At 34.8% G+C, this 216202-nt stretch overlaps 15 protein-coding genes across 15 annotated transcripts; 6 read left to right on the top strand and 9 right to left on the bottom strand.

The window, feature by feature from the left end:
- The first annotated feature begins 1846 nt into the window (after positions 1 to 1846).
- On the top strand, positions 1847 to 5017 carry LOC128995341 (uncharacterized). Its single transcript, XM_054420326.1, has 3 exons — positions 1847 to 2230; positions 3586 to 3753; positions 4698 to 5017. Exons 1-3 carry the CDS (start codon positions 2194 to 2196, stop codon positions 4973 to 4975), a joined length of 483 nt encoding a protein of 160 aa, XP_054276301.1. The 5' UTR covers positions 1847 to 2193; the 3' UTR covers positions 4976 to 5017.
- A 2519-nt stretch (positions 5018 to 7536) lies between these two features.
- LOC128995701 (zinc transporter ZIP3-like) lies at positions 7537 to 8657 on the bottom strand. The gene has a single exon (XM_054420718.1). It carries the CDS (start codon positions 8560 to 8562, stop codon positions 7537 to 7539), a length of 1026 nt encoding a protein of 341 aa, XP_054276693.1. The 5' UTR covers positions 8563 to 8657.
- Positions 8658 to 9739: 1082 nt separating this feature from the next.
- On the bottom strand, positions 9740 to 30525 carry LOC128995405 (probable ATP-dependent RNA helicase DDX43). Its single transcript, XM_054420414.1, has 13 exons — positions 30287 to 30525; positions 27745 to 27997; positions 24051 to 24193; positions 22758 to 23024; positions 21995 to 22104; positions 21408 to 21628; positions 20817 to 20982; positions 18902 to 19011; positions 13969 to 14101; positions 13399 to 13546; positions 12444 to 12685; positions 11004 to 11166; positions 9740 to 10086 (listed from the first exon to the last, which is right to left on the bottom strand). The coding sequence occupies exons 2-13, from the start codon at positions 27968 to 27970 to the stop codon at positions 9880 to 9882; spliced, it is 2136 nt and encodes a 711-aa protein (XP_054276389.1). The 5' UTR covers positions 27971 to 27997; positions 30287 to 30525; the 3' UTR covers positions 9740 to 9879.
- A 321-nt stretch (positions 30526 to 30846) lies between these two features.
- LOC128994619 (actin-related protein 2/3 complex subunit 3-like) lies at positions 30847 to 39380 on the top strand. The gene is made up of 4 exons (XM_054419288.1): positions 30847 to 30991; positions 31223 to 31399; positions 31951 to 32146; positions 39122 to 39380. The coding sequence occupies exons 1-4, from the start codon at positions 30986 to 30988 to the stop codon at positions 39277 to 39279; spliced, it is 537 nt and encodes a 178-aa protein (XP_054275263.1). The 5' UTR covers positions 30847 to 30985; the 3' UTR covers positions 39280 to 39380.
- A 2038-nt stretch (positions 39381 to 41418) lies between these two features.
- On the bottom strand, positions 41419 to 59620 carry LOC128995857 (N-acetyltransferase ESCO2-like). The gene is made up of 9 exons (XM_054420881.1): positions 59429 to 59620; positions 54663 to 55699; positions 51244 to 51430; positions 50374 to 50545; positions 46771 to 46861; positions 45512 to 45710; positions 44042 to 44209; positions 42482 to 42687; positions 41419 to 41886 (listed from the first exon to the last, which is right to left on the bottom strand). Exons 2-9 carry the CDS (start codon positions 55682 to 55684, stop codon positions 41751 to 41753), a joined length of 2181 nt encoding a protein of 726 aa, XP_054276856.1. The 5' UTR covers positions 55685 to 55699; positions 59429 to 59620; the 3' UTR covers positions 41419 to 41750.
- Positions 59621 to 63226: 3606 nt separating this feature from the next.
- Positions 63227 to 78276, top strand: LOC128995245 (UDP-glucose 4-epimerase-like). Its single transcript, XM_054420196.1, has 9 exons — positions 63227 to 63433; positions 64998 to 65125; positions 68459 to 68577; positions 70194 to 70307; positions 71709 to 71888; positions 73654 to 73834; positions 74868 to 75001; positions 75432 to 75582; positions 76462 to 78276. Exons 2-9 carry the CDS (start codon positions 65005 to 65007, stop codon positions 76518 to 76520), a joined length of 1059 nt encoding a protein of 352 aa, XP_054276171.1. The 5' UTR covers positions 63227 to 63433; positions 64998 to 65004; the 3' UTR covers positions 76521 to 78276.
- Positions 78277 to 79927: 1651 nt separating this feature from the next.
- LOC128994665 (heat shock protein 68-like) lies at positions 79928 to 81918 on the bottom strand. Its single transcript, XM_054419361.1, has one exon. The coding sequence runs from the start codon at positions 81916 to 81918 to the stop codon at positions 80008 to 80010; it is 1911 nt and encodes a 636-aa protein (XP_054275336.1). The 3' UTR covers positions 79928 to 80007.
- A 3989-nt stretch (positions 81919 to 85907) lies between these two features.
- LOC128995176 (GMP reductase 2-like) lies at positions 85908 to 98962 on the bottom strand. The gene is made up of 6 exons (XM_054420099.1): positions 98773 to 98962; positions 98546 to 98665; positions 96831 to 97088; positions 95793 to 95981; positions 89279 to 89484; positions 85908 to 88739 (listed from the first exon to the last, which is right to left on the bottom strand). The coding sequence occupies exons 1-6, from the start codon at positions 98857 to 98859 to the stop codon at positions 88544 to 88546; spliced, it is 1056 nt and encodes a 351-aa protein (XP_054276074.1). The 5' UTR covers positions 98860 to 98962; the 3' UTR covers positions 85908 to 88543.
- Positions 98963 to 100256: 1294 nt separating this feature from the next.
- Positions 100257 to 109633, top strand: LOC128994653 (flap endonuclease 1-like). The gene is made up of 9 exons (XM_054419345.1): positions 100257 to 100274; positions 100378 to 100483; positions 102312 to 102414; positions 103010 to 103176; positions 103668 to 103777; positions 104431 to 104634; positions 107073 to 107291; positions 108074 to 108262; positions 109060 to 109633. Exons 2-9 carry the CDS (start codon positions 100402 to 100404, stop codon positions 109132 to 109134), a joined length of 1149 nt encoding a protein of 382 aa, XP_054275320.1. The 5' UTR covers positions 100257 to 100274; positions 100378 to 100401; the 3' UTR covers positions 109135 to 109633.
- A 127-nt stretch (positions 109634 to 109760) lies between these two features.
- Positions 109761 to 113167, bottom strand: LOC128994652 (uncharacterized). Its single transcript, XM_054419344.1, has 2 exons — positions 113065 to 113167; positions 109761 to 111211 (listed from the first exon to the last, which is right to left on the bottom strand). The coding sequence occupies exon 2, from the start codon at positions 111193 to 111195 to the stop codon at positions 110041 to 110043; it is 1155 nt and encodes a 384-aa protein (XP_054275319.1). The 5' UTR covers positions 111196 to 111211; positions 113065 to 113167; the 3' UTR covers positions 109761 to 110040.
- A 3516-nt stretch (positions 113168 to 116683) lies between these two features.
- On the top strand, positions 116684 to 136877 carry LOC128996011 (uncharacterized). Its single transcript, XM_054421124.1, has 6 exons — positions 116684 to 117173; positions 123839 to 124000; positions 124782 to 124992; positions 127551 to 127746; positions 128740 to 128993; positions 132116 to 136877. The coding sequence occupies exons 1-5, from the start codon at positions 116985 to 116987 to the stop codon at positions 128897 to 128899; spliced, it is 918 nt and encodes a 305-aa protein (XP_054277099.1). The 5' UTR covers positions 116684 to 116984; the 3' UTR covers positions 128900 to 128993; positions 132116 to 136877.
- Positions 136878 to 137297: 420 nt separating this feature from the next.
- On the bottom strand, positions 137298 to 141121 carry LOC128996017 (rhythmically expressed gene 2 protein-like). The gene is made up of 2 exons (XM_054421131.1): positions 140739 to 141121; positions 137298 to 139474 (listed from the first exon to the last, which is right to left on the bottom strand). Exon 2 carries the CDS (start codon positions 139442 to 139444, stop codon positions 138701 to 138703), a length of 744 nt encoding a protein of 247 aa, XP_054277106.1. The 5' UTR covers positions 139445 to 139474; positions 140739 to 141121; the 3' UTR covers positions 137298 to 138700.
- A 10390-nt stretch (positions 141122 to 151511) lies between these two features.
- LOC128996008 (NF-X1-type zinc finger protein NFXL1-like) lies at positions 151512 to 168008 on the top strand. The gene is made up of 15 exons (XM_054421118.1): positions 151512 to 151726; positions 152867 to 153086; positions 154414 to 154553; positions 155320 to 155459; positions 155689 to 155867; positions 156240 to 156502; positions 156845 to 157075; positions 158198 to 158329; positions 159086 to 159297; positions 159584 to 159770; positions 160635 to 160718; positions 164513 to 164641; positions 165235 to 165474; positions 166658 to 166855; positions 167728 to 168008. Exons 2-15 carry the CDS (start codon positions 152870 to 152872, stop codon positions 167947 to 167949), a joined length of 2574 nt encoding a protein of 857 aa, XP_054277093.1. The 5' UTR covers positions 151512 to 151726; positions 152867 to 152869; the 3' UTR covers positions 167950 to 168008.
- Positions 168009 to 168094: 86 nt separating this feature from the next.
- Positions 168095 to 181400, bottom strand: LOC128996009 (beta-alanyl-dopamine/carcinine hydrolase-like). The gene is made up of 9 exons (XM_054421119.1): positions 181239 to 181400; positions 177212 to 177359; positions 176268 to 176465; positions 174967 to 175071; positions 173530 to 173764; positions 172931 to 173085; positions 172300 to 172382; positions 169805 to 170001; positions 168095 to 169095 (listed from the first exon to the last, which is right to left on the bottom strand). The coding sequence occupies exons 2-9, from the start codon at positions 177296 to 177298 to the stop codon at positions 168980 to 168982; spliced, it is 1176 nt and encodes a 391-aa protein (XP_054277094.1). The 5' UTR covers positions 177299 to 177359; positions 181239 to 181400; the 3' UTR covers positions 168095 to 168979.
- A 21440-nt stretch (positions 181401 to 202840) lies between these two features.
- LOC128996018 (ubiquitin-conjugating enzyme E2-22 kDa-like) lies at positions 202841 to 214025 on the bottom strand. Its single transcript, XM_054421132.1, has 5 exons — positions 213751 to 214025; positions 211873 to 212025; positions 211461 to 211543; positions 207958 to 208121; positions 202841 to 205822 (listed from the first exon to the last, which is right to left on the bottom strand). The coding sequence occupies exons 1-5, from the start codon at positions 213811 to 213813 to the stop codon at positions 205686 to 205688; spliced, it is 600 nt and encodes a 199-aa protein (XP_054277107.1). The 5' UTR covers positions 213814 to 214025; the 3' UTR covers positions 202841 to 205685.
- Between the last annotated feature and the right edge of the window lie 2177 nt (positions 214026 to 216202).

A 216202-nucleotide genomic window follows, 5' to 3' on the forward strand; every position in this document is an offset into this window, starting at 1 on the left:
TTAATCAGTCTTAATAATACAATATTTAATAATCTATGGTAAGAAGTAAACAAATCAAGTGCAAAATTAAAGTAATAATTGAGCTCATGGAGCAAGCTTAAAGTCTGCCATTAACCGTCCAATGAAAAAATCGAATGTCAAATTAAAGGGGTCATCGTAGCCTCTTCCGTACCTCCCCTGAGTAAATACCAAATTAAAGTAGAATCCCATCCCAATCCCAAGCATCTAGTTTAATTTCAGTTCAGTTCAGTTCAGTTCACTCAGTTCAGTCTCAGTCAGAGTCAGACGACAATAACAACAACCGTCAACTACTAAATACAGTAACACAGAGGATACGCGTCCGGTAACCAGACGTGGATTAGGCGTCCGGTAGTGACGTCACCGGGTTGTGGGGTCCCGGAACGCCATTACCACAACGATACGATGTTCGGTCAGCGTTGTTCGTGGTGTAGTGGATAGAGTGCTCGGCTGATATCCTAGAGGTCCCTGGTTCGAAACCCATCGGTTTCTTTAAATTTTTGTCACAGATTTTGCTTTGAATGTAATTTATTCTTAACTGTACATCTTTTGTTAGAATTTTTGGCATTTATAATTTTATGTTATGAAGAGAATTGAACCTTCATTTGATTTTTTAATTATCAGCAAGTTTGGTTGGTTAGGTTAGGTTATGACAGTAACTGCCGGACGCCTAATCCACGTCCGGTTACCGGACGCGTATCCTCTGCGATACAGTAAACCCAAAACCGTTGTTTTGGTTTGGATCTTTTGCAATAGTGTTTGATTACTGTTAGTTATTACTTACTTATAGTGATGTGGGCCGGGTAAATACCCAGTGGGTAGGTAAATATAAATTGGGTATTTACCCGGGAATTTACCCCAGGCCCGGGTAAATACCCAAAAACTGGGTATTTATAATTTTTATTAAAGTTAGAGAAGATTGAGATGTTTTTTTTTCAATTATCACCCTGTAAGGATAGTAAAATGATGATAAAATGTGTTAAACAAAATTTCATATGGTCACTACTAACATTTTACTTCTGGGTACAATCGCCATAAATACCCAGGTCTGAGCATAAAGCATAATCGGCATAAATACCCTGGTCGCATGGTTGCACTGGTCCTGACTACTTATGATTTTTTAATTTCTATGATAGATGGATGAATTTATTTTATTGAAAGTGAAGAAACATAATTTGCAAAGTAATAATTATTATTTATAAATACATGAAAATTTAACCTAGTAGTGGTCTAGGCATGTAAACAACTTAAGAAAATAATTCAAATTCAGTCTGTAGGATGGCAGGATTTAATAATATTTTTGTTCTAGGCCTTTTGTTGGTATCAATGGTATCAAAATTAAAAAAAAAACTAATTTCATAAACTTGTGATACAAAACATTTAAATTTATAGCACAATAAATCTTTTAAAATTATAATAAGTTAGACCAAAAAACAGGAGATACATTTTTTTGTAGGTTTATCCAAATATATTATCGTTTCCAAATAAGCGGTAACACAGAAAAGTTTAATTACTTTTAGTATTCTGCCATTCTGCCTTAGGTCTGTCTAGCCTTCCAAGCTGTTTATACGATAAAAATTCTAATTTTTAACTATCATAATTTAATAACAGTAGAAGTAGGTTTAGGTTCACTATTTTAGCGTTTCTGATGAGGTGTTGTCTTCTTAAAAAACTAAACCCCATTCTTATTTAAAAACTTTATGTTTTATTAAAAAAAGTGCTAAATCATTAAATAAAAAATAATAGCAAAGCTTCAAGTTACTGTAAAAGCAAAAGGTGTTATAGACTATCCTTATTTTTCATGTAATGATAACAATAACATATTTAGGGGTGAATATAAATGAATTTCAATCGATTTCATAAATACCCAAAATACCCGGGTAAATACCCAGGGTATTTACCCTGAGTTTTAAATACCCGGGTATTTTACATCACTACTTACTTACTTATTATTCAGGAAAAACTTACTCAACATGTATCGCAACAGTTTCGATACCGCTTGACAGGCATAAGTTCATCAAAGGCCAGGCCTAAGTAGTTAACAAAACAATTTGCTTTCAGACTATTTACTATACGTGTACAATACACTAACACAACAATAACACACTTCTCTAACAGATCTAGGCCTATCGTAATTTTAACTTTTTTACTACTGAAGCAGATTAACCAGTTAGGATGGAGCAACAAAATCAACAATATATAATAGTTGAAGGTAAGATTCTGATTCTAATGACGGCAATTAATTAGGCCTAGGCCTACTTTGGTTTAGTTTCATGTAGGCGTATAGGAAATTGAAACTAGGCTAACGTAACTTAGGCCTATTCATATTATGCTAGTTAACCCTAGGATGAACACTAGGGTACAGTTTCATAACTGGTCTACGCTAATATCGATTGAAACAATCGATCCGATTTACTCGGTAAACCTTTATTCAACTTTTTTACCATCAGAAAGTTTGGTTTGTTAGGTTAGGTTAAAATGAAACTGTCATAACCTAACCTAACTAACCAAACTCAATTCAATCAGGGTATATCAATTTTAAATTGATACCTAGGCCTAGGCCTATAGTTAAAATATTGATTAGGCTATTAAGTATTAGCGTACCGGTAGCCCAGTTAAGAAACTGTCCCCAACGTTATTTTCTTCCAAAAACATAAACTAGCATTTGGCTATAGGTTGCACTTCTTTTCTAAATCCTGCCTTTAGGTCCTTTATTAGCCTAGACCATTGTGTCTGGGGGTTTACTTTGACATTTATAATTTTGAATCCAAGAAGAATCAGTGTATCAGGCTAACTTAGCAGAACATTTATGTGTTACAAGACACAATTGATTTTTAATTAAAAGATCATAGGCCAAGTTCTACTTCTTCTTGGGACATGTGTCAATTTCATTTGTTATTTTCAATGTTGGCCATGAAGGAAGAAGGAAATAAGGGAAGCTACAGTTCAGAGAAGAACCAATCAAGAAGCTTATTTCAGCTACTGATGGTATATTACAGCTAATAATTATGAAGCACATCTACAACCATTGCCTGAAGCCTCTAGGCGACAGAACTTGGTGAAGTACACCCTTAGAGAAGAAGGTTCACAACAGCAGGAAACTATGTCGACCTTGTTATGAAGCTCTTGTAGATGAGATTGGATGAATGGAAGCCAGGAAAAGAGCTAAAAGAGTCAATACCTTTTATGAAACCTGCCCAGATCATCCTGCAATTTGCTTGCATCGCTTCAACAACAAGCATCAGTAGTGAGTGCTGGACTTTTCAAAGTTACTAATACATTTATTTTTTATCAAATTTTTAAATGGTTTTCAAAATTCAACGGTAATTTGAACCTGCTAACTCCACTTGCTACATATGACAACGGTGTAAGTCAAGTTGCCCTCGAGATGGCTCCTGCATTGAGGCCAAATGCCGGTTTTTTTGTATTTTGACAAGGTCGACCGACACCACAAATCTGTATTGTTAATCTGCTTTACAGGTCCATGTAATATTGAATAAACACTGTACAAGTACAACCGGTACAAGTTTCCTACTAGAGCTTTATTTATTTAGGTTTATTTTACAGGCACACCTGACAATGCAGAGGAATATGTCCTCATAGAAATAGATGAAAATATGCCTCAGGAGGAACTTATAAAATTTGCACAAGAGCTAAACAAAGAACCAGCGGTCATTGAATCCCCTCCGGTTGCTGAACCAGTTAAAGAAGAACCAATAATCCAAAAGACGCAATGTAAGTATACCTGTTTTTCTGGGTAAAACAAAAAAAAATTGCTACTCAGGTACGGTAATATAAGTTAGGCCTATACATTATTTTAAAGTGGGCTGTGATGGTAAACTAGTTAAGGTTTTAAGATGAACTTAACCGCTGCAGTGTGCTCTAAGATAGTGGCCTCGGTATGATTAGTACCAAAAACAATATTATAAAAAAAAAAATATATAGAATGTGTTAGGCCTAGTTGTTTAATTTTTCACTTGTGGATTTAACACTACTTTGGGACGAATTGCTTTGTTATTAAGATTATATGATTGCTGGTGGAATTAAAATAATTGTAATATTAAGTATTGACAGGTTGGTACTGGCACTGAAATATGTCATAGAGATCTTTAAACGGAATATGGGAACAGGGGTTTATGGGGCGTTATTGGGTCAAAAATTGGGTTTTCCCCATTTTTCACCCCAAAAACATACCGTATAATTTTGCAATTTATTTCTAAACCATTTAGTAGAGCTTAAAAAAGAAATAATTTTGTATATTCAAGCATTGTTGTTTGCCTAACGGTTACGGAGATAATTCAACAAATTGTAAATTTAAAATTCCCGTTATTCTTATGCAGAATAAACTGTTGCAGTTTGGTTGTCTATAGCCTCTGAGATATAATCAAATTTGGCAATTTTGTTTATTTCATAATAAGCTATCAACATTTCAATAAAAAACACATCTACCTTCCCTGTAGCAGCAAACCTAAGTACTTATTAAAATTAATGTTAATTTTTTCAAATAGGAAATAAATCTGACAGTTTTTAGGGAATATTTTAGTAGAAATCCAGCCCCTGAAATTGGAAATTTGCTTAGTCTGCAGGTTTGCTGCGGCGGGGTATTATTATTTTATAATGAAAATAGGATGCCTAGTTTTCAATAATCAACAAAGGTTTAAAGGTTTTAATTTTTCCAGTCAAGGCGGTAGAAGGTCGTGCAAAACAGAAGACAAAAGATGGAATGTATTCTAACGTGTTGAAGAATTTCACCAAGGACTGGGAGGCAATGGTGCTTCGGGTATCTGATAAGGAACGAGAGCAGGATCACGCTGAGGAACAGCGAGAGTTGGCTCAGCAGCAAGCCTGGGAAAAAAGGCTAATCCAGCGACAGAGCGCTGCACTGACACAAATTAACAACGACTTCTTAAATGGACTTAGAGAGTTGTTGCAGGAGTATAAGGCTAGGAAACAATAACAATTGAATATAATTTGTTGTAAATATATGTTTTGACAGTAAGATTTTAGTTTTTTCTTAACCCAATCTAGTGTTAAAGGAATGGTGTTTTAGAGATTTTTCAAACCCTTAAAAATTGTATTAGCCTATAATTTTCTGAGCATCAATTAGATCCTGAAGGGGATTATTAAGAATGAATCATGTGAATGGGGCATGTTAAGAATGAATAACTTGAATATTATTGGAACCCCTGGGAAAATTTATTCTCATTACTACCTTATGAAATTTTTACAATGTTGTTACGTAATTAAACATGACAACAATTCAATAGTTGTAATATTTGGTAGATATTTTGGAAAAATCTATATTTAATACGCTTGGCATATTTTTGTCATAATTGTTTTGGAGTGGTGGTGCTACCGATCACCAGTTTCAAGGTCGTTAGAAAGGTCTTAGCATGTAGTTTTGCCATCAAACAAAAAAACGTTGGAATTCCATGAGGGCTCTGTCCCAGTGGCCTTCAAAGTTCCCATGTTATTCTTAGGGAGAAAATGTTTGTTAAGATTTGAACAGATGAATACTTTCAAATTGACAGTAATATTTGAAACAGATGGTTATACTAAAATTTTGCACAAAATCAAAACATACTTAACCAAAAAAACGTTCGACATATTGGAGACTATAAAACGTTGACCAGGACGGCCAATAGGAGGAGGCCAACGAACTTTAAGTGATAGACGCGAACGAAATACAAATAATACTATTGTCGTTGATAGCCGAATACAGCAAGCACCCTTCTGTGCTGGGTTTAAGTGTGCTCTCCAACAGTCACCAGAAGATTTCACATTCAATTTAGGACTGTTTGATAATCACTGGCATAAGCTGTTAATTTTGGAAGACAAGGAGGAGGGCAGGACTAATTTGAAAACAGAACAGAGGAGATATTAGATGAGTGGCAAATGCGTTGGGAGCAGAGTGTTCTATGTTAACGTCTTAAAGGTAAACGTTCGTATTTATACCTAACATCAGAAAGAGACTGGAACAAGATTGGGAGATGGGCCATTATGAAACGCAGTTTGTCACTGGACATTGAAAATTTCAAGGCGATTTCGTGAAGATTTCACCAGGTGGAAGAGGAAGTATGTAGATGTGGAGAAATAAAAACCACGAGTCACGTACGTATTTATAAATTGCTCACTTCAGGAGACAAATAGGTGAGAACAGGAATATGTCTTGGATAAGATAGGCCTAGAGATGAGAAAATAAAACATGATGAGTGACAAGGAAGCAATTGAGACGTTTAGAAAAGTAGCTAGGGAAATAGGAAAAGACAAAGGATACATACAGGCATTACAATTTAAAAAAAGAAACAAACAAATACTAAGAAAGAAAAGGTATGAAAACTTGCCCATGAAGGGGAGAGGAAAGGTTATAGAGCGAATCTCAATGATCCCTATCGCTCAGGGCGGTATGGGGAAGGGAGTCGTGCTGGCTTTTGGACACACAATGTGTCTGGAAACCCAATGCAGCTAAGAGTAAGGCTATTTTTGTAGAAAACACTTTTTACAATAAATGTTGATTATATCGATCTATTATGTACATCTTTAGTATTTTCATAATCTTTGAGTCGAATATTTTAAAGTCATCAGAATTTTTGACTGTTATTCGTTTTAAAATAACGCCCATAATACTTAGCAATTGCTCGAATTCGAGCAACAGTACACTAGTTAAATGTTAAAACAATTTAAATTGCTAGCATCCTTAAACGAGTGAATTTTGTGAACTGATCCAAATGTGTATAAGATCAAATTTGTATGTTTTTTGAAAAGCTGATTAAGTTTAAGAAGAATGATCATGATAGTCACAAACAAATGAATGGAAAGAGATAGGCTACATATTGCAGATACATTTTCTCTTGTCTTAGGGGAAAAACACATGCTATCGACAAGGACAAGAAAAGCTTAATCTCATACATCAAAGTAGGTAGTTAAATTGACAGATCATAAGGGCCAATGACGTATAGCATGTAGGCCTAACTTTAAATTCACAGGAATATTCTTTTATTGAGGTATTGCAGACTTTTAAAGAAAATATACCTACAGCTGTTGTACCTGTGCTCAACGGGAAGAGGACGTGAAAGAAACCTTTTTGATCTTTACATCTGTTGTATACAATATTTATGCATCCGCCAAAGCTTTTATAAAACAAAATTCAACCAAACCACTTTGTTTGATAAACGTAAAATTATCTTGGATTTGTAAACATTGTACATTCATCTAGTTTTAACAGATAAATATTTTAAAGCCTAATCAAAACATAATAATTGTTAGTTGCAAATTTGTTACCGTACCTAACAAAATGTCAAAATATTTAAAAACATCTAAACCTTAAATAGTTTTCCTACTGTTAAAATATATCATAAGATAACACTTTAAAAACTCAAGGAGAAAGCCAAGGTTCATATACAGCAATGGTATTGAATCTTACTTAATTCTTATAATCAATGACGCAACCTAGAAATAAAAATAAAACCAAACCTGTCACATAGTTATGAAAAATTATATTTAATTCCTTAAATTGTGCTAGACATGACCCTCGTATTCGTGGAAAGAGTGGTCATGTGGCAAATAAATCTTCATTATCAAGATGAAAATGAAACCAAGAATAAGAAACAAGGTGTTGCGTAACCCACTAATGTGATCTTCGGAGGTTTTGTGACGTTGGAGCACTTCAACACATGTCACATAGATCAAAGATCCACTGGCTAGTCCTTGCATAAACACCGTCACTGGAGATTGAATCCCTCCCTCGCTGCTGACTGCACCAGAGGCAATACCGATACAAATCCCCACTGGATTCACTATCGAGAACAGTATAGTGTACAGGAATATCATATTGTCTCTCACACCAGACAGGAGCAAGTCTAGGCTTACAGAGAAGGCTATCGCATACTTGTGTGTGGCGATTGAGAGGAACATGAATAATACATCATCCACATGCTTCTGAATCCCAAGGGCGAGCCCCTCAAACACATCATGGAAAGAGAGAGCCATGATTGTGAGAATGCTGGGGATGTGGATATTTATACCTGAGTGTGAATGGCTATGTTGTAAAGTTGGTTCCACGTTCTCCTCATCTGCTGATGTTGCCTTATCCTTTGTTTCGCTCACTTCCTTTGTCTTAGGACCTTCTTTAATAAAATGAAAAGCTTCCAGATCGGTTTCTCTTTTCCCATGAGGCTGATGGTGGTGGTCTGACCCAGCATATTGTAATAGCAGATGGATCAACTCATCAAGCACACAAGTGACAAAGAAACCGACACAAATGATTGTATCAGCAAGAGAGATATGGACTGGGAAACTTGTAAAGTGTCCCTCGGAACGTAGTCTTGCCACTGAACTTCTTGTTTCTGGCATTAAATGAAGAAAGGATATTCCCAATAATGTGCCACCACTAAAACATATAATGCTATTGTTTATCCACTGCACTTTTTTTGATCTAACACATACTTTACAAAATAACGGAGCTATTCCAAATAAAACTGAAAATCCAAAAATACAGATAGCAGATACGACTTTTGATATAGGAGTAGGAACTAAAATGTCCATGGTGAAATGTTATAAACAAACAAAAAACTAAGATTATGATTTGTTCACTCAAATTATACTTTCAAAACAAAGGAAGTACAGACACCTTGCACTAATGAAACAATCAACTGAAGTAAAGAATGTTGTAGTTGTTAATTAGGTTAAAAAGAAGACCTAAACAAAACATAACACTTAACAATTAATTGAAAAACAAAATTATTTAATTTGTTTGGGCCAGCTGTCTAAAACTGTGAAATAACATTGCTTGTTTACATTGAGATGTTATAACAAAAATGCAGTATGTTTTCTCATTGCAGCCATGGAGACCAATCAATATTTACTTTTAATATCCTCACCTCAGAACTTTGAAAGCCAAAGGGCACATTTGAAGAAAGGCTGGACCGTCAACATCTCAGTGTAGAAAAGTAGCCCCCCTCCAAATAACCCACAAAGAGGTAGTTTCTACTTAAGACCTCAGCGATGTAGTTTTTAAAATTTCTTGCTATATAACCTTTGCACTAAATAAAATTTTTAATGTTTTTGTGTGAATGATATACTGTGACTAAACAAAATAATTAACCTACCAGAAATATCACGATTTTTAGTTGTGAAATGGGGTAGGATAAGGCCAAGTTAGTCAGGTTTGCCTCATTTTACAACTAAAAAAATACTTCAGCTACTTTTTATTAGCTCTTTTTAAACTTGGTATTGTTTTATAGAGCAATGAAAATGCTAAATAAGTTTTCTTGAAATGTTTTCATAAAATCAACCATATTAACCAAGATAGTGTTTTTTTCCTTCAGGGGTCTTTTCTACCTTAACTTAACATACATACAAAGTTTCATAAAGATCGGTTGTAAAACTTCAAAGATAAAAATGTTTTTGTAAAAAAAAACAAAAGGGCGGAAATCTGGTTAAAGCGATTTTGGAAAAAAAAATTTTGTTCTAGATTTTCTCTTTATTTTGACCCAAGGAATCACTACGTAAATGATGTATCCACCTTTTCTGAACACCCTGTTTATTGAGCCATTCCTTTTATTTGACCCCCTCCCAATGCTTGACCACAATCTATATTAGGGCACTTTTAATGTAGAGCATTTCATAAATATTAGAATATACATTTTACGTGCTAAAAGTTGTCTACACAACACTTTGGGAAATAAAAATCAAATTTACAAAAAAAACTTTAATACTTCTTAATAATGTACAAAAGAATAACTTCTTAAAAACAAGGAAAACTGAAATATCTTGTAAAACAATATCACAGTTTGATAAACTGATTTTATTGATTAATAACATCTTAGCTTAAGTTACACATCACAAAGTTCAGATCTTAGTCTACCATCTTCGTCCTCCTCCTCCCCCTCTGCCGCCTCCATATCCACCCCCGCCTCCACCATATCCACCCCCGCCTCCACCATAACCTCCTCCGCCTCCTCCAAACCTTCCCCCACCCCTCCCTCCACCACGACTTCTCTCCTGGTCTTTCTTCTCTTTCATTGCCTCAAACCTTTCAGCCATCTGATATAGCTCCTCTGGCACGATCTGGAAATAGAAATTTTAAAATAGTTATGGTTTACAACTTTCTTAGTGTTTGGGCAAAACCCAAAGCTTGTATACAAAGCTTAAAACTAGTGATTGAAGCAAAATACCCAAGAATAAAATTCCTAAACAAAGTTCATTGTTTATAAAAATATACAGTGAAAATAAATTCTGACCTTGTTTTTAATCAATTCTAAAACTTATTAACAGTGTTTCAACCATTTAAGCTAGAATAACATCAACCATGTTCAACTGGATCATCTCCTGTGATTGCAGAAACCCTAATGTAAGCATATCCTACAACCAGGACTACATGAAGAGAACCAACAGCCCATAAATGAATGGAACACATTAATTTAACTATAGGCTGTCAGTGATTACTGAAACATAAAATTTCCCCAGTCCTCGACAAGATTCAAGTACCTTTTCCTGGATCTCAGCAGCATCTGTGAGCATATCCCAGATCAGGGCGACGTGGAAATAGAACCGACAGGAACCCATTAATGAATACTACAGTACCACTCAATCATTACTCATACACAACTTTTTTTTAGTCCTAGACAAAACACAATTTTTCTGGTCATGAAAACGTGCAGGTACAATTCCCTAGCTTTTAAGGGAGTAGCCAAGGTCCCACTAGAAAAAAACAGGCCATGCTGCAGCTCAACACTACGTCACAGTGGTGGATAGTTGTACTAAAGTTGCCAGACTTAAACCGCCAGCTTATTTACCTAAAACATATGAGATATAGCAGTGAATCAATCCACACAGGTGCGGCGTTGTGGGTCCTGCAGCATGCCCTGTTTTCCTAGTGGGGCCTTGTGCAAGTCACTCTGTGTAAGATTTATTTCTCGGGTTTTTCATAGCATCTTCATGGCCATTAAGATGTAAACGATACATTCACAACAGGTACTGCATACCTGGTTCGCCTCCTCCATCATCTTTATCAAGTCCCGAGCCTGAGCCCAATCTTGTCGGGTGACAAACGAGATGGCCTCGCCAGTCCGACCCGCACGTCCTGTACGTCCAACTCTGTGAACATACTCCTCGATGTTGCGCGGGAAGTCATAATTGATGATGTGCCTGGGAAAATAATAAAAAGATTACAATTTTATATAACAACTAGCAGTGTGGCCGATCTACGGACGTGAATATTGTAGTCAGTTGAAACCTTAAGTTCAGTACCATTTGAAACATGAAGAATCTCCGGTAGCCCAGCCTGGATGGTACCTAGCCATTTAATTTAAATTGCAGTTACAAACTATTCTACTTGCGATCAATAAAATCTGTTAAGTCAATAGGTTATTAACTTAACATAAGTTGGTTTTGTATTTGCTACCAAAACGTGATCGGAAATAATTGCACTATTTGTAAACATTTTCAATTTTTAGCATAAGGGTAAAAGTTTGAAGAAAGAATCTTTACGTCGTTATAGATGACATATTCTCTAAACAGATCATTGGTATTTGATAAATTATGTGGAGGAAATGTGACAAAACTCGTTCAAAAACCCAGTCATGAGCGAGTTTTGGTCCCATTTTCTTCTAATGCATTATATTATTTCCAAAGTAGTTAAGCCATGTAATAATAAGTTCTTAAGCCATGTTAAGAATGTCTAATAGGTAAAGACATTCTCGCAAATCCATTGGATACAGTATAACAGTTTGAAGCTTGATCTCGCTACTCTAGTTTTCACGGAGTAAGCCACGTAAATTGGCAGACACAATGACAGAAATTGATATAAGAAGTGTTTTAGCTTTCTTAGGCTATAAAACATAAAAATAACCAAAATCCACTATTCTAAACAATGTATAGTTAAAACTGTAATTTTATTAATAAAGAAGTAGATTTAACGACTACCGTACCAAAGTACTTAGTGATTGTTTATATCAATTTTACCAATGAAAAATACAGTAGAACCTCTTTATCCGAGTCCACTAATCCGAACGCCTCATAGCTGTACTCTATACACAGTAGGTACAGTAGTTAGTACTTAGATTATTGTATACTGTATTGTATTTATTGGTATACGCACCGTAATTGTTTCTATTGTAATGTACAGTACTGTTTATTACCTATGTTTACTTCTGTTTTAAATAAACAGTGTATTTTATTTTATAAAGTAAACAAAACTTAAATAAAAAAAGTAAATAAAGTAAACTTTATAAGTATATAACTTAATAAGTAAATAAAGTCCGAACCTTCCCCCGGTCCCAATTAGTTTGGATTCAAGAGGTTCTACTGTACCAGTTTAAGAGCAATATTAGAATTGTGTAAAGCATAAACAAATTTTACCATAACTTAAATTAATAATAATGTAAGCTACTCAAACATAAACCGATTCAAGACTTAAAACTTACGTGATATCCTGAATGTCGATTCCACGAGAAGCTACATCTGTAGCAATCAATATCCTGATTTCTCCTGACTTAAGATCAATCAAGGCTTGTTCCCGGTCGCTTTGCTCTCGATCACCGTGAATCACATCGCAGTTGACCCCCGCGAGTGCTAACTCACTGGAGATGTCGTCTGCTCTTGACTTTTTGCCGACAAATACCATAACTTTTTCTTCTGGACCCATGTTGCACAAAAAGTCCAGCAGCTGGAAAAGTAAAAGGTTAGAAACTACATGCCTGGAAATTATTTGTTAATTTCACTAATTACTTTTTTCACTATGGAATACAAACGGATAAAAGGTTACTCCAGGAATCAATAGGGCTATTTGACTGTTGGTGATAGCGCAGATCAAAGACCTAGCGCAGAACAAAGACCTAACCCAGAAGTCTCATCGAGCCAGTAAAAACGTTGCGTTCGAATCTGCTAGTGTCTACACCAGAATCTAGGTGCGCTGCTTTCACTGAGATTTTTCAAAGAGTATATTTTACTTGCATGTATGATCAGCTGATAGCAACGGTGTAGTGACCGCAGACAGTTCTGTCCTACCGTGTCCATGTCTGGTAAAGCCCCCCATCAAGTGTCAGCAGCATTCCTTGATTCTCTTATAGACACTAGCAGATATTCAAACAAAACGTTTTTTTAATAGTTTAGTAAAGTTTTGGGTTAGGTCTTTTATAATAGCCACAGACAATTAGGAACAAAAACCACATGCTCACCAGCGGTTATTTCCCAGTCCATCTGTGTTGAAAACTACACTGATGAGCTATTTAACAGCCAACCATAACAAACTTTACTTTCCAACTCGTAAAAAACTTGCTATAAGGTACAGCGGATAAGTTGACACCATCACTATGATCCCCCCTTAAGAACCAACTGTTCAGCAAATAACTTATTTTAAAATATTTCGATGTAACTGACCCTAGGCTCCTTCTCGGACTCGTCCATAAACTCGATTGTCTGGGTGACGGAGTGTGTGGCGGCCAGGTCTAGAGAGCCAACATACACCTGGATGGGGTTTTTCATGTAGGACTCTGCCAGTCGCCTGACGCCTGCCGGCCATGTAGCACTGGACAAACATAGCAACGTCAATTTTAATAAGCTATAGCTATGACAGGAAAAAAGTAAAACAATTTCTTAACCTTGGACCTTCTGGAAGACCTGCCAGTAAAATTTTCAGCTAGAAAAGATAACACAGAACAAATAAAATTATATTGGAAATTGGAATGATCAAATCAAATCATACCAGACTAGCATCAGAAGTGTGATCTTTGACAATCACCCAAAACATTTTTAGTCAGAACAGTTTTAAAACTAACAATTTTCTTTAAGCGCTAATAATCTCTGAGGAAAATTAGCTTTAAATATTATAAAAATAAACGTGCTATCTTTGAACTCTAGATATTATCACTAGTCAGGCCTAAAGAAAACAAAAACTAAATAAGACTATAGGAAGTTAACTTTATCAGTGTGTTACTAAGCAAAGGTCACCTGGTCATAACAGTTTGTCTGTCAGGACGAATGTCCAAGAGAGTTTTGCGGATCTCTGGCTCAAATCCCATGTCTAACATTCGGTCTGCCTCATCCAAAACTAGATATGTGATGGCTTGAAGGTTCAGATCACCTGCAGGCAGTAATACAAGAGAAAATCAAATTTTTAAGTTAAAATTTTGCATAAACACATTCAACTTGCCTTTTAGAACTTATTCTTGGGGAAGTAGTTAAGACAATCTTTAGTATTTTTTACTAATACTAGCTGTGTGCCCATTCTACGCACGGGGATCTTATCATAGTCAGTTAAAACCTTCTTATATAAAGCACAGCAGTTGGTTTGCATACTTTCAGATATGCTGACAAAACTATTCCTTCGCAAATACAGTATCTGACAGTTTCAAGCCAAAACTAATGCTTCGCAATTAAATGTCACCCGGATCTTGTTGGTCCATATGTTATATCCAATGACTAAATAAACGGTATCAGCATTCTGACACATACTTTCTCCCATAAGTTTGTCAACAACCTTTATCATGTGTAAGCGGTGAGAGTAAATATACGGAAATGGGATTTGTGCAATTTTGTTCAGAATTTAAAGGACTATAACATAATGGTTAAAAGTATTTAAGGTATTACCTCAACCTCTTAATTTAACACTTTATTCGGGTTGACATTTTCATTATCAAGGCGCTCTTGTCCTTTCCGTGAAACATTGAGAAACAAGGACATTAATGCGTTACCATCATACATACACACAAAAATACCGAACTTAATTAGGGAATCTGCTACGCTTTAAGCATAAAAAGGTACATATAAAATTAGTACTTGAAATCTTTGTTAATGCCATAAAATTTGATCATAACAATTTATATTTGCTTGGACCGGAGATGACTCGAAATTCTGTCGAAATGCTATCTGAATCGGTTTGCTATATGAAATGAAGTACAGTAGGCCTACTATAGACGATTTAGATTGGTAATTTGTAATAAAAATTACCAAAATAGGCCACGAACTATTGATACATAAACAAACTTCAAAGTGTTTGAACAATTCATGATGGTTTGCTGAATAAATGTTTTACTAAAATGCGTTATAGTTTTCTTAGCATAACATTTTGGAATCCAGACAGAAAAAGCAAAAATTATACAGTTAAGACATCAATTAAATTGAATAGGCCTATGCCTGTAATAAATAAGGTGCAACACCAACGATAACTAATTTGTAAATTACTGTGATGTGTTGGTACGTAAAAATGATTCTTGCTGCTACTAAAGGTTAAAAGGTAAAGAACCAGTACCGTACCAAAAACCAACGTTTACAGTTAAAAACTGTAGTACAGCCGACCAATTATATGCGTTAATCAAGGTTATTGATCTCTTGGTTTTGGATTTTCTCGTAAAAAGTGATCAGCAATCAAAGTTATTTCCCATTAATTGCTTTATTTGTACACAACTCTTAATGTAAACTTATCGGTGTCAGTTTGAAAAAAAAACCTTATACAACATAACTTTCTGTTATTTAATAGATTACGTATTCTCTGAACAATGGTTGCTGGTATATATATTAACATTATAAGGAAATGTGACAAAAATCACACAACGTTGGGTTTTTGGACGTTTATAATTTTATTTCTTAAGTACCTAGGTAGGCCGTGTATTCTATGGAAAAGTACCGGTATCAAGGATCGTTGTCGAAAGGGTTGTTATAAATAATTGGGTAAGCATACGTACCACACGTACCCAAGAGAAGGGCTATGGGCCTATTGGCTGTATGGTCCAGCGATTGCATCACACGGTGAGTAGGAACTATTGACTTTATATAGTCAATGGTAGGAACAGAAAGTGACACATTGGAAAATCGAGTTCAGCATCATCCGTAAACCTCTGTTACAATCACCCACTGCAGTTGTAATTTTTTGCTTTACACTTTACACAACCGCCATTGAAGAGCCGTCAATGAGTGGAACATTGTTTATAAGCTATTGGCGACGGTCATTAGTAAATTTAAGTTTCCCAGCCGTATACAACACTGATTCAATCTTGATTCAATGTCTTCTTTCTGGTTATCAAAACTCCAAAACAATTTTATACACATATTTCTGGTTCCTGACCTGGATAATGCCTAGTTATTTAATTTACGGTTACACTATATTATTCCACTTGCGATTAATTAAATCCTTTATGTAATAAAAACGTTTTTAATCTCACTTGGATGGGATTTGCCTTCAAAACGTGATCGGAAATGGTTGTGGTGTTTGTAAACAACATTTGTAAACATTTCAGTGACAGCTAGAAAAAATAATCTTGATCCGAACAGCTGTTCGTTGTTTCATAGATGATTATGTGATACAAATTGGAAGAAAACTTGACAAAAATCGCACAAAACTGCATTTTTGAACGGCCGTAATTTTAATTACAAAGTAGTGAGACCATATTTTAATGGCTCAAGACACTCTCGCCAATCCAGTGAATATATTAAAATGACTTGGGTCTTGATAGGTACTCTCGTTTTCCTGGAGAAGATTGCGTAAAATGCCATCTTGAGTGTGTCAGACAGACAGACAGACAGACAGACAGAAATTTAGATGAGACTTGTTTCGGCTTCTTTAATGTATAAAACGTAAAAATAACCTAAAAATGTATGATTCTGAGCAATGTACAGACAAAACTCTAATTTTAGCGAATTTCCCATATAGGGAATAAGCTATTACCGTAGTACTCATGGTAAGACCTGGACGCGGGACCGATTTTGTTTTTCGTTTTGAGGTCCCTAGAGGCCAAAAACACCATCCGTTCAAATTCATATATATATATATACAGGGTGTTTTTTTAAAAACTTGCATCTTTATTTATGTAAAAACCGCAATAGATAGAAATATGCAGTTTGCGGGAATCATCTATTGACGTAGGGGGACCAATTGTTTTGAATTCAACGTTACATTCACATTCCCCCCCTTTCCCCCCTGCCCCCAACTTAATTTTTTTAAATAGCAAGGTACCCCTTGTGACATATTAAATAAAAGAGCATGAAAAAAGAAAATGTTTGATGAAAAAAAATTGAAAATCGGTTCATAAATTTGTGAGATATTCCCCCCCTCACCCCCCCGGAACTTATTTTTTTTTAATAGCAAAGTACCCCTTGTGACATATCAAATGAAAGAGCATGAAAAAAGAAAAATTTTGGTGAAATTTATTTTTCATTTGATATGTCACAAGGGCGGGTACCTTGCTATTAAAAAACAAGTTATGGGTAGGGGAAAAGGGGGGTGATTATCTCACAAATTCATGAGCCGATTTTAAATTTTTTTCACCAAAAATTTTCTTTTTTCATGCTCTTTCATTTGATATGTCACAAGGGGTACTTTGCTATTAAAAAAAAATTAACTTCCGGGGGGGTGAGGGGGGGAATATCTCACAAATTTATGAACCAATTTTCAATTTTTTTTCATCAAACATTTTCTTTTTTTATGCTCTTTTATTTGATATGTCACAAGGGGTACCTTGCTATTTAAAAAAAATAAGTTGGGGGCAGGGGGGGAAAGGGGGGGAATGTGAATGTAATGTTGAATTCAAAACAATTGGTCCCCCTACGTCAATAGATGATTCCCGCAAACTGCATATTTCTATCTATTGCGGTTTTTACATAAATAAAGATGCAAGTTTTTAAAAAAACACCCTGTATATATATATTTATATATATATATATTTATATATATATGTGTCCGTTAGCACGATAACTCGAGCAAAAATGATCCGATTTTGATGAAATTTGGTAAAAACGTGTAAACCTACGTTTATTCGAACGAGTTCGCGATTCAGCATGATCGGACCATGGGAACGGGGGTTTACGGGGGGTTTTATGGGGTAAAAATAGGTTTTTCCCATTTTTGACCCAAAAAACACAAAATTTAGCAATTTCTTTCCAAACCATTTTGTAGAGCTTAAAAAAACAAATAATTTAGTATATTGAAGCGTTATTATGCGCCTAATGGTTACGGAGAAAATTCCAAAAAATTGTAAATTTAAAATTCCCATGTTATTCTTATGGAGAATAAGTAAACTGTTGTAGTTTGCTTGTTTATGAACATATTTTGATCAATTTTGGAAAATGTTTTTATTTCTTACTAACTATTAACATTTTACAAAAAAAACAAAGTTTTACCCTCCCTGATGCAGCAAACCTAAGTACTTGTTCAACTAATTCTATTTAAATCGGGAATAAATGTTATATTTTTAAGTAGACATTTCAGTGTAAAAATCAAATCAGTCAAATGGAAATTCGCTTAGTCTGCAGGTTTGCTGCGGCGGGGGTATTATTTATATAGATAAGATCAACTGTAGGCTATAGAAAAGGATATTACAAAATGCACACAATGAAAATACTCATTTTTTCTAATTTTTACTACTTTTATAGTTCTCCATATAATTTTTCTTTCATGACTTCCCAAACTTTGGCTACGTTAGTATATTAATCTTGATATGTTTTAGGTGCTTTCTAGGGATGGACGGGATTGTACTTTTAGTTCAGCACGGAACGGGATTTTTCCCCTTCCAATTTCGAGATGGGACTTTTTTTCCCCTGTGATTTTGCACTCAGGACTTGATAAAATCGCTGATGATCGGAACAAATTAATACCATCCTGATAAAATTAGAATCAAATATAATCCTGTTTGATAAATGGGAATACATTTTCCCCGAAATTTCGGGACCCCTCTATCCCTGGTGCTTTCTCACTTTAGGGCCAGACTCCAGTTCTCAAATACTATAAAATGTACATTTTTTACTTGTCTGCAATAATTCTTTAAACAACACAAATATACCATATCCAAAACAAACTTTAAAAGCAGAAATGTTCACTATTTAAATGTATTTCAAACTTGTTACTGAACAGTGTTAATTGTTTGAATGTTTCATTATTTGTATACATTACCGGCAGCAATCAGGTCATTCATACGTCCAGGAGTCGCCACTACAATCTCCACCCCTCTCCTCAGTTGATCTATCTGGTCACGGCGACTGCCACCTCCGTAGATGCACATCCTACACAAGTATTTACCAACGTTTAAACGATCATTGAAATATAAAAATCTATACATAGTTGCAATCATTTTTCAAACCAACATTGCATCAATTAGGTGCACATTTTGCAAAAGTTATGTTATATACTTCTTATGTGTATAGAAGCCATCCACAACCTATAAAATATACGTTTGGTAAAAAGGTTTCTTAAGCCTTTCAAAGATATAAATAAGACCATACAGACAGTTCCTACTACATACACACAGTAGATTTTTTCCGACAAAAGAGCCTTAAAAAGCAACCCCCCCCCCCCAAAGCAAATATTGTTTTTAGAGTAGGCTGTCGTTGGTGAGAAATTGGTTTTGCAACCCAATAATCGATCAGGCACTTCAGCTTCATTCTTCCTCATTCACACGTCAGTAAAATACACTACAAAAAAAAAGCATGTTTGAAACTGTGCTTAAACACAACCCACATAAAATAACAACCCTAGTACCGAATTTAAAAACCCAAAATGTGTAGCCCTTACATTCAAGTCTTAGGACGTTAGATTCTAGCCTTAAACTGTTACACATTACTTCAGGCACAGGTTTTGTTGGTACTAACCGACACAGACTTCTCATACCATCGTAAATTTTGAAGCTTGTTTCTTGTGTCTAGTTAATTTTTGGTGACACTGATCGCTAGTGTGGACGAAATTTTGTTTATATCATTTTAAGGGTAATTTCATGATTTGTGCTTTACTGTTCGGTTATTTAACAAGGGAACGAGTTATTTTATGATAAGTTTATGATTAGATCGTTTTATTTGGTCAAACGAGGTTATAAATAGGGATGGTCAAGTCTCGAAATTTCGGGAAATTTTCAATCTCGTTACACGAGACGAGATTACTTTTTGGCCGAGATTTTTATCGAGACGAGAATAAAAAAAAAAAAAAAAATTTAAAAACGCCTGCAGAAAGTCAATGCAATACCCGCAATACAGGAGCGTGTTGTAGTTGCGTTTCCTTTTCGAAGGCGTTCTTATTTAATTAATTCTTTTAATGTAAATATTACTTTAATTCTTTTAATGTAAATATTACTTTCATTATTTTAATAATATTACTTTAATAACATTTGAGAAGTTTTGTTAAGTGTAAGCAGTGTGAGGAATGTTTTATTACTATAAAAAAGTCAAAACAAGTAACTATTTTATAAAAATTAATATTGCTTTTATTTTATGATTTATTTTATTTTAGGATAAGTTGAAATCTATCCTAACTGATATCACCATGTTTCCTAATCGTAGGCATTTTTAATAAGTTAGGCGTGATTAATAAAAAAATGTTATGCTGATGTTATTTAATAAAAGATTGTAAATATTCTTGCCTATTATCATTATTTTAGTATTTAAACAGTCATCTAACAATGTTACAAAATCAGGTAAAAATTTCGAACGTGCATTTCCCGTTGTGTATGAGAAGAGAAATCTCGTCTCGAAATTTTATGAGAAATAAAAAATCTCGTCTCGTCTCGAACTAAAAATCCAATCTCGTCCATCCCTAGTTATAAATGACTGAAATAACAAGAAAAAAATTGTAAACAAAACACGACTTGTGCAGTGAACCGGATGAAACTACAACAAAATTGTCATCAGCTGATCCATAAGGATGACTTCTCTAAGGGAGTATATTTTATCCATGCTTCATGATAGGCTTCGAGAATCACTGTGTTACCACTTAGATAAAATTAATTGATGATTGGTTGGATTTAAACCCGGTACCTCTGGGACAGAACCCACGCTCTACAACTAGACTAGCTTGCTCCAGACTTGGATGAGCTACTTACGACTTTATGTTCCTGTACGAGTATTTGCTGGCCTCAGCTTGTATCTGCTGAGCCAGTTCCCTCGTTGGAGCCAATATGAGGACGTTGGGCCCTCCTCGCTCTCCCCTCGGAGTGGGCTGACCCTCGATGTGGATCAACGCAGGCAACAGGAATGCCAGGGTTTTACCTATAAAGTAGGTCATTTGGTAAAAACTAAACTTACTAACACCAATGGTGTTGCAGATTGATTTTGCATTGCTGTGCATCAAATTGTTGACTGTTTTACATCCAGGACTCATTTGTTTGAAATTGCATACAGGGCAGAGAATAATAAATAATGAATAATACACACTAGACTTGTTTTGGTCTTGCAAAGTGTTTAACTTAATTTTGGATATGAAACAGTCCAAGAGGTTAGTGAAGCTTGAGAGACAGAAGGGCGTAATGATATTCCTAAAATATAAAATCAAGGACAATGAAAATGACACTTGTAATAAAGCCATCAAGGGTCTTTTTATTGAGGTCCAACTGTGTATTGTCATATCTTTTAATAAGTGCTTATTGTACAATAAAACTGGCCAATTCAAGCTCTTGGACATATTTCCGACGTACCTGTTCCAGTCTGTGCGATGCCGATTAAATCTTTCCCACTCAACAGGATGGGCCACGCCTGACACTGAATGGGCGAAGGTTCCGTGAAGTTTTGGTTGTAAATCTGTTCCAGGATATCGGGGTACGGGGCGAAAGCCTGCTCAAAGGTCAAAACCGGGTTCGGAATGCCCTCTCCACACTCACCAAATGTGTACTGCACAACGATATTGTTCTTTTTCTTCCTGTGTACAATCGTAAAAAGTTAGACACGGAAAACTGCAGGGAATCAGCTTGCATTATATAGATACTTAATCAGATTGTCAAAATTACAAAAACAAATAGTTTAGTTCTTAAGTTAAAGAAAGAACTTATATGCTGCTGGCTGATAAGACATTTTTGGACTTTGGAATGGACTCAATGGTTCATGTTGTATCGTGGGTTAGGTGTAAGAAAGAGAGGCACGTGGCCTTCCCTTGAATAAATTGTTTGTTTTTTTGTTGGTTGTCGATACATAGATAGGTATGAATAGTACTGTAGTTAGATAATGAGAAAAATGTATGCAATATAATGATGAACATCATAAATCGACTTGCCTATTCGTTACCTACCTGTATTGCGCTACAAATTCTGGGTCCATATGCTTGACTTCGGGGTCTTCTTTATAAAACTCTTTGATAAGAGGTGCAAGGTTTGCCCACTTCTGTTTTTGTCCCTCCTCCTGTGATTAAAAGGACAAAACTTGATTAAAGATATGATAAATATTTTAAATAAAATCTTTGTAACGTGTATATTTTGTGGGGAGGGGGATAAAAAACCAGACCTTTAGCCCGGAATTCCTAACCAAGTTGTACCAGCTTTTAGGTTAGAAAGATAAAATAATTTGTAGCCATCACTGCTTACTATGAGCATGGAATATTATTTTGTTTAGTAATAAACAAGTGTAGAATGAGAATTTTTACTGTGTGAAATAATCCTTTAGTTTTAATAGGTTGTTGACTCACTAGCAAGACTATCTTTTAGGAGCTTTCTAACTACAGAATAAGAAAAAAAATTATATCTTCATATTTTAAAAAATTATTAAGGAGAGGTGTGCATAAATGAGTTCAAAACCAAAATAATTTTATCAATTGAAGATCTAATTGGGTTCATAACCACATATTCGTGTGATAGGGCATCCCCTATTAGGTATATTTGAAAATTAAATAAAGAAATGTACTGTGTTAAAAAGATCCAGCTACTACAGTGGATGTAAAAATTAAATCCACATATTGTCTCTTAAGGTTTTTTGGAACCTAATACAATTTAAAAATCCAAGTCACCGATGAAGAGTTCAGTGACTTTCACAATCGTTAAGACACTATGTATACTTACATAAGCTCTGTTGACTTGGTCCCAGTCTATGTTTGGAGGTTCCATGTCATCCAGTTCTCTCCGTTTGATAGGGATGTTGCTGTGACTTCTGTCGTTCCCTCGTCTGCCGCCCCTCCCTCCTCTTCCCCTCATGCCTGGCTTTCCCCCCGGACCCCACCCCTCCACATCACACACCAGGTCATCTATCAATTCTTTTGCCTTCTCCTGACTCTCAGCAGAACCTCGCAGTGTTATCTGAGTTTCATCTGCACCGTTGTTTTTCTCAATCTGGAAATAGTATCAAACTATGACGCATCAAAGTAATAGAATATCGTCAGATTTTTACAAACCGGTACCTATATCAGGATTTAAAAAAAAACCTGTTTTTTTCAAATATGGTTGGAGTCTGATTTGAATTTATTATAAAACGGCTACTTTTTGACACTCACACATATTGCTTTGTTTCTATATGAAAACACACGTTAACATTCAACCAAAACACAACTTTATAATGACAACAAAATATTATAACAAAATTTCAACACTTCTTAAAGTTTCAAAAATGTTAATAATTGCTTGGGCTACATTTTAAAAAACTAAATAAAATGGAATGAGTCATAGACATTTTAATAGCTTTTTTACTGACTACAATGGCTCAACTGAGCTGACTACCAATAGAAATGTTATAATACTTATTTGATACTCAGAGCTACTAAGAAATGCAATCTAACCTCGATATGACGAACCTCAACATAAGGAATTTCTAACTATAAAATTTTAATCCCTAGAAATCTCCATTAGACACAATAATGTAGCCTATTTCACCTTCACATATAAAAAAAAAACATATCAACATCCGTGATTTAACACATTTTTGACGACCACGGCTAATGTAAGTCACCTCAATATAAAAAAATAATCATTATCAGAACCTTATAACGGATTTTACCTCTAGTACTTAAAAATTGTCTCTTTTTTTCTCTCGATATAACAAACTCCCCACGTTCCTTTGATGAAAATTATAAATGGGTCGGTTGTCGGTAATACCAGAATTTAGAAGAAAAAAAAACAAAACCGAGAATTGACGTAAAAAGTCAGTTTCTGGTTATGAGTTATTGTGCAATAACTTTGCCGCTATCGTGGTAATTAGTTAGGAGCACATAAAAGTTTTGTTAGATGTTTGTTTACGACTTAAGATTTCTTATATTGAGGTTAAACTGTACCTTGATTCATCAATAGGGTACGGTACTTAACTTAAAGATTGTTTAGGAATTGTAAACAATTAAATTATAAAACTGTTCAAACGAAACATACCTTAATTTCTGCTCCAGACTCAGCTTCCAAATCTCTTATTTTGGATCCTCCTTTTCCAATAATTCTACCAACATCGGACGAACTGATGGTCATAGTTATACAATTATCATTTCGACCTCTGTTAAATCCCTCACCATCCCTACCTGAAACAGGTTTTATCATGAACAGATTTTGTTTTTTGGACCTACCTATCTTGTAATATGAATACTAGGCCTACTATATACAATTGTAAAGACAATAAAGGGTGTCCCATAAAGATGTTGCTTTGTTCATTATAATACTAGAACCAAACACACCGAGCACAAACATGAAATTTCACAGCTGGAACAAAAACATAAGTTTGCCTAACTCACCTAAAAACTCCTTGAGTCCCACTTGATTCCAACCAATCAGAACAAAATGGTGAAGAACTAAAATAATTGTGCGTTTTTGTTATAGTAATTTTATTTGGTAAAACATTTTAAACTAGTTCTTGATCATTTTACAATGTTACCTACAGTAAACAAAATTAAAGTAATTAAATAGATAGGATAGTGGTACAGTCCACTCTTGGTAATTCAAACACTTGATAATTCAAAACTTTCGATAATTCAAAATGAAGGCTCAGTCCCTAGAGAATCTCTCAATATTTCAAATTTTTACCATGCATTTTGATACACTCGGTATTTCAAAGTCAAATAGAGGACAGGTCAATTTGTAACACGCAGTAATTCGAAGTTTCGTCGGAAAAACACTCTATAATTCGAAGTAACTCAGTAATTCGAAGTTTCGTCGGTTAACACTATAATTCACGAAAGCGCGCCGTTGTGGCAGCCTTCCCGCACCACCATGGGGGACCCAGCGGATTTTAGCCAATTCATCGAATAGTGCGCGAAGTTGTTAACTCGCTCCTAGCCTTCAATAACAAAGATTAAGCACAATAATGTTTATATATTCGTAATCTGCATTAAATGCAGAATGTAATGGTGTAAATAAATTTTACTTTTGATTTAAAATAGAATTTCCATAGTTAAAAAGAGTTAAAAATTGTTTCATTGTGACATGAAAAAGTTAGTATGCGAGGAAGTATTTTATTTTTGGGCCAGAAGAAAACTGTAAGCGACAAAGTTGTAGTTTAAGAGATGATTTTTAACATGTGATCGAGCAATTTACAATTAAGTTTGTAGTATAGTGATATAATAGCGCGACGAGGTTCATTTTATGTCGCACCAACCTCCTCAGTCCAGCAACTCTTTATGTTTTTGCTACTCGATCATTGTAAAGCTAAATACATTTTAACCCTTTTTTAATAGTTGATATAAGTTAAAGAATACAACTAACTATTCTATGGATGTGATCATATATTTAATTTATTTGCATAAGATAAATATCAATACCAGTACCGGGCTGCCGCCCAAACCGTTTGTTTCTCCAAAGCTAGGGACATTATGAATGAATGTAACAAAAATAAGTTAGGTGTAAGGCAGAGATTGAAGAAATTGGTTTTGTTTCACAACATGTAATGCAACTTTTGTACTATATTTAAGCACGATTGTGGGCAGTAAATCTTATTCTTAAAAGTACTGTTTAGTATTATTAACCAAACCCTTTTCTCTTATGTGTGATGATATGAATTTTAAAACATATAGGCTACAGAATAACAATTACACTCAAAACACTTTTTTACTAATCGTGTCTTTGCAAGATTATACTCATATTGTCAAAGGAACACGACTAAAAATTTGATTTGTAAATTTAATATTCAGTTTGTGTTACTTATCAATTATTTGTTCTGAGCCTTAATATTTGAAATTTCTCATTAATCACTAAACAAAGCAGATAATACACGATTACTTGTTACATTTAAACAAAGGGGGATTACCAGTCCCTGTCCCTGTATATAGTCTACATTTTTTATTTTAATTTACAGTCACATTGTATGTAAATAGTTTACCTAGAAGGTGATAATTCAGTATATAGTTATGTGTTACCTGTAATAAAAATGTATTTAATACAACTATTGGTTGTACTCAAAACGTTTCTGGGAGCACAGTACCGTAAACGTAAAGATTAGCGGAACCAGGGAGGACAGCCCTCGGCGCGATTTATAAATAACCTCTTTGCGTTACTAATTACTCCATTACACACGACTAGAAAATTTTATTTGAAATTGCTTGGTTATATGCTGAAGGTCATCTCATTAGCTACGATTTTGTCGCTTGAAGTTTGCTTCTGACCAAAAAATAAAAAAAATCCTTGCTTAGTAACTTTTTCATGTCAAGGTGTGATATTTGTTTAACATTTTTAGTTGTTAAAATTCAAATTACGATTTAAATAAAATTATATTTATACTGTCAGATTCTGCAGTTAATGCAGATTCCGAATATATAACTGTAATTGCAGTCAACCTTTTGTATGCACGGTCAGGAGCGTATTAACAACCGCGTGCACGGCTTGAGGAACTGACATATCTGCGTTGGGTCCCCCATAGTGGTGGAGGAAGGTTGCCGAAACGGTGCGCTTTTTATCCCAAATCTCCTATCTACCCGGTGTTCCAGTTGTGTTATATACTTCGATGTTCGCTATGCACGTTTTAATCACGCTAGACATTCCATCTATATGGACCAGGTCGCTAATTTTAACTGAAAAAGAACTAAAATTCATTGTGTAGCCCCTGAACTGTTGATTAGACTAATATTTAAGATACCTTCACGTCCACAGTTCATAAATGAATTTGGTCAAACCCACTACATGTTTCGCCTATACATAGGCATTGTCAAGTGATCCTTCAAGAACGTTTCGACCATTATAGACTCGTCAAAAAACATTTAAATAAATACACATAAAACACTATACATTGTACAAAACATCACTTAGTAGGCCTACTATTTACCGCAACTGTTTAATATTTAGTCGAACTGCAAAGGTAAAACTGTTCCTGTCTATTGTTTTGCGCTATTATGGCGTTTAAAATTGAATTAGATTTGAAGTTTAGCTGGTCATTTAAAATATGGTTTTTATTGTGGATGTCTTGGAAACTTTTGTAGATTTCGAATTGTTCTAGAGAGTCTAATTTGTTACCTTTGTTACAAATGTGAAGGATTTCCAGGCTATTGGCGATTACATCTACGGTGTGATTGTTTGGCTCGACTGATAACGGAGAAGGGGTCGGGGTTACATAATTCCAGCCACTCTGCCTCCGTACCGCGACCGGTAAATAGTAGGCCTACTAAGTGTTAAATGTTTCGTACAATGTATCGTGTTTTATGTGTATTTATTTTAATGTTTTTTGACGAGTCTACAATGGACGAAACGTTCTTGAAGGATCACTTGACAATGCCTATGTATAGGCGAAACATGTAGCGGGTTTGACCATTCATTTGTGAACTGTGGACGTGAAGGTATGTACCTACCTTAAATATTAGTAAAAATGAACATAATTCTGTGAGCCAGCCACAGAATTTGCTAGTGTGTAGAATTCTATTTTCTACCTGTTATCTGACTTAAGTGAGACATAGAGCTGCTTTTAGCAATCTGCAAGAGTTTTGGGTTTCAGAATTTAAATTCCCAGAGTCTGTAATTTATTTCAACGCAAACACCATTAGGCTGTACAAAAAAATATGTGTAAGAACTGACATGATAAGATTACAATGATGTTGTTGACCTAAAAACCTAGTGTCGCAGTTCTAGAAAAAAATTTAAGTCTTTAGTTTACCTCTTCCCCCTCCTCCTCGAGAGCCCCTTCCTCCACGTCCACCTCTGAAGTCATTCCCCCATCCACCCCTTTCTTCCCTGTTGTCATCCCTCCAGTTGTTACGGTTGCCATCATCAGAGTTGAATCTTCCTCGCCCTCCTCTACCACCCCCTCTTGAGAAGGTTGTTGAATAGACAGGTGCAGATTGTGAGCTTTCACCACCAGAATCCCAGCCATCGTCTGCCATTATAACTATTTAAACTTAAGGGCGTACCTGTAGAAATAATTGAGTGATTAGATACAAGTTGAACGTGATCACTGCTGATATTTGGAAGATAAACTCTTGTTAAAATTGCTATTGAAATCAAATAAGTTAGCTTTATTAATTATAGAACTCATATTCAGAAGTTGCATTGATTCACGTTAACCCATAAGTTATGTGATGTAACCTATGTTTAACAAACCATGCGCGTCATCACCTAAGACTCATAGACTAGGCCTACTAATTTAGTGAGATTTACTCAGTCAATGGTTACTCGGTAACTTGTTAAATTGAATTTACCAGTCTTACTTTCTTGCGTTTTTAGCAATTCCTCATGACTGTGCACTTACAGCCTAGGCCTAGCCTATAATTTATTTTTAAACAATGTCAATGCCCTATTATAGTTACCTAGACTTCTTAAGTCAAGTGATTAAATTTTTAGAATTCTACGTCATGGTGTCTACTAAACCTGGTTTGAAAAATTCAAGGAGTTTTCCAGGAGAATTCAAGACAAATTCCTGAATTTTAAGAGCTATTATCGGAACCCGCTCAACTAATCGCAACCCGCTAATAATTATTAATTATTTTTATTTGAAACAAAACTTTTCCAAAGAATAATATTTTAAACAATATAATAAAACAGTATAACTGGTAGGAAAGGCGACACCAGTTATCATCTCCCGCGATCGTGGGAATACTGGTGAGCATATCTTACAGTCTCGTCAAAAAATGCAACTGATCGCGGCAAAACAGGTTCGCATATTTTATGATTTCAGCGACACCAAGAATCGTCTCCCGCGATCGCGGTAACACCCGTAGGCATATCTCGCGGTTTCGGCGATACCGATAATCGTCTCCCGCGATCGCAACAATACCCGTGAGCATATCCTGCGGTTTCGGCGACACTGATAATCGTCTCCCGCGATCGCAGCAATACCCATGAGCATATGTTGCCTTTTTGGCGACACCGATAATCGTCTCCCGCGATCGCGGCAACACCCGTAGACATATCTCGAGGTTTCGGCGACACCGATAATCGTCTCCCACGATCGCGATAACACCCGTAGGCATATCTTGAGGTTTCGGCGACACCGATAATCGTCTCCCGCGATGGCGGCAATACCCGTGAGCATATCCTGCGGTTTCAGATTAAGTAGTATTAAGTAGCTTAATCAAAGACCAAACATTTCCATTGACTTGGTAGCCTAATGCACCAAGTTACCCTAGTACCATCGATTGTAACAATCAAATTAAAGTAACTTAAGCTTTCAAAGTTTGGCTTATCCTAACCCATCCGTATCAAGTAAATTAATAGGCCTTAGGTTATAACATAGACAAATAGAATAAATATTGACCGTCAGCTGTGCTGCGGTTACTTAGCATTAATTCTGGCGTGCACCACTAGGTTTACAGTGTAGTTACGGCGTACACCGCTGCAGCGTCTGCTGGTCGCATACGGCTCATGCGCTCCTCACCTGCAACGGTGTGCGCCGTAACTAAGTTAAACGGCACTCCTAGCGGTGGGCACCAGAACTTTCCTTTGAAAGTCTATATTTATGTCTATGGTTCTAGACCTACTAAGTTTAGTGACAAGGTCTACTTAAATTGATAGAACCATTGTTATGGTAGGCTACATTTAAATAACTTAACCCTTAGAGTGCCAGGCGAGAAATAAAAGTAACGCTCAAAAAATGCCGATGATTTTTCCCGAAGGTCGCGCTAAAAATGCCAAGCGCGATCTGGCGATTTTTAGGTTAAAATTTTGTAAAAATCGAATTTTCGATATTTCGACCAACGAAAATCGATGTATCGCATCTAGTAACTTTCGACTCAATGTTAACTTAATATATGGGTTAAAAGAATCCGAGTATCCATTCGGTTGTTATGACAACTGTTCGATCATTACGAAACGTCCGGTCAGCCAGACGTTGGCACTTTTGGCTCGTTCTAAAAACGTCCGGTCACTCAAAGGGTTAATTGGCAGAATTAAATTAAGTTACCTGACTTTATTGTAAGGCCCAAGTTAATTATAAACTGTTAAAATGGATAGGCTAGGTTGTAGAAGTTGTGTTTTTTGGTAAGGCTAAGTTTGGTTAACTTATCCATTGAATTGATAGGTATGGTAACTTACTTTTATGTTTGATCGTTTATAGGCTATGATGTAGTCAGCAGCTAACTTAGGCCTATCAAAGTTTTGTCAACTAATTTGTTACCAAGACTAAGGTGTAGAATGAAAAGGAGTGGAGAATGGAGGTAAATCATAAAAGTTAACAGGTTCATGAACTTAGTTAGGCTACTTACTTGATTCAAAGGTTAAATGAGTTAGCCTAGGCCTATTCCTCTTGTTTTAACTAGGCTACAAATAAAAATAATAATTAAATGAGGTTAACTAACTAATGTCAAAAAGAGACGAATAACTGGATAGTTTACAGAATTCACAGCAATAAGTTTGCAAGTTGTGCAAATAAAATATAATACTATTTCTAAAATAGAATAATAAAATTGACTGCAAAAATCACAATTCGCCGGAAGGCCGGCACGAAAGTAGAAATTGGAATTTGGATTTTGGAATGGGATTATGGGAATGGCTGGATTTGGATGGATATTGGATAAAGGCTCGCATGAAGTTGAAGGGGATGAACAGAACTGGACTGACTGGAGGGTCTGGAGGGAAGATTCCAATCCAACATCCAACACCAACCAACCATTATTTTAGATACAAATACCCCCGCCGAATTGAAACAAAACTGAGTCCGAGCACCGAAGAGATTCCGATTCCGTTCCGATCCGAGGTGATTCAGATAATCAGATTTCAGATACATCGTTATTTGTTTTTTTGGGTCTTTGGGAGCGGGGAGGGGAGCGGAGAGGAAAGGAGATAGGTTATGTTCGTCTTTGTGGGTGTGAACCTACTATTAAAAATTTCATTTAAAATCAATTTAACTCTGTTGTAGTTGTTATAAACTTCGGATTGGTAAAACACCAAAATAATTTTTGACCATGCCGGTAAGTATTAAAATTTTAATTTCTTTGCCCGTCTAGGATATAGCCCACGATAAGGATTTATAAAATGTTAGCCTACCTTGTTTGTTATCATAAACTATACACTAATAGAACAAATGTTTTACGAGTTAAATTAATGTTGAAACAGAGGCTCTTGTTTAATTGGATTTCATATGTATCTGTAGCCATTTGTTATAGGTCTACATTACTTGAAATCTCTGTCTTTTTTTTCAGGCTTATCATTCAAGCTTTACTACGTATGAGAATTTGGTAGGAAACATGGCTATTCTACCCATTAAAACCCAGTTCCGGGGTCCTGCTCCCATCATGGCGAGTAAGGACACAGACATCATTGATGAAGCACTCTATTACTTCAAAGCTAATGTCTTCTTTAGGACCTACGAGATCAAGGTACGATTAATTTCATAGAGTACTTTCTTTCACCTCTTATTATCTCACAAAATTCTGTCTCATCAACTATTCAACTTTGTGGATACTTAGTGGAAGATTACCAATTGGTACTTCAATTTTTGGGATACTGGTAACAATTGCTTGACAGTGAGGAGAAAGGACTTCCACACTTATCTTAGATAATCGCCAATAATGCTCTTTGCTTTTAAAAGTAAAGACAACAATAAGTAGGTAGGCTATAGGCCTACAAATTTTCATGGGAAACTCAAACCTGAATCCACCTAATGTATCCTGATTGAATTGTCAAATCCTGATTGGAACGAGCTTGCCAATTTCCGTTTTGTTGCCATGCTATATGTTTAAATTACTATACAAAATTCCTCAAAGCACAAAAACTGTGATGATTGTTATAGGTTAAGTTAACTAGTTTGAACTGTAATTCATAAGCCATCAAACTAATCTTTTGATAACAAAATTGACATGTCATGTACTATTTGATACCTGAGCATTTAAGATACCAGTATCTCCATTAACGTTTTTGCTAAACCTAGAACGAGTCGGACCGAGTGCTCATTTACCTGACTCTCTACTTCACCGAGTGTCTCAAACGGCTGCAGAAATGCAGCAACAAGAACCAAGGCACACAGGAGATGTATGCCTTGGCAATATCAAAGTTTGACATCCCTGGAGAGTCCAATTTCCCACTCAACTCGGTGTATGCCAAGCCGAGCAGTCCTACTGAAGCAGGTGATAATTATTTGCTTTCCTTCACTAAGTTGTATTTTGCCAGTCATAGGTTAAGGCTTTGGGGAAAATTAGACATTCCATTCACATAAAGTTTAGCCAGTTTAAAAATGAAAATGAACGTTTGATTTGAACCGTGACTGATCAACAACCAATTTATTTTTATACAATTAAAGGTTAAATTACCTGTGTCCGCCTGTCGATCCTTATGTGCTGTGTCCTATTACAGGAGATGCATTTTGGCAGAATAAATTGCCATCATCAGTCCTAATATAAGTCCTTGATCTTCCCCATTGGGTGCGTCTTGATGTTTTGAAACACGTACACGAACGATATTACACTTAGATATATCACGATTAAAACATAAAAATACACGGTAGGCCTACTTTTATTTGAGCTATTACGGACATGTAGACGCGCGTCAGTCGTGTGTCGAGTCTCGACTGGGGTCAGACGTTACTTGCAGAGTTGACCTTTGTCCTGTCTCTGTCCTTTGTAGCTACAGGTGGCGTTTCATTCAACTTTAACAATGCTTCGAATAATATGTTGGATTGTAGTGTACTTTTATCATTCAGGAGGTTGTGGGGGGTTGTTTTAGATGCTCTATAAATTTCGGGGTAGCGGATTTCTACCCCCGGATATTTACCCCCATGAAAAAACGCCTACGTCATTTTGACGTCACGAGGGGCGGGGCTTATACACGTTCAAGAAACAGCCCGCGACTGGAAATCTACCCCCGGACATCTACCCCCGGAAATCTACCCCCCGTGGTCAGCTCTGCCGCGTATCGGCCAATATTCATTGTGTTGTATAATTGATTTTATAAATTGCTTTACCTTCTTATATCTATTAGTAAACATGCGATACTATCTATCTATCTATTAGTAACGTTGCAAAAAAAGACAGATTAAAGAATTAGAAATTTTATTTAGATTAAGTAAGAATGAAAGTCTTAAGGTAACCATTAAAAAGTTGAAAGGTGAACTAAAGCAATGCATTGACAAGGAAAAAAAAATGTTTTTTGATAGAAATGTAAATAATGCAAAGAATAAAGCAAAACAAACTTGGAAATTAATTAACTCAGAGGTAAACAACAAAAAGATTTCAATATGTAACATTGATATTTTGAGAGATGGTATATTTATTACTGACCCTCTCCAGGTCAGTAATAGTTTCAATGATTTCTTTGTGTCTGTGGTTGATAATTCTGTTCTTCCTAAAATTCTTCAAGGAAAAGATAGTGTGGTGCATTCTCAGCATTTAATTTCCATTAATAAATTCAAATTCAAGCAAATTGATGAGAAAGATCTTGAAAAATTAATATTATCTTTTGAAAACAAATATTCTACTGGCTATGATGATGTTTCAATTATTACTGTTAAAAAAGTTCTTCCTGCTATTTTAAAACCTCTTTTACATATAGTAAATTCTTCTCTCATTTCAGGCATTTTTCCTAATAAACTCAAAATAGCAAAAATTATTCCAGTTTTCAAAAAAGGGGAACCAAACGATGTTTCCTGTTACCGACCAATTTCACTTCTTCCAGTTTTTTCAAAAATCTTAGAAAAAGTTGTTTTTATACAATTGATGGATTTTTTAAATGAACATAACTTAATGGATTCAGAACAACATGGATTTCAAGCAGGCAAATCGACAGTCACTGCAGTTATTGAATTTATTGAAAGTATAATAAATGCAGTGGATAAGAGAGAAAAAGTAATTGGCATTTTTCTTGATTTAACAAGGGCATTTGATAGTGTATCGCATGAAAATCTTATCGACACTTTATCAAAATTAGGTATTCATGACAAAGAATTAAATTGGTTTAGATCCTACCTATTTCTTAGGCAACAATATGTTGAGATAGAACATTATAAATCAGATTTCTCAAGTAAATATAATTACATCCAAAAGTTAATTCACAGATGCAGATGGTCCGCCATGGAGTTCCGCAGGGGTCGGTGTTGGGGCCCCTCTTGTTCCTAATATACTTGAGGGGTCTGCCGGACTTGATGCCTGTGGGCGGGGCGGCCTGTTTGTATGCTGATGATACTAATATTACCATTTGTGGAAATTCAAAAGAAAGTATTGAGGCATCATCATTGGTCAGTTCTCCATCATAAAAAAATTCTTAGATAGCAAAAACCTTCTTTTAAACCCTGAAAAATCTAATTTTGTATCATTTTCTACAAAACAAAACAAAAACAAATTAAATCCAGACATAATCTTAGAAGATTATAAATTACAACAGGTAGAACATACAAAATTTCTTGGTTTAATAATTGATAAAAATCTAGCCTGGGACAAACATGTTGATCATGTTATCAAAAAAATGTCTTCAGGAGTATCTGCTTTAAGACAAATGTATAAAGTTTGCAGCTTAAAAACATTAATATCAATATATTATGCCTTAGTTCATTCTAATTTAGCTTATGGAATCAGTATATATGGAGCAACTACATCAAAAAACTTAAAACGGATTTTATCGTACCAGAAAAGGGCAATTAGGGCAATGTTTAATTTGAAAAGGAAAGATTCGGTAAAACATATTTTTACCGATCTTGGAATACTAACTGTTCATGGACTATATATCTTGGAAACTATTATTTATGCAAAAAATATTACAAAAACTCAGGTATCAAACAAAATTAGTCATAATTATAACACTCGTTCTCAATCTCAAATTGATAGACACAATCTAGAATTTTATAAAAAGAAAACAAAATTCGCAGGAAATAAATTTATGTCCCATCTTCCAAAAATACTTCTAAATGAAAATGATACAAAAAAGTTTAAAAATTGTCTGAAACAGTATTTGATTAAAATTTCCCCTTATTCTCTTGAAGAGTTTTGGGAGAACAAATAAAATAAATATTCTGTCTTATTTTTAGTTCTTAAATGTAAAACATTTTATTTTGTAAGATCTGACTCTATTCCTGTACAATTGTACTTAAATGAATAAAGGATATTTTGATTTGATTTGATTTGATATGTCGATGTCTGTTTTAACATTATCCATATTTATAATTCAATAAGTTGTAACAGTCCTTTTCAACACCCGACCTACTTCACTGATTTTTACGATTGAGGTGTCTTTTAAAAGCTTAAGATCTAGCGCAGCACAAAATGGTAATTAAAAGGATATTTCGATTATGGCTTCAAAAGGTTGACCCCTAAGCCTTTGATTTATTGCTAGAAGGTGCTTCCAATGGTTGACCAACTTTTACACTATACAGTTACAGTTTAAAAGTGAAATGTGAGGAGTACTCATGAGATCAATTTTTAAGTCAGGTTGTGAAAACATGAATGATCGTCTGCAACTGTAAACAGGAGATGAAAAAGTTATGAAAATAATATAATATTGCGCACTTTTCACATGGTCAAGTGTTACATCGTACTGAACCATTGTTTTTACACACATTTCTTAAAGGATAAAGTGAATAAACTGTTGTGAACTTCCGGTTTATTCAATGTAGGCCTAGTAGGATAATTGTTTAGTAAACCAAAACTCAGTTAAATTGAGAAAGAGGATCAATAAAAGTCAGGTGTATAATATTAAATTTTTCATATCACCTAGTAAAAAAAATTTGTAAGATTTAAATGCGTAGGTACTAGGAAAGGATTTAAAGTATTTTCTCTTAAATACCTAAAATAAGACAATTATTCAAATTCTAAATAATGGCCACATTCAATTTTTTAAGCATAGCCTAATATCTTTTAATATATATATATACGCCTAAATACCCCCATTGCAGCACATTCGTATATTCAGAGCATGTATAAAGTCTTATTGGAAAATCCTGCCTTAAAACAAAACTGGTCAACTTATGTCCATAAATAAGTGTTCAAAAGATGCATTCATAAGAATGCCATATAGGAAGTGAATAAGCAGGTTTCCTGCCAGTAAAATGTTAAAAAGAGGCATTTTAAGTATAATACCTAAGGTAGCATACAGAACAGAATTAGGTTAAACCCGTCGACACTGATGGTTACTTTCAAGGCTTATGCTAATTCATATAACTGCGATAAATAGATTGAAGTAATACAAATTTTGAGCATTTAGCTCTTTAGCTTTTTTGATGAGTAATAAGTGTAAAAGCAATAATGACTATTGCGTTAGTTACAAAATATGGTTGATCATTCAATGAATAAAATATTTCCCATACCGTACGTCATAAGAGTTATTATTACAATGTTAACCGGTTTCTCTTCTTTTGGAAGAACCTTTAAATAGTATTAAAATCGTATTGGTCAATCTTTTGTGATAAACACTTCCGATCCGCGCTCATGCATGCGCCGTTAGCTGTTACTGTATGTGAAAGTTTGTCAACCATTTAAATCACTGTCTGGAAACGAATCAAATGCTTAAGGGTCACACTTTTTAAGCCCTTTATCAACATATGGTTTTAAATACCATTTTGTGTTGAGCTGGATCTTAAGATTTAAAATCAGACCTCAATCATAAATATCAGTGAAGTAGTTCGGGTGAAAAAGGGCTGTTACAACTTATTTTTATTAGGAAGATAGATAATGTTAAACAAGGCAATGACATATCACATGCTTAATACTAGATATTAGAAGGTAATGATTAACCGAAGAGACGTTGATTTACATCAAACAATTAATAAAATCAATTACAACAATGAATATTGGCCGATACGTGGCAGAGCTGACCACTGGGGGTAGATTTCCGGGGGTAGATGTCCGGGGGTAGATGTCCAGTCGCGGGCTGTTTCTCGTGACGTCAAAATGACGTAGGCGTTTTTTCATGGGGGGTAAATATCCGGGGGTAGAAATCCGGCGACCCTAAATTTCATATTGCTCTAGTGATGTCATGTAATGTACCATTTATTGTATGTCATACCGATCCGGAACAACAACAAACAATATAAAATGAAATTTATTTTTGTACAATCAGATTTATTAGGGAATTTTTTTGTTTGGAGATATAGCCTCTGGATTGTTATTGAACATAAATAAATCTAAGGCTTACCTTGTGATCCAATTTATTTTTATAGTGGAGACTTAGGTTTCTACGTCGAAATGTTATCTTCAGTCCTTTTGTCTCATAGGCTAGCTAAACTTCTTGTTTACCATCTCTTACTTGAGATATTGATGATTTGGTACAATTTGTACAAAGATTGAACACATATAAATATTTACAAAGACATAAATGAAAACAATTTAAGATACATGGCCATGATCTTCGTCTTTACCAATCCTAACCTTCGAAGTTGGGATGTGATGACTTTTACTTCAACTATCGAAGTATTAAAAATTGATTGAAACATATAATTTGACAGTAGTAAAGCCTCGTTCACACAGGGCAAGTTTACACGCTACTCGCCAGCGAGTTGGCGAGTGCGCTTGTATTCGTTCACACGGAGCTTGTCCACCCGCCGACGTGGAGAAAGACACCGGCGAGTGTGCTTGTAGTCGTTCACACGATGCTTCTTCCACTCGCTCAGTAGCTGGCTTCAAATCAAATCAAATCAAAATATCCTTTATTCATTTAAGTACAATTGTACAGGAATAGAGTCAGATCTTACAAAATAAAATGTTTTACATTTAAGAACTAAAAATAAGACAGAATATTTATTTTATTTGTTCTCCCAAAACTCTTCAAGAGAATAAGGGGCAATTTTAATCAAATTCTGTTTCAGACAATTTTTAAACTTTTTTGTATCATTTTCAGCCAACCAAAAAACATCATCATCATTCATCATTCATTCATCATTTCATCATCATCATCATCGTCGTCATTTTCATTTGTGGTTTTTTTGTGCTTGAACTAAATCCTCTGACATCTTCGAATAACATGCGCACAAGCACAAGCAACTGTGTTCACACTGGGCTACTTTACACGCCTACTCGCTCAAAAGCTGGCGAGTTGGCGTGTAAAGTAGCGGCAGCGTCAACTTTTTCCAGAGCTTTTTTACAAGCAGCTTTTGAGCGAATACTTCGTTCACACTGAGCTATTTTACTAGCTGCGTGTAAAAAATCCGGCTTGTAGATTGTAAACTCGCCCCGTGTGAACGGGGCTTAACACTCTTTGACCCTAGACAAAATCAAATGTGTTGAATATAAGACAATATGTTGATATGATGTTGTATTCAACTACGTTCGATTTTAATGAAATATTGGATACAGCTGGTCGATATACTGTTAAACATAGCCTCCTCCAACACAAGGCCGCAACGAGACCAAAGTGGCAACACAGCTGTCCCGTCAAAACGAAACAGCTGTTGCACTAATTTATAATCACCACACAAGTTTTACCGACATCTTTGTAATTATTCATAGACTATCCAATCCATAGGAAGTGAAATCATTAAATGACTTCAGGCAATCAAAAGTCCTAATTTAATCAATCCTTTAACTGCTACAGCTGTGTGCTGAGTGTGAGCATCACTGAGAGCGACTATTCTTATAGCTATACCCTGAGTTGAGTTTTATTATCCAACGGGATCAGTCTAAGGTATGTTCCCCATGTATTTACAGTAGTGGGACGTCCCAGCTAGGAATGAGCATCGATCAATTTTTTCCATGAAAGTTTCTTAGTAGGTAACCGATGTTTTTGGCCATCTGTCGAAATATCAATATTTTTGCTGTTCCTGAATTGTATTAATTTTAATGAAAATTTAAACGTTTGTCATAACATGAAATTGATTTTTTTATTTATTTTATTGAAATGCTGATGAAATATTGAATCTGAAGTTAAAGATAACCTGCCTATCTGGAACGTCTTAACTAGTAGCTAGGTTAGCTTTGGCATAAAGAAGACGAAAAACTCAAAACTAAAAATACAATTATCCAGGTTTTGCCCTGAAATCAAATGTTTTCACGACAATGTTATCAGTACATCAATGGTTCACCTATCGATGCTCATCCGTAGTCCCAGCCACACATCCCATCTGGGATTTATTTGATTGCAAGCACATCTACATTACGACAGTATTAACCAGTTTGTTTCCTCAGATGTGATGCGACAGTATCTTCAGCAACTAAGGCAAGAAGCTGGAGTGCGTGTGTGTGAGAAGGTATTCAGCACTGAAGACGGCAGACCTTCCAAATGGTGGCTGTGCTTCTCAAAGAAGAAGTTTATGGACAAGTCTCTGTCGGGGCCTGGCCAGTGAAATGTATTTCCAACTATTTATTTAACCACATTTTTATATTTCGTCGTGAATTTAACCTTAAAGTACCTATATGAGTTTCTTATGTATATTAAAGTATTTTATTAAACAAGTATAAGTTATATTATAAACTTGTTATTTTTCATCCTTTTGCAACAAGTGACCTTTAAAATTAATTTGGAAAGTCACATTCTGGATTGAAATTGAACTTTTTTGCATTAGTTGTAACTATTAATCGAAAATCTATAAAGAAAGTAGTGTAAAATCGATTAACTCAGTATTTATTCACAGGTTTTCTTAAACCTTAAAAAAAAAATAGTCTGCTGTTACACAGAGTTGATTTTAAATAGTCATTTTACGCATTTGTGAATCATAGCAATCTTTTTTTGTGTGTTTAAACTTTTATAAATTGAAAAGTACATCTCAGTAATAAAACATTCTAACAAGTTTCAAAATAATTTATTAATAATTTTCTGTGTTGCCTATTTTATGTGATTTCAGTTGGTTATAAAGTTTCCACAGCCTCATTGGAAACCAAAATTAAAAACAATGAGTAAAAAAATGCCGGGTTGCAACTTTAATAAGTTGGAGAGGTCCTGGGTTTTTACAGGGGCCCACTAGTTTTTTCTCTTTAATGTCATCAGACGAAGATGAATCTCCCGACCGTGCTATTATAAAGGACATTTGCATAGGAAAGGAATGAAAGGATTTAATTTTTTGAAAGTTGTGTTTGATGTGAAAAAGATTGTTTTGAAGTACAAGGGTTACTTTTTTTAAGCATTGAAATTAAGACTACTGAGGCTTTCAGGATGAAAAATTGCCTACTTAAATATATAATTTCTGAACTAAAAAAACCAATATATTCTGGTAGATTAGTTGTATTTTGCGAAGTGAATTTTCTACTACCTTATAAAGGTGCTCAATATCATAATTTTTTTTATTACCAGACAAAATGAAGATTGTTCTGTCCTTTAAGTGTCAAATTATGATACAGTTCTAGTCAAACTTGACCAGATGTTCATGTAACTACTTACAAAAGTTTGTTTCCTTACTTAAAAAAAACTCCTTAAGGATAAAGAAAATCAGACGCGAATGGTGTTTTTTTAAGTTTATTAGTCAAAGAAAAATTAACATACAACCACCAATAAAGCACAATATAATGAATCAAGTGTTACTAGAACACATAGAACTAAATACATTGAATATATCATGTAATACAGAAAACCTGAATAAACCTTCACACAATTTACATGTTCGTTCTACTGTTGTTTCCTTACTTTAAATAGTAGATGTCCAATGTATTTATTCAAAAGTTTTAAAATACAAGTAAGGTATTTATTGTTAAATTATTACCATAACCACTTGTTAAGCTCTACTGCTTCAATATACTGTAATAACTACAACTAATAATAAGCCTTTTGCATTTTGTACTTAAACACATCATTCTTTGTACCTTAGAAATTTACATCATGGAAAAAAAGTGTCGTCGCTATTTTAAAATTGTGAAAAGTCAATATGTCACATTATTTATTTTAATTACATTCATCATACAACATTTTCATAAATCCTTATGAAAAAACTTAAAGCAGTTGAACTATGTATAACATTACTATGCTAACGGTTAGTATAATCGGAGGGAGGGCCTATACAAAATACAAGTTAGAACATTTATATCTAAATATTTTTTTGACCTCAGGAATGGAAATGTTATTAACTTAACAAGAACTTCAAATATACCATACCATATAGAAGGCAGTGAAGGCACATATGAAGACTCCTAAGCCAATCTCAAAAAAGCTTCCCCTACTACTAGAGGACACCTGCACTTCCAGTAATTATTGCAAGTTTTACTGTTTTTGTCTACTAGCTAATTTTATAATTTAATCAATGGCTATATCTTTAAAATCAACACAAATAATTACACAATTATGATAAACAACTTTACCCAATTCACCCAAACAATTTAAATCGTCAACACATCTACACACAAGAACTCTCTCAAATAATTAATTAGGTTCTTTTCCGTAAATTCACTACCACTACGTTTTTTATTGCAATACTGATATTTTTAACAGTTAGCCTTGTCTATGAATATATCAATTATAAAATGAAACTATTCTTTCTAAACTAACCTAACCAACCAAACTTGCTGATTATGAAAAATTTTGGTAGTGAAAATAAAAAGAATTGCAATAAAAAAAGTAGTGGTATTGAATTAACGGAAAAGGTCCATTAATTAATTTAAATCATACTACATTATGACAAACAAGATAACTATAACTATTACTTACCAGCAGTTAGACGGAATTTTGAAATCATTAACCAATTGCTAAATATTACTATATTTAAATACAAAATATTTATTTTCACTGTTGTAGGAATTTACTTAGAAAATTAGGTCAGCTCAAAAATTAATAGGCTACTGTCTACTGCTAAAATTAACTGAAATGAGCATTTATAAATCTACACTAAGCTTAGAAATTAAAACCTGTGTATACAAAGTAATTCGGTGAATCCATATAGTTGGCTGCGAACTTTTTGCCATCAGGAGTAGGGATGGAAAATGCCAAATCTTCTCTGCGCAGGATGTAGCCGTACATGAAGTTTCGTCTGGAAAAACATTAATGTCATACTCAAAACAATAACCACTCAACGAAACTGTTCTGGTAATTTGTCACTTGCTTCTGTTGGCGGTACGAGGGCTATTCAGAAAGTAATGAACGTATTCAACATTCGTGATTGTTGTAGCTAGGAGGGCAGCACCGATTGCACACTTTCACAGAAACACTGATATTTCATTCCTAAAATATGACTTACTCAGATAGTAGGTGTAATCCGTAGATCTACATCATAAATGGAATAACTGTTATGATTTGAGAAAGAGTGCTCCTAATGGAGTTGACGGAAATGTTCCTTACTTTCTGAATAGTCCGGGAAATTTCTCAATAACATCCTCTTAGTTACTGGAAGAAGTCCTATATTAAAAACTATATCAGCATTATGTTTGTCTTTGTGATAATTTATTTCTGTATCAATCGGCCACTAGACTCTGATTTTACCAGGTAAGCTAGATGAACTCTATCCCTCTCAAAAACCTTATTCAAGTACTTGTGATTGCTATAAATCATCATTTTGAAACCACAGCACTAATCAATTCCTATGTTATTGTTCATATTCCATGACAAATTTATTTTGGCTCACTTACCGCACAGTGTCGATCATCTTTGAAGCAATGCCTCGTCGCCTTTGACTGTACATTGTCCACATTCTGCTGATGCCACACTTGACAGGGAATGTCTGCTCGGAACACAAGTCTACGTCATTCTCTGAGCCTTCCATGCGATACGCCAGTGACAATGGAGCAGTGGCGACAAAGCCGACGATGCGCTTGTCAGCAATGTACATGTACACCTAGACAAACACAATAGTTTACAACCTACTACACAAGTCTACGTCATTCTCTGAGCCTTCCATGCGATACGCTAGAGACAATGGAGCAGTGGCCACAAAACCGACGATGCGCTTGTCAGCAATGTACATGTACACCTAGACAAACACAATAGTTTAGACAACCTACTACACAAGTCTACGTCATTTTCTGAGCCTTCCATGCGATACGCCAGTGACAATGGAGCAGTGGCGACAAAGCCGACGATGCGCTTGTCAGCAACATACATGTACACCTAGACAAACACAATAGTTTAGACAACCTACTACACAAGTCTACGTCATTCTCTGAGCCTTCCATGCGATACGCCAGTGACAATGGAGCAGTGGCGACAAAGCCGACGATGCGCTTGTCAGCAACATACATGTACACCTAGACAAACACAATAGTTTAGACAACCTACTACACAAGTCTACGTCATTCTCTGAGCCTTCCATGCGATACGCCAGTGACAATGGAGCAGTGGCGACAAAGCCGACGATACGCTTGTCAGCAACATACATGTACACCTAGACAAACACAACAGTTTAGACAACCTACTACACAAGTGAAATCATTTACTGGAAGGAAGATACAGCACTAAGTAATTTAAGTTAGAGGGAATAAGGACACAACTTATCCGAGACGGTAGTTCTGGATAGTGCTGGACATGCAGTTGATAGCATACAAAATTTCATTTTTTGACAGCACACAAATTGGTATGTGACTATACAGCGATCCCCATAGAGGACAGGATGGTGCAAGAAAGGATTCTCATGTTTTAATATATCAGTGGTTTGTAATATATTGAGATAGCAGCAAGCTTATTCCATTATTCTGAAAATCAAAAACCTGACAACAAAAATAATTTTGCCAATGGAACATTTTTTTAAATTTCATTTCATCAGATTGTTTAAGCTGTGACGGTCTGTGAAAATGCAACTTGTTATTTTGTAAAAGCAACGGTAACCAAAGGTATTTGTATATAGGCCTTATCATATTTTTTTGTCTAGACACCAGTGGCATTTTTATAATTTAGTCAATTCAAACGCTTTTAAAAGAAAGCGGCCAAACCCATTTTAGTTTGTCGGGATTTGAATCTGAAAGTAATTAATATTAAGTTTATTGTATACTTAGGCCTATACAAAATTATCCAATAGTAGTCCTGAAGTACATACGGCTTAGCTCCAAAAGCTGACTTCTCTAAATACTTCCTATGCTACCATACCAACTCATTTATGTGTTTTGTAAACTTTACTTCAAACCTTCTATATGAATATCAACGATCATGTGCCATTAAGCTGAAATCTAACAAAAAAATTCGACAACTGTTGTTACCTTCTGGTTGGTGATCTCAGTCGGAGTTTCGACTGTCATGCCAAGATGCTTATCCACCACAGCCATCACTTCCAGCGCCTTCTGCTGCCACGGACGAGGATGATCACCAGACACCTCGATTATGTAGTCCATATTAAAGTAGGCGACAACTTTCTCATTCTTCCAACCCTGTTATGACAATGGTATTTACTGACTTAAAAAGGTGTTCTAGGACACATTGAATTTGGGTTATCGAGCCATGGGAGTAGACAGTCAAGTTTTTAGACAGGGTTAAATTACCAGTGGGTAAAAAATGTAAAAAACCAGTGGGTCAAATTACTGATGGTCAAAACCAGGAATCTTCAAGAATGGTTCTTGGATCTTCATAATATTTTTTCATGGTTGTGCAGTTTTGTTTAGAGTTAATAGGACTATAACATACTCAAATTCAATCAAAATTCGTTAGAGCCATTTTTGTGTAAATTTGTTTATTTTATGGGGAAATCACCATTAAAATTAAAATAAAACAAAATAAAAAAAAACTGTATCAGCAAATTGTAACCCATTAGCATGCCGAAAACATAAGTTCATAAGTTCATTTTGTTTGAAATCATAAGGACCACAACATACTAAATTATTGTAATTTATGGGGAAAAAACATCAATTACAATAACTTTTGAACTGTAATTTTTAGAGCAATGGGGGTTGTACCGTTTTGTTTAGAGTTAAAAGAACCTTAGCATCAAAATGTTAACCAAAATTGTTAATGTCAATTTTGGGAAATTTTTTGTTATTTAATGGTTTATGGGGAAATCACCATTAAAAATAAAATGGAAAAAACACCTGGAGATACAATGGATTATTACCCTCATCCCAAATTTCATAAAAATCGGCTGAGATGTGCGGTCTGTAGCTCTGTACACATCCACACATACAGACAGACAGACAAACACACTCAGACATCACTTTGAAAATAAATTTGGGCAGGGGAACTAAAAACGGATACATTCACCCAAAAATCAGACTCAAAAATGTTTATGAAAATAATACTGTCTCCATTATACAGTACCAGAGTACAGTATACAGTACCAGAGTACAGTATACAGTACAGTAAGGGGGAGAAAGTAAAAAACCTGGATACCTTGGATGAGTACCCACATTCCTAATTTCACCAAAATCAGACCACATGTGTAGTCTGTAGCTACATAGACATCACTTTATTAACCCCTTTTTGGGTTTAGGGGGACCTAAAATTAATATTTTTACTAAAACTCAGAAATTTTGACAAAAACTATACTTTCTCCATATGTATAGGAGGAGAAAGTAAAACTGGCTAGACTAGTTCCTTAAGTCCCATTCACATGAGAGCAGTTGGCGGAAAGGTTACTTGCCTCAGGTAACTGGAAATACATTAAAGGCAAGAAACCTGACTGCTATTCTATATAGATGGTATATCTACTACAGTATCCCCAGCTGTTCTGTATAACTGACCGTGTGTTTGAGCAAGTTGAGGCTGTTGTGGAAGTGTTGATGTTGCAGCTCGTCCTCAGCTTCGCCAGCCTGGTACAACATGCCGCACTCGTGACACTTGTGTGGTCCGTACCACTTCTGACCTGCGTCAATCTGCATCTGACTCTCGCCGACACCTCGCCACTTGCGCTTGCCACTGCCTCCGCTGCCGCTGTTTGATCTGTAAATCACACTTGTTAACTTAAATTAGAATTACAGTGAACTTCCGATAATCTAGCATGGTCGAGACTGGCCATATACAGAGTTTCTAATATTCTGGAACATTACGTGTTACATCTCAATGATGCTAGAGGATGTGTCAATGAAAACAGTCTTAACTGTGATGTAATTAATTAAATTTGTAAAACTGTGTTGGAATTAAAAGGGTAAGTAAGACAACTCTAAGCCAAAAGCACCAATATAAATGATTTTTAAGTTATTCATTGTGACCCTTGGTTGGAATATGTAATTGATAAAATGGAAGAATTACCTTATCCAACCACAGTTGCTGGTATGACAATATATGGTGTCATACCAGCAACTGTGGTTGGATAAAGTAATTCTTCCATTTTGTTGATCTTTAAGTACTTTTTATACAATAACAAAGATTAACAATGCAATGGTTATGAACAAAATGAAAAATCCCCCTTTTCATTACTTGTATATTAAAAAGTAGGCCTAAATAACTCCCATTAATTTTTGCTTGAAAAAATTCATAATGTATTCAGAAACACGCCGTGAATTGTTTGGTGGCATTAACCTCGACAACAAGACTCTCATCTTCTCATGGAGATTATTAAATAAGACTTGTTATGAAGGTTGACTTTTTATTTAGGTTTGCAATAATATGCAATTAGGGGTCAAATAAATTCTAGGGGATTTGAAAGTGAGACTTGTTATCAAGGTTCCACAGTATATAATCTTTATTGTAGGAAATTCCAGACATTCAAATGCTAGACATGTGATTACTGTACAACAAACTTCACTTTAAGTAATGTTTCCAAAATAAAAGAGAATGGGGATCTAAAATCGCTGAAATGCAATGTTATTACTACCAAGAAACACCATTTAAGATGGGAGTGAGACAATCTGTGTGGCTTTGTTAATGAATATTTTGACTGATGGAATCCGGTCCCACTTGATCCAAAAAATTGATTGCTCTACAAAACTTTGAGATGAAAGGTGTTTGCAGTTTAGACAATGTACTAATCTAGAAAAAATATAATTACTTAACCACTTACCCACTTGACTTGGAGTTAAAAACAGAGAAGTATCGCTTGGGCTCCTCCTTATTACTGCTATCTTCTTCCAAACTGAACCTTGTGCATCCATCTGACAACATAGTGATTATAGCTCCTGAGATTTCAAATAGATGGAGTAAAAGAATAACTTATTTAGAGTATCTATAATATGAGATCAATGTACCATTTTACTAAGTCTCCTAGGAACATTATGAAGACACCTTACAATATTACTCATTTTAATGGTAATGCTTTCTCTTAAGATATAGGACCAAAATGCCCTGGCCAAAACAGATATGAAGATTAAGCAAATTTCCATCTGTTTTTTTACTAAAATATTTCCTAAAACATATAAGATTTAATTCCTATATAAATAACATTAGGTTTAACAAGTATTTAGGTTTCCTTCTTCAAATTTGTTAACTGTTCAGTACTTTGACTGCAGCAAAGCCGGAATAAAGTTTTTTTGGTAAGGACTAAAAAATGTTAATAGCATAAAATAAAAATATAGGTAGGCCTAATGCACAATTTTATAAATCAAAATACATGTCTATAAACAAAATAATACAACAGTTTTCCTTTTCTTCATAACAATAACATATGAATTTTAAGTGTGGGGTTGTTATGAATTTTCCGTGTCGTAGCTTTAATTTTACAACCACAATTCAATACAGTAAAAAGTATTGAAAAAATCAAATTAAAAGTAAAAAGGGCTAGTGTTGACGAAATTTAGTTTCAATTATTTTAGGCTTAATTTCTTGATTTGTGCTTTAGTTATGGTTAAATAACTTGGACAAGTTATTGTTTATGATTGGATCTTTGGTTAAATGGGGTCTTAAATGACTGAAATAACAAGTAACAAATTGAAAACAAAACACGACCTCTGCAATGCACAGCACAGAACTAACAATAAAATTGGATTCAGCTGTTCCATTAGGATGAGGATTCTACTAAGGAAGTATCTAAATACTATACAACCGCGTATGTAACTCACTCACGGAAGATACTAATTCTAGACCACTTCTAGAGGAGCTAGGGAGTTGAAATTTGGCACGCTTGTAGGTCTTGGGCCCAAACCACCGGGAAAATTCCAAAAAGTAGCATTTTCAAATTTTAACCCCCCCTTATTTTAGAATTTCCCCCCCAATGTTATTCTTATGGGAAATAACATTGAAAAATGCCGACCTTTTTACGCTTATCTGAACCGTTTAGAAACGTGCTAGAGACTTAAAATTTGCGTAGTATTGTACTATGAGATCTTACATTACCGGTGGAATATGCGAAAGTCCCATTTTCAAATTTTAACCAACCCAAAAATCCAAAATGGCGGACCTCTGAAAACGAAAAAACACTTTTTTTTCAACCGGATGTAGCTCGAAAACGGTAAGAGCTAGAAAAGATTTGAAAGGATCTTAGCGAAAGGAAATTAAATTCTCTACAAAACCCTATTTAGCGTTTTCCGAAAATCACACTCCTTAACCTTCAAAAAACGCCCTACTTTCAAAATTTGGTAAATTTGTATTACATTTTTACCGGTTTTCGCCATTTTTTCATACTTAAATAATTTGTTTTCTCAAAAATTATTATTGCTTTGTATTCTCCTTACTTTACTTTAAATTTTACTCATTTAATGTTTTTTTGTATCTTTACTCCTTAACCCCCAAAACTTAGGTTTAACGTCAAAATTTAAAGGTTTTTTACCACTTTTACAAGCCCCGTGTTATTCTTATGGAGAATAACATTGAAAGTGGTCGACTTTGGTGTGCTCATCTGAACCGTTTAGAAACGTGCTAGAGACTTGAAACTTGGTATTATTGTAGTAGGGGATCTTATATTAACGGTGAAATGTGCAAAAGTTCCATTTTCAAATTTTAACCCCGCCAAAAATCCAAAATGGCGGACCTCTGAAAACGATAAAACACGTTTTTTTTCAAACGGATATAGCTGGAAAACAGTTAGAGCTGGAAAAGATTTGAAAGGATATTCATGAACAGGAATTAAATTTTCTACAAAACCCTCTTAGGTGTTTTCCGAAAATCACACTCCTTCGGCTTCAAAAAACGCCCAACTTTCAAAATTTGATAAATTTCTTTAAATTTTTTACCGGTTTTCGCTATTTTTTCAAACTTAAATCATTCTTTTTTGGCAAATATTATTATTGCTTTGTATTCTCCTTACTTTACTTTAAATTTTACTTACTACACGTGTTTTCGTAACTTTACTCCTTGGCCCCAAAAACTTAATTTTAATGTCGAAAATTGAAAGTTTTTACGAGCCCCATGTTATGCTTAAGGAGGATAACTTTGAAATTTAATGACTTTGTTATGGTCATCCGAATTGTTTAGAAACGTGCTATAGACTTGTAATTTTGTAGTATTGTAGTATGGGATCCTAAGTTAAGGGTGAAATTTGCAAAAGTCATATTTTAAAGTTTTAACCACCTCAAAAATCCAAAATGGCAGGACATCTAAAAACTATAAAACACGTTTTTTTCAAATAGCTATAGCTCGAAAACCGTAAGAGATTTAAAAGAATTTACATGAACATGAATTAAATTTTCTACAAAACCCTCTTAGGCGTTTTCCGAAAATCGCACTCCTTCAACTTCAAAAAACTACTTTCAACATTTGGTAATTTTTTTCAAATTTTGATCGGTTTTCTAAAAGCTAGAAAAGATTTGAAAGAGTTTTCATGATCAGGAATTACATTTTCTACAAAACACTCTTAAGTGTTTTTCGGAAATCACCAACTTCAACTTCAAAAAACGCCCTACTTTTTATTTGGTAAATTTCTATAAAAATCTTTACAATTTTCGCTTTTTTTACTTTTTTTTTACACGTAAATTCGTTTTGCAAACATTATTAATATTTTGTATATACTCTGGTTTACTTAAAGTTTTATCCCCCTATCGTATTTCTAACTCCCCCCCCCCCCTCCCTTATATTATATCCTCCCCCGCCCCAATGTTATTCTTACAGGTGCATAAGTCTAAATCACGTTTACCCATTTCTAGATTAACTGGATGTCTGAAATTTGGCCCGATTGTAGGTCTTGCGGCCTGACTCCCGTGGCTCATTTACCCCCAACCAAAAAAGGGGGCCTGGGGGCGGAGCCCCCAGCGAGCCAAAGGCGAGTGTTTTATCTATGACTAAACCAAAGATAATGGATGCTATTATAAGATATACAGCTGTTTTGTTTTTGTAATGAAAACTAGGTGTAAAATATTACCATAGATAAAACATACTCCTTTAGTAGATTTCTCATCCTTATGGAACAGCTGAAGACAATTTTATTGTTAAGTTCTGTATGGTTTATGCAGGTCGTGCAGAAGGTGCAGAGAGGTCGTGTTTTGTTTACAATTTGTTTCTCGTTATTACAGTCATTTGAAACCTCGTTTAACCAAATAATACGATCTAATCATAAACAATAACTTGTCCCCTAGTTATATAACCAAAAAGTAAAGCACACATCAAGAAATTAACACTAAAATAATAGAAACAAAATTTCGTCGACACTAGCGCCCAGTGTCACCGTACATGAACTAGACACAAAATTTACAATGGGATGAGAAGTCTACTTCTGTTGGTTAGTCTATGATATTACTTGGTGAACTGTTGATGTCCAGTGAAGCAGTACAGTCCGACAGAGTGTCAATAGCTGCAATCTTGATTGGTGAATCTTCCAAGATGTTCATCAGCTTCTGTCTTTCCGCCTCCTTTTCATTCTCATCATCTTCCTCCAAACGAAGCAAGATATCATCTACTTCAGGCTTTTCCTATTTTAACAAAAAAATGGTGGTAAATTAATAAATCACTGATCACAAAAAAACATGGTTTTATACAAAAAATTCCAACAAAATAAAAATTACTTTTCAACTAGCCTTAAGTGCCTTGTTTTGCATTGGGTGAAACAAAATTCAATGTATTAAGTAATGGATTTAAATGTAGTTAAGTTGATTTTAATGCTAATGGCTGCTTAATAAATAGTACTACAGTAATATATTTTTTTATTAATAGGCCTATGTAGTGGACTCACGATTTTATTTGAGTGGATTAAACACACTGAAAACTAACCACGGTCACAAAAAAAATCCAAATCAAAAATATATCACATGTATATGTAAGTTAAATTTACATTATACGACAGCATAATGTTTAGTGTGAGGAGGCCCATCATCAGGAAATAGTTATCCAATTTTGTTTTGTAAATAAATATATCATGTGTGTGAAAAAAACTTGAAAGATGTGTACCGGTACACGTCATTTTATGCTTCATTATTATCTAGACATTAAGGTTAGATTTATATTATCCGCTATTTAAATTATCCACAATCACTTAGTCACTCATTATTGTGGATCATAAAGACTCTAGAGTCTACTGTAGGCCCACTAGGGAAAAATGTTTATGATTATCCGTGACAATCTTAAGTTATTTTCTATTATTAATATTAATACAACAATAATTTGCAATTACCTGTAACTTGTCACTGTAATCTTCAATAAGCTCACAGATGTCTGATGCACTCAAATTGGGTTTCAACGGAGATGTTCGGTCAAGATAACTCTTTCGTGTGTCGAGTAGTTTGCGTTTCCTGTGGACCACAGGAGGGGCTTCGTCCCCACTACTGCCAGGCGAGACGCACAGCTTAAACTGATCCGGCCTGGTAAATAAGTATTCAAAGTTAGTCCCATAACAGATAATTACAATTCTAAAGATAGCTCTAAAACTGAAAAGGTTTTATATAGGTAGTTATTCGTCAATATTGTACTGAATTTGTTGTAATATACATCAAATATGAGTAGACGCGAAGAACTCGTCAGCTGATTAGACAACAGACGACGATACCCACAATGCACATGCAGTACGAGTGGTAGGGATGAGCCCAGCCGGGGATCATTTACTAGGCTAGTTGTGTTCCTCTCCTCTCCGAAGGTACTAGGTGAGCTAAAACCGGGTCGTGCTTAAATCAATTCCATTCGCGGTGTTAGCTGGACAAATTTCTATTTTCATCAAATCGTAAAGCCTATATCCCGCAGGGATATAATTGCCGCGCGAAGTGAAAAAAAATCAGTTTCGAGAAGGAAAAGTCGCAAAATTTCTTTAACAGCTAGCACAACTGAGAGTGTAACAGCCATTGTTGTTAAATTTGGGAAATAAAATAATTTTTAATTGGAAGTTGAGGTAGACTGCAGGTTTGAGTTGAAGCGACAATGTCATATGGGATCGTGTGTGTTTTACAATAGATGAACCGCCATAGTGCTCTGTAGCCATTAATAATAAATAATCTTTCAACACGTTTTACTGAGTTACAAGCAGTTATACTGTGTAATAAGTTGGACTACGAGACTTGATCTTCAATTTATATTCGTTGGCCAACGAGAAGGAATAGTGAGCACTAGTCATCTCAATATTAAATTAAAATTCACACCTCATTGTCATTGCCGTAATCAATTTGTAGCCGCGTCAAACTCTTCTCTTACCAAGGGGTTGGTTCCGAATTTTTTGTAAAATAAAGATATTGCACTCAAGTTTCGAATAATAAAATTAATATCTACTTTTTTGAAATGTTTGTTGAAATATTGTAATTGTAGGGAAAAAACTAGCATTCTGTTCAGTTGATAAAAGTACAGTACAATAAATCAAATTGTTATATTTGCAGGATTTTCAATAACCTTGGTATTTCATTCTCGGTATTATACAGTTCATTCAACAGATTTTGGTATTTATAATAAGAAGCCGCTACAAAAGATTCAAATTGAGGTGCAATACTAAAATTGGTGTGGTAGTGTGCAAAGTAGAGTCAGTGTATATTTAAGATTGTTTTCAGCTTTGGAAGAACTACAAACAGTATCAGGGACTGTTAGGTCTTGTTAGGATCCTTAGGTCCCCTAAGGATCTCTGGGAATAATTTTATTCTACAGGGCCCACTCAATTTTTACTTAACACCAAGCTTCCACTGCCAACGCTCTGTTGTTTATTTTTATTCACTTTGTTCTTCCAACCCAGGGTCAACCAAAATTTGTAAAGAATTAATTGTTGTAGAATCATTTGAGAATATTGCAGAGAGAGTAGTAACATATATTTAAATATAGCCTAGGCTAAGTCAGAGGATTTCTTTTTTCTTTACAATATAGAGTTACAAAATTAGAAAAACTAACATCGACTACATTACTTTTGTCAAGCCAAAAGTTTAATATAATTAATCAATGTATATGGCCAACGTTAATATATCCATTTCAAAATGTTCCACTCCATAAATTACCAGTAGCATTTTTAACTGACTTAGACAAACTGGTTAAAAGTAGTGTTAAAGAAATATTAAGCTTACCAACTGACACTCCAGATTTTATGTTATATAGCCCAAAAAAATATAAAGGATTTGGATTAATCAAGGCTCAATGGGAAGCATATATTCAACAACTTAATTCTATACAAATACTCAGACGGGTTAAAAATTGTTATACAATAAATGAAGACAAATTTAAACGGATAGAAACAATTTGTTTAAAAAAATTACACCTAGAAGAAATTGATCGTAATCAAACAATAAATACCCAAAAATTAAGAAATGACTTAAGAGAAAAAGAGTTTGAAAATTTGAAAAGTTTAAAACACAAGGGTAAAGGTGTTGAACTTTTCAAGGACTATACTCCGGGAAATAAAAGTATTATTAATAAAGAAGGCTTGTCAGAATCTGAGTGGAAAGACAGTATAAAAATGATTGCAAATGTGGTGCCAGTGTGTGTTCTCCACGGCAGAAGTCAGGGCAATAACCGCTGCAGGCATGCCTGTGGTGAGATTGAAACCCTTGCACATGCCCTTGGCTTCTGTCCGTTTGGTGAACTTCTAAGAAACACAAGGCACCACAAAATAAGAAGTATCATAGCAAATGCCTTCCGAAAAAGGTATAATACATGGGAAGTGCAAGAAGAAGTACAGTGTCTTTCTTCTAACGGAAACACCAGAAGAGTAGATATTTTATTGATCGAAAGAGAAACTAACAAAGGCATAATTCTCGATCCTACAATTTGATTTGAAATAAACATAAATCAAGCTAACGAAGTAAATGAAGAAAAGACAAAATTTATGATTCTACCTTTGAATATTTCAAGCAAAATTTTAAAATTTCAAAAATTGAGGTGATTGAATTGTTTATTGGTTCTAGAGGAACATTATCAAAATTTTTTGTGAACTTTTGGAAACAATATGATTTGGACAGATCCTTTTTGAAAATTATTATTCATGAAACATTAAGAGGTTCATTGACCATAATGAGAAATCATCTATATGGCAAACATCAAAATTAATCAGTCTTATAGCTGTATAATCCTTCGATATTTTATGTGTACTATTTTTCTGTGTCATTGGCAACCTTATTTTTAAGGCAGAGGTATTTATTTTTATAAATAAATTCTTTTATCTTTATAAAAGTTCCAAACATTAAATGAACTCCAGACCTAATTACTAAACATATTGATGGAATTGGTGAGAAACCTTCATGTCAGAGCTAAAAATACAAGCCAATGACGTAACTAGGCCTAAATTTAGCAATGTTATTTGGTTAGTTCCAAATTGTAATTTTTGGTTACCTGGAACAATAGATAGGAGGGATCTCGTTTGGATTTTTTTTCTTTTCTTATTCAAGATTTTTATTATTTGTTAACTTTTGTAGTAACGTCTCATGTATTCCTAGACATTTTAATGTCTATTACAATATGTTTACTAAGTTAACTATTAAATATTTATCAAAATGTCATTGGGCCCTGAGGATATAAATGTACAGTGTATTATTAGTGTTAGGATTACCAAACTATCATTTGATTTGGTTTGATTATGTATGATTATTTAAACATCTTTTGATAAAACTTCATTTAAAAATGAGTGATACTTACGACTCACGAACGGTTGTCTTGAAAAACTTCCTCTTCACACCCAAGTAAGGTGACTCATCGTAACGAAGTGGTTTAGTGAACCTCATAGTATAATCCCAAACATTATCAGTTTTTTTGTTTTCTTTCTTAACACCATACGGAGTTCTTGACAAGTCAGTGACGTTGCGAGCCTTCTCACGGATCGACATTTGTTTCTTTTCAACAAGAGTAGGGGAAGTGTGCTTGGTCGGTCTAGGTATGGCATGATGAACACCTGTAAATATGGCTTTCCTCCTTTTAGCTTCACGTTGAGCTTCTTTACTTTTGGACCTCTCTCGTTTCTTCGAATGCCGTCCCACTTCAAAGTTTAATTTAGTTTTAGCTCTCGATTGGTGTGTGTCAGGTCTAAAGACACATTTTACCCCCCCAATGCGGTTCGTTTGGTTGGTCGCCAATACTGGAGCCATATTCGAACCGTAAAAGCTAACAGGCTTGATGACAGCTTCTTTTTTAGAGGCTGAACGGGGACTGCGACGAACCACATTTTTATTTGTGTTTAAAGTGTTTTTCTTCGGAGTTGTGAAGTTTTCAGATTTTTTTAACTTAAATCCCTCGGCCAATTCATCATTGTCCTCTGACAATATTGTCGTATATCTATCGCCAAAGTTCATTTTCTCTAGAAACGCTTTACGAGCTGACTTTTTGGGTGATTTTCGAGCAGACAATCCTCTTTCCATATTTTCCTTTCCAAAAGATTTATTTGTTGGATGCCGCAGGGATTTTGTTGGTGGTAGGATGTCGTCAAAGTTAAGTCTGTTACTAAACAAAGGTCTAAGTGGAGAGTTTTGATCCCTGCAAGAACCTGGTGAAGGAGGCGATGGACTGTAGGTCTCTGAGTCTGAAGAAGTCAGTTCAGATATAAGTCCCAAGTCATTAGACTGCGGACTGTTGGATGGGAAGAGGCTGCGCTTACGAGCTGATCCTCTTGGAGAGCAATGGTTCAGCATTTGTAGCTTCCGAGGAGAGAAGGCGGCTACATTCATTGTTAGCAGCTCGTTCTACAACAAAATTATACAAATTAGCCTAATGTTGAAGTTCCAAAACACTAATTAAATTTGATTAGAGGGAAATTTTTTCCTATGTATTTATGTTACAAATATCTTATTACATGGCAAAAATTTAGTCAAACCGATTTAAACTTTCTACCAAAATTCTACAAAAAATGTAATAACTTAAAATTGAAGCCCATCCTTACCTACAAGTCATATAGGCCTAGGCCATGGACAAAAAGAAATAAATATAGACCGTCAGCTGGGCGGTGGTTACCATAGGTTCTGGCACACACCGTTGGGTGCGCCATGTAGTTATAACGTACGCGCTACGTAACTACACAGCACTCCAAGCGGTGTGCGCCAGAACCTATAGTAGCCATGTATGGTAACTGCAGCACTGCTGACAGTCTATGTTTAATTCTTATTGTCTATGTATAGGCCTAGCATGTATTAAACAACAATCCGTAATAAAGCGTAGCTCACACATACTGTAAAATTCATTCCTGATCATTTAAGCTAGGATTAGGCAAACTTACTGTCTCACAAACAGTAAGGAGGGGAGTCCATCACACTTGAAAGTTACCGTAAGCATTTGTATAGCATGTTACACAATTATTTCTATTAATGTGATCATGGAAACATATATTGATTTATATCCCCAAAAACTAGATTTTTAATTGAACAATGCAAAAATGTGTCTGCGCTCACAAATAGTAACGAAACTATGGCCGTGTAAAGTTGTGTTAATTTGTAGATCTACTGACTATTTGTTACGATATTTCCTGACTAGAAACTTGATATAAAACGAGGTGACTTGAAGTAAATACCTATTAGATTTATTTTTTACCTGAATACATGCAATTCAGTTTTTGAATCCTTATTGAGTTGTGTTTAAGCTACTATTTCAACAGCACAAAAACAGCCTTGGTGTAATATTAATTATCAACTCGGTTCACTATAACCATAGGCTTAACCAACCACAAGTAGACTTTTAATTCCATTTTAAATTTTGAAGCTTGTTTCTTGTGTCTAGTTCATGTCTGGTGACACTGGGAGTTAGTGTCAACAAAATTTATTTTTTTATATTATTTTAGGATTAATTTTATGGTCTGTGCTTTCCTGTTTGGTTATACGAGTTAATGTTTATGATTAAGTATATAGTTTAATTTGGCTAAATGAGATTTTAAATGGCTAAAATAACAAGAAAACATTTTTAAACAAAACACAACCTCTACAGAACACTGGACAGAACTAAAAATGAAATTTACTTCAGCTGTTCCATAAGGATGAGAAATCTACTAGGGAGTATGTTTTATCGATGCTATAAGCCTACACTTTACCTTCCTAATCTAACCTAACTTCAAAACAATTAAACTAATACAGCCACGAATCCGCATAAAGCCCAACTTGCCCTCCACACATTCTTAAATAAGATCTATAATAATTATTTTCCAATATTTTAGTGCTCAGTTATGTTTTAGATGTTAGTAACAGGCTACTTTGAATGCCATTGCAACTTATTTGGGATTCTCTTCTACACATCAGATTTTGTATTTTCATTTCGGTTTTACTTAGTTCACTGAAATGCAGCAAGCAGATCAAAATAACAGATCAATAAATCAAAACTTTAAACGACCGTAGATCAGATAAAATTTGTGTCCTCGGAGAAATTTTTGCACCGTTGTTTTCAGGTAAAAAGTGAGTCAAATAGCTCATTTATCCTACTTTAGCCTAAATCAAATAGAATTAAAAAAAAAATTTTGATGGTCTTATATCAAGTTTCTGGTAGGGAAATATTGTAAGTTAACAAGTAGGTAGGTAGTCAGTAGATTAAGTAGCCTAGAACAAAACTTTAAACAGCCATAAGTTTAAGTTAGTTCCATTAATATTTGTGAGCGTGGAAAATCTTTTACACACTTACGACATCAGTTAAAAATCTAGTCTCTATTGATAAATCAATATCTTAAGTTATAGGTTCCCTTGGTCAAGTTAATGGAAATTAATACCGATTACTGTAGGCCTACCATCATATATTGCTGAAGGCGAACTTCCACCAATTCCAATGTGGATATATAATAATGACCATGTGGTAAAAATGTTAGCCTATCAAAAAACTTAAGCTTAAATATAAATCAATTCTCAACTTGACTAAAGAAGCAATGCAGGGATGAAACAAGACATTAAACTATGAGATCAATAACAATGAAAACATCCATTATAGGCTAGTAACAATAGGTAATACCACCATGCAAAATTAACAAAAACAGAAACAATGATGTAAAAATTAAATACCCCCGCCGCAGCAAACCTGCAGACTAAGCGAATTTCCATTTGATTTACACTGAAATGTCTACTTAAAAATATAACATTTATTCCCGATTTAAATAGAATTAGTTTAACAAGTACTTAGGTTTGCTGCATCAGGGAGGTAAAACTGTTTTTTTTTTATGTTAATAGTTAGTAAGAAATAAAAACATTTTTCAAATTTGATCAAAATATGTTCATAAACAAGCAAACTACAACAGTTTACTTATTCTCCATAAGAATAATATGGGAATTTTAAATTTACAATTTTTTGGAATTTTCTCCGTAACCATTAGGCGCATAATAACGCTTCAATATACTAAATTATTTGTTTTTTTAAGCTCTACAAAATGGTTTGGAAAGAAATTGCTAAATTTTATGTTTTTTGGGTCAAAAATGGGAAAACCCTATTTTTACCCCATAAAACCCCCGTTCCCATGGTCCAATCATGCTGGATCGCGAACTCGTTCGAATAAACGTAGGTTTACACGTTTGTACCGAATTTCATCAAAATCGGATCATTTTTGCTCGAGTTATCGTGCTAACGGACACATATATATATATATATATATGAATTTGAGCGGATGGTGTTTTTGGTCTCTAGGGACCTCGAAACGAAAAAAAAAATCGGTCCCGCGTCCAGGTCTTACCATGAGTACTACGGTAATAGCTTATTCCCTATATGGGAAATTCGCTAAAATGACAATGGTAACATTCCATGGCAACAGTAATCATAGGTAACTCAACCGTGGCAAAATTAACAAGGCCTAGGGTGTAAAACATCACTCCTTGTGATCACCCTCTGTGGTCTAGCTATTTTATGTCCCATGCCCGCACATGGTGTAGGCCTAGGCCTACTACACAAAAATCCATTTTAGGCAAACCTAGGTCCTATACAGTATCCTAATCTCAGAGGATACGCGTCCGGTAACCGGACGTGGATTAGGCGTCCAGCACTGACGTCACCGGGTTGTGAGGGCTCGGAACACCATTACCACAATGATACGAAGTAGCCTACAGCCATCGGTGTTCGTGGTGTAGTGGATAGAGTGCTCAGCTGATATGCAAAAGGTACCTCGTTCGAATCCCATCGGTAACCTTAACTTTTTGTCAAAGATTTCGTTTTGAATGCCATTTCTTCTTAACTGTACATCTTTTGTTAGAATTTAACCTTAATTCGATTTTTTCATTATCAGCAAGTTTGGTTGGTTAGGTTAGGTTGTGACAGTAACTACCGTCCGGTTATCCTCTGCGTTTCCTAATTAAAATTTGAAAGCCTAAGCTTCGCCTTTCATATCTTGTATGTTGGGAGAGGGATAAGTTTAAATTAAGTAAACATTTTGTAATAGGCTACCTAAAAGTCTCTGTTAAATTACCTTTTGACAAGACATTTACCTCACTTAAAATTATTTTAGTAGGATACATACTTACATAGGAAAACACAACCAATCGTAATGAAATTTAACCACATTCACGTTCAGGAATCTACATTTATGATGGCAGTTTAATTTGAAATTAAAATAGCAAACCAAATTTACCGTTGACAACTATCAATTATCCTCAGAACTTTCATTCAACCCAAAGTCAAACAAAATGGCAAGAGAAAGAAAGAGGTGAAAATTGAAAAATGTTGAATCAACTCAACAGACAATGCTCTTTCTTGTTAAAAACAAAACGGCAAAACGAAATGGCGGTAGGCCAATGCTTGGCGGGAATTATTTTCTGATACTACGATTGTCTGGGCTTTGTTTTGCGCCATGAAGATTAAATCAACTCACCATATTCAAAACACATATCAACCATTATAATTAGCACGGACGCTTTTAGTTGAAGGCGGCCGTGATAGTTATAACATAGATAAAACACACTGAGGGGTATATTTTATCTATGGTTATATATTTAAACGAGCTGTTGGCCCGTCCTACGTACGGGAATCGAGTACCTAGTCAATTAAAACTGAATATGATTCAGAACAGCTAGTTTACAACTTGGTGGCCGATTCACACACACTGGCTTTGAGTACAGTAGCTACATACCACCTTCCACTGCATAAACCTACTATCACTTATCGTACCTTATTTTACCACCTTGGCCACTGAAACCTCTAAAAAATGATCCTGGCCTCCCGTTCTCTTCTATCCCCTGCCATTTCTGGATGACAGGAAGATACCAGTCTTTCATTACTTGGTCTTCCAAGTGGTCGTCTACCTTGTAGTACTCCTTGGAATACACTTTTAAAAGTTGAAGTATTTCTCTCCGCCATGCAAAGCCTGCCCAGCTCATCCGAGATCCGAGCCTTTTGGTCTACTTTTGGAATGTATCAAGTTTCTGAATCATACAGTACTACTGGGATAGTTATGATATGGTATGAATCGATTTTGGTTTCTACTGACACCCTGCAGCTTACTGGTCAGTTTTCTGGAGACCTACTACACCGGTTGACATTTTCATTACGAATAAAATGTGTACTGTATGCAGTCATACTTATATTCAAACATATAGAAAAAGATGTATCAACACGTAAACCACTTATATCTTAAAGGATTAAGCACTTATACTTAGACGGATTGCATTTATGACAAAACTTGATTATACGTTTAAAATGTTTAGTTCAAAATTAAACAATCTCCTGATAACATAGATCTTTTACGGTAGAAAATAAACTGCATTTTAAAGTAAAATAGTGTGTAGGCAAACTCTGACGATCAATATTTTTGTATACAAACAACTTGTAACATAAACATTTCAATGACAGTTAGACACCAGCTGTTAGTTAAACCCCCACTAAAACGACTTTAACTCGTCCGTCGGCTGCTAGACTTTTTTAAAATTAAAACTTAATTTCTAAAAAACTAAAATCCTAAACTAAAATTATGGCTTCGACATTCCCTAGCTCTCAAAATTATCTTTCTTTCAACACAAAAATCATAAAAATCCGTCGAGGGGTTGATTCAGAATCTTGAAATAAAAAAACCCTGTTTCGTTTTAATATATAGGATTGGCAGTAAAACATATAGAATTGATAAAACAAAACAATATTTAAATTGAAACACTTTTTTGTACATTTAAAGTGTAGTTAATGTTTGCATAGCCCAGTGACCAAGCTTTATTCTTAAAAAATACACAAATACCATTAGCTGCTTCCAATCAAAAAAGCTGTTACAACCCTACTTGCGATGTTGCCACTTCGAAGGCCTGGAGTTAAAGGTGACCGTGATAGCACATCTACCATAGCCATAATGGTCTACCACTGCACTGAGACAATAAAAAAGTGAAATTCTATTTTATATCATAGAACCAACTTGTATAGTTAAAACAGCTGAACAAATTCTCTTATTCCTCTTAAATATGAATACAGTATGTATTACCCTTTTCATGGTAAGACCTAAGCCCGGGACCGATTTACTTTTTCATTTTGATGTCCCCAGAGGCCAAAAACACCATTCGTTCAAATTTATATATATATATATGTGTGTGTGTGTGTGTGTCCATCCGCACGATAACTTGAGTAATTTTTGTCCGATTTTGATAAAATTTGGTTTGAAGGTGTAAGGTGGGATAAACTAGAATGAGTTCGTGAACCAGCATGGTCGGACTATGGGAACGGGGGTTTATGGGGGGTTTTATGGGGTAAAAATAGGATTTTCTCATTTTGACCCTAAAAACACAAAATTTCACAATTTCTTTTTAAACCATTTTGTAGAGCTTAAAAAAAAAAAAGTATAGTGATGCGTTATTATGCACCTAATTGTTACGGAGAAAATTAAAAAAAAAATGTAATTTTAAAATTTCCATGTTATTCTTATGGAGAATAAGTCAACTGTTGTAGTTTGCTTGTTTATGAACATATTTTGATCAAATTTGGAAAATACATTAATTTCTTACTAAACCACAGTACCTTTTAACTAATTAATTTTACCTTAATTTTACATTTAAAAAACTTGTTTACCCTCCCTGTTGCAGCAAACCTAAGTACTCATTAAACTAATTCTGTTTAAATAGGGAATAAAATAAATGTGATATTTTTAAGGGGACATTTTAGTTTAAATCCAATCAGGCAGATGGAAATTCGCTTAGTCTGCAGGTTTGCTGTGGCGGGGATATTTTTTGTTATAACAATTTTACTAACCGATCAGCATTACATTGCTATACAGGTTAGATATAATATAAGAAAGAAAAAAATAACATTATTAATTATATTAACATAGGTAGAGGTCAGCTATGGCTAGCCCCTCAGGCACTTATTGTCACTGTTTTAGTGGGTCGGACTGTAAAGGATGTTGTATCCCTGGTATTATATTATTAGCTTTTTCTAGTGGGGCCTTGATTATTAGCTGTTTGTTTTTTTTTCAATAAAGTCAGGCTAGGCGTCATATTAACTTACCTTTTCAGTTTTTTATTGTTTGTCAATATCATCCTAGTATCATCCGAAATTGAACGTCAAGTACTTACATTTACTTGTACCTTATCGAAATTGTTGATAACCGACGTATAACCGGGCCTTAAGGCCCGGTTCACACGAGAATTACTTATCTAGCTGACTAGGCTGTGACTAGGTTAGCCCAACTGGGTAGTGGACCACATAATACACAGGTTCACACGAGCGACATGTCCACGGACTCGAAGAAAATATCGATATCCAAACCACTCGGATCCATCACTGGTGCACAATAGAACAGAGGGAAGCAGCGCTACTTACCGATCGCTCGTGTGAACGCTCCCATAAGGCTACGCCGCTAGAGCGGGTGACTGGGTAAGTGCTATGAGTGACTGGGAAGTGGGGCCCGACTATGTTTTGGGACGCCGAGCTCGAACGCGGCTAGCTAGTAGCTAGTCGTCGCCCTACGCTCGTGTGAACGGCTCCATTTGATCCTGTGGTCCACTACCCAGTCAGGCTTACCGAGACTCGGGAGTCGGGACAGACAGGACAGGAGCGGACGAGCTAAGCAAAACAGACGACAGATCGCATACGTCATCAAGAGAAACTAGTTCTTCTTTATCAATGGCCAATAGCCAGATTTTTCGTTTGCAATAAGTGATCAGTCAGGCTGTAGACGCTTTTGTGGAGTTATAGGTGGCCGTCGTGAGTGAGAACATAGACAAAAAGAAATTCTTTTTGTTTATGGTGAGTGAAGTTTGATGCCTGCCTTTGCCAGCTGAGTCAAGTGTCTTGCTGCCATCACATTGCACATCAGAAAAAAAAGAAAAAAATGGAAGCCATACTCATACTATTAGTTTTGTTTTGGTTTAGCCTGTCGCCTGCCTTATCTCATCTCAGTCAGGTCTTATCAATTTAGGCTAGGGCTAGAATCGTCATTCTTCATTATTGAAAAACAAAATAATGTCCTTGGAAGTATACTAAAGTCAAAACAATTGAACACAAATTCTTGCATCTAGTCTTAGTCCTAGCCCTAGCACTCGAACTTAACCTCAAGGGTAAGTCAAGTTGATATATTCTCTAAATAAAGCAATTTATAGACCTACTGGTATTAAATAATTTGTACTGGTATTATTTTGTTCACACTTTAGGCAAGTTATTATTTAAGTTAAGGCTAGGGTACAGTTTCTTAACTGGGCTTTGCTGATGATTGAAACTATCGATTCTATTATTAGAACTTGATGCGATTTTTTGTAATTTATTTAGTAATAATGGCTGCACTTTACTTTAAGTCCTACACTCATTCAAATGAAAATATCGATCGATATATCGATTATTCGATATATCGTTTGATTAGTTAGGTAAGGTTAACGTAACCACAGAAAACATATTAGGCCTACTATAACCCAGAATGCCAACCACGTGGTAAAAAGCATTAAGTGTTTTGAGAGAGCTTTGCCTGTCAATCGTAGGCAGCGCCATCAGCGTTGCCATGCACTCAGCATAGCAAACGCTGGTGGCGCTGCCTACGATTGACAGGCAAAGCTCTCTCAAAACACTTAATGCTTTTTACCATGCGGTTGGCATTCTGGGTTATAGTAGTATGTTTTCTGTGACGTAACCTAACTGAATAATCGATATTTTTATTCGAATGAGTGTAGGACCTAAAGTAAAGTGCAGCCATAATATTCGTGCCTTTAAAACTAATTTTTATATCTTACTTTATATTTTTTACCTCCTGAATCCAAATAAGTATAGCCTAGGCCTACCATTATTATTCACCGTTGATGAATATTTCTCAAGATATCGCCGTCAAAATGTACAACATAACAATAAACAAGGTAGGATGGATGACATTTACAAGTAAATGAACTGTAGTGTGTTAACTAAGCCTACAGCTGACTGTTTTGGCTACAAACGACAAGCTGGAATAAACAACTTTTGAACCAACTTTATTAACTCACTCTGATTGTGTCTTCGGCAATAGGCCTAGTGACGTAATTTTACTTCACTACAACTAGAAACTAAGTTAGAACACAAAACAAAAATAACTTACTCACGTACTCATACTACTGTGCTGCGTAGTGGCGCTTCCATTTTTGAAATAGTAATTTGAAGTGTTTTTCTCAGGATTTTAATTTTACAAAAACAGTCTGTCGGTGACTTAAACTAACAACTCAATTCATTATAACCTAAACTTTAACTTAACTTCCTTTTCAGCAAGTTTGGTTAGGTAGGTTAGGTTTTGACAGTTTCATTTTATAATATAATATAATATATAATAATATTATATTATATTTGACAGTTTCATTTTATAATATAATATAGGCCCTAATATAGCCTAATATAGGCTATATTATAGCCTAACTTATATTTAAAAAATATTGATTATTAATCAATTTTTCAATTTGATAGTTTCAATCTATATCGATATTAGCATAGCCCAGTTAAGAAACTGTATGTAGGCCTACCCAAAAATAAATTTTGGTAAACAGTGAGAAAACCAAACTTACTCTGTATTACATTATAGGCTACTACAACAACAATAGTGTTTAAAAACTTAGCAATGAGATATGCCTACAGCACATTACTCCTCAATTTCATTAAATGCATTATCTTCAGGAGCAGAATGGCCGGAGCAGTTCTGGTGACTGGCGGCGCAGGGTATGTTGGGTCTCACACGGTGTTGGAGTTGCTCAAAATAGACTATGAGGTGGTGGTGGTTGACAATCTTGTAAACTCTTATAAAGGTGAGGGGTTGTGGATCACCAAGGTTTAGGGTATTATTTTAATATTGTGTGTGTGCACGTCTGCAAGTTAGTAGTGTAGTAACTGTTTACTCTTAGTATTAAGTTACGTTACTGTAGAATAGGCCTACCGTTTTTCTGGACTCAGTCATTCTGAAACAGCTTGCTGGTTTGTGTTCTCAATCCATAAATTCCATCAGCATAAATTACTGTAAGTAAGTTTGATTCATTTAAAATTTCTATGGCAAATACAATTTTGATTTAAAAATTGTAACTAAAAATGTGCCATTTTTATAAGTAGGCATAATTTAATAGAGACTTTTCAGAGGTTATTTATTGTATAATGAATAAACATGCTCTTACAATGTTAAATCTGTGATGAAAATATGTGTATGATAATATTTATTAATGCAACCTTGTGAAGTTGTATGTACCACATGCAAGTCATCTAGTATTATTGGTGTGGGTAAAATGAGGTTTTGCATGGAATTAATTCTTCATTCTTAACCTGCTATAGTTTAGGTTTAGGTTATCACTATAATATGGATTGCTGTGTCTCAGTGTTGGGCGCACAGTCTGAAACTTCCCTCACTCCAGAAGGCACTGCCTTTGCAATCCATAATATAAAACGATTACTTTGCTGTTGACCTGATGTCATATATTGAGTTAAATTTTTTTGTCAGCGTATTATTTTTAATGGTTTTTGGGCACATTTATCTTGCAGAGAAAACCGATCAGAAAAAGGTCCAGTAATGTATTTGTTTTTAGGAAGAGTGCATTGATAGCAATGACTTCTACCCGTCACGAATTGAAGGAATTCTGCTAATCAAAGAGTGCAATATAGTAGTTTTTATCTCTAGGCTTGAAAGTCTTTTAATGGCTTAATCTTGTTAGTTGAATTAGCGATTGTACAATAATAGTACAGTAGAGTCCCGCAAACTCGGCGTAATGTCGACTGGAAGGGTGCCGAGTTTGTGAAATGCTGGTTTATCGGGAACTAGGGTTAAAAATAAGAACAATACAATTTTTATTCCTTTTAGCTGCCTTATTTAGCCTATTTATATTTATATTACAAGTCAGTATTAAGTCATCATATATAGTAAGCCTACAACAAATCCTTGGTACGAGTTGCGAATGATTTGACTTGAGCCCATGTTTAACTCGGACTCAAAAAATCACAAATTTCTGAGCCAGGTGATGGCCGAGTTATCCAGACTGCCGGGTTATCGAGTGCCGAGTTTGCGGGACTCTACTGTACCTATAAATTTCTGTTTTTTTACCATGGTTTACTATTAGTAAATACTGACAGCTCATCATAATAGTATATGTTGCAAACATTATTGCGACGTATGCCACAGAGAAGGTAGTTTTCTAATGTACATTCAGATTTATAAAATTATGAATGCTGTTTTTTACGACGTACAAAAATATGCATTACTGAAACTTGTTTTTTGTGTTATTAATTTTCTTTTATTTATCTCTGTGTTATCACGGCTCCCTTGTACCTCTATGTATCCGTCATATTTGTCATCTTCATATTCGCCCATACTCCTCTGTGTGCAGTGGGACAACGGTTGTTGATTAAAACAATTGAATCAATCAGGTGTAGTACACAGCTGTTATTAGGTTATCAGATATCTGAGCCTAATTGTTCATTACAGACTCAACAGGAGATAAGCCTAGTAAATTTTAAAATCAAGTTTGGGAATCAGTGACTAAAAAAAGTTATTTTCAAAAATGATCTTATGATAACATTGCTAACTACAAAAACACTACAAACACACAACAAACAAGCAATCTACGAAAAATGTATCAATGGTATACAAATACACGTTAGAAACATTTCAACTAATTAAAACTTTTAAACTTTTATATTTCTGATTCCAATAAAAATAAAAATGTGAGAAAACTTCACAACCTAGTTTTAGCAAAATCCCATATAGAAAATAAGCTAATACTGTAGGTCTCATGGTAAGACCTTGATTAAAAACCCCGATTTACTTTTTGTTTTGAGGTCCCCAGAGGCCAAAAACACCGTCCATTTAAATTCATATGTGTATGTGTCCGTTAGCGTAATAACTCGAGCAAAAATTATCCGAATTTTGATGAAATTTGGTTCAAATGTGTTAACCTTTGTTTATTCAAACGAGTTCACGAACCAGCTTAATCAGACTACAGGAACAAAAAACTAAAAAAAACAACTAAAAAACAAATAAAACTAAGAGAAAAGGAGTTGACAAGGGACTTTATGGGGTAAAGATTGGGTTTTCTCATTTTTTGACCCAAAAACACAAAATTTCCCATTTTTTTCCAACCAATTTTGTAGAGCTTAAAACAAAAATAATTTGGTATATTGAAGCATTGTTCAAACCACCACGAACGCACCACCTAACGGCATTGACTATTGGATGCTAATGGTTACAAAGATAATTCGAAAAATTTGAAATTTAAAATTCCCATGTTATTCTTACGGAGAAGAAATAAACTGTTGTAGTTTGCTTGTCTATAGATATATTTAAATCAAATTTGGCAATTGATCGAGTTGGGTGGAGTCGTGGTGGACCTTGTCCTGGCAATTTTGTTTATTTCACGCTTAGCTATCAACATTTCAATAAAAAAAACGCACCTCTTATTTACCTTCCCTGAAGTAGTAAACTAAGTACTCAACTAATGTTATTTAAATGGGAAATAGATCTGACAATTAAGGGAACTAGTTGTTCTGCCCGTGCTTCGCTACGGGGTGAGAATGCAGAAAAGAATAATTTGGTTTTTTTAAATCTACTATAAAAAACAGTTACAACACAGTTACCAGGAAACATAAAGGCAAAGCTCAATCGTACTTATTGATAATTCTGATATTTATTCGTATCCAACCAAATACTTGCTTTATATTAGACCATGTGTTGTTTGTTTATACTATACTAACAATATGCACACATGACGCAAAATATCTTGATACTTGACAAATTCCATGACTGAAGTAAGATTTATTAAACAGCTGGGTTAGTAAATTTACTTTATAAGAAATAAATTGGGATTTTTATGGCCCGTGGGGCAAAGCCCGAGGAACTTTTATTACTGTACAGGAATTGGTGAAAGATTATGGTGATGTCTACACAAAAAATACTTAATTTTGACACATCGTTTGTACAAATCCGTCCATTATTAACGGAGGAGTAGTGTTTCATAGAAATTACCTTCACATTTTAGTAGCAATCCAGCCAGGCAAATGGAAATTCGCTTAGTCTTTAGGTTTGCTGTGGCAGGGGTATTTTATTTGATGCCAACTGATTTAAAGATATTTTTTCTAGTTATACTAATTAATTGTTGTCACAGCCCTGAGCTCAGAACTCCCAGAATGCCTCAGGAGGGTAGAGAAACTGGCAGGGAGAAAAGTCACATTCTACAACTTGGACCTCAGCGATAGAGGAGCTTTATCAAAAGTCTTCAAAAAGGTATTTCCATTACATGGTATAGAAAGTAGCTGTTTTCTATGACTGCCGATCTCGAAGAACATTATCGTTTCCCTAAAACTTAGTAATGGGAATAAATTAGCAGATTTTCCCTTGCTTGTAATTAACTTTTCTATTACACTAAATTATTTTTCAATTTGCACTTTATGTACATTTTGTTTCCTTAAAACATATTTAATAAAATAAGGTTTTTTCAGTTTTAATCTTACTCAGGCCTGATATTGTGTGGGCGTTTTTTTGTATCAAGCTGAAAAGTTGTCACTTATGTGTTCAAAGTGTTTTTCTGGCACTTGCTACGTTTTTCTTACAATTACCTCGTTTTCATGTCAATTATTTCTCAATTAGACTTCCAATTTTCTCGGCTTCTATGAACTTTGTTCACAGGAAATTACCACTGTTGGTATTTGTAATAATATATACTACTGCATCAATCAACTGTTTGATTAGTGAAAATAATTTATGATATATGTTGTAGTCAATTTTTTCAAGCTAACAATAAAAATAACTTCGAAGCCTAATAACCTCCGTTCATACTTGGCTTAAAATACCTACTTTGTATGGTTCGCCATTTCATCGGAAATTATAAACAGTAAAAGTATAATCTTTAAGCCGTGTCTACACGACATTACTTAGATTTTGTCAACAGTTTTTCAGTGCTTACAACAGGAATTTTGTTTTCCAAAAGAAGTCGACAAATGCTCTCTGAGTATTGTAAACATTTGAGGCTCAAATTGTTGACAACACATGGTAATAACACATGTTAACACTGGAGTTTTAAACAAAACATTTTAAAATCTTGCTGTCAGCTATAATTACAACAGTTACAACTAAAGTCTTTGACAATTTGTTCCAAGGCAACACTAAATAAACAGGCCTCAATGCTGGCATGACGTCATCATAGGCGACGTCAATGACATAATGTTTGCCATTTGTGATCAGCTGCTTGTTGTAATCTTTTCTTGGAAAACAAAAATATTGGAAAAAAACAAAAAAAAACCAGCAAACATTTGTCATTGCCGTTGCCTACGATAACAACATGGCCAGAGGAGCATTACGGCCTGTTTATTTAGTGTAAACGTGGCTTTAAACTTAAAACACTTTGTTGTTAACTCCAGTGTTAACCAAGTGTTCTTGTAGAAAAAACGTTAAATTAAGTCCACTGAAAAACTATTAAAAACCTTTTGACAAAACTAGCATTTCTGGGATTCAAAACTTTTTTAACACAAATATTGTAAACTCCGGTACAAACAAGGCTTAAGACATAATTTGGAAGAATACACAATTTATTAGTTTCATTTCACATAAAGCTGGATAATGATAATAGCATAATAAACTTAAATTAATGTTTGATCAATTATAAATTACAAATCAAATACAACTTTTTCAGATCTCAAATTAATCATATTTTTAAGATAACAGAAAAATTGAGGACTTTTTCACGTAACCTTAAGTACAGTTATCGACTTAACCTTGAGTGTTAACATGACATTAAACTTGATTTAGAACTTTAGTGGGTTCTGTTTCTTTGTCTAGAATCGTAGACCAAATGTAAACTCAAATAGTACCTTATAAGTTCTGAATTATTATAATGTTCGCAGCACAGTGTATTCTGCGTGATTCACTTTGCTGCCCTGAAGGCAGTGGGAGAGTCGTGCCAGAAGCCTTTGCTGTATTACAGCAACAACATTACCGGCTCAATCACATTACTTGAGGTAATAACAGTTTTTTTTTTTTTTTTATTTTTTAACTGTCTTAAGCTAAAAGATTTGTGATATGTTATTAGCGTATAGTATCAGATATCAACTTCACCTGCCAAACGGCTGAATAAAATCTTTAATTTTACCTTTGACTATTGATATAACTAGACATTCTATTCCCATGTTAAATTTGTCGTTAGATTTTTCAAAATTGTTGTAGTTGATAGTTGATGTGAGCCACCGACAGATTGTGCTGATCTATATTACTAATTTCTGTCGAATACAAGAACGTTTTTACCAAGTCAAACTAATGAAATCATCAACTTGGTCAGTAAAAAAAAGGTAGAAAATAGAATCTTAGGATTGGGTCACACAACGACGTTATTTTTTTAAATAAAAAATTGGCGACAGCTGGTTCATATTGTCGTCTACTTCAGTATCCAATAGTCAATGATTTTACTAAAACATTTTGTTGAAAAAAACGTGATTTAAATATCATATTTTCCCGGAGTACTGTCTAGGCTATTAGCAGCTGTCGAGTCTTCAATAGACCACAAGGTTTCAAATTACCCCTGGCGCAGCAAACCTGCAAAGCAAATTTCCATTTGCCTGATTTTATTTTCTGAAATATTCCTTAAACATGCTTTATTTATTCCCCATTTAATTAACACTAGGTTGAGTACTAGGTTTGCTGCTACAAAGAATGCCACAAAGTGGGGGTTTAAAAATGTTAATAGTTTTGTATGAAATAAATAAGTTTACCAAGTTTTATCAAAATGTATCCATTAACAAGCAAACTACAATAGTTAACTTATTTTCCATGAGATAAACATAAGAATTGTAAATTTAAAATTTTTTTGGAATTTTCCCCGTGACCATTAGACGTATAATGATGCTTTACATATAACTTACTAAATTACTATTTTTTAAGCTCTAAAATTGGTTTTGAAAGAAATTCCAAAATCTGATACTTTGAGGGTGAAAAATGGGAAAACCAATTTTCACCCCATAAAACCGTACAATACCCCATTCCCATGGTCCTATCATGCTGGTTTGCAAATTTATTTTAATAAATCTAGGTTAATATTTTTGTACAAAATTTAATCGAAATTGGAATCAGATGAGTTTTACTCTAGTTATCGTGCTTAGAGACACATATACAGGGTGAAAAAAGTTCTGGGACAGTTTAATATTTCAAAAAGTAAAAAAAATTGAGCTACAAGACTTGGTACCAAGTTACTGAACATTAAATAAAATAATATTAAAACATTATTCAGTGATACAATAGGCCTACCCTCTCAGGGGGACGGCTCGCTAGGAGTCAGAAGAAAATAAAAAAATTTAGGCTTAGGTTGATTTTTTTTCACCTTATACATATGTTATCGATCAAGTTTACAAAATCAAACTTTATTTCAGGTTATGATAGAGAACGGAGTAAAAAACTTTGTCTATTCGTCTTCCTCTACTGTCTACGGCAACCCACAGTTTCTGCCTCTAACGGAGGATCATCCAACGGGTCAGGGTTGTACAAACCCTTATGGAAAGTCAAAGTATTTTGTGGAGGAAATCCTGAAAGATGTCTGTTTGGCTGACAATGTAAGTACGCTCATTAAACATACTAGTAATCTATATTATATCCCTTAGACTCATTACATGACAAAACAGACATTTTACCTTGGTCTGTAGTCCAACATTTCCATTAAAAAGTTACTGACTAGTTTTGTTGCAAGGGCAAATTTGTCAAAGCGTGCAACACCTCAAAACATGAAAATAAATATATAGGTACATAAAACACCACACACAGCACGGACGTAAAACTAAACAAACAAAGATAGTGCCATCATATTTATGTTTAAAACAATTTTACATTGTTGCACTTGTAACAAAACTTTTTCAGCCCCCTTTTAATGGAAAGTTTGGACTACAGACAGAGGTAAGATTTTGTGAAAAATACTAAGCCTCATAGTCCTATGTAATGATCTAAACATTTAACCCTCCGAGTGTCCATAGTTTAGGCCTTAATGTCCGCCTATTTTTGGCGCATTTGCAAGGTTTTATTAAAACCGATCTGAGAAGCTTAAAACAATGTTAATTCTACTGTTCTATATACCATTTTGTTTGGAAAATCATGGGCTTCAATATTATACATAAAACATAAGGAACATTTGTTTGAAAAAAAATGTTTAGGTAAAAAAAAATATTTTAGAAAATTTTCAAAAAAAAAATAAGTTTGCGCTCAATGAAATTGGATAAATTATAGGCCTATAAATATTTGAAAATAGCCACTTTGTTCTAAATTTTATGAGGATTACAAATATATAATAATATAAGGAAGTAGATTTGCAAATAAATAAGTTATGGGCAAAAAACAGATTTCAGTACATAGCGTTTAGCTAAGAATGCATAGCCTAACCATAGCTAGGAATCTGGCTGATAATTTACATCAATATCACTACCTACTTCTTCAGGATCATCAACCAGCCCTTCAAAATCACTTAAATCTTCTTATAATGCACCACGTATATCACTACTTTTGATTTTTAACACTAAAACAATGATAAACGTAATAAAACACATCAGTCATCGGTCCGAGGGTAACCTAGCTATTTACAAATACGCACGTCAGCTGTCTGCTACAATTATGATCGGCTCGGAGAACATACAGCGCTGAGACAGACCTCTGGAGAAAGCTTAGAATATAACGAGAAGAACGATACCTAACTCGATCCAGTTCAATCCGATTCAGTCAGTCATAGAGCCTTCGCCGTAAACGATGTTCGCGCGTCGAAAAATCGACGCGTGACACTACACAAAGTGTGTCGCACGTCGATTTTTCGACGAGTGACACTCGGAGGGTTAAATACGTACGTAATGTTAATCGTTGTAAATATGTGAGAAAATTTGTTGCGTTAATGCTTCTAAAGGCTTTCAATGAAAGTGAATTGTACTTCTAATTAATATTAATTTTATTTATTTAAGTTACAATATAATTAAATTGGCTGTTGCTGCTTACTAACATACATTCTGTACCGTTTCCCCCTCTCTTCCTCTCTTTTTCTGTTACTCGGATCAGCTGAACTTTAGTTGTTGGAATTGTGAACATAAACAGATTTATTTATGAATTTTTTCAATATCTGGGTTTCATATTTTTTTTTACTTGATAAACGAAGCAAAATGTTTAGTTAACAATCGGATTTATTCAGTTTAATGTTTACATAATACTATAGATTAATTAATTTGTAATATTGACTTGAATCTCTTGCCAATAGATAGAAGTGAAGAAGTGAAGGGACTGAGGCGCTTTCTTCTGATTCGGACTGTGAAAATTCCATCTGTACCGAGATGTTTTACTGTTTGGCAGGGCTTCAGAGTTATCAGTCTACGATATTTCAACCCAGTGGGAGCACATCCGAGTGGAGATATCGGCGAGGACCCAGCAGGACAACCCAACAACCTGATGCCGTACATCGCGCAAGTAGCCGTCGGGCGGCGGGCTGAGCTGCTGGTCTACGGGAATGACTACAACACTCGCGACGGCACTGGTAAAGCAGTATACTCATATAATAGCTTTGGTTTGCCTTCGATGCTGCTTGATACAAGCGTAAACAATGTATGAACTTACACTTAAAAACTTGATATTGAAAACAGTGATACGACAGATTTTGACGATGTGCAAAGGCTTACGATTAACCAACTTATCCCTGATCCACATAACTCTAGTAAAAGGGTTGGCTTGGCTTGGCAGCTAATGAAAGGGCTTTGAGGCTGCTAGTGGAGACCGACCAATGTCCAAATAGCGTAGCTGAAATTAAGTGTGGTGAGGGAGTAGCGGTAGAAGGCAATGACCTTGACTGTGTGGTGATCAGTTTTAGGCCAACGGTGCATGCTATTTGTGGTCTTGCCAACCCTAGTTGTCATATTATTGTTTGAGCCATGTGAATAATCCAAAATTTTATTCAAATTAACCACGTTATTTAGACACTATAATATGGTAATTGTAAGGGCAAAGTAAAATTGAATCTAAGTGGTTTTGACAGTAATGTAGTTTGAATTAAACATGTTTCACTGTATATCCCTCCATATTTAAGGTTGAATGACGCACAAGGCGAGACCTCTCTTCCTAACTCTTCCAGTCTTTCGCTTATTGGGTCTGATGATGATTGGAGAGTCCAATCGAAACAGATCACCACTTACCATCTTTTACATGTATTTACCGTCTTGTGAGTCAACAGACCAAAGAGATTACAGAGAAGTGTAAATATAATATTATATTATTGCAAACGTTTTTGACAAATTTTTTTTTCAGGTATATTTGTATTTTTTAATAACATGTACGATGCTGATCAAGAAGTTGTATTAAGGTGACAAGAAGTTGTGTTTAATAGTGACAAAACACTTATACTAAATAACCTTGACCCTGTGTACATGTTGTTTCCAGTTCAGGAATCTCAATACATTACAACAACCAAAAATTTAAATGAAGTATAAAAAAACCGACAGCCTTTATTTCGGTTGCAAATGAATTAGTAATAGATTCTCGACAATGTAGCATCAGTAAAAATATTTATTCCGTAGGTGTGAGAGACTACATCCACATCATGGACCTAGTGTCCGGCCATATTTGTGCCATAGAAAAGCTCCGAGACACAACGATGAAGGGGTTCAAAACCTACAACCTCGGCACCGGCTCCGGCCACTCTGTGTTGGAGGTGAGATGTAGCTTTGTAGTCAAAGTGTATCAATTACAGCCTTCCGCTTCAGTTAGCTATGAGCCTATACATATTTTCAGTTGAAATTATGTAAATACCTCCTTTAGGCAATCCACAGATTACTTTTAGTGACGAGCTTTGTCATTTTGTGCTATTTTCAGGCTAGACTTGAGCATGTCTTTACCTTAGTCATATTTTGCTGAAGATAATTTGTTCAAACAACATAAAAAGTACATTGATGCGTATTCATGAGTGTGTACGTGTACATCCATATACATTTTCGGTGTTAGAACAACGTTCTTTAACAGATGACAAGGATATGTCCAATTACAGCCTGATCCTGATAGTACCACTTTTGTGCCAAAACAAGCCGCTAAATGCAATTTGCTGATTCGATAACTTTCCTCAACTTTCACTCGCTGTTTGGCAGGTGATTGAAGCGTTCAAGACAGCGAGTGGCAGAGATGTCAAGTACAAGGTGGTCGGTCGACGTGAAGGTGACATTGCTGAGTCATATTGTGACGCAAGTCTGGCCTCCAAGGAACTTAACTGGAAAGCGGAAAAGTCTTTGAAAGAGATGTGTGAGTATATACTATCTTTTTAAAATGCACATACCTTCATTTGGGTGAACAGTGGAATGAAATTTTAGGATCTTGTATAAATTTTAGGATTTTTGTATAAATATTAATGTAGATGAGTTGAGTTACCGACAGATTGCGTTGATGTCAGTCACTAATTTGTGTTACTGCATAAATACACAAACTTTTTCTCCAAAGCAATTTGATATGATCAACTTATTTTTAACCAAACACTTTTTTACATCAAATATCTTTTTATCAAAAACCGAAGGAAAAATCAAACTTTGACAGCAGCACATTATGTCAGTGGCCCATTTAACTATGACCAATTTAAATAGAATCTGTCAACATCTATCGTTATAAAACTGAAAAGACTACAAAATTATAAATTAAGTTCAAATAATAAAGAAACTTTCAAGAAAAATTATCAACAAGTTAATATGAAACAAGTTACCAAAAGCCTGGTTGAATTTATCAGAAAGAAAATTTGAAAATGTATTGTATTCCTGGCTAGTAAAAATCCTTTTTATGACATACATGAATATATGAAATGTGAGTTTTTGTTGCCTAGTTGATATGGCCTTATTGTAGACGGATTAGATATATTTTTGTGACATTTATTTATATATTATATGTGTCTTTTGACAGAACAAATATTTTTTGCCTTATTTTTTATTTGCTAGTTAAGTTTGACGATGTCTATTACAATATGTGTATATTGTTGAAGGAATATATTGTCAGTGTCATCCAAAAAAGACAAGACTCGTACTGAAACACTTTATGATTATATAAAGGAATGTTTGAGTCAATTTTCTTTTATATTTATGATCTATTTGGATTTGGATAGCAACTTGTGTGAATTGATGCTGATGTAATTTCCAGGTGAAGATATGTGGAGATGGCAGGCGAAAAATCCCAACGGTTTCCAAGGTGCCTCTTAACAAATGGGTTGCTGTAGTGCCTAAGTATTTTTCATGTTAAAGCTCAAAGAGTGTTTTAGAGACCAAAGAAATACGAAATACTTAATATTGTCGTTGAATACAAATCTGTTATAGCTTTTTAGTCCGTAACATACAAGTAGAATCCTGCTAATACTAAAGCAGAACAATTTTTGAAAACAAATTTTACTAGACCTGTAAGCACATAAAGTACAGAAAATCCGCTAATATTCTCAAAATACCCATCATATCGAATTGATTTTACCTTTCATAGTTATTGCCACACTACATTGCACTGAATTAGAATATTTTTAATTTCTTACCTTTAATTGTATTTAATTCTAGACATAGAGGCCTCAAAGGCGCTTAATAAGTTAATTAATATACAGGACCAAATTCCACCTTCCAACCTAATTTGTATTAGCAGGATTCTACTGTAATTTGTTTTCTGTTATTTGCAAAGCAAAAAAAAAAACTATTGCTTTCCTATTTCATATGATATCTAGTCTTGAGGTTACTATATTGTGAATAACTAATTGTTATGATCTATACAAATTCACGTTGAACAAACTGTACTTTGATATCACTGTTGACTGAAATCATCCACCGTATTTTATAATCGTGTGTCGAACGATTGCACAATGTATCCAGATGATTTGATTAGACGATACAAATAATGAAAGTCGTACAGCTTCTTTTGATGTTGTTATTTTCAGCTTATTTATATTATTGCTTTTAAAGAATCCTTATTTTATCCATCTCGTGTATTTGTAATGTCTTCTATTTTTATATCCTACGTAACATTCCTTTACATGTAACTGTTAGCGAACTACTTAGTAATTATGATACCGGTGCCATAAATGTGTGTTTATTTTATATCTAATATTTTAAACTAAAGTACCAAAGTTTGCCTTGCTAGAGAAAAATACCAAAGCATTTGAACAGAAATCTGTTGCATTTACCTTTTGTTACCTTGAGCCTGTTGTGTGCGGAGTAGGCAGGATTTTGACTAGAAAAAAAACAGAGCCAAAACCTAATTATTTTGACAAAAATGTATAGCCTGGCTACATATAATAAAAATAAAAATTATAGTAAGTAATAAAACTGCAACAGAAAATACATTGAAAGAATGTATGTCAACATATTTGTACGACCTATATTTTAGGACTGAAATCCAATCAAAGGCTCAAAAAAGCTTTTGGGATACTAAAAATCCAACCCCTAGCCAAAGAAAGACTCTAGGGGTTAAAGGTGCACCTATGTTTTCAGTTCTGTCTAATTTTCATTACAGGGTAATGTAGAAATTCTAGTCCAAGTGTTATCATTGATTTCTGTATTTAGGTGTACACAAACTGTGCTTTTGCTTTTGTTAATACATACATCATTATCATATTAAAAAGAATCACCTTATTTATCTTGTTTGTCGTAGATGTTTCGGTTTCTATTAAAATAATAGATTATGCCATTTTCATGGATGTAAAAGTTTTTAAAAATTTGACATTCCAACAGTTTAGTATCAAATTTAAAGTAAGATTTGTTGGGAAAATATTAAATTTACTTACTTGATGTAATAAATGCCGTGGTGGTTTGTTCTTGTTTTTTTGAACTGATGTCAAAAATGTTCATTAGATTTTTGTTTTGAGTTTAGTTCATAATAACGTGGTACAAACTATATTGTAGTATTGTTTTAGCTTGGGCAAGGTTTATTTGTGCATGCTTGTTTGTTGGGATATTGAAAATAAAATGTTATTGTTATTCATATCAGATGTGTTATTTCAAAACCAGAATACCACAATGGGATGGTTAGTTTCAAATTTGTTAGTAACTGTTGTACCTTCTGTCCAAGGCCACACTAAAAAAACAGGCCGTAATGCTCGCCAAGCATGACGTCACGATAGAAGACGGCTATGACGTACAAGTACTTATTTATTTATTTTCCAATGAAAGATTAAAACAAGCAGCTGATCACAAACGGCAAAATAACGTCATTGCCGTCTTCTATCGTGACGTCATGCTAGACGAGCATTACGGCCTGTTTTTTTAGTGTGGCCTTGTTCTGTCCTACTAAAATTGGGTTTATGTGTTCCTTGTTGTGACTTATAATTTAAGATTGAAATTTGAAGACACTTCTTCAATTTTCACATTTTCCCTCCTCCCCCCTTCTCTATACTGTACAAAATTACATATCCTTACAACTCAAGGTATCTATTAGAATCATTTTCATTCTACTATCAGAGAAGTCCCAGCGTATCGGAGTTAAAAGTGCCCTGAAAACGACTGTTTGTCACTTACAAGGAAGGGGTCCCTCAACCTTTCATGAAGATAATTTTATTGAATAAAATACTATGTGGACTAACTGGAGCAATGAAAAGGTAATGGTCGGATCTCGGAGTTTTTGTGAAGATTCTTGAGCCTCATCCAAGGAGTCAAGAACTTAAAAATAGTCAAATGTCTCCAGAAACACATCATCAGGTAAAAGCCACCCTTCCCTTAAGTTTACTGCAAACAGGTTTCCCAACATAAATTACAAAGTAAGTTAGGTGTTCATAGCAAGAGAAACAGATATTTTGGTTTTGAGGTGAAAAATGTATATTTTTATATGGATGTTTCCAAGACAATGCAACGATACCACACCTTACAGGTTAAAATGAATCCTTGGGAATATAAGTACCGATTCAAGTATAAAGAAAAAGTATTTACTGTTTCTTATATAATAAAGTTAATTGTTGATCTAATTAAAAGGCCTAAAGTAACCAGTTTTTAATTAAATGTGTCATGTTTTTATCTTTATATTGTCACTTGGGTGACTTCTTAACGATTCCATCAGTAGTTGCATTTTAATAACAATCATTGGATTTTGACATAAGATTTAAAAAATTATGTTCTTTCTAGTGAACCTCTTAAAGTATTCAGCAAAAATATTGGACACAACAATTCACGTAAACATATATAAAATACTATAAGGTCAATTTCAATATACTCTTAATTTTTTTTATATTTTTGAGTTTTGCAGTACTTTAACTAGTTGATATTTATTTATGTCAGTTTTGATGCAATACTAAGATATTTACACTTTCACTGTGTAGTAAAACTTACTACAGACAAAGACCCATCTTTCCATAATGGTCTATTTAGTCTATAAGCTTAGAGAATTATGTTTGTTACAAAATGAAAATCATTTAACAAAGAATTACACTAGCCTACCTCTTCATTTTGAAATGTATTATGAATGTTTTTAACTTAGGATATTAAATTAAAAATTAATAATCAATGATAAAGAGAGACTAGGTGAAAGGAGAAAGGTAAATAATATATACAATTTATAAATAAAAATATCTTTATTGTATATACGTCAACTTACAAAATGTCCAAAAAATAAATAGGATTATGTACCTACATAAATAATTACAGGATTTGTATTTACATCTTCAAACGTATTTACAATAGGAACAAAATTATAAAATTGATCTTTTACCTACAAATTATTGATTTAATCAACTTCTTCAATGGTTGGTCCCTGTCCTGTCTTGCTGCCATGTTGACCCTGAGTACCTTGCTGTCCTGCACCATGCAACTTGGCCATGATCGGAGAACATTGCTTCTGTATCTGCTGCAGCCGATGTTCGACCTCCTCCTTCTCAGCTAACGTGTTGTTGTCCAGCCATCGCAGAGTCTCGTCACATTCACTCTTCACTGACGACTTGTCACTCTCACTCAGCTTGTCGCCAGCCTCATCCACAGCCTGTTTCACGTTGAAGACGTAGGCTTCCAGCTGATTCCTCGCCGAGATACGCTCTCTTTGTTTATCGTCTTCCTCCTTGTATTTCTCTGCCTCAGAAACCATCCTGTCAATCTCCTCTTTTGATAGGCGACCTTTGTTGTTTTGGATGGTGATATTCTTGGACTTCCCAGAACTGGTGTCTTTGGCGGAGACATTGAGGATACCGTTTGCGTCCAGATCGAATGTGACGTCTATCTTCGGTACTCCGCGAGGCGCAGGAGGGATGCCTGTGAGGTCGAAGGTGCCGAGAAGGTTGTTGTCTTTGGTCATGGCTCGTTCTCCCTCAAACACTTGGATGGTGACGGCCGGCTGGTTGTCCGAGTAGGTGGTGAAGGTTTGGGATTGTTTGCAAGGTATTCGTGCATTCCTCTCGATTATTTTGGCCATAACTCCTCCAGCTGTCTCTATTCCCAGGGAGAGTGGTGTAACGTCAACCAACAACACGTCCTGGATGGCTGAACTCTGGTCTCCAGACAATATTGCAGCTTGGACTGCAGCACCGTAGGCTACCGCTTCATCTGGGTTGATAGAGAGGTTCAAAGATTTGCCCGAGAAGAAGTTTTGCAGCATGTTCTGGATTTTGGGAATTCTTGTTGATCCTCCAACTAATACCACATCATGAATCGCAGACTTGTCCAATTTTGCATCATTAAGAGCTTTTTCTACAGGATTTAATGTCGCCCTGAACAAATCAGCACAAAGTTCTTCAAATCTTGCTCGAGACACTTTGGTGTAGAAATCGATCCCTTCATACAAAGCGTCGATTTCAATACTTGCTTCTGTGCTGGAAGACAGGGTCCTCTTTGCTCGCTCTGCAGCTGTCCGTAGTCTTCGAGTGGCTCTTGGATTAGAACGTAGATCTTTCTTATACTTCCTCTTGAACTCTTCAGCCAGATGGTTGACCAATCGGTTGTCGAAGTCCTCTCCTCCCAAGTGAGTATCACCTGCTGTCGCCCTCACTTCAAACAGGGAACCCTCATCGATGGTGAGAATAGACACATCAAAGGTTCCACCTCCAAGGTCGAAAATCAAAACATTTCTCTCCCCTTTCAAGTTCTTGTCTAATCCGTAAGCCAAAGCAGCTGCAGTAGGCTCGTTGATAATCCTAAGCACATTTAGACCAGCAATAGCTCCAGCATCTTTTGTGGCTTGTCTCTGAGAATCGTTAAAATAAGCAGGTACTGTTATTACTGCATCCCTGACGGTTCCACCTAGAAAAGCTTCTGCAGTTTCTTTCATCTTGGTTAAAACCATTGAACTGATTTCTTCTGGTGCAAATTTCTTAACCTCTCCTTTATATTCAACTTGGATTTTTGGCTTACCGCAGTCACTGACGACTCTGAAGGGCCAATGCTTCATATCATCCTGGATCTTGGGGTCGTCGAACTTCCTACCTATCAACCGCTTGGCGTCAAACACTGTGTTCTGGGGGTTCATAGCTACCTGGTTCTTGGCAGCATCTCCAATCAGCCTCTCTGTGTCTGTGAAGGCGACGTAGCTGGGAGTCGTCCTGTTGCCCTGGTCGTTGGCGATGATCTCCACCTTCCCCTGCTGCCATACACCCACACAGGAGTAGGTCGTACCCAGGTCGATTCCAATAGCTGGCATTTTCACTGGCATCTTAGCACAAAAAGTCACAATATTCAACTCTTTAGATTACTAATACGTCACTAAAATATCAGTAGCACAAATAGTCACAACAAATTCAGTTCACTAGAATGTCACGATAACTCAACGTACACAATTCGCACTGTGTATACTAGTTGCTGTCTCAATTCAAACTGTCACTGTCGCTGGTCGCGCGCGCTCGGTATTTTAATGGCCAGCTGTTGCTATCTAGAAACTTCTCAGCTGTTCCACGCGCCGCGCCGCGCCGGTTCTAGAAACGCTCGCCGATTGGCCGAGAAACGTCGAGATTGTTCTAGAACTGGGCTGCTATTGGTGGAAAGTGATTCATTGATGATTCCTCAAGTCAGTGTTGCCACTATCTGCTCTTGGTTTATTAACCTTGAGGAGTTGATTGTTCCGTAGTGACTAGTGAAGGGTAATTTTTAAGCCGAAAATAGTAATTTATTAATTCGAATTCAACATTTCATTCAATATTTTACTTATTGTTATATAAGTAGGCCCTAATTCTTATAAACAGATTGTAAAATAAATTCTTATTAAAAATAATAAACATAAATTACGTTTTTGGCCCGAATCCAATACTAATCATTGCATTAACATAAAAATATCCCCGCCGCAGCAAACCTGCCGAATAAGCGAATTTCCATTTGTCTGAATTGATTTTCAGTTAAATATATTTTAATAACATTAGGTTTAACGAGTACCTAGGTTTGCTGCTACAAAGAAACTAATAAAGTGTGTTTTTGAGTAAAATATTGATAGCTTAGTAGAAAATAAATAAATTTGCCAAGTTTGATCAAAATATATTCATAAACAAGCAAACTACAACATTTGACAATATTCTCCATAAGAATAACATGGGAATTTTAAATTTACAATTTTTTTAATTTTCTCCGTTACTAATAATCGAACAAAAATACTTTCATCCTACTAAATTATTTGTTTTTTTAAGCTCTTTAAAAAGGTCTAAAGAGAAATTGGGAAATTTTGTGTTTTGAGGGTCAAAAGTGAGAAAAACCAATTTTTACCCCATAAAACCCCCCGTAAAGCCCCGTTCCCATGGTCCGATCATGCTGGTTCGCGAACTCATTCAAGTTTATCCCGCTTTACACCTTTAAACCAAATTTCATCAAAATCGGACAAAAATTACTCAAGTTATCGCGTTCACGGACGTATATATATATATATATATGTCTATATATATATATATATATATATACATATATAAAAATTTGAACGAATAGTGTTTTTGGCCTCTGGGGACATCAAAATGAAAAAGTAAATCGGTCCCGGGTCTAGGTCTTACCGTGCCACCTACGGTAATAGCTACTTCCCTATAGGGAAATTCGCTAAAATGGTCTAGACAGTTCCATCTAATCAATAATGTTAAACTATGTTAATTTTCGGGCCAAAAACGTAATTATTTGATTATGTTTATGATCCATACCGGTTCTGTTCAAGTATTCGTGCTGATTAGTGATTTTTGTCCATATTGTCTCTAGTAACTCAGAGAAAACCAAATTACATAAATTTTCCAACTGCCAAAAAAAAAACCTTTAAAACCTCATTTAAAAATTGATAACAATTACTTGGTTCAGGTCTATGCTGCACAACTTGTCTAAACTCTGCTCGTTGAATGTTTTACTGAAGGTTTACTATGCTCACATAAACTCACATATTGCATTCGGCATTGAATTATATGGTGCAACAACAATTCAAAATTTAGATAGTATATTAATTTTACAAAAGAGAGCCATACGATACGTATCATGTTAAACTTAGGAGAAAACCAATCGGCAAAACATTATTTTGCTAAATTAAATATCTTTACAGTGTATGGATTATATATTTATAAAACTATAATTAACCTAAAAAGTGAAATGAATACACATACACACTTCCGAAATTGGGAATGACACATAATTATAATACTCGGCATCGGAACTACCCAGCCATCCAGAGGCATAATTTAGAGTTTTATAATAAAAAACCCACCGCTGCAGGTACTAGGTTTTTTTATTCTCTGCCTAAAGATATAATGGAAATTAATAATATTAAGACATTTAAAAAGAAATTGAAAATATTTATAATAAGCAAATGTTACTACTCATTTAGTGAGCATTTTGATAATATTTTATAGAATTAATTGTATTTATTGACGCCATTCTGCATTTATATTTGTAAAATGTAAATCTTGAATAAAGTGTTTCTGAATCTGAGTATCGACTCAGCCTGAGCCTACAACGATTAGAATGAATTATTTCTTAAGAATTAGAGGTTATTTCTATCTAAAGCTTCCAATAATGTTTAACTAGCAACCTAACTTGGATTTTTGCCATTTTAAAAATCAAAACTATTTAGTTTCAGCCTACTTCTGTAGTCTGCACTTTTTGGTTACCGCGAAAGAGCTAACACAAATCCGCAGTGTACCGTTTCCCTTGCTCTCGTTAGGTTTATCGAGGGAAAATTAAACAATTTGTATGTGAATTATTCAGAATTGTTTGTTTATAGCTCAACACTTCTATAATAACTTATGTTTCGCTTGAGAGTTGAGACTATCTAGATATATATTCAGCCAAGTTCTTTATCAAGTTATATCTAATTAATTAGGCCTAAACTATTTTTTTCTTTATCTTAGCAGCAAACCTCAAATAAACCAATATCATATACAAACTGGGTGTAAAATTATTGTAATTGAAACCGCTACTTTCCTTACCCTTAGCAATTTGTGAGTGCCCCTGAGCCCCTGGTAAATCGTTAAAACTAAATTTTCTTAGGCTAAATAACGGTTTCAATTCTGAATTGAGAATTTGATAAACTTTTTTAGCGGGAAGATTGTAAAACTGGTTTCACCATTGCAAAACCTTGTTGGAACTTTCAAACGTTAAATTAATGTACCTATCCATTTTTCACTCACCTTCACCTTAAAATACTATACTTGAAATACTTGTCTTCTACATCGTTGACCGACATGTCGGATAGATTGCGTCATGTTACTACTATTTACATATAAACCCTATAAAAACCATTAAAAAATACTCTCCAGTGTGTCTATTGTAAGAGCTAATAGGTAACTATGTGATATGAAATTATATAGCTCTGCCAATATAAATCGTGTCAATTAGAGTGGCGAGCAGGATGCACGTGAGCACATGAACCCTTCTTATCTGTGTGTCACCCCAACAAATAATTTCCATTGGATTAATTTAATACCACTAGTGTCTAGAGGTGTGACTTTTTGTGTTGTCAGGAGCCTTACATCTTTACGAATATCAACCCTTTTAGAATTTCATTCTGTAACTAGTCATCCGAAAATGATGTGTGATGATAAAAACTGTTAAACTCTGCTGTCTGCTACATTTTATTTACGAATAAGTTAAACCACATTTAAATAGTTGTTGAAATTCTTTAAAAAATAAGTAACTTTGCACACATAAAGTGTGGTTTAAAAAGTGATAAATTCACTTTAGTACTTACTTCTGATGATTTGAACTTGTTCAAGAATAGGTTTAGTCTCAAGGAGTCTGAAAAGGCGAAGTCAACTATTTACCATTCTGAGACTGAAGAATGTACCCTGTCTAGTATACTAAAGTAGGCATATTAGTAACTGAGTCACATAAAAGCATCCTTGTGATACTGCAGCAAAAATAGCTGTTTTAATAAATGCGTTGCAGGTCTTGCCTTTTTAGTCCCTAGGTAAAAAACGTCAGCAATCGCATGTCCCAAAATTATCTATTGATACCATCGGTTGTACCTTATTGCTGCATTCCTTACCAATATTTTGATATATCGGTAGTATGCTTCAAATACACTAACACAATTAATTGTAATAGACAAAATGACTTTTTAAGCCCTAGTGATGAAATACTCTTGATGATTTATGTACTTTTTAGGTGCAGCTTGTATCGTTTAACAATGGAATGCCACTGTTTAAAAATCAGCTGTTTTTACAAGGGTAGTAATTAATTATCAAATTGTTAACAGTGAGACATAGTTTAATACATACTGAACCAGCCAGTACAATAAATAGACAACAAGTAATATACCATAACAACATAATAGATCCCAAAACATAACATAATACATAAGAGATAACTTTTAACATACAATGTATCGTCAATCCTTTTTCAATTTCCATATTTAGCAGTCCAAAGTTTAAAATTATAACCTAAAAATTGTGAGATTTTACTTAAGGTGGATAAACCACTTCAACAAGCTCAAACCTACAATATTAAGTAACTAATTATTTATAATTCAAATTGCGATAAGATTTCCTAATTATAATGATAAGGATGGCTTTAGTCTATCACTAGATTTTCCAAGATTTTAACTATTTGCTATTTTAGATAATGTTCTAAAATATTACGCCTACAAGGCATTAAGTGCAGATTTTATAACTAAAAATGTAGCAGAATATTTTCATGCAACTCAAGACTGTGGAATAAATAAATCCAAAAGAGGTCTGACTTTTTTTATAAATTTAAAGGACAGAGGCATGCCTTATGAGGTCAAGCCAAAAGATATTTTCTCTTGAATATGAAATTTTACGTGATGCAGATACATATTGAGATGTGTGGTTTGGTCATAAAATCATAAGTGAAGGAAAAAGATATGTTTAAGAAAGATATATCAAAATATTCAAAATAATTGATACAAAATACATCTTTTACAAAGAATTCCACAATGGAATAAATTATAGAAAAAAGATCAAAATAAGTTTCACAATGAATAATTTCTATACAAAATTGACTAGAGATAGGTAATAGAAGATTGAAAAATTTGCCCGACGAATTCCTTTGGAAATGTTGACTAGATACGACAGATAGTTGTGAAAATACCCCCGCTGCAGCAAACCTGCAGACTTAGCGAATTTCCATCTGCCTGATTAGATTTAAACTAAATTGTCTCCTTAAAAATATCACATTTATTCCCTATTTAAACAGAATTAGTTTAATGAGTACTTAGGTTTGCTGCAACAGGTAGGGTAAAAAAGTTATATTTTCTCTTGAATATGAAATTTTACGTGATGCAGATACATATTGAGATGTGTGGTTTGGTCATAAAATCCCAAGTGAAGGGAAAAGATATGTTTAAGTAAGATATATCAAAATATTCAAAATAATTGATGCAAAGTATATCTTTTACAAAGAATTCCACAATGGAATAAAATAAATTATAGAAAAAAGATCAAAATAAGTTTCACAATGAATAATTTCTATACAAAATTGACTAGAGATAGGTAATAGAAGATTGAAAAATTTTCACAAAAAATTCCTTTGGAAATGTTGACTAGATACGACAGATAGTTGTGAAAAAAATAAATTAAGTATTAGACTGACACTCATGGTGCCAAAATTCAATTCATATGTAAGCAAATAAATAAAGTACCCTCAAAATTTTCTTAATATTAAATCATTTTATATTGTAATGGTAATTTTTCTTCATTTTATGAAGTACATAGAAAATATTTCAGTCTCTTAGCAAATTGTCCAATAGGGAAATAGTTATTTTCATTTAGTATATTTTGTGCAACATACTACAGTCAAATAATGGAAGAAGAGAATAAAAAACATTTACAATATAATTTCCAGAGGCATGATAAATAAACTAATAAAGTAATAAACCACATGGGTAATGTAATTCTACCCTTAAAAATTGGTATAATTGTCAACTTTGAGTCTAACATCGGTAAACCCGAATCTCTGAACTAAATTTCACTATCAGGTTGTAGTACATACTAGGCATAGTTTTAGGTTGTTTCAGTATTTTTTTAAAGTTTTAAGTAGTAAGTTTTTTTAAATGATATTTTGGTTCCAAGGATATTGACCTCTTGAGTTCAGAGGGTTCATTTCAATTCACCGCATTTGATCTTACATCAATATCCACATTACCTGTAATATTTACAACGTATAAAAATTAAAATTTGTTCAATTATATTACTTTTAAAAGTAATGAAAAAATAGTTTTGTTCAAGGAAAGGGCTTAAAGCCAGGGTTTTGAATGGTTGTGTGGTCTATTTGTACTTCTTCTATGATAAAAACAGTTTTTCTTTACGCTTTGTAAGAAATGGATTAGTTAGAAGATGGTGTAAATTTAATGATAAAACTGTACTCTGTCCAACTCATTACTAACACTTTGTGCGATTTGTGTTTGTGTTGTACAGGTCAGATAAAATAAAAATGTCTTTATATACTGGTTTTTTTGTTTCTTTGGTCATATGGTTTAAAATCTTACCATCTTACAGTATCACAGTATTTCACATAGTAAATTGTAAAATGGTTCATGTAGATATTGTTTTTCAACATAAAATTTGACAAAATTTGATCAAATTCTCAAAATATAATGCTAGAGAACAATATTTAAAAACTCATAAGCAGGAATATTTTATATCATAAATATGCTTAAACAAATAACGTCAACATGAAAGCCATTGTGGCTACATTTACCGACTTATAGGCACTGACTCGATATAAATGCAAGCTCTTTATAAGCACCTCAGGCGAAGCTATGGCCAAGGACAACCAAGATCTAAAGTCTATGAAATAATTTAAAATAATCTAAATGAGCCAAAATTTGAGCTACTTCAGCGGGAAAGATGAATGCTGAGACAGCTGATTTATCTGGCGGACAGATTAGCGTAGACGGGGTTGAGCTGTTGAGTGCATCGGATGAACGTAGCTCGGCGGGGCAACTCCTTCAGCTTGGCGGCCCCAGTGTAGGTACAAGCGGACCTTAGACCTCCCAGGATATCTAGCACAGTAACCTCTACATCACCTCTGTAAGGCACCTCCACAGTCTTGCCCTCCGAGGACCTGCAAAAAAAACCAGATCAACAATCTAATACTTTCTCCCATTAGCTTGTCAACAACTCTTATGATCGATGGGAGTTACTACGGTATTTATGGGTAAATCACAAAAGTTGAAATAACTTTTGAATTGTACTCTTTATCAGGAGTTAAAGAGTTACAAGGGTCATAAAATCTAAATTTTAACAAGATCAGTCAATCAATTTTTTTGAGTATCTGATTGCTTTGTTTCATGGGTTTTGTGAGAAAATCAATTAAGTTGCAGTAACTTTTGGACAGTAATATTAACAGCAATGGGGTCATACCGATTTGTCAGGAATCCAAAGGGCTATACAATACTAAATTTAGCCGTTTTTGTAAAAACTCTGTAAAAAATTAGAATATTTCATCGTCACTAATAGCAGTTTTGACACCGAAGCTTTGACCTGAACGGTGATTCAACTCAACCTGAAGTCTTCTCTCTCTCTCTCTCTCGCTAATTCAAACCACTCTTAGATGTAAATACTGTCAGTGACCATAAAGTATCAAGATGTATGTCAGTGTACCTGTACTCTGCGACTCCGCCAGCGTGTTTCTTCATGGCTGTATCGGAGCTCATGCCGTAGAACAGCTTGACCTTAGTGCCGTCAGGTTTGTGTTTAATCTCTCCTCCACTCTGGTCGTGTCCGGCCAACATCCCTCCCAACATCACAAAGTCGGCACCTGCGCCGAACGCCTTGGCTACATCTCCCGGACAAGTACAACCTCCGTCCTACATAGACAAGATCAATTAACACAAGGGGAGGGGAGAATATCTATCCCTAAGTTTAGTAGTTAAAAAAATAGTAACAAACAGTATGACACATACTTTCTCACAATCACTTATAAGTGATTAGAGTGATAATGGAACAATGATTTTTTGTCTGTATAATCACAAGATATGTAATAGCTTTTGAACTGTAATTTTCAAGTTTTGGGTGATATACCATTTGGTTAAGAGTTAAAAGGACTACTAATAACTAAATAATTTTATTGGAACATACTAAATTCCAATCAAATTTTTTAAATCTGTTTTTGTGAAAAACCATTTTAGCGAATTTCCCATATAGGGCTATTACAATTTTTATAAGCTATTACCGTAGGTCTCATGGTAAGACCTGGACTCGGGACCGATTTACTTTTTCTTTTGGATGTCCCCAGAGGCCAAAAACACATATGGGGGGATTTATGGGTAAAAGTTGGTTTTTCTAATTTCTGACCCTTAAACATAAAATATTCCAATTTCTCTAAACCATTTTGAAGAGCTTGAAAAAACAAATAATTTAGTAAAGTGAAGTGTTTTGGTACCAATTAATTGGTTACAAAGAAAATTCTAAAAAATTTAAATCTAATTTCCCATGTTATTTTTATGTAGAATAATAAACTTTGGTAGTTTGCTTGTTTATTGATGTATTTTGATCAAACTTGGCACATTTATTTATTTTATACTTGGCTATTAATATTTTACAAAAAAAACACACATTTTATTACCCTCCCTGTAGCAGCAAACCTAGATACTCATTAAACCTAATGTTATTTAAAATCGATTTAATTGAAAATCAAATCAGGCAAATGGAAATCCGCTTAGTCTGCAGGTTTGCTGTGACAGGGATATTCCCGTTATTTTAATATTTTATGGTTTTTTAAATTTTCAAAAAATAAACAAAACTGGTGAAACTATGGGTTAGTTAGTAGGCCTACCCTACAAACCAAATTTGGTCAAATCAGACCACATATGTAGTCTGTGGCTGTGTACACATAGACACATGCAGAACATCACTTATATACAACAGACAAGACGATGTATCAACATATATTAATAAACACTAAAATTTAGACATTCTTAAATCCATTATTTTTCCATAATAATATGTAATTTTTCATTATGAAAACAATACAAAGTGTCTTAGCAGGACACTGAGCTAGAATTAATTTCCTAACTGATGCCTGGCGCAGCTAGATATAATTTGCTTGGCTTGCATAGCTCCTATAGAACAAATTGCATCAATACCTGTTTGGAAATATTTCTAGGTTAGCGCTGATTAAGCATCTCATTACTGAAAACCAACTGTGTATGTATCATCAAAATATGTTGTAATGCCATTACAGTAATAAAGTTTATTTGTCACAATTTTTCTTTTAAACATCATTTTAATGTTGTGATGAAGAATAAAAATGTAATGTAAACTTTTTTGGTTTCAATTTAATTTTCAAGCACACATAATCATGTTAAACAAGAAAGTGGGTTTTAAGTAAATGTAAACCCATTTTTTCTAAAATCAAAGATTTCTAAGATAAGGCTTGAATTGACTACGAATACAAATAAAATAAAATATACCAATGGTAAATAGCTTGACTAATTAAAATAAATTACAAGTATGAACTAACTTAAAGCAGGGGTGCCCACAAGGGGGGGCCGTGACGCAGACTGCGTCATTGAAATTCTTGGGGGGGGTTGCAAAATATTCAAATGGGGGGGGCTAATGCCAGTTAATTGCAACAGTGCTCAACGTGACGACAATCAAAAATATATTACAAAGTCGCCAGATAGAAAGTCGATTAATTAATGACAATAGTTATATTATTGAATTCAATTAGTTAAAATAGGATTTTAGGATAGTTTGATTCGTGTAGGAAGTTATTATTCAAGATTAGCAAGACGTGAGATCTAAGAGGGAGGGCACGGATTGGCTCAACTGCTGTGAAAGATAAAAGATAAAGCGTGGTAGAGACACGTCCAGCTACACCACGACTTAGCACAGAACACTTTGTTGACATAAACTCGTTAAAATACAATCAAGTAGTATAGGCTACAATACTTGACACTATTGTGTAGATACTCGATTACCTGAGTTACCTGTGGGAGGGGGGGGGTAATAAAAAATACGGTTAATCCAATATAGTATAAAACAGATGACAAACACATTAAAACGCTGTAAAAAGCCATTAACGTCACGATTTGCATTTTTATAAACGAAATTCAATATTGCACAATCATTATTATTGTGCAATAACATTATTATTGTACATTTCTAATTTATCTTAGTTCAGTTGTACAAACGGCAACGTTTAAAATTATAGCTAACTCAAACTCAACTAATAACTAGCCAAACACTGCATTTCTATAAATAACGTATTAAAGGAACCTTTAGAAAGTGTTAGTATAAGCTATTGTTCATGATAGACAGATAGGCTACCGGTAGGTGCTGTATCACAGCATAGGAATTGATAGATAAGTAATAAAAAAGTGTACAATTATATTTAGAGATAATAAAAACACTCTTAAAAAAGAATGTAACGAGAACAATCTTGTTATTAATTTTCTTTGTTCTTGTGTTCTTTATTAGGTTTCTCTTCAATTCATATACAAATTCAACAAGTCGAAATATTTAGGCCTACTTATTGTCCAATCACAGCCTTACTAAAGTTACCACGGTTACTAATCACTCAATCACAGTATTACTAATCATTATATCGTCATCATTCACCAGCTGTTGTATCTTAAATCTGTTGTAACATAGCGCACAGCAGACAGAAGAGTGTAAAACGGAGCAGACGATTGTTGGCGCAAGCGATGTTTCCATTTCATTTTCATCAAAGGAGCTGTGATGTTTCCAAAACGATTATGTGGGAGGGATAGGGGATTCGTTATATCAAGAGAAAGACGCTGTCTATTCGTTAAGCAGAGGTTACGAACGCTATATATCTATTCTGGCAATAAAAAAAACCTAAAATTGAGGTGACATATAAAACTCTTAACTTTATTTATATAGAAAGATAAGTTTTCCAGTCCTGTACAACACTGATTCATGGTCTTTTCCCGGTAATCAAAATTCAAGTACAACTTGATACACACATAATCTCCGGTTCCTGACCTGGATGATAGCTATAGTTATTTAATTTACAGTTACATATTAGCACCCGTGATCAAACCCGTTATTTAAGCTAAAGCCACACGGTTATTAATCTCACTTGGTTTTGGATTTGCTTACAAACGTGATCGGAAATGGTTACAAACGTGATCGGAAATGGTTAGGGCCTACACAGTATTCGTAAACAACATTTATTGTAAACAACATCAGTGACAGCTAGAAAAAGGAATCTTTATCAAAACAGCTGTTTCTAAATCCATATATGACCTGTTCTCTTAACAGATTGTTAGTATTTCATAAATGACGTATGTAAACACAGAGGAAAAAACTAGAAAAATCACACAAAATTGGGTTTTTGATCGTCCGTTATTTTATTTCCAAAATGGTGAGGCCATATTTTAATGGCTAAAGGACACTCTCGCCAATCCTGTGAATACAATTGAACCATTAGAATCATAATCGGTACTATAGTTTCCTTTAGAGTAGGCTGCGTAAAATGCCTTCTGGGCCGTGACAGACGGACATAAATTGAGATAAGACATGTTTCAACTTCTTCAATGTATAAAACGTAAAAATAACCCAAAATATGTATGATTCTGAGCAATGTACTGACAAAATTATAACTTTATTTATATAGATTAACTGGGTTTGAATTTTCAATATCTAAAAAAATGTTTAAAACTTCTTTTAGTTTTACAAATAGTGCTGGGCGGGGGAATAATGTTCCTCATTTGTTGTGTACCTCATTTATGGTGGGGGGGAGGGGTTGTTGCTCAATTGGGGGGGGGGGGGTGCGTCATGAGTCTAGGGGGGGATGGGCACCCCTGCTTAAAGTGCTTTGCTAGCAGAGATGTTATTTGAAAAATAAAAATAATCTACTCTCAATAAATATATATTTGTGATTTCATATATAGGAGGAGGATTTTTTAACCTAAACTTTGAAAAGATTCATAGGGATTTTACTTTTTGCTGCTTAATATACAGTAGAATTTTCTCAGAAACTACTCCAAGAAGCAGACCACACAAGTATATCCAAGCCACTGGCATATTGTGTTTCATTTTCAAAATTATACAATTATTAGATTGTTTAAGTGTTGTACTGTAAATATTGTATTTGCCTGACTGTAAATCTCTTGCTTTCCTGGTCGTTAAAAATAGAGGATAGTTTGAAAACTCTTATCACCACAACTATCAAATGTTCCATGACTGTAACAAATTACATTTTCCTTGGTAGCTATTTTAAGTATTACAATAACGTGTTGTATGTATTACAATATTCAATGCATTACAATACCTACCAGCCTTGGATCGTCAAGCAAGGTTTAAAATATTACAAACAAAATTATAGCGAGCTAAAAGAAAATCAAATTCTAAAAAATCATTAAGAAAGTTTTAACATGAAAACTTTGTCAACGCAAATCATCTTTGAACTAAAGCATAAAAATTAGTTGATATAAAATAAATATTTTGTTATTTCTGACAACCATCAACAGTTGTGCGGTGATCTTTAATCTTTAGGAGATAAACTTGGCACAGATTAACAAGTAGGCACTAGGCCAAGTAGACCATCCGGACTAGTCTTTTAATACCTCTATATTCAAGGTGAATATGAGCACTCAATACTGACAGTTCTTTTTAAATCTTGGGTGTAAAAATTGACCACATTCTGAGGATTCATCAATAGCTCTTTAGAATAACGGGGTTTACATTTTTTGAGTGAATATGTAAAATCTTTTAGTTACGTGGATAGTTTTGTATCTATACACCTGAAAATTATGATAAGAAGAATTTTGGATACACTCATATGAGAAAGGAGAATCTAGGCTTTCCAAATGATAAGAAATTTAAATTGAGCCAATAATACGTTTCATTTTAAACATATTTTAGTAATTTTTCAAAATTTATGACACTGTTCTGAGAGCCTTTTTTCAAATGTTTTTACATAACAATTTTTTATGACCGCCTTACATCCTGTTATAACGTTTCTTGCTCTGAAATTAAGTTTCTATGTAATCTTTATGTAATCGTCTTATTTTTTTTCTGAAAAGTATTTCATAGTAATGTACCGTTATTTGAAAAACCATGTTCAAACAAATCTTTTTTTTTCATGACTAATTTATATCCAATCAAAACACTAATATTGGATATTCCATCACACGTTCACTGTGCTATCAGCGCCCATACTCCATGCGTTACAACCGTGACACTACCTGTTCTAAAAACATTTGGTTCGCAAAACGCTCCTAAACTTATTACCTACTTTCTTCTTACATGTCCTACTATGCTAATTTTAACTAAACCAAAGTCAACATACTAATGTATAAAAGCCTAAGTTCACAGAAATAAGAACTTAGCGCCTTCAGGAGCATTGCAAGGACATTTTTTTTTACTTATGTTGTTGTTGAAGTTCCGATATAGGCCTACTAGGAATAAACTAAGCAGTAGGCCAAGGTTAGGATATAAAAGTAGAGCCAGCAAAAAATGTTAAACATTCATTACACCATTTTTCCATACCACTTTGATATCACAAACAATGAGCGCCTTGATAATAAATGTAATTCATAAATTGTTTAGACTAATGTTATTATAGAGGATCATAAGCAGTAGGGCATGGCTGGAATGTCGTAGTAGAGCCAGACGTTCAGTGGGTGTCTAAGGTCAGGGGGTCTATTGATAACCTAGATCTGATGCCAGGTTATCATTGTTAAACATTGATAAACGAATCAACGCTCTGCGTGTTTTTTATATTGTTTTCTATTGTTTCAAATAACCAACTTGTATTTGATCACTGAGTAAAAACAAATATTTGCCAAGTAATTCTGTAACAATTTGACTTTTTTGTCATAGAGGCCCAGCTTGCCGAGAGATTTTATACTCATTTCTAAGTTCACCTAGCAATTGCAGTCTAAAACTGTTATGGAAATAACATGCTTTTTAATAAACATTCAAATTCAATTATTGAACTCCATTACAAGGCAGAGAATTGATTTAATTACTAAACAAAATTAAATAGGATGTTGTTTGTTAAACAATAACTATCAAACTAACTATTCCATCACAACATCGTTGTTTAGTATTTTTAATCAGTCATATGACTGAGCCACTGGCCCACTAGCTTAAGATTGTTTTAGCAAGAGTTAGGTTTATACATGGGCAAACATCAACTCACGGAGATTATATGTCCCTGCAGCCCATGTGCGGCGTCTGCACATTCTAGTACTGCACTCAGTTGTGGGTAGCCTACGCCGGTCTTCATCCGAGTGGTGCAGACGGAGCCGGGGCCGATGCCCACCTTGATGATGTCTGCGCCAGACAGTATCAACTCTTCTACCATCTCACCCGTCACCACGTTGCCAGCCTACAGCAAACAAAGTACTAAACACATACATTCTAGGACAAGTGTGCAAATATTGATAACTATGTTGGATTAAATCTTTAACAGCATTGGTAGTTTCCAAATTAAAACTATAATTCTTTTTTAGAAAATTAAAATTCAAACATGTCATACAAATGTTACTACAAAAAAGGTGCTAATATTGAAAACTACGTTGGGTTCGATCTTGAACAGCATTGGTATTTTCCAAACAATTCCTTTTGAGAAAATTAAAATTCAAAACAGTAGTGAGAGTCTTACCCCATAAGCTTGCAAGTGGAGGGGGCCCGAGGGATTGGTCCAAAAATAATTTCGGGCATTTTGAAATTTTTGTAGTAAAATAAAAGATATCTCCTATCACTTGTAGTAGGTGTTTTGAATTATGAAGTATCCTACTAACATCAGTGCACACAATTTGTAAAAAAAAAGTCTCTTTATATTTTTACCAACCCAAAAAAACCTGAGAGTATAATTTTATGGGGGGTAATTTGTTACACCAGAGAGCAAGTATGTATATGATTTAGAAACCTTCAAGAAGAGTAGGCCTACCTCTCTTTTGTGTGATAGCCTAGATTTGGGAATGTCAGTTTTTGGCATATTTTTATTTACCCATGTTTTAATTTTAATATTGAATTTACAAAACAATAAAATGAATTCCAAGATGTCTGATTCATCGAAACTTTCTTAAATCTTAATTTTTTTACTCAGACGAAGTGGAAACCTTTTTAATCCTATTTAATATTTTGTCATTCATTAAATAAATTGATTGTAAAATAATACGTCTTTCACCTACTAACCTTATCTGCTACGTTTCTACACTGATTGTAAGCTTACCATGATTGTATGTGTAGGAAAGGCTGCTCGCACTCTCCGCAGATATTCTACAAAATGCTGAGAGTAACCGTTGGCTACATCGAGACAAACAAAGCGTATTCCGGGCACTGCCTCCAGAATTTGTGTGAGCCGCTCGTAGTCAGCCTCACTTGTGCCTGATGAAGCAGCTATGTGAGGCAAGACTTCAGGATTCTTTTCCGCAAAATCTTTCCAATCTTCTACTGAGTAATATTTGTGCATAGTCGTAAACAGTCCATGCTAAAAGAGATTTAGGCAGGCATAGATTTGGTTTTGTTAGGCCAAAAGTTGGATCTACCAACACCATGAGACATATTAGACGTCCCTGTCTGCAAGCAGACCAAGACGGTTAAATATAATGTAGCCTAGAATTCGTATATGAATAGTAGGGACAGCTTATTAACTTTGAGTTGACACGATCATTACTGAAATTAGCATATCCTTACTTGTAAATTAAGGTGGGTATGCGATTGCTGATATTGATTAAATCGATATTGAATAAGCCGTTAATATGCGATGGGACTACGCTTTTCACGACTTAAATCTGAGTTTTCCGAGTGGGATTTAAATAATCTATCTTAATCGAATATAGTAAATAATTAAATAAACCGTATTACTAAATAAGTATGATTAAAATTGTTCATTAACATTAACCTTTATAAATACGCAGAGGATACGCGTCCGGTAACCGGACGTGGATTAGGCGTCCGGCAGTTACTGTCATAACCTAACCTAACCAACCAAACTTGCTGATAGTGAAAAAAATCAAATGAAGGTTCAATTCTCTTCATAACATAAAATTATAAATGCCAAAAATTCTAACAAAAGATGTACAGTTAAGAAGAAATTACATTCAAAGCAAAATCTGTGACAAAAAGTTAAAGTCACCGATGGGTTTCGAACCGGGGACCTCTCGCATATCAGTCGAGCACTCTATCCACTACACCACGAACACTGATGGTTGAACAAAGTATCATTGTGGTAATGGCGTTCCGGGACCCCCTACCGGACGCCTAATCCACGTCTGGTTACCGGACGCCTAATCCACGTCTGGTTACCGGACGCGTATCCTCTGTGTTATAAATATTAGCAAGATTTAACTTAGGTGTTAAAAATGTAACTGCATTGAAAACATTGGATTTTTATTTAAAGCCCCGTTCACACGGGGCGAGTTTACAAGCTACACTCCGGCTTTTTTACACGCAGCTAGTAAAATAGCTCAGTGTGAACGACGTACTCGCTCAAAAGCTGCTTGTAAAAAAGCTCTGGAAAAAGTTGACGCTGCCGCTACTTTACACGCCAACTCGCCAGCTTTTGGGCAAGTAGGCGTGTAAAGTAGCACAGTGTGAACACAGTTGATTGTGCTTGTGCGCGTGTTATTCAAAGATGGTGGAGGATTTGGTTCAAGCCAGCTACTGAGCGAGTGGAAAAAGCATCGTGTGAACGACTACAAGCGCACTCGCCGACTCGCCGGCGTCTTTCTACACGCCGGCGAGTTGGCTAGTGGACAAGCTCCGTGTGAACGAATACAAGCACACTCGCCAACTCGCCGGCTTCTTACACGCCGGCGAGTAGCGTGTAAACTCGCCCCGTGTGAACGAGGCTTAAGGGCAGTGACAAAACCACATGTTAAGTTCCTGAACTTAAATTTGTGAATGTCAATGGTACTGTACTTAACTTTAAATGTTTACACTTACCTTTGCCAAAGCTTTAGCCATTTCAAAAGTTCCAACTGTATCCATATTTGATGCAATTAATGGAATTCCCTTGTAAGTCTGTTTTGAGTTTCGGAAGGTAATTTCTCTGTAGAGGTTGACCTGCAAAATCGTATGTGAATTTGTTAACAAACTAACAGAGTAGGCCTAGGTAGGTGGTAGGTGTAAGCTAGGGCAGGATTAAGTTAAAAGAAGTTATTAATACTTACATCAGCTCTACTTTTCAAGGTACTTCTTTTAGGTCTTAGCATCACATCTTTAAAGTCCAACTTAATTTCATTTACAATATTCGGCATTTTGTATAAGTTAATTTACTTGTAAATTATTCCGATCGAACTAGGGTAAGAATCGGTGTCACCGAACACCTGACACACCTCTGACTCTGACACAAGTTTTAGCAGAAAGCAGAAGCAGAGCAGACAGACACCGAGACACCGTAGAGAGAGAATGAAGTCAGTGTTTTTTTTTCAGTGATTTTATCCATAGTGTTTTATGTTAATATTTAATACGGCCATAGATTTAATTTACTCATATCGCCAACTGACACTGAGCTAAAATTATAACCCAACTGAGGCTCATTAGGACTTTTAAGTGGGTTTTAAGGTTTTTAACTTGAGTGGGCTACTGAAAATAACAATATTAACTAACTAACTTTAATCGGTTTGGACCGCTTTCCCTTAAAAGTGTTTGACTTCACTACAAAAATGCCACTGGCGTAGATACGAGAGAAAAAAAACTGTTTCATGTTAAATTTCTTCTGGTAAAAAAAACAAAAAAAAAACTAGATAACTAGATAATATAGCTGATAGCTGATATGGTTGTCCTTCCACCATGGCTTTAATGTGTATACTTTTTCAAGGGTTATATTGATGAATCTTTGATATACAAACTCTTTCCCTGTCGTATTATAGAACAATAAAATTTTCGACTTGATACAAAATAACCAAACAAAAATCCAATTGTTCTATTGATTGTTGATTGATAATAATTGGTATAATACGATGGAATCGGATATCAAAGTTTTTGTAGTTTTCATTGATTGGGGTATATTATTCAGTGATAGGCGTAAATGCGTAAAAAAATAAGAAAAAATGCATTATAACATAAGTTGTATAATTTCAGTATTAAGGTATTACCATAGACTAACCAACGTATGTTTTATCTATGGTATTACCTTCATAGATTATAAATAGTCCACATTTTTGTAAAGTCAATGTTAGAGTTAGACTACTTTCTCATATTAAAAGTCTTTGACAATCAGTGTTTCCATTCGCGGGATTATTATCCCGAAAACGGGAATTTTAGACCTTGAGCGGGATTAAAACGGGATGCGGGATAAAACGGGATTTTCGGCTGTGACGACTATTTTTATTTTTTTTTCTACTCAATTTTAGAGAAAAACTAACTCAAATTGTTTAAATACTGTAGCAAAATATAATAGTGATGTTTAAACAACTTATAAAAATGATACGTAAAGTTTAATACTAGAAATTGTACCAAAAAAATCATGCGGGATAAAACGGGATTTTTCACCGATTTAAAAGCGGGATAAAACGGGCTTTTTCGACCCTGTAAGCGGGATTATTTTTTTGGTCGTGTGGAAACACTGTTGACAATGTCTATCGTTCCCGCCAAACCACAATAGCGGGACTAGCGGGCCAGCGGGAGCAGGCAAAAACAATAACACTCCTCTCCTCTTCTCTTGATCTTGGTCAGTTCAGTAAGTTGGAATTATTGTTGGAAAGTTTCTGTTTGTTAACTAAATCTGTTCGATGTATTAATTAATTCAAATAGTTAAATATTTATTATTTTAGATTTGCATACTTTCCTGCTGCACAATGGGTATTCTAGGACTAGCAAAGCTAATTGCAGACGTGTCTCCCCATGCAGTTAAAGAGACTGACTTGAAAAGTTATTTTGGTAAGTTTTAAAAACCTTTTTCTTATCATATAAAACAATAACTTATTTCTAAGTTAATACTTTGAATTGAAATGGCGTCCAAACGAAGGTACTGTAGGTACTTGAATCCAAGTATGAATGGAGATGAGTATTGGATGATCTGTAGTTTTGTTACTGATAAGGCCGTCATGTTCCTTAAACAGGACTGTTTATTACTCATACAGCCAATGACAACTAACCTACACTAACCTACAGTTTATAGTGGACTAGGACTGTGGCGTCGTCCTGTAATCCAGCTACTCGGAGGTCAGGAATTTTGATTATTTATGGGCATGCAATTAGTTATGGATGCGTTACTCCCTGGTATGGATTAACGTCCCCACTAGTATAGTACTACGACTACCCGCAGTACTATACTGATACTTAAACTTAAACCAAATCGTGAATTAGCCTACAAGGCATCATGAAAACGCAACTAATTGAAAATCGTGAAAAGCGATATAAATCACTAAATATCGGACCATTTGTCCGGTAAATGTGTTAATAGCTAAATACTAACCTAACCTAACCTTGGTTTACACAAAATTGGCCATTTTTGGTACTTTGCTAACCTAAGCATGGGTTGGGTTAGGTTGGGTTGGATTATATTTAATTTGGTTTACCCGAAAATGGGTCATTTTTGGCACTTAACTTAGTTATTTTTTACGACTTCTCAAACTTGGTTTTCTGGGGTAAAAACGGCATTTGCCGAAAAAGTGTTTGAAGAAAAAAGTGTTTCAAATGGCCTAAATAATAAGAAAAAAACATAACAAGGTAAAAAAAGAAAATTTTCAAGCCCCAAAAATTGTTGATTTCTAGCGCTTTTTGCTATGTTTAAACGCAAATTGGTCTAATGTAGGTACTGTACTGCATATAGTCGTAGTACTCACTAGGCCTAGTGCCAACGTTAATCCACACCAGGTAGTATTGCATCGACAGATCATGCCTACAAATATCCACAATTTGTGACCTCCAAGTAGCTAGATTACATGACAACGCCACAGTCCCAGTTCTCCAAGTGCTTCAAAGAATCTGGCAAATATGAATGAGTGAATTGGCCTTTATTATCTCTCACTCTCTTTTCATGAAACACGGTTAAAACTTACTTTAGTTTAGCAATGTGTTAGGCCTATAGTACCTTCTCAAACTAATGTTTGTACACCTTTGTTTTTTTTATCTTAGCCTGTAACTTAACCAACACCATCACATTTACAAAAGATGTTGAACCCAAAAGCTAGGCCCAGTGGAATTCACAATGGTATCAATTTAGGCTATGACTGCTTTAATATCCACATCGTATGGGTAATCAAATCAGTGTTACCATACAACCAAATCAAAAAGGTTTAATCATTAGCATTATTTAAGTCATTAGCATATAACTTATGAGGTAACCTAAGCCTGTGGATAAAAAATTGCCTTAGACTGCTTAGTCGCTAATCAAACTTATGACTAACTAGGCCTACACCAACTGTATTTAATAAAGTAACACGTATAATTGTGATAGTAATTATTTAATTACAATGTTTTTTTTTTGTTTGTCAAAACAAAAACAGTAGGTCAATGCATGTTTAGGCCTACAGTTTTTACAAGCAAGTCATGTTATTCTTTTCAAGTTAAGTAAAGTTTTATTTTTATGTGATTCAATGCATTTTCATACAAAACAGTATTGGACACACCGGCATTGTACACCAACCATGCTGATGAATTAGATATTTGTACAAGGTTAGTTCTTGGTTGCTTAGTAGGTGAAAGCAGATTATCGATGCATGTTTCAATTTAGTAATTACCCTTTGGTCTCTCCTGATTTCAGGTAGAAAGGTAGCCATTGACGCCTCCATGTGTCTGTATCAGTTTTTGACTGCTGTCAGGTCTGAAGGAAATCAGCTGACATCGTCTGATGGAGAAACTACAAGGTAAACTCTGTTTTGCTAAGGTTTCATTTCTTGCTTAAGCTAGCCTTTTGGAAACCCTAATGATAATTTAGTTATTCATATACTTAGTTCGTATAATCTGAAATAATTTTGCTCACAAGGTTAGTACAGTAGAATGTCGATAATTTGGACGTCAAAAATCCGGACCGTCTATAATTCGGATTTGTCTCTAGCAAGAAACAAAATTCTGTACTGTTAATACTGTTCGATGAAATGGCGACCATACATAGTAGGTATTTTACGCGTACTACGGATAACTAAGAACCACAGGTAGGCCTAGTCCATTGTATACATATTTATAATAGGCCCATAAAAGCGTTATAATATTGTATAAATAGACATTTATGTCATAATTTTGATTTTTTACGTCAATAAAATTTAACACTGTAGGCCTACTGCGCAATCATAATTTTTTTCAGTTCATTAAGTATGTTTCTGTTAAATCACAGCCTCTAAATAAGTGTAGTACCCTACAAAGACTTGCCTTTATGAAAATTAAGACGTCAAGCATGTATATTTAAAAAGAAAAGCTATAACAAGTACAACTAGTTTTTCATACATTTTTGCTTATTTTCAGTCATTTAATGGGAACGTTCTACAGCAATATACGTTTAATGGAAAATGGTATTAAACCAATCTACGTGTTTGATGGTAAACCTCCGAACCTTAAGTCCGGAGAGCTTGAGAAGCGAGCTGAGCGAAGGGAAGAGGCCAAGAAACAGCTGGAGCAGGCTGAGAGCACAGGTACGCTATTAGTTCAGTAATTAATCAATTTAAAAAAACACGTTTGAATTAATTTAACGTTAGTTTTAGAGAATGCTCCATTGTAACTCTGATAAAAAATGTATAGCCTTGGTAAACTGTATTTAAATAAATTTAGGCTAAATATGCATGATGAATTATAAATACCTTTGTTATACTCAGTTCATGTGCTTTTAATATTATGTGCATATCTTAACATATATGGTTTGATTGAAAAGTACTTATTGCCTTTTTATCATGTGAATCTATGCATGAAAGGTAAAATAAATATACGGTAAAATAACAGTTAAATTATACTGCATTCGTTATTTTGTTGTTGGCTGTTATATTCACAGAATTTGATATGTGAGACTTAGCTGTAGGAATGGTGAGAACTAGTCAACAGAATCAGCCTACTAGATGTTACCAAACCAACTAAATAAGTGAAATGTTAACTAAAGAAACTTGTTCACCATTGTACATGTATATTTTAGGTGACACGGAAGCAATGGACAAATTCAATCGTCGGCTTGTCAAGGTTGGCAAACAACACGTTCAGGAGTGTAAAGATCTTCTAAAACTGATGGGTATTCCTTACTTTGAGGTAATTGTTGCTCTTTTATCCCCCATTGTGTTTGATTGTATTTTGAGCTGTGTTTACACCAGGCGAGGGTCAGGAAGGTTACATGCCTCAGGTAATGTATTTCAAGTTACCTGAAGCGAATAACCTGCCTGCCTACTGGCTTTGGGTAAACAAGGCTTTGGTTACGCTGAGTCCCTTCTTCAAGAAGCAGCTAATACTTGTTCACTATTCATTTACTCAAAAGGGGAAAAAATTGTAGGCCTAAAGACGAACAGAATTTTTATCTTTGTCAAAAATTGCTTGACAATGATCACATTTTGTATGAATGATCACTATTGCTAGGGGTACAAACTTTTGTGAATATCGGGAATGGAACACATTCACATCAAATTCTGAGATCCCAAACTAATGAGCATTCCCCATTGTTACAGGGTCAGGTAATTGTTGACCCAAAATATTTCTTAACATTTTAAATAATTTAAAAAAATCTTCTTAGGGTGAAGTTGGGGGATAGCTTCCCCAACTACTATATTTTGTGCTTTTGTAGCAACCCTCAATTCAGTCAACCGCCATAGGCTATTGACACATCCTAACAGCTGTAGAAAACACTTTTATGTCCTAGTAACTCCCTCTTAGTAAAAGCAGGTTACTGATTTATTGATTCTTTGACATAGGCCCCGGGTGAAGCGGAAGCCCAATGTGCTGCTCTGGTGAAGGCTGGCAAGGTTTACGCGACGGCCACAGAGGACATGGACGCTCTGACGTTCGGCTCCAACGTCCTTCTGCGACACATCACATTCAGCGCTGCTCGCAAAATACCCATACAAGAGTTCCACCTGGACAAAGTACTGGCTGGCCTTGAGCTGAACCAGTCTGAGGTACGGATTGGTAAATATGAGTGATATTCTACTGTTTAAAGCTACTAACAAACTTGTTTAATAAGTTAGATTTGTTCAAGGAAAGGCTCTAGGCCAGGATTTTGAATTGTGAAAGGAGGAAAGAATCTAGCTTAACTAGGTAGAAGTGTAGGTAGGCCATAGAACACCCAGAAGATACACTGAACACACAATATTTTGTCCTCTGGGTGTCAAGTGTAGAAAAGTGTTACTAAGTTAGCTATTTTTATGTTGCAAACGTTTGTATGTGCTGGTATGAGGTATGAGAATACTCGGTGTATTGGATAAATATACTTACAGTCGGGCCCACATAAGTTTGCAGTTGAGGGAGGAGCCTATTTACCATATGGTTTTGGATGAACCAATGAGAACCGTGCGGTGTTACCAAATCTAATAATACCAGCTGATTTGAAAATATGGCTTTGTATAATTATTTTAATTAGTGTTGTCAGCGGGCGAAGTAGCAACGTCGCACTAGCCTTATCTTGTGATTGGCTGCCACCAACTGCAAACTTACGTGGTCTCGACTCTAGTGTTGGTTTGGATTATAAACAGAGCTTTTCCATTTAATTTGTATTTATATCTACACCTTTGGCATTTTTGTAAGGTTATCAGTCCAATCCCTAGTCTTGTTACCACATAACGCCAGCCTTTTTGTTAGATAGCATCATCAATAAAATGATATCCCATTGACAAATGGCATTGGGACTGGAAATGATCTTGCTTTCGAGATAAACCACAGCGACCTTCAGATTTGAAGGCAAGCAGTATAACCTGTTAGAGCTGTTACAATTCTAGAAAATAGAAAAAAACTAAACATTCTTAGTCATCAACAAAAGTACCTATGTAGGCCTAATATTTAGCATTTTATTAATAATAAACGGTATCAGCATTCTGACACATACTTTCTCCCATAAGTTTGTCAACAATCTTTATCATGTGTAAGCGGTGAGAGTAAATATACGGAAATGGGATTTGTAAGATTTTCTTCAGAATTTAAAGGACTATAACATACTAAATTTTTATCAAAATCGTTCGAGCCAATATTGGGAAAATATGATTTTCCGTTATTTTATGGGGTTTTTATGGGGAAATAACATAATTTACAATAACTTTTGAACCGTAATTTTTACAGAGATGGTATTTGTACCATTTTGTTCAGAATATAAAGGACTATAACATACTAAATTTTTATCGAAATCGTTCAGGCCATTTCTGGGAAAATCGTTTTTTTCCGTCATTTTATGGGGTTTTATGGGAAAATACCCATTAAAAATAAAAATTTCTAAGAAATGAGAAAAACTATCAAAATTGTAAGGATCATAACATACTATGTTAAATAAAATCGGATTTTTTTGTCTAAAATCCTATTTTTCGTTATTTTATGGGATTTTTATGGGAAAATAACATAATTTACCATAACTTTTGAACCGTAATTTTTACAGAAATGGGATTTGTACCATTTTGTTCAGAATTTAAAGGGCTACAACATACTAAATTTTTATCAAAATCGTTCGGGCCATTTTTGAGAAAATCCGATTTTTCATGTTTTTTATGGGTTTTTATGGGAAAATCCCCATTAAAAATCAAAATTTCAAAAAAATGAAAAAAACGCCTGGAGATACCATGGATTAGAACCTACATACCAAATTTCATCGAAATCGGACCACAGGTGTAGTCTCTAGCTCTGTACACATCCAGACACACAGACACACAGACACACACACACACACACACACAGACATCACTTCGAAAACCACTTTTTTGGGTCCAGGGGGACCCAAAACGAATATATCCACTCAAAACTCAAACTCGAAAATTTTGACAAAAACAATACTTTCTCCATATACTATGGTATAGGGGGAGAAAGTAAAAATATGCACAAAGGTGGCGTCCCCATCTCAATGAATGATAATTAATAATAATTAAATGCAAATTTATTTTGTTTTGTTTTAAACATAAAAATAACATTATGTTATACTTTTGGCATAAATCGATCAAGTAATAATTATGTGCAGTGTTAAAAGCTCATAAACGTTTCGGTTTGTTTTTGTTTTGATTTTTTGTAGAACCTCAACAGTGTTAAAAACAGTGAAGTACCGAAAAACAGTGATGGTATGAGTCACATAGCCAAGCTAGTGGTAATTGTAGTGATAAGATATTGAAGGCAGCTGGTTTCGAACCAGCAACGTCTGTGTTATCAGCCCAAGACGCTAAAATTGAGCTACTCTGTTTCATTTTAACTTAATGTTGAAAAATCAAACATTGTTTGTCAAAATTTTGTCCTATAATCCTTTGTTTTTTGTTTTTTTGTCCCATATTAAAATACAAACACTGCTGTTCTCATTAAAATAATATAGGTATTTAAAAAAAAACCTTTTTCCTTGTTTGTCTTTTCTTTACACATTGCTACTTTACAGTTCATCGACCTGGGTATCCTGTTAGGATGTGATTACTGCGACAGCATCCGAGGAATCGGTCCCAAACGGGCAATGGAGTTGATACAGAAACACCGCAATATTGAGACAATCTTGGACAACTTAGACAAGAATAAGTTCACTGTTCCAAGCGACTGGATTTACAAAGAGGCTCGCGAGCTGTTTGTTCATCCAGAAGTCGCAGATTGTGAAAGTTTAGAGGTAGGTTCTTACTGCCGTGGTTCACAGTACCCCAGATGGTACTTTGCCTATAGATGTTCATTTTAAATACTTTTTCTACTCATCTTTCCTAGTCTTCTTTGGTTTTTACTTTCTTTCTAGATGCTCCTATCTTCTGAATGTGGGTTTACCTGGTGGTCTTAGCCTTCTGGATTGTTTATTAAAACATCCTTTGACTAATAGCGAACGTTACTCTTTTCTAAAGATAAGTTCGACCCATCTCCGTAATTTGTCCTCAATTCTTGGATCTCTATATATTTCTATAAGTTTACCATTATGTTTTACTTTACATTTTTAAGTATTCTTTTGTTGATTTTCTCTCTTTTAGGATTTGGTACAAGATATTAAAATAGATAGTGAAATTATCTTCATAGTATTACTGTACAAATACTTTATCCAGGATAATGACTGTCGAGACAACTGTCAACATTTGTTCCAAGGTGTTAAAATCTTTACAATGTGTTGGTTGTAGTTATAGAGATCGATGGGAACAACATATCTTTTCGGTTTACCATATTTTTACAATCAAGCAAAACTGTGTGTTTTAAGATTGTAAATAACAGAATTAATTATGAAGTACTATAATTTTTGCAGTATGCTTAAGTCAAGTTGCTACTCTATTGTGACCAACTTAGGACCTCATTTTAAGTCTTAACCCTTCAAAAATTTACCTAAAATAATAAAATTTTCTATTCAAACTATCTCATTTATAAGGCTAGGATGTAAATATCTTGGAATTTCGTACTATATTTTATGTTTATCAGTTCAAGTGGGTTGAACCAGACGAGGAGGGACTTGTCAAATACCTCTGCGGAGACAAACAGTTCAACGAGGAGCGAGTGAGGAATGGAGTCAAGAAACTGCGCAGCTCCAGGAGTAACTCAACGCAGGGTAGACTCGACTCCTTCTTCAAAGTGCTGCCAGCAACTCCCAACACCGGCGTTAAACGCAAAGTAAGTTACTGCAACTACCATTCAACAAACTACCTCTCGTTCAGATCCGAGTTTGAACCATTCCATATTATATAACCATGTAAACAAACTACTCACTATCTGTTTGTATTGAGCTGTTCAGTATGTTATTACTGGATTACCTTATTGTTTAGTACATGAGTCGTATAACCTTATTTAGTGGTGTGTCCAAACCGAATCTCAAAACTTAAAACCACCAAAACGTCAGAAAACTTTAAGTTTGAGATTCGATTGGCGAATTACGAGATTTAAAACTAATTCTTGATTTAATCAAATACTGATCAAATGTTCATGTTATTTCAGTGTCAGGAGTTTAATTATTTCAGTATTTTTTGTTTATAAAAAGTGTTTTCTTTTAGGTTAAAAGAGTAGCCATGCTATTATTTCAGGGTCAAGAGTCCAATAATTTATTTCAGTTAGGATTCCATGACAAGCATTTTATTATTTTGAATTTTAACCTTAACCAGGCAAGTAAAATGTTTCGCTTTTAGGTTTTTAGATTCATGATTTGATTTCTAAAATTAGGGTTTTGACTATCACTAAACTTAATAATAAGCAGTAGTTGTGGATATTCTTGCAAGTGAGCAAAGTTAGGTTAGGTGTGGAGAAGCAATGAACAAACCACCTGAAATTAGCATATTTAATCTATCGTTTCAATTCACTATTTGTGAATGTTCCATAATCACAAGTTTTATAGTCTACCACCGTATGTATTGTGTAAAATACCTAACCATTCATCATTCATTCAACTAAGTTAATCAACATTTGTTCATGAACAGGTTGAAGACAAGTCATCAACAAACAAAAAGAAGAAGGCAACGCCGAGTGGGAAATTCAGAGGAAAAGCCAAATAAACGTAATATAAATGATAAGTGAAAATGTATTATAAACTCTTAAATGATTCCAATGAAAATGTTAACAAGTACAAGTACATTCGATGAGTTAAGAAAAGTTCAGGAAATCGGGTGACAAGCATGCTTATCAAGAGGCAAATGTTTACTTTTGATCTGAAAATGTTTAAATCTTTCAAAGACTGAGTTAGCATATAATTTTTCTCGGTTAATACTATCTACATTACATAAAGTTCAACTCAAAAAAAGTAATTTTTACGATTCTAAAATATAGTATTTAGCTTAGCATATAAGACTCGTTTGAATCTATTGACACCATGTTATTTGTATTTGTTGTTCTATTTATACAGTACATTATAAGTAGGCTATTATAAGTAAGAAATTAAAAGCTTTACTAAGAAAATTTGTTTACCTAATTAACAGTATTTTTCTAAACACCCTGTATACTTGAAAGGTTAAGGTATTTTTTAATGTTAAACATTCTTTTATATTGGGTAAAATTGTGTTTCGCAAGAGATTTTTCAGTTGCATAAAACCCATATCTATAGAACTGGATTTCAAGTTATTATGTACACCTTATAGCCTCACTATATTTTATATATACAAAAATAAACATCATAGTACTACAACTACTAGTATTTTACAATTTGAGTTGGGGGTTTTCAAATTGTATACAATACCAGTTTGTTTCCACTGACCACTGAATTATTTTTTTAAATGTTTATTTTGGTAATTTTTTATTTTTTATAGTATGCTCTATGCTGCTTTTGAAAGGACGATAAAAACAAAACAAATTATGTTTTTCTCTGAGGTTTTTAAGATATATATATGTATCCAATTGTTTGAAGTGTTGATATGTTAACAAATTACGTTAAGATTAATTACATAGACTACATATGTGATTATTATTTATTCAATCAGCTTCTTAACAACCTTAGGAATTTTTATTTGCTTGGTTATTGAATTTTTCATTTTGATTGGACAAACCATTGAGCTTTTAATCTTCCGAAAGTCTTCCAGCACAACTAAATCATTAGTAGGATCTGCGTTCTTGCTATCTTCCACTTTATTCACAAGACATTCACGACCCAATACTGCTTTGCATTGCTCAGCTTCTTTTGCAGTTTTGGGGAAGAAAATGTGACCGGAACATTGGCGCACTACGTATTCCACGCCGTAAAAGATGTTGCCTTCTGCGAGAATGCTCGTTTCTGGGTCGTCCTGCTCAATCAGCAGCCCAGGACTCTTTATATCGTAGAAGATGTTCTGTATCAGATGTAATATGGACTTTTTTTTAGCGTGTAGATGCGGGCCTCTCCCGTTGGTGTGGAATATCACATTGTTCTGCATGGCTATCTGGTCCGCCTCGCCCAGAAACAGCCATAGCCAGTAGTGTCGGCCATTGCAGTACGGAGAGAAAGGTGTGTTTCCGTCAAACACCGTGTTCCTTACCAGGATTCCTGTACTCGATCCAAAATGAGTTACCATCATTTGTCTTCCGATGTTCTTGATGTAACATCCATCGATCAAGATGTTTTGGCTATTCCTTATGTCTATTGCGTCTCCGCCCCATATAACTCGGGGATTTATATCTGTAATGCGAAGTTTCCTGATCTCCACATTTTTCACATTCATCATCATCAGTCCTTTCCCCATCAATCCCCCCTTCTTGCTGCCTTCGATGATCTTGTTTGAGCCAACGTCCAGTCCCACTCTCCCTGCTATACTGTACGTCACGTCTGTTGGTTCTAGGCCGTTACACTGCTCATTTATATTCAGTTTCAGTTGTCCGTACACTTTGCACTTGAGTGGTTCAGACAGGTGGAAACATCCGAGTTCGGTTTTGTAACCCTCTGAATCTGTAAAGTCAAATATCTTCTTGATTATTATTTTCCTCGGCTCGTCATCACATTTTCCATCCTTATCCTTGGTACAAAGTGCTGTTTTCAGTTCTTCTAGAGTATTGGGTTCGATTCTCTTCATTTTACCGTGTTTAAAAGGCTGATAGAACGCCTCACAACATATTGTCATGGTGATAAGCAGTTGAACAATAAGTATCTTCATTTCCTGATTATTTTGTCTGCAAAATATTACAAAAAGTCTAGAAAATATTACTAAATAAAAAAATTGGTTCGGTGTGTATCAAGGTATCATCTTGCAAGATTATAGACCCAACTAGTGGCTTGTAGGGACAGAAGTCCCTAAAAATCTCAAATGTAAAACAAATTAGGAATGAACTCATCAATGTGTCAGGATAGATAGATACCCCTGTACACCATATATCTTTTGTTTAAACACCTTCTGTTTGTTTGCCTTGGGTTTTGTTAATCTTCAATAAATAATTTAATTCCTTCTAGAGTTTTAAATCTGCTCAAGGTAACGAATGTAATTGTTTTTGAGTAAATACTTTTTACTATTAAAATACTGTTACATACTGTTAAAAAACTAATCATCAATTGATTTCTAAATACTTTGACACTGGGTAGGGTCCAGTTTCCCATATGTCGAAGCAAATCACCAAATTTGTTTTCATCGGCATTGATACGCATATTTTAGTTACCTAGTTTTAAAAAACGTAAAGAAACGGAATCTACCTCCAGATTTTACTGTTATATATACATGTTCCCCTTACTATGTATACTGCTATGTACATGTTACGTTAAATTATTTGAACTTTTTGGTTTGGCTCAACAGGCAGTAAATGGTTAAAATCACCCTTAAGCAATATTATTTTTCCGCCCTATCCTTAACCCTCCCCCTTTCCCTTTTTTTCCCTTTTAAAACCTTAAAAATGGGAAGAACCTATTTTTACCCCATAAAACCCCACACAAAACCCCGTTCCCATAGTCCGATCATGTTGGTTTGCGAACTCGTTCGAATAAATGTAGGTTTATACAAAATTTCATCAAAATCGGATCATTTTTGCACGAGTTATCGCGCTAACGGACACATATATATATATACGTATGAATTTGAACGGATGGTGTTTTTGGCCTCTAGGGACCTCAAAACGAAAAAGTAAATCGGTCCCGGCCCGGGTCCAGGTCTTACCATGAGTACTATGGTATTAGCTTATTCCCTATATGGGAAATTCACTAATATTCCCTATATGGGAAATTCACTAATATTCCCTATATGGGAAATTCACTAATATTCCCTATATGGGAAATTCACTAAAAGAATAAAAGCATTTGATTCTTCAGTGAACCAAAAGTATTAAGATTATCACCTAATTTTTGCCAGGACGTGATTGAGATGGTCAATAATCCTACCCCTACTTAATATTATAAGTGAGAAAGTTTGGATGTATGGATGTTTGTGACAAGTAAACGCGAAAAATACTGGTCGGATTGGGCTGAAATTTGGTGTGTTGATAGCTCACATTCCCTATTAACATATAGACACATTCTTATCTCCAAAATCCTATCGGGCTCCGCCCCAGTGGCTCTGAAGTTTTGCATGTTAACCTTATGAGTACTCATATTTAAAAGGAATAAAAGAATTTTGTCAGCTGTTTCAACTACACAAGTTGGTTCTAAGATATTAAATAGCATTAACAAGCTATAAGGTTTACCAACAGGGTACAGCACTATTAATTTTTTTTTAATTTATGACAACATCTAATTTCAACCAACTAGCAACAAAAAGCTGTGGAAAATGAGAATATCACTTTTTTTATTCTTTAGGGGCAGTGGTAGAACATTATGGCTATGGTAGATGTGCTATACTATAGCATACCGTAAATTAAAAGAACCAAATTTTCTTAAATCGTGTCCTCTCACATTGCAAACGCAAAGCACAACTGCAATAAGCATTACTTTTACGCCAACCCTGTACAAAGGACAGGTACTCTGCTAGTCCTGTTTGAACTAAAAATACGAACCAATATAATATGCTCTCAATCGCCTCATGAAGGCATACACCATGTCTTACCGAGATATTGCAGGGTCTGCAGGTGTGCTGAAGTAACGGCATGTACTTGTCGAAGCTGCGAGATTGACTTGACAGAGAGTTTAATTTTTGCAAACAAACTCACATAGCTGCTCTGAATGTTTCTGTCATATTCAAGTGATGTTTGTCAAGTCAATATTTGCAGAAGCTGTTTTAAAACAACAGGAAAATTTCCTGTGTTTGAAGTGAGATGAAACAAAATTACTACTGGGTTTTCTGACCAAAGTGGTATCTGATATATAATTTCATATGGTTTCAGTTTTGTACTATTTGTAAGGACTAACTTGCATGGTCCCAAAATTCTTGACAGATCTTGTCTCTGAGTGCAGTTAGCACCATTCAATTTTTTCCCCTGAAATATAAGTTTTGCAATTAATTTTGTTCCAATCCATTTTGTAGAGCTTAAAAACAAATAATTTATATATTGAAGTGTTTTTGCACAGTTATTGGTCATGGAGAAAATTCAAAAATTATAAATTTTAATTTTCCATGTTATTCTTATCTCCATAAGTGAATCTAATAAGTGAACTGAAGTAGTTTGTTTATGGATATAATTTGACCAATGTTGGCAAATTTATTTATTTTATACAAATCTAGTTGTTGAAAAAACACACTTTATCACCCTCCCTGTAGCAGCAAATCTAAGTACTCTTTAAATCTAAAATTATTTAAATACATTTAATTGAAAATCAATCAGGCAAATGGAAATTCGCTTAGTCTGTAGGTTTGCTGCGGGCAGAGGTATTGTTAGTAGGTATCATTCAACATTTATGTTCACATTTTTGTTAATTTTCCCTCTGTATATTATTGTATTATCACTATAACTACTTGTATAAGTGTATAAGTTTGTTAAAACATATAGCTTCCGTACCTATTGTAATTAATTTGTAAACATTTGTTGCATGGAACATTTTTTTTTGAAAAAAATCATTGTTTCATTCATATTAGGCTATTTCTTATCTTTTACATCATACAGAGAAACCGAAATGAGTAGAGTCAATTTTGATTTCTGTGTGATAGTTTGTCTGTACCCTTTTATTTTCTTGGGTTTTCAAGGGGGAAAAGAAGTACGTGGTCGATGAAACCTTTTGTAGAGTTCTCTCCACAATTGAAGCATGTTTTAGACTACTCAAAACTGATCTTTGGCCCTTGGGATTAAATTTTATTATTATTTTACTTTATTCACCTTTAGCATCACCATTTTAGGTGTGTGCCATTTGAGAAACTAACAATTAACAGAGATAAACTATTAAAAAGAAAACAAGAATCAACAACAAATTAAATATAGGAGCAAACAATAAAAAAAAATGTACAACAAATATTAACAATATGAATAATCTACTACAATACATCAAACAAATTTATAACAGTCATATACTTACACATATAAATCCCAAGGTTTGCATCAGCCTCAGTACGCCGAATTTGCACCCAAGGTGGCAGTGAAGAGGTCGACTGAGGTGCCGATCTCGTTCCCGAAGCGCATAATTCGGGGAATGGAACTAGATCTTGAGTAGTTGGTCCCCATGGTAAGCTCCAAGAGGTGGTGATTTTCGGTGATTCTGATAGGGACACAGAAGTTAATTCTTTTCCAGTAAGAAGGAGTAGTTGATTTGCTTACGAAGCAGTTTGAATAGAGGGGCGCCATCAGCCACTCGCCACCTGCATTCGAGACTCTGAAGGGCCTGGGTAGCAGTTAGCTTGTCGACTGGGGCGTCATGAGAGTTAAGTCCAGCCAGACATCCCAGAAACCAGATAAAACATCTTTGCACTGACTGGAGATGGTGAATATGACCGAGATGGTATGGTGACCAAACCAAAGAAGCGTACTTGAGTAGCTGCAGGACGAGAGACTTATTATACATACAGAGATAGTATACAGGCGTGGACGCCCAAGCCATGTCTAGCAGAGTGGGAGACCAATCCGAGCATACAATTAAGAGGCCCTGGAGCAGGTATCAAGGCGCCCAAACTCAAATGAGGAATCAATAAAAACGCCAAGATCCTGGATGGTATTGCATCTCTCCAGCCGGTAACCATCAAGAAAAGTAGTCAGCTACAACTGTATTAAATTTCCTGCTGGACTTACCTAATCAATTTGATTTTGGGGGATTTCCAGCCATTGGAGTGGCACCAGTGAAATACGTCATTAGGGCATCTTGCAAGGGCTGGCAGACATGATGAGATGCAAAAGAAAGAACTTTGATGTCCATAATAAAAGATGAAAAACAAGAATGGAACTAGGTGAGACCCCTGAGAAACACCAGAACTTGCAGCAAAGCATGATGACATCGATTTGCTGATATCAGCATTAATTAAGGCGCATTGGCACATAGAAATTAAGGGAGGTTTGAAAGAGGGTGAACTCATGGTCCTAGACCTCTGCTGATGCCACAGAATGGCTCCAGTCCAAGGGAATGACATGCTCGAAAACCTTTATTGCCAGAGCTTAATTATCTCTACCGTCTCTAAAGCCAGCACCTATGCCTAGATGACCAGAAGGTACCTGTTGAAACACGATTCATGAAGTGACTTCATTTGCGTTTAAAGCTAAATTAAGCATCCTGACAAAATCACACAAATTTACTACCTATCCTCTTGTCTTGGTAGCGCCTGCCTAGTCCTAGGGTGGCACAAGCCAATGCACCACAAATATCTGCCTGGAGGAGTATCGAGACTGGAAGAAAGTTCGGTTCTGGGTGATTGACTGGTATACTTCGAAGCCTGATTTTTCAATTGATTAGGAATAAGCAGTCGTCTGTGCCCAAGACGGACTGCTCCTGAAGGCACCAGTAGCTTGAAGCGTGCCAAGTTTTCACACAGGCTTTCTAATTTGGCTATGCCAGTTACATGGTTCACTTTTTCCACCAGACGTAGCGAAAAATAGGTATTTGAGCCCTTCAGCCTCATATAGTCAGAGTGCTAGCCTATGTGCATGGGGTTTAATTCCTCAAGTGGTTCCTGCAAATCTGTTGGACGCCATGAACGCCTATTTGGTTATATAACTAGGATACGAGCTAGATATTACTAAACATTTTGATTCTTTCAATAAATATGTTGGATGCCTGCTCCGTCTTCGAATTCTCGAGCAGATCTCCATTTTTTTCGAGATCTTCTCAGGCACATATACTTGTTGCCCTTAAAATTGAGCAAGTCAGTCTCGTTCTGATCCAATTAACAACCAAAACATTCTGATCCATAAGGATGACAAATCGACTAAAGGGAGTATGTTTTATATCTATGAAAATACAGAGGTGAAAATGTTCCTTTACAAAGCTTGAAGGTTTTGACCCCAAGGAGGGTAATTTCCATACCCAAATGCTAGTTTATTTGGGTGCCAGAAATCAGATTGTCTTTATTAACAAGATATGAATTTTCGAAAAAATGTTTGTATGTCGTATGCGTAAAAATCTGAAAACACGTAATCTATTTCTCAATAATCAATGACCTACAGTAACCTACAATCATTAGATAGTCATAGAGAATTTTTATTTCTATGGTTGGGTGGGGATGTTTTTTTTCGTTGCCTGTCGTCTGCACTTGCTCATGTTTTGTTTTGATTTGGATTTTAGTCTTTGTATTGCGTATTATTATTGCTCGTTGCAACAGTATTAACTTACTAATTCTGGTTATCCCCTGAGTATATTTTGATAGTTCTGTAAATAAAATAAAATTGTTTAGTTATTATTTTGTTAGGTGGTTGTACAGTATCCACTTTACTCTACGCTCAAACAATTTATATGGCTATTGTTTTAGAAATTGTCCTTAAAAATCTTACTAAGACTTCCAGCAAGTGTTTCAAGAGCTACTTACGATAAAGAAATTGTGGATTTAGGCGTAGACCACAATTTCTACAAGATATTCAGCAATAAACGTGATCCCTTGCAGAGGTATTTGTAAAAATGGTTGTTGAAATCCTTGATAAATGGCATCTTGGAATATGTGCTATAGTGGTTGTTTTAATGCAGTTGACATTTTTCTCAATAGCAGCTTACTTCCAGTTTGACAAACTTACTGATTTTGCTGGTGGAACAAATTTTATAGTTGTAGCTTTGCTATCATTCTTCTTTGGACAAGCCCATTTCAAGCCAGTAAGTACTACAAAAGGTTTAATAATTTCATTTCAACTCATAGCCTAAAGGTAAGTTCTTGTTACATAATATGTGTGTTTACTAATGGCAGCTTGGTTATTATTTCTGACACCCAACTCACCTGAAACGTTATATAGGCTAAGACCTTTTAAAACTGTTCCTGGACACCAACTCTACAACTTTCTCAAATGACTTTTGTTGCAGAGTGTTGAAATATGATTTGTGAGAATAACTTAGTTCATTTTGGTATCACATGTGTTCTGTATAAGTTAGTTGTCATGGATACCAGATGTTGTTTGTGGAAAGTTATGTTGTGTTTTTGCATTAAGTAAAACTTGGGGTAGGCCTACACTTCCATATCTGTTGGCACAAACAACCGAATGAAAATATCGATCAATATATCGATTAGGCCTATTCGATATATCGTTTGGTTAGTTAGGTAAAGTTAACCTAACCTAACTAACCAAACAATATATCGAATTAAACAATCGAATAATCAATATTACTCATTCGGTAATATTGGAACAAGAAACATATTTTATTAAGAAATTTCAAGTAGGCAACAATTATTTATTTAACTTTTATTTACACGGCACTGATAATTTCTATAAAAAAGAGTGTTTAACACCTGGATTAAGTTATATAGACATTGTAGGACTTCTAAGTATATTTAAACTATGTCTAGAACTTTATGTGGAATTTGCTCTAAAGGGGTGAGGTCATCAGCAATATTTTGCACTAGCTGTGAAAAATGGTTCCATTTTAATTGTTTGAACTTGAATTATTCAAGAGTAAAAAAATTTTCAATTGAAGAACTAAAACAATGGCAATGTACTGAATGCCTAAAAAGTACACAAAAAAATGAACCAGATCTGGAAAACGACTTTCAACGAGAGGAAGTGTCTTTAGCAGAGGAAGTAGACAATGTGTTGTTAAAAGAAAATGAAAACCTTAGGCAACAGTTACATGACGCAAAAAATAAAAGCTCGTTTTTCGAACTTCAATTGGAAGATGATTTAAAACAAAAAGAGGAAGAACTGGAAGTAATGAAAAAGTTTCATGAAGACAAAGTACTTGAGTTGGAGGACAAAATAAAGATCCTCGATGACAAACTAAAAAAGGAAAAGGAATTGAAAGAAATGATAATATTACAAGCAGAAGAAGAAAAACGGGTCCAAAATAATAAAAACAGTAGGCCTACTTCTAATCCAACAACAACAACAGTGAATTACAAATGCATGGAGTGTCAAATACTTAGAGAAGAAACAAACAACATGATGTCATCAATAAGAACACTAGAAACTATTATATCACTCTTAAAAACTGAAAATAATAATTTAGAAAAAAAACTACATTCTATGGAAAATGTTAAATCTACTTGTTTAAGTTGCTTCCCCCCTCTAGCTACTCAATCAAACATTAGGGCTGAACCTGAAAGTTTATCTGACTGGCAGGAAGTGAAAATCTCCAAAAAAAGGCAATCTCCAGTTAAAATAACCACAAGTACACCTACAATCAATCTCAATAATCGCTTTGATGCTCTTTCTAAAATCCACGAGAACAGTCAAGAAGATGCCATAGAAATAGTTCCATCCACAACCATGAATCAAACAAATAAAACTGGAATCAATAACGTCAAACAAAAAAAAATCAAGAAAAAAACAAAAATGCTTTTGTGTGCAGATAGCCATGGCAGGGATCTCTCGCACCACCTGAATGAAAACACAAATTTGTTTGAGGCAGTAGGTTTTGTAAGACCAGGAGCCTGTGCTAATGAAATCCTAATCGAGAAGAATATTGACGGAGAGGAGCTTAAAGAAGATGACTCGTTGCTAATAATGGCTGGTTCAAATGACATCGCTAGGAATGAGGCACAGCGTGCCCTTGATAGTATATCAAGAACAATCTTACAATACAACAAGAAAAAAATAATAGTTGCAGATTTTCCAGTAAGACATGATTTAGCAGAATGGTCTTGCGTGAACAAGGAAATCAGGAGGACAAATGAAGCTTTGGAGCAGATGTGTTGTCAGTACAATAATGTAACACTAGTAAAGGTGAGCTCAGCTGAGCGTAAACATCACACAAACCACGGGCAACACCTAAATAGAACTGGTAAGAGATGGCTGGCCAACAAAATCATCGAAGCGACTTCTGAATCTCCTACAGCAACGAATGATGCCCCTACACCACAACACAATGATGACTTCTACAAGGTACGGGAAGAAACGTCGCAGGATGTCATCCCCATCACAGACAGAGAGACGAGCCGCAGGAGTCCACATCCACAGGGAAACGACCAAGAGATGACAACACCAGCCAAATTAGGTTAGGTAGCTCTAGTTTAGATTTAAAGAATAGAAATAACTTTGACTTTTTAATGCATATAAATATTCAAGGAATAAAAGAAAAATTTGATGACTTAAGCTTAATTTTGGATCAGGTTAAAGAAAATACTTTGATTATATCTTTAAATGAACATTGGCTATCAAAAGAAAATATAGAACTGTTAAATAAAATTAATGGTTTCTGCTTAGCAGACTACTATACTAGGGAGAATGGTGCAAGAGGAGGTTCAGCAATTTTATTAAAACAAAATGCAGGTATAAAATATAAAGTTAGAAATGACCTTAAAAAGTTTAACGAAGATTTTTATTTTGAATGTTCCATCATTGAAATTCTAAATTTTGTTGAGCCTACAATAATTGTATCTTTATATAGAGTACCATATAAGTTCACATTAGCTAGTTTTTTAAAAAATATGCAGTTTTTATTAAATAAGTTGAAAGGGAGGAAAAGGTTAAATGTATTGATAGCTACTGATTGTAATATAAATGTATTAGATAATAAGGCTTGTGATGGATTTTTAAATGTTTTACATTTTAATGGTTTCAAAGTCAATGTTATGGAGGTAACAAGACCTAGAAGTGGAACTTGTATTGATAATATTATTACTAATGAGAAACATCAGATAGAGAGAATTCATGTTGAGGATATAGGTCTTTCTGATCATAGTGCCATATGGGCCACATTACCCAGATTTAAGGATAAGATCAAAATTAAAGAACAAACCTTTAAAAGATATTTTACTTCAAGTAAAAAAGCTGAATTTAAGAGTAAAATAAAAAACTTGAAATGGAAGGTAGAGCTTGGGAAAAGTGTGAACGATAATTACAACAATTTTTTAAACGATTTCATATTGACCATGAATGAAGTGTTTCCACCTAGACCTAGGAGGGTAAAAAATAAAAAAGAAATACAGTGGGTGACAGAGGGGATAAAAGTTTCAAGTATGAACAAACGGCGTCTCCACAGAGAGGCTAAGGAGAGTGGGTGTGCCGAGGCGCAAAGTTATTACAGAAATTATAGAAAGATATTCAAAAAAGTTGTTAGAGCAGCAAAGCGAAGGGCAAATGATAAGTACATCACACAAGCGAAGTGTAAAAGTCAAGCATCTTGGAAAGTAATTAAGAATGAGTTAGGAATGAATACAAGGAAAAAGAGCGTTTTGACAGAAGTACTAATTGACGGATCCATAATAAAAGACCCCAAAGTTATTCCAGATTATTTTAATGATCATTATCTCAACATTAGGAAAAAACTGAATATTAAAAGTTCACCAGAAAAAGCAGTTGACAGTTGCAAAACAGGGATAAACCCAGAAAGTTTGTTTTTTGAATTCAGAGAAGTAAATGTTCATGAAATTTTAAAGATTATACAATCACTACCAAATAAAAAATCTACTGGTTGGGACGAGATTCCTGTCACCTTAATCAAAGAGTGTAAAGATTATATAGCTATGCCAATCTGCACATTAATTAATCAGTCACTGTTTACAGGTGAATTTCCATCAAAACTAAAAATATCAATTGTTAGGCCAATTTATAAGAAAGGGGATAAAAACTTGATTGAAAACTATCGTCCAGTCTCATTGTTACCTGTCTTTTCAAAAATATTTGAGAAAGCTGTAAATCTTCAATTACAGGAATATCTAGAGAAAAATAAATTAATAACCAAAAGTCAACATGGTTTTAGAAAATCTCATTCCACCAACTCAGCACTCATCTCTCTAACTGACAATATTTACAGGGCATGGGACAGGTCACAGACCACTGCAGCAATTTGTTGTGACCTGTCAAAGGCTTTTGATTGTGTAGACCATGATGTTCTGTTAAAAAAGCTAGAGGTACATGGAATCAGAGGGTACAGTCTGAAATGGTTTAGATCATATTTAACTAAAAGAATACAAAAAACATCATTAAGTATAGATAACATGACGTATGAATCAAAATATTGTACTGTAAATTCAGGAGTCCCTCAAGGATCAATTTTAGGCCCAGCTTTGTTTGTAATATATGTTAATGATCTTCCAATGAATATAAAGACAGATATAGTAATGTTTGCAGATGATACTACAGCATTAATTAGAGATAATAGCACAGAAAAAATTAAATTTACAGCAGAGACAATAATAAAAGAATTAGAAAATTGGTTTAAAATAAATGGACTGTTGCTGAATGCAGACAAGACAAATATAATTCACTTCAGAAGTATGCAATATAGAGAGGGTGAAATAAAGGTTACAGTTGGCAATGATGATTTGAAGAATCAGAAGTCTGTGAAATTATTAGGGGTAATATGTGATGAAAATCTGAAGTGGCATGAACATATTGTACCATTATGTAAGAGATTAAATAGCATTTGTTTTAATATGAGTTGCCTTACACACTGTATCAGCATGGAAACAAAACTTATTTTGTACTATGGCTATTTTTACCCACTAGTGAAATATGGAATAACATTATGGGGCGCAACAAATTTAATAAAAAATGTATTGAAAGTACAAAAGAAATGCCTAAGAGCCATGACCCTCAAACAGCCTGGAAGCTCATGTAAAGAAGTATTTAAAAGTTTAAAAATACTTACAGTACCATGTATCTACATTTTTGAGGTTCTGTGTCATGTAAAAAATAATTTAAATTGGTACTCTATAGAAAAAAATAGCCACAATTACAATACTAGAAACCAGAATTTGCTTATATACCCTCATCATTCTACAACGTCTTTAGAAAGAAGTATTCATTACATGGGAATTAAATTGTTCAATAAACTTCCAAATCACTTAAAAAACACAGCAATGAGTCCAGCACAATTTGCAGATAACATTAAGAGTATTTTGATCAGAAAGGCCTATTATAAAGTTGACGATTTTCTAAATGACTCTCAAATGTTATAAGCAGGTCCTGTTACTTCCATAATATTTTATAGGGTAAAAAGTTCCTTCTCCATGTTAATCTTGTTGATTTTTAAATGTTACATATTTTATATATATCGTTTTTGTTGTGAAATTTTAATGAAGACCTCGTTATTGACTAAAATTACATGTTTTGTACATTTTTTATGTTTTATTTATAATTAAATTCTATAAATCTTGTTATTTAGTTTTAAGCTTGACGTTATCTTTTTTATTAAACCTTTTGACTAGTCTATTTAAAGAGTTCCTCAAATGTTAAAAACTATTTTATTTATTATTAATAAATACATTGTAAAAAAAGGACATTATATAATATTAGAATATTAGACTATAAGAAGAATGACGAAGCACCTGTGCATTTATCTAAAACCTCTGTACGTTTATGTGCTAATAAACATGATTTGATTTGATTTGATTTGATTCGGTTGTTGTGCCAACAGATATGGAATACCTAATAACTTACACCTTTTGTCTTTATCATTCTACACAATTAAAGTCCTTTAACAACAGGGAATAGACTATGATGAAACATTTTCACCTGTTGTGCGTTACAGTTCGTTTAGGTTTCTATTAGCTCTTGCTGCTGAACACGACTTAGACATCGATCAAATGGATACCAGATGTTGTTTTTGTGGAAAGTCATGTTGTGGTTTTGCATTAAGTAAATCTTGTACCTACTACACCTTTTGTTTTATCATTCTACACAATTTAAGTCCATTTTACAATACCGAGACTTGCTGTAGACGCCATGCCTAGATTACTAGACACCACGCCTTAAAAACTCGCTAAAACATTGTGACAGGGCAGTTTCCTTTACTAAACACCTCACCGAGATTACAGCTAGAAAAAATTATCTTTATCTAATCAGCTGTTCGTAATTTTATAGATGTCGTATTCTCAAACAGTATTTCATTAAATGACGTATGCGGTAAACATTGTGAGAAAATTTGATAGCCTAACAAATCGCACATAATTGGGTTTTTGAACATTGGTTTTTTTATTTCAAAAGTAGTGAAGGCATATTTTGACTAAAGACACTCGCCAATCCAATGAATACAAAAAGACTATTTGAATCCCGATCAATGCTCTCGTTTTTTCAGGAGAAGGTCGTGTAAAATGCCTTCTGGGCCGGGACAGACGGACAGAAATTGAGATAAAACTTGTTTTTGGCTTCTTTAATGTAACTTAGGCCAATGAAACGTAAAAATAAAAAATAAATATATATTCTGAGCTCTAGGCCTAATGAGTTTTTTTCAGATTTGTAGGACATGAGCACAATAGAAAACAGTAAGGAAATAAAAAAATCCTATAGCTATCTTTAGAAATGTATTAGTTCCGACCTTCAAAGTTCACAAAAATTGCCTAACTCTGTCAGATGGCAATAGTAGCTAAATATTTGTTGTTGTTGCAGAGTTACGATAGTAGACAATTGATGGTGACTGCTTTTGTCTGTCTTTGGGGCGTGAGACTCTCTGGATATCTCCTGTATCGAATATTGCAAATAGGCAGAGATGCTAGATTTGATGACAGAAGAAGTAACATTATCAGATTTGGAGTGTTTTGGACGTTTCAGGTGAGCCTATTACAATAAATACAGGACATGGTAGATTTTAAATTACCATACCTATTCAATCTTCCTATACACAAAATGACACGCATTGTACAAAATTCGACACCAGGCTTCCGGCATGTTGAGCCTTTAAAATTTTTTTTTTTTTAGCATGATAGGTATTTGATTGTTGCGGGAAGGTTCTAAGGCAATTTAGCCTTTTAAATTGTTAACCTTTTAAACCGGTCTGATGACTGGTTTGAGTGGTCAAAAACCAATCAGGATTGTAATTCATAATTTGTATTGTCATGTTTACTGTATATTTGTTGATTAACAAGTGTTGAGAAAAGTATTTTATTATATTTGCGTTGTAGTGCCAAACATAAAATACTAATCAAGAAGTTATTCAAAATATAAATAAAAGCTGTAGAAAAATAGAAATAATGACATAGGTACCTATGTTTCGGCGGTTATTTAGCACATTTGATACTACATGTTGTGGATTGTCTGACGAGATACGTTTAGCCATTATTTGTCATATTAACGCAATCCTGGGGCTATGAAAATTAATTTTAAAAGCTGAATGCTTGTATGGGTTTTTTATGGAGGGATATGCCCAATAATGAGCCAGTTTTTTGCCTGTAATAAACTAGTTGTAGATTTCTTTTAGGCCTAAATAGTTTCTATAATGACTTTAGGTTTAAAGTCAATGTTATTAAAATTGTCAAATATAATCATCTGTTAGATTTGTAAAAATTTAGTGTAGGTCAATTATAAATGATAGTTTTCTGTTATCAATTTACAGGCAGTCTGGGTGTTTGTGGTGAGTTTGCCTGTTATTTTCATCAATTCTCCTCACAACTCCATCGCTCGAGGAGCTCCCAAAACAATGACAACTCTCGATTCTACGGGAACTGGGATGTTTTTCACTGGTCTTCTCATCGAAACATATGCCGATCTGCAGAAGTTCTCTTTTCGACAAGATCCAGCAAACAAAGGAAAATGGTGCAATGATGGTAATGAAACTGTTGATATAACTGTCTTATATAAAGTAACACAAATTTTATATCAAACTAATTTAATATTGTAACTAGCTGTGTGCCCGTTCTACGCACAGGGATCGGTACTTACGTATTAAACGGAGGCCACATTTTGTCAGCGCGCTGCGGCGGTTGTGTTAGGTTGGGTTATCGTAAATATTATGTGTGTACGACTTTCCTCGCTTCGTTATGAATCAATACTAGACGAGTTATACTTTCTATTATGATAACCCAACCTAACATAACCGCCGCAGCGCGCTGACAAAATGTGGCCTCCGTTTAATACGTAAGTACCCAGGGATCTTATAGTAGTCAGTTTAATGTGACAAAAATCACACAATGTTGGGTTTTTGGACATTTGTAATTTTATTTTTTAAGTATCCTGGTAGGTAGGCCATTTTTCTATGGAAAAGTACCGGTATTAAGGATCGTCGTTGAAAAGGTTGTTATGAATAAATAGGTAGGCAAGAGATGGGCTATGGGCCTATTGGCTGTATGGTCCAGCGATTGCATCACAAGGTGAGTAGAAACAGAAAGTGACACATTGGAAAAGCGAGTTTAGCATCATCCGTAAACCTCTGTTACAATCACCCTCTGCAGTTGTGATTATTTTACTTTACACTTTACACAATCGCCATTGAAGCGCTGTCAATGAGTGGAAACCTTGTTTGTAAGCTATTGGCGACGATCATTAAATGTCCCAGCCCTATACAACACTGATTGAAGGTCTTTTTTCTGGTTATCAAAACTCAAGAACAATTTTATACACAAAGAAGTTCTGGTTCCTGACCTGGATGAAGCCTAGTTATTTAATTTCATTTACGGTTACACTATCATATTGGACTTGCGATTAATTAAATCTGTTATGTAAGAAAAACGTTTTTAATCTCACTTGGTTGGGATTTGCTTTCAAAACCTGAACAGAAATGGTTGCGGTATTTGTAAACAACATTTGTAAACATATCAGTGACAGCTAGAAAAAATAATCTTGATCCAAACAGCTGTTCGTTATTTCATTAATGATTATGTGATAAAAACTGAACGAAAATTTGACAAAAATCACACAAAACTGCATTTTTGAACATCCTTAATTTTATTTACAAAGTAGTGAGGCCTTATTTTAATGGCTAAAGACCAATCCACTGGCTCTTGCCAATCCACTGAATACATTAAAATGTCTTGGATCATGATAGGTACACTTGTTTTCATGGAGAAGATTGCGTAAAATGCCATCTTGAGTGTTACAGACAGACAGAAAGAAAGACAGACAATCAGACAGAAATAGATATAAGACTTGTTTCTGCTTCTTTAATGTATAAAACCAAAACGTAAAAATAACCTAAAAATATATAACTCTGACCAATGTACAGACAAAACTCTAATTTTAGCGAATTTCCCATATAGGGAATAAGCTATTACCGTAGTACTCATGGTAAGACCTAGACGCGGGACCGATTTTTTTTTTCATTTTGAGGTCCCTAGAGGCCAAAAACACCATCCGTTCGAATTCATATATATATATATATATATATTTATATATATATTTATATATATATATATGTGTCCGTTAGCGCGATAACTCGAGCAAAAATGATCCGATTTTGATGAAATTTGGTACTAACGTGTAAACCTACGTTTATTCGAACGAGTTCGCGATCCAGCATAATCGGACCATGGGAACAGGGGTTTATGGGGGGTTTTATGGGGTAAAAATGTGTTTTTCCCATTTTTTACCCTAAAAACAAAAATATTTGCAATTTATTTCTAAACCGTTTTGTAGAGCTTAAAAAAAGAAATAATTTAGTATATTGAAGCGCTGTTGTATGCCTAACGGTCACGGAGAAAATTCAAAAATAGTTTAATTTAAAATTCCCATGTTATTCTTATGGAGAAAATAAAAATTGTTTTAGTTTACTTGTTTATGGATATATATTGATAAAATTTGGCAAATTTATTTATTTCATCCCATACTATTCACGTATGGTCAAAAAACACTTTTTACCTTCCCCGTAGCAGCAAACCTAAGCACTTGTTAAATTTAATGTTATTTAAATAGGGAATAAATATGTCTTATTTATGGAAATATTTGAGTAAAAATGTAATCAGACAAGTTGAAATTCGCTTAGTCTGCAGGTTTGCTGTGGCGGGGGTATTATTTACATAGAAGATATCACAAAACTGTCTTCATCACAACTCAAGACTGTTTTTAAGTTCTTAAAAATTATCTATTTCCAATGTAATCTTTTCCTTCGACGCGCACAATGTACTTTCTCCTCCTTTGTTAACACTTACTACAGACTTTTCCATATGTAGCACAGTTCTTGGCTCCCCAGATGTGATTCTTTCCACAAAATATGTTTTCCATTTTTTCAGTTTCAGTTTTTAATTTTTTTTAACTTTCGAAGTATTCCAACTCAAAAAATAATTTGTGATTTTTTCGACCCACTCTAATACCCAGCCTTGAGTGGGAACCCTGATAGTGTATTCATGATAGACCACATGTAGTAGGTTACTGAATTCTAGTGATTTTCCAGGGCTCTGGTCAATGTCAAGACACCCTAACTACTTTGGTGAGATCTTACTGTGGTGGGGGATCTTTGTTATCTCTCTGAACGTCATCGACGGACCGGAGTGGGCCGGAATAGCCAGCCCGATATTTACAACCTTTATCATCCTCTTTGTATCTGGGATTCCTCTCTTGGAAAGATCGTCAGATCAGAAATATCGACAGTGAGTTTTTATTGGTTATTATATTACACTTTAGTTATAAAATTTAGTCGTATACATAATTAATTTAGCAGCACCACTTCACGAGGGTGAGCCTCTTTCATCGTTGTCCCTAGGCCGTGACAGAATTCTGAAATTAGCTTTTTCCTGAGGTCGTTAGAATTAGAAACATCCACAGGAAACCATAGCTGATAGAAGGCTAAAGGGCCAATGAAAGAAGAATAAGAAAGATTGAAAGAAATGTAAAATTTTGGTTACATAACTGTTGGAGTCGCTGATACATTACTTAGTGCAATTTGTTTGTACGATATAACTATTGCCAATAAGATCAGTTTAAGTGACTATTTCTTTCACTGCAAACAAACACTTATGATGAACCAATACATCGCAATATTAGTTCCAATCGCTTAGCACATCCTAGCAGTTTTCAATATGGCATTGGATAAAGGGTCGTAGCACCTTTGACTATTGATACAACTAGACATTCAACCCCCATGTTAAAGCTGTCGCCAATTTGTAACCAAATTCCGGCGTAGTTGATGTGAGCCAGCGACAGATTGTGCTGATCTAAAACTAAATGATTGATTTCTGTCTGATACACAAACCTTTTTACCAAGTCAATCTCATGGAATGACTTATTGTGAGCTATAGCAACTTTTACGACCCATTAACTTGATCAGCAACAAAAAATATGGTAGAACATTGAATTTTAGACACTAGATCATTCTGTGTCTGGCCCACACAAATAGAAAATAGTATTAGCTTTAAAGCCTGACACTTGTTTAGACTAATTTGACGAGATCTATTGTAAACAATGTATTTACTTAATGGTCAATAAATTTCTTATTCTTATTCAACTACCTTTTTTAAAAATAAAAATTGGCGACAGCTGATCCATACAGATTGTATGTCTACTTCAGAATGAAATATTCAATATTAGCACTAAAATGGTTATTTTTTTTTAGTTTGGTATGTATACTTCTCATCCTGTTGCAGCATCCCCAAGTACCGGTTGTACAAGCAGTCCACCTCTCCGCTGATTCCAATACCGCCCGGTATCTACATGGAGGTGCCGTACTTCCTCAAGTTCCTGCTGTGTTTCGAGTTCCCCCTGTACAACTGGATGGAAGAGAAGGAGGAGGTTACGCCGTCTTAGCAGCCAAGGTCTGCACCTGGCAGTGAGCTGATACGCCTGTCCAACGCCAACACGCCACTGCTCTCGTGCACCTCTGTCTAACTCTAGCGCACAGGTAGAACGCTCACCTCACACCGCTTCTAAGTTCACTTTCTGTCTTATTTAATACTGTTTTACAGTCCCAGAGTTGCAATATGACAAATAATGGCTAAAATTTATGACAAAAACAATTTTCAACATTTGAACTTGTAGATGACTTGTTGTTTTGGTGGTAGCTTGCTATATACGCTTCAATAGTTATTCAAAAACCCCGTCATCATCTTAAGCATCAGAATTAGTTAACACAAAAAAAGATTTACAAACAAAAAAGCCAAAGTGAGCTCTCGTAGGTATAGAATTAACACACTTTCATATTGTCACAGATAGGATTGTGAGGTAGACTATTACGTACTGATGTAGTCTAAGGATTATCGTCTTATCAATACCTGATACTGAAATAATTTCGATCCAATTGCAGTAACAGACATACAGTGGTCTATATTTACCGTCAAAACATAGTAGTCTTCTATGTTATCTTCAAGTTCTCACGTTGATGATTTTTTTACTGGTACGTATTAGCCATTGTTGTTCTGTCTTAATACAAACAAGTACAATACAATTTTTTTTCAAGAAATTATTATCAGTGATGAAGTGGTGTTCATTTCAGTACCAAAAGTGGTATTTCCCTGTAAGTGCTCAAGTTTCTCGTGTGATGTGGAACTGACGCAAGTAACAAAAAATTTCATTGTTCTATTTTGCATCATGTGGGAGTAATTAGAGCTTATGTTGAAATACCTCTTTGAGAACAAGTTATGAATCATCATGCTATGATGTCACTTCATCACGATACAAGTAAACATTCAAAATAAACTTAAGAAAAATCAAAACTAATACCCAGACAAAAAATTAAGACTAAATATCAAAGTACATTAGAATTTTTTCACCTTTCAATTTAATTGTCAATAAATAAGAACTTTATACAGGGTGCGGCAAAAAAACCGATCAATTTTCTGTAGTGCACTGTTCAGCGACAGGTCGCTTGAGGGTGGTGGGGGTAGGCTCGTTGAAAAGCCTACACACATTATCTGTAGTCATAGAACAGTGGTGGACTTTAATTTACAGTCAACTCTCGTTAATAATCAAAGTTCCGCTCAAAAATCTCTTGAAATTCTTGGAATTTAAAGATCTTTTCCTTCTATCCCTGAACGGTTGTGGCTACAAGAGGCAGGACAGGGGATGCTATATGAAAATATCCATTTGTATTTACTTAATAAACAGAATTAATTATTTAATTCTATTAGGCTATGTTATTAGGCTATCAAGTCTAAGTTGATAGAATTGTGGCTAGTCATCTCATAGACATTAAATTACAGCCCACTTAAAAGTACATCAGTTACATAAATATTTTCAAGAACAGAGATAATTTTGTTGAAATACCTCTTGACAGAATTATTGTTGTAATATCTAATCTAAAATTAGGGAAAAGGTCACTTTAGCATCACAATAAAGTATGCCAAACTTGACAATCCTAAAAGATTGTACCTTAAATCTTAATTTAAGATTACGCTTTTTAAACCATCTTCATGCTTTTGCACTGTACAAAAAAATAGAATCCACCATTTTCTAGAATTTGTGTCACTAGTTCTTAATCAGGAGACATGAATTTTGCATTTTAATTATGTGTTGTGTTAGTAAACTATTACATTAGCCTACTTAGCTCTGTTATGGTCCAGTATGCCATTGGGGGAAGCTATCGCCAACATCTGATGTTGAAGTATTTCTGCACTCTGTTTCTTTTGTTCTTTGTCTGGAATATTGTGGTAAAGTAAACACTATTATTAATAAACGGTATCAGCATTCTGACACATACTTTCTCCCGTAAGTTTGTCAACAACCTTAATCACGTGTAAGCGGTGAGAGTAAATATACGGAAATGGGATTAGTACAATTTTGATCATAATTTAAAGGATTATAACATACATCAAAATCGTTCAGGCCATTTTTGTGAAAATCCAATTTTCCCGTTATTTTATGGGGTTTTTATGGGAAAAAAACATAATCTACAATAACTTTTGACCGGTAATTTTTACAGAAATGGGATTTGTACCATTTTGTTCAGAATATAAAGGACAATGACATACTAAATTCCATTTTTGAGAAAATCCGATTTTTCCGGTTTTTTATGGGTTTTTATGGGAAAATCCCCATTAAAAATCAAAATTTCAAAAAAATGAAAAAAACGCCTGGAGATACCATGGATTAGAACCTACATACCAAATTTCATCGAAATCGGACCACAGGTGTAGTCTCTAGCTCTGTACACATCCAGACACACAGACTCACACACACACAGACATCACTTCGAAAACCACTTTTTTGGGTCCAGGGGGACCCAAAACGAATATATCCACTCAAAACTCAAACTCGAAAATTTTGACGAAAACAATACTTTCTCCATATAGCCTACTATGGTATAGGGGGAGAAAGTCAAAATGATGCTACTAAATAGCATAAGTGTGTGTGTGTCTTATGGGTTTATACAAATCGTTTCCAATTAAAATTTAGGCTATACTTACAAATAATGTAGAACAAAGAAATAATTTTAAAAAGTAAAAAAAAATCAAACTTCAAACCAAGTTAGGCTGATTGTCGATACAATGGATTTTTCAATTACTTGATTCAAGATTTACATTGAACAACTGCAATGCTAGCCCAGTTAAGAGACAAAAAAAAATCTGAATTGCAGACAGCTTTGTTTTTCTTGCACAGGGTACTTAAAATCTTACGCAAACACGATAAATACTATACGTTCAACATAGAGGATGTGAAAATAAATTCTAACAGCTTAACTTTTTAAATGATCAGAGATATTTAATTTACCAAACATAACTTTCTAGAATCTAGTAGTTTGGCTGTCAAGATGACTAAAGTATTCTTTCTCATTTTATTTCCTCACAGGTTATCATTTTGGAAATTTGTACTAACATATTTTGTTATAAGTTCAGTCAGGCATTTGTCCTGATTCATTTGACTCTATTAAATATGTTTGATTTCTTGCAATATGATCCTAGGACATTCTAATGAACCTCAAGTTTCAGTCAACAATGAAATCTTTTGATTTCTCAAATATACTTAAAACTTTTTCTCAATCGGAAAGAATAAAACTTTATTTTCCACAATCACAGTGTTCTGTTGCAGATTTGTCTCCTCCAGTCAGTGGATATGAAGAGTATACAATTTTACTTTAGTAAGAACTATAGAATTTGTTAGTTATCAAGTTATTTAGTCTTTAAGACTTTTGATTTTGGTTACTGAGAGACTTAAATCAGCCAGTCCTCACTGGCAAAGACTCATTTAAGTTAAATGCTGATTCTAGTATGTATAACACTAAAACAAAGATTTGAGTTACTGAACCAGTTTATTTTTAGGATTAAACATTGTGGAGATAGAAGTTTCAGATGTCTTCCTTAAAATAGCTCACGATACCTAAATGAAGTGAGGAGAAAGGAAGAATAAGAAAATTAACTAATTTATCATTGTTCAAGCATTGAGAATGATACAAAAATAAGTATTATGTGATTTCTAGTCAGACGTTTCGCTAAGGTACATTCTACACTAGCAAAGTTTTATTTCTTTTTCCATACTAAATCATAATAATAACTTCTTAATCAGATAAGTATTTTTTTTTTATTTTATTTTACTTTCCGTAAATCATAGTGATGTCACTTTGATGGCGGACGCAAGTAATTTTCAGTCATTTACTTCCAGTTCTAATCATTTCTTCCGGTGAATGTAGTTCAGGAAGAATGATATGTTTTCGCCATTCCAATATCGTTCGAGGGTTTTTTTTTTCTTCCGGTGAGTATAGAATTTGGTTTTTTTTTATCAATAGAACCTTTTTATCTTAAAAGTTCATGTAAGTTTGTTACACCTTTTCAGAAAATCTCTACCAGCCTGTCAATATTGTTGCATATCAAGTGAAATCTAGTGAAATCTGAGTTTTCCGTCCAATTTGTCTTCCTCTGATTCACTGCCCAGATTCAAATTCGTTATCCTTTGCTGAATCACCATTGGCCAATGCTTATTAGTACCTGTACAAAATTTAAAATGGGAGGCAAAATTTTCAGTTACATTACTCACTAAGCTTAAAACTGGCCTATGATAATTTGAGTTTGACCTAATTATTTATTGTTTTTAAAGAGATTTTAAATGCTCATTGACTTTATTCAACCAACAAGTTTAAACTACAAGCAATAAACACAATATTACCAGGGCAAGGAAAACGGGTTTTTTGAAATCTCTGATTTGTTTAAAAAGTCGAACCCAAATCAATGATTAAAATCGTCATAGCGTGTAGATAGTTTTAATAATTATTATTCCACGAGTCAGTCTTTTTTGAGTTGGGGGTTTTTAACCAGCTTTACTCTAATATCAATGCATCAAAAAGTTGGTTGGATTAGAATATGGTTATGGTATACTTTAGTATGTTACCTAAAGCATTTAGTTTATTACATATTTTATTCGCCTTAAAATCCAGAACATGGTTGTTTCTAAGAGGTTGGTTCATAAGATATATTTTTCTAGTCACTTAAGGATGTGGTACTGTAATGGACAAAAATATACAATCATCAACAGGAATACGTCTGTATTATATGTTTGGTTCATTGCACCCTCTAAGGTTATGCGTTAAAATAATGTACTTAAGTAAGGTTACAGATTATAAAAATGCCAGTCTTAAAAAAGGTTATGAAATGTACATTAACATACATTTCCATAACAAACTGGTGATATTTATATGAAAAAACCTTTAATCTAATAAGTTATTAGACTGATAAAGTAAGAGGTGTTTATAATAACCTCTTAATGGTCAAGTAAAGGTTGATTCACACCAGTCCAGTCACAGTTTAGTCTCAGTTGCATCCGCATTCCTCAGTCAACTTTCCGTCAGTTGGTTTCAGTCAGTCTTCTGTCTCTAATATTTACAGTGATGTTGTAGTCAGTCAAATATTTTAAATTTAAATTTAAAACCATATACTCTATCAAATTCTCATCGTCCATCTTGTTGGTTGTTACAAACAGTACTCAAAATGAAAATATAAACTAAATCATTTAAATAACAAAAACACTATTTTCTAACTTCAAACACGTCCGAACAATCCAAAAATATCGCCTGAAATTGACTGACGGACGCCGACAGAGTGACTGAGGAATCTGTGCCGGATGAGTGTAGATGACGCAATAGAAAATGATGTTGATTATGATCACAATGTCCGGACTGTGACGTGCCGTAACTGATATGTGTGAATCCAGCTTAAGTCCCTCTAAGATTTATCCATCAGTCGCCCCTGCTACATATAGCTTTTTGCTTCACTAGCACAACATTCCATTACTCGAATATGAATTAAAATGCAATATAGCATATATCGTAAGAATTTTACATTAAAACAATACTCCTAACTAACTGGTTGTTTCCGTTTTGATACCGTTTGTCTTCAGTTCTTTACATCCAGTAGTGTTTTTATTTTATTTTTTTTAAACAAATGAAAAAATACAGATGATGCAGAATATACAATATCAATTTAATTTTTAAACCTGAAAAGGTTGTATTTTGTTAATAATGATGCTTACACTGTTTATTCATGTAAAACAAATTAATTGTTTAGTTACTGCTTGCTACTAGTTAACAGGAAAATATTTTATTAATAATCTTGTAGATGCTACAGATTACTAAATTAATAGTGTTACACAATCAAGACAGAGTTTATTGGGAAAGTTAATAATTTACATAATACTGCTGTAACTACCAAATCAAATATATTTAAGAACAAATTTTACATTAATACACTAGTTTTGACAGTTGATACATTCCAAAATATGCAACAAAGCGTATTGGTTAACTGATTTAATCTCTTCCATTTTTGAGTGGCTTGGGTCTATATTTTTGTGTTGCAGCTCTCAAGGGCAGGTAGCCTATAGAAGATCAAATGTACTTTGTAAAATAACAAATTTTGATGGTTTAATATTCCGAAAATGTTAAACATAGCTATAGGAAAAAAACATGCATGTTTGCTAAATGAATAAGCGTAGTTAGTATATAAAAATGATAGTACAAAAACATAAATTTGCTTTTCTATACTAAAATCAATTATATTGCATGGTTTTTGCACTTTAAAACCCACAAGTAACACTACCTGTTGAAATGCAATGTCATTTAACTGTGGTTCAGAAATTCTTAACCTACCACATATGGTAATTGCACCTTGTTCTTCTAGTTGTAGCGGTAGTAATTGATACTTATATGTGAGGCTGTAAATTTATACTAATACACTATAACACACATCACAAATCTAAATTGTTGTCTACATCATGAAAGTAAAAACTAAATGAAAAACTTCACTGCAAATCTCAAAGTAGACAAATGCATTCTATAATTTATGTCTTCAAAGAAGCCCTTGAAAAGGCTTTTGCCATCTCATAGCCCAGAAATTTATATCCTCACAATGTAATTTAGAATTAGAGAAAGGGTTAGATATCTGTAGAAAATAATGCATTAGACTGTGTAGACTTAGCCGACTTTAATCTACTCCACATTTAACTATTATTTTTTAAAGATAATTTTGAACTGATCGTATTTATTTTTATATGAAAAAGTATACATTATTTTTTGTCTAAAGGTTTTTTGGATGTGTGAAACTTTTATAGTTTTATAATACCCCAGATAATTTAAAAAATGATGAACAATACTTCTCTATAATCAACATTTTTATTAGTCCTTGCTATTTCCTCATTGAATCTGCTATTTAAATTTAAACATATTTGGATTCACACTGGCTATTTAGTATTTACTGATCAAAGTCATTGTATACTGTTCGGTAGGGTACATTTTGATATTAACCTTTGGTTTACAACTTCAACACATTATTAGTTGTCATGCATATGTCAGCCTGGTAAATAATTCAGAGTTGTCATGTATATGTCAGCCTGGTAAATAATTCAAAATTTATTCAGAACAACAGTGGCAATGCACTATATTTTTATGCAGTTCTTCCATATTTTTGTGGTGATGGAATTAGAGTTTTCGGCAGGAAACGAGCAGCTGGTCGTAGAGGGGTTGGGAGAAAGAGAAAGAAGTTAGAAGTTTGTGAATATATTCATGCAGAAAATTGTTTTGACCATTGAAGTTTGTATCGGCCTACTTAAAAATACACCATCTTCAGTAAACAACCCACAACTTTGTTTTCGTAGATGCTTAGCAATCTCATAAATTATATTTTGTGTAATATACTCTTTTCTTATAACAGTGTAAAATAGTGAATAATTTTGTCACTATTGACTGATGATACAAACAATATGATTCTATCTTATACATAAACTTTAGTCAGGTTTTTGAAAATAAACTTTGAATCAAAGCAAACACGAAATGGGTGTGCAAATGTCAATTTTATTTACATAATTATTTTACATTTTTGGTTTACTGTCTGTTAATCATTTTATGTACATAATAGATTATTGCAGCTCAATCTACCTTTAGTTTCTTCATTCAACTAATTTTTCAGTTTACAAAATCGTAGGTCCATTTTCCTAGCAATGAAATTGTTTTACTGACAAATTATTCTCTTCCCCCAATCTGCCATTTTCTCTAAATTAGATCTACACACTCCAGCTCGATCTGTAGAAAATCTATTATAGTGTGAATCCAAAAAAAGTATCTATCCTAAACACAAGTTCAAATGGCAGCCTGTGTAGTTTGTGCCAAATTTAACACAATTGACTTATGCTCCTTGAGGTTGTTCATGATTAGGGAGTCAGATTATTCTCAAGTATTGTTAACCTGTTACCAACAATATACTTAAGATTGTTACTTGATCCTATTGTTATGCCTATTATTGCTTAGAACTATTGTATTCCACATAATTAACCAACAAAGGTTGTTTGGAAATAAACAAATAGTGAAAATTAATGTTGTTGTTCATTTAACCTTCAAAATGTAGGAAACTTTGTAGATTTATAATGTTACATTAAAACCTTGTTAGATTCAGTTTTGATCAATCTTACTCTTCGATAAATGTAATTTACTCTAATTGGCTTCTAGATGCTATTTTCAAAGACCAAAGACAAATAATTAGTTAATTAACAGCACGATCTTTGGATTAAAAAGTCTAAACTTTGATAATTTAATTGGTATTTTGCTATGTACTTAATTAGTCAAAATTTTATTATCAAATGTTACTCTTCATTAGGAAACCTACACATTACTAATGCTTGTATGTGATCTCAACTTCTGTTTCTATTCAATTGATTTTTAAAATTGAAACAACACATAATTGATCACAGCCATGAGATATGGCTATCAAACATACTCCAGGGAAGTAAAACAATATTAAAAATGGTAACTTTTATTTCAACAATAAAACGATAACAAAAATATTAAACAAAATGTAAAATTTTTAAAAACTTGCAGAAAAACTGCAAACTAAGAAATTTAATCACAATTAATTAGTCGAGCGTTTATTCAAACAGATTCACAATAAAAGGAAATTTCCAAATACATACATGTCCAAAATAAATTACATTGGCTCATTGATCACTTAGGTATGGCCCATGAAAAGGATAAAACAAGAGTTGTGTTGGTTAAATTATAGCGTAAACGTGTAATGAAAAAATAAGTTTGTCAAATCTCACAAAGACGTCCTTGAATAGAAAACTACATGAGTTTCTAGTTACAACTATTTTATTGTTACTAAGGATAACACAACAGTATACCACAATAAGCACTCAGTTACCATTGGGCATGATATTTTTGGCATATACCAAATTGTATGTCTTGGTAAACATGTATAGGCCCTATAGTAAAAAATACTTGAAATCTTTTCTTCAAATATGAGAAGGAAAAGGCCTATTTTGTTTACACTTTCATTCCAGATTTTGTAAAAATCAGAGAATTCTTATAGGTTGAGAATTTCTAAGTGATAAATATTGTACCTACGCAATAGTAACAAATTTGAGAATAAAAACCAAACAAACTTGGTTTTGGGCTACTGAGGAGTGTGAAAAAATGACAGTGGTTTACAGCTATAATTATAATTCCCCAAATGAAAATTCGCTGAAAACATGGTAAAAGTTGAGATACAGTAAAAAACCAAATCTCTCTTTCACTTTACAGTATGTTTCTGTGATTCAAATAAGCCTTTCAATTTGAATTAAAACAATCTTTTGCATGTCCTTGTTTGTCAGAATCAGAATCATAATCTAACAGATGTATTACTTTTCCAAGGTTCATAATATATCATAGATTTTTAGAGAAATTTGATGAATTATTAATTCCGTGTTGCAAAAAAATCTATCGCAAAGTCAGTTTTTTAAAGGGTCTAATACATTAAAGTCCTTTTGATAATCTGATAGATAAGGAGTGAGGAGGGTGTCTGATTATCAAGATCTGATTCCTTCAAGCAGTATTGACTATCAAGGTTTAGGACAGTATAAAAACACAGTGAAGTTAAAAAAAGTAGCTAACAAATTATTTGCTAGTCAGTAATTAGCCAGTGACTTCAATTTATTATATGCCTACAAGGGGATGGGGATTCACCGATTCATGCCACTGCAGGCTTGTTTTGTTTCTATCAATAAGACTGCTGTCAAACTTAGCCCTACTTACATTAGTACACCATATTAAAAAAGTCAGACTATCGATGGATAACTGTAGTTGACAGGGCTGACAAGCTTCTTCAAATGTAAACAATCATGTCTTTAGTTGTTTTCTCAAATATACTCATCAAACAGTAATTAAATGATGTTTTTGTTTTCAAGTACTTGGTATATTTCATCAATACTATCAACAACCCAATCCTTTTCAATCGATGGAAAATCATTCAATACTTTGGAGTTGTTAGCAACAAGAAGTGCGTTCCAACCAACATTTCTGGCTCCCATGAAGTCTAATTTGGGGTTGTCACCGATGTGCAATATTTCACACTTTTTTATTCCAACATTCATGTCTTCCACAGCTTTGAAAATAGCACTGTCTGGTTTCTCACAATTTACTGAGAACGAAACTGTCACAAAATCAAAATAATGTTTTATGTTAAGGTCTTGTAAAATAGTCTCGAGTCTTGGGTCACTGTTTGAGATCACTCCTAAACGAAACTTTCTACCACTCAGTTCTTCCAACAACCGCTCTGCTCCGTCAGCTAACTTCCAACATTCTTTGGTTGAATAAATTTCTATTAAATCTGAAGATATTTTGTTAATAGTTGATGATTCTATTAAAACACTTCCAGGCAGTGAATCCTTGATAACTCTAGACACCAACTGTTCCCACCAATGTTGCCAACCTATCCCGTTGTTAGCTCCAAAATTTGGATGTTCAATTAACATTCTCTTGAAAACCAAAGGAAAGTTTTTTGTCAGCGTGCGAGGTTGTACATTAACACTGTATTTAGATGCGATTTTTGCATAATGGCTTCCAACAGTTCCTCTAAATTGGAGAAGAGTTCCAGTTGCATCAAATGTAACCAATTTAAGAATCATTTCTTTTATAAAATGCTACCTGTAAGTTAGCTGAAAACAATGCATAAGGATGTAAGTAAGGTAGATCGTATACCAAGCTAGTTTGGCTAAGGTAAATAAATTAATTATGGCTTAATATTTTTGAACAAATTTAGTTGGTGAGGGCAAAAGTCGATTACCGTACTAAAAAATGTATTAATTTTCCTTCGGTTTTACCAGGCTTTTATTTATTTATTTATATATTTGCCAACGGATTTAACACCAAATTAACAGATTATGATTACAAGTTGAGATATGCTCATTATGATTAAATAGCCAATGGTAATAATCGATAATAATTGTTATCGATGATAATAATACGCATGGAGGCGTAAATTTTAATTCTATAAATTGTGATGATTTTTACTTATTTTGAAGCTGTTTACATATTGACACATTGCTTATAGGGTTAAATTAGAGCCAAAAACCTTTGAAAATTTAAAATACTACGGTAATAGCTTATTCCCTATATAGGAAATTTGTTAAAAAGAATAATTAAAATTTTCTTTGTTTCTTGTTTCTCTTGAGGACCTTTATTTGCAACTAGAAAACTGAGTGGCAATTCAAACTCATGCACACCACCTTGTTGCAACCTACTTTACACACAGAATATTTGTAGTATAAGTTAAATTTCCATCACTCTCATCCAGGGTTGCCACCTGTCCCTATTCTGTCGGAACGGTATTGACTTTGGACCCCTTTGCTGTGTTTATATCTGTGTTAATCCTGGGGGGAGATGGGGCCCGTCCCGATTTTTCCCAAACCAAAGGTAGCAACCTTGCTCACATCATGTATAGTTTAGTGTAGGCAAGTATTTTATATTAACATATAGGCCTACATATCTTTTATTACTTTCTAAGCTACAGTTAGCATACTAAAATCTGGTAGAAAGAAATTGACCAATAGGCAATTATTTGAATAAATAAGTTCATGATAAAGCTGCCATCAAATTATAATGTGGAATGAAAGGTGTTAGGGGCCTATATAAAAATCCAATTAATTGCCACAAAAACACTTAATTACTATAAAGTAAAAATGTACATAGAGTCGCAAACACACTGGTTTGGTAAATCTATTAACTGCACTTTACTTTACGTCTTACACTCATTCAAATGAATATATAGTTTATTTCACTCGATATATCGAGTTTGGTTAGTTAGGTTAAAACCTAACCTAACTAACCGAATGAAATAATCGATTGAATAATCTATATATAGATATTTTTCATTCGAATGAGTGTAGGACATAAAGTAAAGTGCAGCCAATCTATTCCTACCTCAATATATTAGTTTTGAAATAATGCAGTAGGCTTGGATAAGAACCTCATTTGTCGTTTTCAGTGGAAGGTGGCTGTAAAACCATAACTTTTTTAGTAACACTAACTTACAGTTGGAGATTTTTGTCAGTTGTCACACAAAATAAATATTCAATATTTTTAATCATAGAATGATACTCTTTCTTTGAGTGAGGTCACGAAAAAAGTTAATACTTAGCTAATAAAATAACAACATAAATTGGTAAGTAACAAATGAAAATACTGTTATCAGAGAATGATGAGAAAACAAGACTTTTATTAATTAATTAAAGTCTCTCATTCTCCAACCATTTAATCGATAAGTAATAGAATGAGAAATTGCAATTGTAGCAAGATCAAAACAAAACAACGAAACGATAACGAAAACCTAAACAAAACAACTGATTGATTATTGAACTGACAGCCAAGTGACAGCTGGAGCTGGATTACTCGTGGTGTGGTGGACCAGGCTGAAGTTAGCTGTCGAGCATCTGACGAATGCTAGGTCATAAAACTGTCAGGAGGGAACAATAGGAACACTCGCTTCAACTTACAACAGACCAGTGCTTGGTCCTGGTTCTGTCCATGGTTCAGTCTTAGTGTGAGTAGACTGGTGATAATATTGACCCGAAAAATGTTTGTCTTACAATAACTTAAACAGACTGATTGGAAAAGTTATTAATAACTAGCCTATTCAGTACAAAAGTCATAGACAAACACTTAATTTTAATGTACAAGACTTCGGAGTTTCGTGAAAAATTCTAATGCCAGATCACCTGGACTAGCTGCTTTCACTTTACCATTTTACACTTTTAAATCTATCAATTTCGATTTGTTGATATGTGACTATCACACAATTAGATATATCAGTGTTTACTACTGATATATATTATCAAAACTCTTGACACTTTCCAGAAAGTTGATTTATCAAGCGTTGAAAATAGGTTTTAGCCGGCGATACGGCATGCGCGGGTCTCGGGATCTGCGAGTTAAAAAGTTGTTATTTTCGATTTGTTATTACGTAAGAACAAACAATGGTACCAATATGTGACTATCACACAATTGTAGATATCAGTGTTTACTACTGATATATATTATCAAAACTCTTGACACTTTCCAGAAAATTGATTTGTCAAGCGTCGAAAATTAGGTTTTGGCTCGTGATCCGACATGTGCGGGTCTCGGGATCTGCGAGTTAAAAAGTTGTCATTTTCGATTCGTTATTACGTAAGAACAAACAATGGTACCAATATGTGACTATCACACAATTGTAGATATCAGTGTTTACTACTGATATATATTATCAAAACTCTTGACACTTTCCAGAAAGTTGATTTATCAAGCGTTGAAAATAGGTTTTAGCCGGCGATACGGCATGTGCGGGTCTCGGGATCTGCGAGTTAAAAAGTTGTCATTTTCTATTTGTTATTACGTAAGAACAAACAATGGTACCAATATGTGACTATCACACAATTGTAGATATCAGTGTTTACTACTGATATATATTATCAAAACTCTTGACACTTTCCAGAAAATTGATTTGTCAAGCGTCGAAAATTAGGTTTTGGCTCGTGATCCGACATGTGCGGGTCTCGGGATCTGCGAGTTAAAAAGTTGTCATTTTCGATTTGTTATTACGTAAGAACAAACAATGGTACCAATATGTGACTATCACACAATTGGAGATATCAGTGTTTACTACTGATATATATTATCAAAACTCTTGACACTTTCCAGAAAGTTGATTTATCAAGCGATGAAAATTAGGATTTGGCTCGTGATTCGACATGTGCGGGTCTCGGGATCTGCGAGTTAAAAAGTTGTCATTTTCGATTTGTTATTACGTAAGAAAAAACAATGGTACCATTATGTGACTATCACACAATTTGAGATATCAGTGTTTTTAACTGTTATATATAATCAAAACTCTTGACACTTTTCAGAAAGTTGAATGATCAAGCGTTGAAAAGTAGTTTTTAGCTCGTGATTCGACGGTTGCGGGTCTCGGGCTGTGAGTTAAAAATTGCTAGTTTCGATTTGTTATTGCGTAAAAACAAACGATGGTACCAATATTTGACTATAACAATATTAGAGATATCAGTGTTTATTACTGTTATATATAATCAAAACTGTTGACACTTTTCAGAAAGTGTAATTTATCAAGCGTTGAAAATTAAATTGATGATGATTTTAAAGAACAGTGTTTGATGTGTTTTGGTTTACAGTTAGAAGATAATTTCACTGATTCTTATGGTAGATGTCAAAATTTGTTCATCTAACAAATATAATGAATGGATTCAATATACTGAAGGACATTCCTAACCAAATACGTCTATATTTACAAATTGTAGTGCAGTATTTTAGAATGAAATATAGATATTTCAACTATGCTAGAGTGGTAAACAGGTTACTTATTTGGGCCCGTAATAGTCGTGTCGTAATAGCTTGGCCATTTCAGTATGAAACAACTAGATTCGACAATAAACACAAACCTGGTTGTTCATACATAAATGGCCTCTCGGGTGAGAGGCACTAGGTATCTGAAACATAAAATCAATTAATATGTTCACACAAGGGTGTAGGCATTCTTATATAAATATTTTTTTATTTTTTATTTTATTATTATTATTTTTTTGTTTTGTTTTTTCATTCTTCTAAAAGCTATGGTTTGATCAATCAAACCGCGCACCGCACTTATGCCACCAGGCTGCTGTTAGCCCCTCCCCGGAAGCTTTGCCTCCGAAGTCGGTCTCCCCAGGGGCCGTCAAAGCTAACTGCATACAATGCATAGTCCCTGCGTGGCACAGCCCTCCAAAGTGCGCCCTTATATAAACTTAATAATATATTAATACACTGCTCTTGATTAAGGCAGTGCTATCGGTGGATAATCATGCATGGAAAGAAGGTTACAATAAACCAAAATGTTACAGTTGGAAGATTTTTGAATTATGATTATAGTTGAAAGTTTGGTTTACAGTTTTAATGTTATTATACTTGTTTTTTTAGCAATTTCTTTTAGTAAACAAATCAAAGCAATGCATTTCAAAACAGAGACCTTCATACGCAAGGTGACTAGGATTGTTTCCGCTCTTAAAAACATCACTATAATATGTAAGACATGTGAAGTTTTAATGTTTTTATACTTGATTTTTTAGCAATTTCTTTTAGTAAACAAATCAAAGCAATGCATTTCAAAACAGAGACCTTCATACGCAAGGTGACTAGGATTGTTTCCGCTCTTAAAAACATCACTATAATATGTAAGACATGTGAAGTTTTAATGTTTTTATACTTGATTTTTTTAGCAATTTCTTTTAGTAAACAAATCAGAGCAATGCATTTAAAACAGAAACCTTCATACGCAAGGTGACTAGGATTGTTTCCGCTCTTAAAAACATCACTATAATATGTAAGACATATGAAATTTTAATGTTATAATACTTGATTTTTTAGCAATTTCTTTTAGTAAACAAATCAGAGCAATGCATTTAAAACAGAAACCTTCATACGCAAGGTGACTAGGATTGTTTCCGTTATTAAAAACATTACTATAATATGTAAGACATATGAAGTATTAATGTTCTTATACTTGATTTTTAGCAATTTCTTTTAGTAAACAAATCAAAGCAATGCATTTAAAACAGAAACCTTCATACGCAAGGGGACTAGGATTGTTTCCGTTATTAAAAACCTTACTATAATATGTAAGACATATGAAGTTTTAATGTTCTTATACTTGATTTTTTAGCAATTTCTTTTAGTAAACAAATCAAAGCAATGCATTTAAAACAGAAACCTTCATACGCAAGGTGACTAGGATTGTTTCCGTTATTAAAAACATTACTAATATTTAAGACATATGAAAGCAATAAATACAATAAATGGCAATTAAAAGTGTGATTTATATTTAAATTGAATAAAAATTGCTAACTCAATATGGCTCAATGTAGCTGACTGATTGTTTTTAATTAAACTTTTTCGAATATAACAAAAATTCACAACTGTAATCCAAACTATGTTCGATGTTGTGTTGTATTACACATGTGAACAAAGAGGGCAGTAAAACTCAAAGCCCTCTGACTGGATCACGTCAAATGTCACTTCGGTTTCCAGGCAGGGATAATGGAGCCAGCGTTTACATTGATGGCATTGGCACCAATCGTGACGTTTTTTTTCACCTGACCCACACAAAAAACATAAGTCTTTCATGTCAGAGGACTTCTGAAGAACACGGAGCTGCAGCCACTTGGATTGTTGGTGGAGGCCATGACTTTTCAGACAACATGTTTATCACTGCAGAAAAAATATTGAATTCCAAGTACTTGTTGATTCCTGTCAACGTTGAAAACAAAAATATGCATTGGACACTTACTGTAGTAGATGTTACAAAAAAGTCCGTTTTTTGTTTTGACCCAAGTTCATCGCAAGTAGATGCATCTTCAATTCTGACCAATGTTTTTTCCTTTTTTAAATGCCTGAACCAAGTCTCTCTCCCCGGAAGAAAAATTAACTTAACTGGCTGGACCAATCAATCTCACACACTAGTTTACCCAAAACAGAATGACAGTTTTAATTGTGGAATCTTTATATTGTTTTATATTGAGTCAATTTTAAGAAAAGGCTTGCTTCTTGGTGATGATTTTGGTAACATTGACGTTGATGCATACAGGTGGAAGTGTCGATCACTTGTTTCAAACCACAGGGACTTCAGCGTGTTTTGTCTTGGAAATGGGTTGGTTGGAAAACCTGATTATTATTCTTCCAATGTGTGTAGCACAAAAGAAGTTGTAATTGCCATTTTGAAAAACAAAGCAATGGGTAGATTTGATGAAAGGTTAAATCAACTCAGTTACAGAACCTTGTTTGGAAGTGAAAGATTAAATGAAACAGTTGTTGATTTTTGTAACGCAACATTTGTTAAAGATGACCAATTTTGTTTTTCTATTGGTGAGACACGGTTTGCCCTAAAAGAAAAGTTTTCAGTCACCTTGAAACCAGTTGCAATGTCACTCAGTCAAATGTCAGTCATTTTTATGCCTTGTCTCGAATCAAATCATTTTTCATTGTTTGTAGTTGACATTAAACGCAAAGCCATGAGCTATCTCGATCCTTATGGAGGAGATCATCAATCCATCAGAGACAAGTTTGAATTTAAACAGACAGTTAAGAGATGTTTCAGTTTACATTTAAATTGTTCAAAATCATTACAGTTCAAAAGAACTGCCATAGCTTGCAAAATGAAATTTTTCAGAGGTCCATTGATGTTTAACTTTTTTAGGTCACCAGACACCATGTGCATAAAATGACTGCAGCAGAGATGTACAGTCGGGGGTTTAACGTTTCTTCTTTGTTTCGTTGCAAATGTGAACATTTTCTTCAAGTAAGTGTCAATTGAAATCTTACACCAAGCATTTATCACTGACTGAAGCAATACTTGACTGAAATCAATGACAATATGGGAAAACAGTGGTTTTGTTGTTACCTTGCGCTTAAAAAAGAGAAATTTACTGAAAAAGGAAGTTACAGTGGTTATGTCATGTTGCACACTCACAAAATCCATCAACGTCAACAGTTTACCTGAAATGTTAGTACATCCAGCATAGTAATACACAGTTTTATACTCCTTGTCAACAGGCCGAACAACTGATCCAGTACTGTCCACATGTAATACACAGGTCTCATTTTTCTTTAAACATTTCATGAGTGTTTCCAACTGGGTGTGGCGATAATACAAACCTTTAGAGGGTAGCTGACATCATGAACAAAGCATTCTGATTTTTCCATTTTAGCATCAGCTTTTGCAATGGCGTACAAATCAACCATGTCATCATCATGCAAATAACCGCGCATCGCTTTCTCGGACCGAGCTTTCTGGAAGACTTCCAATGAACGAATCGCTCCTAAATTGCCGGCAAGAACAGACTGACGGTTGCATTGGGCTAAGGCTATTTACCAAATAAAAATATAGGCATATGGCATATCAAAATTAAGTTTGGAGTGTAGATTTGCCGAAAAGTATTGATATGGACGAATTCCCTAAGGGATCTGCCCCACAGGCTGATTTCCAAAGGGTTACGCCTTTCATGTTTTGGAAGTTAACGTTATTTACATTTTTGTTTACTTATTTTATTATTTACTTTTATGTTCTTTAAAGAGGTGCTGAGAATGGACAGTGAAGCTATTTCTAGCTGTTTGTTACAAGTGAGTGAATATAGGTGTTCGAAACACGATGAATATGAGATTAACAAACCATGTTGTTGGTTCTAAGAGGTTGTCACGCATCATTAATAGGTCGCCAGTTCATTGAAAAGTTTTAAAGTAATAAAGACGTCGTGAAAGAGGGCGGCGAGTTGAGGTACAACCGTACCCACCTCGGCCACCTTAGGACGTAAGGTATGAAGGTTCCACTGCTTCAAACCTACTTTCAGATGACAATATCTCGAACTTGGGCCCTTTAAATGAAATATAAAGTCGAAGTTAAATGGTGGCTTCTGTACACCCGTGAATTCGCGGGTAGAACCTCTTGTTCATATATAACACCACACCGTCCGTTAGCGCGATAACTCGAGCAAAAATGTTCCAATTTTGATGAAATTCGGTACAAACGTGTAAACTTATGTTTATTCGAACGAGGCGAACCAGCATGATCGGACTATGGGAACAGGGGTCTATAGGGGGTTTTATGGGGTAAAAATTGATAAATCAATTTTCTGGAAAGTGTCAAGAGTGTTGATAATATATATCAGTAGTAAACACTGATATCTACAATTGTGTGATAGTCACATATTGGTACCATTGTTTGTTCTTACGTAATAACAAATCGAAAATGACAACTTTTTAACTCGCAGATCCCAAAACCCGCACATGTCGGATCACGAGCCAAATCCTAATTTTCAACGCTTGATAAATCAATTTTCTGGAAAGTGTCAAGAGTTTTGATAATATATATCAGTAGTAAACACTGATATCTATAATTGAGTGATAGTCACATATTGGTACCATTGTTTGTTCTTACGTAATAACAAATCGAAAATGACAACTTTTTAACTCGCAGATCCCGAGACCCGCACATGCCGTATCGCCGGCTAAAACCTATTTTCAACGCTTGATAAATCAACTTCCTGGAAAGTGTCAAGAGTTTTGATTATATATAACAGTATTAAACACTGATATCTATAATTGTGTGATAGTCACATATTGGTACCATTGTTTGTTCTTACGTAATAACAAATCGAAAATGACAACTTAAACTCGCAGATCCCGAGACCCGCACATGCCGTATCGCCGGCTAAAACCTATTTTCAACGCTTGATAAATCAACTTCCTGGAAAGTGTCAAGAGTTTTGATTATATATAACAGTATTAAACACTGATATCTATAATTGTGTGATAGTCACATATTGGTACCATTGTTCTTGCGTAATAACTAATCGAAAATGACAACTTTAACTCGCAGATCCCGAGACCCGCACATGCCGTATCGCCGGCTAAAACCTATTTTCAACGCTTGATAAATCAACTTTCTGGAAAGTGTCAAGAGTTTTGATTATATATAACAGTATTAAACACTGATATCTATAATTGTGTGATAGTCACATATTGGTACCATTGTTTGTTCTTACGTAATAACTAATCGAAAATGACAACTTTTTAACTCGCAGATCCCGAGACCCGCACATGCCCTAACGCCGGCTAAAACCTATTTTCAACGCTTGATAAATCAACTTTCTGGAAAGTGTCAAGAGTTTTGATAATATAAAACATTATTAAACACTGATATCTACAATTGTGTGATAGTCACATATTGGTACCATAGTTTGTTCTTACGTAATAATAAATCGAAAATGACAACTTTTTAACTCGCAGATCCCGAGACCCGCACATGTCGGATCACGAGCCAAATCCTAATTTTCAACGCTTGATAAATCAACTTTCTGGAAAGTGTCAAGAGTTTTGATTATATATAACAGTATTAAACACTGATATCTATAATTGAGTGATAGTCACATATTGGTACCATTGTTTGTTGTTACGTAATAACAAATCGAAAATGACAACTTTTTAACTCGCAGATCCCGAGACCCGCACATGCCGTATCGCCGGCTAAAACCTATTTTCAACGCTTGATAAATCAACTTCCTGGAAAGTGTCAAGAGTTTTGATTATATATAACAGTATTAAACACTGATATCTATAATTGTGTGATAGTCACATATTGGTACCATTGTTTGTTCTTACATAATAACAAATCGAAAATGACAACTTTAACTCGCAGATCCCGAGACCCGCACATGTCGGATCACGAGTCAAAACCTAATTTTCAACGCGTGATAAATCAACTTCCTGGAAAGTGTCAAGGGTTTTGATAATATATATCAGTAGTAAACACTGATATCTATAATATTGTGATAGTCACATATTGGTACCATTGTTTGTTATTTAATACATAACTTCTTTTACATATAATAATAATGTCACACATAATGTACTAATAATCATAATGTAATTTACATACAATAATAATTGTAATACATTTTTTTTACTTATTTACTGGTAGCCAAAAACAATACCCGTATCGACTTAAAATACCAAAATTAAGAATGCTAAATAATATTTTAGTTAGTTGGGAGGTGTACGTTTATAATTTAAGTTCAAGCTAATTTTCAGTTCTGGGTGATTTCAATAAGGCCATCCACCTTTCCAGGTAAATTCTTGCTCATATGTTTTGGGAGTTCAGCGTTCACCTAAGTGGTATGCATTTCGAGTTGGATGTTTTGAATCTTTACATTCCACTTAGGCCCTGGGTACGATACGAGCGGCGAGCGGCGAGCGGTGAGCGGCGAGCGGTGAGCGGCGAGCGGCATGAGCGGCGCCGCTTTGACATCGGGTCTCATTTAGTTGCGTGTAAATTTGTGGAGGGTGGCCACGATGGTAAGCGTAGTTTACCATTTTCGACTAAACTGACTCATAAAACTGGGGAAATTTGATGAGCGTTATAAATGTGCCGCTCGTATCGTAGCCACCCCCACCGCTTACGTGCCGCTCAGGTTGCCGCTCGCCGCTTGCCGCTCACCGCTCGCCGCTCGTATCGTACCCGAGGCCTAAGGCCGGGCGAGCGGCGAGCGGTGAGTGGCAAGCGGCGAGCGGCAACCTGAGCGGCACGTAAGCGGTGGGGGTGGCTACGATACGAGCGGCACATTTATAACGCTCATCAAATTTCCCCAGTTTTATGAGTCAGTTTAGTCGAAAATGGTAAACTATGCTTACCTGCAAGAATGATTGCAACTATTGTTGCTATCTGACAATTGTTTGCCTTTAAAGAAAAAACTTAGTATTTTTTTAAAAACCTTAACCCTAACTTGGTCCCATACTTTTCTGGTGACTGAAGTGTTTTAAAACTTCCGTGATGATCATTGCACAAACATTCCCTGGACTGCACCTCACGTATCGACCCGGATCGCATGTTTGCTGATGTTTCCCTGTCATTTTAGGCCGAACTGAAGCATGACTCACCTGAGCGGCGAGCGGCGTTTTCGCGAAAATCGGGTTTGACTTGGAACCATGAGCGGCGCTGAGCGGTGCCGCTCACCACCGCTCGCCGCTCAGACGTATCGTGGCCACCCTCCACAAATTTACACGCAACTAAATGAGACCCGATGTCAGAGCGGCGCCGCTCATGCCGCTCGCCGCTCACCGCTCGCCGCTCGCCGCTCGTATCGTACCCGGGGCCTTAGGCTTAGGGCGCATTGCAATTTCTACCCCCTACTCTACCTGGGACCTGGATTCTTTTGAATAAAATGTATTTCATCATTTCTAATATAAATAATAAACGGTATCAGCATTCTGACACATACTTTCTCCCATAAGTTTCTAATATAAATAATAATATCTGAATTATTATGTAGAAGTGAAGTAGTCCTAAACAATTTACCGGTACATATTTAACACGAAAACGTACATCAGTTTTACAGATACATACATACAACGTGGTCTAACCGATGAAATTAATAATGTTTATTTTAATCAAAATATAAAATAGCAAACTACATTTCCAAAGGTATCCACATGGAGGTCTACTATATTTTGAATTCCATCCAGTTACCACTCGGCCTGTCATAAATCAAATGGGCAAAAAAACAGGCCGTCAGATGGAACGTCAGCTATCTTCAGCCTGGTGTGTGGTGGCAGCGAAAAAAAAGAAACAGTCCATGCAAACATTTCAGCACAGACAATGGAATTAAAGTAATTACATTAAAGTATTATATTGTCTGTGATTTCAGCCTGATCGTAGATTAAATTTACTCCATGAAATGACTTATACTCTAGCATGATTAATCTATGGTCTAATGTCCGCAAACATCGGCATTGAATTAAAGGCATTGACTATATATACCTAATGGTCATTATGATTACGAATAGATTTTTGGTCTATCATATAATTAGGAACATTCCACCATGGGGTAGCACCATTGACTAATAGCATAAATAGTCAATGGGGTAGCACCAGCGCCAGCACCCAGTAGCCCTGGGTAGCACCACAACTAGATCGACAAACGGAACCTGAACCCGCAATGGGCGGAACAATCAAAGATCAACGATGTGGACGTGAACGTGAAGTGGAGGTGTGAACTTGATTTGACTTGAACTAAAAAATGATACCAACCGAACGGAACCGATACCGAAACCGAACCGACGACGAAACGACAACGACGATGATGTGTTGTGTTGTGTTTGGTCGGTGTTGTGTGATGTGGATGTGTGACCGAGAGCCGACCGAGATAATCTAACCGAACCAAACCAACGTGCAATGAATAATGAATGATAATGCAATGCAGTTGTTTAGCAGACTTACACATTTTTGTCTCCTCCGGTTTTAACGATAATGCCTTAAAAATGATTATGATTAGGCCTATAACCTACAATATGGATAATGTCAAGCATACAATCTAAGTAGGCCTAGCCCAATTTCCGTAAGTATGATTTATTAGTTTCCATAAATTATTTTTGTTTTAGCTGTAGCCTTTTGAGGTTATGCATTTTAATTAAAGTAGGTAATGTATTGAAAAGAGACTATAAGGATAATAAACCCGGGTAACTTAAAGCCCTATGATCAGGAACTGCCGGGAGGGTCCAGTTTCGAACCATCAAAAAGCAACTGACCTCTCATGATCAATCTGGCAACCTTTTGATTGTTAGCCGAGCACTATTACCACTAGTGATGTGAGGAGTCAAGTCCCCTACAGGTGTTTCCTTGACTAATTAAATTAAACTCGACACGATTAGGCTAGGCCTAGGCCTATTTTAACTCAATTTGCAACTCGACGAGTCAGACTCAACTCGGTATCACTGTGAAACTTCGGCCTTCATTTGGCGAGTTCAGGTTGACTCGCAGCGCACCCAATAGGGTTAGTTTTGCGAGACGGCTCGACTTACATTTAGCCAATAGCGTTTTAGTTTCACAATTGTGGAGGTTCGGCTTTCTCCTTATGAGTTCGGTTTCTTGCCTCTGAATTCAGTAGGCCTACGTGTAGTTACGGCAATCTCCGTACGAGTTTGTGTCCAACTCATGTTGTGAATGAGTTGAATCGAGTTGGCTCATGACACGAGTCAACTCAACTTGTCACATAACTAATAACCACTCGGATACCCAGCCATAGCTAAGCATAGGCCAGTAAAACAAAACTTTTATATTTTATTGATGAACACAGACCACTCTTATTTTCTTGAGAATTTTTTATTTTTTATAATTTAAAAAGCTTTAGGTACCTAGAAGAAGCATTGTGTATAGAACTTATGACCCTGTTATTATGTCTAATGCTGAGGAGTTGTAGCCCAGTATAGGCTGCTCAAAATACTTTTTAATTAAGTTAATGGTCATTCCTTCCTCTAGGCCTACACTATTTTGTGTGCTTTATCTTATCCGAAAATGTCTTCCGTTTTGTTAGGAAAAGCCTCAAGTCTCAGTAGATAGGTGGATTTCCGTTCAGTTTGTTGGTTTCTGATTCTCTATTGAGTTGGGATTCTGCTTTTATGCATTTATTTATATTACTACCATCTCCTTGTTGTTTTTATGAAGCCTATTAAGCTAAATACTTTTAAAATTTGTATAGAATATGAGTGCTAGAGACGGACGGGGGAAAGGCAACCCTTGGCGAGGGAGAGGCAACCAGCCACAGAATAATCGCAGCAATGATGCCAACAGAAATGCTGCGGCTGAAGATAAGTTTAAAAAGGCAAAGATGCACATGCAACAAGCCGTGGATAAACACAAATCAACAGGCTACGAATCGTCATCTGAGGAAGAGGATCTGGAGTGCAACAATATTTTAGGTTTGTTTCATGCCCTTAAGTTACAACTAGGAAGCCAATTGTATTATTATATGTTAGCGCTTTAATCGTGCATAAATTTTGGGCACGGTATTTTCAATGGATCATAATTTTCAGCGTGTATTTTACAACGGAGAACATCGTCATTGATGATTCTAAAAGTTTTCTGGTGAGATTTAATGATGCTTCTAATAATTAGGCCTACCTTGTTGTGAATGTTAAAAAATATTTTAAGTTAAGAGATTAGGCCTAGTTGTGTTATTTAGTGTTACTTTTTAATGTACAGTAGGTACCTTAAACAAACTATTATTAAGTCGGTAATGATGGTTTTTTTAAAGGTAACTTTCCTTACTTAAAAATGTGAAATATTGTGAATCTCAAACTATTATTAGGTGAGGTGTTACAATGTTTTACATTTTATTAAAAGAAAACAGCAGTATTTTTAAAGATTTGAGTGGTACAGTCATGCTCATGTAATTATTATTTCAAATAGTTTTTTACAGATGCCTAAGTTATGACTGCAATCTTAACATAGCATCAACGTGTATTAAGATAGCAGAGTCTATGTTGATATCTCAAGTATCAAAAATAACTTATCAACCAATGTTTTTGTGCTATGAATCAATATTTTTAGTTGTGCATAAAAAATAATAAAAAAAGTATTATTAAATGCCTAATTGAGTAACATTTAGTCTTACCATATAGGTATTCTTAATTTTTAAGCTTAAATTCATTGGATAGTGAAGATAAATTTATTCCATTCTCTAAGCAATAATGTTGTAATTATTGATTTTATCAACAATAATAATCACCCTTCATAGATAGCTGTGTTGAATTTGCTATAATAGGTACTTTTTTACGATGGTCACAGTACCGGTATAGTTATTAATGGCTTTAAATCGTTAAACATCATAAAAGATGGCAGAATTCAGATAAAATAAAAATAGAAATGTGTAGTAAACAGAGATGAAGGGAGCATAGGGAATTAATACATTTAATTTAATGAAATGTATTTATAGTGAATTTTCCATGTAGGAAATAAGCTATTATCGTATAATATTAATCAAACTTGGTAAATTTATTTATTTAATACTAAACTCCTAACATTTTACTGATACTTTTTAACCTCCCTGTAGCAGCAAACCTAAGTAGCCTACTTACTTGTTGACAATAACGTTATTTAAATTGGGAATAAAATTATCTGACTTAAGGAAATATTTATGTAAAAGTCTAATCAGGCAAATGGAAATTTGCATAGTATGGGGTTTTAAATATATCTGTTGCAACATTGATTGATATAATTTTATCCAAAAGCTGTGACATTTTACAGGATCAGTTTTAAAATCCTACGCCTCTTTGGGAGGAACTAATGAAGACCTTGGTCGAACTCAAAACTTTCTCGAAGACGCATTCCAGTCAGGAGCGGCGATCTGTTTGGTCTGCATTGCCACAGTCAGGAGAAATGATTCTGTAAGTATTCTGAACATAACATGAGATATTAACAAAAAACTATATTCTGGTCAAATAATTAGGCACAGGTAAAGTAAAATTTAATTGGAAGGATTAACCATGACTTATTGTAAGTTTTAGGCTCGTTAATGTGTTTGAAATAAAATAAAAATCTTGAATAAAAAACTTTGAAATGTTATTTTAGATCTATGAAAATCTATAAATCCAATACCATAATATAAAAATAATAAGATAACAACCGCCTAACCTATCTCTATACCAGAATAAACTTGAATCATAATTTAACAGCTAATTATTTAGTTGAATGTTTAACCAAAGTCAGATAGTAAACAAGTAACAAAACGGCTTATGAAAATGGATTTTAAGTTGGATGCATTTTTGATCAAATATGTAACCTGAGTGAGGGTAGGTAAACCACTCTTTATGGTGTAGGTTTAAAACCAAGAAATTTACTTGATTGTAATTTGTAAATCAGTAGTTTTATTCACCTACTAACCATCTTAACAAAGATAATCTTTGAAATGTAATAGGATGTTGAATTGGATTTGTTTTGCTTGGGGAACCAATTTTGAACCCAATTAATATGCGTAATTTAAACATGGGACCCTTCATACCAAATAGTTACTTTGTATCCCCAAATTTGTACGTGTATATTTTGTATTATGATAATTTGACCATGAAACCAATCCTAGTACAATAAATCGTAAGTTATTTTGCATATGGTCCAACTCTTGGTTTTTATCTTATTTTTTTATTTTTACTACAGATATGGAGCTGTAATAACTGTTGGGGCTTCTTCCACCTGCAATGTATCCAGAGATGGGCCAAGGACTCTGTTGCTCACCAGAAGGCAGCTCTAGATGACAGACCACGGGGTCAGTCTCTGCCTCACATCACTTGGGCATGGTAAGTATTCTCAGGAATAAAATCTAAAATCTTTCCATCAATCAGAATGTAGCATATTGTTATCAGAGACGGCAATCTTTATATCAGTTCAACTATTAAAATTTATCTCTATGTTCCCGTTAACAATGACTCGTAAAAATACTATTTATGAACTATGGTACAGATGACTGTTTACAAATATGAGACCAAAAACCAGCTCAAGCTAACAAAGTTTTCTGTTCCATCACAGTCCAAAGTGCCGAGAGGGCTATGAGCAGACGGACATCCCTTTCCGATACTTCTGTTTCTGTGGACGAGCGGAGGACCCGGTGTATCACCCGTGGTTGGTGCCGCACTCTTGTGGCGAGACTTGCAACAAACCCCTCAGTCCGGCTTGTGGCCACCACTGTCTACTGTTGTGTCACCCAGGTACGCCATACAGGAACGTTTATTTGTTTATTTTTATTTATGTATAATCATTTTTAAAAACCTTATTACGTCCTTCACCGAGACCAGCTAAGCTAGATGGATTGTGTCAATAAAATAAAAACTACTGATAGTTTTGTATTTACATCTTTGTAGGCTATTAATAATGGGGTGGATGAGCCCTCATGAATTATTTTCATCCTCATTTTTATGTTCAAGTTAAAATGCCTAGTTGCCCTCGCTGAAACAGTGACACAGTGAATGATAACCATAATAACTAAACCATACAAATTGTGTATCTTTATGACTTCAAATCCATATTTCACATTGCAAAGTGAATGATATTTTATATCAGTCTCCTAATCTATCTTACAGGGCCATGTCCGCCTTGCCCCAAGACAGTGAAGACTGCGTGCCACTGTGGTAAGAGTGCTCCTCGGCCACAACGCTGCAGCAGACCGCAGTGGTCGTGCGGTGCGCCGTGTAGTCGTCTGCTGGGCTGCGGACGACACAAGTGTGCTGTGCCGTGCCACGCAGGGCCGTGCGCACCATGCCCACGCCGCTCTGTACAACAGTGCCAGTGCGGCCGAGACAGCCAGGAGAGGGAATGTGCGAGTCCTAACTGGCAATGTGACCGAGTGAGTTTGTGTTTCACTGAGTTGTGTATGGAACTAGAAAATGGTCAATCTTATGAAATCTCTTATAGTGTTGTAAGTCTTAAATATGCTTGGATCGTGCTTAGCTTTTAGCCCAAACCCAAAAATATTGGTTAATTATCACCATTAATTAAACATACTCCCTTAGTAGATTTTTCATCCTTATGGATCAGCTGAAGACAATATTATTGTTAGTTCATGACATCTCAGTACCATTCGTACCTTTTCTGATTTTTTAACTTAAAGAAAATAAATAATTTGATATTGAAAATAATACAAAAGATTCAAATTACATGCTTTTTTACTCATGCATGACTATTGCAGGCATGTGGCAAGCAGTTGTCCTGTGGCAGCCATGTTTGTGAGAGAGTTTGTCACGGAGGTGCCTGTGGTGAGTGCCCCGGCATGTTGCCACGGACATGTCCCTGCGGCAAGTCCACCTACGAGCTGGCTTGTACCCTAGAGCCGCCGACGTGTGGTGATACTTGCGGACGATTGTTGGACTGCGGCGTACATCCGTGTTCACAAAGATGCCATCGTGATAAATGCGGAGTGGTGAGTTTTAGGTGTAACACAGCTGGCTTCCAGTGATTTGTTAACACCGAATCTCAAATCTCAAGACCGCCAAACTAGGAAAAAGTTTAAATTTTGTGATTCTATCAGTGAGTTTTAAGACTCATTCGGAGAGTTGCGACGTTCGAAAGTCCAAAACTACCGATAATTTTGGTCACAAATATTGACCATTGAATAAATAATTAGATTCAAGATGTTAATTTATTTCAGTGTTTGTTGTTTATCAAAATTGATGTAAGTAGGTTTAAAGTAGTAGGATTACTATTCTCATTCAGTCATTCATACTTTTTATTTTGATGTCGGTGTCGGGAGTTAAATTTATTTTAGAGTTTGTTGTTTATCAAAAATATGTTCTAAGTGTACTAAGTTGACTGGATACAGCTGTAACTAATATTAACACATAATACATAATTGATGTTCATCATAATATTACGTCATGGTCAGCAGCAGTCCAATTTTTTGGTTTTAATTACATAATAAACTTATATTTATTACAGGTATTTTGTTGTATCCTAAACAGGTACCTAAATTAATTAAAATATTTTTGCGTTTAGGTGTAGAGATTTGGGATTTGATTTTTATGTATTGATTTGGTGGTTTGAAATTTTTGGTTTTGATCATCACTACTACTATATATAAAGAATGCCACATACATTTTTAGTTGTTTCTTGTTAGATTACCAAATTCTTTTTGAGCAGTCTTATACGTATATGTATTTCTAGTTGTTTCTGCAGTGTAGAAGTGCCCAATTAGGTACCCTGCGTCACCATCTAGAATCCTACCGATGGATGAGATGGTCAGCAGTGAGGTCTGAAGAGGGGATTCTTGCATCACATTTATCAACGAAATCGCTGTTTCATTTACCTACCATCTCCAAATATTTCTTTGATACCAAATTACGCACAGCTGTTGAAACAACATCACTTGAATGACTCAAAAGAATTAATTTAAAGAGATAGCTCATTTTAGAATTTATTTCAATCTTGTTTTTATCAGAATATTTTTGTGATATATACAAAAATCTTTAAGATTGTATTTCAAACTAGTACTGGTAAATGGCTTGAAGTACTCGTAATAACAAGTGGTTATAATTTTGTTCCCCAGTGTCTTGAACGTGTGGAGAAGAGATGCCGTTGTGGACTGCATACCAAAGAAGTTCCCTGTCAAAAAGAATTTTTGTGCGAGACCAAGTGCAAAAGAATCAAAGATTGCAAACGGCATCCTTGCAATAGAAAGGTATTTTCAAGACACATTTAGTTTTCACAAACTAAAACCACCTTTGTTGTGATTTTATTGTAGAATTATTTCTTTTTGGCCTAATATTAACTATAAGATTAAAGAAATAAATCAAATCTTAGTTCTCGCTTGCTATATATAAGTTATATATGAATCTGCTAATTTTAAAAGTAATCTTACTAATATTATAAATGTGAAAGTTTGTGTGTTTGTTTGTTTGAAGTTCAATCACGCATAAACCACTGGACGGATTGGGCTGAAATTTGGCATGATGATAGCTCACATTCCCGATTAACATATAGGCATATATTTAATAGTTAGCTTTAGCTGTAAATAGAACTAGACATTATTTCATTTTCATGTCAAAGATTTAGCCAGTTACAATTTAACCCGGTATGATTTGAGTCACACGCTGGCTGCATGTTTTAAGGGTATAAATTCAAAAACCCATTATTCAATTAAGATTGTCCAACTCTACACCTTACTGCCAAGTTTCATCAAAAAGTGCTTGATTTATCATGTTATACATATATCGGCTACGAGTGTATGTTTACAAAGTAATAGCTAGGTTCCCTATAGGGAAATTCGCTAAAACTGGCTAAAGCTGGTCAATATAGTTAGGATATCCTTTTCGGTCCTAAAAATCAATGCTAATAGGTTCCGAGACAAAACCATATCTGTTTGTTGAGTGCATTTGTATTTCTTATACTGTAAATTCATTTATCATATTTTAACTTGATTTGTTTTGTCTGGTAGTGTTGTGACGGCAACTGTGGTCCATGCGAGAAGCCGTGTAGTCGCACTCTGACCTGCGGCCACCACAAGTGTGCGAGTGTGTGTCACCGAGGCCAGTGCTACCCGTGCGATATCACTGTGCAAGTCAAGTGTCATTGTGGCACCACTGCCAAGACTGTGCCGTGCGGTAGAGAGAGGAAAACTAGACCGCCACGCTGTCTACAGCCTTGCAGGTATCAACCAGCAATCATTGGGTTGAACATGTTAAGTAAGACATTCGATTATTGAATTAAAATTGTGGGATGAAGTAGAAAATGTATGAAAGATTAACTGCGTAATACAATTATCGTTAAGGGTGTGTCTATCTTAAAAATCTCTTGCAATTGGTATGTAACATATTTAAAAATAACTTGAAACCCAAAAATTTCACTTGCCTTTTTCCACTTAGTTTTAAATATATTCAAATAGATTTGATTCACCAGCTCTTTCAGAATCCTGAGTTGTATTTGTTAATTTCAGAATCCCCCCGGACTGTCACCACGCGGAGAGAGACTTCCACTACTGTCACTTTGGCTCGTGCCCTGTGTGTCGTCAGATCTGTGACCTGCCCCGCCAGAATTGCCCCCATCTTTGCCCCAAGCTGTGTCACTCGGCTGTGCTGGTCAATGTAGCAGACAACATCAAACCTGCCGGCCCCTGGGAGCTGGTGAGTTGTTTAGTGTTAAGGCTCGATTACACAGGACGAATTTACCTAGTAGTCATCGATTAAAATAACAGATTTGAGAAGTTCATCGTACTAGCCTACTACTGTTATAAGCGGTCTTCCCCATTATTAAAATTAATACCTCTTGTGACTGTGCATAAGCAAATTTGAGTACACTTGGATGGCTTTACGATATATTCTAACATAGTTATAGTTATTTAACATAGTTATAGTTTGCTTAACATCCGATGAGTGGAGTGTATAGTTGCTGACAGTCAATTTTTCCTCAGGGATTTTTTAATATTACTTATACTGTTGCAATAAAGCAGATGCGGCAAGTACACTGGACTATTTTACAAGCTAGGTGTAAAAAAGCTCAAATTATTGCAAACTCACTTTTAATCAAACTTTTACCCTCAGCTAGTTCTAGAATGGGAAGAAAATGTTAAAAAATGAAAAACTACAATATTTAGATTTGACTATTGTATGACAGTACATACCATCACGTCAACAGTTCAATACAGTATACAGCATATTTAGCCTATTGAGGAATTTTCAATTGTGGTCTCCTTACCAAGAATGTTTCATCCAATAATAGACTTGTCAATGAAATCAAATAAATACACACATAACAACGCACGAAAAAATTTTGTTGAACTGTTGACGTGAAGGTATTTACCTTATAATTGTCTAATTAAACAATTAAACGGTTCAAAGTCTACATAATGACTTTTAATTTAAAATTTTTAGTTTCCTTTAGACACATACGCTAAGGAACTTCTAAACTAAAAAAAAAATTGAAAACACAATTTAAAAGCACTTATTTGGAATTATATCCATGAAATGTACTGTTGTTGTTTGTTGCAGGTTCAGCCCCAGCTAGAGTTGAGAGCTCTCCCGTGTGGGGATTGTTGGGAATCAGTCTCCGTCTCTTGTCTTGGAGGCCATGAGGTAAGCATTCAGCTTATCCGTACATTACATTTATAAATAATTAAAAATAGGTATTTACCTTCGTCTACAGCTCAAACTGTTGTAACTCGAGTTACGGCCATTTCAATTTATGATGCCGAAATGGCCATAACTCAAGTTACAACAGTTTGAGCTGTAGACGAAGGTAAATATCTACTTTTAATTACTATCACAGCTCAGGGGCTAAAAATGGAATTTAACATAAATAATTCTCTGAATTCTCTCTGGAATGGTTGAAAACAATTTCTATCACTTCTTTAGAATTGAATGTTGTCTGAATGTTGGTCTCGTAAAACAGGCGTCCGAAACACTCTGTCTCTTATGACATTTTGTACTTCCAGACAGAACAATATTTCACAGTGTACAGTAGAACCTCGGTTAACCGAGCCTCGCTTAACCGAGACTCCGGGTTAACCGAGGCCGTCCTCGGACGATTTTTTTTATTTAAAAAGCAAAAGAAACACGCACAAACTACGTACAGTAATGAGCGTTTGGGTGCTCCTTTTATCGCAATACGCACGCTAGCCTGCAATGCGTTAAAACTACTGTACAGTAAAATGTTGGCAACTGTTGTGTTTCCTCGGCCAAATATTTGCGTAGCTTAGCGCTTATCTTTGCCGATTGCATACGGCACTGTCAACCGACACCGCTCGCCAGAGCAGCTGCAGGTGTTGTAACCCGACACCGCTCGCCGCCGGACCAATGCGAACTGTTTCACCAATGCCGAGACGCGACTGAGCCACTCGCTCTCCCCACCACCCCGATTCGACTCCGTAGCTTATTGCGCATCTAGTGGGCTGTCCTGGTGTACAGCTTCAGCTCGGATGTGTTCGTGCATCATCGGTCTGCCCGAAGACGCCATTTCGTCTCAGTGGCAGTCCTTTGTTTACTTTTACAAGTCAAGTGTCTATCACTGTTTTTTTATTGTGTGTTTAAGTGCAGTTACAGTAGGTGTAAATGAGTGCTAAACGCAAACGTGTCGTTGTGTCCTTAGAGACTAAACTAAATGCGATTCGTCGTCTGGACAATGGTGAGTCAATAAGAACAGTCGCTAAAGACTTGGGTGTTGGTGAGGTTACCGTCGGAGATTGGAGGAGGAAGAGGGCTGAGTTGGAAAAATGGGGTGCTCAGAGCTTAAATTCCAATTGCAATTCAGAGAGAAAAACGTTTAAAAAGTGTGAGTATGAAAAAACTTCCGAGGCTTTATTCTTATGGTTTTCGGAAATGAGAGCAAGGGGAAGTCCAATAAGTGGGCCTATTTTGCAGGCAAAAGCGCTAGATTTCCATAAATCTTTTGGCGATGGTGATGAACCTTTTACCGCTAGTTCCGGGTGGTTAATGCAATGGAAGAACCGTTATGGAGTGCGGCAACTTAATATATCTGGGGAAAAACTTTCAGGTAATGAAACTGATGTGACAGTTTTTGAAGAAAAAATAAGAAAATTGATTTTGAGTGAGGGTCTTACATCCGATCAAATATTCAACTGTGATGAGACAGGCCTTAACTTCAGAATGTTGCCCTCAAAAACTTTAGCCAGTCAGCAGGAAACATCAGCTCCTGGGTATAAGAAATCTAAAGATCGAGTTACAGTTTTAGGATGTGCCAATGCTGCAGGAAGTTTGAAACTCAAACCAGTTGTAATAGGCAAGTATAAAAAGCCACGTGCTTTTAAAAATACTAATGTGGACACATTTCCCAGCACATACACAAACCAGAAAAACGCATGGATGGACTCGCGGATTTTCAACCAATGGTTTTTTGAGGAATTCGTTCCAGTCGTTGAAGCTTTCTTGGAGAACAAAAAACTCCCTCGCAAGGCCGTTCTTATTCTTGACAATGCTTCGTCCCATCCAGATGCTGATGAGCTAGTTAGCGATGGCATTAGAGCCTTATTTTTGCCTCCAAACGTTACTGCCCTCATCCAGCCTCTAGACCAGGGAGTTCTAGAAACTTTTAAGCGAAACTACAAAAAGAGGCTGCTTAGAAATCTACTGGAGAAGCTAGAGGACGGGCTGGGTGTCACTGATGCTCTCAAGTTAATCACAATGAAAGATGTTGTCTACTGGGTGTCAGAAGCTTGGGATAACGTTGGGAGGACACTATAAGAAGGTCATGGCGCAAACTTTTCGGAATTGAAAAGGCAAGCCGCCAAGAGACAGCTGCTCCTGAAAACCAGCCAAGAGCATGTCCTCCTGAAAATGAAGAGCTCGTGGATCTTTGTAACCATCTTCCAGTGGCTGAGCCCATCAGTGCAGAGGACATCAGTGTATGGATCAATGGAGATGAGGATCAGGCCCTAACTGATGACGTGATTATCCAGATGCTCAACCAACCAGAAGATGATGACAAGTAAGTTTTTGATTTTTTATTTATGCAAAATTTTAACATAAAAACATAATCCAACATCAATTTTTTAACACAACTATATTTGTTACACTTTAGTTAAATGTTGCCCATTCATCAATCCAAAACTAATTTCATACCAATTCCAACTGCTGCCTTTTGATTGCGTTACGGTTACGTAAAACAAAGGTTTTTTTTTACAGCGATGAACCTGATGGGGTGACTGAGAAAATATCACATACAGAAGGTCTAAGAATGATCGAGGGAGCACTGGCATACATTGAACAACAAGAAACCGCAACAACAAACGATTTAGTTTGGCTGCGACGCTGGCGCAACAGGGCGGCTAGCCTAAGATCCTCTAATCTAAGTCAAAAAACAATAACTGATTTCTTTGGGAAAAAAGATTAGCTTACTTTGTTTATTTTTGTACAATGTACAGTAAATTAATTTTCATTTCTTTGATTTAATTTTGTAAACAGGAATACTGTACTGTAACTAAACTTCTGTACATTGTGTAGCCTATATCATACGTATTCAGTTGTGCAATAAATTGAGTGTTATATTAAAACAGTGTTTAGTATTGTGAGTGTTACCGTTTCCTCTCACGTTTTATTGCGTACTAATAACATTTCTTGTACTAATAAACTAAACAACAGTTCAGTTAATAACTTTTGTTCATGTTTTAGTATATCTTGAGCTATTTTTAGCCCCGGTAACGATTTTTAGGTTACGTTCCGTGTTATCCGAGGTTCGCCGTATCCGAGGTACCCTCGGTCCCAATTACCTCGGTTAACCGAGGTTCTACTGTACTGCACTCCATTACTTGTGGACGTAAATCTTCAAGAAACTTACAGATCAGAATTGAATAAAATTGCTAACAGGGCCCTAGTACTGCGAATTGCAGGAAAAAAGCGTGGGTGAAATACCTGGGATACACCAACAAAAATACTGTGAACAAAGCGTACCGTACACTAGTAAAATGTTTATCCTGAAAATTCAAGCAAACCCCATCCTTCTAAATGCACAAGTGGCTAGGTCAAACTAACAATAACCAATGGAAGTTTGCATTGCTTTGCCTATCCCCAGTGACAGGCTAGTATGGCGGACCTGCCTCCCATCAGTGGCGACAATGCCTCACATTTTAATTAACGGTATTGGTATTTCTAAAATTTAGTTTAGTATTTTAAACCGGATTACCTGTTAAAATGTCTTCCCCCATATGATCAATGTGATTGAGGGTTTTTATGAATGTTGCTATTTTTTTCTTTTCCAATCGTCTACGATTTAAATTGGGGAATTTGATTTGTACACATCCTGTGTAAATCTTCTTTTGGTCACAGTAAGTAACTTGTTTTGTGTATCCAGTTCCTATGTAGTATTCATTATACGTACTATTCTCCCTCCCTGTAACGGATGTGTCTTGCCGCAGGTGACCAATGTGCCGTGCTACAGAGCCGTGCCGTATGTCTGTGGCCGAGAGTGTGGCAGATACTTGTCCTGTGGCAACCACTCATGCAGCGCCGCTTGTCACCAAGTGCTCAACGCTCCTAGCTTGCAGGTCAGCTCTAGTGTGCAAGTTTTCTACTATTGTTATATTTGTTTAACATTAATTTGCAATTCATGGCCACACTTAATACAACCAAGCCTGCAAAACATAGGGGTGTAAATACACATGATAAGCCTATGTACTTACGCCCCTTCATCTTGCAAGCGACAATAAGTTCCACTGTTAATTCACGTCCTTTACCTTCTTTCTTTGAAAGTGATTTATCTCTCATCTGGATTGATTTGGTTTGGACACAACTTTGTTAACTTACACATGTACGCAACTTTGTCCATATCCATGTAAACAAACAACTCAGGGACAAGAATTTCAAGCATTCCAGATTTTGTAAATGCATCCCTCGTACTATAATTTACTAATTTTTTACACACAATTTGTGTTTTTGAAAACTCCCCCTTCATTTTTGTGTCTAAATCAGATGGTGCCAACTTTTGGATAAGGGGGGAATGAGATTAAGTGCACTGTAATTTGAAGAACATAACCCCCTACTCACAAGTGGTGATTTAGAATTCATAACTATAGTTGATATTTCGACCAAAGCATTGTAGTATTTCTGTCACAGTTTTCACTCATTATGTTGTTGACAGGAGGCAGGCAGCAACTGTGAGCCTTGTGCTAGTCAGTGTACATTCCCGCGGCCTGAGGGTTGCACTCACCCCTGCACTGCTGGCTGTCACCCTCCCCCCTGCGCCCCATGTCAGGCCCTGACACGCCACCGCTGTCACTGCACCATCAACCAGCTGTTCCTCAGGTGCGGAGAGTGGACCTCGGCCTCAGACTCTGAGAGATCTGCAATGCTGTCCTGTGGCAACCAGTGTCCCAAGAATGTAAGTTGGAAGTGTACCAAATTTTTTAATTTTATGTTTAAGATCGATGTTTTGGTGTTGCTAGTGATGACACACATATTTTAAAATAAAAACTTCATTTAAGTGGTATGGAAATCTGACTGTCAGAGCATGGTAACGTTTGTGAGAAGTGTAGGAAGTGGAGTGTCGATTAAAATATTTCCTGTGAAGTCTAAAATCACTCCACCAATCAGAGGGCTTTATTTAGATCAGGCCATCTCTAACATTTGGGCCCTCTACCTTCTTGACAGAAGTAAAAATGTAGTGATGTGAAGTTGTGTGTTGATTTTATTGGTTGTGTTGCTAGCCTAGTGGTTAGCGTCTCGGACTACGGTGTGGGATTTACGGGTTCAATCCCCGGCACATCCACTAAACATTTATTCTCTTGTGACTCTCTCGTGAAATGCCAAATGCCTCTGGCGTAGAAAAAAAAAACATTGGACGATTCATGTTGCCAATACCAAAAGAAATGTTGGTGGACCGTGGTACAACTACAGTAACTCAATACATTACTCAAATTTGTTGTGAATGAATTTATTTTTGCCTATATATATCTGTTGACAATTGTTTAAGCTTTTCATCCTCTGATTTTTACTCTTTACTGCCTTTACTATAAACATGGCTACTTTCATTTTCTAGGTGTGATAGTGTCACCATTGATAAAACATACTCCCTTAGGTGTCACCCAAACAAATGTTTGCTTTTAGCGAATTTCCCTTACAGGGAATATGTTATTTAAACTTTTTATGGAAACAGTGCAGACCTCTTTACTTGAACACATTTTCCTTAAGTTTGGCAATCAATCAGCTAGGCTAAGAATTTCATGAGATAAAAGGCTTGAAAGAGTTTATTGTTGGATTAGCAGTCTTATTACTGGTATCAAAACTTTCTATTTACTACTTTTATCTGCAATGTATTAATTATTAATTTATTTAATACTAAACCATTTGAATTTTGTGTGGTTCACTGTATTTGTGAAATAAAAAGGACCATTTTCTTAATGCTCGACTTTTGTACCATGTATATTTGAACTTTTGCTCATCTCAACACACTTCTTCCATTGCCCAAAGTAATGGGGGTTAAAAGTTATAACACAAAAGAGAGAACACAAAATGGGCAAAAACTGTGATAAATATACTTTGTACAATGGTGATGTATTGTACAGTATGAGTGTGGCCACCGCTGCAGTCTGACGTGTCACGACGGGCCGTGTACAGACGCCGAGCTGTGCCGACGTAAGGTCAAGGTCACCTGTCCGTGTCGCAGAATCAAACGTGAGGTGCAGTGTGCGACTGTGCGAGCCGGCCAGGCTGTGATAGAGTGCGACCAAGTCTGTCAGGAGAAGGAGGTGCAAGAACTGCAGGTAGAGTTGCTGAATTTGGTTTGAAAATTACGCCAATGATGATTGGAGATTAGTTTTCGTTTGCAAAGAAGTTGGATCTGAAGTAAGTGTGGTAATTTTAAGAGTACAGAAAGAATATTGTTACATTTCAAAGGAAAGTCATGTGTTTAATTTAGTAGTTTTATCTTGGAAAGTGATGATAGTTCAGCTAGCGTATTTATGAAAATTAGAGTTCAGAGACTTATGGATGGAAAATCACATAACATAACACTATTTCTTCATAACATGACTCCACCTAAGAGTGGGGCAAAAGAGATGTCACTATTAAAAACATGAAAACTGACTAGACTTAAGCCAATTTACTCTCAGAAGGAGTCATACGTTAGAATAAAATTCAGTGTTATGTTACGAGAACTTTTTTATGTGTATGTATTCCCTGGATCCTTATTTTCTGAGGTAAGCTAGCTAAACTCTATCCATAACAATAAACTCCCGAATCAGTGAAGATAATGACACTATATTGTACTGGAAAAGATATAGCGTCTTTTGATATTTAAATTTTAAACAATTTACAGGACACAAATTAGAATAATTTTCACATGAAATATTTGGCTCAAGTTCAAAGTATTAAATGAAGGCGTGATTTTTACAATGCTGATCGTAAGTATTGTCTTGTAAGCCCGTAGACAATAAACAGTTTAATCAATCAATCAGTTTACAGTTTAACCACCCATAGTTTAAGTATAGACCTTGGTAAAATAATCATTGTCCGTGCTATAAATACTTAGTTGCCTGATTGGCCTTTTTGAAACCCATTATTATTTTACATCACAATACCAGTACACGTCATGAAGCGTGTTTTACCAAACTACACACTTTCACTTTTTCATTAGAAACGCTTAAAAGAAGAGGAAGAGAAAAGGCTCCAAGAAGAACTTCGTAACAAAGAAGAACTTGAGAAATTTGAGAAGAAGATGTCTGGCAAGAAGAAGCACAGAGAAAAGAAGATAGTTGATGAGAAGCCAGAAGTATCTCTGTTGGCTCGACATTGGTTGGTCGTGTCAGCTGTGGTAGCAGTCGGAGTCGCAGTAACTATCGTGTCCATGCTCAATTAACGGCCTTCTGTTTTCTTATGGTTGTAATTTATGTTATTTAATAAACAAGTAACACCCGACACAGTGGTTTTATTAATATCTTTCTGTGAGGGTTAAATAAAACAATTGCTCTAAAGTTAAAATTTATTGAATTAAATAACTTGTATTAAAAGTTACAACATTTATGTACATTATTTTACAAAACCATAGGAATATTGGTGTAGAGATCAAAAGTAACAATTAAAGTTAATAATTTGATTAACAATCTAGAATCTAACTTAAATATGTAAAGTATTTGATAAAATGCTCAATGAAAACTTTCTTTTGATTTGTATACAAGTATTTAGCTAATTGGTAATGCTATTTAAAAACAGGTTAAAGTTAGTTAGGTAGTAATGAAGTTAGGGTTTTGTCATTTTCCCTTAAAAAAATATAAGTTTGTTGACAGAAAACAAAGAAAAATAAAAATATTTAAGATTTATCCCAGACAAAAAGTTGAATATAAGACCTAGAATTCAAAATTATTTAAGTACAGCTCCAAGTAAGAACACATCCATTTTAGGTGGTAAACTCAACTAAGTTAGGCTACAAAAATAAATAAAGTTATTTCATAATCCTCATAAAAATACATTTTTGATTAAGTACATGACTTTTATGTGTCCTTTGACTATAAATACTCTACTGTATAGTGAACAGCCCTGTTATAGCGTTTCCATTTCCGTTATAGCCAGTTTATAAAATATCTATTAACTTGTTTCAATGAAGCATGCGGAAGCATGTGCTACCGTTAAACATTGTTTTCTAACTTTTGAATCATGCCGAACTGAATTAACAATTTGTGTGAACAATTGCATCTTTTATGACCCAATCAACTATTGTATTGAATAAAAAAAAGGAATTTAAACCTAAATAATAGCATACAATATGAGACGCTTAGTCAACTATGATCATCTGTTTGGTTAAAAAACTGGCTAAAGCTGGTCCACACAGATGGTATGCCTATTTCAGTATCCAAAGTCAATGGTACAATCAATCGTCCGCGAACACTGAATCATGTGGTGCTGTTTTTAGAGCTCTTAATCTCGATGGGCAAAACCACAATGGGTTTGCTAGTCTTTGGGTTGTCTGCGTAGATGCTCCATGTTTTGTTGACACAGTCAAATATCCCTGTAAAAAGTGATTGATTTGTTAAAAGCTGTCAAGAAATGAAAACCGTTTTCATAAAAAAATTTATTATATATATATCAGATGCAAAATGTAGCCTACTTCTAGGTGGTTAGGATTAACAAATAGGTTATTTCCATGGAAATTCACGGCCTTTAAAATAAGTTTTATCCGTCTTTACTACAAGTCATGACTACTATCATTCCTATAATTTGGTTCACGTTGTTGAAAAGAATACTTTCTTTGAACTAAAATCCCAGAGAAACAAATTAATGAAGGGAATTGTATGTTCTCAAAATTCTGGAAAGTACAAAGGATAATTTTAAAACACAAACATTTGAATTTTCTACCTTTCAGTTTTATCAATCTTAAAGCTATTGACTAGACTTGTTTCCAAGTTATTTAAAGTAATTTTAAATATATGTGGCTTGGATCATACTTTAACCTCAAATTTTTATGTTTTACACACAATGGTTAATAATTGTTATAAAAAATTGTGTTTTGACTATTACTTGATTATTAGTGATGTTAAAGCAAGATATTCATCATGCCATTTAATCAATCCTTTATTTGTCTAATCAATCTTCAAATATAAGTTTATAAACTTTCAACTTCTTAAACAGTTCTCATTCCAAAGATGGAAAGGACCAACAAATAGTTTTCAAAACAAATTCTATTTTTAAGTTTATCTCAACTGAAAGTGACAACTTACCGACAGCCACAGTTTTGACAAAGTCATCATCACCGGCCTCACGGAATATGGTGAACTCTTTGCCGGACTGGTCTCCAAGTACGTTGATGACATCATCGGCAGTTTTGGGAGTCGGCATTCCCTCCTGTGTGGCATGACGACTATCACTGCTCGACACGATCATTCCTCCCACCTCGGGAATTTGTAGTCTCAAGTACCTGCGAGCAACAGAGCAGCCGTTAAACTTAAACAAATTGATATTGCAAATAATATAAATTCATAAGTTGAATGTAAAATATCTCTTTCTAGTAAGAGCCAAAGTTTAACAGGACTTGGAAATAAGAGAGGTTCAGCTTTTCTACACCATTCAGCCGATAAGATACTTATTTTTGTACATGAGATTAACTATATTTTATTTTAATTTTTTGTAGTGATGGTCGGATCCGGATATCGGACAACCGGATCCGCCGGATCCAAGCTGGAACCGGCACCGGATCGGATCCAAACAATTCCGGATCTTGGGTTGGATCCGATTTTTTTGCTAACATAAAGCTGTCTAGGTATCCATGTAGAAGACCAGTTTTTTCCCGATTTTTTACTAACACAAAGCTGTCTGTTGTATCCATGTACGCTCATCCGGACTAAAGTGGCGGACATCCGGTCCGGATTACGAAAAATCCGGAGTCTAATACACAGTACTGCATATAGCAGTTTTTTTTTCAAAATTTTGTTCCAGGTCCACAGTAATGGATAGCCGGGCATATGCACTTCAATCGGTAATAATTTTTACCGCAGAATTTTGTTCCAGTTCCACAGTCATGATAGCCGGGCATATGCACATCCACCGGTAATAATGTTTACTGCCGAATTTAGTTCCAGGTCCACAGTAATGATAGCCTGGCATATGCACTTCAACCGGTAATAATTTTTACCGCCGAATTTTGTTCCAGGTCCCCAGTAATGATAGCCGGGCATATGCACTTCAACCGGTAATAATTTTTACCACCGAATTTAGTTCCAGGTCCACAGTAATGATAGCCGGGCATATGCACTTCCACCAGGAATTATGTTTACCAAACCGGTAATAATAACCAGTAGTAATGTTTACACCGGTAATAATTTTTACCACCGTGTTATCCGGTTAATCGGTCTTGTACATAGATACAGACAGATTTGTGTTAGTAATAAAATCGGGAAAACATCGGTCTCGTTTGCCTGGATCACCCCTTGCTTGCCTCTCTTTGTTATTTGTTCCAGGTCCTCAGTACTGATAGCCGGGTATGTGAAACTCTACAGGTAAAATACCCTGTGTCTGTGTCCAAGTAGATTATCTGTGTCCATACAGGGTGAATAAAAAAGTCAATACTCCCCCATCTAATATTTTTCTATGTTAGAACACAGTACAGTCTTCTTGTATACAGGCACAGGGTATTTTACCTGTAGAACTTCACATACCCGTCTATCAGTACTATGGACCTGGAACGAATTTAAGGAAGAGATTAACAAGAGGTGATTCAGGCATAAATAAATTGGGTGCTGCTTGCAAAAACCACGATATACCATACTCAAGATCGAACTATTGTAAAATATACAGATACCCTTTTGGTGGTCGTGCAAACTTAGGACCAAGTATCATTTTATGATTTTGAAAAGTTTTAGTGTCCCCAAAAAATGAGGGATTACCCTTATGGGCTCAATTGGAGATTACTCTATATATAAGATGTATTAATCTTTAAACATTACCAATTTAATTTTAAACAGTATGATTTAAATTGGCATTCTGTTAATTACCTTTTTTTTTAACCCGCCCTTATGACAGTGTGTGGATCCGGATCCGAATTTTTCAAGATCCGGATCCGGTACCGACATTTTGTTGAATCCGCCCATCACTAATTTTTTGTTATAACAGCATCATCCTTCAACATAACTAATTTTTAGAACAAATTGCGTAGGCCTGTGTTGTTTTTTAAGTTAGCTCATAAAACAGCTTCCGTTCAATTTTGCTATGTGAGGTTGAAAAATACACTTTTATCCAATGTAATGAAGTACATGTTTTGCTGTGCTGGACCATTCTTTAAGCTAATTAAGTTAGCTTATAAAATTACTTCTGTCTTGATTTGCTATTGTAAGCTGATGTATGTTATCAAGTAATAAGAGGTGTACAAGTGAGAGAAGCATATTCCCTTGACTCAAGCTGATTCTTTGTTGAGTTTTAGAAATATAGTAGAAATAACTAATGTAGCTAGGCTATTCCAGTAAGCAAGGAATTGATGACAGCTCTTGTACAGTAAGCTAAACACCAATAAGTGCACTAATGTGAACTTTATTATTTTTAAAATAGAGCAGTGTCAAACAAAGCTCTTTCCACCAACCTATATCTTGATCAATTTGCTCTTCAATGTCTAGTCCATTTGACAAAATTTCATTATTAAATAATTGGGATACCACAGAAAAAAATATAATACATTTCAACAACAACAAAAACAATCAAAATACGATAGGAGAGGGAGACTTACTTATTTGTATGGAAGAACAACTCTCCAGGACTAACTGTAAGGATGCTGAGAGGAGATTCTTTGGCATTGAGTGCTGGACCAACCTATCACAAAAGGTGTTACATACAGTACAGTACTATTATTCTATAATGCAACTAGAAATCAACTCGAAACTTTAAACTTCACCTCAGATCAAATAAGTATGGCTGGATTTGATTAAATTTCTATAACACTGACATTTTAAGGTGGAGGATGAGACTTTAGCTTCGCAATTGACTAAGATCAGCTGATACCTTAGTCAGGACCATTTATTGAAAGCCCTAGAATCAAGCAAAGCTAAGTCCACTTTCCATAAAATAATACTTACTTTTCTCAGAATCACATCAGCAACCTTCTGATGTTCAAAGCGAGCACTATCACCAACCCCTGTATCGTGTAAATATGCAATAAGACGGAGTTTTGCAAAATTCAAAATTGAAGGGGGTTAAAACGATTTCCGATAAAATTCTAACATAATCCTTAATAACTTTTGCAAAGTCATAACTTCAGCGGGTTAATAGTAGTAAACAACCCAAAAGTATGTCGGGCAAAGCCGACAGGCAGTTTTTCATACAATAGAGGAGATTTATATGAACAAGGGAGTCATTCCTACCTCAGCGTTGTGGAACACCCTGTCCCCCTCCTGTGAGAGGAAAGTCATGTTGATGCTGACTCCTTCTGCCGCTCCAACACCGGCATCTCGCAGAATCTGCTGAGCTTGCAGTAGGTTCTCAGCAGCCAGCAACGCTCTCGTCAGGAAGTATCTTGCTACAACATGAAGATCAATATTAACTTATTGGAATTTAGCTCTAACAAAATTTATGCAGCTTTGGCTGTTGAAGCTCAAAGAGATATTTTTCTTTAGTTTACTGTAAGCTAAAGGCTCACAGTATCTCTTTAATCTTAAACCAAGTAGTGCAACAATATAAAGCATGTCTAAAATTTTATAAAAAATTGTTCCTGTAAAGCTGCACCAAAATTGCTGGTATTGTGATTGATGTACGAATTTAACATTGTAATCTAGTTAACGGTTTGATTTTTTGAAAATGTTGTTTTTATGTATCGAAACAGGAGTGAGGACGCACCTTATTTTAATCATCGGACTAAATGGCCCTGGCTAAAAAGGAAGCTGGACTTTGTCGGTAACAAAGCTACACGAGGCATCTCACTTCATTAATAATAAATATTGACAAGATCACTAAGCATACTCACGTGTTTTGCCAGCGATAAGAGTCTTGGCACTAACAATGTTGACGGAAAAGACGAACCCATGATGGTTATAGGACATGGTGAAGCCTGGAAGATGTCCTGCGTAGCAGAGAGACGTGAACTTTTCCTCCCGGACCTTCCATTTTCCCTGGGGAGAGTCTTCCAGGATGTGAGCCGACACGAAGTAGATGTGGTTCAAAGTCTCGGCCAGCGCGTCCTCATTGTGGCCCAGGATTTCCTGTAAAATAATTATAAGTTTAACACTAATACCGAAACCCTACCCAGGCTGACGCTAACCGAAACAACCGGTCTGTGAGACTCCATTTGAAAATAATGGACCCCGCTTAGAAACACAAACCGAAACCTTTGGCCTGTGAGACCCCGCTTTAAAATACACTAACCCTGGGCTTCTGAGATAGGCATGTTATGAACCTGTCAAGGTCACAGCACCCACGCAAAATGAACAAATAATATATCAACAGGTAGGGGAGGAAAAGGGGGGAAGGGGAAGGTCTTGGGGAATGGAATCCCCCAAGTAAACAGTGTTGCCAACATGCGTTTGTGAAAATTTCCGTGGGCCTGTCACACCGGGGTTTTAGTGAAAGTGTTAATAATATGATAACTTTGAATGCACGGGGGACAGAATCCTACATGAAAATCACAACCCAAAACACCACTTCAAAGTGATCCCCATCAAGCAATGAATTTCATAAATATACTCTTAGGTATTATAGAAGTGACCTCGTATTTTTCTCTATTTTAAATTTCCCCTGCTAACCTAAGTAGAGATAATAGGGCTTAGAAGCAAATATAGTAAAGGAAAATCAATAGCCAAGATAAGGTTTCTAGATTATTACGCTCGGTCTAAATTTTCCTGATTTTAGAGTTAAAACTTGCACCACCTATACTACAAACAATATCATTAATTTATCGCCAATATTTTTGAGGGTTGGTGAATTGACATTAGCAGTCGCAGTAGTCAGCAGTAGTAGTTGGGAATTAAAAAGAAAATGTTCACCAAAGAAGCTTAACCTTGATCCACAAATAGAATGAAAATAGGTACAGAGAACTGCCACATTTGTTTTACAACAACAAATTAAGTTTCAGGTAGTACCTAAAAAAAGGTATACATATTTTTTATATGGTATACCTGATATTTCATGCTGTTCTTGTCCCTGATTCAAGTATGTAATCATGTTATGTCGCTAGGTTAAATAAAATGAAACTGGAAAAATTAAATTAACTTTTATGAGTGAGTGTCTCCTTTCAACTGGAAACAGAATAATTAATCTGTTTAACTCACATTAAAAAAAAAAACCTTCAAAACTAATGTAACATATTTAAAAACATCCTATTGATATAATCTAGTGGATCATGACTGGCCTCAAATCATTTAACAACGTTGAACATACCGTATGAATTTAAAATGACAGAACTCACTTGGTTTGGCTGATTGCAGCACAATGTTGAACATCCATTGGTTGATTCCGATGACTTCTTTTGAACCGAGTTTGGGAGGATGTCATCCATGTGTAGAAGAAACAGCTATAAATACAAAGGCAATGTAATCAAAATGTATACCTCGCTTAAAGCAAGCAATATTTTTCATCAGTGATATCGGTGAAAAATTACACTAAACATCAGGTATAATTTTTTTTATTAGCTCACTATAGTTCTCTGAGGAGCATTGTATAAAAAATAGGTTTGTATGAAAAGTTAGAGAAAAATATGTACAGTACCATAATTTTGATGAATTTTTAAACTTTGATATAATGTTTACCGATATTTTCTTTAAGTTTGAGTTTGTTGTGCGTGTATTCATATTGGTGCTACCCAAACTTCAATAGAGATTTTGAAGTGACTATATGTGTGGTGGGTGCATGGACGTGAACAGAGCTACAAACAGTAGACTCCCTCTTATCCGGACTCCTTGGGACCAAGGCCAGACCGGATAACGGTTTTTCGGGTTTTACCAACGTCCCCTAAAACTCGTCGTCGAATTATAAACGTTCAATGCATACTATTTAAGTCAATAATGATTTTTCACGTAAAAATAGTAAAATGAGGCACGTAAATCATACTGGTTTCAAATCTTTTGCTTGAGAAAAGTCGTTTCAGTTCTGCCCACTTCCTGCCGATTCTGTCCGGTTAAAAGGTATCCAGAAAAGAGGGAGTCTACTGTACTGTACTTGTGGTGAGGTTTTCATTAAATTTGTACATGCAAAGCAAAAATAGCTTGAGGCATTTTTTCATTTGATATTTTATAGTTAGATTATATTTGTTTCGGTCAATTTTGGAATAGTTGTTTTGTAATGTAGATAGTGTCCCTATTCATTAAAATTGTATAAAATATTGATCGAATTAATCCCATAAAAACACTAATAAAATTTTAAACTGGAATGGCATATTTAGGTTTGTTGAAGTGAAAAAATAAATCTGATCCTCCTCAGGTTAGCATGTGATGCACTATGGGCCTGAGATAATAAGATACAAGATGCAAGATTCTTTATTTGGTCGATTGAACAGTAATACAGTTATAGACCACGTCAAATTGTTAAGTTAGGCTACAGATACATCTAGGGGCTAATTGAGCCCCTATCCACCTACCTTGTGGGGTAATTTTTCTCTTCCTTGCGCCTCCACCAAACCCAAAACCTCTTGGCCCATTTATTAAAGCAGCCCTTATCATTCAACAGTTAGTTTTCATTAGTGAAAGTGGATTACAAAACGAATAAACTTACCTTATGGAAAGGCACCTGAGCACCGTCCGCTGTTCCCTCTATCTCTCTGACGTACTGAGGGAAGTTCTCCTTGCAGGTGGCGAGTGTAGCGTCGTAAGCCTTACGACCCTCCGGACTGTCGTACAGCGGGAGGTACACCTTGTTGAGAGGTCCTGACGTGGCGACGAAGCTCTGGATTAGGCTGCTGAATGTTCGGCCCTGGGGGTTGAAACAGTTGTAATCATGATTGTTGTTTTACTTTATGTTTTTATTTTATTTTGTGAGTTCTCTTATGCAATTGAAATTTTTTGTATGTCGTTTAGTGGTTTGGACCCGGGAAAATCCCCAGTGGGTTGGGTATTTATAAATGTGTATTTGCCCGGGGGTGGGTAAACCTCCAAAAGTTTGTTCATTTAAAAAAAATATAAACGTTAGCAGTGTTTTACATGGTTCATTGGATTTGTCATGTCAATATTATGACCCTTTGTAAAAAATACCCAGGTATTTATGAAAAGTAGGTACTGAACTGCAATTGTAAATACCTGGGTATTTACATCTCTGCCGTTCCAAAGTATGGCCAAAGTAGTGTATTAAAATAAACTTCCGAAACAAAAAAGTGAACAATACAAATAAATATGTGAACAAAATCAATAAGTCAAATGTCAAGATATTTTATAAATTTATTTTTAAATATTTTATATAGCCTATATTAATATATTTTTTATTATTTAGTACAGTACAGTTTTTAAATAACTGTTAATTACTGTAGAACTTTCAAAATTTTTGAGAAATTTTTGCGAGCTACTTGTGAAAATTATAGTATATCTAACATGAATTTTTACCTGTCTACTCTAGTTTTTTTTTTTTTTTTTTTTTTTATATTGTTATTACACACACTTCATGACTATACACACTTTTAACTCATTTATTTCATATTTTTTTCAGAACTCTTTAAAAACACTCACCACATCAAACCCCACTTCATAGTGGGTTCCCCTGCAGTAGATGACGGGTATGCAGTTTCTCCTGCCGATTTTCTCAGAGACGGGCATCGCGGATGTCTGATATCGCACGGTTTATTGTAAAGGCTAGCTGTAGAATGCTGGCCTGGTTCTGGAAGTGACACCACACATTACAACAATCCAATAAAGTGCTTAGAGTCAGCACACTCGTACGGCTTCCTCGCCTTACTTTACATTTTATTCATAACCGTGTAAAACACATTTCCATTGTTGGTGTTTCGTACTAGTAATGTAGACTACTTTGCCAAAAAAGTGTTTTGTAAAAAAAATTGTTGGTAGTTGGTAGTTTACAAAAATATTACCACCAGTACTGAGTAGATAAAAAATCCATTTTTAACTTGGAAAATGCTAAATCAGGTAAACCTAACCAAGTAAAATTTTTCAGAGTGGCAGAATATTACTTTTTATTATTACCTACTTTGTCAACAGACACAAAAAGTGTTTTTTTTTTTTTTTTTTGGGGAGGGGGGGTTTGCTGTAAAATTTAAATTCAACTCGCAATTGGTCCCATAAACCCACAAAACAACCATCATAGCTAGAGAAAAAGTTGTAAACATTTAAATCATGTAGCGATTTTTGTGGAACAAACCATTCATTCATTCATCAATTAAAAAAAGTAAACAAAACTTTTAGATATTAAACAACAGGTACTCCTATAATCTTTTGTTTTCACATAACAGTTTTCAGATAATTTTCCGATGAAAAACCCATCTATATAAACTAGATGTGTATAGTTTAATACACTTGAATTAGAATACAGTATTAGATTTATTTTGTTTTTGAATAAATATTTATGATGAAGTCAAAAATTTTCCCTAGGTACCATTTCCTGTAAAATAAAATAAAAAACTTTTATAAAATAACTTCTAAGCTGTCGAGTATGAATAGTACTGTAAACTTATACATTTTGTCCTCAGTTTTGTATTTCAGAGCTGGTAACCAAACTAATTAACTAAGGCAAGCAATTATATCCAATTAACTTGGTATGGTGAAATAATTGAGACACAAAGTGTTTTGAGGCGGAAAACAAGGTTGCTGGTGATTCATCATATTGACTGACCAAGGAGTTATATAACCAAAATAATTCAAATATAAGCTTTGAAGCAAAAAAAAAAATGATCATATGTTTATAGCCTTGGAGAAATTTACTCGTAATTTTAAATCAATTAAATTTAACTTGGACAGGACTTTTAGTGAATTTCCCATATAGGGAATAAGCTATTACCGTAGTACTCATGGTAAGACCTGGACGCGGGACCGATTTTTTTTTTCGTTTTGAGGTCCCTAGAGGCCAAAAACACCATCCGTTCAAATTCATATATATATATATATATGTGTCCGTCAGCACGATAACTCGAGCAAAAATGATCCGATTTGGATGAAATTTTGTACAAATGTGTAAACGTACGTTTATTCGAACGAGTTCGCGATCCAGCATGATCGGACCATGGGAACGGGGGTTTACGGGGGGTTTTATGGGGTAAAAATAGGTTTTTCCTATTTTTGACCCAAAAAACATAAAATTTAGCAATTTCTTTCCAAACCATTTTGTAGAGCTTAAAAAAACAAATAATTTAGTATATTGAAGCGTTATTATGTGCCTAATAGTTACGGAGAAAATTCCAAAAAATTGTAAATTTAAAATTCCCATGTTATTCTTATGGGGAATAAGTAAACTGTTGTAGTTTGCTTGTTTGTGAACATATTTTGATCAAATTTGGAAAATGTTTTTATTTCTCACTACCTATTCACATTTTACAAACAAAAAAAAGTTTCACCCTCCTTGATGCAGCAAACCTAAGTACTTGTTAAACTAATTCTATTTAAATCAAGAATAAATGTTATATTTTTAAGTAGACATTTCAGTGTAAATCCAATCAGTCAAATGGAAATTCGCTTAGTCTGCAGGTTTGCTGCGGCAGGGGTATTTTACTTTCAATGATAGTACGATAATAAATTCAAACTTCTAAGTTGATCACTGTGAACAAGATTTATGTTTATTAGACAGGTTACCATCCCAATGGAAGACATTTCATTGTTTTCAGGTGTAAGAGAATAAATATTGACAAAGTTCCAGGACAAGGATTGTTTGATTTGTCAAGCATCAAATTGTACAGTATTAGCAGTTCAAAATAGTAAAACTAGTAACTTCACTGTTTAACAACCAGTGTGGGCAATAAAAGGGGTACTAGCACTTGAAATCATTGTAAATGGATTATTGAATAAAATAAATTAAATATTTTAGCATCTTTCAACTAGAGTGTTTCCTCATTCCCGGAATTTATTGTCTCATTTTACCAAAGTTTGTTGTGTTAAGTGTTGCCAATTGAAATATAAATAGAGAACACTTTACAAACCCTATATGGGAATTTAATTCTCTATTGGATAACGTTTTCAAAACGGGATTTAAATTCCTAATCCAAGTAAAATATTCAAAAGGAAAGATGAAAGGGAAGATCCATTCAAATTTACAGTACCAGTATAGTTAATAACACTGATTTAATTTAATATTTGACAAGCAATTATGGTCTTAACTTGTTGGTATCTCTAGCTTATGTAATTGTTATTCCACTAACTAAATGCTTATCTACATCCTGCTGTATGTTAACATTGAAACTTTAGAAGCTCAAGGGACTCTGTTTTAGATTTACCATTGACCTAGTTTACACTTCACTAAGACTTATTTACTTAGTTACAGAGATAAGATGGTCATACAGCTAAATTATGTTAAGAATGAAACGACAGAATAACAACAATATAAACTACAATTAATAATCGTAAAATTAAAAAGTCTGACTCATGGGAGTAAACTGAGAATTTATGTGGTATTCCCAGATTCAAGAACAAATAATTAATTATGTTGTTTACCTTATATCAAGAACCTGGCAATCAAAATGTAAACTGAGGTTTTGACTCTTACTTTGATGTCAAAAAGGCTATTAAAGTTTAAGGGCTTTTTAAAGTTATAAACATCAATTAATTATAAATTATTTATGTTTGTTAATGATTTAAAATTCCATTCAAACACAACCGGCTTTTTATTCTAGCAAGCCAAAATCAAATAATGTTGATAACATTGTTAGAAAATATCAAATTTGTTTACTTAGAACTTACTTATTAATATTATGTCAAAAACAATTATTACCACCACACTTTATATTGTACAAAACTGTATAATATAAAGCATTATAAAAATGTGTTGCATGATTAAAACTGTTTTAGAAGTTATAATTTTTATTCCTAACCTTACGTAAATAAGGTTTGAACAAATGCTAAAAAATTAAACAAATTACTGTGACATTAAAATTATTCCTTGAGTTTTACTTGAGAAGAAATAAATATATTCTTTTGTTATAACTTACATGTTGTACACATCTAACACTATAATAATGAAAATATTGGCTTTGGGTTTTAGATAAAACTGTTTATGAATCAGAATCTTTATGGTCTGAAAACATTTTCACAAATGCAATTGGCAAAGCTAAAACATCACAGTACCAGTACATGTATGTATAGTATGTATAGTTTAGTACATAGCCTATAACACCAGTTTCAGTTGTTAAAAAAACGTGAACATTGTTAAAGACACAAAGTTAGTAAAGACATTAATAATGTATGTACATTCATTAAAAAAGCTATACACCTTTTGCATATATTTGTATGGTTGCTGAATGTAAACTATAAAATTAATTTAATAATTTAAAATAATCAATGCCTCACTTCTCAATAATAAATAGTTTAGTAATGTATTCATCAGTACAGATGATACTGTAATATAGATTGCATTTTGAAATAAACAAAATGTTATCTGTATCTTCCCTCTATAGCCACTCAACCCAACAACCCAGTTGATAAAATATCGTTAACCTACTTGACTACAAACACAAACGAAAACATAAATTACAAAAAAATGTTTTTTAACCACCATCACCAACACAGTTTATTATTATTGCAAATAGTTGTTATTTACCTTATCAGTAACGAGAGCGGAGCGTTCACTCGCGACCGCTGTTGACTTGCACACTGAACTGACTCTTACTGCCCCAGACCTTGTGTTATCAACACCTTGTGACCTTGAAAGTACCACGTGATCACCTGTGCCAGTAGCCTACGCGATGATTATTGAACTGTGAGGCTGCATGGTTTCAAACCTTTGCCTGACTTTGGCTAGAACGACAAAAAATAACGTGGGCTATGCCAATTACTCCCTCGTGTGTACATGTTCAAGTGTATGAGGTTAACATGATTTCACCACTTCATGATTGCTATCAGCTGTTAACGGGACGGAAGTTCTTATCGCTTTGTGTTTGAAAATGCTATGACACTAGGAACTGATATCTAGAAAATCATCTATGTTTACCAATTAAATAATGATCAGCTGCCTGTCCTATAAAAGTGTTGATCTTTCTACGAAATTGTAAACTCCTGGTAATCCTGATCAAATTGCTGATAACGTGAACTGACGTTTGGTCCTATGTTCTATTTACTGAGGAAAAGTAACAAAGCACTTCCACTGAAGGTTCTACATTAACAACAATTATTTCTTAGCACTGAGCTAGAGCTACAACTTACTTTTTACTTTCTCCCCCTATACCATAGTATATGGAGAAAGTATTGTTTTCGTCAAAATTTTCGAGTTTGAGTTTTGAGTGGATATATTCGTTTTGGGTCCCCCTGGACCCAAAAAAGTGGTTTTCGAAGTGATGTCTGTGTGTGTGTGTGTGTGTGTGTGTCTGTGTGTCTGTGTGTCTGTGTGTCTGTGTGTCTGGATGTGTACAGAGCTAGAGACTACACCTGTGGTCCGATTTCGATGAAATTTGGTATGTAGGTTCTAATCCATGGTATCTCCAGGCGTTTTTTTCATTTTTTTGAAATTTTGATTTTTAATGGGGATTTTCCCATAAAAACCCATAAAAAACCGGAAAAATCGGATTTTCTCAAACATGGCCCGAACGATTTTGATAAAAATTTAGTATGTTGTAGCCCTTTAAATTCTGAACAAAATGGTACAAATCCCATTTCTGTAAAAATTACGGTTCAAAAGTTATGGTAAATTGTGTTATTTTCCCATAAAAATCCCATAAAATAACGAAAAATAGGATTTTAGACAAAAAAATCCGTTTTTATTTAACATAGTTTGTTATGATCCTTACAATTTTGATAGTTTTTCTCATTTCTTAGAAATTTTTTTTTTTTAATTGGTATTTTCCCATAAAACCCCATAAAATGACGGAAAAAAAGATTTTCCCAAAAATGGCCTGAACGATTTCGATAAAAATTTAGTATGTCATAGTCCTTTATATTCTGAACAAAATGGTACAAATCCCATCTCTGTAAAAATTACGGTTCAAAAGTTATTGTAAATTATGTTATTTCCCCATAAAAACCCCATAAAATAACGGAAAATCATATTTTCCCAATATTGGCTCGAACGATTTTGATAAAAATTTAGTATGTTATAGCCCTTTAAATTCTGAAGAAAATCTTACAAATCCCATTTCCGTATATTTACTCTCACCGCTTACACATGATAAAGGTTTTTGACAAACTTATGGGAGAAAGTATGTGTCAGAATGCTGATACCGTTTATTATACTTTATACTTCTCTTTAAATGGCGACCATACAAAGTAGGTATTTTAACCCAAGTATGAATGGAGATGAATGGCGCGATCTTGTAGTCTTGTTAGTGACTAAGGCCGACATATTCCAACTGGGGGTAGCACTACACTAGGGGCATAGATAGTACATTGTAGAAATTGTTCTAAGAACGTTGAAACTAGGGGCTGAATAGGGGATTGTAGGTTCCTAATAAAGTCTTGAGACGATGAGCTGGTTGCGGTTCGTCTAAGTACCTACCAACATGCTGGCGCTTGTTCTTGATGTAAATTAATGTTGCCATTGTCCACGTAAAATACTCTATAGATCCTATAGATGCATTTTTTCCCAGTTGTAACACATAAGGCTCCGTCCTAAACTCTATGGTGTTTGTGTCACTTAATTAAATAGCCTACACAACATTATTTGTCTGCAACATCAATTAATCACCGTGTTTTAAATATGTATAATACTGAGCTAATATACGATTGAAACATACCTAATTCAAAGGTTTGAACACTATCCCACATTATAAGAAACCGTCACTTCTCTTGATGCAATATAGAAATCTATCGTAGAATCAAAACTGTTAACTCAAGGAAAAGTAAACAAACAAACGAAAACAAACACCTAACAGCTGATGTATCTGCAATATTTTAAATGTGAATAAATACAGCCCATTGAGGTTCCTATGGCCTTAGGAGAGGATTTATCGAAAAACTGATATTTTTCGGGGAAGTTTCACATCAAGACAGAAATTCATTCAAGTACCGGTGTGCGGCTTATTAGTCCAGTCAATGAATGCTCAAAAGGGGGGTGTAGAGGACATGGAGAGGGGGAAATTTTTTTTCTGCGGGAATGTGTTCGGGGTAGTTAGAAGATAAAAATACCAAAAGTCCCCGCCCCTGGCCCTGCTGCTTCAGCGGGGGGAGGGGGGGAAAAGACCCCATTTTTTAGTTTTTTAGTTCTACACTGAAAACCGTGCATCGTACGGAAAAAATGTAAATTATAAAAAGAAAGATGATGAAATTCTCTACAAGAATGGTCATATTCATTTCTTCTGTATATGCATTGGTTTAAAAGATATTCTCAAAATAATATAAAAGTTATCAAATAAATTGATTTTTCACGCGTTTTTTGTCAAATAAGTTTATAAAATCCATTAGCCTGTTGTTGTTTCACATTAATCAGGATAGAAAACAGGATTTTGAACACTAACCTATATAATATTATATATCAATCATATATATTGTGCTAAAAACAGTCTATATAAATTTAAATATGTTCTGTATATTTGTCAAGGAAACAAGTAATTTTGGCCTAATTATTACACTAAAAATTAAAAAGATTATGTTTGTAGCTATATTTATCCAGGTTTATTTATATCAATTACCGAAACCAAGACTTAATACTATTGTTCATGGTCTCTCCATAATCCAATTCTTGTTCATTAGACTCAATATCTGCTATCGATGTGAGAGTGCAGTGTATACATTCATCATCATCCTCATTTATCAGAATTGGCATTCTATTTAAACGGTCCCCTTAGCAGTTCTGGCATAACGGCCAACGAGGAACATTTAATGGACATTTCATTGCATGTACATTTTTCATTGCTACAATCTTCAGTATATTTGCAAAAAACAAGCCCAACATTTCTTGTGGGTTAGGTGGTTTACTTCTGTCCCAAAAACTGGTGCCATCTGGAACTGAAAACCACCATCTAGGACATCTCCATCATTCGATTCTTGTTTATTAGACTCAATAGGTATTGACTATCGAAGTGAGAATTCGGCGTAGGCCTGTATATTCTTCATTAACTGTTCCTGGCTACTATGATTTCGGTGTCTCTGTTCAAATGAATATCTACTGACCAGTGGCGGTCCCTTGGGGGGGGGGAGTGGGAGGTATATATCCTCTCCAAAGTATTTTATTTTTTAACATAAATACTATTAGCTTGAAGATATTCAAATGCAGATCTAGAGCTCAAATGCATATACAAATATGTTATTGTGCTTTAAGTTCCACATTTTCTCCGGGGGGGGGGGGGGTTAACAACCGGAGGCCCCCCCTGGAAATTAAATCCTGGGACCGCCACTGCTACTGACTTTTTCAATCTGTAGCGTCTTTCTTGGTCTGCCATCGTCGTGCTGTTTTCTGAATTGCTATATCCGTCAAAAACAACAATGCTTTACCTTGCAAGGTAATAGGTCTCCACGTATCTCACGTATCCATCACATATCGCAGACACTGAAGATCCCCTTTGTCATATAACCTTATGCGTGAGAAATACCCCATCGATAACCAAATTAAAAGTCAAAACTGTTGTTGGTTGGTTCCGAAGAACTTGAACAGTGCAGGCATTTTTGGTCTTTACTCATACCACTCATTAAATAAAGGGAAATGGAGCCAGTTCAAATCGTTAACAATCCTTTAAATTTAAATCTTGATAACTTGTTTAACTTATACAAATTCTTTGAAATAGAATTAAAGGTTTTGCTGCAACGTTTTAATTATTGATATCGATGGTTGAACTCACAGAGGACAAAGGTAGAGCCATATTTTCCCGTGACAGCTTGTTGTCTGCAAATGATTACAATTTGATTAATTACTCGCAGACTACGTAATACAGCATCGTAACAGTTAAGGGATTCATCTCCTACTACCCCAGATGTTATTGACATGATGTCTTGAGTTTCAGGGAAGAGTGGGTGATTTTCAAACATTAATGTCAGTTTAGAAATATATGACATTTCATCATTTGTATCATTTAACCTAGGACAACTCTGTTTGGAAAACCAACTACCCTCAGAAATGTGGGATTGGGAGCGCAAAAAAGGTAATCTATTCCCAGTTTTAACCAATGAACCACCTAACCCACAAGAAATGTTGGGCTTGTTTTTTGCAAATATACTGAAGATTGTAGCAATGAAAGATGTACATGCAATGAAATGTCCATTAAATGTTCCTCGTTGGCCGTTATGCCAGAACTGCTAAGGGGACCGTTGAAATAGAATGCCAATTCTGATAAATGAGGATGATGACGAATGTATACACTGCACTCTCACATCGATAGCAGATATTGAGTCTAATGAACAAGAATTGGATTATGGAGAGACCGTGAACAATAGTATTAAGTCTTGGTTTCGGTAATTGATATAAATAAACCTGGACAAATATAGCTACAAACATAATCTTTTTAATTTTTAGTGTAATAATTAGGCCAAAATTACTTGTTTCCATGACAAATATACATAATTTATTTAAATTTGTATAGACTATTTTTAACACAATATATACGATTGATATATTATATTATATAGGTTAGTATTCAAAAACCTGTTTTCTATCCTGATTAATGTGAAACAACAACAGGCTAATGGATTATATAAACTTATTTGACAAAAAACGCGTGAAAAATCAATTTATTTGATAATTTTTATATTATTTTGAGAATATCTTTTAAACCAATGCATATACGGAAGAAATGAATATGACCATTCTTGTAGAGCATTTCATCATCTTTCTTTTTATAATTTACATTTTTTCCGTACGATGCACGGTTTTCAGTGTAGAAGTAAAAAACTAAAAAATGGGGTCTTTCCCCCCTCCCCCCGCTGAAGCAGCAGGGCCAGGGGCGGGGACTTTTGGTATTTTTATCTTCTAACTACCCCGAACACATTCCTGCAGAAAAGAAATTTCCCCCTCTCCATGTCCTCTACAACCCCTTTATTGACTGGACTATATAGGTTTTCTCAAAAGTTCATATCCTTGTTAACCGTATGTATATATGCAATGATCAAAGGAACAGCTGATCTTAACCAATCAAAGCCACAATACAAATCCTACTGTATCATGCTCAGCTTCATTGATATCTGGATACGTCTAGTAGTGCGCGTCGTTTAAATTGGTAACGCAATGTGTAAACACGCCAGTTTTGTTACATATCCATTCCATATTCTATGTTGTGCAGTCTATTATTATGAAACCTATTAAAAATCTGCCATTAAGCTTGTAGTTTATAAAGTGTGTTTACTCAAGATATAGAAGAATATCTAACAAGTGTTATTTTATTTTGAGTGTGCATTGACGAGCGGATTTTTAAATAAATGAAAACTACGTTGCGTTTGATTACGAAAAAAACTATTGGACTATGAAACAGATAATTTAAAAATAATCCTTTGGTTATTTTCAACGTTCGCCTTCTTGTGCGTGAGACACACTGCGTTCTGTCTTGTCCCGAAATTGGTCAATTTCGTTCCAAGTAGTGAAATATACTATTTCATCACACTAGGTTATTATCAGCTGTTTTCGGGGCCTCATTTGATAACGATAACGAAAATAGAGTTTAGTTTACGGGAGTGAGTTTAATATAGATGTAAATTTCATCATTCATACATAGCACGACATTTTTTTGCGTTTTCAAATGTTTTTAAAGGGAGTGGTGAAAACCCTTATCTTGATTCCATATACACAAATTGTCAGAAATTTCAGATTGAATAATCGCAATCACTGGAATCAGACACAACTTACTATGTTATTGAATATTCAAAAAATGTTTGGCTACTCTTCAATATACTTTTAGGTTAACGATTTTCAGTTGAGGACTTAATGTGAAAAATTTATCCGTGTATGTAGTGAACTATACTGCTCTTACTTGCCTTTAGTAGTTTTTGTTCAGCAATCAATGAATATTTATAAATCGGCGTGAATTCACAGCACTAAGGTAAAAAATGTCCGAACCTGAGCTTGTGGCGGAATATTTTCTTTTCTAAATATTTCCTTATATTAGCTGGGTAGTAATACAAGTAATAAAAAGTCATAAAAACAAGATTAAGGTCCAATAAGAGTAACTACATTTTCAGCATGCACAATGCCAATGAGCCCACCTACATAAAGCCTTAGGCCCCTCGCCCACTATACGATTTCGGTCGTACGACACTGTGTCGGAACGACAACATTTCAACAGTGAACCATTGGATCTTATGAGAGCTCGCCCACTGTACGATATTCTCACGACTACGATAAACTGTCGTGAAGCAGTCGTCCACTGCCACTGTTACTCTGTACTCGCTCCGGTTGCATGACGACCAAACCTTGGCTGGTCCCTGATAATGTCCTTATGTTGGTCACATAACATAACCGCTTCATGACAATCTTGAATCAAAGATCAGGGATAAAGGAAACAGGAAAATGCAATCATGAACTGTAGATAAGGCGAATTACTCACAGGAAAATACCAAAATACACACGCTTGTACAAGGATATGGCTAATTAGTCAGTCAGTTAATATTTTGAGGGTAGTTTAAACTGTGCAAAACGAATATGATGTATGCAAAGTTTAGGCTAATGAAGAGGTTTTGGTAAAAATATTGATTATTTATGTTTATAGCCCGACTTTCAACATTCTTCTATAGGAGTTTTATTAGTTTTCTCAGTATGCGAATGGTTTGTGCTATCCAACACATTTTGACGTAAGATGAACAACAATATAAACTTTTGAATATGTTTTGCCATCCCAGTTTCGAGAACTTGATGAGTTATTAAGTTTTCATTGCTCTACACACGAAAGTACACTTTCTAAACGTAAAATGAGCTAAAAAAATTAGATTTTTGTAAATGCAATCTCTCCCCGCAATAAATCACTTTCGAGACTAGTAATGAAAACTACTATAGTGTATTTCATTGCAAGAGAGTCATTACACATTTGAGACCCCATGTTTGAAGTGCGAGATTTATCGAGCACTTTAAATGGTCGAGAATATAGACCAGTTTTCAATCGAGTTTTGAACGTTACTTTTCGCTACACTAACAAGGTAAGTTGTTCTTAATTATAACATAGATTGGATATTTACTCATCACAATTTGGAATATTGTACAACCCGTATAATTTTTTAGGTTATGTCTTCAATTTAAAATATTTATTGGATTAATATAATTTTGAACTGGAAAAAAGTTTGGGACCCTATATTCAAATGCACGGATTATACTTTATACTTTTCAAAGAAATGGCGACCATACAAAGTAGTCATTTTAAGCCAAGTATGAATGGAGATTTGCACACGGGTCCCCTCGTATATATTTCGGGTCCGTAATTGTTTAAGTGAATAATTAATTCTGTAAACCAGTTTTGTACTGAGGAGCGATCGATTAAGACAGATTGATTTAATTCACGATAAGTGGATTGAGTTCAGTTCTCGTGGACACGCTGTGGAGAGTTGTGAGTTTGAGTTGAGATGTTTATGTAATTGGCCATCAACAGTTAGCCGCTCCTACGTTAATTTTGTCTAAACTGTCTAGTAGTTTACTCCATCACACCGACCTTCAAGTCCGAAACTGGAGTAGAGACAAACGGATTGGGAAAGTAAGTCGGCCTCAGATCAGTAGAAACCAGCGGGTGGTTTAATCTGAACGAACTGGGAACTTGGAGAAGGTCGTGCGCTTCCGTAGCCTTTAGGGAGGACTTGAACTTGCATTGTTGCATTTTGTTGATACTATGACTTACAGAATTCAGAGTTTAATATATTGTATCTGTTTAAATTTTGGTCTCTGTTAGTAATGTTTATGTAGTTCAACGATATTATCAGGTGTAACTTGTGACAAGATTGATTTTGTCTACACAAGTTTTGTATTCGAAATCACAGAGATACTGAATTTACTCCTCTGATATGACACAAATTTTGAGATAAAACTATACTTATTTAATAAAAAATTTTATTTTGACTCCTAATTGTTTTTTTTTTTTGTAATTTTTATGGTTGGTGAGTTAAGAGTTATTTAAGAGATTAATGTGGGCGTTTTTCGTGGCAATTAGTATATAAAATAAGTTTTCACGACGTTTTAGGATCTAGAACCTCATCCCATCCTAGGAGTAAAAGTATAGTTAACCATAGATGAAAAATGCAAAAAATAACCTAATTATGGGCCAATCGTTAGCAATTGAGATGAAGACGCCTCCTAGTACCCATCCAAATATTGAGATTGTTGAGATTGGGTACTTTAATCCAAATATGCGTCAAGAATGAATATAGAATGGAATGGGATGATCTTTGTGGCTTGGTTACTGACTAAGATCAGCTGTTTTGTTAGCCAGACCCATTTAATTTGAAGCCCAATGATCAGAGACAGTTGGGTCCAAAGCGTGTTGGGTCTAGATTCGAACCATTAAAACCATGACTTTTCTCAGGATCGATCCGGTAACCTATATTAGGTTGGTTCGAGTTTTTGAAGGAAGTAAAAGTTATTTGTTTATTTTTAGCGATGTACAAACATTTTAATTTTATAACATAAACATCTAGTTTTGGTAAATTATAATTATTATAAATCCGAGGCTTTATTTGTATAATCTTGAAATCGTTTGTACATTTCTATAACATTACTTTGCATTTTTATCAATTTATAAATACTTTCCAAAAACTCGTTAGCCTAGTATTCACTAGTTTTAATAACTACTTATATACATATTAACCCCTCCACTATAGTCTATTTCCTAACAATAGTCCAATTAATTATGAGATATATAATGCTCCGTGGTTAATTAACCTTTTATTCCAACGAATGACTTTGCACTATGCCGTGCTATTTAACTCAATATTTCTCACGCTCTTATACGGGTTACGTTTTTAAAGAACAGATGTTCAAAAAAAGAATAAGTATTTACACGACAACGTGTATTTTTAGGTGAATTTCCTTTGATTACATAGAGAAATACAGAAAAAATTGGCCTGTATGTGGCATGTTTACGTGTTGCAAAATTCAATGTAAAACTACCTTGTGTCACCTGATTTCAGAGTAAAGTCTTTCAAAGCTTTTTGAACCACATAACAAACCCATATGAAAAGTTACTATGGACACTTTCTGACCTACATTCGAAAATATAAACCACTCTCGTGATCGAATGCGAACCGTTGGATGTCAAGGTTTGACCACAACTGAAGGCTTCCTCAAATCTCTGATGGCCTTGAGATATCATGTAATACGACTGATTGGTTTTATAGGAAAAGGAAGAAGACATTACCGCTGTCTCGGCCGGGATCAGCTGTAATGATAAGGTTGGCAGATTCCAACCTTATCATTGGCAATGCCGGATGTCCGTGGTCATTAGAACATTAGGTTATATAACATGTCTAAGATCTTATGACCGTGTCTGTCCTGCCATCACAAGACAAGTAGCATTGATCTTGGATACCCTGAGAAGATCCATCATATCTATGTGGCCATGGGCAAATAGACGCGCGCGTGTGTGTGTGTGTGCGGGCATGTGTGTGTGTGTGTTATATCTTTATGCAGGTAGTCATGTCAATTAAGTTTCAAACTAAATATGTGTGTACGGAAGTATTTAATCTAAATTCCCTATAGTGGGGTCGTATAGCTGCATATAGTGGCAGAATATTTCAGTTCTGGCAGACAGGCTGCAATTTTAGGTGGTCATAGTATACAAGTTTCTGAACCTAAAACCGCCCAGACCCCAATTTTTAAGGACCTCGGTCGTCCGTAATGACGTCATCAAAATGGCGGCTGTAAGAGGATGTTGAGTCCCCATGAATTGGCTATAACGACCGAATGCCTGAACCGATTTTCATGAAATTTGGCACACAAGTGCTTGAATAGATTATCTCGGCCTGGGTTGAAAATAGTCAAGTTTCATTAAGTCATTTAAAAATGGCGTCCATTCAAAACTAAAAAAATTATGAGGAAAATAATTGTGATTTTATACAGGGTGAGTTTTAAATGAGTTTCCCTCCCTACTTTTTTATACATTTCTTAAGATATCAACTCCGAACCACGTCAGATAATTGTAGAGTAGCGATTACTTCATTTCAACTAGTTTTTATTTTATCCGTTTTTTGTTATCAAGCTTTCTTGATAAAATATAACAATTATTTTGATTTAAAATGTCAATATTTCAAAAACCAAACATGACAATGAAAAACGGATTGCGGCATTGAATTCAACATAAAAAATTAGTTCAAAATGATGGGTCACAACACCCCCTTCATATTTAAAATAATTTATCACATTTCAAAATGGCGGATCCAAGATGGTGGCTGAAAAAAATACATCCGTCATAACCGAGTGAAAATATCTAGCACTATTTTGAGATTATGGCCTTAGTGTGTAAGTGCACAATGTAATAATGGACTAAAAATAAAGTTATAAAAAGTTATCATAACTTTAGAATGGATCAAAATTTTTTTAAACAGATTGCAGCATCGTATTTAGCGTAAAGGCTTTGTTTGAAACGGTGGGTCACAACCCTATCTTTACATTTGAAAAAATATTTTTGTATCCAAAATGGCAGATCCAAGATGGCGGCCAAAAATGTAAACCCAGTCAAAATGAAGTACTTGCTACTCTACAATGATCTGACATGGTTCAAAGTTGATATCTTAAGAAATGTATAAAAAAGTAGGGGGGAACTCTTTTAAAACTCACCCTGTATAAAACAATTCACAATTATTTTCCTCTTAATTTTTTTTAGTTTTGAATAGCCGCCATTTTGAAATGACTTGATGAAACTTGACCATTTTCAACCCAGGCCGAGATAATGTATTCAAGCACTTGTGTGCCAAATTTCATGAAAATCGGTTCAGGCATTCGGTCGTTATAGCCAATTCATGGGGACTCAACATCCTCTTACAGCCGCCATTTTGATGACGTCATTACGGACGACCGAGGTCTTTAAAAATTGGGGTCTGGGTGGTTTTAGGTTCAGAAAGTTGTATACCATAACCACCTAAAATTGCATTCTGTCTGCCAGAACTGAAATATTTTCCTGCTACCCAACCTGACTACTATTGCAACAAGAAAGCAATTCTCATGGTGTTGCAGAATGAAGAATCTGTCATTTCAGCCTAATAAACTGTATTGCTAGTTCTAATTTTGTTTTTTAAGTTTTGGCCATGGTTGTGAAAATGTTCAATTGGAAAAAAATAAATACAGTAAGATTATCAACAGTTATTATTAAACACATACAATCTGTTATTATCGATAAATTATTACTCGGTCGTAGCTTTTTGTTCGACACTTCTTTCTTACTCCTTAATTAATTAATGCAGGTTTTTTAGAACGAATGTTTTTTGTCTGCTGAACTTTTTTGCCTTCTCGACTGTTTATCAGATAACCATACCAGTGATGTGCAAGGACACTGCAGTGTCTGAGATGGTTTTTGCAGAAGGATCCGTTTGAATTTCAGAAGTAGACTAGAAAAAATTCTCTATTAGGCACTTTGAGGGCGTCGTTATTGATTGCTAAAGCGATGCAGCTGAACTAAGTTTTATTAAAAATATTCTCCCATAACATACTGGTAGGATTTACTTAATCTAGAACTTCCCCCCCCCAATTATGTCTAACGTTAACTTATAATAACGATACCTTATATAAATTAAAACGTGCATTAGGGATATTTTCTCACTACTCAAAGTGGGTTCCTACGTTCTCAAACAAGATTAGGCCTCTGATTGATTGAAAATCTTTTCCTATATTGCCATCATCTTTGCCAGCTTTAGCTTTTCAGGAAATTAAACGAGACATAAGTAGGGAAATCTATACTAACGGTAATTGATGATCTTTCCCCATTAGTTGTTGAAACAGATGCAGTTGCTGTTTCTAGGTTTTTTCGTGTTCATTATAGTTTGTGCATGCTAGTCTGGCTACAGTTTTCTCTGTGGTAATTTTATGTGATTTCCAAGCTTTATCTGGGTTTGTTTACTTATCTTTTTATGTTTTGGGTACTTTCTAAACTGAGGACGAGATCAGATTCCAGATCCCGAAACACCGAGAAAACTTGTTTTATACTATTCGTGGTGAAGTCCACAATGATTCCTCAAACACCATTAACACCGTCACCAAAAATAACTTCAAACGACAAACAAAACTTGCTCAGTTTCATGAGCATTTGTACACGCATCACGTTTAAAGACAGATTTATATTACAGTGGTAATGAAAGAAGCGAACCTGAAAATGTGTACCCATTATCCTTCATTGGAGATAGGCACTTTAATTGAGGTCTAAGTATTTAAATCCTCATTTTATGGAGGTTGAAAAATAGTTGTCCCAAGGATCATTTCGGAAGTTGAAATACGTTATGTAACTTCCTCTCTTCCTAGTTTTCCGGGGAGTTACGTAAGTTTTGCGAGGACGGTATCCTTCTAAAGGAGTCTTAAATCACTAAAACCAAGTCAAGGCCGAGGGTTGGTACTCAAAGGGATTATGATTATATAAATGCAAAAATAGATTACAAGTGACGGAAAAGCGCTGTTAGAACGCCAGAGCAGCGAGGTAGGACTACTTCCTCTCGATGCAAAGAGGAATGGAACTTTTCAAAGTGATTTCCTGTGGCAATTAATCAGTTAAGAAATCATTCGTTGTCACGTATTGACACAGCAAGTATTGATGATCCTACTCAAAGCGTATTTTGTATTCGGTTGTGGAACCGTGGTCAAACTACAATTTAATGCGAGGAGAAGAATCGCAGTCGACTCAAAATGTACTTGTCCAATTTTGAGATGCGTTTATTATTTTATATGCCTATAAACAAACTATCCATATCCGTCTTTGCCTATTGATCCCCAATAGTTAATGGTATACTAGTGGATGTGTTGGTATATATTTTTCAGTCGATGCTGGTACAGATTCCTAGACAACATCGATCTTCGGTGAGAACCGTATGGTTTGCAATTTAGTTAGTCACCGACCGTACCACTATCGAGAGATAGTGGTACGGTCGGTGACTAACTAAATTGCAAACACCGTAGCGTTGATGTACCATTAAAGGGTTACGGGGGTTGGCTGTACATTTAAAATTACCACGTTATTCTGATGGAGAAAAACTAAACTGTTGTGGTTTGTTTGTTAATGAATATATTATTTGATGACAATTGACAAATTGATTTATTCCATACTTTACTATACTATTAACACTATACAAAAACATGCTTTCCTGTCGTGTTTTTAAGGAATATTTAAGTAAAAATCCAATTAGACTAATGGCAATTCGCTAAGACTGCAAGGATGCTGCTGCGGGGGTATTTTTTGTAGGATAGAATTGAATATTCATTAAATATATACATGTAATAGACATCTTTACATTTAAAATAATACTAAGCCTAAATTTAGTCACATTAAAATAATAAATCAAAAAGGATAACGGTCCAAACTCTACAATTATGTGGGTAGCACTACACTTTACTGGAATGTTTTTGCGGTGTAGGCGAGTGCCTAATGGTAAATTCGACCCTGACCTTATATTTTTTATAACGTTGACAGATTGATTAATAAAATGCAATTCAGTGCAACATTCTTGGCCGTAACTAGTACTAGTTTAAAAGCACTATACGACATAATATATTAAACGCTATTAGTTGACCAAGCCCCGCCCATAGAGCGAGTATGAGACTGGAAACTTATTCAACGTATTGTTATAATTATCCTCAAACGAAATGCTATTTCTAAAAAGTTGTTTGAGACGTTAAATTAGTAAATAATCGATGAAAGGCTGGATAAATAGGTGCCTCTAAACTTGGTTAGGTGTGTATAGTGATGCTGTTCTAGCCCTGGTTCTACGGAATGTATAAAAATAGATGAAAATCTTGAGCAAAATTCAACTAGTGGAAGATTTATAAAAACAAATGTAAATATTAAAAATTATTCCAAATAACTTTGTTAGCAAATTGATTCACAGTTTTTGCGAAATCAAAGTAGGTGTGTAAAAAGGCCAAAACTGTAGGTTCTACTGTACATTAGTTATTAGATGATTGATGTTTATATTGTGCACACAAATAGTTTTTTTTTTTTTTTTTTAATAAATCTGAAAGTATTAGCATACGTTTGCTGTGCTTCTATGTTAGGACATAGAAAAAAATAATTAAATATTTAATGATTTCGTCTATGGTAAGGAGGACTGCACATTTCAAGCAGGGAAACTTAAAGTGTCATTAAGCTGGGGTGGGGGGCACAATGTTTATGGTAATAGGGGTTGTACAGCTATTTCGTTACCTATCATACCAAATTTTAATCAAAGTAGTTAATCGAAGTTCGGGTCATTTTTGTGAAAATACAATTTTAGTTGTTTTTATGGGGGATCACCGTCATCATCATTGTACCGATTTACACACACACACACACACACACACACACACACACAGACAGATATCACTTCGAAACCACGAATTGGATATTTCGATTTAAAAACGAAAACTTTGACGAAAACAAAACTTTCTCCGTATACTATGAGTAGGGGGAGAAAGTAAAATAGAGCTTAGATAAAATACAGATACTTTAAACCTTTAAAATACTTTATTAAATAAATGTATTAATACATAAAATAAAAGATGTATACATAAATTTATAATACTTAGTTGTACGTTTTCATTAAGTTGAGATTGGTTTCAAATACCACTAATACATTTCAAGATAAAAATAGCATAAAATATTAATTAGTTTCGTTTTGATAATTGCTATATAGCTATAAATACAGCAAACTAATCAATCAAACATCAAACTACAGTCGCCAAACATACGAAGTTTTTCCCGGGCTCTGTGTCCTTGGGCCCTTAACCCAGACATTGAGCCGAGTTACATTTCTTCTACCATGAAACCGGTTATTCCAACGTGATTACAATAGAATCGCCAACATGTGGTTCTTACGTGCCGATCTCTATTATAGTCTCTTTCTTCGTAATAGTATTGTAATACGAATTAGATTTCAAGATCAAATTCATGTTTTTGTCCCATAAATCATGCAGAATGAATTTGATACAACGGTGAACTGGAGTAATGAAAGTAAATTATCTATAAATCTAAATTAAATTTAAGATCTGACGGTACCTTACTTGTCACCGTATCAGGCGTCTTTATTTAATACAGGATAATTTAAAACGGGACTGCTGATTTTTTTCTAAAAATACGTTTTTGCAAGAAACACTGCCAGCCAAATGTTGTTTTCATCATACTGTCCGGAAAGCACTAAGCAGCCATTTTTATTTATCTAATATTTATCTTGAGTACGGTACTTTATTCTTCTGTAGTCCTGTTGTATGCGTATATTGCCGCCTAAACAGAATATTCTGTGATCTTAATTAATTCAGTCTTATATTACACTACCCAGTCACTGACTACAACTGATTCTGTATTTTTAACATAACCAACACAAGAAATCGAGTACATAAGTTAGGTACATTAAATCATAGATAAAACATACTCCCTTATTAAATCTTCAGCAAAATCATCGTTTTCGGGTAACTTCAAAATAGGGATTATAAAAAACATATGGTAAATTTGTCGGTTTGCTAACCTCAACACGATATTTGTAAACAACAGAAATGTAAACATTGATGACGACTTTGTATAACCTCAAATTATGTGGTCTAATTTTGTAATGATTATTTGCATAGGTAGTGTGATGAAAGTAGTTTTTCATCACACGGAGCGAAAGTGTCTTTATAATACTTAGTACTTAGTATTAATAGCTACTCTTTTTTGTATCTACTATATAATGCGACTGCGTACAGAAAAGAGTCAATTTTTCACTCCTAGTAATCTTGACCTGGAACCATTCTTTGGGTTAATCGTGGATGACCAAAGTCTTAGTTTGTGTTTAAACCAATTTCGTTTATTTTAACCGCTAATACTGCCCTTAGCCTATTTCTATTTCCCATTGGCTTATATAATGTAAGAAAAAACTACACTTCCCACAGTTATGCTGGCTCAAAACTGCAAATTATTTCTGTTACGGTGTCACTCAAAATAGTTTTCAATATCAATTAAGCGATTAAACGATCTAACTGATAGAGGGATGTGCTCAGATAATGTTGAAATACCTATTGGAGTTTCCTAAATGAAACACTGTTCTATAAAGGTGAGTATTTCAACAATAATTACAGTGGTTAAGTGGATTGTTTGATATTGACACAACATACACAATTTGTTAATTGTTTTACATAATTGATTATTTATAAGGGTTTGATTGATTGATTGACTTAGGAGGAAAAAGGAACCAAAAGTAAACATTACTGTGTCTGGGTTGTCGTGTACTGTCACTGTACATGAAATGTCAAACAGTGTAGTGCTCGTATCTCAAAGAGGCCTTGGAGTCATGTTCCAGCTCTTCCGTTACCTTATCAGTTGTTTGTAAGCTGAGCCAACTATTAATCTTTTCAGAAATAATTAAGACACTTTAGATGGATTTAATTATATTAAAAATAAAAATGTTGAACAAAGTGAGGTGTTAAAAATGAATTAGCTGTAAAACCTACCACTCTAGTCTCTAGACGCTGTTTTAGGACGCACACTGACTTTGATTATGGAAAGCCTTCTCCAAAAAGTAAATTAAGAACACAAAAAATTTAAAGCTTTGATAACATAAGCAGGTAGGCTACTAAATATAATAATGAAGGCTAGCTTTGCTGGCGATTTGCAACGAAAGTATGAAACTTGAACTTAAAAAAGTATTTCAGAGCTGCTTTAAAACAGATGAATTATTTTCTGAAATCCTTTAAATTACCAAAAAAGTAATACACTTGCCACTTAGTTTGATAATATTCGAATTAGCCTAATTCAATCCTTTTAGCTAAGCTGTGAAGCGTTCAAATGTAATTGAAAATGTAAACACAATCAATTTATTAAACTATTGGTAATATTTTCTCAACATTTTCGTGGAATAAAATCAATAGTAAAACAATTACTAGATCAGATTAGATCGGTGTAATATCACAGGAGGGCTGTTATCTCGAAGGAAGGACTGTAGTATCACCAGAGGGCTGGTATCTCAAAGGAAGGACTGTAGTATCACAAGAGGGCTGTTATCTCAAAGGAAGGACTGTAGTATCACAAGAGGGCTGGTATCTCAAAGGAAGGACTGTAGTATCACAAGTGGGCTGGTATCTAAAAGGAAGGACTGTAGTATCACCAGAGGGCTGGTATCACAAAGGAAGGACTGTAGTATCACAAGAGGGCTGGTATCTCAAAGGAAGGACTGTAGTATCACAAGAGGGCTGGTATCTCAAAGGAAGGACTGTAGTATCACAAGAGGGCTGGTATCTCAAAGGAAGGACTGTAGTATCACAAGAGGGCTGTTATCTCAAAGGACGGACTGTAGTATCACAAGAGGGCTGGTATCTCAAAGGAAGGACTGTAGTATCACAAGTGGGCTGGTATCTAAAAGGAAGGACTGTAGTATCACCAGAGGGCTGGTATCTCAAAGGAAGGACTGTAGTATCACAAGAGGGCTGTTATCTCAAAGGAAGGACTGTAGTATCACCAGAGGGCTTTTATCTCAAAGGAAGGACTGTAGTACCACCAGAGGGCTGTTATCTCAAAGGGAGGACTGTAGTATCACCAGAGGGCTGTTATCTCAAAGGGTGGACTGTAGTATCAAAAGTGGGTTGTAATCTCGAGGGAATGTTGTATAATGAAAGGGTTGTAATGTCAAAGGAGGGGCTGCAGTAGCATCACAAGTGGGCTGTACTCTTAACAGAGGGAATGACTGTAATATCACTAGAGGGCTGTTATCTCAGGAGGGATGTAGTATCACAATAGAGCTGTGTAGTAACAACTAACCTTTTTGTTAGTATAATTAGTATTGTGTTAAGCACGAACACTGCAAGAGAAACACTTTTTTCTGTGGATTGAGCATTATCATGTCCGTAAGTCTGATTTATTGTCTCATTCATATTGCTATTGAAGGACTTAAAAAACTTACTCTGGAAAAATATTGAATATGAGCCCACCTTTCTTAGTTCCCATCCAATATCCAAACAATAACAACTAACAGGGCATTATTAGTAGACCTACACTATACAACTTATTTTATGAAAACTGCTGTTTCCGGTTTTTCCCACATTTTTTAGTACCGGTGAATACAATTTACTTTCAACTTACACAGCGCTATGCAAAGACCACATAAGGAAATTTTAAGGATGCTGGGTAAGGAAAACTGGGAGACAATTCATTTCATTGAACACAGACACTGGACAGCTTCATAGTGGTTGACCTTCATGACCTACAGGGGACACGTGGTTAGCACTCAAACAACAGGTACATATTTTATAGATGGAATTAAAGTGCCATATCCATAAGTGCCTATATAGCTATCAAGGATAGAGATTGTTTCTCTTGTAATACATTTTTTTGCTCTTTCAATTTCCTCTCTTTCTTCCAACTGAGATCTTCTAACACACTATAGTTTTGGAAGACTCAAGAACAAATTAGTCCGATGTTACAGTGACGTGACAAAAAAATACAGATTAGGCAAAGATTTGTTTAGGTTTTTATTTAGTTAGGTTTAGGTTATAAATACAAATAAAACGTGAGGGTTAGAAATATTGAAATAAATTAAAATTACTTTGGTTTTCTGTATTCAAATGGTTTTCATTCTACGACCCTATATGCATATTTTGTTGCCGATGCGTCATCTTCACGGATCTTGCTCAATAAGGGAACACAGTGTCTCAAGAGAACTGAGACATTTAACAAGGTATTTACATTTCCCTTCCTGTCTAGTATTTAAACATTGAAAAACAGTCAATCATAAAACCATAGATGACAAGAGGATGATCAATATTAATATTCAATCATACAATAAAAATAACTATTTCTTATTTTTGTAAATGGTAAGATAATTATTTTGTTCATGATGTTACTAAGCCATACTATATTAAAAACAATACTTTAAAGGACCCGATTTCATATTTATTACGTGACAACTTCATGAAACTAAATAAATAATAAAACTGTAATATCAGTATTTTATTTGTATGTTGAGTTTGTTTACGCTGGGTCAAACATATTGTTTTCCCAACAAATTTAATTCTCAAAGTTTTGTTTCACTTTTGTTATATGATATCAGAACCAAGAATGAGACTATAAAATTACATTTCTGGATATAATAATCACAATACATGTGAAAATATAGTAAAAAAGGTTTTATTTAATCAAGGCCCATAATTCTACTTTTTGGATGTCACAAAAGGTTTTACAACTCTGACACGTACAAAGAGTTCCTGCTAGCAGTTTTTGCACAACTGATTCGTACAATAACTTTAAAATCTGATACCATCAGTGTTCCGTGGTGTGAATTGTATATTCTATACCACACCCTTTTGTCCTTGATCAGACCATTACTTGCCCTTCAGAAGGTAAAAGGGTGCAGATCTGACAAAACATCAACCCAAGCATCGTTAATTAAATGAACTTTTTTCAGGATTCGTACATGAAAAATCCCACAATATCATAATCATGAATCGAGATATTTATTTTTGTCAACTAAGAAAACAAAATAAAACATGTCTTAAGAAGACTTGGTAAACAAAAACTATTAATGGACCTAATTTTTACATATTTTTGATAGTTCAATGATTTATCTTTTCAAAAGTTATTGGTTTGTTTAACGTTTTAAAAACACTTTTGAGGGATGGAAATTTGAAATTAAAAATGAATATAGTTTTAGTTTAATTTTTGTCATTGTAAATGCTTTGAGACATAAAAAATCCATATCAATGAGAAAGCAGCGATTTGGTCGAATGCGTGGGTCATTGCCCCCTTGTCTTGCTTATTATACATTTATACATTTATTTATACATTTATTATAATTTTCTAATTTTCTTTGGAGAGACTGTTTCTGTGTACAGTTTTCATTGCATTTCCATACAGTTTAATGACGTTTTTAAACATCAGAGATTCCCTTCTTTTATTAACAATTTCAAATTTCTTGCCATTTTTTCTTTTTTTTTGCTGGGAAAAATGTCAGTGGTAAAAAGTGGCAAAAGAAATCAAATTGATTCATTAAGAGATTAGTTACAACCAATAAGTTCTCTATAACTCTATTAAAGGTTTAAAATGTACAGATAAATAAGTATTTAGAACTTAACTACTTGTTCACCACACAATATTATAATACAAAATTATTAACACTTGTTTTTTTATTTTTTATTATTTGTTATTGTTATTATTATTGTTACTTTTATTATTTTTTGTTTTTTTATTGCTCTAAAGTGCCAAATTTACAGGGTGTCCTGTAGGTGACCAGCCAAACACCGGAATATGGTTCTATGGGTAAAAACTAAAAATAAAGAGAAAATCAAGAATGAATTTTTTTCCAGTTAAACCACAGAGAAGTAAGGTACAGAGGATACACGCTTATGGGACAACAGTGCGCTTTCAGTATGTTGTGCTGGAATCATGTGACGAGCAAAGAAGAGCTTGAACGGCGAGCACTGTGCGAAATTTCATATTGCATTGTCATCCTCCACCGAGCATTGTTGTAGTAACATGATGACGAGGGAGGGTGGGGCTGGAATTTAAATTTGACCTAGCAAATATCTCAAATGGTTAAAAAGTTAGGAGGGGGTACAAGTTACTTTTCAGCTACCCTGTATTAAAAAAGGGGAAGATATGAATTTTTCTCCAAACATTGCAATTTCGTTTCAAATAGACAAGCACTTTTTAGTATGGCATACGGTAAAGCATAACAATATAAGTGTTTAATTGCAATCTTTAAATTTGCAATACATGTAAAATCTTATACTCATCATGTTTGGCATTAAATTTTATATTTGGCTCATTTTGATTGAATACAAGAAATATCTGATAAATTTATTTGACAGATTTGCTTCTTTGTCTTATTGTGATCAATCTTGGCTAAAAGTAGAAATTGTATACAGATTTCACAACATATTAAAAAGTTTCTGTAAGAATTTAATATAAAGACAGATAGTAAAACTAAACTTGATGTTGATATTGATTTTAAATCATCAATATCTCCCATTCTGGTTTTGTACATACACTTTTTCAAGCTTCAAGATTGAAGAATTCAGACGTTTTTAAAGTATTTTTCAAAACTATCATCTTGCGCTAAAGTTGGTGTTGCAAAAGAAATTTAGCCAACTATTTTTTGACAAATTCTCAATCATTTTTGTATACAAAAGTATGTGTGTTTTTGTCACTGTAGTTTTGAATAGGATTTGATAACAAATAAGCATTCAATAATAACCAAAACTATTTATTAAAGACAATTTAAAAACTAATTATATTCACAAGTTCATGAAAGATATGAAGCTACTTACAAAAGGTAAAATTGAATTCAAATGATGATTTTCCTGTACTAAACAAAACAAGTTAAACGATTTTATATTTTTGGTGTAGTTTATGAGTATATTTTTCCACTTACCATCTACTTAAAACACGTAAATTAGAGCCGTACCTAGATTCTTCATTTTAAAGTTTTTTGTATGATATTATGTAAAATAATTTGTACTAATGTTTGAAGATTTGTTGTTTGAAATTTGTTGCTTAATTCAGAGGTGTGCAAGAGATTACAAATAATGCTTTAAAAACTATAAAAATATACAACTCATCCACCGATCAAATTCATGCTGATCACCTATAAGTCATACAAAACTTAATACTAAAAGAAACAAAGTTTTTTTGTTTAAATTACTGTTTAAGGCAATCCTAATCCTATGATTCATACCAAAATTCAATACAAACACTTTTAAAAGCATCAGTAGGTGTTGATTAAACCATTCACTTTAAGATTTTGAAGTAGACATCCCATTAATATGAACCAGTTTTAGACTATTTTGTATTAAAAATGGAGGTAGTTGAATACTCACAGAGTGGACTGGTCTAAAATTAAATTTCCTCGGGTTTTTTTACTGAGATAGTTTATAGAGACCAAAGTTGTCCTTTTAGTCTTGGTTTCAAAAGACATCAGCACTCTGTCAGTGGCTTCAATTACGTACAGTAGAACCTCAGTAATACGATCTCGACTAGAACGGCTCCCTGCTTAATCCGACCATGCCATCGCCTATGAGTGACAATGTTATCACAGTATTATCGTGACTATTTTCCATGGCTGTTTGGACGTAATCACCGTCTCACGAAAACATATATCACCATCCTTCACGGCCGAGAAAATTAATAAACGTCTCTCACGGTCACAGGAACATTATCATTGTCTTCCGATATGGTGGACCCCTAGGTTAATCCCACGGTCTAGGAAAAATCATTATCATCTTCAGTGATTGTGGCAAAAACCTGAACATCCCCCACAAACGTTAGACATCATCATCGTTTCCCGCAATCGTGGAAACTATTGTTGTTACCTGCAATCGCGGCATACTCTTGAATATCTCCTGCGTTAAAAGGAACATCATCTTTGTCTTCTGCAATCGTGGAAAACTTTTGAATGTTTTCTACGATCACGAAAAACACCATCATTGTCTGCCGCGATACTGGAATATATTAAACGTCTCTACGGTCACAAAAACATTATTATTGAATTTGCAATCGTGCGTGTAAATATCAGTTAATCAATGAATGTAGACATTTATTATGCTCCTCGGGTAATACGACCTTTCCATTGTTCCGACCATGGTCCTGGTCCCGTAGGGGACGGACTAGCAGGGTTGTACTATAAATTCATTCTAAATCTGGTTATAGCTTTACCAGGACGTGATTGAGCCATGCAAACGAAATCATCTTGAAAATTAAGAAGTTAAACGGGGCAAAGCCCGCGGGTTACAGCTAGTCTCAGTATAAAGTAAGAAGTCTTTATGCGTGTTTCATGTTGATGCCATTGGCTCTAATATCAATGAAGTGTTTTTTTCTTTTCTTTTTGGATCGATTTTATGGTTTGTGGTTTACTTTTTGTTTATACAACCAGAGGAGCTTTTTTTAATGACATTACATGAATTAGTTTCTATTAAACTTGTTTTGAAATAAGTGAAATAACAAGAAATAAATAAATAAAAACACAACCTCAAAAAGAATCGGATTGAAACTAACACCAAAATTGTCTTCATCCGATCCACCATGATGAATCTATAAGTTGAGTATGTTTAACGAGTATGTTTTTAAGGTATAACTTACTTAAAATAGCTAAAATAACTATTGGATCTATGACGGGAACTTAAACCTATCGGGAGCTAAGACTCCTCTTCATCCATCGCCCTATAACTTCTTCCATTGATAAGTGTGGTATAGCACAAGAAAAAGCGGTATAACAATAGCAATAATATTCTTTTGGATATTGTTCGGGAAAGACCTTCTCCAGAAGGAGGGAGGTAAGGAAACTCTTTCCACTGTTCCCATTACACCAATCCCTGGTTTAAACATCAATGCTGTTACCATGCCTTAAAAACCACTTGTTTTGGTTCACCATAACTTCTTGCACACCTCTATGGCAAATAATATCCTATTTTATATAAATTAAACAAAAATACATGAAGGACAAACATTTTCGATACATAAAAACATCACAGACATTCACAACGAATGAGCGTTCTAAAGCATTCCAATTCGGAGGTATGTTCAGCTCAAAAAACAAAGACAAAATAGAGCAACAACATTGTAGGATATTTTTCTATGTACAAAAGTGACATTTTATGTACAAGTTTGTGAACTAGACAAGATCATAAGATTTTGATTAAGTTGATTTATTATAATATTTAACACATAAAATCTTGAAGGAAAATAAATATCATCTGCGAGTGAAAGTGACAAAAATTGTCACCTAAATGTTTCTAAAACACCACAAATCATGAGTAAACAAATGAATAATAAATAAATATACAACTAAAAAGTACTGTTCAATTTTAAATTACACCACTATAAAGTTCAAAAAATATTTTCCCGTTTGACGGGCCTTAATGAATAGAATGAAAAATCATTCGCGTTAAAAATATTATTGATCATATAAAAATGTGTAGTTCTGTATATGATTTGAAATTTAGAAATCTCTTTAAAATGCAACTCAGTAATCTAGGAATGTGACCTGGCTTTACAAGGTAATTTTCATGAGATTTACAGGTGATGTGAGGCGACTAACTAAACAGCTGTTCCGTGGCACGCACGAGGTCCCAGTTGTAAGTGGAGAGAGCCACGCGAGCTTGGTCCTCGTCTATTCCCATGTCTGTCAGGCGGTGGATCTTAGAATCAAACTCAGGGTTGCCGTTTGGTCCTGAAAACACAACACCCTTGACCATCGATAGAACTACACATTCCATTCCCGTAAAATAAATTGTTATCAGTTTGAGTTTCATAAAATGCAGTAGCTTCATAGGATGTAAGGGTTGGTTTAGAGAAAGGATAACATTCATGGCTTTAAAAGTAACATGGTCATGTTTGGTATAATTTTTCTTCTGTTTTCACCACAGGGAATTAAGGTATAGACTATAGAGGAAACTCGCTTATGGGAGAACCGTGCGTTTTCAGCTCTAATATACTGTGGGTAATATATTTGTAACAGGCAAGGTGTAATGGTATGTTCAAAATTTTCTTATTTATTGAAATCAATTATAAAAATCTCTTAACTACATGAAGTCACTAGAGCGCTCCACACACAACTTAAATCAAAACTCGAACGATTGGGGCAGCACTATACAGGACAATAAGCCAAGCGGAAAATCAAAAGCTTAGTTACAGGGGAGTCTCGTTTTGAGAGGAGAGACAGAGACAGAGTCATGTCTAATGATGGCGGTCGGTAGCAGTAGCTAGTAACTGTGTAAGTCTTTATCACTTGTTCTGAAGTGTGTCGAGGAAGGTGGCAGTCGCTGTGTGGTGTGTTATTACAAGAAGAACTATAAGACTTTACCTATAATCTGACATAAGTAAACTTAGTTTAGAACATCAAGAGCCAGTTTGTTGATTGTTGACCTGGTTTGGAAGATAGCCAAACAAATATTAAATTACTACGAGGACGAGTTTTATTGCTTTTACCACTCTTGACAACGGCAGGGAGGTGATCGTGGAGCTGTGGGACTGTGGAGGCTACAGGCATCTGGACTGGACTACGACTACAAAGACAAGACAACGAGACAGCCTACCGACACGAAGCCTGGGGAGCCATTGGCGGAGCTTTGGCGGGACGGCAACTTTGTTAAGCTAAGTGTTAGGTTTAAAATTTACTAATTGGAAATAAAAAAAGAAAAAAACTACACCATTACAAAGGAGAGCCTGACTGTGCGGAAACTACTATCGCATAGGGCACAAGGATCTTTCTATACCGTGAGCGTTGTAGTACATCAGGGTGAGGGGGGTGTTAGACACCAGCGACTTGTGCTAGACACCAGCGACTAGTGCTAGACCCCACTTCGGTGTTCCATTGAGTGTTTCCTCTGTACCTTGCTTTTATTTTAACCAACTTTTTTATTATGATGAAAAACAATCAACATCCCCAGTCACAAAAAATGTTATCGAGGGCAGTAGGGATGGAAGACTCAGAACAGAACACACATAGAAGACTCATGATTGAAACTGCTGCTTGAGGAAGTGAGTGAGGGAGGGTCAGACTAGGTAGTCAAGGGTCCATACACCAAATCAGTGCAAATCTAGGATACACCCAAAATTTAACCAAATTTGTCTTATTTTGAAAAATTTGTTTTGAATTGTTCAGCCAATGGTTAAAATTATTGATTTCAATGATGTATTGTCTTATTTCTTGAATTTTGTTCATAAATTGTTTGTTGTTGCATTAAGCTAAGTATCGTGTTTTCACTACTGATTAATTCCAAGATATATATATATAATGCAATTCTTCATTAAGATTCCTTCTTTCTAATTTTGTTCATACTGTAAAATTTTGACACAGTCTTAAGCCTAGTTATGGTTATGCGATAATAGGTCATGCTGAATATATTTTATTGCAATAACTTAGAGGAAAGTGAAGGAGTGCAGAAATCTGCTATTTTCAGTGAAAATAGCAAATTTTTTACAAGGAAACCTACATCTTTAAGAATGAGTGAAGTGAGCGCCCGATACTAGCAATTAAACTAGACCTATATAGTTTAATACATTGCCAGCTAGTACCAAGGATCTTGATCCCCAAAATTTTAAGCAAAAAATTGAAAAATGGCTATGCCCTGCCGCCAATCTGTAAATATTTAAATATTTAATTAAAGTTTTAGTTTTTATATTCTTTATGACGATGGACTGCACAGTGCTAGTTAGGCCGACTAGTTCAGTTTTGACTCAATCTATCCAGCAACTGCTGGTCAAAGATGAAGAAATGAAGAAGAAGTATGAAGTATGAAGCAATACATAATGGGGAACTACACTCTCTACGTCTATTGTATTCGTCTCACAACCTGAACCCACCTCCGGCATAAACAGCAGTCCAATGACGGGCAGTGAGTCTAAACATTTCGGGGTTCTCTTTGTATTGACGAGCGACAACAGCGTCCTGGGGATCGTCGGGCTCTGCGGCTGCCATCAAAGCTTGCAGTGAGAGCAGCACAGTGCGCAATGTTAGCGCTGCGGCCCTGCACATCAATGTGTGGATACATTGGCTCATCATCAATCACTAACTACTGTACGCTATAGTGGAATTTTCTCCATAGCATGAACTGAACAACACTTCAATATACAAAACTATTTGTTTTTTTAAGCTATACAATAGCACAGAAACCATGCACTCAGCATAGCAACGCTGGTGGCGCTGCCTACGAATCAACAGGCAAAGCTCTTTCAAAACACTTAATGCATTTTACCATGCGGTTGGCATTCTGGGTTATAGTAGTATGTTTTCTGTAACAATAGTTGCAATGAAAATTTTTATGTTTTGAGAAAAAGAGTTAGAAAAAAACAATTTTTGAACATTTAAAAACCCATACCCCGTTTCCATGACCTAGTTTACGTTGCTGGTTTACCCACTCATTCAAGTTTATCCTGCCCTACACTTTCAAGCCAAATTTCATCAAGACCGGACCAAAATTAATCAAGTTAGCGCATTTACCGACAAACACACACACAAATTTGAACAGATTGTGTTTTTGGTCTCTGGGTACATCAAAATGAAAAAAAAAATTCGAGTCCCAGGCCTAGGTCTTACCGTGTCACCTATGAATATCTACTTCCCTATGGGGAAATATGCTAAAAAAAAGTTCTTTTATGACAGAACTATCCAGGATTGCCACCCTAGGCTAGTAAAAAAATCGGAACATACCCCCCCCCCCTTCCCGGATTAACATAGGCTTAAATACGGGCATAAGGAAACAAAATCGAGACTATCCCGACAGAATCGGGACGGGTGGCATCCCTGGAACTATCCTTGTTTTTGTTTCCAAGATTAGAAAATTACAGCATAATAATTAAGTAGGCTAGTAATTTTATCTTCTATACATTTTAGTGCAGTAAAAATAAGAGAAAAATTCCATAAACCTAAAAAAAATTAGCACAACCGGGGAATTTGGTACATATGTTGGGTGTACCTTCCTTTTGAACATACTAAAAGTCCCCTAAAATTGAAGCTGTGCTACGGCCGCCATATTGGAAAATGGCGGCATATTTCAGTATTTTTCGCTATAGTGACTTTATTTTTAGAGATACAGGTAAAAGATAAATATACAAAATGTAGGTCATCTAAAAATACACATTTTTTGTATTTACCATCTTTCTCTAAACCCAACGGTTTTTGAGTTATTTGTTATTAAGTATATTTAGTTATTTTCTGTTTATCAAAAATAGGTGAAACACGTGGAAATTGACCGTTACTATCAAGGATTATGATAATTTATCCCATTTAGTTAAATAGTGTGATACTATAAACTCTAAAAATTTAAGCTTATTTTATAAGTAAAACTACTCTGCCACAGCAAACCTGCAGACTCAGCAAATTTCCATTTGATTGGATGTTTTATTAATTGTATTTAAATAAAATTAGATTCAACAGGAACCTAGGTTTGCTGCTATAGGTAGGTTATTATAGTGTGTTTTTTTTAGTAAAATATCAATAACTTAGTATAAAATAATAAATTTTCCAAGTTTGATCATAATAAATCTATAAACAAACAAACTGCAACAGTTAACTAATTAATAATAAAAGCATGTTAGCTTAAGATTTACAATTTACAAATTTAAATATACAAATTTTTGTTGTGTTTACTAAAAAGATTGCGATTATTCGTCACGATTCGAATACAAACCGAAGGGGTTTTCAAAAGGAGATGAAGCAAGTAATTAAAGTACTATAATATTAACTCGTACCAAGTATCGGAAATATTGTATGCAGTGAGGAAATCAACCATATTTTGTAAACTACGCAATAGTCATATTAATATTTTATACTCATTTTTACCCATTTAATAAATTAACATTTTAATATTTTGATGGCTTACCACTATCGCTCTGATATCAACTAAGTGGGATGAATAATTGTCGTAAACCTTGAAAGTAACCGTCGATTGCGATGGGTTTCACCGATTTTTGATAAATAAAACAAACTATACTATACCATACTTAATTAGTCACCAACATGAACTAGACACGAAAAACACCCTTCCAAATTTACAATGGGATGTCAAGTATAGTTAGTTAGTGTGGTGGTGCCATCAAAATACTAAAATGTTAACTATTAAATGGGTAAAAAATGAAGATAAAATATTAATATGACTATTGCGTAGTTTACAAAATATGGTTAATTTCCTCACTGCATACAATATTTTCGGTACTTGGTACGAGTTAATATTACAGTACTTAAATTACTTGCTTCATCTCCTTTTGAAAACCCCTTTGGTTAATATTCTAATCGTGACGAATAATCGCCACCTTTTTAGTAAACACAACCAAAATTTGTATATTCAAATTCGTTTATTGTAAATTTGAAACTCCCATGCTATTCTTATGAATTAGTTAGCTATTGCAGTTTGCTTGTTTATAGATATATTTTGATCAAACTTGGAAAATTAGTTATTTTACTGTAAGGTATTGATATTTTACTAAAAAAAAACACACTATAATAACCTACCTGTAGCAGCAAACCTAGGTACCTGTTGAACCTAATTTTATTTATATACATTTTTTAATAAAACATCCAATCAAATAGAAATTTGCTGAGTCTGCAGGTTTGCTGTGGCGTAGTTGTTTTACTCATAAAATAAGCTTAAATTTTGAGATTTTATAGTATCATACTATTTAACTAAATAGAATACATTATCATAATCCTTGATAGTAACGGTCAATTTCCACGTGTTTCACCTATTTTTGATAAACAGAAAAAAACTAAATATACTTAATAACAAATAACTCAAAAACCGTTGGGTTTAGAGAAAGATGGTAAATACAAAAAATGTGTATTTTTAGATGACCTACATTTTGTATATTTATCTTTTACCTGTATCTCTAATAATAAAGTCACTATAGCGAAAAATACTGAAATATGCCGCCATTTTCCAATATGGCGGCCGTAGCACAGCTTCAATTTTAGGGGACTTTTAGTATGTTCAAAAGGAAGGTACACCCAACATCTGTACCAAATTCCCCGGTTGTGCTAATTTTTTTTGGGTCAAAACATATTTTTACTGTACTATTTATACAAGGCCTAGTTTTAATTTGTAGCCAATAGAACCATATGGTGGGTTATGAATCGCTGAGTTGTGGTCTATCATGCATTGTCACAAGTAAAAGATTTTGGTGTAAGAGGAATCAGGACAGAAATCCCATGCTCCATGCACTAAACCAACTGCACCACCAATTTGGCTTAGTCAAATAGCAACAAGTCAAATACTGCAACCTCAGAGACTCATGAATCTAATAGGAATTAGGCTTAATTTTTAATATTCAGACACAACTAAAGTTAATAAATAGAACTCAAGTAACCTTACCACTGATCTTTCAAAATATCTAAACAAATCGCTCCTGTAACCGAAGATATATTTGGATGCCATATTTTTGTAATAAATCGAACCTGAAACAGACAAAGTAAAGTTTAAGCCCAACTATAAAAACATATTGTAATTGCTGATTTGTTGTTAGCTGTTACGCAATGAGTCCACTGCAAAAACGTTTATTCCAACACATTGTTTTGTTTCGGACACATCTGCATGTGGCACTTTGGTTGGCAAACATAGCTTTGATCTGTGTTAAACAGATTTTCAGCGTTTTCATCTTGTTATCTAACAGAGACAATTTTAAAGAGTTCATGATACATTAAATCCTAGAAATAACCATAAATGAACATCATGAAGTATTGGATTACAAGGACATAAAAATAAATCAAAGCAATCAAATACTTACTTTGGGTGGATTAAAAGGATATGTTTCTGGAACTTTAATCTCTAATATAAAATTGCCTCCCTCATAAGGAGTATCGGGAGGGCCGGCAATTTCTCCTTTTAACTCAGTGTAGTTGTCATCCACTAGTTCTACTCGAATTGCACATTTCGCCATCTGGAAAGAAGGATCTGTTGATTGATTTTTGTTACATGTTAAATTTACTGACTATTAAAATTTAGATTATTTAAGAAAAAATATGTACCTAGTTTCAATTTTTTAGCAGCTGTAAAAAATCATAGCTAAGAGGTTCTAACTTTAACAAGTTTGGTTAGTTATGTTAAGTTAGTTTGGAACGGTTTCATTTCTCCATAACTTAGCCTACCTAAAGGCGTGTTTACACCAAAGTTGATACAGTGAAAAGTTGCTCTTAAAAATTAGAGCCAACTAAGTTACTGTAGAGGAAAATTTTTTTCTGGAAAAATAAAAGTCACTCTTCTCTAAATTGGAGCAACGAGAGGAAAACTGGTTACCAATGAATTGCCACAAAATAGGCAGTAGTGTCAAGGATGTAGGACGAAGACATGATCATTGCCGTGGCTACCTGTGTCATAATAGCCAGCTCTACTTGACAAGAGGTTCATAAGATATTAGGTGAGACCCTCGTTGATGCCTGCGGTTAGGTAGGCTATAATGGCAGTGACATGATAGCTTAAGTTATCTCCAAGAAGATGACATCGATCCATTAAGTAGTGAGCTAAGGTGCGACGGGAGTGTCCAAACTTTCTGAGAATGAAGAAGTGACTTGGAATAGTATATTTTATTTCATCGATCGGACAGAAAATCAAGAAGTGCATAACTTAGCGAGCAGGTTCTATATTTTGGTTCCTTATGCCCATTTAAGCCTAGATGTTAATCCGTGGAGGAGGGGGGCCATGTCCCGATTTTCCCTAACATAACTTAAGGCGGCAACCCAGGTGGAGAGGGAACAGATCTAAACTAGTTTTCGACAAGTTGCGCGTTGCAACAAATTTTACGCTTTAAGATGTCAACGTCACTTCGCGAGAAAGCAAAGTTTAGTGGAAAACTTTTATGTAAATGGAGATTTACTTGTGAAGGATACTAGAGCTAAAGCAAGCAAGGATACAGGTTACAGGTACGCAGAGGATACGCGTCCGGCAGTTACTGTCATAACCTAACCTAACCAACCAAACTTGCTGATAATGAAAAAAATCAAATGAAGGTTCAATTCTCTTCATAACATAAAATTATAAAATGCAAAAAATTCTAACAAAAGATGTACAGTTAAGAAGAAATTACATTCAAAGCAAAATCTGTGACAAAAAGTTAAAGAAACCGATGGGTTTCGAACCAGGGACCTCTTGGATATCAGCCGAGCACTCTATCCACTACACCACGAACAACGCTGGACGAACATCGTATCGTTGTGGTAATGGCGTTCCGGGACCCCACAACCCGGTGACTTCACTACCGGATGCCTAATCCACGTCTGGTTACCAGACGCGTACCGGTATCCTCTGTTACAGGTAACCAAGTAACTTAGGGAGTAACTTATAACGGGCATGACAAAACAGGTAAAATACCTAGGCCTAACTTACTGTTCCTGTTTTAGTAAGCCTAAGCCTTTTTTGGTCTTCACTTTTCAGCATTTAGGCTGAATTAACACTAAATATAAATATTATGGCATTCAGGCATGACTAAGTAGTTATAACTAGGCAAGGCCTTAGCCTAAATTACTATATTTAGATCCTATAAACTGATTATAAGGACGGAATTTTATTGATGGACATTTTATGAACAAATAATTCAAAGAAAAAATGAATTAACAATAAAGGCCTATGTATGATAAAGGATAGTGAAGTTACTATCCAAACACCTTACCTCCTCACTTTTAATAACATCCTTAAATTCTCGTTTGATTCTTTGAGCTGCTATATTAGCCATTTTATTTATATAAAATGTTGAATAATTATAAGGTCAAGGAACTATCTCATTTCATTAGTAAGTGTAATTTGATTTATAATGAAATTTTCACTTATAAGATACTTTTCTCACTACAAATTCAGAATTTTCGCTTCTGCACCTCTGGACTGGATGAGTGGAGTGGTGATATAAAAAATTGTAAAGTGTAAAAATAACAACGCTTTTCAACATTGACAAGAGCGATGGAAGAAAAGAAGGAAGACCATCTGCTCTGCTTATTCAGCACAAGGTTACCAAAAACTAATAATTTTACGGTAGTTGACATAGACAGTAAGTACAGACTTCACATGACGTCATAGGAGCGTAAGGCTAAAGTTCTAAAAATTTTTCCATTTTGTTATTTTACAATTATATGACGGGGTTTTAGTGTTTTTTTTTATTGTTGATGGTAACAATTATTTAGTACTATATCAAGAAAACAAAGGAGTATGCTTAATCTACGATTGTTATCACCCAACCAACCATCATCAGTGATTTAAATTTCCTTTACAAAATATCGCAGTTCGCAGTTGTGTTCTTTTAAGGCCTGCACACACCGGAGCGGTGAGAGCGGTGGCGATATTGGCGCGTTTTTTCATCTCCTTCACCCACCATCACCACCGCGGCGTTATCGCTGGGGCGTTCACACTGGAGCGATTCCACACCGCTGCGGTGACAGCATTCTACAGTAATTTTTCGTTGTCATTTATGAGTGTGCAGTTAACAAGTGCAATGTGTTGTTATTTAGAAATATGACAGACGAGAGGAAGAAATGTGGCTATTGTTAGCTGTGTACCTGAAGATGACGAGTGCAAAGATAGGGAGTGGGTACATGACATCAACAAAAGGCGATTTGAACATTGTGAATACCATACATTGATACATGAACTGAGAAAATATGAGAAACGTCTTGAGACATATATTTCAGAATGGCAATTGAGTACAAATAGATATTTTCGATCAGAAAGCTTAGCTGCTATGTCGGTTGCTTGGAGTTCTGGGGCCCATTTCATAATAAACTACAAGTTACAAGTTACAACTTGTAACTTGTAATTTCCATAAGATTTGCATTGTGCGATCAGCTGATTTACTAATAATATTAGTTTGTACTTTATTATGAAATGGGCCCCTGGACACAAAAAAACTCGTCGCACCGGCTCCGCTGGGCGGTGAAATGGAACATGCTGCATCTCGGTGGTGTGGTGGTTCGGTGGTACCTACGGGTGATTTTTCTTGTATTTTTTGTATACCGCTACTGCTCCGGTGTGGCCGCTTGCATTTACTTCCATTGTACTAAATCACCGCGAGAATATCGCAACCGCTACCACACCGCTTCGGTGTGTGCATCCCTTTAACGGGAGATTTTGTTTTTTCCTTCCACCATGGGGAGATTTTACTTTGTAATACAGTATCATCAAGGCCACCTTAAACACCATGGCCACGGCCTTCGAAGTGGCAACGTCCCAAGTAGTGTTGTAACAGCTGTTTTGTTTTTATGGTAGTTCGGTAGTTGTATATGTTTTAAAAATACGAAAGCTTGGTTACTGGGCTATGAAAATGTTGACTCCAATTTTAAATGTACACACATATATATCCAATTTATACTGTTTTGGTTTTCAATTCTATATGTTTTATTTTCAATCTTTTAATAATTTATCTTCATAAATTTAAATTTAAATGAATAATAAAATATTATTGAGCTGGGGCCCATTTCATAATAAAGTACAAACTAATATTATTAGTGAATCAGCTGATCGCCCAATGCAAATCTTATGGAAATTACAAGTTACAAGTTGTAACTTGTAACTTGTAGTTTATTATGAAATGGGCCCCTGGTGTCACCTCTACCTGCCATGTTATCTTATGGGACGTATATGTCGCTAAACAAACCTACTTGCGACGTTACCAATTAATTGTACCAGGCCGCGGCCTGTAAAGTTAAAGGTGGCCGTGGTATCCGGTGGTATCATGTTCTATTGCACTGACTTCTTATAATTGACTAGAAACTTTTATTACGGCATAGTTGTGTCCAGTACAACAATCCAACATGTCAAAATCTCTTCAATTTATTTTTTCATATTTTACTTCTGTAACAATGAATACAATTAATTTGAAAATATTTTGCCCCTCCTCTGGTATTGCAAACAAAAAACAAAATTATTTTGGTAGAGTTTACCTCAAAATAAAAAAGACATATTCACCATCAATCAACGTGAACAAACTCAAGCGTTACTGGACATGAAATACTCTCCCAAAGAGTTCAATACTAACATACTAAAGATAGTTTGATTGGAAGTAGACCTTTCATCGTTTTACTATTCATAAAGAAATGTATATAGATTAATTTTATTTAATTATAAAAAATGTAGAG

This window comes from Macrosteles quadrilineatus, unplaced genomic scaffold (assembly GCF_028750875.1).
Source record: "Macrosteles quadrilineatus isolate MER2022 unplaced genomic scaffold, UCM_ALF_1.0 Scaffold_5__1_contigs__length_97177068, whole genome shotgun sequence".
Taxonomy (NCBI): domain Eukaryota; kingdom Metazoa; phylum Arthropoda; class Insecta; order Hemiptera; family Cicadellidae; genus Macrosteles; species Macrosteles quadrilineatus.

Coding starts and splice junctions, on each gene's coding strand:
- LOC128995341 (XM_054420326.1), top strand. CDS start 2,194: ATGGAGCAACAAAATCAACAATATATAATAGTTGAAG. Junction 2,231..3,585: donor ACAATATATAATAGTTGAAG/GTAAGATTCTGA, acceptor TTTATTTTACAG/GCACACCTGACAATGCAGAG. Junction 3,754..4,697: donor AATAATCCAAAAGACGCAAT/GTAAGTATACCT, acceptor TAATTTTTCCAG/TCAAGGCGGTAGAAGGTCGT.
- LOC128995701 (XM_054420718.1), bottom strand. CDS start 8,562: ATGGACATTTTAGTTCCTACTCCTATATCAAAAGTCGTATCTGCTATC.
- LOC128995405 (XM_054420414.1), bottom strand. CDS start 27,970: ATGGCAGACGATGGCTGGGATTCTGGTGGTGAAAGCTCACAATCTGCA. Junction 21,629..21,994: donor GAATTTGTAGCGCAATACAG/GTAGGTAACGAA, acceptor GATTGTACACAG/GAAGAAAAAGAACAATATCG. Junction 12,686..13,398: donor AGTCCGAGAAGGAGCCTAGG/GTCAGTTACATC, acceptor TTACTTTTCCAG/CTGCTGGACTTTTTGTGCAA.
- LOC128994619 (XM_054419288.1), top strand. Junction 31,400..31,950: donor TTAGGACCTACGAGATCAAG/GTACGATTAATT, acceptor TGCTAAACCTAG/AACGAGTCGGACCGAGTGCT. Junction 32,147..39,121: donor GAGCAGTCCTACTGAAGCAG/GTGATAATTATT, acceptor TTGTTTCCTCAG/ATGTGATGCGACAGTATCTT.
- LOC128995857 (XM_054420881.1), bottom strand. CDS start 55,684: ATGAATGTAGCCGCCTTCTCTCCTCGGAAGCTACAAATGCTGAACCAT. Junction 45,711..46,770: donor TTTAACTCCAAGTCAAGTGG/GTAAGTGGTTAA, acceptor TGTGATTTACAG/ATCAAACAGCGGCAGCGGAG. Junction 42,688..44,041: donor CTGAGATCACCAACCAGAAG/GTAACAACAGTT, acceptor GTGTTTGTCTAG/GTGTACATGTACATTGCTGA.
- LOC128995245 (XM_054420196.1), top strand. CDS start 65,005: ATGGCCGGAGCAGTTCTGGTGACTGGCGGCGCAGGGTATGTTGGGTCT. Junction 68,578..70,193: donor TATCAAAAGTCTTCAAAAAG/GTATTTCCATTA, acceptor TAATGTTCGCAG/CACAGTGTATTCTGCGTGAT. Junction 71,889..73,653: donor ATGTCTGTTTGGCTGACAAT/GTAAGTACGCTC, acceptor ACTGTTTGGCAG/GGCTTCAGAGTTATCAGTCT.
- LOC128994665 (XM_054419361.1), bottom strand. CDS start 81,918: ATGCCAGTGAAAATGCCAGCTATTGGAATCGACCTGGGTACGACCTAC.
- LOC128995176 (XM_054420099.1), bottom strand. CDS start 98,859: ATGCCGAATATTGTAAATGAAATTAAGTTGGACTTTAAAGATGTGATG. Junction 98,666..98,772: donor CCTTGAAAAGTAGAGCTGAT/GTAAGTATTAAT, acceptor ACGATTTTGCAG/GTCAACCTCTACAGAGAAAT. Junction 95,982..96,830: donor TTCCTACACATACAATCATG/GTAAGCTTACAA, acceptor TGTTTGCTGTAG/GCTGGCAACGTGGTGACGGG.
- LOC128994653 (XM_054419345.1), top strand. CDS start 100,402: ATGGGTATTCTAGGACTAGCAAAGCTAATTGCAGACGTGTCTCCCCAT. Junction 102,415..103,009: donor TCTGATGGAGAAACTACAAG/GTAAACTCTGTT, acceptor GCTTATTTTCAG/TCATTTAATGGGAACGTTCT. Junction 103,177..103,667: donor GGAGCAGGCTGAGAGCACAG/GTACGCTATTAG, acceptor TGTATATTTTAG/GTGACACGGAAGCAATGGAC.
- LOC128994652 (XM_054419344.1), bottom strand. CDS start 111,195: ATGAAGATACTTATTGTTCAACTGCTTATCACCATGACAATATGTTGT.
- LOC128996011 (XM_054421124.1), top strand. CDS start 116,985: ATGGTTGTTGAAATCCTTGATAAATGGCATCTTGGAATATGTGCTATA. Junction 124,001..124,781: donor GAGTGTTTTGGACGTTTCAG/GTGAGCCTATTA, acceptor ATCAATTTACAG/GCAGTCTGGGTGTTTGTGGT. Junction 124,993..127,550: donor AGGAAAATGGTGCAATGATG/GTAATGAAACTG, acceptor GTGATTTTCCAG/GGCTCTGGTCAATGTCAAGA.
- LOC128996017 (XM_054421131.1), bottom strand. CDS start 139,444: ATGATTCTTAAATTGGTTACATTTGATGCAACTGGAACTCTTCTCCAA.
- LOC128996008 (XM_054421118.1), top strand. CDS start 152,870: ATGAGTGCTAGAGACGGACGGGGGAAAGGCAACCCTTGGCGAGGGAGA. Junction 157,076..158,197: donor ATCGTGATAAATGCGGAGTG/GTGAGTTTTAGG, acceptor TTTGTTCCCCAG/TGTCTTGAACGTGTGGAGAA. Junction 165,475..166,657: donor GCAACCAGTGTCCCAAGAAT/GTAAGTTGGAAG, acceptor TGTATTGTACAG/TATGAGTGTGGCCACCGCTG.
- LOC128996009 (XM_054421119.1), bottom strand. CDS start 177,298: ATGCCCGTCTCTGAGAAAATCGGCAGGAGAAACTGCATACCCGTCATC. Junction 173,086..173,529: donor TCTTATCGCTGGCAAAACAC/GTGAGTATGCTT, acceptor TTCATGTTGTAG/CAAGATACTTCCTGACGAGA. Junction 169,096..169,804: donor TGTCAAAACTGTGGCTGTCG/GTAAGTTGTCAC, acceptor CACTTTTTACAG/GGATATTTGACTGTGTCAAC.
- LOC128996018 (XM_054421132.1), bottom strand. CDS start 213,813: ATGGCTAATATAGCAGCTCAAAGAATCAAACGAGAATTTAAGGATGTT. Junction 211,544..211,872: donor ATCCTTTTAATCCACCCAAA/GTAAGTATTTGA, acceptor TGTCTGTTTCAG/GTTCGATTTATTACAAAAAT. Junction 208,122..211,460: donor GATATTTTGAAAGATCAGTG/GTAAGGTTACTT, acceptor ATTGATGTGCAG/GGCCGCAGCGCTAACATTGC.